The 288,358-nt window shown below is 42.1% G+C and overlaps 3 protein-coding genes and 1 non-coding gene across 12 annotated transcripts; 2 read left to right on the top strand and 2 right to left on the bottom strand.

The window, feature by feature from the left end:
* The first annotated feature begins 77,491 nt into the window (after nucleotides 1–77,491).
* CUNH2orf50 (chromosome unknown C2orf50 homolog) lies at nucleotides 77,492–87,068 on the top strand. The gene is made up of 4 exons (XM_045883936.2): nucleotides 77,492–77,539; nucleotides 80,548–80,966; nucleotides 84,935–84,974; nucleotides 86,874–87,068. The coding sequence occupies exons 1-4, from the start codon at nucleotides 77,492–77,494 to the stop codon at nucleotides 87,063–87,065; spliced, it is 699 nt and encodes a 232-aa protein (XP_045739892.2). The 3' UTR covers nucleotides 87,066–87,068.
* A 10,680-nt stretch (nucleotides 87,069–97,748) lies between these two features.
* Nucleotides 97,749–123,288, top strand: SLC66A3 (solute carrier family 66 member 3). Of its 9 annotated transcripts, XR_010405389.1 has the most exons (8): nucleotides 97,750–98,023; nucleotides 102,533–102,615; nucleotides 102,698–102,832; nucleotides 104,746–104,813; nucleotides 106,022–106,142; nucleotides 108,011–108,052; nucleotides 111,351–111,501; nucleotides 121,787–123,288. XR_010405389.1 is itself a non-coding variant. In XM_064571811.1 (7 exons), the coding sequence occupies exons 1-7, from the start codon at nucleotides 97,881–97,883 to the stop codon at nucleotides 121,873–121,875; spliced, it is 681 nt and encodes a 226-aa protein (XP_064427881.1). In that variant the 5' UTR covers nucleotides 97,749–97,880; the 3' UTR covers nucleotides 121,876–123,288. The 9 variants fall into 9 exon arrangements, 8 of the variants coding, with proteins under 8 accessions (XP_064427881.1, XP_064427878.1, XP_064427877.1 ...); XM_064571811.1 differs by lacking the exon at nucleotides 111,351–111,501 and having other exon boundaries at nucleotides 97,749–98,023; XM_064571808.1 differs by lacking the exons at nucleotides 111,351–111,501; nucleotides 121,787–123,288 and adding an exon at nucleotides 119,222–121,780 and having other exon boundaries at nucleotides 97,749–98,023; nucleotides 102,698–102,823.
* On the bottom strand, nucleotides 112,847–256,041 carry ROCK2 (Rho associated coiled-coil containing protein kinase 2). Its single transcript, XM_045884098.3, has 34 exons — nucleotides 255,418–256,041; nucleotides 194,680–194,761; nucleotides 193,566–193,666; nucleotides 177,359–177,496; nucleotides 166,882–167,142; nucleotides 158,569–158,713; nucleotides 156,065–156,203; nucleotides 153,840–153,931; nucleotides 152,881–153,040; nucleotides 151,286–151,346; nucleotides 150,676–150,687; nucleotides 149,301–149,380; nucleotides 149,092–149,140; nucleotides 148,358–148,493; nucleotides 148,164–148,255; nucleotides 147,662–147,908; nucleotides 147,166–147,272; nucleotides 144,476–144,635; nucleotides 141,591–141,751; nucleotides 141,017–141,201; nucleotides 134,637–134,706; nucleotides 133,584–133,687; nucleotides 133,236–133,422; nucleotides 130,119–130,212; nucleotides 129,926–130,020; nucleotides 128,962–129,141; nucleotides 128,617–128,785; nucleotides 126,396–126,466; nucleotides 125,334–125,422; nucleotides 124,817–124,895; nucleotides 123,352–123,613; nucleotides 123,053–123,266; nucleotides 116,488–116,588; nucleotides 112,847–115,243 (listed from the first exon to the last, which is right to left on the bottom strand). The coding sequence occupies exons 1-33, from the start codon at nucleotides 255,556–255,558 to the stop codon at nucleotides 116,501–116,503; spliced, it is 4,251 nt and encodes a 1,416-aa protein (XP_045740054.1). The 5' UTR covers nucleotides 255,559–256,041; the 3' UTR covers nucleotides 112,847–115,243; nucleotides 116,488–116,500.
* Nucleotides 229,579–229,686, bottom strand: LOC123852154 (U6 spliceosomal RNA). Its single transcript, XR_006792777.1, has one exon. It is a non-coding gene; the product is annotated as a U6 spliceosomal RNA (small nuclear RNA).
* Nucleotides 256,042–288,358: the final 32,317 nt, after the last annotated feature.

Genomic DNA, 288,358 nt, shown 5'->3' with positions numbered 1-288,358 from the left:
CAACCACAAGGATCTCCCTTCTCTTGCGTGCATTCTGTGGTGTGCCACACTTCTCTTTATATTAATCCTGGACTTCTCTATTTCATTTTTAGTGAGGGGGTCATTGCTTTTCCTATGGAGAAAGGAAGAGGAAGGGGAGATCTATGAAGGACATATAATATCTCAGAGAGGCACCAAAATCCTGGGGTCCTCAGAACCTAAAAGATTCCAGCGATCTCGACTTTCAGGAATACCATCACAAAGCCAAAAATAAGCAAAGAAGGTGTTGGAGTACTAGAATATCATAATGCCCAGAGGAGAGACCCTCACAATTAATCCTTACTTTCTATATCATTCCAACAAGCTCAGTTTCATGGTTCCCACATTCACAGCAGATTAACAGCTTCCCCTTGCGTTCTTCCTTGCACTAAGTACCTATCCCTCTGGACTCCCATCCCACTGACATTCTGCATTTGCAATAATGAAGTACCAACTCTCTTTTCCTAAACTACTCAGTACAATTTCTTATGTATTATTCATGTCTTTCCAAATAGTCTATAAACAAAGTAATAAGAGTGCTGTTCCCCCTCTTTGTAATTTTCCTATTTCCTTTGATCTTGTTGATATTTCTTATTCTTTCCTTTGTAGTTTTATTTAAAAGTGACACAAAAATTAACATTGCAAATGTCTCTTTTCATTTCATCAGGAAGAGTTGCGGCAGGCAATTCAAAGGCTTGAAGCCAAAAGAAAGAAGCTGAATCTATAATTTATTTTTGGAATAATCAGTTCCTAGCTAATTTGCTCATTGATTTCATGACTACATGTGAGTGGGGAGCACCAGAACCAGACTTGTCAGACCTGGAGCATCCCCATCCTTAGCATCATCCCTCCCCTACTGAGCTCATCCAAAAGCAAGCGCAGGGCCCTAAACTAGAGCCGATGCACATGGTAGGTTGGAGAAGAGAGGGGAGACCCGCACTGGGAGCAGAGTCAGGGAGGGGGCGAGGGATGAGGCAGGATGGAGAGGAAGGAAGGGCCTAGAATTCACAGGACTGAAGAAGGGACTGACACGGTCTGATGATCATGTGAAAATCACTTCCTGATCTTTGTGGAGAACAGATCAAGAAGACTAGTGAAGAGGGTCTTGCAGGGACCTGGGGAGAGATTAGGTAGTCCTTAATGAATTAGCTACCTTAATTAAGGTGGCCCTTAATTAATTACGGGTAACTCATGGTAATAGAGATGGAAAAAGTCATCTTTTAGAGGTTGAACTGCCTCTCGACAGGGCTTGCTAATGGACTGGTTAGACGAGGAAAGGGAAAGAGAAATGAAGAATTTGACGTTGATGTTTGCCTTGAGCTCTGGGTGGATATTGATATCACAAAGGCAGGAAAGAGACGGACATGGGAGCTGGCGGAGAATCTGAGCAGAGATGTCGGGGGGCTGTTGCGAATATGATACCTGAATCTTACAGGACGGGCAATTATGCCCCCATTCTATCAATGCAGAAAGGAAGCCCAGGGAGGTTTAAGGTTAAGTTGTTTGCCACGCACACTCCAACATACTACACGGCGGAGCCTGTGTTTGAACCCAGGTCTACCTCTTTTTTTTTTTTTTTTTTTCCTTAGAGAGAGAGAGAGCATGGAAGGGGGAGAGTGGCAAAGGGAGAGAGAGAATCTTAAGCAGACTCCATGCTCAGCATGGAGCCAGACGGGGGTCTCCATCTCACAACCCTGAGATCATGATCTGAGCAGAAATCAAGAGTCGGATGCTTAACCAACTGAGTCGGCCAGGCACCCTGAACCGGGTTCTACCTCTAAGCAACAGAGAAAATGAGCTATTTTGCATAATTAAGCTTTTCAAGATCCTAGTTTATCCTTTCAGAAAGTGAAACATTTGACTTTAAGATGTTGATGGGAATTTGCACAGACCAAATCAGAGGTCTATACCGTGTCCTGGTGCCCGCCCCCCCCCCCCCCCCCCCCGCTCCCCACCCAGCACCTGGTAATGAATGCAGCAGAGCCATAGACAGAGCGAGGGCGCCTCCTGGGGTTCTCTAGCAGGCGGGCTGCACCCTGTGCTCAGTGGCCCAGATTGCCTTGCTTTTCCTGGGCCACTTAGAAAGATAACTTCAAGCACATGCTCATCATTTTTATTCCTCGCTGCCGTCTACAAGAAACAACAGGCTGTTCTTGCTGTTGCCAATTATCACTAATGTCTGGGATTTGTTGGCTGCCCATGTAGGTTGCAACAACAGAAATCAAGAAACCAAGCCTGTTGAAAAAAATATGAAAAATAAGGTAATCTTAGGGCGCCTGAGTGACTCAGTTGGTTGGGTGGCTGACTTGATTTTGGCTCAGGTCATGATCTCAGGTGCCTGGGATCCAGCCCCGTGTTGGGTTCTGCCCTCAGCAAGGCGACTGCTTGAGCTTCCCTCTCTCCCTTTCCCTCTGCCCCTCCCCCTGCTCTCTGTCTCTCCAAATAAATGAATACATCTTAAAAAAAAAAAAAAAAAAGTAAAAAAAAGAAGGTAGTCTTGGAGGCAGGGCCAGAGAGGGTCTCTTACCGAATGAATGGTGTACCTGGGCATTGAGCTTTTGGCTGTGCAGAGATCCTCTAGGTTCACATCCAGAATCAGAAGTTGCAGAGAACCGGAGAAATCTGATTTCTGGATAAACAGGAGGTTGCAGGACTGAGCTCTCAGCTCCCCCGGGGGAGGCTGTAGCTTCTGCTTAGACCACTGTGGCAGACGCTGCAAGTTACTGGCTGGAAACACATTCCCCTCATCTTACTTACTAGGAATCCCAGCTGGGAAGAGATGGCAGTGTGTTTAGCTACAGAGTTGATTTCCAGGCTCCCTTGCTGCTTGGGGTGGCACCGTGACATTGCACTTGTTGGGGCTTTAATCATCCCCCCAAAACATATGTTGAAGTCCTAACCCCAGGTACCTGTGAACATGACCTTATTTGGAAATAATATCTTTGCAACTGTATTTAGTTAAGATGAGGTCATTCCAGAGTTGGGTGGCCTAATCCAATATGACTGTGGTCCTCATAAGAAGAAAAGAGACAAGGAGATCAAAACACACAGGGAGAAGCTCATGTGACAACAGAGGCAGAGATTGGAGGATGCATCCAGAAGCCAAGGACTGCCGACAACATCAGAAGCCGGAAGAGGCCAGGAAGCATCCCCGACTAGAGCCTGCAGAGGGAGCATGGCCCTGTGGACAGCTCAGATTTCAAACTTCCGGCCTCTAGAACTGTGAGAGAAGAGATTTCTGCTATTTTAAGCCGCTCGGATTGTGGTATTCTGTTGTGGCAGCCCTAAGCAACTAACGCAGAGCTGAACAATGTGAGCGAACATCCCTAACTGTGTCACCTTTGCCACCTTCTAATCTGGTGCCGGGGCCTCCCGTTGGCCACCTCTAGTTGGACCCCGGCTCGCAAGGGAGACTGGGACATGTAGTTCACTGGCCCCAGCAGTGTGCAGCAGGCAGAATGACGTCCCCCAGAGATCCCCAGGACCTGCCAATCTGCTGGGTTCCATGGCTAAGGGCGAACGAGGTGGCAGAGGGAACGAAGGTTTATAATCAACTGACTTTAAAATAGGGAGCTTATAGATCCAGGTGAGTCCAATGTCCTTAAAAATGGAAGCGGGAATCAGAAGAGAGACCAGAGAGAGGACATATGATGACCCGTCCAGCATTGTTGGCTCTGAAGATGGAGGAAGGGGGGCAGTGGGCCAAGCAGGCAGCCTCTGGAAGTGCAAGGGGCAGGGAATCCGCTTCCCCCCCAGGGCCTCCGGGAGGGGAATATGCTTTCATCTGAGCCCCGTGAGACCTATGTGGGACGACCTACTCTACGGAAGTCTAAATAGTAAGTTTGTGTAGCTTTAAGCCACTAAGTTTGTGGCGATTTGTCACAGCAGCTGTTGAAAGCAGATGTGCTCTCCCATCTCAAAGGAATATTCTGAGTCACCAAAAGGGTTATTGCTTGAAATGAAAAAGCAATAGGCCCAAGACTCTTGAGTTAGCAGGGCCAAACCTTCCTGTTCTAGAGACCTGGAGCATCCAAGAAAGGTGCTATTATTAGCTCTACATTCTAAATCAAGAAAATGAGGCACAGAGAGGTTAAGCAACCTACCTAAAGTCACACAGCTATTTCTTGACCGTTCTGGGATTCAAGCCCCGGCAGTCTGACTGCTGGCTGTATTCTCATCCGCTACCTAATACCACCTTCTGCAAGATTAGCTGGTCATCATGTAATTTTTAGTTGCAAAATACTGGAAAAACCGCCTTGTCTAATAACGGGATTAAATCCATTGTTCCAATGCCTCAACTCGATGGGATTTATGGAGGTTTTCAAAATGACAAGTATGAGCAACATGGGGAAATATTTACAACGTGTAATGAAAACAACAGAGAGCAGAATTATACTTACCCCTGATCACAATACGCTAAAGCCTTGACAGGAGGGAGCCGAAATGGAAAATTGACCTGGGTGCCAGGAATGGGGACCCACCGTGGCCTTTTGCGTCTCCGGAACAGAAAAGTGGTGCTGGAGATCATAGCGCGGGGATGCTGAGAAAAACTGGAATCTGTGGTCAGACAGATGGACTGGGGCCACCAGATACCACTCAGGCTCTGTGACTTCTGTAAAACGGGAAGGACGCCCCCACTGGGTTCACGGGCTGCTCTTATGGTCCCATCAGACCATGTCCGCCAAACTGTGGTTGCTGTTCGGGAATGTCAGCCCCCACCCTCTCCCTGACCTTGACTTTCATGTATGTTTTTAACAGTATAATGTTTTTAAGACCCTAGAACTCTTGAGGCTTATTTTGGGGTCATGAGATGTTCCAAGATCCCTTATGGTGGGGTAGGAGCGAACAGGCCTGGTGACGGGCAGGGCTGTCTTCAACCCCAGGAGGGGTCATTGGTGGCCCAGAAGCTGCGTGTGTTCCCGGCGCACACCCTGATATGTCAGGCATGTGCCTGGGCTCCCAGGACCATCACCATTAGGGTGACCAGCATCCATGACCCAGGAGTCTTCTGGCCCCACTGTCCTTCCTCCTGCCTTCTCCCCATGCCCCAGGTGACCACCGGTCTGCTCTCTATCAAAAGGGTGGTTTTTAACCAGCAATTCCAATTTGCTGTCAGTGAGGGTTGCAGTCAGCATCTAGCCTCTTCTTGTGTCATGAAATGGAAATGAAATTATGTCATTAAGCTCTGATGGGCCAATGCAATGGCAGCCACCATTTGATTGCATCTTTATGGCTGAGCCCTAATTCAATGACTGTCAGGAGAACAACTCCTTTTCAAATCTCTCTTTGGGTGTGACGTGTCCTCAAGTCATCAGCAGACAGGTGAGCAGGTCGGAATGTCCCAACCGTCCCTTGGCAGATATTAGACATCCCGCTGGAGCCCGTTTGGGTTTGTGCAATGTCACCAACCCTGGCTTAGATAACTCACGTCCCCGCTGGCTGGGGCGGGAGCCCTGGTTTCTGATTTCTTCCTGTCTCCTTCCTCCTACCCTCCCGCCACGCACGACTCCCCAGCAATGGAAGCTCTGCTCCTTCCTTTCCCACACCTCTTCCCCTACGTTATGTGCTGGGTGGTTCTCTCTTGTGCCTGTTCTGTGAGTTGCAGCCTCCTAGGGTCACAGCCCCATTCTGATTTGGGCATGTGCAAGGCTGAAATGACTCACAGAGAGGCCGTTTTAGTTCTCTCCCTGGTTTGCCTGAGGCCAGGTGGGGTGGGAGGTCGGGGTCTAGAGCAGGTGGAAACAGACAGGAGATATCAGACTAGGATTTCAGATGCATAATTGTGCCTTAAATTATAAGGCAATTTCACTCCTTTAAAATGAATGGAGAAAAATATCAGATATAATCACAGGCCTTGGCCTTGGCCTTGGCTGATCCTACTGACAAGTTATAAACTAATCATAGCCTGTGGGTGGGAACCAATAGGATCTGAAGCAGTAACAGACACCAGAGAATGGTTAGTGGGTAGAAAGCACATGGTCTGGAGGTTTGGCCCCCTGCTCTGTGACTTGCAGTGTTGCCTGGAAAGGTTATGGAAGCCTTTAGTCTTGGTTTCCTCACAGGATGACCCAGCTACTTCTGTGGATCCCAGGGAGAGCATTAACTACTGTCAGTAAAGCATCTCAGCATCCAGGACCAAACCAATGCATGCTCAGTAAATGCTCCCTCCTCTCCTTAAATAGCACTGACGATTCTATTTACTCTTCAAAATGGGAGACTTTTTAAAAAATTCATGACATTCGTTATTTAAAAATTCACAATAGAGGGGCGCCTGGGTGGCTGAGTTGGTTAAGCGACTGCCTTCGGCTCAGGTCATGATCCTGGAGTCCCGGGATCGAGTCCCACATCGGGCTCCCTGCTCGGCAGGGAGTCTGCTTCTCCCTCTGACCCTCCCTCCTCTCATGTGCTCTCTCTCTCTCATTCTCTCTCTCAAATAAATAAATAAATAAAATCTTAAAAAAAAAATTCACAATAGAGGAACTCTAGACTAATTCTCAAATGGTAGACGCCTCCCAGATATGAGTGAAAGTTACCAACTGTGAAGATGATGGCTGATAGCCTGGGCCTGGCCCATTCCACACTTGGAAAGTCATGACAACCTGACCTTGACTGTGGTTCTGAGGCACTAGGCGCCTATCCAGAAGGAGGCCTCCAGGCCAGGAGCGGAAGCATGCGGTACAGTACAACATGGGGTGTGTGCATGAACCATTTACTAGTGCCAGGACTGAAAAATAAGAGAGAATTTGCCGAGTCTGATTTGTTTCCCCAGACCTCCTAATAAACTAATCTCCACGGAACAAACATCTCATAAATTAATCGCTTATAATTCTACTCCTCTGCAGTTCAGAGACTTAGTGAATGTCTTATTAGCTAAGATGCCCAAAATAATTTCTAAGATAATCAAATAGAAGTCTAAATTATTGTTTTAGATTATTTTTACAAGTGTTGGGGAATACCAGATGGCTTGCAGGAACAACTGATTCCGTAACTATCCTTTTATTCTTGTGAAAAAGTGAATTACGAGTATCCATGGATATTCTGGCTCAGAACCTTAAGCTTTCCAACAGCAATTAAAACATGTGACACTGCCATGGGGATAGAAAAATCCATGGAACAAAATAGTGAATACAGAAACAGACCTATATATTCTCTACTGAGTGTGTGATCAAGGTGATATTTCAAATTGGTGGGAAAACGACAGACTAATCAGCATATGGTCTTGTTACAGTGGGCTATCCATTTAGGAAAAAAATTAAGATTGTGCCCTAACTCACATCTCATGCATAAATTCTGGGTGCATTAAATATCTAAACATATGTCTTCAAATCTGGAAGGAAATTTAATGACCTTTGAAGGCGGGGGAAGCCAAAGCACCCAGTAAGGGTTTAATATGAGGGTTCTCCAATTTCAAAGCCCCCATCTCCCCGACACCATGAAAGAGGACTTTCTCCCACAGCCCTCCCCATTTGCCGGGGACAGGTTACATCGTTTCGGTTCTTACACTCATGCCCTTCCTACTACCAGCACCCACTCTAAGCCAAATGCCAACATGGGAGAGAGGACATGGAAATTACTAAGGCCTTTGGCAAGAAAGCAACCTCCAGCCCACCTTCTCCTTTGCAGTCAATTTCAGTTCCTTCTTTGGAACATTTCAATATATTCTGGATGAAAGGAAGTAGGAGGGAGAAAAACATGGTTGTACGAAAATGAGAAAACATCTCGGATGTGCCTGTTAGACTGAGGCTAATGATAAATGCTGGTTACAGAGCAATAATGGAAGCCCTGTAAATTCCAACGGCTTCTAGGAGGGGTCACTATTGCTCAGGAAGCCGAGTGAGAAATAAATCAACAAGAGCACAGATGAAAAGGAAATTAACACAAAGGTAGAGGGGTTTCTTTCCATCTGAGAGATAGACAAAAAATAATCAGCACCCAAAACATACCCGACAGATAACAAAGACTCAGAATAGAACAAGGAAGATAACCTTCAGAAGAAAATTCAAAGGAAATCAGTCTGTATGAATGAACAAGCGGTAAATGGGCTCCAGGTGCCTCAGATGTGCTGACTGAGTCTTTGCCCCTCACCACCACCCTGCAAAGTCATCCTTACTCTCTCCAGAGGGAGAGGGCAAGCCTCCAAAAAGTTAGTTGACTTGCCCAAGGCCGCATAGTCAGTGAATGTTGAGCTGGAACACAGACCCAGGCCTTCTGACTTTGTCTATGGGACAATTCTATTGCTTCCTAGAGGCTTTGTTCAAAATTAAAGGCAGGGGAAAGGTGAAGTCAGGAATCAAAGGGCAGAGCCTCAGAGGTCCCAGAAGGACTCCAAGAATCTCCAGACCTCCAACCAGAGCACAACCGAAGACTAATTCTGGGAATTGGGTGCTTTAAAGCCCATGTTATATATTTGCTGGCATGCTTCCTAACTTTAAAAGCAAAATGTTACGCAGGAAGGCTTGGAATTAAAGCCCATACGAGCTGTGTCCAGGCCTGCACTCCACCCCGTCAGGGAAAGCGGCCCACTCCCCAGCCCCGGAAGGGGCAGTGGCTCCACGCCCCACAGCAACGGGACTGAATTTCAATAAAGGGCACTTACAAAAGCAAAGAGCCTCAGCATTTATTTTTAACAGACTTTAAAATGGCATCCTCGGGACTGAATGTTTCTTCTTTGTAGCCATGCTGCCCCCAATCCATCTTCAGAAGGCAGACAGGAAGGCCCTGCAGAAACAGCTCTCTCCAGGGCACGGGGGTGGGGCGGGGAGGGGCAGGGGTGGTCTGAATGGGCCAGCTTCTTTGTCTACTCTCTAGGCCCCCTGTGGTTTCAGACCAAAGAGCAAGGGCTCCAGTTGAGAGCGATTTCCAAAAGCAGAGAAGAGCTGTCGGAGGACCGCGGGTTAGCTGAGCCCAAAGGTCAAAGAAATCACGGTCTGTCAGGATTCGGCCAGATGGCCAAGCTGGGCGCTGCTAAGGAATCTCGCAGGACTCTGGATGGAGCAACTGGAGAGTCTGCGGAGAAAACTGGATTGGTTGTTAGACTACGTCCAGGCTCAAAATTGCCAGCACTGTGCTCTGGAGGTGATTATCTACCTAAGACTTGGTGTCTTTCCTGGTCAAATAATGCAATAATTTTGGCCTCCCAGTCAGAAGAGAGAGAACCCAGGAAAAGCCAAGGGCGCATAAAAGATGCTCAGTCAGCATCAATCCTTGTGCAGTGGGCTTTGGAGTCGGACAGCTCTGCATTTAATTCTCCACCGGCTCCTGGTCTGCTGTGCAGCTCTGGCCAAGGTTCTGACCTCTCTGGACCTCAGTCCTCCCTGCTGTAAGAATAGGGCCACTAATTTCCGGGTCAGGGGGCTGCTGGGAGGTCAGAGCATGAGTGAGCACCTGCCGTGGGGGGTTCGCCTCTGTATTCTAATGAGTAGCTTATAAAGAAAGGAATCAACAGGGAATGGTTTTGCCTTTCTCCATAATTTCCCACAAACTCTGTCGGGTCACATCATCCTTTTCTCACTAGGCAGCACCTTCCAAATGACCAGATCTCCTGACCTTTCAGCCCCTCCAGTGATGAGAAAAGTCCACTGAAAGGGCTGGACCCTGCCCGTTTTAAACTCGTTCTCTGGTCTGCTGCTCAGCCCACCCCACTGTGGCCTCGGGGCTCTGGCAGACAGCAGAGGCGGGGGTAGGTCCCACAGGCTTCTTCCACCACGACCCCCAGTAGGGATCGATGGATTTCCCTATGTGAGGACTCTGGCTTCCCCAGGTTTCTCTGACCCACCTCAAACAATCCTCTCTGTTCCCCTAATGTCCAAATGGAAACAAGACTAGTTAAGAGGCTGTTCAACAGGCTGAATGAAAAGAGGTAATGGCGTGGAATTCCAATTGTCCAAAGACAATTTGGGATGAGACAAATGCAGGAGCAGCTGGTTGGCCCCCAGCCCCCAAACACCTTGAGGGTGAGTGACGGCAATAAACCAAGGACCGCCTAGTGAGAGCACAGGGAGTTTTTTGCCAAGCCATAGGTCATCCAGTCCCCAGGGTGATGTGGTCAGGTGGATGAGCAGGTGTGAATGTCCCCAGTGAACAGAGAATGGGATGCGAGTCAGCAGCGGTAGAAGCGGGGCGGGAGCCTTGGCTCCCTGATTCTGTGTCCGGTGCTCTTTTCACGGCCACCCCATCCCTGCCCCGAGCCATTCTCTGCTAGAGAGTGCTAGAAGGTGGGTGTGACATGCACCCCCGCAGGGGACGGGAGGTCTCAGAGAATCAATGAAGACATCTCTTCCCTCATGGAAATGGTATCCATACATTTAAATTGGTATCTTTATAATCAGCTTAAGGGCTTTTGATTTTAATATAGCAGCTGAGAGGCAAAATCAGGTCCCACTTCAAGTGCTACTAAAATCTGCTGTGTGGGTAGCTCTCCGATGTGGAAATGAGGCACCCTTCACAGCCACCCACACAACAGCCTAATTTTCACTCAAGAGTCACTATTGAAAAAAAAGAAGAAAAGGTGACTCAAAACCACTAGCAACTTTGAATTTAACTTCGGAAAATCTCCAGTTGTTGGAGCAGGGAACTCATCCAGGCAGTTGGAGTGAAGACCCTGGGGGGAGGGGGCTGGACTCCAGCTTCAGGCCTGGTCAAGGGCTCCTACCCAGCGCGTCCTGTGGTGCACCCTACCCCTGGGTCACCGTTCTCGGGGACGATGGCTGTGCATGGCCAGACTCGGCTCCACGTTTATACCTGACCCCAGAACCACAGCTGTAAAAGGCCTCATTCTCAAAGCAGTCAGGGTGGTTGGGGAGGGGGAGAAGTTGACTCTCACAGATCCAAGGACACATTGATTCCTTCTGGGCCCCCCAAAGCTCTCGGTCAGCCAGCCTCATCATCTCCCACAGTTCGCAGGTCTCAAGTCATGGGGACGGCTGGTAAGCTGGTCTTCCTACCTCCGGTTGGTCCTGCCAGTCTCCGTTCCTCTGGGATGCTGTGGTCTCTCTCAAGTCCCTGCAAGGACATCCCAGGCTCCCCGGAGGTGGTCCTTCCTTTCCCCGGCATCCCCCAACCACCTTGGCCTCACACCCACCCTCCTAGGGACCCCTCGGGGCCACCTGGTAGAGAGCTAGAAACGCACTTTGTAAGTACCACGGGCTGTGCAAATGTGGTCTGCTATGAAAAGGAGCAATGCAAACAACCAGGATGGACCAGAGAGAGCCTTTCCCCAAAGTCTTGCTAACAGACAATTGATGGTTCTCTACCAACCCTGACCACAGAGCTGGCCTCAGAGAAGAAGGTTCCAGTGCAGACTCTAAGGAGAGAAGCTGGCTCACACCCAGATGAGCCCCTCAGATGGGGTAAGACATGCACACAGCACAGCAGAAATGGGAAATATTCCTGGCCCAGGGTTTCTAACAGTTATCAGTAGGAGACATCCTGACACCTGCTTGGGGACCACACCCCCCTAAAGGGTCTTGTTCCTTGTCGCCTGGTGTGTTCCTGCATTCTGCTGCTGAAGCTCCACTCACACACCTGCACATATCAAGAAGCCAGGTTTTGAAAGAAAACAACAGCTTCCTGTTTGTGTGAACATCCACAAAGTGTTTGCATGAGAGAAGGAGAAAGGGACAGAGAGGCAGGGGAGTGGGGGGTGTGGAATATGTATTCATGCTTGGTTAAAACAAGTAATCAAGAGTGATAAAAAGTGTTATGTCCCCCATCTCTCCCTATCCCCTATCCTCGGTCCCCCAACACTACATGAATACCCCCCACCCCACAGGTGAAGCATTCTGCTCCCACGGTCTCCCACTTCGCTTCCTTTCGGAATGTTCTGTTGTGCCATTTTTAGCCCTTAACCAGCAATAGAAAAAAGTTGTTCCCCATCTTCGCTAACAGTTTGTCTTATCAGACTTTAATTTGTTGTCAGTCTGGGGGAAGGGGCTATTAAGTGATACCCTACAATGGTTGGAATGTACATTCCTTCATTTACTAATAAAGTTAGTTTCTGGTTAAGCTTCTTTTCATTCTTTTTTAAAAAAAAAAAACATTTTACTTATTTATTTGAGAGAGAGTGAGCACACGAGTAGGAGCGGGGGGAGGGGCAGAGGGAGAGGGAGAAGCAGGGAGTCCAACGTGGGGCTCAGTCCCAAGACCCTGAGATCATGACCTGAGCTGAAGGCTTAATGGACTGAGCCACCCAGGCACCCCAAATTCTTTTCTTTCTTAATTAGCTATTTGTGTTTCCTCCTCTGGGAAATACGTTTCTATTTTTTTGGTATTGGATAGTTGTGTCTTATTAGAAATATTTATATGTTGTAGATCTTTCACCAGTTATGTGTTGAAAATACATTCTGCTAGTTCGTGGCTTATCTTTTTAATTTCTTTATAGCATTTGGAAGAACCATATTCCTTTAATCCCACCAAATGTATCGATCCTCTCCTTTAGGATTTGTTTAAGCCATCCCTCCATGGCCTGAGACTATAAAGATATTCTTCTGTATCTTCTCCAAGTTTTGACTTTAATGCTTAAGTCTTTAATCCACTCAAGAGTGATTTTTGTATAAGGGTTGAAGTCAATGTCTGATGACCAACTACCCCAACTCCACTCATCAGATAGTCCATCCTTCCTCCATCTGAACTTCAGGACCAGCTCTGACAACATCACATTCTCTTGGGAGCCTCTCCATTCTATCGTCCATGCTCTGCTTGTCCATCTCTGAGTCAACACAAAACTGCCCTAGTTACCATTGCTGTGGGACATACTCGGAGACCCAGGGGGCAAACCCCTCCCGCCCCACCGCCCCACTCCTGTCTGGCTTTCCTTCAAAGAGTTCTTGACTGTCCTCAGTCTATTATTCTTCCTTATAAATTTTAGGATAGTCTTGTTGAGTTTAAGGAAAAATCCTATTGGGGTTTTAAAATTAGAATTACATTAAATCTATGGATCAGTTTTGAAAGAATTTACAACTTTATGATAGGGAGTTTTTCTGTCCAGAAACATGACATAGCTGTATGTTTTCCTTAATGTCACTCAGTAAATTTTACCATTTTCTCCACAAAAATTATGCATATCTTTGTTAGATTTATTTTTAGGTAGCCGAATTTATTTTTGTTCGTTTGTTTTGTTTTGCAGTGATTATAAATGGTAATTTATTTTAAATGACTTTTTATAACTGATGTGTGGCGTATGGAAATCCAATTTTTAATTTAAAAACTAATGTGGTATCTTGCTGAACTCTCATTAATTCTAATTGTCTAATCTCTTGGGTTTTCCACATAATAGTCATATCATCTGCAAAAAAAAAAAAAAAAATGGAAGTCTGGTTTCTTCTTTTCCAATCTTTAAAACTTGTATTTCCTGTTCTTACTCCTCTGGCTGGAACTTCTTGTACCACATAAAATTATGTTGTGGGGGTGGGTATCGCTGGCTTTTTTCTCTGGGTTTTACCAGGAATTACATTAATGCTTCACCATTAAGTAGGATGGTGTCTGTAGGGTTTTATTTAGATATCCTTTATTGGGTTAAAGATGCTTTCTTCTGAACCTTATGTGCTCAGCTTTCTTTCCTTTTAAAAAAGGTCATAAGTGGATGTTAAATTTTGTCAAATGCTCTTAATGCATCTGTCAAAATCACCACATTCTTTTACTCTGTAAATGTGCTAAATTGCATTAACAGAATTTCTTTGGGGGACAAGAGAAATTAAGGTTTTTAAGAAACTTTTACTTAAACCTCAGCCTTCGTTGGCTGATTGGATTGCATTTCAGCTGGAAAGACACATATACCAAAGTGTGACTGTCACAGGATATGGACAAAAACTGCAAGAAGCTGATAGCATTACTTCCCTGATGAAGAAATAAAGGCTGTTGCTCAAAATGGGCAAGCCTGAGAGGGAATTCAGATGTCCCAGTGCCCTGTCCAATGTTGTTGGGAGGAAGATATCGCAGGCTCTTAAGTTTTTGTCAGATTAATTCATTATTTAAATAATAAACATTGATTTGCTTGTTCTCTCGAATCACTAACAATGAATACTTCGACCCCTTGGCCACGGGGCCTGTGGTGGTCCAGGACCTGAGATCTCAGAGGACTTGAGCTCTGAGGGCAGGAACAGCTGCTCTTCCATGGTGGCCCCTCTTGGGCCCATTCCCACAGCGACCCTCATTCCACTCCACCACCTGTGTCCTCCCGTCTGTTCCCCATTTCCTTGAGACACATGAAGCTATCTGGCCTTCTGATAGCCATCCCTCACCCTGCTCCCCTTTTCATGATTAATTTTATCCCTCTTTGATATCATTTCAGTGGCTGGTTTGGAGGCAGGAGAGGTAAATATGTATGCTCCATCCGCCATTTTGTTTTAAAGATTTTATTTATTTATTTGAGAGAGAGTGAGAGAGCACGAGCAGGGGGAGTGGTAGGCAGAGGGAAAAGCAGACTCCAGACTGAGCAGGGAGCCCCATGCGAGGCTCGATCCCAGGACCCTGAGATCATGACCTGAACCAAAGGCAGACGCTTAACTGACTGAGCCACCCAGGAGCCCCCTCAGTTCGCCATTTTGAATCATCACCCAATCATCCCATTAATGTCCGGTAAGTCAGCCAAGGGGCTCAGAGATAGAATTATGGGTCACCCCCTTTCCCCTTCTCTCTGTCTTCAGACCTCCTTTCACCTTTACCCCCTGGGGTCATCAGCCTATGAAGGCAGGAGCCAACCGAGTTCCTTCTCCAGCACCAAGCAGCCACTATGCAGAACATAGGCATGTCTTTCTGAAGATAAATATTTGTTGAATGACCTACCGAACGAATGAATACTAACAGTACAGTCAGACTTTAACAACATATCTGTAAATATATTGGACAAAAGACTTCCTTTTTCTTCTGCATTTGAAAAACCAACTAGGGAAGATTTTAAATTATGAAAAATTCATTGTTTTCTTATCTCAGTTCCACAGTGCAGTCTACACAAGCTCCAGTCAATCTTGCTGAGAAATAATTCACAGACCCTTCCAGAAGTTATGCCATATCCCAAGCATGAATCGGAAGCTGTTTCTCAGGCCCAGGAAAAGTTCTTCAGTATCAAAGTTGCTAGCAGATTTGTGAAAACAAAAGCAAACGATTCAAGGGAGCTTGGCTATAATGAGAAACTTCAAAAATTGCACTAGACAATTTCTAGGGCATAAGCCAACCAAATTTATGCATAATGAACCTCTACACAGTTCTCATTGTTGTGCAGATTAAATATATAGCAAACCAAATTTATGCTACCCAAACTCACCAAGTCCTGTAACAGAACCTACGTCCTTTGCCGTTGACATGTGTGGGCACCTCTGTAAGTTTTATACTGTGATGCACAGGACATAGTGTAGGTTCCAGATTCTCTCGTCAAAGAAGAGGCAGCTTCTCAGAGAGGAAACTGGGGCCACCCTGGAGATCTGGCACCTCAGCTTCCTCAGGGCTCTGCCCATGGGCTGGGCTCCACCATCTCCCGTGGCACGGCCTGCCTCAGCCCACACCCGGCAGAAAACACAGAGGAGACAGACAGCACACGGGCTCCATCCCAGGCACTGCTGAGCACTGGTTCTTCTCTGGCACTCTGGCCTCCAGCACCAGCCTGGATAGCCTGGATCTTCGGAGATGATCCCAGTTCCCAGTTCTCTGGCCCATTGTCCTACAGGGACATTTATTGAAGGCTCATTGTGTGGAATGTGAGTTTGGCCATCTCTCCTTCCAGCCTGTCTACCTTTCTGGACTCAATCCTGTACTCCACCCTGCCCGGGAATACCAGCCATCCTGGCTCCAAACCCGATGTGTTCCAGAAAGTTCAACCTACCCGCTGCCCACATCTCAGATTGGTGTAACTGTAGGCATGCTCACACCCTACCTGGATGTGCTGAAATAACTCAGCTTAACTCTTTACAACATGGACTCTAGCACCTCTGCCCTCATCCTGTGCCCTGCCCCACAATGGGCAGCTTTGAGACGTGGGACTTTGAGGTTTCTAGCCCCCCAAATGAGACAAGTCTTGCACCGACCACCTATTGTTTTAGATAATAATGGTTTGGGTTGCTGCTCATCATCGCTGATGTCTATGTGCCAGGACCACAGGCTGTGTCTGCTGGTGATGAGAGGGTCAATAAATGGCAACTTACCCTCCTTCAAAAATCAGGCATCTCGTACCCAGAGCCAAGAGCCCATTTTCTAAATAGGATTCTCCAATGAAAGGAACCAAGGCTCCCAGGAAAAAATGCCTGATTCTAGGGATGGAGCAGGGAAAATCCAAAAGAAACCTGAAGTATTCTGTAGTTATCAGAAGGTAAAGCAGTGCTCAGAAGACAAGAGGATGGGGCACGTTGAAGGAACACAGGAGGCCACTTGAAAGAGCCAAAAGCTGGAACAATTTGAGCAACAAAATAAATATTGTAGCACTGGACTACAACTCAAAGTATAAAATAAAGAGTCACGGGTCCATACTGATATAAACAACACCTGAATATGTACAGAAATGGGAAAAGAGACAAGTCTTTCGTACAGAAGAATTCCAAGAATATGTGTACATACTACCCATCCAGGAGGTACAGCTTACCCTTCTCCTCTGAAGGTAGCTAGACTTAGTGACTCACTTCCAAAGAACAGACTAGGGGAAGTGGAGAGAGGGCTGGCAGGCATCATCTTACCCCTCGAGGAAGGTTAATATCACCAGCAATGTCAGGTGGAGCTCACGTGCCCTCAGACGTGATATGGTGAGAACGGCCTTTCCCCTCTGCCATATTCTTTCCAAGAACACAAAACACAGTTTAAGCATGACAAAAATATCAGAAAGAACCAGACTGGGGATGTTCCACAGAATACCTCGCCAGTTCCTCATGATGATCAAGATCATGGAAAAGAAAAGTGTGGAAAACAATATGGCGGCTCCTCAAAAGTTAGACATAGAGTTAACACGTGATCCAGCAATTCTACTCCCAGGGACCTGCACTAAAGAACTGAAAGCAAGCACTCAGACACTTGTACACCAATGTCTATATCGGCATTATTCACAACCACCCGAAGGTGGAAATAATCTAGGTGCTCATCAACAGAAGAGTGGATAGAAAAAATGTGGTATGTACATACAAAAGAATATTCAGCTGTAAGGACGAGGGAAGTTCTAGTACATACTACAGAATAGACAAACCTTGAGAACATTATGCCAAGTAAGCTAGATACAAAAAGAGAACTCTTGTCTCATTCTACGATAGAGATCCTGGAGTAGTCAGAGTCCTAGAGATGGAAAATAGAACAGAGGTTTCCAGGAGCTGGACGGAGGGAAAAGAAGAGTTATTATTTAATTGGTGCAGAGTTTCTATTCAGGATGATGAGAAAGTTCTGGAAATAGATGATGGTGAGAGATGCACAACACTATAAACGGACTTAATCCTACTGAATCGTATACTTACACATAGTTAAAATGATACATGTTTGCTATACATATTTTACCAAAATAAAAAAAAAGAGAGAGAAGCAGGGGAGGGGGAATTGGGGTAAAGGAAAGACTGAGAAATTGTCACAGAGCAGAGACTGGGAAGATATGACAACTGACTGCAATGTGATGTCCTGGATTGTGTCCTGGAACAGAGGATAGAACAGAAAGAGGACATTAATAGAAAAACTGGTGCAATCCACATAAAGGTTGGGCTTTAGTTAACAGTAAGGCACTGATATTGATTTCTTAGCTTTTTTTTAAGGTTTATTTATTTATTTGAGAGAGAGAGAGAGAACGACTGGAGGAGGTGAGGGAGAAGCAGACTCCCTGCTGAGTAGGGAGTCTGATGCGGGGCTCAATCCCAGGACCCTGGGATCACAACCTAAGCCAAAGGCAGATCCTTAACCAACTAAGCCACCCAGGCAGCCCTCAATTTCTTAGTTTTGGCAAACGGATCACAGTAATGTAAGATATTCATGCGGGAAATTGGGAGAAACTATCTGTACTATATCTTGGTAACTTTTCTATGAATCTCCAAATTATTCCAAAATAAATTTATTTAAAAAAATGTAAAAACAGGTGTCTCTAAATCCTCAGCCCTGCACAAATGAACACACCCCTCCAGGGAAAGTCTCCAAGAAGGAAAACCCAGTATTGTTTCTGCTTCCAATGACAAAGGAACCAGAAAACCCTGCATTCTTTCTTGGCCTCTATTAACAGCATCTGAGCTGGGCGAGCAGCAGGCCAGGCCCGGTTGTCTGAGTCTTGTCTGCTCAACTAGGAAATGCAGGGTGACCCAGAAGCTGTGAAATGAGGTGTGACATGAACAGCAGCTCTGAGGGGCACCAGCCTTCATTCCATCCCTCTTTCAATGGATCAACTCCAGTGCTTACCAGAATGTTTGCACACGATATATACACGGTGAGGGTGCAGTAGGTCAGGGGACAATGGTGTTAGCTCTTTGCTCACCGAAGCCTAAAATGAAAGTCCTGCAGGAAATAGGCATTCTCGGGGAGCCTGCCGGGAGGTGCCAAACGCAAAACACGGCCACCCAAGCAGGCAGATCTGCTTTCCCTCAGGGCAGCTCCAGATGGTCAACAAAGCCGCAGCTCAAGGATGGTTCCCAAACACATGGGAGAGTGGTAACCTAGCAGTTACCTAGTCCAGAGTACTCACCTAGCCTGACCCCCAACCCTGGGAGGTGGGGTTATCATCCTCCTTCTAAAGAGCAAACCCAGCGTGTCCGGGCAGGCGCAATGTGCAGCCAGCTGTCTGGGTCGTGGCGGAGCTGGGCCATGCAAGAAGGCCTGCTGGGCCCTCGAGCTTATATTCCTAATCAAGCTGCTAAATTGTGGGGCACCTGGGTGGCTCAGCCGGTAAGCATCTGCCTTCGGCTCAGGTCATGATCCCAGGGTCCTGGGATCGAGCCCCTCATCGGGCTCCCTGCTCCACGGGAAGCCTGCTTCTCCCTCTCCCACTCCCCCTGCTTGTGTTCCCTCTCTCGCTGTGTCTCTCTCTCTCTGTCAATAAATAAATAAAATCTTTAAAAAAAAAAAAAAGATGCTAAATTGTGAGAACCACCGCCCCCCCACCCCCGACCTTGACGTCCACCTGCGGGGAAGAGGGTGGGGAAGGACAGGGCTGGGTCCAGCTGTCTGGAAGGAGAAGGGGCTTTATTGCCTGCAGCTAGCGGGAGGAATTCCTGCCTGAGACGGGAGGAGGCACCCGGGCCGGAAGGCTGAGCCGCCCCAGAGGCCGCCCCAGAGAGGCTGGCAGGGGCTGAGGTCGGGTGGTGAAAGCAAACGTTTGCTGCTGGGCCCCCAGCACGGCTGCGTACCCTCGGGAGTTAACCCCCGAAGCAGAGAGGACTGGAGGGCAATTGCTGTAGAGGGGTGTCCCTCCAAACTCAGAGGTTGACCCCAGCGTGACTGTGTGTGGAGACAGGGCTTTAGAAGGTCATTAAGGCTAAAGGGTAATCAGGTCAGAAGGGCGGGGTCCTGATCCAGTGAATTGGTGGCTTTAGAAGAACGCGAATGCACCAAAGAGAGGCCGTGTGGAGACACAGGGAGACGGTGACCATCTGCCAGCCGGGTAGAGAGTGCTCATCAGAAACGGAACCCACCAGCGCTTTGATTCTGGACTTGGGGCCTCCAGAACTATCTGTGGTGTTTTGTGAGGGCAGCCCAAGCCAACCAAGACAGCGGTGCAAACGGGGGGTGCAGCGCAGAGCCACTCACACAAGACTCCCCCCCCGCTGCTTGCTGGGCAACCAGAGAAAGCTTCCTGGGGGAGGAGGGCCCTGGCTGAGAAGTGCAGGTGGAGGAAGGACAGGGGGGAGCTCCCCAGGAAAATGCTGATTGAAGAGGCAAAGCCACCTTCTCAAAATATGTTCTGGGAAGATGCTGTGCTCTTTTCTGTGGTTAAAATTCCACGTTGTGTCAAGAAGATTTATATTTCCATCTTAAAAAAAGAATCATCCCAGGCATTTTAAAAACCTCTTAAAAATAGCAAATGAGGAGAAACGAGTGGTTGGAGAAGGAAAAATGTGAAGCTGGTGTGTTTACTGCTGTAGCCCAGAGGGAGAGTTGCGGGAAGTTCTTGGGTCTCCCCTTCTTCCCGCCCCGAACCCACTCACCAGACAGATACGGTGCACGCACCTACTCCAGAGAAGGCCCACCTGGAGCACGATGAGTAGGCAGCCAGCCCAATTTCTCATGTTGGGAACGTACTTATTGCTGGGGGGACCAGTTGCGAAAAGAAGGGAGTCTGAAGACAATGCCTTGTTTCCTACATTTTGCCCCGAAGTGATTGTCAAGGCTGGCCTTACAGAGAGGTGCAGGGTCTGGTTCTGTTTCAAGTTAGGAGACGTCTGGAGTTGCAACCAAGTACAAACAAAGAGGCCAGGGGCTAAGCCAAACCCCAGAGAGATGTGTGTGGGACCCCCGTGCAAAGGAGGCCAGAGGCAGGAGGACCCAAAGAGGGGCGGCTAGCCCTGCAGGCAAGGCTGACATGGTCACAGATGGCCCCAAAGGGTGGCATGTCCCTGCAGGGTGGGAGGATCCAGGGCCCTCCCACGTGGTAGGGCAGACGCAGCAGCCGATGATGGAGCGGTGGTGAGGGGCCAGTGGGCCAACGGACAGAGAGCGGCATCCATACGGACCCAGGTGCCGAGTACTCAGCACCCCGACCTGACCTAAGTCCCCTGTACCCAGACGCTACCCAGGGAGGAGGAGGAGACCCCAGATTGACCAAAAGTAATTTCCTGCGGCCTCTCGCGAATGGCAACTCTAAACACAAATGATGAATAACAGAACAAAAAGGAAGCTTTTATTTCTTGCATGCTGTCATCCGCTACACCTCACTTCATGCAACAAAATTTTATTCTCTGTTCCTATTGTGAGAAGAAGCACATTTGGAAAGAAGAAAGATACCCGGATCTCTTTCCTGTCCCGGAATTGAGTGTTGAGACAAATGAGAGGATTTGTTTCCGGAAAAAGAGTGACAGAAGGTGAGGGCAGAAAATGTGCACAACCACAGCTTCCGGACTGCCTCGTCGCTGCCATCCGAGTGCCCAGGGCGCCACGAGAAGTCGGGACCTCAACCTCACCGGCCGGGAAGTGCCACCATGTCGCACCCCTACCTCCACTACCCATAGACCTTTGGGGGTGGAGGCCATCAAAGTCAGACCTCATTCAATGAGAGTTGACCGCGTTTGGGGAAAGGGAAGGAATGTAACCAAACAGCAGAAAACAGCATCACAACTGCTTACAAGGAGAAAGAAAAACGAAGCCCGTGTCTCTTGAATACCACGTGCCGCAAGTTCGCCACCATGGGTATTTAAATATATTCGTTCTTCACATACACCAGCACCCTAAGGTGGATACATCGATGGCACTTTGCAGATGAGGAAACACACCCCAGGGAGGTGAAGTGGTTTTCCCAAAGTCACTCAGCTAGTAAATGGCAGAGAAATTATTTGAACCCAAATATGTCTTACTCTAAAACCTATGCTCTCCCCACTATATTGGCTGCCAGGGACAGCTGTAAAGGCATGTGTGTGGGGCGAAGGATCATCTCCTCTTCAAAAGTCACCCCATTTTACAGGCTTTGCTCCTGAAATGTGTACCTACTGAGCATCTTGCTTGGGTGAGGGGCTGCGGGGGGATGCAGCCCTGCCCTCTGCTGCCTGTCTGCGGCGCCCCGGAGAGGGGGGCGGGCCGTGGGAGCAGCCCCCTGACTCAATCACAAGTCACAGAGTTTCACATGAAAACTGTCAAGTAGGATCCAGTTCCATTAGTAGAAAAGCGAATTAGCAATTACCAAGCTGTCAAGTCACAGCAGAGGCTCAGGAATTTCAACAACTATCAAGACATCATTTAAAAATATTTAATTCCACTTACATCATTCCAGCTGGGGGATCAGATTGCTTCTGCTTGGTTAGAGGTGTTCTTTGGGGAAAAGCATTAAAAGTGCCAAAAGATTCCACCCCCCCCACACACACACATAATGAGCAAACACGCAGAGAGCTGTGAGGACGTGGGAGAGCTTATCTTTGTGCAAATGGATTTTGTAATATTTGCTTAGTTAACTGGAGAAGTAATATTGGTTTGCAACCGGTGAGTTGGAAGTTTTACTGTACACGTTAGGGATTGAGATGGAATAACAAAGCATTTTTACCTAGCTATCCAAAGACAATATAAACTTCAGCTAAGATTAAAAACCCATCATACCTACATTTCTCAGATAATTACTAACATTTGCTGTCTGTAGCATCTAATGCAGTAACATCTCGGGATCTTCCCTTTTCACACTGAAACTTCTGAATCAGGCCCCCATGGACAGGTAGTAACAGGTCCTGGTTCTCTAGGGGGAGCAGCTCTCTCTCTGAGGGTGTTCCCAGCATCCCTCTCTCTGGGGGTGTGTTCCCAGCATCCCACACTCAAAAGGCATGTTCCCAGCATCCCTCTCTCTGGGGGTGTGTTCCCAGCATCCCACACTCAAAAGGCATGTTCCCAGCATCCCTCTCTCTGGGGGTGTGTTCCCAGCATCCCACACTCAAAAGGCATGTTCCCAGCATCCCTCTCTCTAAAGGCATGTTCCCAGCATCCCTTACTCTAAAGGCATGTTCCCAGCATCCCTCTCTCTGGGGGTGTGTTCCCAGCATCTCTCTCTCTGGGGGTGTGTTCCCAGCATCTCTCTCTCTGGGGGTGTGTTCCCAGCATCTCTCTCTGGGGGTGTGTTCCCAGCATCTCTCTCTCTGGGGGTGTGTTCCCAGCATCTCTCTCTCTGGGGGTGTGTTCCCAGCATTCTCACTCTAAAGGCATGTTCCCAGCATCCCTCTCTCTCTGAGGATGTTCCCAGCATCCCTCTCTCTGGGGGTGTGTTCCCAGCATCCCACACTCAAAAGGCATGTTCCCAGCATCCCTCTCTCTAAAGGCATGTTCCCAGCATCCCTCACTCTAAAGGCATGTTCCCAGCATCCCTCTCTCTGGGGGTGTGTTCCCAGCATCTCTCTCTCTGGGGGTGTGTTCCCAGCATTCTCATTCTAAAGGCATGTTCCCAGCATCCCTCTCTCTGGGGGTGTGTTCCCAGCATCCCTCTCTCTGGGGGTGTGTTCCCAGCATCCCTCACTCTAAAGGCATGTTCCCAGCATCCCTCACTCTAAAGGCACGTTCCCAGCATCCCTCTCGCTGAGGGTGAGTTCCCAGCATCCCTCTTTCTGATGCCATTTTCCCAGCATCACTCTCTCTGAAAAGTGTTCCCAGGATCTCTCTTCCGATAGCATATTCCCAGGTTCCTAGCGTGACAAGGCCAGCCCCATACAGGCACCATCTTCTTCTAGTGCCTTCCTCTAAATGGCAATCGACTTCTCAGTTCAAAGGGTCCCTTCCAGTCCAACGCAGCCTCTGGCAACCCCAAAAAAGACTATGAAGACAGCAATGGCCAGGGACTTCAGCTGTAGCTGAAGGCTGCAAGGGGCTCACCACCCAATGTGACAAATGAGTCAAGTGAAAATGCAGATGGCAGAACCATCTTGCCTCATGACAGATGATACTCCAAGCTGCAGACAACAACCTTATGAGGCAGACGTTATTATCGCCCATTTTACAGGTGAGGAAACGGAGGCATGGGATGTTTAAGGAGCTTGACCAAGTGGTAGAAACAGTATCCACACAGAATGACTGCAGATCTAGAAAGTGCTCAGATGAAAAAGCCAATCTCAAAAGATTATATACCATAAGGGTCCATTCTATAACATTTTTGAAATGACAAAATTATGGAATGAAAAACAGATCAGTTGTTGCCAGGGGCCGGGGTGGGGATGCAGGGAGGTGGGGCAGGAGGGAGGTGGGTATCATCGTAGAACAGCAATAGGAGGGACCGGCGTAGTGTTGGAACTGTACTGTATCTTAACGGTGGTGTTGGAGATGGGAGCCTTCCCATGTGATAAGGTTGCGCAGAACTAAACAGACATACACACAAATGAGTACAAGTATCTGAATCAGCTGCATAGATGTATGTCGGGATCCTGGTTGGGCCACTGGACCGTAGTTCTGCGAGATGTGACCATTGGAGGAAAAGGGGCAAAGGGAACACAGGATCTCTCTGTGTTGTTTCTTAGAATAACTTATAAATGTATGATCATCTCAAAATAAAAACTTCAATTTTAAAAAATAGTAAGCCTATCAAATTTAGTATTTCTCTAAGAGGCTGTGATGTCATGTGCGGAATTTGTGGTTGTTTCACTCTACCTAACAACTTTCACAAATTCTCTTTTAAGGTTTTACACCTACTGTGAACTTTAACTAAAAAGTAAAAAAAATAATAATAAAAGTAAATGCGTTTTAACTTCCAAAAAAACGTGCTCGGAAATTTAGAGGGACAATTCCCTTCTTGCTGAAGGAATGATGAGGATGTTTGAGTTCGGTCTTGAAGGATAAGGTGTGTCTTGACAGATGAGGTGAAACAGAAGAGTGTCCCATGTCGGAAGGACCAAAGCAGAGCTCAGACAATACAGGACAAATACAGTTTGCTGTGTCTTTGAGAACTGTTCCGGTCCCGTTCAGACAGGAAGTACCATCCTGATCCACACTTAATCTTCAACTAGGTTGCTTTTTAAAATTTTTTTTTATTTTTGGGGTAAAGCTGCATTCAGATTTTGTTTTCTCTCTCTCTCTCTCTCTCTTTCTTTCTTTTTTTTAAGGTTTTCTTTATTTGAGAGAGAGAGAGTGAGAGAGAGCATGAGAGGGGGTAGGGTCAGAGGGAAAGCAGACTCCCCGCTGAGCAGGGAGTCCGAGGCAGGACTCCATCCCGGGACTCCGGGATCATGACCTGAGCTGAAGTCAGTTGCTTAACCAACTGAGCCACCCAGGCACCCCAGTTTTGTTTTCTTTCTTAAAGTCTTTTTCTATTTACTTAAAAATTGTGTGTGTGTATCCCCATGTCCTTGTCCTCTCAATGTCCTGCTCTCGGCTAGGTGTCCAGGACACTCTGCTTATAGTGATGGGAAAACCATGGGCTTGACAACTCAAAGACTGGAGTTCAAATCACCATTCCATCACTCACTTGCTAGATATCATCGAACAACTATCTGGACTTCAATCTCCTCTTTTGCAAATTGAAGATTATATTACCTACTTGGTAGGGCTGTTACGAGCACCAAGCAGCATAGTATATATCAAAGTGCTTTGCAAATGGCAAAGTGCTAAAGAGATGTGAATTGCTTATATTGATGAACTCAGGCACACGAAGGCATACATTACTGAGAATGGCTTCCTATCCTGCTCTTTGAGGACAATTGCTGTGGGAGACAGTGCAGTAGTTAAGAGCAGAGGTTTGGAGAAAGGCAGACCTGATCCAGGTTTTTCGTCTGCCACTACGGGAAGAGAACCTTATCATCGTGTGCAAACCATTTCACCCTTTCAAATGTCAGTTTCCTGATTTGTGAATGGGAATAAGAGAACCTCACAGGGGGGTTGTAAGAATGTAACGAAGTGAGCCAATTGCGCAAAATACATTCAATTTAATAAGATAATTTCTATAAAGTTCATACAATATATGTCATCCACTATTATTAATATTTAAAAGGAGTCTGTAGATGAAAAGCTGCCTTTTCCGGGCTGGAATGGGTAGAGGAGGCTCTGGGGAGAAGGAGTCAGGTAGCGCTTCGCCAAGTGGGATAGAGGCATCCCCTTTATCAAACCACCTGGGATGCCCGTTGAGATTGCAATCCTCAGGTACATCCGGGGGGAGGCAACGGAGGACCACGGTCAGCGGCAGAGGCCAGGGCAGCCTCACTGCTCCCAGCTGTCCCTCCCCTACTCTCCCCAACTCCATGGTTCCTCTGTGACTCCCAGACTCCTTCCGCGCTAAGGTGAGAGCATGGAGCTTCTTTTCAAGGGGGAGGAAGGTAATCCCTGGGCTTGGCTTAGATGCACTCCACTTCCAGAGTCACACTCTTCCCGCCTCGTCCCCACCTCGGTTCAGCCACAGAGCTTCGTCTGCATGTCCTAAAATCTCACCTAGGTCATTTGGTGGACGTTTTCTCAGTCGTCTCTTGTTTAATGAAGCTCATTCTCTAGTGGATTCTGCCCCAAGGGCTGATGCAGCGTTCCCTAAGTCCTTGTATGTTGAAAACTGTTTTGCTTGTAGCTTTGATGTTGAAGAACAGTATGACTACAAAGAAAACCCTTAGTTTACTTTTTTCTTTCATTTTTAAAAATGCTGCTTCACCACTGGCACGTTATTCTTGAAAGGTCTAATCCCAGTCTAATCTGTTTGCCTTTGTGTTTTCGCCTGCAGGCCTTGATATATTTTGCTTATCTTTGAATCTAATAGTTTCACTACATATGTCTTGGCGTTGATTGGTCCGGGTTAATTTTTTCAGGTCCACAGTGAACCCTTTCTATTTGCCCATAGAAACAGAATGGGGGTTTTTATAGAAAATTTTGTAGAAATAGTGCAGGTTTTTGTAGAAAATTTTCTTGGATTCTAATTTTAAATATTAGCTCTGTGTTGTTTTACTTCTTTCCTCAGGGACTCCAGTAACACAGATGTAATTCTCTCTTTGTCCTTCCCAGGACTTACTCTCTGATCCTATTTGCTTCCGTTTTATCTCATTGTCTTTCCTTTGGTGTTTTTCTGCCTTTCTTCCATGCCTCTTAATAAACTTTCTTTGAGGATATTCTCCCTTGAGACTCTTATAACTTTTTCAGCATTTCTGAAATTTTTTTTTTTTCTCCTATTCTTTTTTTCCTGAACTCAATCACCTCTTTCTTGATTTCTTCCTGGGTTTTGTTTTGTTTTGTTTTTATCTCTCTTAGTTTTTGAACTTCTGATTCAAAGTGGTTTTATCCTTAAATGCATATTTGAGTTTATTTAATTCTGTTTGAACTGTCATTTTACAATTTTTCTGAGCAAAACTTTTCTCAGCGGCTGCGTATTAAGAATTATCTCCAGTCTGGGGCATTGCTAACTCTGCATGGACCTTTGATCTTTTTCGTAGCTGTGGTTGTGGTATTGGTGTTTTACTGGATTCCTAGCTAAATGGCACTGTGTTCTGTCAGGACAGGAAAGTCCAGATACTTGAGTGGATCTTTTTGTTTGTTTAGTTTGGCAGTGAGGGGAGTGTTTGCATGTCCTTCCATGTTTGGTTCTCTTTTGTCTTGCAGGATCCTAAATTTTCTCCTTTGGTTTCTTCCCCCCTCCATCACTCAGTTTTTTAAAAATGCCTTCTTTCCTCCCTCCCTCCCCCTTCCCTATCATCCTCCCTCCTTCTCTGCCTCCCTTCCTCCTTCTCTCCTTCCCTTCCTTCCATCCTTCCTTCCTTCCTTCCTTCCTTCCTTCCTTCCTTCCTTCCTTCCTTCCTTCCTTCCTTTCTATTTGCCTTTCTACACCCAGAAGCTGGCATTCTAAGACAGCTCCTTCAAACTAGACATCATTTTAAGTCCCTTCCTATAGTTCGTTTTCTAATCTACCCAAATACACTCTTTGTGTTTTCATATTGAGGATGCATTTTGTCTTTCTGATGGTGGCTGTAGACCAGCCTCAGGGCCCCTCACCAGCACCCCTCTTCTCTCTTGCTTCAGTTTTTCTTGGTTTGATTTCACTTGCTGTAAGGCCTGAGGTCGGGTAAAGATAGGGCAGGAATGTGAGAAATTGTGTTGTTGGATTTGGTGGGTTTTTCCTCCCTTAAAGTTATTTTGAAGACTGGGCATTCTCTGCCTTCAAATTTTTCTGAGAATGAGCATATATACGGATCTTTTTCTCAGAGCATCAGAAATGAGGAAAAACTTCCTAATTCCTTTTATGAAGCAAGTATAACATTGATACTGCGCCTGTTAAGAACAGGAGGAATATAAGAAAGCCACAAACCAGTATCACTCATGAGTATTGACACAAACATGCTAAATAAAATATTAGCCAGCAGAATCCAATACCGCATTAAGAAAACACTTAAAAAATGAACAAGCCGACTTCATTCCAACAATGCAATATTTACAACATGTGGGTCTACACACATTAACTACAGGGCTCAGTCGTATAAGTTTTGCCAAGCCATCATGAACATATAGAGAATCAGCTTGCCAAATGAATGGAGGAATATGAATTATACATGCAAAAACCTACCCAGACAGGATGCAAAGCTTTTAGGAGATGACATTTGTTAAAATTGAATTAGTGGAAACATAAAAGCACATTTACGACAGGGTTTTGACTCTTGCTGGATGAGTTTCAAACACCTTCATGTCCATATTAACTCTGCCTCCTTCTCTGAGCTGTGTTCAGATGTAGATGTTGTCCTTTTCCCCCAAGGGCAGGGTCCAACTGTCCTAAGGTGCCCCACCCCCCCGCCCCAGCAGCTGCTCTCCACAGGCCCTGGTCTCCTGTGGTCTGTACCAAGCCCCATGACTGCAGACTGAGCGACCCTGCTGGCGTTGGTCCATCCCTCGTCCCTCCTACTGTCCTGTCTCCTTGAGCTCACCCTGGTTTCAGATGAAAATGGCACTCCCAGGCAGTAGAAAGAGGCTCGTCTTCGATTCTAGGTCCTCCTGTACTTCATAGATGTGACATTTTAAACCAATCACATAATGTCCTTTTACCTCTGTCTCCTCATCTGTAGAATAGGTCTTCATCCTTCATGGGGCTGTCATAAGGATGGAATGATCTCATCCTTTGAAAGGAAGAAAGACCACGTGAAGGAATGTGCAGCCTTAATGAGCAAGGAAAGATGGGATGGCTATCAGTGTAAGATTTTGGCCAGGAAGTCTGTCAATTATTACAATTTAATCAAGAATACATCCTAATTCTTCCCCCCAAATCTAAATTTACAGGAAATTCTAGCTGCTTTCATTCAATTGAATAAAATGAATGTCTCATTTCACTCATCCTTTCCAAACAGAGGAGATTCCTATGAACAATTATAGAAAGAAACCACGTGACAGAGAGTTCTCCTGTGACTAATCTTGTGGGATACCTGTCTCCTCCTCAGGTTCCAGAACAATCTCCTCACTGAGAACAAAGCCAACTGACATGCTCCTCCCCACACAGAGAATACACAAGCTCGTTCCCAAGGCTCGAACACCCACCATCTCTCCAACAAACAAAAGCCTGACATTTGTGCAGGCACTTTTTTTTGTTAAGGTCAAAATACGGAGTAAAGATTGAAGACATCTGAATTTGAAATATATAAATCCTTGATATTTTAGATCAGGATCTCTGCCTAGAACCACAAAAGAACATTCAGGTCTTCAGACATACAACTGCAGCATGGGGTGGGCTCCCTTTACCCTCAAAATCCCTGTCAAAAGAGGGATAATACAAGCCCACTCGCGTCCTGCTGGTTGACTAGATGACAGTCTCTTCAACAGCTTCTTCATTCATTAAAAAAAGAAAGTTTATTGAGTTCCCATTATGTGGCAGGCACTGAGCTGTGTGTCAGCAGCCCAGCACAGAACCCTGGATGGTTCTGTAGGACCCCCCAAATTGCTGCCTGACAGACTTAGCCATTAATCCAATAACCGCATAAGCATGCTATTGCTCTATCCTGAGGTGAGGGTGTCCAGGAAGGCTTCAGGGTCCAGCCCTGGGCCTTGCACATAGTACGTGCTCAATGCAATGGACTGTTTATGTCCCCTCAAAATTCATATGTTGAAATCCTAACCCCCAGTGTGATGGTATTAAGAAGTAGGGAGGGCCCACCCTCATGAATGGGATTAGTCTTCTGTTTTGTTTTTTAAACATTCTACTTATTTATGAGAGAGAGAGAATGGGAGGGGGGAGGAGTAGAGGGAGAGGGACAAACAGACTCTACACTGAGCATGGAGCCTGATGTGGAGCTTGATCTCAGGTCCCTGAGATCATGACCTGAGCCAAAACCAAGAGTCAGATGTTTAACCAACTGAGCCACCCAGACACCCTGGGATTAGTGTTTTGATAAAAGGGACCCCAGAGAGCTTCCTCACCCTCCTTTTCCACCATATGAGGACACAGTAAGAATATTGCCATTTGTGAACCAAGAAGCAGGTTCTAACTCGACACCAAATATGACCCCTTGATCTGAAACTTCTCAGCCTCCAGAACTGTATGAAGCAAGTGTTTGTTGTTTAAGTCACCCTGTCTACAGTACATTGTTGTAGCAGCCCAAACTGACCAAGATAATAAATATTGAATGGATGGACGTCCAGCCTAAGCCCTGAAAGATGAGTAGAATTAACCAGGCTGGGGCAGGGAGAAGAGTGGTCCAGGAAGAAGCAAAGTCTTGTGCAAATGTCCTAAGGCAGGAGGGAGAATGATCATTTGGCTCTAAGGAAAAAAGCTTGGCATGGCTGGCAGGCAGAGAGCAGGGAGGACAATGGGGGGAGCTGAGGGGAGAAGTCATCAGGGGCCACCAAACTCCTTTCTCATTCCCAGAACCATGAACTGATTGTGAACCCTGTCAATTCCCCTCATTTTGATCAGTCTCACTAACATATTTAATTCTTGTTACTGGTATTAGGTACTAACAGAGATTAATGAGACTCAGGCCTGCCCTCGAGAGTTCTGCTGCCTTCTGAAACACAGCTTTCTTCAAAATACACAGCAAGTAGAAAATTGCTGTGCAAAGGTACCAAGCATAATATTTGTGCAGATAAACAACACCTGTAGGAATAATGCTTTGTGCACCATTCTATACACACCTGCCATTATTTATGTGCTAACATTTTTTTTTTTGAGAGAGAGAGAGAGAATATGCGTGCATGTGCATGAGTGGGGAGGGAAGGGCAGAGGGAGAAAGAATCTCAAGCAGCCCCCACCCCAGCATGGAGCCCGATGCGGGCTTGAACTCACAACCCTGAGGTCATGACCTGAACCGAAATCAAGAGTCAGACACCCAACCGACTGAGCTACCCAGGCACCCCTGTGTGCTAACATTCTTGACAAAACAACACAGTCCTAGAATAGTTCTCAGCCTTGCTGAGTTTCTCAGGTGAGCATTACCCCAGGTCCCCAAAAAGACACAGATTTAAATTCCGAGGGAAAAATCTCATTAGGACTTAATCTAGGTCCATCTATTCTATGCCACATACCTCCATTAGCACAGAAATACAAGGAGGAGAAAGATCTTCTCCCATGCTGGAGAGAGGAGCAAGGCAATGCTGTCACACTCAACACAAGTGGAGTAAAGGGTTCTAGAATCACCAACTGTGAGAGATGGGAGGGACCCCAAAGTAGTGTTATTCACACTTTTCTTTCTATAAACAAAAAGAGTGAGATCGGGAGAAGGAAAATGCCCTTCATAAGCACACTCATAGAGGTAATGGAAAGCAGACTCTAGAACTCAGTCTTTGGACTCACAGTCCAGTGCTCCTTCTATACCACCACACTAACTCCTGGTATGACTCTAGACCATACTGGTTAGAGAATAAGATATCCAAGCTGTGTTGTCATTAATGATGGATTTCCCTTCATCCCTTCTAAGTCAAGATCTCCAACAGTCTCCAGAAGACCCCACCCGCACTTTCAAGTTCACCTACACACATAAAGTTCCAGGAAGAAGAAGGATGTGGAGGGATTAGAAAAAGTTTACTTCCTTCTCTACTGGTGAGGATGCTGTCAGAAGCAGGAAGAAAAATGTTTTATCTTACCTAATAAAACTTTCCAAGTTAAGATGGATCCATAGTTGGTTAACTCAGTGATTCCATAACATCTTCAAAGACCCCAGTTCTTTCCACCTGCCTCCTTTGACACACTCTGCAGGTTGACCTGTTTTTAGGCTAACTCTCCTCATGGTTGCAAGATGGTTGCAGCTTTAGTCTAGGCATCACACCCAAATCTCGCAAGGGCTAGAAGAGGTTCTTATCAGCCAGAGTTGTTTCTCATTCCTGCATTGAAACCAATCACAGAAAAGGAGAATGAGACCTCAGTGACTGGACTGACCTTCCTCTAATCCCATGGTAGATGAGTGGACATCTAGACAAAATCAGCCAAGGTGAGGGAGAGATGGACTTTGAATGCCGAGCCAGCTGCCCACTTTCCCTACTGGGTTCCAAGCACCTTTTTTCCCCCGTGTACCATTTCATTTTTAGTCACTCTAAGCAAGGACTTTAATGCCAATAGCACAATCGTGACAAAGGAGTTTTGCTGCACGAAGACAATAGGCATGCCCCGCGGAGCTTATTACAATGGATTTAAATTCCATTTCATCTTGTTTAGTAGAAAAGTCATATTCAAAACTCACATTTTCCTCCCCTCTGGGGGCCTCCACTGTTCAGATTCATACCACCAATAAGAGTCCTAAAAGCCCGTCGGATAATATAAATGAAAATGAGAACAAGAAAGATTTTGGTGCTATTTGTCCTCAATATCCTAGGGCAAGGCTTGGATTTGTCTATTTGGAATATTATTGCAGCTTGTCAAGCCTATGAAAACTCTCCGTGCTATAAAAACATCTAATAAGTGTACCTCTTAAAAACAAAATGCTTACAGGAACTGAGTTTGTTATTCTGCAGCTTTAAAAAAAGCTAACAAAGTTAATGTGGTCTCTCTAAAGCATCAGATGGTTTTAGTATCCATGCCACAGCGTAAGATGCTGTTTCTCAGAATATGCAAATACAGTGACTACTGTCCATTTTCCCAGAGCGCTTTCTGTGTGTGAAAACACATCCCCAAGGATGCTCTCACACCTCCTCCTATTTATAAAGCATTGACTTTAATTCCTGAAAAACACCCTTCACTGTGATGAGGCATCAAGGGGGCGTTGCTCCTGCCCTCCCCTAAGTCCCCCGCACCCATCCACACATTTGTCCACACGCTCGTCCACAAGACTCACATGTCACTTCTCTGGACTTTGTCTCTTTTCTCCTACCTCTGCTCCTTGGCATAAGATTTCCCCTCTGTCTAAAGTACCCTCCCCATCACCGCTCCCCTCCTGGCTTGGCTAATTCAACTCATCCTGCCTCTCAGCCTCCAGGAACACACCCTGAATGCCCACCCCAACGGCCATCAGCTGTGTACTGGGACACTTGGTGACTCCTCTTTGCCCTGGATGACCTCTCATTGTACCGACTACTCTGCTAAGGTCAGCTTTGCCATGAACGCTGCCCTGGGCCCCGCACTTTCTGGGTGCTCTTCCACCTGTACCTCCTCCCGGCTCAGCGAGCAGTAGGGGCAGGTATGGGGATGGTCCCCTCAAGTGATGTTTGGTATGATTGGCTCCTGGGAGTGTTGCTAGTGCAGGTGGCCCCCCAGACTGCGGGGGATTGGCTGAGGTGAGCTTTACCTCGTGGAGCAGCCAGGGAGCCTTCCCCAGGGGACGCCAACCCCCATTCCCCCAGAGACTTTCCTGGAGAACTTCTTACAGTGTTGGCCAAGTATTTAATATAAATCGTTTCTGTTTGAAATTTACCTCCTGGTAATACTTATACTTCAGTTTTGGGGATTATGTTTCATTTTGAGGAAAGTTATTCTGCCATGAGAAATTCCAAGGAAGATTTCCTACAGGGCTATGGCGGCGTAACAGAATCCGCTGTCTCCTGAATATGGGCATCCTGGGCCATACACGCTTAGAGACGGGTCTGGTGGCCACATATTTGTAACTTCATATACTCCGGACCAGGGGCTCCCAAATGCTGAGGCACAGAGAACACAGAACCACAAAACTCTGTCTGGGGCAGGCACGAGGATCTGCGTTGGTCAGGATTTTGTGAGTTTGGGTTTTGTTGTGTTTTATTTTAGCTTTGCAGATGATTCCAAGGGACTTTGTATGGCGGCCATTGCCTCAAACTGGAAATGGGCACAGGTTTCAACTCAGCAGACCCTCATGACATGCCAGGCACTGCACCATGTGATCGCATATGTGAGGGGTTTTTCATCTTCCCTGCAACGCTGTGAGATAGGAAGACTTATTCTCCTTCTCCAACAAGATGAGAAAACTGAGGTATGAGAAGCTGGGGTGATTGTCGAGATCGCAAAGCAAGTTAATGGTGAATCTAGGGCTTAATTAAAGACTTCTGGCTCTAAGCCCGGCAGCCTTCCACGGGAGCCCCAGCAAATGGCAGGCTTGAGGAATTGCTAGGCCCTCACAGTGTTAGCAGAAAGGCTTACAGTTTAGCTCTCTCTTCAGAGACATCAGTTTGTCAGGATAATTCCAAGCGGCTGTACATTCTCTGCATTTAAGAAAAAGCCTAGCAATAGCACTTAGAAATTCAGGTAGCTCCATCAATCAGGGCCGGCAAAGGGAAACCGTGGCCTGTCTAAAGCTGTCGGTTTCTGAAGCAATAATAGACCATTATTGAAGGAAAAGCTCTCATTCCATTAACAACACTGTTTAATGCAAGAACGTGAAAAAGCTTTAAAAGCTTTAAGAGCAAACACATGAATTTTTCCTTTTCTAAAAGAAGTTCCCCAACAAAAGCTCTGCCCTTAGAATGGTCCCCAAAGGATATTTCTTGCCATTAATTTTGCAGTCATAACTTCGTCTGCTTGATTTCCACAGTTACTTCCGAAAAACTGATGTACGCACACGGTTTGTTCAAAGATAACTTGAGAAATGAAATCTGCTTTTAGGGATTGCTGTCGTCCATCTCTGAAATGGCTTCTTCTCTCCAGCAGAAGGAACTTGATACTCGCCCATCTTCCTTCTTGTCTCCTTATCACCTTCTCTTGTTGAGAAGCCCAGTCTTCCCTCCTTCCCCAAAAGGCCCATGGTTCTGCATTCCAAGCACATGGCACCCCTCTTTCCATTCTTCTTTCATGTGAATGTTTTCTTGGACCTCTTTTCTTCCTAGATACACTGGTTTCCCGGCCACTCTGATACTTCTGTGGAGCGAAGGAAGGGCCACCGTCCTAAATTTTAGCGCTAAGCCTAAAGATGACTTTTGGTCTCGCACTTCTGTCCAGGGGTACCCCTTCTTGGCTGTTCCTCCAGAGACAATCTTTGCATGGATAAGCAAGCATCTCTGGGTAGATATGCGGTTTTATACACAAATGTTTACAGACTGTATAACTAGTCCTGCACTATGCTTCTAAGTATATATATATATATATACAATTATATACCATATATATTATTATATCATGTTATGTGCATAATTAATATAGAATATAATATTTAATATACAATATATGCCTATATTTGAAAGGTATTGATTTGCATATACTTTTTTAATACAACCACATTTCTCAATTATCTAATATTTATATAAATTTTTTTGTTGGTTCTTTTGGATTTTTCAGCTAAGCAATGATAACACATGACAATAACGATTCTTATTTTCCTTTCTACTTTGTTTGCCTCATCTCTCCTTCTCATCTAATTGGCATCAGCTATTTAACAATATTAACTGACAGTGTGATACATAGAACGTTCATAAAAGTTAACTGTAGGCCACAAAGAAAATCTTAGTAAATTTTGAAGAATGGAAATTTTACAACCAACACCCCCTGATCATAATACAACAAGAGTAGTGATGGTAATAATAAAATAAAAAAATCTCTTCTCTCTGAAATTAAGATATATACTATTAAACAATTCTTAGGGCAAACAGAAACTACAAAATGAATTTACACAACTTCTTGAAAATGAAATGGTCTAAAAACATATCAGAATTGACAGGATCTGCAAAAGCCAATTATCAGAGGAAAATATATCATATTAATGTCATAGATTAGTACAACGTTACTCTGGATAACAGAGTAAGCTAAAAGAAAACAGAAGAAAAAAATAAAGATAAAACAATTTAAAGAGTTAGGAAAAAAGAAAAACAGTAGAAGTAAAAATAACAGGTTCAGTAGGTGAAAACCCTCAACAGAAAAAAACAAATCATCAGCTAGCCTAATTGGGAAAGAAAACACAAATACACAAAGTTAGAAATGACAAGTGGGAAATGACCATCAAAACAGACAATTCCAAAAAAAATTGTGAGACTACTACACAGAATTCTATGCAAATAAATTTGAAAACCTGGATAAAATGGAGAATACTCTATAAAAGTGACAGTTTATCAAATTGGCACCAATGGAGATGATTCACACCACCACCACCATGCCCCAGGCCCACGTGGTTTCATGGGCTTTCACAGTCTCACATATTGATGAGTATACTCCCAAAGAAAGGCAGAGACCCATCTCACTTATGAACATTAATGCAAAAACCTTAACTAGAAAATTAGCAGACAGAATCCAACATTTAATAAATCCAACACTTATTTTAAATATGATACACCATGATCAAGTACAGTTCATCCCTGAAATACAAAGTTGATTCAGTATTAGGAAATTCATTAATATAATCCATAATATTAATAGTGCTAAGAAGCTAATCATAGATGAGGCATTTGACAAAATCCAAAACTCATTCATGTCAAATACTCAGTAAAATAGGAATTAAAAGATATCTTCTTAATATATACGTATTATATATAGTGTATATAATACGTATATATTTATAATCCAGAATTGAATTAAATGGAAAACACTTCAAGATTTTCACTAAAGTCGGGAACAAGGACGCCTTTTATTATCATTACTGTTTAACACTGTATTGGAGTATTAGCCAATGCAATTAGGCAAGAGAAAACAAGAGGCATAAGAATTAGAAAGGAAGAGGCAAAAGTTTCCCTATCTACAAATGATGTGATTTTATCTGTGGAAAACCCTGAGACACCAATGGAAAAACCGCTACAAACAATATAATTCAGTGAAGTAGCAAGTTACAAAATGAACATAGAAAAATCAATAGCTTTCATATGTAAAAACAGAAACCACTTTAAAGCATACTCCATTCATGTAGCAAAAAAGGAAAGAAACTATGAATACTTAAGTGTAAAGTTGACAGTAAATGTCTGTCACAGTTTGTGTTCTCTGTGAAGCGGATGCCAAGATGGAGTTGGGAGTGCAGAAAGTGGAACGCGGAGGAGGCTGGGTGGGAAAGGAGGAGCCCTCAGACCCCTCCTGTGTGACAGTCCCTGCCAGCCCAGCGGCAGATCTGGAGTTAGAGTTGTCCTGTGTTGGACTCAAGTGTCCAGGCTCTTAGGGTGGCCTTGCTCAGTCAATGCCAAGGCTCCCCTGAGAATAGCATAACCTGCACAAAAGCTGAGGTGGACTCTGAGGTATTTTGTGATTTATAGTAAGAACTATATATTTGGTCTCCTTCCCGTTTCTGGCAGAGCTTCTGAAACCCTTGGAATTTCCTAAGTGACGAGAGCAATAAAGTGTCTTTTGTAATGTTAATGAGGTGACTTTGGCCACACTGAAGGACAGGGCTGGTTGCCAGGCTGGTTCCATTCCGTGTGAATGGAAGGTTGGAGGTTTCAGGCCCACTGCCTGACCTCCTGGGAGGGGAGGGGGATATTGCAAATGTAACCAACCATCAGAGGAATTGATGGCCAGTGATTTAACCAATCACGACTATGAAAATGAAACCTCTATGAAAACCCAAAAGGATGGGGTTCAAAGAGCTTTCAGGTTGGGGAACATATGGAGATTTGAGGTGAGTGGCACCCTAGAGAAGGTGTGGAACCTCTGCACCCTTTACCCATACCCTGGCCCTATGCATCTCTTCCATCTGTCTGTTCCTGAGTTATATCCTTTTATTTCTTTTTTTTTTGTAAAGATTTATTTATTTATTAGAGAGAGAGTGTATGGGGTGGGGGGAGTGGGAGAGAGAGAATCTTAAGCAGACCCCATTCTGAGTGCAGAGCCTGACGTGGGGCTCAATCTCACGACCCTGAGATCACAACCTGAGCCAAAACCAAGAGTTGGACACTCAACCAACTGCACCACCCAGGTGCACCTATATCCTTTTATAATAAACCAGGATTCCAATAAGTAAAATGTTTCTCTGAGTTCTGTTAATTAATCTAGCAAATTAATCTAACCCAAGAGAAGATCATGGGAACCTCCCACCTACAGCAGGTTGGTCAGAAGCCCAGATGACAACCTGGACTTGCTACCAGTGTCTGAAGGGGGTGGGGGGGCACAGTCTGGTGGGACTGAGCCCTTAACCTGTGGGGGCTGCCACTATTTCTGGGTAGGGAGTATTAGAATTGAATGGATTGCAGGACACTCAGCCGGTGAGTGAGAATTGGTGGTAGGGGGAAACCCACACACGTGTTGGAATTGGGTGCAGAATCTAATCCTGACAAAAGCACCTGCTGGAGGCTGTCAGCTGACCGCCTGCTCCAACTGAAGAGACATCTGAGCAGCATGTTTCTATGTCTTCCAGAACATCCAAACCTACATGAGAAAAAAACTAGAAAACCCTCTTGAGACAACAAAAGAATGTGAATAGAAAGACATCCTATGTTCTTTGATATGGAAACTCAACATCATAGAGATGTTATGTTATAGATGGAAATGCAATCCAATAAAATTAAGTTATAGATGGGGAAATGCAATCCAATAAAAATATCATCAGAGGTTTTGTTTGTTTGCTGGAGCTGAACAAGTTGATGATGAAGTTCATTTGGGAGAACAAACAAGCAAGCAAAAAACAAGCAATTTTTAACATTTTAAAATTTGTTATCTATAGGAGGAGAGAAGGAATAGGATAGAGAGAGCAGGTTTAGAGGTCAGTCTTCCTTTAATTTACCTGTTTTATAGATTTGATGTAAATATTTTATGTATCTTAAAACAACATTAAACTTTAAAAAGCAATCCCTTAAAATAAGAGCAAAATGAAACAGAGGACTCTCACTCTGTCTCTGGGGTGTGACCTATCCCCATAGAGAGCATTATTCCAAGTGACTTTAAAGCATCGCATCTTGATTTTACCTACCGAGTGGGATATAGCCCCTGAACAAAAGAAACACCCCCCCCACAAGAAAGAGTTAAACTGATTTTTGCTATTCGTATTGTTGGTCATAGTTTTTGTAGCATTATTCTGGAACTACTGTGTATTTGTGGGATAAAAAAAATAAGCAATTACGTTCTAGTCAGTGAAACTGGGATTTTTGGAGTGGGAGAAGCATAGTATAAAATCAACATGCTTAACAAAAACTGTGTAGGTCTGTAATTTTGCTAGTGCTGGCCACTGAACAAACCTGGAAACAATGACTAATCCAGAAATAAGATGCGCCCCCAGCTTCCAGTCATGGTCAATACTATTTTTCACTAAAAGGAAGCCAGACATCCTTGGAGAAATAACTGACCCCAGGTCTGGGGTGGGCAATGTGAAGGTGAGTCTGGAACATCTGTCACACCAGAAGGCAAGGAAGTTATCAAAAATTACTAAGAGTCTTGGTGAACGAATTTAGGAGCAAAGAGAATCTCACATCCCAAAATTGGATAATTTGAGCATCAATAAGATTAATCATTTCAAAAGATCAAAACACATCAAATATGTCTGAAATAGTAAGCTCATAATGATAGGAAAAACAAAACATAAAATTCCTCATTGGTCACCTTTTGGGAATACTAGGAAAACCAACTCTGTTTGGAAAACTGGCAAATTAAGAGAAAGAATGAAGCATTTATCCTACCATTCCCATATGAACTGTACCTTGGGATAGCCAAATAGTTGATGAGGGGAATTTTCTTTCTATTGAAGGATGCCAGCTTAAGAAGAAATGGTAGAATTAGAATATTACCATTTAGCAACCTCCAAGGAATTAATAGACCATGGCAATAACCATTGAAGGCTGCTAACATCACAAAAACAAACAACTAGATACCATGTGCCTCCTGATGGAAATACATAGCTCCCCTATGAAACAGGTTCCCCCCTCCCAAAATTAAATCTAAGTCGGATTAAATCTTTAAATCTAACTACCAATTTACGAGAAAAAGAGTGGATAGGAGAACATGTCGAATGACACCATGGAGATGTAAGCAAAATCCATACCATGGGATATGGGACTGGACCAAAAACTGGGTTTCTTCACAATAACAAAGAGTAGGGGTGCGGTGGGAGCAGGGTACAACCCTAGATGACAAGAGTCCTAAGATTCTTGATGGAGAACCTTGTCAGCCATTCTCCATGTAAAGTTTTATTTTCTTATACGTTGGAGCAGTCTAAGCAGTATTTGGATTTTCTGTTCTTTAATTTTTTCCAACATTTGTCCTGTGAAGCTATCTGGACCTTGTATGATTTGTTTTGGAGGGGTAGCTCTTTGACAGTTTTTTTCATTTCATCCCACGTTAATTGATCTATTTTAGATTTTCTAGCTCCTCTGGGGTCATTCTCTGTCGTTTGTATTATCATGCTCACCTGTATTTGCAGAGAGTTGAACAAATAGTAAGTAGGTTGAACCATGAGTTGCCATCAATAATTTCATACAGCTCCATCCAATAATATTTTTTGAAAGAGAGAGAGAAGGGGGAAGGGAGAGACAGGGGGAGGCAGAGAGAGAATCTCCAGCAGACTCCACACCCAGTACAAGCCCAGGGCAGGGCTCGATCTATGCACGACCCTGAGATCATGACCTGAGCCAAAATCAAGAGTTGGATGCTTAACTGACTGAGCTACCCAGGTGCCCCTCCATCCAATAATTTTAAGCAGAATTATTTTGTTTTATTTGACTGTTGCGTTATCATATCTTATTTTGTATATTTGTGCTTTCCTTGTTTTTAGAGATTAGATTAGCTAATGGTTTATCCTTTTTATTTCATTCTTCAACCCAAAAAATCAGTTTTTGGATTTAACTACCATTGTTATATGTTTTCTGGTTCATTTTATTTCTGCTTTTATTTTTATTAACTCCTTTCTTCTGTTTTCTTTAGGATTATTTTGTTTTTATTTTGGTACTCATTTGGGTTGGAAGTTTAATTTTTGATTTGTTCACTCCTGTTTATTAATATAATGTATTAAAGTTTTGAACTGCTTTAGCTCATACATCTGATACAAGTGTTTTCATTATCAGTATCTTTTATTCCAGAGAGTCTGCAAGTTCAGTTTTTTTCTCTCTGATCCAAAGAGATTTTTAAGAGGTGGAAAATTTGCAGGTGCCTGGGTGGCTCAGTCAATTAAGTGTCCACCTCTTGATTTTGGCTCAGGCTGTGATCTCAGGGTCATGGAGCCTGCTTAAGATTCTATCTCTCTCTTTCCCTCTGCCTCTCCCCCGCTAAAAAAAGAAAAAAGAAAAGAAAAAGGTAGAAAATTCGGAGAACCAGCTATGTTAACTATATCTATTTTTATTGCATTGTGATCAAGAATGCTGCTTGTACTCTTTTTCCTTTTAAATTTTTTTTTTTTAAGATTTTATTTATTTGACAGAGAGAGACACAGCAAGAGAGGGAACACAAGCAGGGGGAGTGAGAGAGGGAGAAGCAGGCTTCCTGCGGAGCAGGGAGCCTGATGCGGGGCTCGATCCCAGCACCCTGGGATCATGACCTGAGCCGAAGGCAGATGCTTAACAACTGAGACACCGAGGTGCCCCTCCTTTTTAAATTTTAATAAAGCATTCTTTTTATTCTAAAATCTTTTTTATAAATGTTCATCGTGCACTTGTAAATGTGAATTTTCTCTTTTTTAGGTATAAAATCATTTATGTATGTGTCATGTATTCTTTCACATTTAAAATTTTATTTTTAATTTAAATGCTGCAAAATTCACATTTTTAGTGTAGTAGATAGTTGTGTGAGTTTTGTTTGTTTGCTTTAATAGTTGTATGGGTTTTGAAAGCACAAAGTCATTTAACTACGACCACAACCCACATAGAGAACAAACAGTTCCATTACCCGGAAGAACGCCCTCAGCTACTCCTTTGTGGTCAAGCACTCCGCCATCCCCAACCCCTCACAACGACTATCTGATATCCCCCTCATGGTTTTGCCTTTTCCAGAATGTCATATAAACGGCATCATGCAGCATGCCCCCTTTGAAGACTGGCTTCTTTCACTTGGCGTCACGCATTTGAGGTTCTTCCGTAGTTGGTGCACATCTGGAGCTCAGGTGCTGAGAAACGTGGATAAATGATATGACGTCACGTCTTCTCTCTGAAGCCCCAGCCCCTGAGGCGACACTCCCCTGGGGAGGCTGCGATCACCAAGACCCCAAGAGGGGCGGACATGTCCTCTGAGAGTGCTGAAAAGGTCCTGCTGGGGAGGGACGGGCTTTTCAGAAAGCTTTCCGAGGACTCCAGCCCCACCACCTCATAGGGACGGAAGCAGGACAAGGCCCATCCGCACTGCCTGTGTCAGAAGACAGAAGGACGCGCATTAACCAGGGGGCTGGCCAGGAGGCTCCAGCTTGCATCAGCTGTGACATTAACAGAAGGAAGAGCAAATTCTGGCTGCAGGCATGGGACTGGAATGGAGAGAGAAAGCAGGGTCAAAATTGTTCTGGTTCTAGCAAGACGGGGCTACAAGGAAGCTCAGGCGGTGTGTAAGCAGACTCTAGAAGTCAATGTTAGCGTGGCTGCCATGAGAATGCACCCTTCAGATCCGTCTGCAGGGAGCACAGCTGACCCCCAGCACTTGCGCAGATGCACTCTCAAATCATGAATGAGCATGGTAGGGACACTGAGGCCAGCCCGTTCCTGGGAGATGGGTCTCCTCTGACAGGTGACATGGCTCAAGGACTCCCTGATGGCCACGTCACCACCCCCGCCTCGAACTTCCCTCAAGGTCAGGCCTGCACTGGGTCACACAGCTGGCTGGGCCGCTCATGCTCCGCCCCATGTTCCCCCACGGGCTCTCCCTTGATAAACAAGCTCCTTCGGTCTTTAATCTTGTGCTGGTGTCTGCTTCCCGGTGTTCCCAAACTAACACAAGTGGTACGAAGGCTGGTCCAGGAGAACAGATAGATGAGAACTGGGGACTGGCTCGCCGCTGCTGGGAGGATGAAGAGGACGCCATCCTGGCTGAAGGTGGGACACCAACAGTTTCACGGGTGGTGACCTGGGGAAATGACCCAGCGAGGGAGCTGATGTGAGAGCCCTAGGGCCTCCCCAGGAGCTCACGCATATCAGGGTGGGGGTCAGGGCAGGCTGAACAGGGACATCTGGGTGGTCAGCCAAGCTGGTCCTGTTACACAAAGGTTGGACCTTAGGTTGGAGATTCTGGAACCCTAAAACAAGGCTGGCTCCCCTCTGGATGCCTCTGCAGCACCCCGATGGGTCCCGGGGCTTGCAGAGGTGCCCCCACTCTTCCCTGATGAGAGCTCACATGTCTGCTGTACTAGCAGATGCTTCAGGAAAGGCCCCCCGCCTCTCCCGGCCGCTGGTGGATAGTTAGCGTTAAATCCTCGCATACGTTGTCCTGCTTTGTCCTGGGCCTGGTAAGGGAGGAGATTACACACTTCAAGGTAGCACGAATGAACCGACATTGCCAACAGGAGCCCGTGAGAGGTGGGGGAGAGTCACTCCTTGGGTTGGATTCGAAGGGCAGGATGTGAAGACTGGTAAGCAAGAATTCATTGACTGGGACCCTGTCTTGAAATGGGGGATTTAACACCCTAGCCAGGACCCCCGGGCATGGGGCAAGGTCACTGTGGGGAGGGGGGTGGCTCAGAGAAGCCAGGAAGAGATGAAGGCCGGCTCTCAGTGAGTGGACATGCAGGGGCTTCCCTGGGAGATGCGGGGAAGGCTGAGGGAGGAGGCCTTCTGGAATGGGTATCCTATGTCAGGCCCGAAGATGATGTTCCATGAGCAGGACCAGGGCACACACCTCACCACGACGATCCAGAATGTGCGGTCAGGAGGGGCACCCACATCCTCAGTCGTTTCTTGATGACTCTCCTTGGAGAGGCAGCACAGAGCTGACCCCTTCATATCCACGGGGATGAGGGGACCCAGAGTCATGGGGCCAAGTGGTGGCGCTTGACCACCAGAAGCCAGGAGGCCACAATTCCCATAACCAGCAAGGCCTGAAGGACAGGCCACCACCCACCTTGTTTCCTTCTCTGTAGGAGAGAAATGGGACAACAGTTTGCCTTTACCTCAGAGGGCATATCCAGGCCTACCCTTGACCAACAAGCCCCTACACCTTCCCTGAAGCTTCCAGGTCCTGAACTGCCTGGGTCTGGGGGTCCCAGCCTGGGGTCATGGGGTTGGTTCACAGAGCTTGGTGCCCCAGGGGCAAGATCGACAGGCAGCCAACAGGGCACTGCTGAACCTTTATATCGAGGAAAATACAAGAACGAGGGAGCCAGGGGCTGAGGGCGGCCACCCCAATTTTAAAAATCATGATCTTTTGCTCTGTTCCCAGACCTGAACCCATTTTCAGGTCCAAAACCTACTAAGTAAGTGGCCAGTCCCCTACGGGAAGGACCCCATGACGTCATGACAAGTATGTACTGTGACGGTCCTCTGAGTCCTTCCCCAGAGGGATCTGAGGCCATTCACTCAGGTGACCATACACTGGGAAGAGAGAGTAGCCAGACATTTTGAGGGCAACTGGATATGGGGCCTGAGTTGACACCAATCCCAAACGACCCAGCACGACCCCCTGTTAGAGTGGAGGCCTGTGAGAGCCTAGTAACAAACGGGGTTCTGACGCAAGTCCAGTTCACAGAGCCCCCCCCACCCCGGGGTCCACATGTCCTCCCTGCAGTCGTGCCCACAGGCCGCGGTGTATCCTTGGAACTGATGCACTTGGCAACTGGAGCAGGTCTCCCCCAGAATTCCCCTCAGGTGCCCCAACTGACCATGACCCAAACTCACCATCTGTCCTCAACACCTGCTTCTCCTGGATTCCTATCCGAGGAGACCACCATCCAGCTGGTCACCCAAGCCATCATGCGATGGCACCTGGACATCCAGGTCTGTCCTTAAACCCCAAGAGGGACACTGAGCCAATTATAGCCAACACATCCTGCAGAATCTTTCCCAAACCAGGGATGGCCCTCAGGGTCAGGCCTACTTTGCTTCCCGTTGATAAGCAAGGCAGAGACAAGTGAAAGCTTGAGTCAACATACACCTAGTCAATCCTCTTTGAGACTCTCTGCACAGCTGTTCATCTCAGAGAGCAGAGACTTTGCCAGTGGCTGTTTCTCGACCCAAGGTGACACCGAACGATATTCGGACAGTATCCATGTGGCTTTGAACCCCTGCACTGGGATGACTTTTCCTTTTCAAATGTCCGGCCTATTCAGGAGTCACCTTCCTAGGGCAGACCAGGTGGGCAGTTTGCCCACAGAGACTGTCCCAGAACACTTTCTGGATGCAGCTTCCTAAGCAGAACGTCCTCATTTGAAGCAAGTACCATGGGTCACTCTCTCTCTATTCTTTAATAAGAACATTGAAAAACACTCAGACACATTCTGGGCAGAGTGATTTCTCAGAGGGATTTTGTAAGTAGTACATGTTCTAGCTCTGAAAATGTATAATTTATCTTCTAGAAAGGGGCACACAAATCTTAATGTCACTTGATGACAGCAGAAAGCACTCCATTTTGCTTCCCAGATGGAGAAAGAAAGTCATGAATGGAGTGTCACGTGTGGGGTTACCCTGCTCCTACAAAGGGGGTCCCCACCCCAACCCACCCAGGACAGGCCTTCCAACATTCTAGACAATCAGCCTTTCTGGAAGCCCGAGCATGAGGGCAATTGCAAAAGAAATCTTCTCCTGTTTTATCTTCTAATGGTTTCTGTTGGTTTATAAGAAAGCTAGGGATATGCGTGGTTTTTCTTTATATGGACATCCTAACGAATTCCTTTACGAGTACAATAGATTTTTTTTTTTTTTAGCTGATTCTCTTGAGGATTTTGTGTGGCTCCATCCATCAGTAAATAATGATAGTGTTGTCTCCCCTTGGTTAGTGGCTATTTGTCTTCATTCGGTTTTCTGCCTTTCAACAACATCTACCGTGTAGATTCCTTGAGTTATTTGGAATGATGAAAACAGTGCTGAGCAGCTACAGGTGGATGGGTTTGGCAACACCAGGAACTATGGCAGGAGTCATCATAGATTTTTGGATGGATAGGATGCTAGCCTGGGATAGGACGGAAGTAGGAAATAGCTGAGAACGCTTTAGGTAAAGAAGGACCTACAGCTCCTGTTCTTCTCCGCTCCCCTTCCTGAACACCTCAATCCAAAGCTCACGGCGGGGGCGCTGCAAGGCAGGTGTCCCTCCAGGGGCCAGAAGGAGCTGCTGGCCAGCGTAAGATGTCAGAGTCAAATCACAGAGAAAAGGGGGGTGTTTGAAGCTTGGAGGGAGCAGACTGCATGGATGTCAGAGCCCAAGAGGGTAAAGAAGGCATTCAGGCAAGCAGGTGGCCCGATACAGAGCAGAATAAGGGGATGCCCACATAATGGGGGTGGCATGAGGAATCAGAACCCAAATGAGGGCAGGAGGCATCCACATGGAGGGAGGAGAAGGAGGCAGCCCAGCTCAGTGGGATGGAACCCAAGCAAGGGGAGGACATCCATGTGGGGGACAGCCTAGGCAGGGTGTCCAGCAGGGTGAGAAGATCTGCCAGGTGAGGACACCTGGCCCAGCATGGGGTCAGAGAGAGGAGCATCTGCTTAGGGGAGGATGCAGTGCCAGTGAGGAGAGATTCCTTACATATAGGAACATTGATCTACTAAGTAAACATATAAGGATAATGGGAGGCAAGTTTCTCACTGTCACAGAAGAATGGGTTTACAAATTTGGAAAGAGAGAAAAACCTAGAGCAAGCCCTAAAGAGTTGAATTGAATTAGAAAGTATCTGTGTGAACTTGGGGTTTGGAGATAGATGATAGATAGCTAGATGATAGATAGATAGAATAGATAATAGATGATAGATAGATAGATAGACTGATGTACATTCCCTAGTTCTGCCCCCTGAATGAGTCTGGGATCAGCGACACCCTCAAAGCAATGAGCACACCCAGCACTTGGATTTGGCTTTTACATTTCATTCTCTGTGGAAAGAAACCCAAATTCCTTGGAGAGACAATTGACTCTGGGGTTGGGACAGAGAACATACAAAAATAGCCAGCAGCCCCCACTCTGAAGGGATTCATGGTTCACTGTGATTGATCAGCTGAAGATCCTGCTGACCACTGACATTGCAGCATTACCAGGACCCTTGCCCTTGAAGTTTTAAAGCAACCCATTTAATGGTATTTCATTACTGTAACATACTAAATAACATAGAGAGAATAAGGAATAAGGTCTCCCTAACTCCCCATTGGCAGCGCTACCCCCGGGCCCTGCCGATGGCACGAAGGTATGGTTAGACTCTGCTTCTGCTCTGCATCCGGACTAGCTCAGGCACATCGGTAGGTTCTGAGTCTGCACGTTGTTTCTTTTAAAAACTGGGTAATACCAAGTAATCTTGTTTACAACCAACTTTTCCCACTTCAGAAAATCTTGGAGGCCGACCATCCAGGTCAACAGAAACCCTTCTCAACTCTTCCCATGACAGGTGCAGCATCTCCTAGCCCATGTGCAACACCATTCGTTCAAACACCCCACACTGAAGGGTTCTCGGGGAGTTCTAGTTTCTCACTACAAACAAAATCAACGTCATTTACTTGGGAAAAAAAAAGAGAGAGGGAGAGTTAAGGAGACCCAAAAGAACTCTGGTCGGAAGATGGGCCCTGTGAGGAAGTATTTTCTATCCTTAAGGAAGAACCACTTGAGGGTCTGAAACCCCTGACCGTTTCTGCGTCAGCAATTAGCTGTGCCTGGAGCCCGAAGGAAAAACTCGGGCCAAAGCTCCTGCTATTTTCAGCTGCAGAGTACAAGCCCCCAGCTGGACTTGCGAATCAGCCCTGGTGAGGGAATATTGGCATTCAGCTGGGCTCGGCCCCCCGCACCAGCACCCCTTCTCGGCAGGGACAAATGCAGAAGAAACCCGGGCCACGCGCAGCTCGGATGCACACAGGTGTAATTACGGCCCCCGCTGTGCACCCGCAGCTTGTTTTATTCAAAGGAGCCTCTCTCTGCCATTGTCTGGGGCTGGCAGCTCTCTTCGAACAAAGAGCCCAGCTGTTTCCCTTCCCATTTGTCTCACTCTGACCTAGTGTCGAATTGCAGATGGCACGGCTAATGGGCGATCGCGCCCCTGGAAGGGCAGTTTTGAAGGGGGCAACAGAGAGCAGTGGAAAGATCTCTGGACGTCACATCTAGGAGGAGAGGGATGGTGGCCCTGCTCTGCCTGGAGCTGGCCCCACCGGGCCCTGTCAGGTCACTCTCCCCCTCGGGGCCTCGGACTTCTCACCTGATCCGACCTGGAGTGCCTGGCAGCGTTGCTCAGAGGGTGACTCAGGATCACGTCCTTGTGGGGCTCCATCTCCCTTCTCCACAGTCCTGAGCCTGAGGGAGCAGGACGGGGTGACATCGCCAGAAGGGGTGAGGACCTGAGGGTTGGTGAGAGATGGCATCCGAGGAGGCCAGTGAGGAGCTCCAGGGGAACAGAATGGGGCGGGCAAGTCTTGGGCCAAAATGGAAGACAGAGAAAGGGAGCAGGATTGCAGGGAAAGCTGGAACAGGTAGGCCCATGAAGAGCAAGAGGGAAACCAACACTGTGGGCTGGTGTACCCAGAGCCGGCTACGTGGGTCAACTGGCCAAAGGCAAAAACCAAGGCCAGAGGGCCACCCCTTGCTAGCCCCCCTTCACTGGGCCAGCTTACCACACCCCACAGCCTGAGCGAGGCTGCTCTGGGGCACAGTCCTGGCATAAACAGACTTGCCCTTGGCCTGTGGGAGTCACCTTGCCCAGAAATGCCTATGAGCTTCCCCTCCCTCTCCTCCCCTCCCCAGACACCCCTTCACCAATGACTGACCTATATGGGGGCACAAAGACCAGAGTGCTTCCTCAACAGTTGAGAGAGCCCTTCTTCCTCTCTTTCTCCTTTCTGCTGCTTTGACTGTGCACGTAATGGCTGAGCTCCAGCAGCTATTTTAGACTATGAGGTTGCCTTGAGATTGGGGGTGATGCACAGCGAAACAGAAGACAGAAGGAACCAAGTCCTTAAAGACATCATGGAGTCACCACACCAGCTCTGGGTCACCTAATGTCATAGCCTGTTTGAGCTGCTATAACAGACTGCCATAGACAAAGAGACTTACAGACAACAGAAATTTCTCTCTCCCAGTTCTGAAGGCTGGGAAGTTCCGGGATCATGGTGCCCACAGATTTGGTGTCTGATGAGAGCCTGCTCTCTGGCTCATAGATGGCTGCTTTCCCTATGTCCTCACAGGGCGAAGGGGTGAGGGAGCTCTCTGGGTCTCTTTTATAAGCACTGATTCCATCCATTCATGAGCGATCCATCCTCATGACCTCAGCACCTTGCAAAGGCCCCACCTCCTCATACTGTCACATTGGAGATTCAGTTTCAACATATGAATTTTCGGGGGACACAAACATTCAGTCTATAGCAGCTACTTCTGAACTGCTGTGTGAACTAATAAACCTTTGTGTGGCTAAGCCTCCGTGATTGGGCTGATTCATTCTCAGTGAACCTCATCCTAACTGATACAGTCCTGGCCATTCCCTGACTGTTCTGCTCATAAGAAGAATCCATTTGTACTCTTTTGTTCTGTGTTCTCATGTTTAATGTGACTTCCTCAGCATCTAGTATTGAGTTACACAATGTTTTATCGGACTTGGTTATTTTTCTTCTTTAGAAGCGATAAAACATGAGGGATTCTTTAAGAACGTATCAACCAACACCATCTTCAGAAAGTTAAATATTTCAGGAGTAAAAAGAGTCTTTCTGACCCAAATAGTGACGATGCTAAGTGTTAAGTGGAACTGAGCACCAGTCTGGTCGCATCTGGGACTGACTGTCCCCCTGCCGCCGACGGCATGGCCTCCCCCAGACCCACTGCCCACTTGTCAATTTGGAAGTTACACCTGCCGTCCCATGGGGAGGGGACACTGGAGGAGTCAGGGGAACCACAGCTGAGGGGTCTTGGCACCTCCCATTGCTCCCCGGGGCCTCAGTTTCCTCGCCTGTAGAGAGAGGGAGCCTTGGCCCGTCCTGAGATGAATGCTCAGGGACTTCATGATCATATAATAGCCACACGGGGGCCAGGACACAGATCACGTTTTCATGCTAGGTAAGGCTCCCCGGGCATTCTGAGGGGAGAGACGTGCGCAGAGCAAGGGGATGCCCTGTGGAGCGACCCTACATCTCACTAACTAACCCAGCACCAACTAACCAGCGAAACCAACAGTTCTCGGCTCCACAGGCCCTGAAATGCACTGTCACCTTTCCACAGTCCCCATGGCAACAGACACAGAGGGTGGTTCTGCAGGACTGGTGTCTAAAAGCAAACAGATTTTCTGCTCAGTGTTTGTTAGCATGTTAGCATTTCACAAAATCCAAGAAATAACTCGCTCTTGGCTCCTTGCATATTTTCCCCTCAACCCCCTCAGCGCACCCGGGGCTCAGGAACCCAGAGTCAAAGAGGAGGGATGGAGGAGGAGTCTACCGCATCCTTGGCATGAAGGCGGCAGAGGGGCCTGGCCTCACGACCCACAGTGATGGCCGCACCCGGGGCCGGGCAGGGCCCAGGTCTGGGAGGGACCCAGGCAGCTGAGCAGGGCTGCTTGGACCCTTCCCCAAACCCGCCTGGTGGCAGACACAGAACACGGTGGGATACCATACAGCTGTCAAAGGGAGTGGAATCTTGACAGATGCTACAATGTGGATGGACCTTGGAGATGTGGGAAGTGAAATCAGCCAGACACAGGAAGACAAATACTGTGGGTACTTAGAGGAGGCAAAGTACCGAAGTACTTAGAGGAGGCAAATTCATAGACACAGAAGATAGGGTAGAGGTTGCCAAGGGGCTGGGGGCGGAGGAAGGGAGAGCTGTTGTTTGGTGGGGACGGAGTTTGAGACGATAAGAAAGTTTGGGGTATAGAGGATGATGATCACACAGTAACAGGAATGTTTGGAATGCCAGAATGTAACCACTTATGAATGGTTCAATTGATAAATATCATGTTATGTATATTTTACCACAAATGAAAACAAAACAAAAAACCTCGTGAGCTGGGAATGGACCCTGGGTCTCAGCATCAGGAATGGGGAGAGGGGTAGCTGGGGAGAGCGGGGTGCCGGGCTCGGGGTGCCAGTGTGGGAAGGCCAAGTCTGGGCTCACCACACAGGAGGGCACAGAAATGTGGCGGAGCTGGGGTTTTGGGGGGACCTAGAGAAGCTGTACCTGGGGGCTTTGCCGTTTACCAAACTTGGCCTCTGGGTGCCCCCAGCACCGCTCAGGAACTTACCGCTCACCCCGGCAGAGTCATCCTCAGCAGATTAGGCAAATGAGCAGCCCCAGCTTGTTCCTCTGCCACCAGCGGGTGATAAATGATCACTATCAAGGAGGAAAGCATGATCCATTTGTCATTTTTGACATGAGACGTCCAGAAGGGCTCATCGACCACGGAGTTCCCTTCCTACAGGAAGTAACAGGCCATTTAGCAAGACTGCCCTGGGATCTTTCGTAGCCATTCAACTTACACAAAGCAAGCACAGCTTGGGGACTGAAGCAATATAATTTTAACACTTAATTACTTTGCTTCCTCATTGACAAGACAGCTGCATCCGATGCAATTTGTCATTTCATTAGGCAATAAATATTGAAAATAGCAAATTAACCACTGGGTGCAAGCATAGCCCAGCGGCCGGTGAGCTGATGCAGAGCGAATGGTGGCATCAGGCCCCCCTCACCCCCCGCCCTTCTTCCTTCAAATCAGATGAAAGCATACATTCGGGTCATATCAGCTACCACCATCCTCTCCAACCATGGGCACATGCTTTGGGGCAGTTTTGACACCAAATTGCCAGTCCTCTATTATAAAGACAGGAAGCCACCTTTCTTGGGTCCCTGGCAGACAGCCCCTTGAGAAAGCAGCATTGTTTCCCTGCCTAGCCCAGTGCAAGACACCCGTATGTTATCCCGTTGCTCTCCGAGACAGCCACGTGAAGTAGGCGCCTGTACCTCCAGAGAGGTTAAGTCCCCTGCCTAAGGTGACACAGCCAGTAAGTGACACAGTTGGGACTTGAACCCAGATCTGTATTTTTTTTCCTTAGCAGAAGCAGCACAGCCAGTGGAACTTCTCAGTAACTTCTCTACTTAATCCTTCAACCCGGAGTGATAGACTCGGTGCTCCCTCCACTCCTCTACCCAAGGTCAGGTCACAGATCTAGTGGTAGTCATTTACACTTTAGTGTGAATTTAACTACCTGTGCTACTTGTCCCAGAAGTAATTTGCATGTTGCAGCTCCACTGTAATGGGATTTGTCTTAGTCAGCTTGGTCTCCTGGAACAAAATACCATAGACTGGGTGGCATAAACCACAAACACGTGTTTATCAGTTATGGAGGTGAGAAGTCCAAGATCAGGAGGCCAGTATGGTCAGGCTCTGGTGAGATCTCTTCCTGGCTTGTAGATGACTGCCTTCTTGCTAAATCCTCACATGACTGAGAAGGAGGGCACTTCTGTCGCTTCTTCTTCTTGTGAAGGCACGCATCCCATCGTGAGGCCTCCCCTTCGTGATCTCACCTCCAAATACCATCACTTTGGGGGTCAGGTCTTCAACACGTGAACAGGAGGGGGCACGAACACTCAGTCCATCATAGGAATGGAGTTTGTGAAAGAAAGCCAGGCATGAGTGAGCAGATACAGGAAGACGATCATAGCACCCTTGAACTCCTCCTATCAGAGAATCCGATACTCATCCTATACATCCAGTCAGCCGTTTCCAGTCTTCAGCAGACCACCGTCCATTTGTCCAAGCAACTCCATCAATTAACTTCGAGATAAGATGAATGATCCCAACATCCTTTTAAACCTATTTTTCTTTTTTTTAACTTTCTCCTTTATATATACACATGTAATTTTAACAAAAATGCTTTAGTAGGAACATGTCAGTCATACCAACCAATCATACTGTTTTATTGGTGTTCTTTCTTTCTTTCTCTTCTCCTCTTTCTCTCTTTCTTGCTTTCTTCCTTCCTTTTCTTTCATTTTTGGCTTGCCCTCCCACCCCCTCAGCTGTATCTGTCAGTTTTGTTGCTCTGGAAAACTCAGCCTAGGACAGACTTGAGAACCCACATTAATATACCCGCAAATCCAAGTTGAGCATATAGCATATATCCATCCATAGTTTCCTCCACACCCATACAATCCTTCCCAGAAAAACACACAGGATAGCCAGCATGTTTGCTGAAGGTAAATTATGGAATTTCTTAGAAAAAGGCTATACAGATCCTATCAGTTCTACTTCCTCTCTACCTCCCTCCTTCCATCCTGTCCACTCCCACTGTGTCCCCCAGGCAAAGCCCTGTCCTCACCCCATCTGCAGCCTCTCTGATCTGTCTTTTTGGAATTGCCTGCCTAGCCTCTTTCCCATCCCCACAGCTCCCACCAAGCCCTCAGCACACCGTCTCTGTGTTCCAAAGGAAACTTCTGTCTCTTCTTCAAACACCAAGTCATCCTGAGGTATAACTTCTTGTGTAATGTTTTTTTTTTATAACAAATGGAAGTTTCAAGAGAGCAGGAACGATGTTCCCCTGGGTCACCACCTAGATAAACACCTGGCACCTGGCCTGACACAAGGCAGGCGCTCCCTGATCTTTGTGGAACTGAAACTCTCAGGGAAGAATATCGGTTTATCTGAAAAGTGGAGGGGAAAAAACAGGAGGGTCTGGATAATGGAGTCAGAGGCTGCGAGGACGATTTTGATCCCGGAGCTCTGGCCAGATTATTTGGTCCTCACCTGCTGCCGATCCCTGCCCTTCGGGGGCTGTGTGAAGGGGCCTCTAATCACCACGAGGGAGGTCTGGCAAGAAGCGAGGTCTGAATTTAAGCCACTTACAAGATATATGTGACTCATAACTCGTATTAGCTGCTGTGTGGACATAAGGTTGGAAGTTCTTGCAAAACTAAATCTATGATTCAGAATCATAGCAAGCAAGAATTTGGAAATCGCTGGCCTGAGTAATTACTTGAAAATGCTCGAAATTGAAATGATTGATCTGTTACCAAAAAAAGCACCCGAGAGAGAACACGAAGCCAAGCAGAAATCCATCTTTAATTCAAAAACGTCTTCCCCCTCGAGGAGCAAGGAAGAACTGTCCCTCGCAAATGATTTACAGCCCCTGCTCAGAAGATGCACACACTGAGTTCAAAAGAGGAATCGACAGCAGACCTTTCCTTGGAAGCTGGGAGCTGAGAGCTACGGAAAGATAAGACACAAATCACCCTGGGAAGTGACCAAAATCATCCTGGCTCTCAGGCTAAGAGAAAGATTGGAGTCCATCTTCTAGATTTGACAGATAGGATTCTTATGTGAAAACCTTTGAAACAGACCAAAGTGATGGCGAGGTGTCTTGGAGGGAAAACTAGACATTGTCCAAGCCCGGATTTTCTCATTCTGTGGGGTTTGCGGTTTTCACTGTATTTAAGCTATTCTACAATTCCCTAGATTTTAACTTGGATTTGCTTTCTATGTTTGCCTTGAGTTTCTTCTACCTGGGGTTGGCCCTTTTGAACTGATCCTCTTAGCCATTTGGGCTGTCATCAAATACTATAGCCTAGGTGGCTTAGAAAGAAGAGAAATCTATTTCTCACAGTTATGGATGTGGAAAGTCCAAGATCAAGGCCCGTTTCCTGATTCGTAGACAATCTTTTCCACCTGTGAGGAGCATGGTAGAAGGAGGAAGGGAGCTCTCTGGGCCTCTGTTGTAAGGGCATTAATCCTATTAATAAAGTCTCTCCCAACCCCACAACCCCCCCCCCCCCCCCCGCCATGACCTAATCACCTCCCAAAGACCCCACCTTCTGATACCACCACACTGGGCTTAGGATTTCAACATAAGAATTCAGGGGTGGGAGGCGATGCAAACATTCAGTCTATAGCACTGATTCATGCCCCTGGGCTTTTGGATCATTTTTGCTAAGTGATTAATTCTAATGGGATCTTCTCTTAATCCCTAAAAAGTTCCCCAAGGTATCAGAGATCTGTCCTGACATGCCTAGACAGAGAGCATTGTCTAAATTTACCCCCTGCAGCTTCATTTCCACCAGACCCTTTTCAAAACTTAAAACTAATGAAATTGCAAAAATGTTAACATCAATTTCAGTTAGCCTGCTTAAAATCCAGAACTTTGTGCAAGAAGCAGTGCTCCATGTTTACAAAAAGGGTACAAATATCAAACTGGATTATCTTTATCTGTGCAACTCTTCGAAATGTACAATAAATGGAAAGGCATTTTGCTGTTGACAAACCCCAAAGTCTCCTCTCTGGTTTTTTTCTTTTCCGTTGCTCTATAAAAATTTGTGGATTCTACAATCTTAAAAATATATCTTAGTACACAATGGAGCCCCCAAATGGAGCAAATGTTCACTATTAGACGGATGGTTCCACCATATTCATTTTACTTCTGCTTTGTCCCCTTCTCCCACTCATGTCTGCGTCATTATAATTTACCTTAGTAAGTGCATCTGACATATCTCTCACCATTACCCTAGCAGTATTTTTTAAAATTGTCCCGACATGGAAGAACCTCTCAGATGGGTAATTAAGGAAATTACAAGCTTGTGTTTTTTCAGTAACGGTTTTTCAGATCTGTCGAAGGGTAAGGCAGCCAGTAATGAATTCAACATTCCCAGGCATCGCTTCAACAATTACCAAAGAAATGAATCCAATTTACCACTGCATTCTTTCAAACTGGATACATAGGAAAGAGACAGCTGCTGTATTTCACCGGGCCCAGAATCCCTGGTAAAAAGCACTGGGCAATGCAAAACCAATAGAATGCTGGCTTTGAGAGGGGCGCAAGATAGAATTTCAAAAGCTTAATAATAATGAATTTTAAAGCACGTTTTCCCCCATGTAACTATGGTGTGAACCTCTCCCTTAGGAAAAGATTGCAAAATTGTGCTTGTAACTGATAAGCTCTACAGACACATTTTTATTTTCAGAACAGGAATTACCCAGAAAACAAGATTTTGCCATGCTTCCCCATCCACCTCCCCTGAAACATCCATTGTCTGTAATTTGGCCAAAATAACACAAAATAAGTAATACTGCAAATTCCAGCAAGTTCAATATTATCATGCCTTTTCCCTGCTTGACTGATGGAAACTCTGCCAACTTCCCCTCAACTTAGGTCTTAAGGAAATTTTTTTTTTTTTTTTAAGATTTTATTTATTCATTTGACAGAGAGAGACACAGCGAGAGAGGGAACACAAGCAGGGGGAGTGGGAGAGGGAGAAGCAGGCTCCCTGCCGAGCAAAGACCCCCCTCCCCCGATGCGGGGCTCGATCCCAGGACCCCGGGATCATGACCTGAGCCGAAGGCAGACGCTTAACGACTGAGCCACCCAGGCGCCCCAAGAAAATTTTTTTATTGTGGTAAAATACACATAACATAAAATTTACCGTCTTCACCATTTTGAATGTACAGTTCGATGGTATTAAATATATTCATAATGTGCAACCATCATCATCCATCTCTGGTCTCTTCTTGTCTCGTAAAACTGAAACTCTGTCCCCATTAAACAAGCCCCCTCTCCCTACGCAGCCGCTGAAATCCATCATTCCACGTTCTGTCCACGATTCTGACAATTCTAAGTACCTCCGTTAAGTGGAATCACCCAGTATCTGTCTTTTTGTGACTGGCTTATTTCAGCCCTTCGCACAATATCCTCAAGATTCATCCACATTGCGGTAGATGGCAGAATTTCCTTCCTCTGCAAGGCTGAGTAACATCCCGTTATAGGTATAGACCACATTTTGTGCATCCATTCCTCTGTCATTGGACGCATGGATTGTTTCCGTGTCATAGCTATGGTGACGAACGGTGCTGTGAACATGGGTGTATATCCACATGACGGGAAATATTCACCCACAAAAAGGAATGAAGTACCGAGCCATGCTGCCACATGGATGAATCTCGAGAACGTTCTCAGAGAAAGAAGGCAGAAACAAAAAGCCACATAGTGTTATGCTCCCACTTACATGAAATGTTCACACTAGACAAATGCACAGAGACAGGAATATTAGTGATTGCTGGAGATTTGGGGGGTGGGGGGGTGTGGAGAATGAGGGCTCATAGGTCCAGGGTGAAAAAAGTGTTTTTGAAATTCAGTGGTGGGCATGGTTGCCCAGCTTGGTGAACATACTCAAAACCACTGACTTGGCCACTTGAAACGGGCGAGCCTTACGGCATGTAGATTCCAGCTCAGTTGGAAAAGGGAGTCACTGCCCTTTCAACCTGCACCTGCTGGGAAGAGCCCTCCTGAGGTGAGCGGAGCCCAGGGAGAGGAGGATAGGGAATGTGACGGGCGTCATCTGCAGGCAGACAAACACATCTGAGTCTCTGGGAGAAAGGATCAAGACATGGGAGGGGCCCAAGCAGACGAGGGCACCGGAGGCAGACCAGGCAGTGAGGGAGAACGTGCAAGCAGAACCTGGGGCGGGGGGGCGGTGGAACAAGGTGCCCCACATGGCACCAGCCCCAACACCAGCACAGCTGCCCAAGGCCACACCTGGAGGACACCTGGAGCCCGTCCCGAGCCCATGGAGGTGCACACAGGGCAGGAAGTGGATTTCTACAATCTGAAAAATCAATTAAATCCTGTTTGGAATGTGTTCAGAAAGCAGAGTACTTAAAGGGAATCCTATAGTGGAGCAGAGGTATTGGAAGTCAGAGTCACCCAATAATCTTTCTGTTGGATAAATCCAAATTTTTATTATAGGGTTCTGGTATACCTGCTCCTCCTGCTTTAGTCCTTTGAAGCAATGAACAGTCGTTAGTTGCATACTGAGTGCCAGACACCGGGCCTGGTCATTCACTCACTCAATACCCATCACCCTAGTGGCACACACTCTTCAGACAGGCCCAGCCCTTCCAGAGCTCACCCCTGTACCTGAATAACCACCACGTAGTAATGGCGTGCTCCAGTCATGCTCCAGCTATGCGGGTAGCCGGCCATCTCCCCATCTCCAAGTATCGTCCCAGACCCGAACATCGGCATCACGGGGAGTCCTGTTAGAAGTGCAAGATCTCAAGCCCCACCGGAGATCTTCTGAGTCAGAATCTGCTCTTTAACAAGATCCCCCAGGTGATTCCTGTAGACGTGAGCACTCGAGAAGCATTGGCCTAAGCTGTTAGCTTCCTAGGGTTAAAAAAAGAAAAAAAAGGGGGGTTTCATTTCCCATTTATTCTAACACACAGTGTGGTATCACCAGAAGTGATGCTTCTGAGTAAAAGACACACGCGCATGCCCATCACACAGATGAACACCATAGGCTTTGGCCACTACGGAGAAAAGAAGTTCAGATGAACGATTTGTGAAGATCTAACACTTATTAGGGCGCCTGGGTGGCTCAGTCGTTAAGCGTCTGCCTTTGGCTCAGGTCATGAGCCCAGGGTCCTGGGATCGAGCCTCACATTGGGCTCCCTGCTCGGCGGGGAGTCTGCTTCTCCCTCTGACCCTCCTCCGTCTCGTGCTATCTCTCATTCTCTCTCTCGCAAAAAAAAAAAAAAAAAGATCTAACACTTATTGAATACCTATTAAGTGTCAGGTTCGGGGGCTAGGAGCTTTCACACACATGATCTTCCTTAATCCCATATAAGCGCTCCAAGCAGACCCCTATTACGCCAGATTTCCAGGTGATTGCAAGTCTGTGAACAAACAAGTAGCACTTACTGGGTCTAAAGGTGCCCTTATCAACGGAGGGGCTGGGAGAAAAGAAAATTCAGTTAAACGCACAGATGATTATCCTTCTCAATTGAACTATCCCTTTTAAAACTCACCTAATTGGAATTTGTCAATTGCATATTGCAGTTGGACACATTGACCGCACTTTTCTTCCAGAACATAATTAGGATACGCGTGTCTGCTTTCTCCAATGAGACCAAGAAAGTGAGTTTTCCTCACTGTCTTTGTGAATAAACCTCAGCCTCATTTTTTGACCCACTAAGTTAACATTTACAAGGGTAACTCTTTCCGGTCCCCACACAGTGCCTCCTCAGTCCAAGAGCTGGGCAGAGCTGCTCAGAATAATCCAGAAACAGAAACCTATTCCCTGCAGCCATGTTGTAGATTGCAAACCTTGGTTACTGAGTTAGAGAGATCATCATCACTGAATGAGGAGAACCCACACAGAGGCACGAGATCCAAATCCCGGAGCCAAGGGGGAAGGTGTGCACTCCCTTCCCATCCCCATCATGAACCCCACACAGGGAGAGAGGGGAATGATCACGGGCAACTGGATGAGGGCACGTTGGACATCTCCAAGCATTCTAGCACCTAAGCCCCTCAGAGTCATCTGGGAGAAGACACTGCACCTGGTGTGCGCCCTCAGCCTAGTCACTCCATCCAGTGGCTCTGAAGTCCCCCGGCAAGAGCCAGTGCTCAGTGATCATAGTGACAGCTACCAAGGGCCGGCCCCTTGCCAAGCATTGTACTAAGCTTGTAAGCCTCCAGAACCCCCATGAGGACCCTCCGTGTTCTTAGCGAGTCCATCAGAATCCCCTGGAGGACCTCTCATAACACAGGGTCCCGCCCTGACATGGCTGCCAGACTAGCAAATGAAAATACAGGATACCCAGTTACATGTGAATTACAGATAAGCAGCAAACATTTTTCAATGTACTTATGCCCCAAATATCGGATGGGTAGTATTCATCGTCTGTCTGAAATGCGAATTTCCCTGGACGCCTTGTCATTTATCTGGCAACCTCACCCCCAGGGTTTCTGGATCCGAGGGTCAGGGTGGGGCTTGAGAACTTGCATCTTCAAGAAGTTCTCAGGTGACCCTGATATCGCTGACCTAAGGGCAGCACTTGGAGAAACGCCGAGGAAGTTAAGGTGATTATCCCCATTGTACAGGTGAGTAGAATGAGGCACAAAGAGGTTCAGCAACTTTTCCAGGACCATGCAACCGCAACCGTGACTGGGACCCGGCAGCCTGGCCCCAGGCCTGCTCCTGAGCCAGCCTGCTAGGCCACCCCAGTGAGAGCCCCTTACTGGAAGAGGGACAGTGACCACCCCTGGTGGGCTGCTTCCTTACACGCTCGCTCGCTTAAATCTGTTCTGCACACAAAGCCAGAATCATTCTTTTATTTTTTTAATTTTATTTTTTGTAAAGATTTATTTATTTATTTATTTGAGAGAGCGAGAGTGAGCAAACATGAGCGGGAGGGGCAGAGGGAGAGGGAGAGAGAATCTCAAGCAGACTCCATGCTGAGCATGGAGCCCAGCGCAGCCTCCATCCTACGACCCTGAGATCGTGACCTGAACTGAAACCAAGAGTCGGATGCTTAACCCACTGCGCCACCCAGGCACCCCCAGAATAATTCTTTTAAAACTGAAGTTGAATCACATCACTTCTCCACTCAAAACCCTGCAATGGCTCCCATCTTCCTCAGAGTAATATCCGCGTCCTTACTGTGGCCCTCAACACTATCCGATGTGGCCCTGGCTTCCTCTCTGATCTTATTTCCTTACACTTGGCCTTCTTGCCGATCACTGGACACTTCAGGCAGACTCTTGCCTCGGGGCCTGTGCACTTCTTGTTTCCTCTGGATGCTTTTTCTCAACACGTGCCCATCAGGTCTGTGCCTCGATGTCCTTCATCAGAATCGTCCCCAGGGACCCCACCTAAGACAGCAGCCTCCTTCATTCTCTGTCCCTTCGTCCTGACATATTTCTTTACAGCACTTATCGCCACCTGACATTTTCTGTGTACTGGGTTCTTAGCTATATAACCATTTATTAGTCTCTGTTTATCTTCATTCACTAAGAAATAAGCTTCATGAAAGCAAGCCATCCGTGTCATTCACTGTCTCAAACAGTGCCCGGCATAGGTTGGGTACTCGAGAAAAAATATTAAATGTGTGAAGAGATTGTATGTATGTCCATCCCATCATCACCTGACCCATTATTGCCAAGAAATGATGCCAACTTATTACACAAATCAAGTTAGACATTTTATGCAAAATGATCATTCAAAGTAGCGTCAGAAATGTCTGAAAAATACTAATCGTCTTTGGCTTTGGGGAATACAGACAGAATGGAAATATCAAGTGGCATGCAGAGTACATTCCAGCCCCGCTTACAAAAAAACCTGTCTTCTTATCGGCGACCGCTTGCTCAGAACTTAATGTGTTAATGCACATGGATTGTTCCCTAGCAGCAACTCAACATGCAAGCAGAGGCCTGGAATTAAAACGTCTCTACTTTTCTTGCAGCCAATGGTAGTTCTAATTATAGCATTCAGACTGGCATGCATATTTATTTACTCATCTCTAGTCCTGGCTTATAATTAAGAGTTAGCGCATTCTACCTCGGAAGATGGATGACACATTGTTACATTGCGTTCTGGGGCTGTATGTGATTAGAGCAGGGTGGATGGGGAAGCTTGGGGTGTTATCTATTCCTATAATTATGCCGTCACATGACATCTAATGTGCGTGGCCAGGACCATGCACACACACAGGGAGAGAACCCGAGAGTCTTTCTCCCATGGGAAGGGCATGCAGGTTCTTCTGTGGGAGCCGGGTGCCCCCGGTTCTGGTCCTCCCCCTGCCCAAACTGCCTGGGGGTGTCAGAGAAGCCTCGGAGGGGCTCCCTTCTCTCGCCTGCCAGGATAGCCCACAGCAGGTGCTCACTAAATATTTGTAAAACGAAGGAAAGGTGTGGATACATGAAATAATTCATGAAAAGCACTCAGCCCCACTTTGGAAGTTCATTTCTGACAGCATGTCTCTTCTGACATCGTGAGAGATTTCCTGCCACAGGGGCACGAGATTCAAAGCCGGCTGCCTTCAGGGTCAGCTGCACGATCCCAGGCAAATCACGGAGTCTCTCGGAGCTTCCGTTGGCCGACCTGCCACGTGGGATATAACAGTTACCTCGCACGGCTGTTGGGAAGATGAAGTGAGGTGATGTACGTAAGCCATATGGTGTCATTAGATGCTCGACAGACGGTGGTTCTCCCGCTCTATCTGGTGCCCTCCCCAGTCGAGCTTTGCAGTCGGCTGTAGAGTCCACGCAAAGCCACCAGAGGGCAACAATGAGCCTGGCCGGGTGGACTCAGCTCCGGTCACACCGCGGGCCTGATGTTCTAGTCGTACAACTGTCCTGTTTCTTCCTTACAGATGTCCCTGATCTCCTAGCCAGGGCTCAGCCAGGAACAGTGGCTCTCACTGGCCCCGGGCCCCACGGTGGCAGCCTTGTATCTTGTCCCCCACATCCGTTCCCCGCCCTGCTCCGTGGCAACCTGCTCTCCGCAGCAGGGTTTCGAGTAAGAATCCAGAAAGCTCTCACGTGAGGCTCGGGAGACACTCTCCGGGCTCCAGGAAGGCCCCGCTCTGCTCAAAATCATGGGCTTCCTGCAGCATCACTCACAGTAGCCAAGACACGGGAACAACCCAAGGGCCCACGGAAGGAGGACCGGGTAAGACGCAGTATATACGTACATCCAACGGAGTATTCTACGCCGGGGAGAAAGAAGGAAATCCTGCCACTTGCTACAACACGGACGGCCCTTGAGGGCATCGTGCTCAGGGAAATAAGCCAGGGAAAGACAAACAGAAAACGGCCTAATACACAGACACAGAGTAGAATGGTGGTTGCCGGGGACGAGGGGAAAGGGGGGCTGTTGGTCCAAGGGTAACACTTTCCGTTTTAAGACGACTAAAATCTGGGGACCGAAAGTCCATCATGGTGACTACAGGTGGCGATGCTGGCCGTAGACTTGCTCGGAGAGGAGTTTTCATGTGCTCAGCACGGCGACAACGTGGCAGTTCCATCAGGTGGAAGATGTGCTAACTGCCCTTACCGGGGTAAACACTTAGAATACAGGGGCGTAGCAAATCATCACGCTGCGCACCTCCGACTTACGCTACGTTGTGGGTCAACTATTTTTCAGTAAGGCTGAGGGAAAATCAGGCACTTCTCCCTTCCGAGGGATACGACGTCACACCTGCGGGTCTTCAGGAGGACTTCCTTCTGCTAGAGAATGTTCATGGTGCCCTGTTTTTAGGGTTTGATGTTGCCCTATAAGGAGAGCGCCGTTGGTCAGCATTCCCTGGGCCACCGCACTGAGGGAGAGAGCTCCCTTGTGGCCGTGGGGCTGACTGCCCTGCCACACTGTTCTAGAAACACAGGTGGGCGCGAGGACGAGCCTAGATCAGCCATCCACCCTCACACCTCTTCTTTTCCACATTAACTCCAGACACGCACGGGATTCTCCCAAAGACGGCCTTGTATTGGCCCTGAACTCCAACATGCTACGAGGAAAACACCACTTCCTGTTCATAAAGAGCATTTCTGGATTGAGTCCCAAATTTGATCTCCATTCGAGCATGCCAAGTTTTACAAGCCAGTCATCTGGTGTATTACTATAATTCAAATAACAGCGTTGTGTGAAATTAATGCCGTTTGGGGCTTCACAGGAAAGTATAGAACAGTGTTTCTCAAACAGTGTTTCTCCTCCCGGCTCCCATGGGGTCCGGAGATACCTTACTGGGGTAGCTGGACTTCCCTAGGGGCGTGTTTCAGTTGTGTTTTCATCTGAGGCTGATCGGAAAACATCGGGGTGTGGAAACTCTGGGTCACCCAGCTAAGCCCTCACACCCGAGGACGGCTGCTAGTTTACACACACCTTCCGACTTCTCACTGCACACTGCGCACAGACCGGACCCTGATGTTGGGAGCGCAGGGACAAGGGGAGCTTCCAGGCTAGGGGTGTGGGCTCGGTACTCGGGCGGGGTAAGGGAAAGTGTTCTCATTTCTTTCTCTCCTTGGATCTTGTTCTCGAGCGACCATCTCGGCCTGGGCCAGGGAATTCCCACTTCAGGGAAGAGAAAGATGTGGGATAGAGAAAACCTCAGCTTCTGGTATGAATGTTCCAGCAAGGTGGATGTAAGAAGAGGGGACGGAGGTGGGTGTGTGGGCAGGGGCCCTCAGTGTCCCGTTCCCTCCCAAGGCCAAGGTCTCCCAGCCAGGTGGCTCACTGGAGCTGCCTGGGGGAAAGTCAGAAGCAGAGGCAGGGTCCTCTCGCTCTGATTCCTAGCTGCGATTCTCAGAGAAGACCGCCTGTCCTGGCCCCCACCCCCACCTGGGCCACAGGGGCCTGGTAAATGCAGATGTGCCGGGATGCCTCCCCAGCAGGAGCTGACTCCGCGCCCCCCAGGCCATGCTCAGCTCCCATGCACGGGACAGCGGAGCTTCCCAGACCACAGATGACAACAGCCACCAATTCTGCCACAAACGCACTGGGCCGCCCAGAGGCAGAACCAGACCTGCCTCCTCAGCCTTTACCCACTCAAGGGCAGACCAGGGGTTCCCTCACCCCCACCCTCCTCCACTGTCTACACTCAGGATGGGGGAAGAGAAGGTGTGCGGGCTGACCAGGTACCCATCAAGAGACCGTATCCCCCAGAAGAGCCTATTCAAACCAGGAGACACGGGAGATGGGGTTCTATTCCTAGCTGGGTGTTCTGTGTAAGTCCATAACCTCACTATGAGTAGAAGCCCAGCTGGGATTCAGGACTGATGTAATTAGCGCCATTGGCTCATTACACCACCCCTCGAGTTATCTTGAGTCTCTGAGCCCCGGCAGGAGAGTTTACAAAAGGAAGAAAGGAAGGCCAGAGAACCTTCTCCCTAAGGCCCTTTGCAGGGAGGGAATCTTAGAGGCACGGGTCACAGTGAGTCATAGGGCCACCCAGTCCTGCTCCCAAGGCCAGGCACCCAGAGAGGGGAACGGGGCAGAGCGCTTCCGTCCTCCTCCCAGGCACAGAGCCAGTGTGGAGGGGAATGGCGGGCCACTCCCCCTGCTCTCTGTGAGCGGGCTACTTCCCCCAGCTTGTGCGAGGACACCTCTGCCCGCAGGACCGGGGCGGGAATGCACCCTTAGGCAGAGACCGGTGTGCAGGTCGGTGACCGGGAATGCCCGGCAGATCAGCTCCTGCCAGGGGCAAGGACAGCAGGACTCGGCAGATGGGGTGGAACTGCCCGGGAAGGCCTCAGCCAGAATCAGAGGGAGGCGGGGGTGGCCTGCACGTCGTCCTCAGCGGAGGCAGGTGGCCAGACCGCTAGGTAATGGCCACAGCCATCCGTGAAGCAGGTGGCCCCCAGGAGGGCACAAGTCTGGGCCAGGCAGCTCTGTCCTATGGTTCCCTAGTGGCCAGGCACCAACAGGCAACTTTCCTGACAAGGTGGGGCGGGGGGACACACAGCACCACTCCCTGAGGGGGAGGGGTCAGTGACGAGGGGAGGCCAGGCCTTTGGCAGAGGAGCGGTGAGCCCAGGGGCCGAGGGGAGGCGCTCAGCCCGCTCCCGGCACAGCCAGCTAGTTACGATCAGCCGCGCCTTGACCCACAGGCACTGGTGTCCCCCACACTGTCCTCGCGTGGTCCACTCTCCAGTTAGTGAGCACCTGCTCCCGATGTCCCTTCCGGCATCAACAATCTCTGCGGCCCTGGTTTAATCTCTAGTGCTTAAAAGAACTTCGAAGAGTGTGGACGTGCTCTCCTGGGTTTGAATGGAGTATTTGTGCGCAGACAAGAAACGGTGGTGTGACCCCACGATCTGTCCTTCCAAATCAACAGGAAGGCCACTGCTCCTGAAAGGAATGGCCGCTCTGCAGAGATGAGATCGAAATGCTATTTTTTGCCACAGATTCCTTCCTATTCACATGTGTTAAGACTTCAACGTATCTTTTTGGAGGGACACAAATGAACCCATAACATGACCCCTCCTTGGGGACAGCCTGCCTCCTGTGACAGTCAACACAGGGGTGTAAAGACCTGGCCCCTTGCTCTGACTTGGGATGACCCTGAAGGGCTGTTCTGGGTGCAGAGCTCCCCTGGGATGAGCTGAGCCCACTGGTCCAGCATCGCTCCCCTCCTCCGCCTATCCAGCCGGACTACCTTCTCTCCTCCCACAGACGCTGGCCTGCACTGCTCCCACTAAATGTCCCAAACTCTATTCTCTGCCTTGGGGTGAGCTTCCTGGGGGACCCACCCTGTGTGGGGAGATGGGCCCCCAACACAACACGCACGGCAGCCAAAGGAGGGTCTCTCCTCACAGATGCATAATAAAAGGACAGGCTTGTCCTGACGATGATGCCCTTGCCCAGAATATTCCAGAAACTGCCCCTGGGGTAGCCACCTCCAGATTCCATTTATGAGCAGACGTGGGAACTCTTCCTGCTGACGTAGCCCTTCCTGGTTGGGTGATCTTCCGGTGTATAAGCCTCAGCCTGGGTGACTTCTAGCTACGTTCAGTTACTTACTCATGTCTTCACCCTAGAGACATGTGTGGGGCCTCTGCTATACGCCAGGCTCCTGCCAAGGGACCAGGACACGCAGGAACCCTGGATCCCAGCTCCCTGCCCTCAAGCAGCCCCAACTCAGGAGGGGAGAGAGACGAGCAAATGCCTATTTAATACAGAGTGACAATGTGACAGAGGAATTCTCAGGCTGCAGTGGTGGGGGTCCAGAGAGGAGGGGACCAGCCCCAGACGGGGTGGGGGGACCAAGGACTCCTCGGTGACAGGGACAGGATGCGTCCTGGAGGATAGTGCTCGTTCTGGGGAGACAACTCTGCAGGCCCAGCTGACCCGTCCTGGGAGTTTCGAGGGGTTTCGCGTGGCTGCAGCAAAGTAGGGCAGGTGCCAAGCGATGAAGGGTTGCGAGGTGCAAGGCAGGGAGCAGGCGGCCAGCACACGGGGCCAGCGCCACTGCTCAGGTCGGCATCAGGAAGGTTCGCTGGGTCCAGTGTGCAGGGTGGGCAAATGCTACAGACCGCGGTGAAGATACAGGGCAGAAGTCGCGCGCTCAGACCTGGCCCAGGCCCTGAAGGTGGTCCCAAGAAGCAGCCCTGGGTGTCCCTCCTGGGGAAGGCGCCGTCAGAGGCGGCCGGGGAGGTGAGCTCCTAGGAGGACCACACTGTTTATGGGCACCTTCGGCCCCACGACACTGTGTCCATCACCACCACGCACCCTGAGCCAAAGCAACTGTCCTCTGCGAACCACATGGGGATACTCCACGTCAAAACTGTGCCACAGACTGTCGGGCGCTCCGCCTTCTTTTTGGAATTCAGCATCAGAGCCTCTGACGGCGGTCTGCGTTCCCCGCTAAAATCCTCAAAGAAATATTTTTGTGTGACAGAATGGCTTGTTGTTGTGCATTGCCACCATTTTCTGGGCTCCCTGGAAAGGGAGGGACAACGCCCAGAAGGAGAGCCTAGGAAGGGACCGGACCAGCATCACCAACTTGCACGCCCAACATGCTGTGCTTTGAATTTGCGGCTGCTTCTTGTCCTCACACCTCTGTCCTTGTCAAATCGCTTTTCTGGTTGAAAAGAAAAAGTGCACGTGAGCTCAACACTGAGCTAACGGCACCTGCCGGCCTCCACCAAGAACCCTGACGCGAGGACAGGAGTCAGACCTCTCGCCAGCCGGGCCCCCTTCTGTCTGGTTCTAGTCTGCCACATGGCTACCACGGGACGTGTGACTCGGGGTTACCACGGAGTTCAGCCCTTCACCTGGTTAACAGATGAGAAAACTCAACCAAAAGGGGCAGGGACTTTGTATACAGCAAGCTATAAAAGGAAAATAAAATATTTCTAAAAGATTGATGAGTGCATTGATGAATGTCAGTTGAATAAATAATTCAGTCCCACAGCTTGTAAAGCCAGCTGGAGGCAGCTCTCCCAGGCCTGCTCAGGCCACGCCACGGCGACCGATGCTTCCGGTGGCTGTGGGATTGGGTAAGGTGTCTGGCATGTGGCCTGGGGAAAGGAAAGAGTTAAGTCACTATGGGTCCCCTGCCCTTCCCTTTCCCGGTCTGGAGGTCTCCCCTGAATCCTATGCATTCTGCAGGGGGGGGTTATTTTTTAAATTAACTCCATCCTTCAGCTTCGCCAAATGCTCTGACCAATCTACTGATACAACTTCAACTCTGATCCCCACATCCTATTACCAGCCTTCTCACAGCACAGGACGCACAATTTCCAGACAAGAGAGAGGGTAAAAAGGTTTCTGGTCGTGTTAACTAATTTCACGTTTTTGGCACTAGGCAGCTGGTGGCCCAGGGAAGTGAGAACCTGTAAGACCTCACCCCAGGTCAAATGCAAGTGCACGCAAGAAACCGGGAGAGGAAGAAAGAGGCCAATAGGCTGAAGGAACAAGAAAGTGCCATCCAGTTTTCAAGAATGGGGAAAAGGTGAGTTCTAGAAAGAGAGTGGCAAGACTGACCCCTTTTGAGCAAAATTCCAGTTTGCAGGAATGTTTAAATAACCAGCAAGAAGAAAACAGCTCATCACTGGGAACAGGTGGACAGTCACCGGGACTGGTCTCATTACACTTTGATAAGATCCAAAAAGCAGCCCTGGGATAGGCATGAGGACAAATCATCTTTATTTTAGCAAGAAAACTGTCTACATCTTTCCACAATTCTTTGTAAAAAAAAAGAAGCAGCAGGGTCTCAAGCTGAAGGATGACAGACAGGAAGTAGTGTCTCAGACTGACCATAAGGGAGGCAGAGCGAGGGACAATACGAAAGAAAAGTCGAGACAAAAAGAATAAGATGAAAAGGGCCTATATCCATACATCTGATTGGTTCTGGAAGAGAAAACCCAGAGGAAATGAAGGAGAGCCAATAGGCAAAGGGATAATGAAAGGATCCAGCAGGATCTCACATCTGGACAACATGACAAAAGATCAAGGACAAAGAGAAGATCTGGAAAGCAACGAGAAGGAAGGGGCAGATCCCTTCAGGGCACTGGATGTTCGTGGACAGTGTTCGCGGACAGCCAGCAGAAACCAGAATACAATGGGAGGTTATTCTCAAAGTGCTAGGAAGACATTTCACAGTCAAAATAGGACTGTATACCTAGTGAAACTATCATTTAAGAATGATGAAAAGAATTCAGATGTTTACAAATAGAAACTAACGAATTTACCAATAGATCTTCAGTAAAGGAAACACCAAAGGGAACTATTTCAAAAAGAAGAAAATCGAACCCAGAAGAAGGATGGAAATGAGCAAAGAAGGTAATAAATATGCCAGAAAAGCAAAACCAGTACTGACTAAATAAAACAGTTATAATTAATTTGAGGGGTAATAAAAACAAGGTGGAACTCAAGTATCACACAGAAATAACATATAAAATTTGGTAAGTGATTATAGCGAAAACATTCTAAAATTTGTGTATTTTATACCAAATGTTTGGGTGGAGGATAGAAAAATGGCAGACGTTTATAAACAGAGTTAAATACATATGTTAAGGACAACCACTAAAAAAAATAGGCAATTTTCAAAGAGCTAAAGAAGAGTAGAGTTTATTTCAAAATAAGAGAAGTAACAGAACTTTTAAAAAGCTGGGTAAACAGAAAGTAGGAATTAAGATTGTAGAAAAAAATCAAAATATCAATAATTGCAATAAAAATGAACTAAACTTGGTTGTTAAAAGGCAGAATCTGTCAGACTGAATTTTTTTCTTTAGGACAGCCTTATGCTGTTTATAGGACACACCTAAAACATAAGTACTCACATTTAAAATAAACGGATGGAGAAAGAAATTGCAGGCAAATATTTATCAAAAGAAAATGAGTACAGTTATATTAACAGGAGGGGAAAAAAGACCATGTGCTTCCTAAGACAACAAACTTACCATCTAATGATGAAAAGCACACCAGAAAGGTCTAACAGTCTTGAGCTTGACACATCTAACAACACAGCCTCAAAATAGATAAAAGCCTACCCTTTGGGGGCCCTCTTTCCTCACTCACAGAAATAGAACCAGACACGCTGGAGAAACAGTGTTGTGAGGACTCCGGGAACTAGCAAAAGGGAGTCATTCGAACGAAAGTGCTGCCTAGAATGGGTGGCCATTATCAAGGGGAAACACACCCACTGTGCACTATAGAGAGACAGGGTAGATACAGCAGGGCTTCTGGAAGCTTCTGGACCACTCTGAGGTCGAGGGTTCTTTGAGAAGCTGATGAAACCTACAGATCCCCCTCCGTACCCCAAAACTGCTCACCTGCAGAAAACATCACACTTAATACCAGGGGTACTGAAGGACACTCCTGAAATTTTTCAGGTCTTTGATATAAAAAGAGAAAATTGGGGCACCTAGAAACCATGTCGTGGAAGGAATGTCCAGAGACTGGGGGCTCATCTTAGAGAAGAGGTCTGAGAGCCCTCCTCCATTACTCAGAGGACCATGGTGAGTCTTGCTCTCAGTAGTTCTAGGGGCAGAACTGGGACCTGTGAGTGAAGCTCAGTCCCTCTTTAAGAAAGGCATTTCTGAGGAATGCCCAGGGTATGTCATACGCTATGGAGCTCTCTGTAATGGAAATCCAACAGAGGCAAGGTGATGATGTCGCAGAAGGAGCCGCTGCCTCCAGAGGGATGCTGGACCCCATGACCTCAAGCTCCCTTCCAACCCCTTCGAATCCTATGGACCAAACTGGCAAGGATCATTGTGGGATACTCCTGCCTCCTGGCTTCCTTCCACAACTGTTTACTGAGCACCTAGTACACGCCAGGTGCCATTGTAGCTGGAGATGCGTCCATGGTGTCCTGCCTCTAGCGAGGGAAACAACAACGAACAAAACAACTTGAGAGTGATAAATGAAAGACGACAGAGTGGACACAGAGACTGCCAGAGAGCTGGGCGGGAGCTCGTTATGAGGAGGTCATGAAAGGGATGATTTTTGAGCTGAGACTGAATGACAGGAGTGAGCCACGCACAGAGGAGTGTGTTCCTGGGCAGAGTGGCATGCAGACATCAGATGGGGCTGGCTTGGTGGCACAAGCATGCAGGTGGGACACAGGTGCCGTCACGCGGCGGTGGGAAAGTCTTGTTTTGGTGTCAACTTGGGAAGAGCGACAACGCGTTGGCTTAAATGAAACCCAAGTCTTTGATAGCCGAGATCCGCATAATCTACTGAGCAAGTGAAAATTAGCCCTGCTGGCAGGCAATCAGAGATAAACAAGTTTTCCAACGGGACACAGATGAACCCACCAGAACAAAGGAAACAAAGAAAGCCAGGCAAGGCCACGCTGCAGCTGCAAAAATGACTAACACTCTTCCTAGAATCGCCGGGCACAGGCTCCTTTCCAAGATGGCCTTGAGTTCCTGGGGAGGGGGGTGGAATACGCCCTTGCTGCTGTAAGCCACATGAACTCAGCACCGCACTACAGGAATGTTCCTGGTGGGTAGCTCTCTCTGGTGGGCTGCAACACGATCATAACCATACTGGCCAGCATTATTCTTTCCAGCCCCCAGCAGTTGGCTAAGAATTTACTCAGAGTTTGTGACATTTCGTGTTGCCATAACCCTCTGGGGTGACTGCTATTTTTACCACCTCCTTCCCAGGGAGTGGGATGAGGTTTAGCAAGGAAACTATAAAGCAGCCAAAAAGGGGATTTAGACCCAGCCCACCCCACAAAGGAGTTGTATTCTCACAGCTACACATAAACAAAGCTACTCTCAGCATTTGAGTGCTGGTGAGGGCAAGAGCTAGTACTCCGATCCAGGTCTGACCCCTAAGTGCTTGCTCTTAACCACCATATTTTGCCACCTTTCTGCATAGACATTCAGTAAGTGAATCTCAGCCCTAATGCAAAATGTAAGCGGCATCCCGGTCTAGTGCACTTGAGCTCAGGAAATTTACAAGATGCAAATGCAAATACATTCTCGTTCCCAGGAGGCACTAAGCCCTCTAACAGAGAGGGCCCATAATTCAAACTTGCCACTATAGTGTTGGGAACCCAGAGCAAACATCTTTTTTCCACTGCAAAACTGTGACACTTTAAGGGGCATCCCCAGGTCCCTGCTGAGTTTGTGGTCTCCCGAGGACCCCTCCTGACTTACAGATTCCGCACCAGTTTGTAGAACCAATGTGTCCGAGACAGCTGTTGGCCTTTACAGGGATCAAAACAAGGCTAATCTTGGCAAAATAATAAGCAGGAAATTGTGAAAGTTCCATCCATAGATAAAATATTCTTCTGCCCACTTTGGTTTTGCAGCTCTAAAGCTAACTCTTGCATCCCCCCCCCACCAAATATTATTTCCTCTCCAAATCCACTGTCCAATATTCTCCTTCAACTAGGCTTCCCTGCCTCCCTTGTTTAGAAAGAACAGAAGATTTCCCTTGGACAGGGAGTAAAGAGTGGCAGGAAGAACTCGGGCCCTAGGAGGATTTGATGTCGGATTTGTTCCGAGCTGCTCAACCTTCCAGTTTTGAGATAGTAGGCAAGCCCTCTGAGCCTCCGCCTCCTCATCCACAATGTGGGGTGAACACATTTGAGACAAGAGCATGAAATCACCCAGCTCAGAGTTAACACCAAGGTCCAGAAGGGCCATGTCCCTTCCCCTGTCAAGCAGGCTGCATCTGTCCCAGTCCCCTCACCCCCACTGGACCTGAGATACAGACATCTGTGCTCCTATCTATTTCCCTTCTGCTTTGAAAATGCAGAATGGGGATGTCTGTGGGTCCTGTCCTCTTCCCCAGCCCCCAGCCCCCAGCCCTAGTCCTGGGGGGTGACAGCTCACTGTGGTCCTCGGGCATCTGCTCCTCATGCTTCCAAGTCGTAAGCATTTCACTGGGAGGCCACAGAGGCAGACCCAGAACCTGGCCAACTGCCAGAGCACAGTGGCCAACACGTAGGTATACAGCTGAGTCGAAACAGAGTCCATTCATCCGATGTGCAGCAAGCCCACAAAACCTGAGCTTTTGCAGTGAGGAATGATGGGCTACGTATCGGTATGGCCCCACCCAGGAGAATGGGAGCTAATGCTCTAAAGTCCTGAACTCCTGGATGGCTTGCAAGTGAGGGTTTTTAAGGGCAAAATTTCGGGCAGGGGTTTCCTGAGAAAGTGGGTGCTGTTGACTGCAGACCCATGAGGTCATGTTAGAAAAACTTCTGTTGCTGCTTCACCTGGGTCCCCAGTGGTGATTCCATCTCAAGAGGCTTGCAATGTGAAAAATGTCTTTATTCTTTTTTTTAATTCTTTATTTTAATTCAATTTTAGTTAACATATACTGTATTATTAGTTTCGGGGGTAGAATTTAGTGATTCTTCAGTTGTTATACAACACCCAGTGCTCATTCCATCACATGTCCTCCTTCATGCCCATCATCCAGTGACCCCATCCCCCCACCCACCTCCCCTCCAGCAATGCTCAGTTTGTTTCCTATGATTCAGAGTCTCTTATGGTTTGCCTCCCTCTTTGTTTTCATCTTATTTCATTTTCCCTTTCCTTCCCCTATGTGCATCTGCTTTGTTTCTTAAATTCCACATATGAGTGAGATCATATGGTATTTGTCTTTCTCAGATTGACTTATTTCACTTAGCATAATACCCTCTAGTCCCATCCACATCACTGTAAATAACAAGATTTCATTCCTTTTGATGGCTGAGTAATATTCCATTGTGTGTGTGTATCACATTTTCCTTATCCATTCATCTGTCGATGGACATCTGGGCTCTTTCCATAGTTTGACTATTGTAGACATTGTTGCTATAAACATTGGGGTGCATGTCTTTATTCTTTATGTTCGGGATTTCATTAGGTACATCTGGTGACTATATCTTTAGGGTAGTGTTGATTAACTATTTGCCCTATGGGTTCCTGTGAAGAAGAAGCAGGCATCCCTACCTCCTGAGCCTCGGCCTGTGTGTTCCCTGCTGGTCCAGGTGTGCCCAGGGATGATATGACCTGACAAGATGGGTGCTGGCTTCAGACGGTCCAATCTGTGTTCATCTGACCCTGAGTTCCCACCTCCCATCTAAACTCTCTGGACTTAATTTCCTCATCTGTAAAATAGACAAAATAAGACCCATCTGTATTACTGAGGTTCTCTAAAAAAGAAGAATGTACAGACATAGAGATGCAGAGTTGGATAGGTGGGTAGATGGACAGACAGAGATCGCTCTGTTAGAAAGGGTTGGCCCCCAGGATCACAGAGGCTGACAAGTCCCTGGAAGTCCAGTAGGCAAGCTGGAGGCCCACGAGAGCCGATGGTGTAAGTTCGAGTCCGGCAGGCTCAGACCCAAGAAGAGCTGATTTCCCAGCTTAAGACCAAAGACAAGAACAGACCAATCCACCAGCGGGGCAGTCAGGCCGGAAGAATTCTTCTTGCTCAGACTTCTTGTTCTACACAGGTCTTCCAGTAACTGGATGAGGCACACGGGGAGGGCGATCCGCTTTACCCAGTCTACAGATTCCAGTGAACTCGCTCTTGGGAGACAAGCTGCTGGGAGTCACTGTACTTTGCTGGACTTTAATCCTTGGGCACTCCCACATTCTAGACCTGATTCTCCCTGGAAGAACCTAACTGAGCGCGAACACGCTCAGCATGGACGTGCACTACACTCCTGAGTTGGAGGGCCGCTCACATCCACCTTCCCAGCCTGTTCTCAGCCGCAGGGCCGGGTCAGGGTGGAAGACAGGTGAAGTGGCTCCCCAGGGTCACCCAGGGGGCGGGGCTGGAGCTGGGACGGAGGTCTGCCCGACACAAATCCCACGCTCTGTACCCGGCAGTGCTCTCCTCCACACCCCCCGCCCGCCCAGCTGCCCCCAGCTCCAGCCCGGCCCCCAGCCTCTCACCTGGGAGACCACCACTACACCGAGCAGCTGGAGGAGCTCAGGGGAGCCTCTAGGAGTGAGGTCTGCCAGACCAGGCTTCCGGGGCAGAGACCTGCATGGGTCAGCAGGGGTGGGCAAATGATGGGGGCTCAGAAAGCCAAGGGCAAGGCGGCCCGATCTGCTGTAAGAGTACTATACCCCCTTGGTTTGCGAAAAGCTCATGTTTTCATAATTACCCCCCCCCATGATCCATTGAATCCACAGCGCTTGGGCTGCAGGGATCTTGACGCCACTGCTTCAGGCCCCCCCAGACCGCATCCGGGTTAATAATCAGCCTGTAAGCACTGGTTCAGTTTTCCAATACCGAGATCCCTTCATACCACCTGGTAAACAGCTGCCCCGAATCCCCCCCTCACTCCCCACTTCCCACCTCTCACTCCTGCACTCTTGTGTGGCGGCAGGTGGCCTCCAGTGCCCCCCTGGCTGGCTGGTGCCTGGGCCCTACCTGTTGCTAACCATTTGGGGTATCACCCCTGCCCAGAGCCACTGCTAACTGAGGACTCTTTGTCAAGCCCCGGTTCCCCCCAGGCCCACTGCTGAATTCCTTCATGGACACCTCTGGACATGACACTCATTTCCAGAGTGCCTCAAACCTTCAGGACGCCTGGCTTCTCTCAGCGCCCTGGGATGACAGAACGAGAGGGAATCACAGAGTTTAGAGCTGGTGGAGGATGCACAGCTACAGGCTGCCCCCTGCTGCCCCACATGTGCATTGCAACCATCCCCAATTCAACTACTTTCTCCTAAATAGCATTCAGCGGCCCATTAGTGGGAAGTTCCAGAATAAAGAAAATAAAGATGATGACCCCAGAATATTTTTTCCAGTGCTGAAAATGCCCCCAATTCCCAGGGACCCAGGGTCTTCAGAATATAAGCCACTGAGTTTATATTTTGGAGAGCCAAGGTCAAACTGTTTATGTGGGAAGCTTTTCCTCTGCAAATAATAATTTAGGCAGAGACCAGAAATGGCGGTCAGCAGGGGTTCTGGTCCTGGCACCCTATTTCCTGCCCATGGAACCAGTGAGCACCCAGGCTCTGCACCAAATCCAGATAGCATCAACCATCCCTCACGAGGCTGTCATACTTCAGTGAGAAAGGCAAGCACACTCTCAAACTTGAAAGTGCTATACAATTATTATTTTTAATGCAATTATCTATCAGGGAATATTTAAATGATCTCCCACAGATCTCCCAGAGCCTAGATTGGTATCGAAAATGTGGAGTGCCTAATTGCTGAAAATTATCAAGGATACTCGTGGGGAAAATGGGGACTAGTTAAGTGTTAGTGAGCGCAATAACACAAGTGAAAAATAGTTAATAGAGCATGCCTGAGACCACTATCCTCAGCGAGGCCTGCTTGTAAGACTGGCCCTTCACCGGGCTCTGGGAACCTAGATTTCCAGAGGGTTCTCTCCATTACCTGATAAAAATGGCTCCCTATGCATAAACTGTGCTACAATATGGTTCATGCTGAGCATGGGCTTTCCTTCTGGGACTCCGGGACTTGGGGACGTGCTACACAGAGGTAGCAACATGACTTGCCCCCCATGAAAGCCCTCGGCACTGAGTCTCTAAAGAGCCTACCCGGTCGGGCACCTGGGTGGCTCAGTCGGTTAAGCGACTGCCTTCGGCTCAGGTCGTGATCCTGGAGTCCCGGGATCGAGTCCCGCATCGGGCTCCCTGCTCAGCAGGGAGTCTGCTTCTCCCTCTGACCCTCCCCCCTCTCGTGTGCTCTCTCTCTCTCTCTCACTCTCTCAAATAAATGAATAAATAAAATCTTTAAAAAAAAAAAAGAGCCTACCCGGTCAGGGCACCTGGGTGGCTCAGCTGGTTGAGCATCTGACTCCTGGTTTCAGCTCAGGTCATGATCTGGAGTCATGAGATCGAGCCCTGCATAGGACTCCGCACTCAGCTGGGAGTCTGCTTGAGATTCTCTCTCTCTCCCCCTCTGTCCCTCCCCCTGCTCGAGTGCTTGCTCTCGGTCTCTGTCTCTCAAATAAATGAATAAATCTTAAAAAAATAAAACCAAGAGCCTACCTGGTCGACAACCTTTCACACGTGTTGTCACAACTCACTGCTGGGGAGCCAGCGTGTCCTATGTGACTCCTCTGCGGACGGTTTAGAAGCTTGTGCCTGGTTTCTCTGGGCTTTGTCTCAGACGCCTTTTTTCTTTCCTGATTTTGGTTCATTTCCTTTGGCCAAAATAAATCAGGGCCCTGAGCATTACCGTCGGCTGAGTCCTGGGAGTCCTCCTAGCAAATCGTCTGCCTTGGGGGTGGTCTCAGAGACCCTGACACACAGCTTCCCGGTGTGGTGGGGACCAGCACAGCCGACACACTCGTGCCTGGCTGGAGAGGCGTGCTCTGTATGCTGCTGTCATGAAACTGTCCGTGTCCTTTGACTCGGTCATCCCATCCTGGGAACATGTCCTGTTGAAACAAGGCAACAGAAAGAGGCACAAAGACATCCATCAGAGCTAATGCTAAATCCAGAAATAAAGTAAATGTCTAAGAACAGGGAAAGTGGCTAAGTATATTACGACACACGGATTCTAAGAAACTGATCAAAGTGAGAAGTATAAAGATTATGAAGAACGACATGAAAAGATGTTTCTGGTGTTAAATTTTTTAAAGCTGAGTACAAAGTGGTGGGCAAACTGACAGCAAAGAACTAACAAACAGTAGGATCAAAAGTGACTGTTAAAGTGAAAATGGCTGGGATGACAAGGGGGTGTGGATTTCTCCACACATAAATTACCTTGAATGATACTGTTTTCATCTCAGAACTTTCTGGGGACTCGGTAGGAGCAGCTGAAAAAGTGTGAACGATGGGGGCGCCTGGGTGGCTCAATTGGTTAAGCGACTGCCTTCGGCTCAAGTCATGATCCTGGAGTCCCGGGATCGAGTCCCGCATCGGGCTCCCTGCTCGGCGGGGGGTCTGCTTCTCCCTCTGACCCTCTTCCCTCTCGTGCTCTCTGTCATTCTCTCTCAAATAAATAAATAAAATCTTTAAAAAAAAAAAAGTGTGAACGATGGCCCTGAATCCTTCGGCTTTCACCACCTTTTATAAGGCCTTTAGGGTGTGTGCATGGGGGCAACGGAGGTTGGTGTTAAGCCAAATTTTTCATCTGGGAAGGGGAGATCTAGGGGACAGGAGGGAAGCCTGAACTAGACAGGCACATACTTGCCCCACCGCAGCCCCCGCCTTCCCGGAGCCCCGCCTCTCCCTGCACCCCATTCCTGCCTCTCATCTGCTGACCCCCATTTCTGCTTGCTCCCAACTCTGCCCGGCAACGTCACACCTGCTGGACCCGCTCCCTGCGGCTCCTCGGCCCCGCCCTGCAGCGGGAGCTCCAGCGAGGGACCCGCCCTCCGCCGGCCAACTCGGAAAGGGGCGGGGTCTGCAGGCGGCTGGCGGGGCTCCTCGAACAAACCCCACCCACACCTGCCCCGCGGGGCGGAGCCTCACTCAGCCTGGCGAATTCTCCCAAGTTGCTGCCACCTGGCCCACGGGGGCCCCGCGAGTCGCTGCACACCAGAGCCCAGGATGTAAGGTTCTACCAGAACCTACGTTAAAGTCCTTCTTGGGGTTGGGAGCAATCCATTAAAATACAGCTCCAGCAACCCCCAAATCCAGGGATTTTTGTCCTGTCCTGGAAGGTTGTATATAGAGTTACATCTCAAGGTGTGAGGTGTGGAAGAGGCAATGACTTGCTCAAGGACACCCAGCAAGTCACTGGCAGAGCTGGGACTGGAACCCAGTGTCCTGATTCCCTTTGTGGGGGGGGGTCCCCCAGGCTGGACTTAGGGAGACCCACCCAGAGTGGATCTGGACACTTTTCCGGCTCAGTGACTGAGGAAACAGAATGTGTTCAAGCTGGCCTGGCAGGTGAAGTCTTTCTCCCCACAACATTTTATTTTGAAAAATTTCAAACATACAGAAACGGTGAAAAAAGGGTTCAGTGAACACCCATATACCCATGACCTAGACTCTACAATTAACATTTTGTTGTATTTGCTTTGTCACATTTCTATCTATCCCTCTACCATCTGCCAGTCTGAAATGGCTTCTAAATTAAAGACCAACCCCCACAGAAGTCTTCAGCCTCACATACATCAGGCACTTGGTCATCCTGGATGCCCTAGCTGGCCTTTTTGGTCTTCTTCCTTGTCTCCGGACCATGTGGCCAGGGGACCTGGGCCAAGGTATCTGGGCAAACGCCATGGCTGTTCCAGGCTGTTCCAAGCCTCAGCCTGCAGTTGACCTTAAAAGAGGTGTCCCATGCAGCAGTCAGTGCCCTCTGCACACACACTCATGGGACCTCTTCTAGATGTTCGAGGAGGCCAGAGCTGCCACCCCTCGGCAAGGTAGAGACCTGTCCTGGCTGTGCTGGGGGCACAGCCACCGAAGAGAGAACCACCACCGGGGCAGCCTGCTTCTGGGCTCTGGGCGTTCACCCAGCCCGTCTTTACCGGGAAAACGTCAAGGTCATGGAATGCCAGCCCACCTGGCCCAGCTCTGGAGGAAGAACCCAGGAGAGAGGAAAGACGGCCCCCACCGGCCCCACCACCTCTGCTTTTGGACTGATGTCCCAGAAGGTCACATCACTCGGCCTCCTCCTCAGGCAAGTGCTGGTGGCCGTCACCCCATCTCCACTCCAGGCTTCCCCACCGCTCACCTGGGCCATAGCAATGGTACTCCCCTGCCTCTTGCTCTTTCCTGCGGCTTCTCGTTCTTTCCCTTGCGCACTAACTGCAGGCACAGATCGGGCCAGCCCTGTGCCCGGGGCCCTGTTGGCCAGTCTCAGACCTCGCCTCTCCCCCGACAGCCCCCCAATACCAGTGCTCCCTCCTGCATCCACGCTTTTCCTACTCGCCCCAATTTTTCCACCTGGCAAATCCTCTTCCCCTCTTCACTCCTTGGGGCACCTCTTGCTTGAAAGCAGAATCTCCAGTGCGAGCTCGGGTCATTGGCTGAACTCGTCCCCACACCCCAGGGGCGCCGGGCAAACCTCCAGGGAGTATGGCTTTGTCAGCGCTGTGTTGTCCGGGGGTCTGTTTCCCAGCTGCGCAGAGAAGGGAGCACCACGCCCAGCGGATGGGTCCACAGGAAGTTTCAAGGAAAGAGCCGTGCATCTGCCCACACATACAGGGGGCATTCAGAAGCCGGGAGGGCTGGAAGTGCCCGGTGCTGGGGGCAGAAGCCATGAGGGAGGGGGGCCTGGAGCCACAGAGCGACGTGGGCCGCACTGGGTCAGAGCAGAATCGCGGCCGAAGGCTCAGAACACGACTCCACCTCCCCACCGGGTTCTCCTTGTTTCCTTCAGAGGATCTAAAGACAAGGCCAAGCCTCAGCGAGTAACCGGGGGACCTTGGACACTCACTTAATCCCGCTGGTGAGGACCTCAGTTCCCTCCGAGGTAGAATGGGGCTGGAAATGCCTGTCTTGGAGGACCCGGGTTCAGCGAGATGAAGGATGGTGGTTTGTAAGCCCTCTAGGCTGATGCGGGTAGAACGGGTAGTAACTGCACAGTGTCACTGATTTTCCCTTGCCGGCCACTGCTCAGAACCCCTCTGGCAGCCGAGCATCGGCGGGTATCCACTCTGGAGCTCACAAAGCACCTCCATCCGCCTTCTCGCGGGAGCCCTGCATCTGCGCCTCCGCGGGGGAGCTGGAAGGATGACTATTGTCAGTTCACAGGCCCCAGGAGGGACAGGGACTGCTCAAGGTCATGTGGTAATTGGAGGATGGGCCCCAACGCCCAACCCCCCCCCACCCCCCCCACCCGCATCCTGTCTTTTCTTACTGCCCCAGAAATCCGGGCTTTGGTCGCTCCCCCATCCTCCATGCTGTTTTGAGGTCTCCAGCCAGGGGGCCAGGGGTCAGAGCTGAGGGGCAGCTGAGCTGGGCCTGGCACCGACGCAGAAACTCTCTCCAACCCCCCCCTCGGGGTTCAGATGTCACACACACACGTGGGAGCTGCCTTGTCCCCCGGGCAACAGTCAACACAGGCAGAAGCTCGAAACACAGCTAGGCTCAAGTGCTCTCTCCCCAGCCCGCATCAGCCACTCTGAGCTTGGGGTCTAGAGGGCCAGTGAGGGGGACCCCTGTTCAGGCTTTCCTGGAGTTAGGAGTGGAGGGGGTCCCAGGAGAGGTCCGAGCTCAGACAGGAGCCTCTCTCTCTCTCTCCGTCTCTCTCAATTTCTCTATTTCTCTGTCTCTCTGCCACACACACACACACACACACACACACACACGGGGATCCACCCCACCCCTGGGTTCCGGAGAAGCACATCAGCTGGGTGCCAGCGGCCCTCAACCAGGCTGTCAGCCTTAGACTCCTCCACGGCCCGGGCTGGCCCTGTGGTGGGCAGGGGTCTCGCCGGCAATCGCCAAACCCCCCAGGCCCCAGAAGCAGAGCACTTGGCCCTGGGAACGAATGGTGTGCAGCAGGACCAGCTGTGGAGGGAGCTCTTGGAGGCCGAGAGGAGGGGCCAACAGCGCTGGTGAGTGCCCTGCCTGAGCCCCAGCTAATTCAGGGTCTAGGAAGCTTCTGGAAGCAGAGAGACCCATGAGAAGGAGTAAGCCAGGCAAATGGTGTTGATGGAAAAGTGCTCTGGGCCAGACCGGAAACTAGAGGGTGGGAGGGAGAGGTGGGCAGGGGCCAGGTGACCCCCCTCCTTCACTCTGGGGTCCCATCTGCCTTTGGAATAATCTCTCCAGCTGGAGCTCCTGGGATAGCGCTGCGGGCTGGCCAGGAAGTCATGACAGCATTGGGGGTTTGGGACGCCCTGGCCCTCTGACCCAGGAGAGAGACATCCCTTCATGCATTCATTCAATCCAGACATTCCTAGGAGAGCCGCGCCGTCAGGCTGTAATGAGGGACAAGACAGCCCTAAACCCGGCTCCAGGGCAGCCAAAAAGCAAGCAGAGAGACAAGTACAGTGTGATGAGTGTCAGGGAGTGAGGGGAGGGTGGGCGCCTTCTTTTTACAGAGGCCTCTCCGAGGAGGGAGGCGGAGCCCTGAAATCTGAGAAGGGGCCAAGAAGAGTTTGGTGTATTCCAAAACAAAACAAAACAAAACAAAGACTGTCCGTGGCCCACCCGTCAGTGAGGGGACGGGAGCCTCAAGATAAGCAGTAGGAGGAACATCTCATATACTGTAAAAGATCACATTTTTAAATGTAATGAGACACCATCAAGGGTTTTAAGGAAGAGCATGATGTGATCTAGCCAAAGATCTGGGAAAAATTCAAGGAATGTTTTTATGGCAGAATTCCAACAATTGTTGATGGATTGGAGTGAGAATGTGTGTGGTGTGTGGGGTGTGGGTCTGGGGGGTATATATGTGCGGTGTGTGGGGTGTGTGCAGTGTTGGTGTAGAGAGTGGGGCTGTGGGGGGGTGTGCATGTGTGCTGGGTGTGGGTTATGAGTAGGGTGCGCGCAGTGGGCGGTGTATACGTGGGGTGTACGTGGGGCGCGTGGGGGGACGTTCACGAGGACAGGGCTCTCTGGTGCGGGGTGATCTGCGCAGGAGGACCCGGGAGCTGAGCGGATGTGGGCGCGGGGAGGAGGTGTCAGGGGGCCGGACCTCCAGCCTGGATCGTTAGTGGGATGATCCAGGGGTTCATCCTTGGGTGAACTGCAGCTCCAGGGTGAAGATGCGAGAGCTGGTGGGGTGTTCGAGGCCGGACATAGCCGGGTGGCCGCCCAGGAGGCCGCGGAGTGGCAGGAATCAGGAGCTGGACACTGGCCCCACAGGGATGAAAAGCAGAGAGGCGGCCAGGCGTGGAGGGGAGAACGGACGTGACCGCTGAGGGACAGGGCGTTTCTCCTGGGGGTGACAAAAAGAGCGGTGATGGTGCAGGACTCTGAATATACTGGAAACCACTGGACCAGACCCTCTGCAAGGGTGAACTTTATGACACGTGGATCTGCTCACGAGCGAGAAAGAACCCACGCTCCCCGGGAAGGGCTCCCAGAGATGAGGGGGGAGCACACAGCCAGCAACAGTCACCGGACGGCAAGTAGCCAGGAGACCGAGAGAAGCTGCCAGAGAAGAAAGGGGTCCCAGACCCCAAGAGGAAGAGTTTAGGGAAATCCAGAGCCGCGCTCCCCACAGAAATACAGTATGAGCCACATCTGAAATCTTCCATATTCTAGAAGCAGCCTTAAAATATATATATATATAAATGGGGCGCCTGGGTGGCTCAGTTGGTTAAGCGACTGCCTTCGGCTCAGGTCATGATCCTGGAGTCCCGGGATCGAGTCCCGCATCGGGCTCCCTGCTCGGCGGGGAGTCTGCTTCTCCCTCTGACCCTCCCCCCCTCATGCTCTCTGTCTCTCATTCTCTCTCGCAAATAAATAAAATCTTAAAAAAAAAATTAAAAAAAAATATATATATAATGGGAAACTAGTGAAATCCATTTTAATGGTGTATCTTATCCAAAATATTATCTTTGGGGCATGTAGTCAATATTTTTAAAAGTATTGAGATAATTTGACATTCTTCTTTGTACCAAGTCTTTGAAATCAGGTCTTACAGCACCTGAGATGTGCTCCGTAAACCCCTCTCCTGAGGTTTTTCTGGATAGAGAAACTGAGGGCCCAAGAACACAGTGACCTCGTTCAGGGCCACAGAGCCCGCAAAGCAGGCAGCAAGCAGAGCGAGGACAGGGACCAGGTGTTCCCACCTCCTACCTCGCTGGCTCTCCCTAAGTCTTAGTGTGGCTCTGAGGTCAAGGCCCCTGCCTTCTGTCAATTCAAAACCGAAGCTATTGAAACATGGCTCCCACATGACAGAAGAGGGGGTGACGGTGGGTGGGAGGGTCAGGACACTTGGGGAGGATGGGAGGAGATGCATGGGCCGGGGGGGACGCGAGGGTCAACTGCAGAGGGGAAGCAGATGAGGGAACAGGGCCCCAGGAAGGGTCAGGTGGGGAGGTTCCCAACGTCTCAGGAGGGTAGGCTAAAGACAGAGAGCTCCGCTCAAAGTCTGAGCACGGAACAATGAGGCAACTTGGAAAAGAACCAAAAACAACCTCTAGAAAAAAAAATCTGTAACGCTGAAATACAAAACACAACTGAAGTGCGCATTCATAAACTCAGATTCATCACAATTACTCGGAAAGACAAGGAGGGGGAACACATAGAAGAAGAATTAGAACCCTAGAGAACAGAGCAAGAAGATCCAACATACCTATCAACAGAGCTCCCCAAGGGGAGGCTGGGAGAGATGAAATTTTGGAGGAGGAAAGTGCTCGAGAATTTTCTAGAACCGAAGAAATGCACGCATGCACAGACTCTGGAGGATGTGCTCCACAACAGGAGAGTACACAAGAAAGGAAGGCCCGGGACCCCGAAAGAGGAGACCCCTAAGGGGAGGTCAGGATGGCAGGAGCGGGTCCTGGGCAGCAACCCTCGTGGGAGCAGGGCAACCCAGTCTCCCAGACAGTGGCCTCTAGAGAACAAATGTGAATGAGCCGGTGGATTACCTGTTGCATTTGACTGTGTGGAAGATCACACAGGGAGGCTTTACAATTTTGTTGGAGAGTTTGGAATCAGTGATCTGTACACAGAAAGCTAAGAAAACCAGGGGGATTATAAACCCTAGAAAAAAATTCCAAGTTGTCCAAGGAAGGGAAGGGGATCCCATGATCCTAGATAGTTGCTCAGTGAACAGTATTTACAGAATCCTAAAGATATAAACAATACATATCAGTTCAGCCCAAATCCATAATACAATAATTTTGGAAGAAATGAGGAAAGGGAAAAGGGGCAAGAAAGCTAACTCATAATCTCCCATAATAGAAAGTCTACAGATATGTTTAGTTTCAAAAACCCAAGAAATGGCAACCTGGATTTACCATTCCATGATGGGCCCAAAGAAACAGCAAAAGAGCTGGAAACGTGACCAGACGCTGTAAGGTTCGGGGGCTATGAGGATTGGGGCAGAGAAGCCTGTTTTTATTTTAAGTCTCACAGAATTGTTCAACTTCTTAAAAACAGAATAAAATGAGAATTAAATTAGCAGCACAGGTAAAATGCCCTTCTCGTTGTCACTGTCCCGGTCTCCTGCCCTGTCCCCACTGTCCTCTGCTGTGCACACTGAGAGGCTACAAAAAAAAGTGAGGTTTTTCTTCACGAAACACTTGAGGGCTCCCACGTGGCTCCGAAAATGCAGACGCACACAGTGGGCTCGCAGCTCTGCGTTCCCCATCACGGGCCACCTCCTCTGGTACCACACATCCCACTCCGGGAAACGTCACTAATCCTTGAGATATTTGCTCGGTGTGGAGGCCACACTATAAATACTTGGTTGGTTTGGGGTGTTTGTTTCACTGGATTACTTTAGTTCCCCTGTGACGTAATAAATGCATCGGTGGCATTGACTCGTTCACCTGACATAGTGAAAGCCATTTGTTAAAAAATGTCATGGGATGATATGTCACTGCCCACGTGTTTTCCTTTTCAGGGCTCAGCACTGGAGTTTCCTGAAAGACTATGACCCCCTGGTAAGGCCAACGACGTTCCTGACATGCACACTTGCACTGGGCATGTGTGCTCATTCATCTAACGTTTATGGAGGACCTACTGGGTGCTGGATGCTGGAATGGACAGAGACAAAAAAATATACACTGTCTTGTGTCAAGAAACTCAGGGTCTGGGGGAAAAAAATGCTCAGAGCATTTAGATATTAGTTTTCCCCAATGTTTCTAGATTTTATTAAGATGAACCAACTGGAAATGATAGGTGTCTGCTTCTGGTAATGTTTTCCCCCATATGAGGATGTCAGCCATGTGTCCAGAGTGATGTGGGGGGTGGTGCCCCATGTGGAGATGAGCTTGGCGGAACATACGTTGGAAACGAATTCCCTGCTTCTAATATCACCACCTCCAATCCGACTCCACATTGCTACCAGGACAACTTTCCTAAACCACAAAACTGACCATATCTCTCCCCTGCTTAAAATCCTTCAATACACCTGCACTTTTCAGGGTGGCTCACAACGCTTCCCATGATCTAAGCTTGCCTGCCTCCCCACGCTGACCTACATGCTATTTTAGCCACACCTTCGAGCATGCTCTCCCCCTGCCTGAAATGCCCTCCCCACCTTGTCAGTCTGGTGGACTCTTATTCATCACTCAAGTGCGTCCTTCCAGAAATCTCTCCTTCCTGAGCAGGCTCGGTCAGATCCCTCTCTTCTTTACTCGCCAGCATATCCAACCGACTCCTTTGATATAGCCTGTTGTGTTCCAGTGATCCATTTCAGCAGGCTGTGGGCTCCCTAAGAGAAAGGACAAAACCAGCTTCACCGCTGTACCCCACTCACCAGCCGTGCCCTACCCCCCAGCACCTAGCAAATATTTAGCACTCAGTTGATGTTGGATAAACGACCGGATGTTGGATGAATCTGGCTGTAAGAACTGTCAAAGAACCAACCTGGAAAATGAGCAGCGTGCCAAGTCATCCCAGGCAGTGGCCACGCCTTGCCAGCTTTAGGGGAAGGTTTAACGTCTGCCTTCCCAGCCCGTGGGCTTGCTGCCTGCCCTGGGATAGAAGATGTCGTTCATGAGACCTGAAATCCTACACTGAGCTCCCGGCCTGGGCTTCCAGCCTACAGAGTCCCCCTGCCAAGGGCTAGGGATTAGCAACCTGACCACGACACCTGCATCACGCCCAAAGGTGTGGGGCCCCCTCGGCCTGGAATTTCCCAGGGGAAAGCGCAGATCCTGTTCCTTCTGTTCCTTCGCTGGTCCTGTAGCCCCTATTTGCCCCAGGGTAGCCCCGAGTGCACCTGACGCGAGGGCTCATCAGATTGTTCTCAGCTCATGCAGTAACTCACTCATTCACCTTCCAGCCATGTGCGCGAATGTTCGGACCCCCAGGCCGGGAACAGACCCAAATGCCATCCGTGGCGGGGTGGGTACGTAACGTGGAATGTTCGCACAAGCGACACGAGGGCGCGTAACGTGTGGCAAGGACAACGAAGGAGTTGTAGCCACACGCAAAAACGTGCACGAACCTCGAAAACACGTCCTGGAGAGAAAGGAGCCACGGTCTTACTAAGATAAAGTTCAAAACCAGGAGTTAGAGAGGGAGCCCGGGCTGCCTCGGGGGTCGGGACAGTGACTGAGGGGTCTGAGCAGCTGGGTCCGGGGCGTGTGGCATTTCCCTACGCGGGGGGGCAGGGGGGGTTGCGCAGACTTGCCCACGGCGTGGAGGCTCGTGGAGCCCGACGGTTACGATGTGGGAACGTTTCTGGGGCGGACCTGGGGTGGAGGCAGCTGGGGGCTGGTGCCTGCAGAGGCCACCTGCCCCCTTCCCCTCCCGTCCCTGCTGAGGGCCTGGCCGCGTGCACGCCTCTCCCCTGTTCCGGGCAGCTTGTGACACCACCTGTCCCCTCTCTTCAGGGCAACAAGAAGGAGCCTGTGCAGCTGCTGGAGAATGTGCCTCTCTTCTCCGACACGGTCCCCAACTCCACGAACCAGGTGGTGGGCAGCAGGGTGGACACGCCCCTGGGGCAAACCCTCATCGGCATGGACTTCTTCTTTGTGGACGGAGTCCGGAAGAAGAAGCTGGAAGCCGAGCTGCAGCCCGTGTAGGAGGCGGAGGTGGGTGTGGGGGCGGCGCGGGGAGGCTGAGGGGGGCTGAGCCGGGCCCTCGGCCCCAGTCAACGGCCCACACGCGTCCGCCGGGCTTGCCTTCTCTCCGGGCCCCCGCACAGCCTTGCCGAGGGCTCCACTGGCCCGTTTTCACTCATGAGATTAGAAGGACTCCAGGAAGTCCCGGGATCGAGTCCCGCATCGGGCTCCCTGCTCAGCGGGGAGCCTGCTTCTCCCTCTGACCCTCCCCCCTCTCATGCTCTCTCTCTCTCTCTCTCTCTCATTCTGTCTCAAATAAATAAATAAAATCTTTAAAAAAAAAAAAAAAAGAAGGACTCCAGGAGCTTGCCCCTGGTCTTGGACCCGGCAGGGCTGGGGACTCCCTCTCGGGACCCGTGAGAGGCAGCCCTGCGTCTGTGGTCACGAGCAGACGGCCTGGGTTCAAATCGTGCTCCTGACTCTGAGCGGCTGTGTGACGCTGGGCAGGTTGTTCGAGCCCTCTGTGCCGCCATCCCCCCGCCCCAGACATGGTGTACTGGTTTCCTATTGCCACCATCACAGTGGCCACTCACCAAGGGGCTGCAAAGAGCACGTATGTCCTATCTTACAGCGCTGGAGGTCAGAAATCCAAAGTGGGTCCCCCCGGACTGAAATCAAGGTGCGCGAGGGCTGCGTTTCTTTCTGGAGGCGAAAGGCATCAGACTCCTCGCCTTTTCCAGCTTCTCGAGAGAGGTTGCCCACATTCCTTGGACTGTGGCTGCCTCATCTCTGAAAGCAGAATGGTAGCATCTCCAATCTCCAAACCTCTCTCTCTCTCTCTGCCTCCTTCCCTCCATCTTTTAAGACATCCAGGATAATCTCTCCATCTCACAGTTCTCAATTTAACCAGGATGCAAAACCCCTTTTGCGTGTAAGGTAACATATTCCCAAGCCCCGAGGATTAGGACAGGGGCGTCTTTGGTGGATTATTTTTCTGCCTACCACGTACAGAAATAATAAAAGTACTGATTCTAGAAGGTTGTCGTGGAGATGACATGGGCTACCATGTGTAACCGTTCAGAGCAGCGCCTGGACCATGGTATGAGGGTGTGTTTGCCGGGGACACCCTTCTCTTGGGAGGGAGAGTAGCATCCCGGTGAACGATGCAGGGAAGATGTGGGTCCTCACACAGGGGCTGCTGGGAGGTCAGCCCTCGGGTCAGTCTCTCCATCTCCTTCGTTACTGTGTGATGTTCTGGGTGGTCACAGTGAGGCCGGAGCCAAGCCGGGAGGAGCCCACCGAGCTGAGGTCCTGCCGGCCGCCCCTGGGGACCTGTGACCCAGACCCACTCCACGCTTCTGTGCTCTGGGGAGGCCATGGGGGGGCTGCGCCTGGGCTCAGCCACAGCAAGAAAGGGGAGCAGGGTGCCTGGGATCCAGATGGGGTCTTATTTCCATTTGAGAGAGAGGGTGGAAGCAAGAGATATTCTGGGAACTCCCAGGAGGTAGGAAAAGTTGAGGTTAAATGCAGATGCTGGTGGCGGAGCCCATGCAGACCAGAGGGAATCATCCAGAACTTCTCTGCCTGTGTCTGGAGGGAGGGTAGGAAGCCCAGGGACAGGTGTGGGTTCTGCCACTCCCCGGGAGCAGAGCCACCTACAGACAATGCGACTATTGAGCACAGACTCTGTACTTGGCACATTACCTGAATGGTCTCTTGTAAGGGTTATTGTCACCATTTGAGAGATTTGGAAACTAAGCTGAAGCCCTCATTCAATCTGGCCAGGGTCCCACAGCTAGTGAAGAGCCAGACTCAACGCCTGACTCACCATACCGAATTCTTCTCTCCGGGCCTCAGTCTTCACGGCTGTAAAATGGGGGCAGAGAGACTGATTCCCAGGATGTCACCAGCTCAGCGCTCTATCTGTGGGCGTGCAAGCATGCAGTGAGTACTGAACCAGGCCGGTTTACAGAGTGCATTCGCGGGCTGTTGTCATGCTGTGTGACACACCACTCCATTTCTTGCTCACGGGTCTGCATGGACTTGGCCCCAAGCTTCAGGCTGAGTCCAAGTCTGTCCATATGTCTCTCATTACCCTGGACCAACAGCTTCCCGGGGCACGTTCTCGTGGCACATCAGCAGAGCCCAAGAGCCAAACCAAACCATGCAAAGCTTCTGCAAGGGCACATCCGCCAGCCTTTTATTGGCCGAACAAGTCACATGGCCAACCCCAGCCTCACCAGGGCAAGAAAGCATACCTTGCCCACGGCAGGAGGGTCAGAAGGCAAATGTTGGCTGAGTAATAATCCCAACTATGATGCAGAGGACCTGACTAATGGCATGAGTAGCTTTGGGCAATAGTTTTCTGCACACGGCTTAAAATAACACCTGGCATAGAGCTCTGGGTCTCCAGCTGCATGCGGATCAAGTCCTTGACTTCACGGGTCCCGGACTGGTCCTACCCAGACGTGGACGAGCTCCTTGGACAAGTTCCTGCTCCAGCTTGTGCCTGACCCCACCGTGGGGCTGCGGATCAGGAGCTCTCAGCCTGAGAGACAGAAGGCTCGTCTGTGGGAGTTGAGAGGGCAGATCCCCCAGCTAGGGGGCTCAGGGAGGAAGTCCTCCTGCAGAAGGAGCCACCGAGCTGGTCCTTGAGGAAAAGCTAGGGAGGTGGGGAGGGGAGGGGCTTTCTGCTCGATGGGACAGACACTGCCAGGAAGGGCTCCAAGGCCGGAGAGCAGCCAGGGGACCAGCCCTGAGCAGAGAGCCCTTGAGAATAGCCTCCGTCTGCCCTCTGCAGCCCACCTGCGCGTGGCATCATCCCGGGAGAGCCCTCCTCACCACCAGCCGGCCACACCTTCCCTTCCCGGCCACACCTGCTGGGAGCCAAGGACATCGGGGCTGAGGGGTGTCTGCCTCCTGTCTCGCTGGGACCAGAGCAGAGGAGGCTGGCTGGGCCAGGAGAAGGGGCCCCAAGCCTGCATGTCGGCACCAGCGAAGGCAAGAGGGGCATTAGAAACAAGCAGACGAGGCATCTCACCGCCCGAGGCCGGGAAGGGCTGGGATTAGGGGCTAACAAGTCAGGGTAAGGCTGAGGGATTCTTTCTTTGCCTTTTATAACTGCTTCTCTGAGTTCCTCTGCCTCATTCTCCTCTCTGTGGCAGAACCAGCATCTCTGCTTTCATGCAGAACAAAACAAAACAAAAAAATAAGACCACTGTCCAGGGAACATACGACGTGAGCCCAGAGTTTCTTCCTATGCCAGTAAGTAAGGAAGTGTTCAAAATCGGATGGGGAGCCTCAAAGGGATGGATGTCAGAACCAGCCTGAAGGGGCTCCCAGGGGCCAAATTTGGGACAAGATGAGCAGCAAAATGATGTCCATAGTCAGATCCCCTGACCTCACCTGTGGCCACCCACCCCTTACAGCTTCCAAGCAAAACCAGTGCCCATAAATCCCATCAAAGTGTAACAACAACAACAACAACAACAACAACAACAACAATAAAGCCATGAGTTCGTATCAATAAGTTCAAAATTTTTTAAGTACAGGAAGAAAAGTTCTTCTCTACTAAAGAATGTAGAATAAATGATAAAAACAGAAAATCACCATTTTATCACTGATTTAGGTAAGAATCAGTAAAAGATACTAAAAGCACCATGGGAAAGATTCTTAGGGAGTGATAAATGGTGAAGTCTGGGAGACTCCCCTTAACAACACATTATTAAACTTAACCTCGCCAACCAGAGGACAGCGGACAGCAGGTGCCTCCTGATGGGACCCACTGGGGAGGAGCGCCCACCCCGGGAGCACTCCCGCCTGCCCCACATGACCTGAGCCACATCATGAAGAGACTCCGGACACGCCCCAACGGAGGAGCACTCTGCCAAACAGCTGGCCTTGACTCTTCAAAAGTCAATATCATAAGAGACACGGGACGGCTGAGGATCTGATCCACGTTAAAGGCAGTCCAGAAAATATTCAGGACCAGCTCCCACGACAAAGCAAAAGCAGCTCTAAAGGACACTTTGCAGACTAAGCATCAGATGATAAGCACTAAATCGTAGACAATAGCATTGTACCAATGTTAAGTTTGCACAGCATGATCGTTCTAGCAAGGTGATGTCGGAGAATGCCCCTGTTCTTAAGAGATGTATGTGCAGTGGTTGGGGTAGAGTGTCATCATGTCTAAGACTCACTTGCACTGCAGGGCCCCCCTCCTGGCAACTCCCCACCCTCCTGAGGATACAGAGGAGCCCCAAAGCTCAGCCACCCAGTCAGATGGGCCAACATGCTATGGGATGTCCCAGCTGGGACATGGGGGCTGGGATTCCCCATCTTCCTGCGGGGCCCATACCTGACTCCCCCTAGGGTAACCCACTCCCCACAGCTTCAGAAGCAAAGCCAGTACCCACAAATCCCAAAAACACTCCACTAGTTTGCACTCAGTAAGGAACTACCATATGTTATACGCCTACTGTGTACCTCTCAGAACGTTTATGAGGTGGGTAAGATTATCCCTATTTTAAAATGAAGAAATTGAGGCCTAGGGAAGTTAAGAGCTTGCCCATCCCACGCAGCCTGTAAGGGCCACACTGGGAAGACAGCAGAGGCTGGCAAGACACCTGGGTCCCACGCCCACATCAGCCACATCCGGGGCATCGTGCAAAGCAGCCAGTTCAGGGAGAGGCTTACAGCCAGGTAGAAATCCTCTTCCTACAACCCCGCCTCAGCCGGCTGACCCCCAGAGTGGGCAGCTTCTGTCTTTGGCCTGGTGGTTTTGTTTGTCCCACACCGGAGAAGGACAGCTCTGTCTCACACAGGTCCCACAGGCAGGGAGCACTCCCAGAAGAGTAGGGACAGGCTGGGCCCCGGGCTGGAGCCTCTCCCTCCTGTCACTGCTCCTGTGGGCCCAGGATGAAGAGAGGGAGAGCAGCTGGGGGGGGGAGCGGAGGGGACCACAGCCACTTGGCAGGGCCAGGAACTTCCAACATGGAACCACCACAAAATGGAAAAAGGCTTCTTGCTTCAGCAGGTAAGTGGAACGCCATAATGAAAGCGAAACACCGGGCACGCGGCAGGTGCTCCACTTCTAGATGCTTCTACAGTTGTCACTGCCGCTGTTGATAAGTCTTTGATGTTTGTAAGAAAGCTCTTTACTTCCCTATTTTACTTCCTGCGAGCAGTAACTGTCCGCTGCTGAGCAATCTAACCAGGGCTGAGGACCGCGGGATTCTGCCCGCACGTGTAGAAGCAGGACCCCCAAATCATGTCATCTGACCATTAGCAGAGTTTACCGAAACCATGGGGCATACTTAGTCCACTGCGTAGATCCCCTCTGCACATAACACCTGAAATGATGCCTCGACATACCTGAGACCTGATCCCAAATCCAGGGAGAGCAGAAGTGCTCCCCCTTAGTGCTCCCGAGGGCCGCCTCCCCCTCTTCCAGGGGTGTCCTGCTCCCTGCCTGATGCCCCGCACACTCGTGCCCTCTTCCCTCGCCATCCTCGGCCGCTCACAGGACAGAACCCAGAACTCACAACCGCAGTCCACGGCCACGGCCAGTGGCGTCCTTGTTGTATTCAGAGCAGCAGAGGGTTTTGGAAGAGTCGGGGAGACAGGACACGGAGGCCGGGCAGTGCTCTTTGCTCTGAGACGTCCCAGACACAGGCGTGGCCATGGCCCGCTGCTTCTTGGCAGTCTCTGCCAGACTTCCTGCAGCCTTGGTCCTCGGAGCCAGCCCTTGGCCCTGCAACTCAGATACTCTCTTTTCCCCATGCCCGGTGTCCGGGCCCTCTCCAGCTCCCCCTGTCTCCTCCCCCGACCCCTGCCCCGAGCACTGGGAGCCCTGCAATCTGTCTGAGTGACAGAGCCCTCACAGCGCTGAGGGTCGTGAGATGGGAAACCAGGGCTGAGCCACGCAGACTTCGGACAGAAAGCTCCCCACTGCCCCTGCGGGGGCCTCAGCCCTCCACCTCCAGCTTCCACACCCGAACATATCAGAGTGCCAACAGCTTAGATGAGATTTGCCCTGCAGAATTCCCACCATCCAGTAAGGCATAATAAACAGAAATCGTGTCTTCTGTCCAAAGCACCCCAGATCCTGGGAGCATCCTCATAGTGCCACATGCAGAGGGCATGGTCATGTGAAGTCACTGGCGGTGACAGCCCAACGATGAAGCTGGGGGTAGCAGATGCCCCGGCAGTCCACCTTCTCACGGGACTGATTCCTGCCAAGCAGGAGCACGCCCAGGAGGCTCAGAAGGCAGAAAGCACCACCCCAGGACCCTTCCAGAAGTACAGAGACATAGGAATGCGGGTCCTTCTGGGACAGCTGGGCCTTGATGCCTTGCAGCAGGCCCCAGCTTCAGGAGCACCGGGCAGCCGCGGGGGCAGCTTCCTGTGGTGGTGGACATGCCCCCTCCCAGGACAGTTCTTCAGGGAGCCTTCTGTTCCTTACAGACTCTTCCTCGTATCTGCTTCCTCATCCTTACACTGCTCAACACTGGGTGATCATAACTAAGCTAAGCACAGAGGACGATTGAGTGGTCTGTCACTGGACCTTCACTGACACATTCTTCTTGGCAGAGGACTTCCAGACCCCTCAAAGTTCCAGAACATTCTGTCGTCTCGTGGGACCCTGTCCTGGAGGCTCGCCCGGACTCACTTCGATTTTACCATAGCAAGCAACCTCACAAGCATTCAAATCTGTGACACAAAGGAAAGCTATGTTGACCTTTTTGTTCCCGAAGGCTGGGGTGGTAGTGAGGGTGGCCTGCTATCGAGGCCACTCGATTTATGTAAGACGATGCAACAGGATCTTCAGTGCGGCTAACAGTAAAGAAGACACTCCTGCAGTTGCCACTTCAAAGATTAGCTGCCTTTTTTTTTTCTTTTTAAGAAAAAGTCCCAAAATCAATACAGCTTTTATTGCATCTTTAAAATACCACAAATAAGTCTGAAAAATCATCCAGCATCTTGCTGTTTCTATAGCTGGACAACTAAGATCTTATGCATCAGCCTGCTGAACTGCTCCTTTTTCAGAAACATAGATACCACCTCGCCCCAAATTTTCCGATATCCTTGTTTTTAACAGTTGTGGCTTGCTGAATCAAAGCAGCTGAGTTTGATGCAAGTTCGATATCATTTCTTTCAAGAATTAACTCATCGTTCTGGGCTTGAGATACAGAACAAGCAACACCTGGCCTCACCCAAACCCTGCCGATGTATTTTTCACCAAGAAATTTCAGATTTCGACAAGAGAACCATTCTCCTGGGTAACAATGTTGATGGGGAAGGGAGCACACACAGACCTCATCTTGTAACGGAAGCCCCGTGTTAACGCCCTTGACCGTGTTCTGTGCACGACTACAAATAGTGCGGCCAATAGCCATTCTTTTCTAGTTCCCACCATTTGTCAACTCGGAGTCTCTTCCTTTCCTTTCCAAGGAGACTTGAGTTCTACATTGATGTGGTTGAAGTCCCTCCAGAGGGTTCCTCCGGGGGCCCTTCATGCTCGCAGTGCGTCCCTTCAGAGCGATGTCGACATTTTCTGGAATGTCGACAGTCTGATTGCTGAGAATGGTCTTCATTCTCGCAGTAGATGTGGCAAAGAGCCGATTAGCTGCATTTTAAATCTATGTCAGGGAATGGCATTTTAACCTCGCTGCGGTCCATTATGCACGTAGCAAACGTTTGGCCAAGAGAATCAATATTTATAAAGGTGTCCCACAGGGAGTGCAGTTATCCTCCTTAGGTCCTGCAGCCCGTGCTTCTCAAGCTTAGTGTACCTTCAACCCGGGGGATCTTGTTAAAAGGAAGATTCTGGGTCAGCATGTGTATGTGTGATATATATATGTTATATATATATAATGTATTTGGATATATACAAAGAATTATGATTATATATATATATATTATGGACTAAATTATGTCCTCGGATCCCAAATTCACATGCAGAAGCACCAAACCCAGTGTGACTATATTTGGAGGCAGGACCTTTAAAGAGGTAATTGAGGTCATAAGGGTGGAGCCCTCGTCCAATGGGACTGGTGTCCTTATAAGAAGAGAGAGACAGCAGGGGTGTGTACACCCAGAGAAAGGGCCGCGTGAGGACATAGGGAGAACACAGCGGGGGAGAAGTTCTCACCAGGGACCAACCTTGCCAGCACCTTCCATTTCCAGCCTCCAGAACTATGGGAAAATAAATTTCTGTTGTTTATGCCACCCAGACTGTGGTATTTTGTTAAAGCAGCCCAAGCCGATTAACACAACACACACGCACACGCCCTAGCTCGGGCTCCTAAGAGGGCAGATGCAACTGACACCTCAAAAGTACTAAGCACATCTCATCCCGGGTCTTTGTTTCTAAACACCATGCTCTATTAAAAGGATGTCAGGCTCCTTTCCTGGGAAACGGCTGATTCCCAGGGAAGCCCAGGAGCCCTAGGTAACGGGGCAGGGCTCAGTCAGAGAACTGCAACAACACAGGGCTGGTGGTGCCGATCCCATGAGAGCCAACGTTCCGATGAGCACTGGGAAGCTTTTGCTGTACCCATCCTGCAGAGGAGAAAACTGAAGCACCAGGAGGTTGGATGAATGACCTATAGTGAGGCAGCTCGTTAAGTGTCAGAGCTGCAGCCACCAAGCCATCCCAGCGCCGCTGCTTCCCCCAGACTCCAGGGGAGTGTGCCTGCACCAAGTAGAAAGGGCACTGCGCCCCGGGGGGGACAGAGACGGACTCCAGCTGGGCTGGCTGTGGGACAGGAGGCAAGCTGCCTCACCTTCCTGGAGCACAGATTCTTCCCCTTAAAATGAGGGTAACAAGCACTTCGTGCCTATCTTCTCTCTAGTTTTTAAACTTTTATTATAGAACGGTATCCCCCTTATACCCATAACCAACGCCAAGAATGATCAACCCACAGCTAATCTTGTTTCTTCTACATCCCCACCCTTCCCCACCAAGCACCCAATATTTTGAAGCAAATTCCAGACATATTTCATCTGTATTTCAGGATCTCTAGAAGATAAGGATTAAACACGCACACTCTATTTTCCTCTTAAAACTTTCCTTCTGAATATCCTGTTCCCCCTTAGCTTGGGAAGGAGGACCCAATACTTCTGGTTTTTTCCAGAGGAAGGGTTTTGATTGCCCGGGGTGGGGGCGGAGGGGGGGGGGCTGGAGGCGCGGGGAGGAGCGTGGGGCAGACAGGAGGAAAGCCTGGAAGCCCAGCTGAGGTTCACAGTACAAAACCAGCCACCGGGGATTCTAGCATTGCATTTGTGTGATTTATTTTCTGCTTCAGAACCTGGACTACCCCTCCTGCGATTCTGAGAGTTTGGAGAACACCCTCCACCCCTTCATTTTGTGCCGCGACTACCTAACCTTCCTTTATCATAAAATCTATTTTACCTCCTTAAGAAGAACGTTCCCGGGCGCCTGGGTGGCTCAGTTGGTTAAACGACTGCCTTCGGCTCAGGTCATGATCGTGGAGTCCCGGGATCGAGTCCCGCATCGGGCTCCCTGCTCGGCGGGGGGTCTGCTTCTCCCTCTGACCCTCCCCCCTCTCATGCTCTCTATCTCATTCTCTCTCTCAAATAAATAAATAAAATCTTTATAATAAATAAATAAATAAATAAATAAAGTTTCATTGGGTGCCTGGGTGGCTCAGTCGGTTAAGCGACTGCCTTCAGCTCAGGTCACGATCCTGGAGTCCCGGGATCGAGTCCCGCATCGGGCTCCCTGCTCCGCGGGGAGTCTGCTTCTCCCCCTGACCCTCCCCACTCTCATGCTCTATCTCATTCTCTCTCTCAAATAAATAAGTAAAATCTTAAAAAAAAAAAAAAAAAGAAGGACGTTCCCTCTGAAGTGGCGAGGTGCCCGACTTCTAGGGGATGGGGAGGAGCGCCCCCACACTCAGCGGCAGGAAAGGGCAGGAAATGAGACCACCGCCGGAGGTTCTGGCCCCTCACTGATGGGCAAAGCCTGTGTCCCCAAGTAAAACGAGGAGGACGCACGTATGCGAAGTTGGATCCTTAACGTCGTTACAAGTTTTCATCTCTGAAATGCTTAACGAGAAAAACAAAGAAAGAAAAGCACTTGGGGGGTGAAAAATCCCGACAAAACGGTCCATCGGCCCGCGAGGGGGTGCCCGTTTGCCCGCCCGGGATTCAGCCTGTACCCACCCAACCCATGGGAAAGCGGAACTGTCTGGGGTCCCCCGGCAGCTCGGCACCGCGCGAGCCCAACAAGAAAAAGGAATCACCAGCGGGCACCGCCCGGGTTCGGCGCGGCTGAGCCGCCGCCCCGGGACAGGACGCACCGGGGCGGGGCCGGGGGCGGAGGGGGCGGAGGGGGCGGAGCGCACCGGACGGGGCGGACCGGCGCGGGGATGCGGGGAGGGGTCTGGGCGAGCCCGGCACAAGGTGGCAGGCGGGGTGGCGGGGGTGGTGGGGAACGGCCCGGGGCGGGGCGGGGCGGGGAGCGGAGAAGTGGGCGGAGGAGCGGGCCCGGGACTGGGCGGCCCCGGGGCGGCCCTGGGGAAGGGGCGGGCAAGGCGCGGGGCGGGGCGGACGGGCGCGGGGAGGGGTGAGGACCGGACCCGGGCGGGGCGGGGCGGGGCGGGGCGGGGCGCGGAGGTCGGGCGGAGGCGCGGTGCCCAAGTGGGCGGCCCCCGGCGGGGCGGCCCCCGGGCGTGGGCGGGGCGGCCGGGCAAAGGCGGAAGGACTCGGCGCGCCGGGCGGCCCAGCGCAGAGCTGTTTCCTTCCCTCACGCAGCGGCGCCCCCGCCGAGCCCCCAGGTCCCGAGCCGGAGCCCCCAGCCCCGCGGGCGCCATGCGGGAGCAGCTGCTGTTGTTCTGCAACTGGAGCACGCTGGGCGTGTGCGCCGCGCTCAAGCTGCCGCAGATCTTCGCGGTGCTGGCGGCGCGCAGCGCGCGGGGCATCAGCCTCCCGAGTTTACTTCTGGAGCTGGCGGGGTAAGGCCGGGGCGGCTGCCCTCTCCCCACCGTCTCTGCGGCCTGGAGGGGCCGGGAGCCCTGGAGCGCCGCGGCTCTAACTGAGTAGACCCGGAGAGCGGAGCCGAAAGCACCCCGCCTCTGGGGAGGCACTTCCCGTGGCCGCTCACCTCCCCTGATTAGTTGCGGCTCACCGCGCGGACGGCGCACGCCCATTTTACAGATGCGGAAACCGACACCCGGCGAAACCATCACCCCGCCGGCAGCCACAGCCCGACTGAGCGGCTTTGAGCGAGCCATTTGCACCTGGAGGCTCTGTCATACAGATCCTCCCCCCTCCATCACCCCTTTTCTCGGGTCTCGGTTTCCTCGCGTGTAAAATGAGGGGTTGAACTATAAATTCTAAGGATCCTCTGGCTTTTAAGAGTTACACGTGGGGGGAGGGGGATTCAGAGAACGGGGAGCTCTTTGGAGGGAGAAAAGGAGGACTTGAATCCGGCCACAGCCGGCCAGAGAGGAGCCAGGGCCGCCCCGAGAGCTCTCATCCGTCAGAAATCCGGAGTGGATGCCCTGACTCCATATTTAAGGATATAAACGCGAAAAGCAGAGTTGTAAAACTCCGTTGGGAAGATTCGAATTGGTGGGAAAGTAGGCACATGAAACCCGGCAGTCTAGCGGCGCGCCCGTGGCAAGGCCGGGGCCTCCCCACCTCGCTCCTCGCCGGTCCGCGGCCCCGCATTATCACCCCGCGACGGTGCGGGCCGGTCCTCGGGGGAAGCACGCCCTGGACTGGCAGCCGGCTGGTTGACCCCGGGGGTCCGGTGTTGGAAAAAAGCCAGGGGCCAGGGAGGGAGAAAGAGACCTCGGGGGGTGGGAGAGATGGGGGTCCTGCCCCGGGTGCGCCCATTGGGAAGAGGCTTCGTCCAGAAAGAATCGGCCACTGGCGGGTGGGTGAACGACCCCACAGCGCTGGGGCCCCCCGGCTGGCTAGCGTCGGTTTCTCGTAGGTCCCTGCGCCGGGGAAGGTGAGCCGAAGACGGCCCGATGCCTCTCGAAGTGGGGTCGGGAGCCTGCCCACACCCTGCAACGTCGGCAGGCGCTGCCCGCAGCGGCGGGCTATCGCTTTGTCTAACCGCGCCCGTCGGCAAAACCGGCCCCCGGGCGGGGCGGGGCGGCTCACGTGGGCGGGAGAGCTGGAGGCGGCGTGGGAGGAGGCGGGTGTGCGGGGCCTGCGGGGACCGCGGCGCAGGTCGAGGCGCGGGTGGCGGGCTTCGTGGACGGCCGGGCCCGGCGCCCGGACGCTGTAAATGGCCGTGGCTGTGTCCAGGCCCAGCCGGCTGCTACCCTCTCCTTCAAGCCCAGCGGGAGGTGATCGGCGGCCCCCTCCGCTGGATTCCTCGGTTTCATCTCCACCTCAGGCCACGCTTCATCTTAGTGGTACCATTTCCAGAGCCGGGTCTGTGTGCTGAGTGTGCTTTAAAGGCATTATCGTAGCCAGTCCCCAGGACGCCCGAGGGAGTAAGCACTGTTTTAATCCCTAGACAGTAGGAACCTGAGGCCGAGAAGGTGAGGCACCATGCCCAAGTTCACGGGCAGCAGCAGGGTCCAAGGGTTCACCCGTCCTGGCTCTCTCCATTCTGATGCCGACCCTCCCCGCTCGCCACACTCACTGGGTTTTGCTGCTTTCTAGACTCATTCGCCATATTGTGGGTGGAGGAGTTGGCAGCACCCTGCCCTCTTCTTCCTTTCCTTCCGCAGCCTTCGCTGGTGGGGGCCAGCTAGGACTGGGCCCTGGGGGCAGTGCCTGCCTGCCGGCCTGCTGGCGGGAAACATAGCCGCCGGATTTCCAGCAGAAAGAACCCCCCCCTAGGCATCACCATCATAGGGACCCTTTAGCTCCTGGGAAGTAGAAGCCTAACAGCCTCTTGGAGGACGTGTGCCCTCCTTGGATCCTGATCTTAGCAAATTAATTCTAAAAACCCATTTTTGAAAAAATTGGGCCAACGGGGACATAAGCCATATCTTAATGATACCAGAAAATGACTTGTGATGTGGGTTGGTGTGAAGTGGCAAGAAAACGCCTGCATTTTAGAAATGCCTCCTGAAGCCTGCAGGGGGGAAATCACACGCGCACTTCAGCAAAGAAAAAGAGGGTGGGATGTAGGTGAACATAGCAAAGTATTATTTGTTGAAGATGGTGCTTAGGGACTGCTGTTACCCGCGTTTCACAGGTGCAGAAGCCAGGGCGGGAGAGGTTAGGAACCTGATGCTGGGGATTGGGAGCCCAGCAGCCTCGCTCCAGAGTCTCAGTTCTTAACCCGCACTGGACGGGAGGGCTCTGCCTTTAGCAAGGGGCCCGACTGCGGGGCAGAAGCAGGGGTGACCCTGCTTCCTCTCCCCAGGCCCAGCAGGCTGACTTCTAGGCTATTGGATGCACTGGCCTCTGGGTAAGATTGCTCTGGAAAAGTCTGCAGTCCAAATATGGTTCCGCTCCTGACTCCTGAGTTCCTGCCTCTGTGGGTACATGTGTAGTTTTTGTTCAAACCTCTAGCTTATTCGTTGAGGAAGGAAACTCAAGTCACTCCATGGAACAGACCAGGAATTTCAACAGATTTGTGGGGCTGGGGGCAGACACCATTTGGTTTGATTTTGTCATGAGCATTCTAAAGTATTACTTTTTAATTAAAAATAGGGGCGCTTGGGTGGCTCAGTCGTTAAGCGTCTGCCTTCAGCTCGGGTCATGATCCCAGAGTCCTGGGATCGAGCCCCACATCAAGCCCCGCTTCGGGCTCCCTGCTCAGCGGGAAGCCTGCTGCTCCCTCTCCCACTCCCCCTGCTTGTGTTCCCTCTTGCTGTGTCTCTCTCTGTTAATTAAATAAATAAAATCTTAAAAAAATATATTAAAAATAAAGGAAGGACCCTGACTGCCCCCAGGCCACAGGAGTGACAGGTGGTTGACCTTGAATGCTTGGGTCGCGCAGAGCGAGAGCGTTGCAGCCTGGCAGCGGGGCCTCCCTGGGAGCGCCACAGCCTGGGTGGGGGTGGTGGGAAGCACCCCATCGGTGTCGGGAAATTCAGGCTCTGGTCTTTGTCTTTTCCCTGAGTTGTCATAGGACCTTGGCTTCTTGGGCCTTAGTTTCGCCAGGTGGTCTGTAAAATGTGGAGGGCAGTGTGGATGACCCCAGACAGCGACCTCAGCTGTGACACCCAGGGGTCTCCCACCTGCCCTGAAGGCCACTGTGCGTATGGGAGGTACGCCCTGCATGAAGTGGGTGCCGCCCATGACCCTACAGATCATCCGTTCAGTGGGGTCCGCTCCAAGCTTGCCGTGCCCGGGCCTGGCTGGCTGCAGAGCTGCTCTGCAGAGGTGGTGGGGTGCAGCTGCACCCCGAGGTCCCCCTCAGAATGGTGCTGCTCTAGAGGCCTGTTCGACAGGAGGGGAAGCCACGCAGCATGGCAGAGGCCCGGAAGAGCACCTGCTTTTCCCCTGAAGTGCGGACGGGACCACCTGCAAAGCCAGCCTGACCCCTGGGAAGGGCTGCTGGCCTTCGTGAAGGGGACAACTAGGGAGCCCCAGGCCTGGGGAGACCACAAGCTCACGGTGATGCTGGCCGCCCACCCCCCATCCTGTGCCCCTGTCCCCTTACCCCCAGCTCAGCCAAGAACTGTTCGCTAGGTTGGAAGCAGGATTGGGGGGGGGGGGGACACACGCCAGCCCCCTTCCTAGCTGAGGAAATGAGAGGGGTCACATCGGGATGAGGGAGGGAGGTCTGGTTCACCTGAGGAGACAGCCTGGGTGATGGGGCAGGAGAGTCTGAGGGGACAGCTGGGGGCATTGAGGTTCTTAGGGAACTCACTGGCTGGGGTGTGCGCCAGAAGGACAGGAAGCCCAGGCCTTTTCTCCTGAGAAGGGTCGGGTCTTGGGGTCTTTACCTCCCCTCCCTACATCCTCAGCCTCTCAGAGCTAGAATTTTCTTAAGGAACCGATGGCTGTTCTTCATGCCTCTCCCCCACTGCTCCTCCTTGGCTGGGCGGCACTCTGGAAGGCCACAAGGATCATCTGGGTAGTTGGTTCTCTTCAAAGGTCCTCTCTCCGCTCAGGGCTGCGTCCAAACCGGCCCAGCCCCTCACGAGCTCTGCCTGCCACCGCCTGGGCTGTCTGTCTTGGCCTGTGTGGCCTTCTGAGGGGGCTGCCCGGTGCCAGGCAGCTGCCAGGCCAACCCGGGGGCCAGGAGCCCCGTCTCTGCTAATCCTGGTGCACAGCTTGCCCCCTGTGAAAGGGACTTGACAGACCGTGCACATCATGCCCGGTGCCCCGTCAGCCCTGGGCACAGGCCCTGAGCAAAGCTGTGGCCATTCTTACATCACCAGTCCATCCTTTGTGTTCAAAATCTCCCCCCTTGACACTCGTAGGCTCCAACCTCCAGTTCCAGGGTTTTGCGAGCAAACCTGGGCTCCTGGGGGGCTGGCTGGGTCTCCCTGCCGGGCGCTGGGTCGGTCTGAGCTCAGGCGCACCCTCTCTGTCCCCAGTTTCCTCGTGTTTCTCCAGTACCAGTGTTACTATGAGTACCCGCTGCTCACCTACCTGGAGTACCCCATTCTCATCGCACAAGGTAAGGGACCCCTCGACCCCTCCGTCCCCCCACCCTCCGCCCTCGGACCGCTCCTGCCTCACTCCGGGCCTTTGTCTTTCAGATGCCCTCCTCCTGCTGTGTGTCTTCCATTTCAATGGGAACGTGAAAGGGGCAGCACCCTACCTCGCTGTGTATCCTTCCGTCTGCATCCAGGAATCAATGGGACGAGGTGTTACCTGCTCGCAGTGTGTGTTAAGTAGAGTCCTTTACCAGACATATGTTCTTTTTGGTTAAAAAAGATCCCAAATGCAAGACTCCATGTGAGTGAATATACCTCCCCAACCCAGAGAGATTCCAGTGCAGTCCTGCCCCGGGACCTCCTTTCCGAGGCCAGGGTGCCCACGGCGCGCCCGCGAGCCCAGTGGCTCGTGGACTCAGTCCCTCCCTGGTGGCGTGCCGTGTGATGGAAGCACCCTGCTCAGAGCCCCCTCATCCACGTTTATTCTTCAGGGGAAGGGAGATGTTCCTTCTTCCCTGAAAACATCCCCAAAGTATTTGAAATGATAATAACGGGAATGTCTAACGCACCTGGTCAGCGGGCTGGCTACTGTCTGCCAGCCTGTGAGCGAGGGGTTCTTGAACGTTTGTTCGAAGTGAAAATGATGCCCAAGACGTGAGAAGGGTTATGGTGGGGATCCGGTCATGATGCAGACATGGGCTCACTCACGCAGCATCTTCTGTGAACCAGGGCCCGGCTTTCATTTCAACTCTCTGTAAAAACCCAGTTCCTCCCTTGCTGAGAATAACTAAGCTGCTGTGTGTCCCGACTGGGAGACTCACAGGAGGAGGGGCACAGGACAAGTTCCTGTTTATAACCTCCTCCTGTCAGTCGTGATGGACAGTAGGTCGGGTTGCCATATGAACAGGGACCTTTTTCCTAGCAAAAGTGCATCCCAAATATTGCACGGGACATACTCGTACTCAAAGACTATTTTTGTTGATCTGAAATTCAGGTTTAACTGGGTGCGCTGTATGTTTACTTGCGAAATCAGGCAACCCAACAAAAAGGTCATCTTGAACTCAGGAGTTGCTGCTCCTGGTTTGGAATGAAGAGCATAAAAATGGGTAAAATTCGTGTAAGAAACTGAATTAGAGTGTGTTTTAAAAACAAGATTTCATCTGCCTATATTCCCGCCACCCCTTCTGGTGTTGACCAGGTTGCCCAGAATTAGTTCTCCAGACTTTTCAGCCAGGGCACTGTCGATCCTTTCATTTAAATAATGTTATTAATTGGGGCGCCTGGGTGGCTCAGTCGTTAAGCATCTGCCTTCGGCTCAGGTCATGGTCCCAGGGTCCTGGGATCAAGCCCTGCATCGGGCTCCCTGCTCTGCGGGGAGCCTGCTTCTCCCTCTCCCATTGCCCCCGCTTTGTTCCCTCTCTCACTGTCTCTCTCTCTGTCAAATAAGTAAAATAAATAAATAAATAAATAAATAAATAAATAAATAAATAAATAAAGTAAATAAATAAATAAATAAAGTTATTAATTATAATCATAGCAACCTGGTTGGGTCCCTATGACGTGCCACCAGGCATTGAGGAGGTAGATAGGACAAGGAGTGTTAAGTCCATTTTGCAGATAAGCAAACTGAGGTCAAAAGAAAGAATGGGACTTGTCCAAGGTCACAGCTGAGGCTCCCGGCCATTATCTCACGTGTTTGCTTCAGCTTGTCTAGCTGGGCTTTCTGTGCCTGCAGCCTCCCTGAGCTTGGCGGAAATCCGCTGTCATTTCTCCTGTCTGTCAGCGTTGCTGACGCCAACTGGATTGACACCAGAGTTGGCCGGGAAGGGGGAAGTCAGTGAAGAGCATTTCACGTGACACCTGCAGAACGCGGCCACCCCATAATGTCGAGCTGCTGGTTCAAGTGCTTAACGTTTGACATGGCGTTGCACGTGTCTGCGCGTTCAGGGCTTAAGTGGGCGCTTAGAATCACTTGGACCCCCAGCAACAGTCCACAGACGCAGGGCGCTGCTGGCAGTTCTCTGCCACAGTCCGCTTCTGCCGTTCCCAGGTCGGCTTAGGTGCGGAGACTCCACGGCCTTGGCGTGAAGGCCCGGGCCCGGGGTGGGGGGCGGCGGGGCCGTCAGTCAAGCTACTGCTGTCTCCCTTAGCGCTGGGTAGATTCGTGGCCTCGTGGTTCGTCCTTCCCCTGCAGAAGTGGATCATAGATCTGGCCATGGTAAGTGGATCGCGCCTTGAGGACGGAGCGTGTGAGGTAGTCTGTCCCTCCAGGCCGCCCGTTCCGCAGCGGACTGCGTAGGTCGAATGTTTAGCCTGCAAATTTGTCAGCTGTACCAAAGGAACGAAAGCACAGTCTTGTCCAAATGTTAGAAGACCTTATTCTCCCTGAGATGTTTGGCAACATTTGTTACTTCCTTTTGGGGCTGGGGGTGCATAGAGAACCGGGCTGGGGAGGTACTTTTAACAGTAGTAGATGAAGAACTGGATGTAAGTTAAACAGCTTCTGATCAGCTTGATGATTGCATATTGGCCACAAACTCATTATTTTTCTAAACTTGTCCCCCCACCCCCCCACCCCCGGCAACATTTTCGTCCTCCTTGGAAAAGGGTTAGTTCTGTCCTTTTTTCCTTCCTTGGTGAAGGGCCAAAAATTCCCATCGTGTGAGAATAGGATTCTGAGGGTGGGTCAGGAACCATTTGGCCCCAGATCTTCTCTCCGAAGTCCCACCCAACGGGAGAAGGAGAAGAATTGGTGGTCACCAGTCAGTCAGTGCCTGCCATACCCAGATTAATGAATTGCACCCCCTTCGCCCGCATCTTGTCTGTGATCCTTGCTTGGAAAGCGCACTTGACTCCATGTTACATTTCAACCTTGTGACACCTGGAGAGCAATTAGATAGGGTTGCCATATTGACGACGAAGAATTTTTTAGTATAAGTATGTCCCGAATATTGCACAGGACATAGTCATGCTAAAAATTATTTGTTGTTGATTTGAAATTCAAATTTACCTGGGTGTCCTGGAGTTTTATTTGCTAAATCTGTCCGGGCCTTGGTGATGCTCCCCAAGAGAACTACTTCATGATTCTAGAGATGGCGTTTTCTCCTGGAAGACGGATGGTGGAGTATCCAGCAGACGCTGTTAGAATATCTGTGACATGAGTGACTGGGGCCCTACCTCAGTTCCCACCACCTGGCCCTTGGCGCTCTGTCCTGACCCGACCCCCCCCGCCCCCACCCTCCGGCCCGCGTGGCCCTGTGCCCTGGCCAGCTCTCTGGTGCAGTCTTCCCACCGGGGGTCAGTCCTCGCAGACGTCTGCGCCCAGGGTGACCGCTCTCCCTGCTCCTTCCAGCCATTTCTGCCTGTTCCTCCCTGGCTTTTTTAACCGAGGGACTCCTGATTTGCTCATGTTTTCCCTGCGAACAGAATCTAAGTACTTTCATCAGCACGGCCAGCAAGTTTGCTCAGCTCCAGTACCTGTGGAAGACCCGGGACTCGGGAGCCGTGAGCGCCCTGAGCTGGAGCCTCGCTTCGTACACCTGTGCGAGTAAGAGCAAGATGCCAGGGGAGGGGCGGATTTGGGGGCATCGCGGGCGGCTACCCAGAAGAGTTTATCACCTTGGTGCCCACCTGTCACAGGCCCACAAGCTTTAATCCTTTGCACGTAGCTATTCACGTAGAACCTCCATAGTTACGACTCTGATATCACGCAGACTACTTTCCATTCTCTGCAAGATCCATATTCCAGTTGCTAAAGAAAAAAAAATGTAAAAGCACACCTTTCTCCAAAAATCTGGCCTAATGGGCGCCTGGGTGGCTCAGTCGTTAAGCGTCTGCCTTCGGCTCAGGTCAGGATCCCGGGGTCCTGGGATCGAGTCCCACGTCGGGCTCCCTGCTCGGCAGGAAGCCTGCTTCTCCCTCTCCCACTCCCCCTGCTTGTGTTCCTGCTCTTGCTGTCTCTCTGTCAAATAAATAAATAAAATCTTAAAAAAAAAAAAATCTGGCCTAATATCAGCCGTCCTCTCTTCTTTGGAAAGCATCAAGAGGTTGATTATGTGGAATTCACTAACTTGTTTTAAATATATGAATCTTTATGATGTAACAGATTACAGAGATGAAAGTCATGCACTGACTTTTGAGAATGAATATAATTTGCCCCCGTGGAGTTTTTCTGGAGCCTTATTGCTTGGTCTCAAGTTCAGAATTTCCACCGTTCATGTGGATTCTTGCAGGAACTACCTAAAATACATATAAGCTGTTTTAGGTAGAAAAGTTTTTTAAATTCAGAGCTCTCACATTAATTAGGTTTACTACTTTTAGATATTTGAATTCTACTTCATATTTCTTCTGTGTCCTAAAGGACCGATTTCTCCATTAAGGGTTGATGGAAAGGGGTCTTTGTGTCCCAAGTTATTTAAAATTAAGGCTTCTTGGGTTTTATTTTCAGCTTTAAAATGTTGAAGGGTTATGAAATGTTGAAGTATATGTATGGTTTCTGGAATTGCTAATTAGGTATATTACTTATTAGCACCCTAATTTTACCTTCAGGAATTATCTTGAAATGCTGCTTATTCGATCTTCTTGTAGGAAATCTTCAAAGACCATGTAGTACATTTCCATCTGTTTTGCATGGCAGTCTGTGCTTAATAAGTACTTAAATGCACATTGAATAAATGACATATAACCTGGGGATTATAACTTTATGGGAAGAAACAAACTGGTTTTAAACCTAATTTGTGTGACATGTGAGGGGGAGGGAGAGCTTTGTGCGGGTTGGTTCGGGTTAGGAAAAGCAGGTAGAGTTCTCCAGCTCCCAGCTCACGTCTCCCGTGTGCGTCCACTCACACCCATACTCCAGTTTCCTGTGTTCACGAAGTCAAGTGCTGAACTGGAAAAATGAATTGAACTGAACTGTTCTAGTTAGACCCTGAGGAAAATCATGCCCTTTGCTGGGCCTGTTTCCTTTACTTAGAACATTATCTAGAAAAGAAGGGTGTAGAGTTCAGTCATTTAAAAACATTTTCACTAGTGGGAGCCTTTCTTTAAATGAAATCTTACCAGAAGCCCCCTGTGTAAATGAGATTTTCAAAACTTGCTCTTTGGGGAGGGCGAGCTGTGGGTTGGCACACACGATGGGCTCAGCTTCTCCCTGCCTTCCTTGGGCAGCACTGAATTACCTTCTAGACACCGTGTCTGCTCTTAGGAGCAGCTTCAAAACCACTGGCCTAGGACACATGGCGGGATTTGAGCGGTTTTATAAAATATAGTACTGATTTAGTATTCTGCACTACCAAAATCTTTTTTAACCAAGATCCCAGTAAGCATATATCCTGTATTCAAAAATGGAAAGACGTTAGCTAAATATCAAAATGCCTTGAGAAGCAAGTTGATATTGCTGAATGTTTTCTTTTACAGCAAGAATAATAACAACTTTAATGACCACCAGTGACTTTACAAGTAAGTACCCCCTTTTTTGAATTGTGTGCCCTTTGTGCCTCCTTCATTTGTAAATTGTCTTATGGTTTCACGGATCAGCTTGCTCCACTGTCCAGTGAGAGGCCAGCAAGTTTATTCCTGGACATCAGCCCCACTTACGGGACTAAGCATCTGCATCTTGTAGTTTCTGGGATAGAACATGCAGCACAAAGTAGGAGAGTCCTATCTTTGTGGAGCCTCCGATCTTGCAGTGGATGGAGATGGACAGTGGGATGGAGATGGACAGTGGGATGGAGATGGACATCACGCAACTAACTACTAAAGAATGCTGGGAAGTGTGTTTTGGAAGAGTAGGACAGGATCTAAAGGGGGAATCTGACCAGTTGGAGGGGCCCAGGGCGGTGAATTTGAAGGGTGAGATGGGGAGAAAGGGAAGAGACGGTGATAGGGAGCAGCCCGCGTGCAGGTCACGAGCAGGGGACACATGGCTTAGCCACAGACAGCGAATGGGAGCTGAGTGAGTGTGAGTGTGAGGACGGGGTCTACTGAGCTGACAATCATTTGACCCCCACATCCTTGTTTTTTTTAAAGGGGGAAAAATACTTGGATTGACGTAAAAAGAATTTAGTTAATTCCTTAGGCTGTTTTCCACTCCCAAGTTGAGCATATATATTTTCGGGGAAAATGATCAAAACAAATCATGTCACCTATTCTGTGAAGACTAGGAACATGTCCCTGGCACATAGACCCTTTAAGTAAGCGAACTGTTATTTGAGAAATATTGCTACAGAGCAGTGGGTACATATGCTGGTCCCTTTGCAGAGGCTTATCTTAGGGTCAAACACCTCCCAGGGCTCTGAGAGCAGCATTAAAACTATTCTGGTCAAAGCCTGAACTTGGGTCAGGTGGGGAAAGGGAAAGACGGGTCTCAGTCTTCTCCACAGGATCTGAAGGACTCTCTGTATGGGGAGAAGAGTCAAACTGTAATTAACCAACAAAACAAACCCACATATTTAAAAGTTTGAAAGATTGAGAATGTTCTAGTTGTAATTTGCTTTGTATTTAAAGTGACACTTGTTCTGAAAGTGATCAGTGTATCTGGGAATCCTCTTTTAAAGACAGTTCAGCTGATATCTTATGTGTTTTACAACCACAGAGATACATTAAATCTGATAAATCTTATTTATCAGAAGAGTGTTCATCAGGTCACTTAGGGTAAAGTTTTCCCCCCCAGAAATATTTAGAACCAAAGTTGTTCAAAACCTCTCGTGATGCGGAGTTCCGGGTTTCGTTGGCAGGCTGAGGGGCAGCTAAGTAGGTTTCTGCTTAGAGCAGGAGGGGATTTTGTTTTAGGACGGGAGAACAGTACTTGTTAATACATACTTCTTCTTTCTGATTAATTTCAGTTCTTGTGCGATTTGTGATCATGCTTGCTTTGAACCTGTGGGTAACAGCCACAGTATGTCACTACAGGACGACAGTTGTAAAGGCTGAATGATGGATGCGTTGCTCCAACACACAAAGTGGTTTCCTAATCACCAAAGGGGGAAATAAGCTCACTGCTAAATCAAGGTCTTCTATAAATTTAGTCAACTGTTTCAGAAACTTTGAAGCTGGAGGTATTTTAGACATGAGCCACTTAGACACTTGTTTAGAAACGTTGATTCCCTCCCTCTCCTCGGCCTCAGGAGGTGGGGGCAGGGCTCAGACACCTGCAGGTTGAGCATCATGATGAAGTTCTCTCCAAAGAGCTAACTACATCTGGTTCTCAGCTTTCAGAATCTTGTAAGAAATAAATCCTCTCCATGGCACATTATGAATGGAGTGGGATTTTTCCCAAAGTCAGAAGTGGAACTGCGGTAAATTACTAGGGTTCACTTTCTGGGACTTTAATTTTAACACAGATTTAACAGGCTGGCCTTACTGTATCATAATACAATATAGTACCTCCTTATGCTATAAGGACATCGAGGCAAGCAAAAATTGGCTTGAGTTCATATACCAAAGTTAGTCCTTTAACCTCATATAGTGCCTTTAAGTAATTCCTAAGGAAAGGTACTATTAGCTGCAATCTCTACTTAGGATGAGGCAGTCCCGATGAACTTTCTGATTCAAGCATAATGCTGCCGTTTTTAAAAGGGTCACACCTTTAAAAAAAAACCACAAACACATCTTGTCCATTAATACATACAGTAGAGGGTATTGCTGGGTTCTGCCCAGTTCTTACGGATTTCATTCTCATTGTATCATATTCTAAACATAAGATTATTGGATAGTGCATTTTACTATAAAAGTTTATAAACCTAAAATTTAAAAACTCTTTACCTTTATAATTGAATGGCATTATTCTGTTATATGTAATAAGTCAATAGTGTTTGTTAGAAAATGTTTTAGTTTCCTATGTCAAATAAAACTTTCATATTCTGAACTCTGCCGAGTCTTAAAACTGTCAGCTGCTTTAAGTGATTAGTTTTAAGTTATATAAAATGCTGTTTTAAAAATATAAACTGTGGTTAATGTTTTAGAACTATCGCTTGGAACCAGCAGGAGGAGAAACATCTTTTTGGTATATAAAGATAAAAAATCATTCATTCTGTAGCTTTTAATCATAGTTGTCATTTTTAAAAATTTTTATTATTATTATTTTTTAAAGATTTATTTATTTGAGAGAGAGAGAATGAGAGAGCACGAGAGGGGGGAGGGTCAGAGGGAGAAGCAGACTCCCTGCCGAGCAGGGAGCCTGATGCGGGACTCGATCCAGGGACTCCAGGATCATGACCTGAGCCGAAGGCAGTCACTTAACCAACTGAGCCACCTAGGCACCCTTTTTTTTTTAAAGATTTATTTGAGAGAGAGCGCGCGCAAGCCGGTGGAGGGGTTAGAGGGAGAGAAATCTCCAGCAGATTCTCAGCTGAGCACGGAGTCTGACTCAGGGCTTGACCTCACGACCCTGAGATCATGACGTGAGCCAAAATCAAGTCGGAGGCTCAATCCACTGAGCCACCAGATAACCCTATTTCAAGGTAAGCTGTATGCCCAACATGGGGCTCAAACTCATGATCCCAAGATCGAGTCACATGCTCTACTAACTGAGCCAGCCAGGCCCCCTCATAGTTGTCATTTTCAAAAAAATCCAAGTGATTTTTTTTCATATGCAATTATAATCTAACCATTGGTATAAATACAAATTATGTGATTTTTGAGTCCAACAAATATTTAATTTAAATACACTTTTTAATTAGAACTTTATCATTGCTTAAAGCTTCTCTCTTAAGAACATACCATCTTAGGTGAGGAGTTCCCCATTTTTCCTTTTCAGGAGAAAAGGGAATACTTGAACTATTCCAGATATCCTACACACATTACCATATTTAATCCTACAACAATCCTGTAACAAAACAGTCTCAACTCTACAAAAGATGAGAACACTGAAGCTCAGATGGAATAACCTGTCCCACATCTGACAGCCAGTAAGTATCCTAAATAAGAACCCACGGATTACCAAAGAAATGCCTTCTCGAAAACCATCTCTCAGCACACTGTTCCTGACAAAACAGGTACCCTGCGTCCTTTCCTTATCCTGGACACTCAAATGAGATTGTTAGATTTGCATGTCCCTTAAAATACCTAAATCAAATCAGCGACAGACTCCTTGCTGAAATTCTTTTTTGTATTTCTCTATGGACTAAATGACAGGGTGGAGCATTCACAAGTCTGTAACCTTGCTTATGATCGTTTTGCTATACCCATCATACAAGGAAGGCAAAATTTGGGGGGATAAATTTTAGATGGTTGCAGCATTCCAGGACTATTCACAGGAAGAGTATGAAAATGCTTATGTCTTAATTTCTTTTATTTAATTTTTAATATAAAAAGCAGGCATAAAATACAATTACATTACTACAAAGATGCAACAAAAATTTTTAAAAAATCAGGGGATATGATTTCTGTTCAAAGGGGAGAGCTGATCAAATATTTATGATTATCTAAACCATGCAGTTCATAACTTATTACAATTCCAAACAGAACTCATTATTATGGGGAAGGGAATCGAGGACAGTCCCCCAAGCATAATACCCAGCACTGTCATACAGTGCCTCTTTTCAAAGTGCTTTATGAGTCAACTATGCTTATCTTCACGCCAGACGGAAACTGCAGCCTTCTTCCAGGGGAGGAGACGTGAGTCAGTAGCAGACCGAGAAACTCAGAAGTGACTTGCTCTCATAGAATATTAAACATGTTATTTAAAGCATGTTTCAGGAAGGTAATATAGTGTCTAAGCTTCTCTATTTTACCACGAGAATCCTGTAAGAATAGATTAACAACAGCAGCAAAACTTCTTAAACTGTGGTTTGGCAACCCATAGTACTTCTTTTTGAGGATCTACAGATAAACTGATACAAAAGACATCCTTCAGAGCCAGATTTGTGACTCTAGCCTACGTTAGTTTTAAAAACACTAACCTTATTTTAGATTTCTTGGTATCCTTTAGTTAGCTAAAGGCATTTAAAAATTTCAGATTTTTTTTTTAAATCTTGCTTCTAGATAGCATATTTTAATACTTTTCAAAAATTCACTACACATTAATTTTTAACAGTAATACCGGCACTAGTTCTCCTTCTACTTCTGTCTCGCTATCCCCACTAAACAAAAGTAAAAAATCCAACTAAGAAAATCCCAGTATTCACTACTTCTTAGTTCTTAATAGGAGGTATTTATGGCTCTAGGAGAAATCAGGTGTGAAGAAATAAGCAACTTTTGGTCTTTTATCTGGGAACCTTTGGAACCTCAAGAAAAAGAGAAGCTGGCACAAGATCAGGTTGTTAAACCAAGTCAATATTATATTTAATGAGTGTTGGGAAGAGAACATTTTGGATGGGTGTATGTATTCATGTATGCACATGAACCCAGCAACAGGGTAAAAAGCAAATTCTTACCCAAGGTCAGAATTTTTATTAAGCGCATTTCCATTAGCTGGAGAAACCACCTTATAAACCCTTACGTTAAACCATATAATGTGAAGAATCTCCATGGGAGAGATTTTGTTCACCCCCTAGAATACCTTTTTTTCCCCCAAAAAACCTCACATTAATTTTCCTTGTAGAGTTGCATCACACCATGATTCTCCGTATTCTCTAATATATACAGCATTCAAAATTTAACTTTTGCCATTTTTACTCAAATATTTCAATTACTCATGTGTAAACTTCAAATTATTTCACCTTAATAAAGTTTATTAAAAATATATATATATATACTCTCCAATTCAGAATAATATGATAGAACCTCCCATAGTGTAACAAAATCTTCATATAAAATATTAATTCAGTCTCCTTTTAACAAGTCTAATGAATGGAAATATTTATTCTATATAAATTTTATATATCTTTCATTTTAAAATCTTACTTAAAAAAAAAAAAAAAAAAGGCTGTGCCCTCAAACCAGAACTGCAGAATATCCCTGTGAGGGAAATGGCATGCATCTCTGGTCTTAGCACAGATAGCATGGAAGAGTGCAGGCGGGATAATGAAAGAACAACAAGATTCAGTTTTAGTACATCAGTAGGCCAAAGGCCACTCTTCAGTTTCCACAACAGTATCTGTATTTTGGGGGTCTAAGTCTTTAAACATTTCTACACTGACCCCAGAGGGAATCAATGAAAAATGTTACTTCCTTCATCAAAATATTAGATGATGTATTTCAATATCACACCAAACCCTGTGTATGTGTATGTATATAAAGAGACTGATAAAAGACTGTATAATTTTTTTAAACTTGATGCTTATCATTAATGCATACTGTAGCAGTATAAAACACATTTTTCTGGGATAATGAGAAAACTAGCAGAAATGGTCCTGCATAACCTGTAACTTTAACATAATTTTAAAAATAAAAATCAGGAGCCTCTGAGGCTACTTCTTCCCAGTTACCAGTTTTCTTAGCCCAATCCTGAAATATTGCCATATACAGTTATGTGTTTGAGGGATCACATTTAAATATTTAAAATATATCTACAGTATGTCTTAGTTTTCTTTATATTTGAGATAATCTTAGAATCTTGAGTGTGAAAATGTAAAAATAGTCACAAATGTCTCTACCAGAAATAAAAACACATCTAGGGTAGCCAGCAAATTCAAAGCAAAGCAAACATTTCATAGTCACACGCCAATACTGAGGTCTGTAAGAAGAGTGGGATGAATAATAGATCTACATAAAAGATATATTAGTTCCAATAGTATCCATTGTTTCTATCACCAATACTTAAAAAAAAAATTCTGTTATACAATCAAAATAGGCTGACATTGGTAAGTATTACATGTAAAAATAGTGCACTATTTTTCTTTTGCAAAGCGAATTTGCATCCTAAGAGCTGGTAAACACTTTTTTCAAAATACAGAAAAGGATGAGACTTTAAAAAAAATTAAATTAAGGCATTCACATGGGAAAAGTTGCCTATCATGAAGCATTAGGAAATTGATATAATTAACGTCAAACTTCCTGTTACAGTAACCGCTTAAACATGAACATGCAGCTTCCATGGGGTATACACAAATGAGTGATATAAACTCCAACATTATGGCTTTATACAAGTGCATAGTTGCAAATGCAGTAAGTTATGATATCTGATTAATGTGTATAAAAAAATAAAATGGGGCATCTGAAGAACCCTCTTGCAGTATTACAGTACTATATATATATAGTGTGTGTGTGTGCATATAGAGAGAGAGAGACACACACACATACATATGCACACACACAGTCTCATGGTCACTTCTTAAAGATGCAGCCTCTATCACTGTAGTGGAATCCATTCCCAGGCTCTTCTGGTAAATGTGCTGGTGAAATCTCTCTGTTGATGCTGAAAGATGACTTCTTTAACTCTTGTCAGTCCTTTTGTGCAATGTAGTGTGAGTGACTGCCAAGAGAGCTTTATGGAGCACGCTTCGAAGAGCTGCAGATGCTGTTCTTACTCTATCGACCAACGTTGTTGGTTCAACTGGCTGCTCCAAAGGAGCCCAGAAAATCTCCAAGATTTATGATTTATATTGCAGGAATAAAGGGAAATATGTATATGTATGCGTGTGTTTGAGTATCAGTCTCTCAGGAAAATACAGCTTTTTAAGAAATTTTGGGCCATCATATTTCAGTCTTGTTTTAACTGGAAGAATATGATCACCTTGAATAATGACTGCATTCATAGAAGGCAGCTAGCTGGGAAAAAAGGGAAAACAAAGTTAGTTGATACAGTAAAATAATTTAAAAGATTGTTAAATTCTTTGAAAAAGCATTCCATTTATATAATTAAACTTGTAGTCTTCCAACTCCTACACTTTTAACACCTAAATCATGCATAAAACGTATTTATTACTACATTACTGTTCTTATTTTTAGGTACATGCAATTACATTCTTACATATTTCTGTATTTTCTACAGACATGACACACAAGTTTTAATACGGTTAACTGGCTATTAGAGTTAGATAATACATCACTGAGTGACTCAAGTGAATGTAAGTCTGACTTGGAGATTAACCGCTAGCTGCCTCATGTAGCTGAAAAGAACAGAAGGCTTATGGACCAGGTTCTACTTGACTGTTTGACTCTTAGTCACATTTTTTAAATCTATAAAATGGGAACAAACACGTTGTAGTAGTAAATATATGTAAAAAGTACTCTGTATATCTTGGTTATAAATACCTCCCAATAATATATGATTTAAGTCTATTTTTGCAATATGCTTACTTAGGTTAAGACACACATTACTTCTTTTAAATCCATTCTGTATAAAAGGTTTGACCATGAGGTTCAATTTTCACTCAAATTTCCTTGAGCCACGGTTAACCAAACTATGTGTTCTACAAGCACAAGAACTTTCACAGCACATCAATAAGCATTCTTCAGCAAGAGGAACATTAACTTTTCACAGGAAGCAAACATCTCACAGCATGACAAAGAAAAGCGAAATCAGAAACAGTATTTCACAGCACTTACTAGACTTACGAACTATTTACGGCTTCCATTCTTGCACGTTAGAAAGAAGGAAGGAGAGGGGGATGGAGGGAGGAAGGAATCCCATGCTATGTTCACAAACTAATACAGTTGTAGGAACGTGAAAACATTGTAAATTTTACTTCTCTGAATATGGCTTCTTTGGAATGAACAAAAAGTACCAGAATTAGCTTCTTTTGTTATTTGTACATGTTTCATTCCTAAGATAAAAAATTGTAATTCCAACTGTATTGAAAATATATAGCCAATAAAGATTCTGAACATAGCATTTCACTTTTATAACTTGACATGGAAATTTCAGTTAAAACTTTTCTGAAAACTACTTTTCAAATACATACTGTTAAAACTTAATAAACTTTCAAAACTAGTCAAAAACAATGAAAACCCAAGTGCAAATCACATGCGCTACTTGGAAATACTAACTCATTTTTCATTTTTTGATTTACCCCATTTATTTCTTCAGAAATCAAAAACATCGTCATCATCATCACCACCATCAACATCATCAAATGACCAATCCCAGTCTTTAAATGCCAAATCAAGCAATCTGCAATAGGAGGTTTGCAAATTCACATTCTAGCACTCTTTAGAAATGGCAACTTAATATGATAATAATCTAGAAATCACACTTTGTGCTGTGAAGATTTTAACTCTCCCTTCATCAATAACAACACAGTCAAAATTAAGATGGTAGCACACAGGGAGATCTTCTTTCTCTTTATATGTAAGTGCATATAACATTAGCCCGGTCTGATTTCTAGAATACCAGAGACCTGAAGACAGGTAATACACTTAGGGATAAGATTCGAGCTTTTCCCCACTGGGCTCAAATGAAGATGTAACCATCTTGATGCCCAGTTTGATTTGTATGAAAGCTCAACATTTGTCAACACTCCCTTCAAAAAAGGACCCAGATTGTCAGCTCACATTTTTCTAGAACAGTACCACAAGTCCCAGTTTAAAGAGACAGTAATACTAAGAATGCAGCTTTCTCAATTCTATCTGGACACAATATGCTCAATGGGTCACCAACAGTAATGCTCTCTATGAAAAGCCATGATTAAGAGAAAAACCACAGGTATATAAGCAACTTATCTTGGCTGAATAAACTGGACTTAGAACAGGGTTATATGTGGTCTTTTCTTTCCAATCCAATCCAATCATCTAATATTGCTATCATCTTTATTTTTAAAAATAGGTGTAACTTTCATTGTTTTAACTGTGAGGTTCATGAATCAACTTATGCCAAGAACTCATTTAGTCCCCCAAATCTCATTTGTGACCTCAACTTTAAAGTTGGTTCTTGGGGCACCTGGGTGGCTCAGTCGGTTAAGCGTCTGCCTTCGGCTCAGTGCATGACCCTGGAGTTCTGGGAGTGAGCTCTGCGTCGGGCTCCCTCGTCATCGGGAGTCTGCTTCTCCCTCTCTCTCTGCCCCTCCCCCTGCTCCTTCTCTCCCTCTCTCTCAAATAAATCTTTAAAAAAATAAAGCTACTTTTTAAACTTGAATTTATATGGTTACTCAATGCTATTTATAATGCATATTTGCAGGTGTTATACCAAGAGATACTGATATAACTGGACTGAAGGGGGAGTGGGGTGCAAGTATCTGCATTTTTTAAAAAAGATTTTTATTTATTTGAGAGAGAGAGCACAGGCAGGGGGAGAGGCAGAGGGAGAGGGAGAAGCAGGCTCCCTGCATCAGTAGCCCGATGCAGAGCTTGATCCCAGGACCCTGGGATCATGACCTGAGCCGAAGGCAGACACTTAACTGACTGAGCCACCCTGGTGCCCTGAGTATCTGCATTTTTAAATAAAAAATCTGAAGTGAATTCTAATGCATCTGGTTGACTTTGGTAATCACTGACAGAGTATGTTGATAGATGGTTACCTTAATTGAAAGGAAATAAACCAACTCAAATTACTCTATTTCAAAATGTGCTAAATGTAGAATATATCACATTTTTCTAGGCTTACACAGACAGTAACTTATAGCTAAGGTACTGCTTGGGAGATGGAGATCAGTGGGCTGTCCTGGGTGTTCAAGCCCCAATTTTGAAAAATCTGCATTTCATACCCTCCAAAACCTTTGAAGTGTGTGTGAAGTGCACACCCGTGTCACAGTTTTCAAATTTTTAAAAGTTTGGTCACTAGGCTGTTAGCACAATGCCTGGCGAGACTTCCCTTAAAGCCCCCTCAGCCCCTGCCAGTCAGCCATCTAATTCTTGACATTTCAACATGAGAAACTTTCTCTAATTTGGTTTCTTCCCTCCATTTTCACTGTCAGTACCCTAGTGAAGGAGCTCATTAAGTCAACACACACCAGTCTCTTGCTGAAAGACTTCTATCTGAAGAACAAAATAAAAACTCCCACAGCATAGTGCACTGGGTCCTTTTCAATCTGGTTCAACGTTTTCTCTCCAGTGACATCTTCTGCCACTCCCTGTCATTACCGTCTCCCCACTCTAACCCAATACAATGTTACAAACATATAACACGGAAGTAATTTTGACAACTTGGTACCTCTGCACATAACATTTTGCCTACCATTGTCTTTTCCCTTATTTCTTTGTCTGGAAAATTACTGAACCTCCCTTTTTGAAGATCTTTCTTAAGAGATGCCCTCAGGCAGAATTCTCCATGCTTTCCTTTGTTCCCCTGTAACACTCACTCACGCCTCTATTATAAATAACATTTAAAAAAGTACCGTAACTATCTGCTTTTCTAGCTCCTCCATTTAATTGATCAGTGGGTACACACTGCAGGCCTGTGAAACTTACTGCCAAAGACTGCTTTGGAAAGGAGCATTAGAACTTTGAGTTCTGCTAGAAGTACGCTACACTGCCTGTTTCTTCACATGCTGCCAATAGCATGTTTCTTAATCCTTACCAGTTTGGCAGGTTTTACATTTTACTTTTAACTTAATTTTAACTTCTTTGCTTAATAATCAAGTTGATCACTTTTTCATATTTATAGTAATGCCTGTGTGTTCCTCACTGACTTTTATATTGGGAAGAGGCAATCTTCTTTTTCTTAATGACTTATATAAGAACTCTGTATAGAGAGATATAATCCATCTTTCTCATTCACATTGCAAATATATATATGGTGTTTTTAAAATTACAAGGCTTTAATTTTTGGTTACTCAATCATTAACTTTCTTTCTTTGCTTTTACTCTTAGGAAGTTCTTCAATCCAAGATCAGATACATATTCACCTATTTTCTTCTGTGTCATTTAATGGATTTATATTTGACATTTCAAGTTGTACACAGCTTTTTCATTTTTATCCAAATAATCAGTCTGTTAACTTTCTAATATTTATAAATGGAAAAGATTAAAACTAAAATAATGGTAACATGGGGCACCTGGGTGGCTCAGTTGGTTGAGCATCCAACTCTTGATTTCAGCTCAGGTCATGATCTCAGGGTCATGAGATGGAGCCCTGTGTCGGGCTCCGCACTGGGCATGAGGCCTGCTTAAGAGTCTCTCCCTCTGCCCCTCCCCCCCAATAAATAAATAAAATAATGATAACATAAGAGCTCTCCCTCACCCTTAAGTTGTAACTGTGTTGGCAATGCTTTATTTCTTAAAACTGGGTAAATGAGCATTTGTTGCATTTTTGCTTTATACTTTTCTGTGTGGCTTAAATATTGCATTTTAAAGAAGACCTTTAAAAGAAAAATAATTAAAGAGAAATGCCCTCAGCAAAGACCAGCATTCTGTGTCCTACTTTGGAACAAAATAAGGATCGCTCCAAACCATCTTTATCACAAATGAACATTATATTCACAAATTTTCTACTTTTCCAGCATTATTTTTTTTTTAATTCAAAGTTACCAAGAAAACATTCCTCTGGAATAGCATTTCTACACATTATGTTTTATAAGCTGTCAATTAATTCATTTCTACTCGTATCACTGTGAGGCAGTGCAGTATTACAGCTGAGAATGTAGGATCTGGAACTAGACTACCCGGATCTGAACTCATGGCTTTGTTGCTTATTTGGTGTGTGATCTCAGATACACAGAGCTTCTGTGCCTTAGCCTCCATGTCTGTTAAATGGAGACATTAAGAGCTAAATCACAGGGTGGTTATGAGGATAAATAATTCAGTACACTTAAAACTCACAGAAGAGTGCCTGGCATATAATATGCCCTGAAAAATGTTGTCTTCTACAATAGTAACTAACACTTGTTTAACTATCACTTCCCTACAGAAAAAGGGAAGTGCTGCAAAGAGTTAAAAGGAGAATCAGAACCAGGAATGTCACGAAAGCCAAAGGGAAAAAAAATGTAATGGTGTGGTCGTTAACAAACACCGAGGAAAAGTAAAAAAAAAAAAAATCAGATGATTATTTATAGGTATTATGTTTTAATGCATAATATATATAAATACATTTGATGATTTTGATAAATGTCTAACAAAGCCAAACATTTGTCTTAAGAAAGACACCATGTGAGTTAGTTCAACTAAAGCTAGACTATACAAAGAGCTAGATATTAAATTACTGCTGATATCGACCAGAAATGCTGTTCCTTGGTGGTCCTGGACGATCCTTTCACAGCTCTACTAATTTGTCTACTGGAATGTTATAAATTAGTGGAATGTTAAAGGCCATCAAGTCCAATGCTTGACTCCCCTTCTAGAGCCATGCTGTTCTGTCAGACTATATACACATGATAAATTGAGGAGGGTGCTCTTTCCCAGTGTCACCAAGCAGTCACCTGAATCAGGTACTAACACTGTTGGTGACAGGGCATGCACTATTCTAGAGCAAGCAAAGTCTTCCAATTTTGGAAATCTCTGACTGCCTGATACTTTTCCCTTGCTGAGTTACAAATGTGCCTCTCTGCACTCATCTACAGAGAAGTCCTCTAAATCTTTACTGCTGTTTACCATCTCCCATCCTTCCAAATAATTTCTTCAGAAGGCTAAATATCCTTAGTTCCTTCACTTGCTGCACATGTAACACTTTTAAATGATCCATTACTCCCTCTGTTATTCTATTCTGTATATCCTCCAATTTGTGTATACTACTCTTAAAATGTGACACCCAAAATGAAATGCAAACTTTAGGGTGATTCATGTGAGACAGACACAGATCCAATTTTATGAATTAATGAAGCAATGGAGTCACAGATGTTAAAGACAATGGAAATAATGCTGCAGATACATAATAAAATACAAAACTGCATCTTAAATGTGCCCATCTTTATGCTTAAAATTTCAGAGTATATTAGACAAAAAGTGTTCACAAAAATACCCTATACATCTTAGAGTCAGTTTTGATATTAGTTTTATGTACATGCATAGTTGTGAGAGAAAGAAATCCCTATTACTTACTGTTGCTATGTAAAATGTATTAAAAAATCAATGAAGAATGATTCGAAGGGCAGGGCCAGAACTAAAACAAAACAAAAAGCAACAAAAATAAAAAGTAAATGTGCCTCCAAAAAACCAAAATGCTAAAGTGGGGAAGAAGGGGATGACAAAGTATTTATAAGTTAGTGAACATGAAAATTGTTATGTAACTGAAACCATGCCTCACTTAGTCTGAAATCCGCTTCCATAAACGAATTCTATGTGTTATCACAAGTAGTGAAATCATTAATTTATCAAATAGTACCAGAGAGTAAAATGTATTAAAGGAGTGGAGTTCTTACAGTCCTGAATCTGAAATTATTTGCCCTTCTAAAGTCTCAATCAAAAAGAAAGATAATAATACCTCTCTATTCTACTCCACAGGAATATTCTCAAGATCAAATGATAGAATATGCAGAAAGCTGAATGAGAGAACATATTATGGAAGCACTTTGGAAGCTGTGAAGCACTAGAGAGTGTAAGCTATTACAATAGCATAGCATCTATGCACTAATAGTTCTACAATACTAATAACAGAAATTTAATTTTTAGATGTTTTGCATATGGCACATGGAAAAACCTTCAGTGTCTTTGAACTCTTTGAATTTCTTCAGCTTAATTACTATCATATAATCACTAATTTTATAGTATTTAGTTTTCTCATACCTCACAGAAAAATTCAACATTTTCACTGCTGAAACACCAATTCTACCTTTGTCATTCTAAATTATTTCCTTGAGATAATAGTTTCAAGAAAAGTTTCATATAAGATGTTTGTGGTTTAGAATGAAAAGATTTCTGATAATACAACCAATGCACATCATTATTCATATACTGAAGGTCCTGTGTTAGGGCACAAAAAGGATACCTGAAATTAGATACCTGATCTTATATATTTTATCCTTTAGCTAACTAACCAAATCTTCATGGTCATTTCAATGAATAGCAATATTTACAAATGCCATAGCTAGTAAGCCAAGAAATGGTTATTCTGAACCAAGAATGAAATGATTATTGTAGCCATATGAAAATAGTTCCATCAAAATGTTTTGTGCATTCATCATTATCTGGGAATTTATTCCCTAGTCCCAACTCCGCCTCAAATACAAGGAATGCTCACTTTACCCATTAGTTAATATTTGCATTTTTAAGATTGATCTATTGCTCTTTAAATCAGAAACAAGTCATTATTCTAAACTTATAGATGTGAATTAAGAAGATTTCGGTCCTGCTTCCCAAAAGTCATCTAACATAAAAGAGGCTTAAGATGTTTGAAATACTAAACATAATGTGTGCACCTGACACAGGTCTGTGTGTACATTGTCTACTAAATCATATTTTAAATTAGTCAGTGTGCTTATAAAATCTTAAAATACTATGATTATATACATAAACATGACAAAAATGAGCCCTTTATATATTTTTGGTTGAATTTAATATATGTGTGTGATCTAGTAAACAAATTTGCACTACATTCAACTAAATCAATGAGTGAGCCATATACACTAAAACAATTTCAAACATTTGGTATTCCATGGTTCACTGACATACCGAGCAAAGGAACACTACAATTAGGAAAGTTTGTAGCCAAACATAAATAGCAAAATATTTTAAAAGATACAAACTTTTAATCACATTTTGATTTACTACCTTGGTTTGTTTGGGGCAAGCTGTCGACTTGGCCGTCTAATAGACTGGTTTTGTTGTATCTTCATCGAGGTTCTAGGAGATGACCGTGCAAAAGGGTCTGGAGCTGGAGGCTTTTTAGGGATCTTTTTCACCAACCGACTAACCCACTTCTGCTGTTCTTCTGTAGAATTTGCTAACAACAAAAGATTCTTTGCCGTCGAAATATCATAGTAAACTATAAAGAAATATTTGAAAAAGATTAATGTCTAAATTCATCTGAACATAAATAATATTGATGAAGCAAGTAATTCACTATTTACCTTTGCAAGGTGCTATAATCTCCTCCTTTTTGTCCATGTGATCTTTATGACATTTAATATGGCAGCGCCGGCACTCTAAAGCAGGAGGAGGTTTAAACATATGCCACAGTGGCTTCATACAAGCCTCACAGTTGGTTGGGAAATGATAGAGGGTAGGAATAAATTCGTGTCCCTTATGGCAAATATAATTTGATTTTTCTCCCACTGGCTCCACTGGAAATTCTTGTTCCTTCTTACTTTCTCCTTCATTGGCATACAGAATCTATAAGCAGCAAAAAGAATAATGAGTGACTTTCAAAAGAAATTAGTTTTTATGTAGTAACAATTCCTACAGTGTAAATAAAATAATATTAGCCTAAATCATTCAATGAGAAGAAAATGCATTTGATGTTCAAACATTAGTAGGTTCTGTCTAATCAAGAGCTTCTACGAGAAAAGTCACTGGGGACAGTGACTTGGCTCACATTTCAGAAAAAACCTATCTTGTTCAAACATGCCTACTTATTTTCTCCACGACATCTTACTGTGTTTTAGCAATTTAATCTGCATAGGCCAAAAGGTAAATTTTCACTTGATGGGTGTTAAAACGTTTTCCTGGGAGGGAGTATTCAAAAGAATCCCCCGAAGAGATGTGGTAATAATACAGATTGATACTCTACGATTCTCAAAAACAGACAGGCGCGTGATAACTGCAAACACAGCTTTAACGGAAAGATTTGTATTTGGAGAGCTGAGGAAGAAAAGAGGACAGGATGTATAATACACTCCAAATAAACATCATAAGCATACAGAAAATAAGTGGCCAACTCTCCCACAGTACACCAAGCACAACGGCTTTTATATAGAAGGAACTCAATAACTAATTTTTGGTTTGACTAATTTTAAAATGGAAGTAGAGAGGGAAGAATTTGGCTTCACTTTAAATTGGAAGCAAAACGGTTACTGGGTGCAGAATTTAACTTCATAAGCAACTTTTTAAATTTTCTAGACAGCTAAGCATAAAACCAGAAACAGAAGAGAAAAAAACATCCTAACAGGGGTGCCTGGCTGGCTCAGTCAGTAAAGTGGGTAACTCTTGATCTTGGGGTTGTGAGTTCGAGCTCCACGTTGGGTGTACAGATTACTTAAAAATAAAAAAACTTAAAAAAAAAAGCAAATAAAATAAAATAAAAATGTCATAACGCACCTTGAAAACAAGGACAGCAAAGGCCAGAAACATGATATAAACACACTAAACTTTAACAAGTGCAATGGAGAGAGGAATGAAAATGTATCCAAACAGAATAAGCATGAAAGACACAGAAAAAACAAATCACCTTTAAATGGGACTAAAATTGAAAGGTAATCTAAAGAAGGCCCAAGAATAAAGAAATTTGCTATGTCTTGTCATACTAAGAATCTTAGTCTAAAGGTGAAAAAAAACAAAATAAATTCAACCAACCAAAAACAAAATAAAGCTATTTACCTGAAATATCCTTGGAATTTCTTTAGCATCTGCTCTGTATACATCTGTCTGTGTAACTGGTCGGACATGAAATAATTTGCTATAAAAGATTTTTAATAAAGTAATAAAATATTACCAAAGGATCAAATTACATTAGTTATCTATATTTATGTCAGAAGTTAAAACTGACTTTCAACCCATGTTAGAAGGTCAGAGGATACCTTCTTGGTTCTATTAATTCAATCACTCCTTGAGATTTTGAGTATTTCCAGGAACTCAGAAATTTTCTAATTACTTTCAGAGAACAACATATTAAAGACCCATGAAATAAAGATGTTTCAGCTAACTCTATATCCCAGACTTTCATCTCTATGAAGCAAATACAAGAAAATGTAACAACAGTATAGTATGAGCTATACTATATGAGCGTATCTATTTACAGACTATATGAGTAATAAATAGCACTAATTTGACAAAAAAGGTCACATTAGTCTCCTTAAAAGAGAAAGTTTATATATATTCTAATAAAAACACTTACTCTATATCTAAAACCATGTAAGGATTAGATTGTTCTTTATCTTGTTCACTGTCATAGAAAAGAATCTTCTTACTGCTTACAATCACATACTGTTAAAGAGAGGGAGGGAAGGAATTAATGACTAAAGTTAATATATATCTTATTTATTTTCTTTGAAAATAAATTCTACAGCAATAAAAATCTTATAAAATACTTAAGTTAAATAACTAAGAAGTTCTCAATATATCCTTAGAAAAGTCTTCCTTAAAATAACAATAAATTTAGTTTGCATACATTTTAAATAAGCAAATTGGAGAGGAAATAAATACAAATATTTTTTGGATTGACTTAGCTTCAAAATCCAGTAACACAGGTAACCTTATTGCTATGGTTTGAATGTCTGTGTTCTGCCCAAATTTTTATGTAAAACCCTAACACCTAATGAGATGGTGTTAGCGGGAGGGGCCTTTGGAGGTGAATGAATAGGCCATGAGAGGAGAGACCTCCTTAATGGGATTTGTGCCCTTATAAAAGGGGCTCCAGAGATCCCTAGCCCCTTCCCCCATGTGAGGACACAGCAAGAAGTCTGCAAACTGAAAGAGGGCCTTCACCAGAACCCAACCATTTGGCATCCTGATCTTAACTTCCAGGCCCCAGAACTGTGAGAAATAAATTTCTATTGTTCATACACTACCCAGTCTGTTTCGTTACAGCAGCCTGAATACACTAAGACATTTACCAAAAATGAACATCATAATATCAATAAATCATAGTAACAGAGGAAAAGAAATTAATAGGTCTTTCTATCATACCCAGAGTTGTTTTCCCACTGAAACAGCAAAACACCAAGGCCAACAGACTTATGTTTTCCTAACACAAAAACCTGTTTTATTAATTATGATGATGAAAGGTTTTTCTTTCCCTTCACAAAGATACATTTTATCACATCATTCTAAGGCAGGACGTGCAAAGTTTTATGTGTCTAAAAGTTCTAGTTATATGTATCTTACAATTACAAATGTAAAACGGCTAGAGCTAAACCAAAAGCAAAATAAAAGAACCATATTCAAAAGTATCAATTACCTTTTTAACCCATCCAAACTTCTTAGTGTTGTTTCGTACAGGCAATGAAAGCCATCCTTCTAGTCTTGATTCTATAAATAAGCAGAAGATATGAGGATAAATTTACCAATTCTCCTAAGAAAATGAGGAATTCAGTAAAATTTTAATATAAAAACCACAGAACAAATCAAATATGCCCTTCAGAATTTATCATTACACATTATCTAGGCTATAACAATTAAGCAGGATCAGTATAAGCAAGTTATGGAATGCCAAACAAAATCCAGGTTACAGTACATTGAAAATACATATTCTATAGCTTATAAAGTCAAATGCCCCCTGCTGATTAAATTCATGCATCTGCAAAATTCAGCAGAAAAGTACAAGAAAGAGAAGCAGTTCTCTATTCTCACTAGTGCACCTGCATTAGAATTCTTTATTTTTCCTTTGGAGGCCTATTTATTGATACAGTGCATATGTATCTTCTTCAAAGAGAACACATTTTAAGTGAGTAATTACATGTTCAGAGAAAATGGATTTTTTAAATGGCTAAAATAAAATGAAATAAAATTGTGTATATTACAGATCAAATTTGGTTAATGAATAGCAATATAACTAAAATATTTCTAAATTCCAAAATAGCAAAATCAATAAAATTCTAGTTCAACAAAAGAAACTGCCTGAATCCTCAGAATTTGTTCCAATGTCATCTGATCAGTACCATTTAATGAAATAGTTAGGTGCAACAAGTATTTCTGGAGGTTATTCTTAATAGTCACTTATTGAGCTGTGCTAGATGCTTAACATCAATTTTCTTTAATCCTTACAACCCCACGGAAAGGCCACACAGAGATGCACCTCTGACTCCAGAACCCATACCCTCGCATATCAACAACCTTCTAGACTCTATGAACAGAAATGCTGTCATTAAAAACAGCCTATATAACATAACTGTGTCAACATGGCCCTATACTAAATCAGATGATCTCTAACAACAAGTACGCTGAATTTTATTGCTAAAATCTAAAACTTCAATACAATCGCTTGTGACTTATGTTATATATGGTTATATAGCTGGGCAATGTGACAACAATGTAAATAACTATAGCTATTTCACTTTGCATTCAATTAGGTAAGAGACTAAATTTTACCTTATGTTCAACTGCTTATACACTAATTTCCTGTGGCATTTACATTAAACATGGTTTGTACTTACACGAACTTTGTGTTAAACAGAGATTTTACATGTTTACCATCTAGTTTCTTCATTTAAACTCTTAAGTCCTTTCAGGGCAAAGACTGGGCCAAATTGTCTTAAACTCTCTTTTACGGCCTAACACAACACTGACTAGCTAAACACTCAATGAAAACCTACCTACATCTTCCCAAACAGTCTAGGTGGGTTTTTTTGTACTGTCACTCTTAATATGAAACTTCAGAAAGAATTTCTCATTGGCTGAAAATGGATGACACAGGCAGTAAAACCATATGCTCTTAAATGATATAAAGTTGACAAAATAAGTCTTCAAATGTAATAGCCACGCCATATGACAATACCTTTAAAAATACTTGGTTCATGCAGCATTTTCTTTTTAACGGAGACCAGCACAATTTCTTAGAGTTAGTGAATATTAGTTAATGTTATAAAAATTTTGTAAAAGGACTGAAACTAAGGGTAGTGGGGAAAACCCCAAAAGTGAAAGATTTTCAGGATATCACCTGTACCATTAGGTTCCGATGAAATAGGTAAGTAAGGCAAAGATTCTTCTTCTGAGTCAGAATCAGAGTCAAGAAGCATATGAGAACTGGAAGGCTTAGTGGCAATATTGAGAGAAGTAGAGGAACGTTGGTAGGTGAATGACATGGATTCCATAGTGCGTGACTGAGTGATATGAACTAAACACCCAACATAAAAGGAAGTAAGAATGCAGAAAGAAGTTAAGAGAAAATAAAACGAAAATTTGAAAAAAGAGCTACCTATAATATATAAAGAGCTAATTTAAGGAACTAAATATGTGGAATTTTCTTTTGCATTTTTTTCACAAGAATTTTTGTCAAAAATCAATAAATAAAGTTTAAACAGTTGTTTGAATCCCCACTCCAAGGAATATGTTTTTTCTTAAAGAAATGACAAACATTTTTCTCAGGAGCAGTCAATCTCAGGGCTTAACACAATCAACTGCTTTATATTTAAGACAATATTTCAATAAAAATAACATAAAAGCTGAAAATAAATCTGTACCGGGAAATCCATCATCTGCCTCAGCATCCCCTGGTCCACTGCCTATACTGGAACTATCCAGACCGATATGCAACGCCTGGAGCTGTGACCGCAGCTGCTCAATGTCACTATCTTTACTGTCCAGTGTCATCTGCAGTTCAATTCGAATCTGGCTCTCTTCGGCTATTTGCTACAAGAGATTACATTAAATTAATTGGATGCCATATACCTCATAATTTTGCTTAATTCAGTAACAATTATGAAGTAATAGAAATGTTCTATAACCAATAAAATATATATAGACATAAAAATACTTCTACTTCTTAAAAAGAAGTTTTCAATTTAGAGTTCAAAAAGTATTCTTACAGCCTGCATTTCATTCAGTTCTTTCTGATACTTGATCATCTGCTGGGTCAATTTTTCACGTTCAGATTTAAGCTCCATATGTAGCTTTCTATTCTCTTTCTCTTTTCTCCGCACATCAGTGTCACTACCACGCTTGACAGGTTCTTTTCGATTCATTATCTCAGCCAACTTATTCACAGCCTTAAAAACATAAAAATATAAAGTATGTAATCAAATAAAATAAATCATATTGATGGTTCCTGATATTTCACCAATAGCAAGTTATATGACCACTAATAATCTCCTTCCCTATACACACAGGGTAACAGAGAAACACGGTCTATGTTAAATAATGCACTCCTTCATTATTCATTATCCTTCTCCAACCTAGATTAGTTTTTCACTCTCATGTTTTCTGAGAAATGTAATTTAAAATGTTTATAGGGTTGGATCTGATGTCACTTTCTACCACTCTGAGTTTTTAGTTTCAAGAGAGACTTTTACTGGGCAGATCCACTTTTATCCTGGAGGAAGAAAATTTTGCATTGGCGGCATCACATTAGTAAAATACAGTATGTCCAACCAGAGAACTGAGCATCTGGGACCCACAAAGATTCATGCTGTAAATACACAACCATAGAGTTGGCAGAAAGATGGTTCAAGAGCCAAAGGTGCCTTTTCAGACTAACCCTTTCTCAGGCTGTCAGCAAATGTTCACTCTCTATAATTTCTTAAAAGCAAAAAAATTTACCAGATGACAATAAAAATTTAGGAGGGAATGTGATTTCAATATGGAAAAATTAAAGAAACTTAAAGTAAACACTGAACTGGACAATGTTAGCCAAATCTAGCGGCTTGCAACTGGGCAAAAACCAGGGAATTGTGATGGTTCACAAACACCAATATACTCAATGACCGCTACAGTCAATCTGCAGAGGGAGACTAAAAAATTTTCAAAATCCTCTTTATAGTTTATCACACTCACTTGAGTTTTAAGTGTTCTCTCTGTGAGCAGCTGCTTCTCAAACTGTGCTTTAATAGCGGCTGCGCTGATCTCCTCATCTTTCAGCCGTGACAGCTCTGAAACACAGGGAAATGTCAAGATTATATTAATAACTACAGCAGTGACAAAACATTAGCCATATTTAAAATAAACTTTATTCTTTGTTAATACATACGTTCTTGGGCATCTTTCAATTTGTTATTTAATTCTTCTTTCTCATTTGCAAGATTGGCAACATCACTAGTTAGTGTCCTATTCGTTTCTTCAAGCTAAAATATGAAGTGGAAAAAAAAATCATATCCCAATTTACAAAATCTAAGTTATAAAGCAATTATTCAAAATAAAAATAGACTAGAATGCCACTAAACTCTTATTTTTCTAAGTACATCTATCTCTACACTTTGTGGCTCTGTGGAACCTTATGGAACTTCACCCTTGATGAAAATTGCGCTAACCATCACAGACTTCGTGTGCACCCCAGGAAGCCAAAACCTGCCCCTTCTCTCAAAAATCCTTAGCAGCATTTTTAATGAGAAAAACATTTAAAAAACTAAAAACAAACACTGTAACAAAGCTCTGCATTTCATCATGTAGAATAAACAAATTTTAAAATGGTAGTATTTCTTTCAGAACATTTTAAAACAAAATTTTACTAAAGAAGCTGACATCCTTGTTTATTATTCTCTCCAAATCCTACTCCTACTCTTCCTTCCCATCCAAAAAAAATTGTATTGTGAATTACGTGTTCATCCTCCCCACCCATGACTATATACTTTTGTTACAAACACATAAAACAGTAAATAGTGTGGTTTTATGTGATTTTAAATTGTCCATAAACAGCATCACACTGTATCTTTCTGTAATTGCTTTCACTGGACATTACATTAAGAATTAAACTGTTGGCATATAAAGATCTTTTTTTTTTTTTAAAGATTTTATTTATTGGACAGAGAGACACAGCGAGAGAGGGAACACAAACAGGGGGAGGGACAGAGGAAGAAGCAGGCTTCCCGTGGGGCAGGGAGCCCGATGCGAGGCTTGATCCCAGGACCCTCGGATCATGACCTGAGCTGAAGGCAGACGCTTAACGACTGAGCCACCCAGGCGCCCCTTGGCATATAAAGATCTTAATTAATTTATTTTAACTGACACAGTAGTTCCATCTTCTACCTCATTTCATTTATCCATTCATTCGTCTATTGATAAGACATCTGAATTTTGGGGGTGTCTGGATGGCGCAGTCAGTTAAGAGTCTGCCTTCAGCTTAGGTCATGATCTTGGGGTCCTGGGATCAAGCCCCACGTCAGGCCCCCTGCTCAGCCAGGAGTCTGCTTCTCCCTCTCCCTCTGCCCCTCCCCCTCCTTGGGCTCTCTCACTCTCTCCTTCTCTCACATAAATAAATAAAATCTTTAAAAAAAAAAAATAATAAACTTCCACATATTTTAGGACCTTCTCAGGTCCCCTCCCTCTTTGGGAGCTTTGTTTTTTTGGGGAGCTTTGTTTGTTTTTTTTTAACTTTAAACAAGTAAAGCGAGAGAGGGAACACAAGCAGGGGGAGTGGGAGAGGAAGAAGCAGGCTTCCCACGGAGCAGGGAGCCTGAGTGGGACTCGATCCCAGGACCCTGAGATCATGACCTGAGCCAAAGGCAAATGCTTAATGATTGAGCCACCCAGGCGCCCTCTTTGGAAGCTTTGTATTATCACTTTACTATCGTTCAATAAACTTTGCTTTGGGGCATCTGGGTGGCTCAGACTGTTTAAGTGTGTGCCTTTGGCTCAGGTCATGATCCCAGGGTCCTGGAATCAAGCCCCGCACTGGGCTCCCTGCTCAGTGGGAAGCCTGCTTCTCCCTCTCCCTCTGCCGCTCCCCCTGATTGCGCTCTCTCTCTCTATTTCAATTTATTTAATTCTTCTTTCTCATTTCTTCAACCTAAATAAATAAATAAAATCTATTAAAAAAAAGACATTTGCATTTTTGCTATTACAAATATTTATGCTGCTATGAAATAAATAATAAAATAAAATAAAATCTATTAAAAAAATTTGAATTTTTGCTATTACAAATATTTATGCTGCTATGAAAACTGTGCCTAAATTTCTTCAGCGTATTTATCTTAATATAGACTTTCTCTGGATTATGTGAATATTTAAACTTTCACATTTTGAATATTTAAAATACTTAAAATAATAAATATTTAAAATTGCCATACCACTTACTATACTATGCCATCTACATTTACACTCTCCATAGTTGTAAACGAGAATGTCATTTCCCACATGTCTTTCAAACACCTGAAATTAGTCAGATACTGAATTATGCCACTGTAGTGAGTATGAAATGGTATTTCAAAGTTATTTTATCTAGCCTTTCCTGAAAAGTAGTATGTTAAGCATCTGCTTATGTATTTAGGGTTTTCTCTTTTGGCCTATTTTTCTTCTGGATTGTTTAACTTTTTCTTAGTGAGTTCGAAGGAGTACCACATGTGTTCCTGATACTGGTCCCTTGATTAACGAATACATTCCAATATCTTCTCCCTCTAATTTGTTTGTTCTCTTCTGCTACAGTAAGTTTTGGATTTCGTTCTAATTGTTTAAAATTTTTCTTTTTCACATTTAGGTCTTTAAGATAGCTAGAATTTATTTTTGTTATGTTGTAAAAGGTAAGGATCTAACTTTATTCCTTTCCCTATAAAAATAGAGTCATCCCAAACCATTTATTACATCTGAATCCTTTTCCACCGATGTGTCTATTACCACTACAACCATATACCACATTCCTATATGTGCATGAATCTGGTTCTGGCCTCCCTACTCATTTCCACTGAACAGGATTAAATATCCTTGTTCCAATACCACACTCTCTAACCACTGTAGCAATTTAATGACAAATTCAACTACTTGATATTTTACTTCTCTTTGAAATTTTCATGACAATTTTTTTCAACCTGCCATAGGAGTACCTTCATGGTAGTTTCAAGATTCTTTTCAACTAAACTTTGTTTGACAAGGAAAAAAAAAAAAAAGCTTATACTGTTTCTGCGTCTGGTATTTCCCTTTCACTTTAGTTCTTTCACTCTGAATTTACCAAAAGGTAGCGCGCCATTGGAAGTAGTTCTTTTTTGAGCCTCTGTCTGCCAAACACTGAGAAGCTAATGTTCACTGGATCCAAAATCCTATAGCCAGCATATAAGATTTTTCATTTCCAACTGCAGTACTTCCCTAGTGCTTTTAAGGAAGAGTGATGATACAGGAATTTAATTAAAATCAAAAAAGAACTGAACATTTTACTTACAGATGCAATTGTAGCATCTTTTTCAGTGAGCTCCTGTTTGTGTCTAGCCATCATCTCTTTGATCTCAAGCTCCTTCATGATTTTCTCTTTTTCCAAATCAGAATATTGCTCTTCAGCAATTGAACGAGCCAGCTGCTCTGAATCTGCTTTGGTCAAGGTGATCTCCAGTTGAGCAGCCAAGGAGTCCCTACATTTTAATGACACATTATTTTAATGTCCAATTTTCACTAGGAAGTCCAAGTTTTTGTGTAATGCACTTCATCAACAAATTCTTACTTGGAGTATAGTAGGCACCGTTCTAGAAGAGTACATGACTATGAACAAAAGAGACAAGGATCTTATTTTTACCTTTCTTCCTGTAAGTCCTGTTTCTTCTGTTGTAACTCTTTACAAAGTTTGGTCTTTTCTTCACATTCTTCTTTAAGTTCCCTCACCTGTGTTTTATAGAGGGTCTAAATAGCAAAACAGAACAGAAACATGTCATTGCCACCACCACCGTCACCACCATCATCGTCGATTTTATTTCTACAAAGTCTATCCAGACAAAAAGTCAAGTTGGACACATACAAGTATGTTCCTGAACACTGAGTAATACTGGGATCCTTGGGCAAATTAACAGTGAATGAGCTTTTCTGGTAAATCAACCAATTAACTAATAAAAGTTCCACTCGTAATTTAGAAGCTAGATTTTCAACTGGAGATCAGACAAAGTTTCTCATTAAACGACACAGACTGGCAGAATAAATAAAGAGGCAAAGAAAAATATTACTAATTTGTTTATTTTTTTAAAGTTTTTAAAAATTTATTTATTTGACAGAGAGATAGCAAGAGCAGGAACACAATTAGGGAGAGTGGGAGAGGGAGAAGCAGGCTTCCTGCCAAGCAGGGAGCCTGATGCGGGGCTCAATCCCAGGACCCTGGGATCATGACCTGAGCCGGAAGCAGACACTTAACGACTGAGCCACCCAGGTGCCCCAAAATATTACTAATTTAGACAAGAAAATTTTGTTGGCTTAAATGAAACACAGGTGACATTACTATGTCATATTTTAAAACTGATCTAAAAAAGTACAAACATTAAAATGACAATTTTATTTCTTTCACTATGAAAATTCTACCTCAAAAAGCCATCCTTTTTTTAATCAACTTCATAGGGTATTGTGCTTAGAACTATCATTCTAGCAATGATAATAGATCTCTGTTAAGCTATCAACAGTCATTTGCCCAGCTGTTCTTTTTATATGGGTTGTGTGGTACAAAACATCCTATCCAAATCCCTGTCTGGTATTCACTATAAGAATCTATTCTAAAGACAAGAATCATTCTCCTAGTTCTGCAGCAAAAAAAATTTTTAAATTTTACAAATACGGTAATTTTCAAATTAATGTATCTGGAACTTACTGAGAAATACTGCTCCGCTTCAAGCTGATCCTGAAGTTCTTTCATTTGCCCATCTGCATCTTGACGTTCTCTGTGCGGACATTAAAGCAAAGGTTCAAATAAGCTACACATATAATAAACTAGCAACTCTTGAAATGTGGCCTAGGGAACCACTGGGCATCCCCCGACCCTTAAAAAAACCCAAGAGGTCAAATTATTTTCCTAATACGAATCATCACTGCATTGTTTTAATTCTCATCCTCTCACGAGTGCATATGGACTTTTCTTGAAGTTATACAACATAATGATTCATCATTTCAACAGCTAATGAATGTGTGTTTGTATGCTCTGGTGTTTTAAAATTTTCCGTTTTAATTTCTAACACAAAAAATATCATTAGACATAACTCACATAAATAAAAAATTTTTAAGATAATTTTTAAGAGTATAAAGGGGTCCTGAAATCAAGTAGTGATTAAAGCAGTAATACTAAATTACATATTCTCAAACATTCACTGTGATCAGCCATTTCTGCCAACCAAGTAGGAGAATTAAAAGAGCATCTGAAAATTGGTTATCTTAGGATGACTAAAAAAATGACAGGGAGGGGAGGAAAGGAGTGCTCATTTTTATGTTTAAATGTGGATGTTAAATGTGCATGGATCTGCACATATTAAAAAAATTCACTGAGTGCTACATATTTGTGTATTTTTTTCTGTATGTATATTAATCTTCAATAAAGAAATATAGGTAAATAAAAAATAAGTAAAAAAAAAAAAAAGCAAGCCTAACAACCCATTTAAGAGGTTGGGTTGAAATAAGTTAAACTTTTGGGTTATTAAAAAAAAAACAACATAAAAATTACAATTATTCCAACTCAAAGCTAAGGGGGAAAAATCATGTTGGAGAACAACACAACATATATGATACAATTAAAAAACAAAAAAACCCCCAAAATCTACAAAAAACTCAACCCTATATACACTTATACAGATGTATATAGGAGAGACAAAGAAGAAGATATGGAAGGATAACTAACAAACTGCTACTGTTCTCTCTGGAAAGATGAACTATGTCTGCATTCATAAAGGGGAAATGGGGGCACCTAGGTGGCTCAGTCGGTTAGGCATCCAACTCTTGATTTCTGCTGAGGTCATGATCTCAGGGTTGTGGGACTGAGCCCAGTGTCAGGCTCCATGCTCAGCGGGGAGATTCTTGAGATTCTATCTCTCCCTCTCCCTCCCCACCCCAACACGTGATCTCTTTCTCTCTAAAATAAATAAATAAGGGGTGCCTGGGTAGCTCAGTCGGGTTAAGCATCTGCCTTTGGTTCAGGTCATGATCTCAGGGACCTGGGCTAGAGCCCTGGGTCGGGCTCCCTGTCAGCGGGGAGCCTGCTTCCCTCTCTTTCTGCCACTGCCCTGCTTGTGTTCTCTCACCCTCTTTCTCTCAAATAAATAAGATCTTTAAATAAATAAATAAACAAATAAATCTTTAAAAAAATAAAAATAAAAAATAAAGAGAAGCATACACTTTTTCTTTTTAATTATAGTTCTGAGAATTTTATAGGGAGAAAACATTTGAATGCCACTTGGATATTTAAAAATACATACAGGAAGAAAGACTCAGATCAAATGATTTAATCATACTATTTTCAATCTGTGTATTGCTTAAGGCTTTTATTCTTATTCTTATTTAATAAAATTTGGTCACTTTGTTTACTTATTGGTTCTTAAAACCTCGATATAAAGGAAGTTATCATTCAATATCACTTGTCTGTGCTGTATCTGTATTTTATTATTAAGGTATGTACTATTAAAAATGATGATTCTTATTTTTCTGAATCAAAAATGTGGAAGATGCTAATAATAATATATAAAAGGTCAATTTTTAAGATGATCTCGTCATTACCAGCTAAGCCCACTTGCAGCAAACCTCAGTATACTTTTAATACTGTGATCTTGACAAGCTGCTATCATTCGTTTATATGTAACTTTAAAAACCCAATATTTATCAGGTATTTAAGAAAAGTATTTTTCAAAAAAAAAAACAAAAACCCACATAATATGCACATGGTTGCAATTAAATACTACAGAATGCCACAGAAAAAAATTACAAAGAAAAGTAGCAGTCTCCTTATCCACACCCTAGACACCCTAATCCTACTCCCCTAGAGGAATTTACTTGTTTCACTTCTGTGTTCTGTTCTTTTGACAATTACCTCCACATCTCAGCTTATTTAAATCTGGACACAAATTGAAAATACTATTTACCAATCCTCCACTGCCAAAATAGGAAGTGAGCTCTTACCATCCCTAACCTCTCCCCAACCCCTATAATACAGTTGTATCACTGGCCTCAGCCACATAACCACGCCTCACTTCCTACTGCATCAACCACAAACCACAACCCCCCACCCCAGTTTGTGATGAGAACTGCAACACTCCCAACTTTTATCTTGTTTTTGAAATTTCATGAGAACATGTCTAAATGTGGGTCTCTTCTCATTTATTTCCTTCTGAGTCCTTTCAATATAAAGACTTCTCTTTCAGCTAAAGGAAACTTTTTTTTTAAGATTGTATTTATTTGAGAGAGAAAGAGTGCAAGAGAGAGAGCGAGAACATAAGCAGGGGGAGGTCAAAGGGAGGAGAAGCAGACCCCCCAATGAGCAGGAAGCCTGACCTGGGGCTCAATCCCAGGACCCCAAGATCATGACCGAGCTGAAGGCAGACACTTAACCGACTGAGCCACCCAGATGCCCCTATTATTTAATAACTTCCTCCACTTAGTTTCTCTAGACTTTTTTGGTGCTGCAACTCCTGGGACAGTCTCTGTGTCTTATCTGTTCCTCTCATATCTTCCATGTCATTCCCTCTTGTTCTATGTCTGACGAAATTTCTTTGAATTTTTCTTTGAACCATCCTAATAAATGTATATGAGTCATTTTTAACCTTTGACAGCTCTTCCTATTCTGGCTGCCCTTTTTGCATTATGCCAGGTTCTTGTTTAATGGAAGCAGTATCTCCTACAAGTTTTTGATCAATTTTAATTATTACCAACAGGCTTTTTTTTTGGTTTGTGCTTCTCTTTGTTAATTTCTCTTCTTTCCTTGATATATTTTTCATCTGGGGATATGTTCCCTTTTTCTTTATCATAGTCTTTCTCTTTCACACTGCACACTATCCTCAAATGCATAGTGATACTTGGTTATTCACTTACAAAGGAGATGATAGAAATTTTAATCTCTATGCATGTGGAAGAGGTTTTCTACCTAGCAAACTTCAGTTTAAGATGAGAGGTTTAAAAAGCCACATAAGCAGGGGGACCCCTAAAAGGCAAAATGAGAACTCACTCCATACTAGCAGCTCTAATTATCTGCAAAGGGTATGCCCAATTTCTTTCCTTCTTTCTTTCCTTTCTTTCTTTCTTTTTTAAGATTTTATTTATTTATTTGAGAGAGAGAGACAGCGAGAGAAGGAACACAAGCAGGGGAGTGGGAGAGGGAGAAGCAGGCTTCCTGCGGAGCAGGGAGCCTGATGCAGGGCTCGATCCCAGGACCCCAGGATCAGGACCTGAGCCGAAGGCAGACGCTTAACGACTGAGCCCCCCAGGCGCCCCTGAAACATTTTCTTCTTCACTAATACTTCACTTCATACATACTCCTGGCTGCTGCTTCCTCTGCCCTGTACATCATTAGTGAGGTTTCCACTTGCACTACCTCATTTACTAAGGAAACTTCTTGTCTTCCAATCCCTCGTTATTCTTGATATGGATTTATGCATTTAAAAAATTCCTTTACTAAAGTTTTATTGGAATCTTGGAAGGAAGACAAGATATGTATGTTGACCATTTTCAAATGCAAGCCTACATATAGCACTTCATATGTAAATTCCCATTGCACATATGTATCATTTTATCCTGGTATTCCAATTACTTACATACCCATCTTACCTCTCCCTAAGGAGTAACTTCTGATAAAATGCTACTAAGATTCTTAAAGGTACGAAATGTACCTGATTCATCTTTGAATCTCCCACAGTGACTATGAGTGCCTTACACATTACAGGTAAGCATTCATTCATGCAACATTTGAGAATGTACTAAGTGCAAGACATTAATTAGCGGTTGGAGAGAACAAAACAGAAAAAGAGATGGTTGCCATTCAGTGAACTTATAATGTACTAGGTGGTTAAGACAACAAATGTGAGTTCTTTGGGGGAAAGGGGATTGGGAACTGAAGGATTAAGAAACAACAGATCCATGTGTACTTACAAAGAAAACGAGGGGCATATATAGTAAGTACTATAAATTTGATATAAGCAAAATGTAATTAGATCAAGAGAGGAAACACAATCTAGATGTTTAATCAGCTCTTACATTCATATAACCACTAACCACTATGGTTAGAACAGATACTATGGAGAATATCTATTTAGTCAAGTTGTTTTAAGAGTCCACAGCTTGCACTCTTGACCAAAACTGGGCCAATGAATTCCATCCCAGAACTTAGGGTACTTTCTGAAAGTGGGGTCCAGAAAAGTCAAATCAGAGTCTCTCCAAATAAATGAAGCTATAAGATATATCTCTAGAGCTTGTCCTTCTTTAAAGACCAAGTTTTCTGTTAAATGGAAAAAAATAGGTCTAAAATGAGAGAGAAGAATAAAGCTAATATATAGGGAAAAAAAAAACAAAGATGAAGATACCTAAATATTGTTCAAGTTTCTAGTTCTAATTTTCAAAAGTTGAAATCTCATCAAGTTTAAGAGTCTAGGTTTACCCAGGCAACAGATCAGCAAAAAGAACAAAATCTTTTAAATCATCCTTTCCTAGATAGTGTCAATATAAGAATGCTTGCTCATCCTTTCCTAAATAGTGTCAATCTTATTGACCTGTCACAGGTCTGTAAAAAGCAAGCAATTAACAATGATGATAAGAAGAGAGGAATAGTCGCAGTAGTATAGTAGTTTTGGGGTTGTTTTTTCTTTTTAGATTTTATTTGTCAGAATGAGAAAGAGAGAGAGAGAGTGTGCATAAGCAGGGGGTGTGGCAGGCAGAGGGAGAAGATGTGGAACTTGATCCTAGGACCTGGGATCATGACCTGAGCTGAAGGTAGATGCTTAACTGAGTCACTGAGGCATCCCTGCAGTATAGTAGTATTAACAGTAATAGCTGTACTAGTAAAGGCCCCTACCGTTTATTGTGTGCTAGATGCTATAAATATATCATTGTTATCCTTACAGAATGCCTAACAAGGAAGCTCTTACTGCCTCTTTTTGTAGGTTTTATGATAAAAGGCTCAAAAAGGGGGCACCTGGATGGCTCAGTCAGTTAAGTGTCCTACTCTTGATTTCAGTTCAGGTTATGAACTCAGGGTCCTGGGACTGAGCCCCACATTGGGCTCTGCGCTTAGTGGGGAGTCTGCTTGAGGATTCTCTGCCCCCACCCTGCTCGTGCTCTCTCACTCTCTCTCTAAAATAAATAAAGAAATCTTAAAAAAAAAAAAAAGGCTCAGAGAGGTTAAATATTTTGCCTGATGTTGGTCAGCTAGTAAGTAACGGGACTGGAATTCATACCTCAATCTGTATCCAAAACCTATGTTCTTTCCAAATAACTGGGATCCAATATGACCTTTGATCATGATTCAGAAGTATTTATACTATTAATGACTGAATGGGACAAACTTTAATGGTATATTTACTGTACACCTTAAAGGATTTTAACACTATGTTTTCTATTTTCTAAGCAAATTAAATAGAATACTAAAGTGTATCATAAAAAATGATTTAAAAATTTATATGATATTTGCTTAATAATCAAACATGTTCAAGTCCCAGAAGCTGAAGGAACAAACAAAAAGCACATGGACAGGGCGCCTGGGTGGCTCAGTTGGTTAAGCAACTGCCTTCGGCTCAGGTCATGATCCCGGAGTCCCTGGATCGAGTCCCGCATCGGGCTCCCTGCTTGGCGGGGAGTCTGCTTCTCCCTCTGACCCTCCCCCCTCTCATGTGCTCTCTCTCATTCTCTCTCTCACAAATAAATAAATAAAATCTTAAAAAAAAAAAAAAAGCACATGGACAGTAAGCTTGAAGAACAGTGCTGAGAAGGAATCTTAAGAGCATGAAGTGAAAATCCCAGACAGTTTCTTCTAGTCCAACAGCAACATTCTATCATTTTATCATAATAAGGTAGAAGTAGTAAGCAATCACTGGAGAAGCAAATATAATCTTCTTGAAGGACAACAGTGGCACTCAACACATTACTTATACAGAAAAAAAGGGCAAATGTGGTCAAGACTATGATGACATGATCAAAAGAAAATCCCCAGGTAAATCAAAATTAAGATAATTTACATGTGGATAGTTTTACATATTAATAAAACTTTGTCTCAAACAATTTACTTACTTTCGAAGTTCAGCATTCTGCTTTTCCAAGCTCATTTTCATTTCCATGAGATGATTATTCTCTTGTTTTAACTGCTTTTCTGACATTTTTAGTGTGTTAACTTGCTGTGTTTGCATCTTCAAGTCATTTTGTGTAAGGCAGCGCTTCTGAGTTTCCTGCTCTATTTTTAATGTCAAATTTCTAACCTAAAAAATAAATTGTCTACTTGGTAAAATGTAAGTAATGATTTGATCTTTCTTATCAATGAAGCTTGCAGCAAATATGATCATGCAAAACAGACTTTGCCCTTAGGCAGTTAATTCATTTCATGAGAAAATATTTTTATGTATTTCTGATGTCCTATTTTTTAAATAAAATATGGGTCTTTACAGTAAAAATAACTTAAAAATTTTTAAATTATGTGTCATTATTTAGCATATCAGCCAAATTCAGTAAAATTAAAGGCTGCAGAATATTATTTTATAAGAAAAAAATTTAAATTATGAAACTATCATTACACATTACAGATAAACCTAAGTTGATTATGAATTTATTACACAGTTTATTATTACTTATTAGTAAACTTCATACTCACATCCTCATTTAGCACATCTTTCTGTTTAAGGAGTTCATTGATTCTCTGCTGTGACTGTTTGAGGTCACAGTCAAATATAGAGCATCTCTTCTCAGCTTCCAGCAATAGGTTCTCCACTTTCTGCTTTAACGTCCTTTCCTCTGAGAGCTTTTTCTCCATTTCTATTGCCACAAAAATGGACACAATCATGTTCACAAACAAAATATGCATATCAAAAATGCATGACACAGTGCTATAAAAATTATAGTAAATGATGATAGCTTAAAAACATTTTTTAAATTTCCAATTTAATATTTTCATCACCCTTCTTAATGAGTTTGAAATGTCAACAGTTTCATGCTTGGAATTCAGGCATTTATTTCATTTGCAGTGTGGAAAAACCTACCACACTGCAATATTACATCTATTCCAATGGAAGTAAAATAATTCTGCATTCACTGGTTGCAGTGATGGTTCTAAAAGAGTCTTAATCTTTTTAATAAATATTTATTTTATTTTCCTGCTACTCTGTGCCTCTCAGTGTTCCTCTTCTTACCCTAAACATTCCAGGTAGATTTTTTATGTCTATGGCTCTTTCCATATTAGCATATTACTAGGCAGAGGATGACAATTATATTTTCGGGAAATGATAAAGGACAAGACTCTGGGACCAAACTTCCTGAGGTTAAACCCTAACTCTAACATGTCCTAAGTATTTGCCTGGGCAAGTTAATTAACCTCTCTGAGGTTCAATTTCCTCATCTCTAGAATGGTGATTAACAGTACCTATCCTCCCTCACAGGGATGTTATGAAAAGATTCTGAGTTAATATTTGTGTGGCACTTAAATGCTGCCTGGCATATGACAAGCATTTGATAAGTGCTCACTATTCAAGGAGAATGTTTAATGACCTGATGAGAATGTTCACAGTATTATTTTAAAAGAAAAAATGCAAAACAGTATATAAAATATTTCAGAAAAAATACAAAATATCCTCCTGATTAGTAAGACTGTGATTAATCTTTATTTCTTTATACTTTCCTGTATTTTCTAAATGATTTGTAGTAAACTTTTAATTTGTTTTATTAATCAGAAAAGGCTTTTAAAAGCTTTTTAATTTTTTTTTAAGATTTTATTTATTTATTTGAGAGAGAGTGAGAACATGAGCAGGGGGAGGGGCAGAGGAAGAAGTAGACTCCCTGCTAAGCAGGGAGCCGGACACAGGGCTTGATCCCACGACCCCAGGATCATGAGCGGGGCTGAAGGCAGACACAACCGACTGAGCCACCCAGGTGCCCCTTAAAAGCCTTTTTAAATCTTAAAGTGAAGAGCAGGCAAAGTCTATCTCTAAGCAAGTGATTTCATATTAAATGCCAGTTATTACCATTAAAGAATTACCTTTTGATGTATTAGAAAATCTGTTCAAATTCAATTGGGCTCCTCTGCTCTTTTGTACCTAATGCTTGATATCTGATTATCATTTATTATAGTTACATAAACCTATGAATTTTCAATTTTTAATGAACTGTCTTCAAAAGTGTGAAAAAAATGAAACTATTCTTCACATTCTACTAGTAACAGCTAATATTTCTAAGTACTTTCCCCCATCGTTGCACTTGGTTTTCACAACAACCTAACACTCTAATTGTCTCTTTAGAGGAAACAATGAACGAAAGGGAAAAAAAAGGGTAACTATGGACAAGGTCACATAACTAGTAATTCATTAGTAAGCCATATTCTTAATCAAAGGAAGCCATGACATGCAGTAGAAAGAATAAAGGCTTTTAGACCCGGACATGGACAGAGGTACTCATTTTAAAAAAATCACCCTAATGTGGGCACAGAGAATAGAAAGGGGTACAAGTGAACTTACTGAGGTGACGAAAACACAGATTCCACAACTTGTTTTGAATGGTGGTTACATGTGTGTATTACAATGCGAAAAGTGCCTGCATTTTATTGCACCTAAATTATACCTCAAAAGAAGTTCAACTCTATCTTCTAAGTCACTGACAGGGAAACACGACCCAATAACTTCCTCTCTTGTAATTAGATTTTTCTAACTAAAGCACTCATTTAATCTCTTAACATCCTTAATTAGTGCCTTAAACTAAACTGATTTTAACCAAAAAATCTCCAATTTTAATTACATTCAATAATTGAAAAGCTATTTTTTTGCTAAGTTATTCATAAATGTTATGCTTCAGTATGAAATAAAAGTTCTGCTTAAGAGTTCTATGAATTTTTCACAAGAGTATTTTATTAATTTCCTTTGGAACTTCAAATCCATCATAATTATAAGCAGTCAGTTAGGAAAACAAGAAATTATCCTAAGACAATTCCAAGATACATGCTGGTTTGTGGAAAAGTTAACTCTGTTATCTTACCCTATACTCCTTAGTAGTGGATGACTTTGACCAAATCTAGCTAGGATCTTCATCATGCCAGAGTTCAAAATATTCAATGAGCTTATATTCTAGTTAGGTCAGCCACTATTTTTAAAACATTTATCTTACATAAACTGGCAACAATTTTATTATACAAACTGACTGGTGAAATGTCAAACCAAATATTACAAAAAGAGGAAATCCCTCCAAATCTGAATATATCTAGAACTTCATGCTCTGTATGCCTGTTACTATTGATACCACTGAAATATTAATTTCTCTCTGATCCTTAAATTTGGTTGAGTAATTTTGTGTTTGGGCCTTACTATCTTAGAAATGATTGTTGCCATAAAGGAAAAAAGTGATATGTATATAAAGCTTCCCTAATGTTTTTTTCTCTCCAGTTCCCAATATTTGACAATAAAATGTAAAAAATTATTTTTCAAAATCAAAGAGTTGACTACAGAATCAATCCTTAGTATAAGGCTGTGGGAAAACTCTCTTAGAAAAAAAGCATACCTTTCATGGCTTCTGATTTTGCTTCTTCAATGGATTCATAAATCTTATTTTTATCTGCCAGCCGTGCTTTTGTAGCCTTATGCTCAGCTTCTTCTTGTTCTAAGCTCTGCTGTATAACTTTTAGTTGGTATGTCATATCTATTTCCATGTTGTTCTTTTCCTATTAAGGATTTAAAATAGGAACTATCAACAAAAAAGACTGGCTCACAATTTCAAAAACTTATGAAGTTGTTTTTTACAGGATTAAGAATGTTCAGTACCTTTCCTCCTCTCTTCACTCGAACTTCTTATAAAAGTGATCCATGGAATCCACCTCCCATGGCACCCATATCCCATCCCTCCACTCTACTGTTTGGAGATCTGTACTGAGGGCCTTTGATCTCAATAGAGTAACCAATGATATTCTCAACATCAGATTCAACAAACAATTTTCAGTCTTTATCTCATTTAGATTCACTGTTGCCCTTGAAACTATTTCCTTGACATACCTGACACCGAACTCACTTAGCTCCCCGCTTTCTGTTCTCATCTTTTCTGTCACTTATGAAGTTTTCCCCCAGCTGTTCCTTGAATGTTGGTGTTCTCTGGAGGTAGTGTTCTTCAGCCACAAAGCTTCTCCCCATTCCTGTATCATTATTTCTCACTTTTAAAACATATCTATTATTTCCCTTTGCTGTATCTAAAGATAAATTTTCAGGATCCTCTACCATCTACCCTCTCATATTCCACATTGGGGACTTGTTTTAAGTTGGGAATCTAACAATAGATGTCAATTCCCTATATATTCTCAAAAAGATTTTCTAATTTTTTGTTCTCTATAGTTTGTACCATAAATGTAGATATTTCTTTTGTTTTTCAAATAAATCTTTAATATTGAAAATGATTTTTTCAATCCACCAACAGAGTAATCTACTCTGCCCTGAAAAACCACTGTTCTAAACAATCTCTTCCCAAATAGGTTTTTTCATTCATAGGGCTTCAGCTACTTCTGTACCAATGACTCTCAAATATTTCTAGCTTCAACGAACACAGTTTACTGCTTTGTAAACATCCTAATTTGGCTGACTCACAGGCACCTCAAACTTAGGACTAAAATGGATTTGTCATTGTCTCTTCTAAAAGAGCTGTTTTCCTTTTTTCTTTTTTATTTAGCGGTACCATTATATATCTTGTCACAAAGTAGGAACCTAGAACTCATCCTTAATTAAGTACCACACACATGCCTCATCTAATTAATCGCTAAGTGCTGCCAAATATTCTTCCTCCAAATATTTCTGATTCATCCTTATTTTCCATCCTTTTAACCACTGTACTAGTTAATTCTCCATTATCTGAATTACTGAAAAAGCCTCTGAGTAGTCTCCCTACCTCTTATCTTGTCCCAGTCAAATTTATTCTCTTCATGGTACACAATGATCTATCTTAAATGTACCTCTAGTAAGAGCATCCACTTTAAAGTCCTTCAGTGGCTAGTTCATTACCTAAAGAAACTAAGTTTAAGAGAGTATTCAAAATCTTACATGATCTAGCTCATGCCTAGCTCTGTAGCCTCATTCTGGTCACTGAGTTCCTCACACTTAACACTAGGACCATACCGCTGTCTTCAGGCCAATTTTGGTCTGATGTCTATTTCTGTAAAATTTCACTGGAATATAGCCACACCCATTCCTTTATGTACTGCAGCAGACCTGAGATGCAAAGGAGACCTTATGGCCTTCAAAGCCTGAAATATTTATCATCTCTCCCTTAAAAGATTAAACTTTGTTGACCCCTGCTCTGTACTCCAGGAATACTGAACAATTTGCATTAAATAAACCAACTATCCCTTTTCTATTTTCCATCCTCTGTATCTTTGCTCATGCTGTCTTCCCCAACTCAGAATGTGCCTTTACCCTGCCAACCAATCCTGCCCTGTCAGACTGGGGCTTTATTCTGTGCATCCAATATACCCTATTCATTCTTCTAGCATTCTATTTACCACGCTGCATTAGAATTATCTGTGTACCTTATTATTACTTTAGAAGCTACTCATTAGACTGTGAGACTTATTTTAATCAATTTTTTTTTAAGTAGGTCCCACAACCAACATGGGACTTGAACTCATGATGTTGAGATCAAGAGTCACATGCTCTACCATTTGAGCCAGCCAGGCACCCAACTGTGAGACTGTTAAAGGCAAGCAAGGACTGCATCCTGATATTTCTACCACAGATGACATATTTAAATACTTAAACGAATGAATAAATAAGTGAACAAAAATACCACATTAACTGCACAGTCTAGAAATTATCCCTGGCTTATAGTATTTTTAAAGAAAAACTTCTAAATGCCAAAGCCATGATAACTTTCTATCATTTTTAAGACATGTTATAAGTCAAAATTTGAGTTTTCCTTGGATCCCTAGGGAGAAACATCCACTGAAAGCATAGTGATTTCTCTTATTTTATTTTTTTTTTTAAGATTTTATTTGAGAGAGAGCAAACGAGCAGAGGGAGAGGGAGAGGGAAAAGCAGACTCCCCCAATGTGGGGCTCGACCCCAGGACCCTTGAGATCATGACCTGAGCCAAAGGCAGCCACTTAACCAACTGAGCTACCCAGCTGCCCCTGATTTCCCTATTTTAAAGTAAGTTTTCCAATCTGAAATTCTATAGTCATTTTCTTAAAAAATATAAAGCCGAACATGTTTTACCTTTTCCAAATCAGTAAGTCTCTCCTGTAGTTGTCTCTTCTCCATCTCTGCTTTTGCTAATAAGATTTTGCCATTCTTTAAATCTTCTTCTAGGCCAGATATTCTACCTAAAATTGCAAAATTTTAAAAACAATAAGCCCACAAAGTATATACATATTAAATTAAGAGTAAAAAATTTTAGAAGTCACCTCATAATTTGGAGCTATTATTTATGAGCAGTTTTATAAGTGTTGGTAGAGTGCCTTATAGTGAAGTCAACTGGAACCCAAACCACCACCTTGAGAGGTGGTTTGACAACCTAAAATATTTCACACTATTTTAAAGTAAACCTTCTATTCATAAAAGTTTGTATCAATGCATTTCCAACACCCTAACTTCACATAACAGAGTAGTATATTCAGATATGTGCTACTCCAACACAGTATCCATCATCTAAAGTTATTTCCAAAATACAAATCACCAAGATGAATTCAAGTGTAATCGCTACTTTTAATACCTTGTAAGTCATTAATTATCTCGGATCCATGAGTTCGGTCCCTCCTTTCAGATTCTAGAACTGACTGAAGATTGATAAATTCCTTTTCAAGTTTTAACTTAGCAGTCTCCAGCAGGCAATTTTTATCTTGAAGATCTCTATTGTTAGATTCCAGCTGCTGAATCTGTTTTGAACTTTCTGCCTGGGTTTTTCTTAACCGGGCCGCAGTATCAGATTCTGTTCTCAGCAAAGCATTGGTTTCATCTAGCTGTTATTCCATTCAAAATCAAACAACAACAAACACAGGCATATATAATGAAAATACTTCCATTTAGGACCCCCATTACAAACTATTTAAAATAAGAAAAAAACTAAGAATATTTTCCTAATGATTTCCCTTTAAAATCTCCCTTTAAAATCAGAGGCAAAGAAGGCCTTTTTGTAACATTGCCAACTAAAAGTAGTATTATTAAGTTATCATTAAGAAAATTCAATATCCTTACTACAACTGAGATCAACCTACTTGTCTCTGGAGCTGATTCACTTTCTCAGTGGATATTTGAGAGTTCTGATTTCTTTTTTTCAAATCTTCAAGTTGATCCTTTAAACTGTTAACTATGATAAAAAGCATTTCAGTGGCAAGCTTCAACACAACACATACATACATACACACTTAATTTTTTTCTTGGTAAGTATTTAATATTCTACACCACAAACCATCATTTTCCAAATTTCGCTTCTTGTCTGCTTCGTGATCAGCTTTCCGCTGATATTCTGCATTTTTGTGTTGAAGAAGTGCCTTCTCTCTTTCTAATTGTCTTAATGCTGATTCCACATTTTTCCTTAAAGTAATCTGAAATAATGCTTAAAGTTATTACCAAAGGAAAGTATGCATAAAAATCAAAGAAAAGAATATTTCAGTATTTCAAGCAGATAAAAGACACCTTTAAAAACAAGCTATAACTGCTGTTTTGTTAAAACTCACAATAATATTTTCCATCATTTTCAAAATAGCACACCTCTCTTAAATTATCAAGACCACAGTGTTCATTATTCACTACTGAAAGTCAAACTTTCTGAAACATTCCATTACCACTGAACCATCTTCACTTGATATAAACTATGGATCTAAAATGTTATGAACAGAAATTTAAAGTAAGAAACAATGGTTACTTTCTGTTGTTAAGCCAAGTAATTAATACAAAAGCAAATTTTTTTTACTTGCAATATCTACACATACTAAATAAGTCAAATTTGCAAAAACATAACAAAATGAAGTCTATCATCATGGTTTTCCTGTACTTTTAGTTTTGTTCACCAATGCTAGAAGGTAGGTCTGACTATAAATCAAGATATGTATTAATACGGTTCTAAGAGAAATCTGCAGGTAAGTCAGGCATCAAAACTTTTAGTGGACAAAAATGTAAATTAAAAGCATGGAGCAACTTTACCTCTTCTTCTAGTTCCTTTGCTACTTTCTCAAGGCGAGTATTAACAGATCTAAAGAATTTCAAAAGAAACAGTAAGTAAAATCTCTAATTCATAATAAAAATAAATAAATTTAAAAATAATCAAATAATTACTTTGTAACTCTTCATTTTTAATAACATGTTTAAACTTAAATTTTAAAATACAACATTTAACTATCCACAAAACATACTTGCACTTTTGCTCTAGTTCCTCTTTGGCTTGTATTTCAGTGCTAAGGTGTTCTTCTAATGTGTATAATTTTTTCTGAATCTGTCAGGAAACAAGAAACTATAATTATAAAGTTTGGTCACACTTAAAATATAAAAGGCTTAAAGAAAACAATGACAAGCTGTTTTCTGAGCTGAATATAACCTCATCTATAATGGTACATAAAGTTTCTGTACTTTCTTAATGTGACTTTTACTGACAGGAAAAAAATTCTCCAACTCTTGCTCTCTGTCACACTACACATGTATGCAAACATGTACATGTCCACACCACGTAAACATACGAGTGAGAAGCTCTAAACGTGGCAGAATTCTTCTATGACACCAAGTCTCTCGGTCACTATGAATAAAGGATATCCTCTGATATCCTCCACTGTTCTTCCACAGATTATTTATACAAAGATACTGTCACAATGTGTACTTATAAGATGAAAAGGTCTATATCTGAAACAAATACTTGGAATATTTGAACTTGCTCAAAAATGTATTACTGCTCTAAAAAATAAGAATTTAAGCTCTTCTTTATATCTTCCTACACCGTGCCAGGAACAGTACTATAAAGAGTTATAATCAATAACTCTCCAATGAATGATAGCTAATTGATTATAAGTCATTTCCTTGCCATTCTTTACATCTTATTCTAGGCCAGATATGTTGGTCTTTAAAGAAACTAAAATCACAGAAAGTATTAAATAATCCATTTTTGGAGCATTACCTTCTTCATAAAGGATTTAACTTTTTGAGTTCCTTTTGTGCCTTAAGTACAGCGGCAGGCACTTGACAAATGTTGTCTCATTAACCCTAACAACCCTAAGAATACAGTAGTGTTGTATCTACTCAATAAAGAAGGTGAACAACTGGGCCAAGATGGCTTAGCTAATAAGTGGCTGTGCCAAAAATCAATCCAAATCTATTAGATTCCAAGGCCAATGTTCTTTCCGTTATTCCTTCTAGTGATTAGGTTCCCCATGGTTTCTTAAATGTAAATCTTAAGCAAAACTATTATTTTTCCCTAATAAGAATATACAGGCCAATGAACGAGTCAAGTTTAGCTGCTTTCGGCTGCTATTGCATTAGTATAATTTGATCACACTAGTTTTCACATGTTAATCAGCTTTATATTCTTGATAAATAAAACTAAGAAAATTACATTAATACATATTTAAACAATAGATCCATTAAGGGTAATAAGGAAAGAAATACTTGGTAAAAAAAGGTTGGGAACGTCTCTCTCAGGCAGATGTACTACTCCAAATGCTAGGTGGAAAATGGCTCTATCAAAACACTGCTAGAGTGATGCACTTTTTCAGTTTTTCAACATATGTGACATCAACATACCTCTTGGCTTTCCTATTTAAAACAAAACAGAAAACACAGAAATTTACAATGCTTGTAGGCTTTATAAAATTCCTAAGATAAATCATACCAGAATTATCTAACCAACTTTTTTACTTTCTGTAAATTTTAAGGAGAAAAATGTTTAGCATCCTCATTAATGTGTATGTGTGTATATGATTTACTTTTGTACACAGAAATTAGAGGCCACAAATTATAAGTTTGATAAAATCACCCTTTATCCGAATCATTCCTAAACACTCAAAATATTACTTCCTCCACTATTTCTGTACCCTTATACCTTATTATCTATACTCTTTTATAGTACTATTATAAAATTTTCTGATATTATAGTTGCTTATAAACCTATTCTATCACTTTTGCTACTAAAACTAAGCCTAAAGCCATGTATAATTCATCTTTTTACTAGCCACTGTATCTTACACAATACCTGTCAAATAAATGAATCATTTCAATGTTCTTTCAACCGTATTACAACAGAGAATGCCATCTAATGATTCAAAAAGGAGCATCATATGAACTTTTTAAACACATGGATATTACTAAATTAGGTGAACATGTGACTAAAATAGAGTTAAAAATCTATACATACTTCATTTTTCCTTGATTGTAATGAATCATTTTCTCTACAAGATGAAGAGTCACTTAATAACCTAGAAGGAAAGGCAGGAAATAAATCCTTTGCAAGTCATATTAATCCAGTTTCTAATACCCCCAAATTATTATCAGAATTAAATTCCAGCCACGAAAATTTCTCTTTCTGATCACTTCAACATATTTTAAATGAAGCAACATTTTCCCATCTAGATATTTATCATTCTCAATAATTTAAAATGCTGCACTTTTTTTTTGTCCCCCTCCCCATTATTGGATGTTCCAGTCTTTAATGTTGTTGAGACTGGAGTCACTACATGTGCTACATGTACATTTGCCCCTCTTCATCTCATTTTGAGTTCCTGTAACTATTTTATCTAGAAATCTTCTAGAAAGAGACATCTCTCCTCCTTCTCAAAGATTACATCTCTTGATTCCCAGGTCTTAATACATAAATCATCACTTCTACTTAACTGTCAATTTCTCTGTTTAACTGGGTCCTCTCCCACTGCCTATAAATATGCTTGGGTTTATCCAGGCACTCATATCCTCATTTTAGTGAGCATTACAATAGTTTTTAGAATACTATCGTTAGCAGGGTGGTCAACTCATCCTAGTTTGCTGGGGATTTTCTTAGTTTCAGCATTGAAGTTCCTTGCCATATCCTAGGAAGCCCCTCAGTCCTGAGCAAACCAAAATGTTTGGTCACCCCTACCATTACATATATGGAAGTACCAAAAGTTTCTCAAACATATGTTTCTCAAATGTCTACAATGCCTCACTCCTCACTGCCTGTCAAAGTCAAAAGTCCCTCAGTATAGCACACAACAATCATCTGCTGCTTTATTCTTCCTCTGAACTTCAACTCCAACATAATTTTTAATCTTTATACCCAATATTCACTGCAGTCAACCAGTATTTATTGGCCTTGTGCCAGACTCTATGCTACATGGAGGGATCACAGGCAAGAAACTCAAAGTCTCATTAGGTCCTCCAAATGAATATAATACAGTAATATGCACCTTGTGTTTGAGCCCTACTGGACCACACTACTCTCTGCTCCCAATGTGTACTAACATGCCACACTTTTGCTTTCATTGTTCATCTCCCCACAACTCTCACTAACCTCCCTACATCTTGGCCACTCAAAACCTTTTCTTAGCTTCACAAATGCTTTCCCTCCCTGAGGTCTTACCTGACTTCTTACCTCACCCCCAGAGATGTGACTTTTATTTTTCTCCTGAACCATCTCAGATATTTTGGTACCTTTCTTAAGGCAAATATCACATCTATCCTTTACTATGACTATATTATTCTCTTATATCCCTTATTAGTTGATAAGCTCCTTCAAACGTAGTCTTACTCTCTATCCCCCAAAGAATATAGAACAGTACCTTGCATACATCTGTACCTGAATAACATTCAGAAATAATGGAACTTAATGAAAAATAACTTTCAATAGTCCTTTTTAAAAAACTCAAAAGTTTCAAACAAATTAACACTTTATCTTCTGTAATCCAGACTCTCATAATAAGATAACTCTTTACAGCTAAATCCTGAAAGCAATAAAAATCTAACAAACAAATCACATACAAATTTTCTCTATAGTAGGTAAATCCTATAAAAGGTAGCTGATTTCCCACAAAAGCTTTAGGAATCGGGAAGGTTTCTACATCTCCTTTATCATCTTCGATGTCATCAAAATTGCTGCTGTCGATGTCACTGCTGAGCTCAGGTACTACAGGAGCCGCCGCTGTTAAAAGGAAAGAAATAGATTATTTTCTTCATAATCAAAATATATATTAACCACCCAGATTTTGTTTTATATCAATTACATATTAGTAATATATATTAATGCCAATACATTATACATTAATAATATATATTCAGTAACATTATGATTTACTATAGAAAATTTTGGTAACATGTTTTACATTCTATCATTTCAAAAATTAAAATTCTACTAAGTATTTTATTACTACATTAGAGCAGGTTTAAGTACAGATAAATCAATTAAACAAGGAAAGCAATATGATATTATTCTAGGTATTAAAATTGCAAGCGGCAGCAACTTGCACACACATTCTTTAGTCTGTGGCTTTTTACATTCTTTAAGTAAAACATTTCTTACTCTTAAAATGGATTGTCAAATACACATAAAGTTAAAATGAATTACTATGCTTATTCTAGTATTCACCAAAGTACAGTCTATATAAATAATTAATTACTGATTTATTAATTCAAACACATTCAAATTAAGGGCTATTTCCCCCATTCTGAAAATTTCTGAGATCCATAAAGAAACTTGACAAAATAAGAAATCTGTTTATTATAAAAGTATTAAGAAATATTTTTAATGAATACAAATTAGTTTAAGGTGTTGAGGAACATTTAGTTATAGATATTGCCACAGAACAAATTTGAAATGAAACCTCTCAATTTAAAATTAGTTAGCATTAAGTGTATCAAACATGATTACTAATTCAAAAGAGGAATCAATTTCTGAGATTTAAAATACGATGGAATGGAAATATTTAAATTTACTGACTTACTCTCTCTTATGTTATCCCAATTCCATTGATCATTCTTAAAGAAAGGATGCTGTTTGATTTCTTCTACCCCATTTCTCCCAAGTCGTACCTCCCTAAACAATGCAGTTAAAGATTGTATTATAAAAAGATTACAAAAAAAATAAATTAATTCTTATCTTGCCTAGGATCAAAATAAGGATCACAAATGACTTTGAGGTATCTTTATTAAAAGTTTCGGCTTAAATGTTTTTCAAAAACAAGCAATGCCAATTTTACAATATATGATCTCTCTAGATTAAAAGGACTATAAAGTATAGTAAATGCCATGGAAAGGGAAATGTATTTCCATCTGTAGTTTGTATCAAACAAAAGTACACATGAGACTTTCAAATAAAAATATTCATCTGTGTGTGCCAAAACTGCATGACCAACTCCAGGATGTAAAATGGACAGGTTTAACTTCAGACACAGAAGAGTTATTCGAAGCCTCTCTAATAAAAATGTAGCAGAGTCTGCTTGAGATTCTCTCCTTCTTCTTCTGCCTCAGTCCTTCCCCCTTCCCGCTCATGTGTTCTAATAAATTTTTAAAAATCTTTAAAAAAATCAAAATTAAATCAAAATTTAAAAAAAAATCTCTTCTTAAAAAGAACTCACATATTGTTAGAAACTATCAATCTTTAGTCTCATAAATTATATCTCTACATTTATATTAAAATAATCATTCTGAATACAAGAAAAACAATATTAACAATTCCATTCTTTGACCCTTTGAGTTTTCAATGAAGATTTTATGGAAATAAAAAACATCTTTTTTTTTATATGCCCCTGGAGCCATGTTTAATATAAACAGAAAAACCTGTAAACTTTATAGGGAAGTACTGCTAGCCACAATGATGGCATTAAATTCTTTTCCAAATCTCTTTCTCTACCTGCAATCATTCCTTAGACTACACCACCTCCCCCCACCCCAATAAATTGCTAAGGCAAATCTTTCATTAACATGTGCTATGTCCTATTTTATATTTTATCTTTCAGCACAAATTATGGTCATCCTCATCAACCCATCTAGTCCCAAATCAAACATACAGGATTTGTTCTAAGTTTATCAGCATGGATTGTCTGTTAATCAGATAATTAACAAATCTTATAATTGATAAACATATTAAAATGATTAACCTCTCTAATGAGAAAAAATAGCAGTAACTTTTCTTGCTTCAGATGGAAAAAATTCATGATATTCGGTTTGATGAGAATGAGGAAAGTATCATCAATGGAAATATACCCTGCTGTGACTATTCTGGGGGTCAATTTTGTAACACCAAATCCATTTTAAAGTGTGTATCCTAAAATTCCACCTTTAAAATTTTATCCTACAGAATGTATGCAAGATAAAAATGTATGAGGACTGTCACTGTAGTATTGCTTGTAACAGCAAATGGTTAACAAACAATATGGTTTGCTGAGAAAGCATAGCACTTTCGAGCTAGAAATGCCCTCAGTTATCAATCTGATCTGATCCCACTGTTTATGGATAAGTAAAATTTCCCCAAAAAGTAAAGTTATTTCCCTAAGATCATAATGCTGGTGAGTAAAGTTTGGACTATGGTGCATGCATTCCCCTATAAAGGTTGGTCCTTTGACAGGCTGACTCTTATCACAAATCCAAAAGAACTGAATAGAAAGGCCAAGGAAGAAACTCCAAAGAGTTTTCTATCTTCCCTTTTTGAGATAGGTTTCACAGCATTGTTCACCTACTTTGTTTTAAGAAACACAGAATTTCTAGGGCAGACTTACTCTTTTCAAACGCAAATAAAAAAGGGCTGGGAAGGAGGCCCTCCCAAGTCAAATACAAATAGTTTTTGAGATTATAACCTGTCAAGTATGTATCTGCACAAAACACTCTTCTCTCAAAAGTTGTACAAGAAGAGTCAGATGGCTTAATCACTTCAAAGGATAAAATGTGAATAATACAAGTTTTATTTCTCTCAAATGCATCATCTTACCAAGTTCTATTTTTTCTTTTTAGACATGAAGGTAAGGTTAGAGTTAGATTACAATGGGGTTGCACACACATAATGACGAGAGTAACCCAACACCAGGCCTAACGGTAGGAAAAGGCTAACCCAGAATTAAAAGCAATTTGGATAAAGAGAATGAGAGATTTCATATGTAAATAAAAGCTATGCTTTCATTTCTACAAACTTAAAAGTTAAGGGCTCTCTACAAAGAAATTCAACGTATATTACCTATCTGTTAAGAAGGCACAAATGAGATTCTTCGCATGTTTAGAAATTTCTGCATCTTCAGGGAAACAGAGTGAGTTTTTATGATCCATAATTTTGCTATATGTTCCTACAAGTGAATCTGCATAAAATGGAGTATCCCCTAAAATTCCAAGAAAGAAGACACTGAGTGTAACAGAGAATACAAATCAAACACTTTTCATCTATTACTTAAATATGTTAAGTTTAAATTCGTCACATGCACGGAAGAATAACTGATCTATGTGTCTCAGTCGAAACACACCAGCACATACCAAGGACATATTTAAATTTGAACCACACCAATGTACCATCAACTCTTAAAAGCAAAATAAAATCAACGCTGACTCTAGAATTTGATATTGTTTTTACAATGGGGAAGATTACTAAGTAGGGTCAGATCGATCAGAGTCCTCCAATGCTTGAGCTGGATCAGTCTTTTTTGAGATTACTCTCTAGGGCTGTGTTATACAATACCGTAGCCACTAGCCACATTTAAGTTCAATTAAAATTTAAAGTTTAATTAAATTTAAATCTAAATTAATTACAATTAAATAAAATAAAAATTTCAGTTCCCTAGTCACACTAGCCACATTTCAAGAGCTCAATGTGGCCAGTGCTCACCATACTGGACTGTGCAGACATAAACCATTTTCATCATGATAAACTGGACAGTGCAGCTCTAAGAGTTAGACCAGCCCTATTATTTCACATGCAAAGATTTGCTTAAGATGACACATAGCTAGAATTGAAAATGGCAGAAATGGTCTCCCAGTGCACTGTTCTTGCAGACTAACGGTTATGCTAAAGAGGCACTGGAGTGTAAAGACAGAAAAAGTTGAAGGCACCATTTTGGCCAGTACTCATCTAAAGCCACAAGAACTAAAGGCCCTGCCAGTATGACTCAACTATAAGTCACCTTAGTACAAACCAGACTTTCCCAAATCAGACAATCCAAAATTTCAAAAGGAGGTATTCAGGTAGTTTTTGTTTTCAAAGAGGAGGGGTGCTTTGAACTCAAGATTTTTCTAGTGCCATTTTTAATTACAGTAGAGTCCTTTAAAAGTCCAGTGCTAACCAACCTAGGCGAGCACCTGAGTAAGCTCAGAATACTGTAAATCGGTGTCATTCAAAGTCATTAAATTCAACTCATGGGTTGAAAACAGTAGCAGGTATTTAAATGGTCCCTTCACAGGAGCTATGTGACTTTCTCCAAACTGTTATTTTCTAAATCCCTAGGAGAGTCTAGGCAAATGATAGAATAATTCCACTTTAAAAAGAATACAAGATGCACCTAATGTATCATCAGATTGGGCCAGAGGTGGGGAGAATGGACAGCTATCTGGGAACGTACCCTGCATGTAAAGAGATGCACTACATAAACAAAGGCCCTAAACAACTTAGGTCATACTATGACATGAGTTTAAAGCATAGCAAGATCAATACTACATACACAAAATGGTCATCAAGAGAAGGCAATTTATGCCACAAAAACATTCCATGACTATTATTTAAATTTGAGATTTGCCAAAATGTTCTGATTTTTTTTAAGCAATAATCATAATAATCATACAGATTTTACAGATTTTCCACCACTAATTTTTTTTAGGGTCATCCTCTAGAAAATAAATTCTCCAATTTCTAAAAATATATTTTCAACTTTAAAGTTGTTTCATATAATGTTATTAGCCTTATCACACTTGCCTCACAAAATAGATTTAGCTGTATCTGCCCTCATCCCCAAGCCAGATGATTCAGTCATTGGCTTCCTTAGCCAGAAAATATTTTTGTGACCCCAGTACTTAGGAATGGGAAATCTTAAGAATGAAATCTATGATGTAAAGAAAAGTTTTGAAACACCGGAGCCTTTCAAATTTTGACTTGGTCAAAGTGAAAGAAATTATTAGATTTGCCTCTGAGTTTTCTGAGAATGAAATATTATAAAATATTTTTATTGATAATCAAATGGTCAATAACTATGATTTACTTTACTAGAATTAAAACCATATGTAAATATAAGTAATAAACAGAAGAAACATAGTCGACAAAAATCAATTACGTATTTATGTAAACAAACTAAAGAATACTTTAGTTCTCTATTATTGGGACAAATATTAACAGCCTTATACTTAAAATATTCACAACAAATACTACTGATCAAGAAAATCTTAGACTAGAGGCCCATGGCAGCTGTAAACTTGTTTCTTGTTCTAACATTTTCTTCACACAAAAAGGCCCACTGAAGGATTATTTCCTAGAAATATACTTTCGATTCCTTTTATATTCCACTAAATCACTGTGCCAGTACAATTTGGTTTTAATTTTCCAATTAATAATCTGTCATATCTGATACAACTGATTTAAAGTTTTTAAAAATCCCACTTCTTCCACAGGACATAATTAATTTCCTTAGATTTTCAAATTCTTGACTTAAAACTAGTGTTATGAGATTGGTTTTGAAAAAAAGACAAGTTAAAATATTTACTTACCCACCAGCATCTCAAAAAGGAAAACACCCACAGACCACCAATCACATTCTCGCCCATAGTAACCATCACCCCCTTGTGATTTGAGAACCTCAGGTGAAATATAATCAGGTGTTCCAACTGCCGTATCACAATGCACCATGCCTGTCTGGTAAAGAGCAGAGATAAAGAAAAACAGTTGCATGTAAAAACATACACACATAAATGCAACTAATTCATTTATTACTACATATATATATATAGTGGCTACAAATTGCTACCCAACAGAACTTCATTGCTGATACAGCTTTGGGAGGACAGGAGATAAAAGTATTATGAAATGCCTACAAGTGTCCAGATTACAGGAAATCAAGGATAACTTTTCAACTCTAAAATAAATACAGGAGGCTCCATCAATGCAAGAAGGAAAAAGTGGTAAACTCCATGGGAATCCCAAGCAAATCAACATCTTTTGTTTCTCTTTCTTACACTACTAAGTAGTTACAAGGGAAGTACAAAATGTGATCTTAAGGCAGTGACCTGGGGAAAAGAATGAGAGAGAAAGGAAACTTTGGTGTTTTCAAAAGAAACTGCAATAATTAAGATTACAAAGAGCCTAGTTTGGAGGCTGGATAAAGAAACAGTTCTTAATGTATTAAGAAAAAATGGAGGAAATCAAATGTTTAAATTAAAAGATCTTAACAACTTGAAAGCTACACCACCAAGCTGCGTATTTAGAAATATGGAGCTGTGGCATCAAGATATGTGGCAAAATGATAAAAAACACCTTTATCTGTCTTTAGTTTCGGTGGGTAATAAGACAATCTCTATCTGATGTCTTTCTGACAAGGACAAGAACCATTGTAAATATATGTATGCATGTGTGTTTTGTACCATGTATGTGTGTGTGTGCTGTAAAATTAAATCACCATAACAGTATAATGCTAAATAATATTCGTTCACCTCCAGCTCTATGCAAACTTGCAAAGTCTATAGATTAATTTAAATGCCCTCCATTTCCTTTACCTGCCAGGTAAAGAGTATGTCATCCACATTCCTCATAAGGAAGCTAATATAAATTCCCAAAATACTAAGTATTATGAACACCTTGGAAAAAGGAAGTTCCATGTATTTTGTAAATATGATTTATGTAAACGTATTTAAGTGCAATAAAATATATGTTAATCATGGGAAATTAATTTTGAAAACAATCTTTTCATTCTTCAAATTAGCAACAATAACTCAATGATTTTACTTCCCCAAGTTTATAGCAAATAGAGAATAGAAGTCATTTTAGTTTGAATATAAATTAATAAAAGTTCTGAATATAATTGAGCAAATTACGAGGGCAATAATTTGTATGGATTAGTACTTAGGATAAAAGATGAAAAACAACAGTGCCTAACTTTAAAAGGCAGGGTATATTTTTATCATGGACTCTCTATACTGCTGTTAGAGGAAACATTAAGAGACTTGTTAGAGTAAACAAAACTCATTTCACATGTATCCACAGAAATTAGACTTTAAAAAAATGAATCCTGTGAGACTCAACAGCTAAAACCTAACTGGACACACACACCAAAAAAATGCCATTAGAAGAAAAATTATTTAGCATTCAAAGGTTTAGGGGGAGAGGAAAGGATAAGATAAAAAAATAACTGGCATAAAGTTAGGCTGTAAAGGATGGGACAAGTTAGGCTTTAAGAGGGAGAAAGAGGTATGACAATTTAGAAAGAAAAAAAAAGCAAAAATAAAGGAACAAGAATGACTTTATATAAAGCATATTCAGGAAATGTAGTGAAGGGGCGCCTGGGTGGCTCAGTCAGTTAAGCCTCTTACTCTTGATTTTGGCTCAGGTCATGGTCTCGGGTTCCTGAGATTGAGCCCTGTGTGGGTTCCACACTCAGCACAGAGTCTGCCTGGGATTCTCTCTCTCTCTCTGCCCCTCCCCCTGCTCATGCTCTCTCTCTAAATAAATAAATAAAATCAAGAAAGAAAGAAAAAGAAAGAAAAGAAAAGAAAAGAAAGAAAGAAAGAAAGAAAGAAAGAAAGAAAGAAAGAAAGAAAGAAAGAAAGAAAAGAAAGAAAGAAAGAAAAGAAAGGCAGTAAAGTCCAAATCAGCTAAAAGTAAAGTTTCACAATGATGAAGGTGGGAAAGGTAAGATGGAGATCAATTTGAATAACCACTTGCAGAATAAATACTTTGGCAGGACTAAAGAATTTTTAGCAGGTAAACTATGTGAACAACACTCTGCTTTTGGGAGAATAAATATTTCAACCACAATTTTTGACTAGCATAGTGGAGGTTAAAAATTTTTTAAATAAACATTTGGAAAAGACATTTTAAAACTGTCTCATGGAGAAGTTCTCAAATTACATGAATACATAATCTACATTTATGACAAGTCTCTTCTCCTATTCTAAAGAAATACAGAAAGAATAAACCAGAAACTAAAAAGACCTGGTTTACCCATGGCGGGTGTGGGTGGGAAAAGGGTGGAAAGAAGGGAGTATGGGAATGGGGTAGCAGGAGTAGGGAGGACAGGATCCTTCTCTGAGCATACAATTTGTACAGTTTTAACTCTTAAAGCCAGAGGAATGCTTCACACATCATAAAGACTGTAAATAAGCAATTAAAATCAACCAGGATGTGGCGGGGGGAGGGGGGATACTCCAAATGGAATACAAACAGTAAGAAATGAACCTGTTTTATAAATTAGTAACATAAGCACACCAAATGGGGTAGGGATGAAAAAAACTAACCTAAATAACTTTGGAAAACAGTATCTATAACAGATAATATAAGGCTAACCTCAAAAGGAACTGCACAAAAATAATACATTCTAATTAGTAAATCTGTTTGTCACAGAGGTAGGAATTAGTAATTCTGAAATAATTTTATGTGTCTCCTAGAGCTGAACAAGTAAATATACTGTAGATAATGAGAGCCAGGTTTCTTTCTTTTTTTTTCCTAAGATTTTATTTATTTACTGGAGTGAGAGCAAAAGCAGGAGCAGTGGCAGGGGGAGAGGGAGAAACAGGCTCCCCGCTGAGCAGGGAGCCCTACGCAGGGCTAGATCCTGAGCCGAAGGGGATCATGACCTGAGCCGAAGGCAGATCCTTAACTGACTGAGCCACCCACGCGCCCCAAAAGAGCCAGATTTCTCAGTGACCAAAGTAGAAATTATAAAAAAGAAAGGAAGAAGACTACAATGAGCCCTGTAGTGTAGGAAAAGATTCAGAAGTATCAGTATGAACTCATGATTTTTAGTAGCCTAGATATACGGATAGATAAGTACAGAATTAAATATGAACATGTGTGTGCATATGGATTAGCACATATAGTATATTCAGTCTACATGTCTCTGCTGACAAGGCCTGGAAATAATGGCACTTGAGGAGGAATAAACGTATCTAGTGCCCAAATACTGATTTCTAAATACCATTCTTAAATAAAAGAAATCTGAGCTTTCTGGAAAAGTGGCTGATTCCAGAGCTGGGACAGAGAAAATACAAGTCTTTCTTGTATTATATAGTGCCAAAAAATAAGAAAATGCTCCAAAAGGGGGGCATGGCTAAGACATAGGAGTCAACCTAAGGAACCAAATAAGCAAATTTTGAACTGAGTTTCAAGGTATGAGTAGGAATCTGCCAAGTAAGCTGTATGCAACATCATATATGAAGGCCAGGAATCATTAAATCATTGATTTCATGGCATGAAAACAATGATATGTAATTTAAGACCAGTACACTATAAGGCACAAAAAGTCAAATGATAGAGAATGAGGGTGAAATGTGGAAGGGATATCATAAGAAGCTTCATATAGCTAAGGAGTTTGAACTTTACTCAGTAGATGACAGGAATCTACAGAATGGTTTTAAGCAGGAGAGCAACATAAACAGGTATGCATTTTCAAAAGCTTCCTCATGAGTACTTTAAATGGGTAAGATTACATGTTTATTTGCTAAAATATAGCTGGTGTTTTATAATGGATAAAATATCATAATTGGAGAGGTTCACTGAAAACACAAAACTGGTCAGTCATAAATCCTGAGGTTGGCCAAAGAAATTATTCTAAAGGCTTCCTGTGAAAAGTGGAAAAAAATTGTAAATGGAATTCTTAATTATCAGAAAAGCATTAAGAGCCTCAGTTTGACTGCTACACAGGCAGGAGCCTACTTGGTCCATTTTAATGATTAAAAATGAGTACTTGCAGGGGCGCCTGGGTGGCTCAGTCGGTTAGGCGACTGCCTTCGGCTCAGGTCATGATCCCAGGGTCCTGGGATCGAGTCCCACATCGGGCTCCCTGCTCAGTGGGGAGCCTGCTTCTCCCTCTCCCACTCCCTCTGCTTGTGTTCCCTCTCTCACTGTGTCTCTCTCTGTCAAATAAATAAATAAAATCTTTAAAAAAAAAAAAATGAGTACTTGCAGCAGGGATATGCCTTTCTCAAACAGGCATATCCCTCACCTTATAAAATTCTCGGCTAGTGCAAAGTCCTGCTTCTTCTTTGTTCTATCTAAAAAACAGCCCAAGTGGTTTAGAAGCCCATGTCCATTTGCACTGTGCAGTGCCCAAGGCACAAAAGGCTGCCTGTTATTCTAGTTATCTCCTGGGGGTACCAATTATTAACTTTTATTAGGACTCTGGTTACAAAGTTGCATAGCTTTTGAATGGTCTGTCCCTACTACTCCCATAAACCTATTCACTTCTATGTATAATTTTACAGAAAATAGGGTTTTTTCAGAAACACAAATAGAAATACCTCCATTTTAAAAACTGATGTCATTTGTAGAAGGGTTAAGAACATTAACAATTTACTGATTAGCTTTTAAAGAAGTATAGCCTCATTTAATCAAATAGTACACACTAGAATATTAAGGGATATAATTTTATATTATTTTCAGGTAACCTAAAACACTAACATAAAATATGCCATAAAGGTGGTAAAGGTGGCTATGAAATGCATAATGACAAGCAAAGAGGGAACTCCATTCACCTAACTAAAGAAGCAATTTTAAATAGCAGTACTTCTTGGCTATCAACCGAGACACATCTAGACGTAAATATACTACACTGCGACATTCACTCACATCTACATATTTTTTTCGGAGAGAAAAAAGAGTAACAGTATCCAGGAAACTGTGTAAACCACGATTTATTAATCAGAGAACTTACTGACATATGCCAATACTCTTAATTGCAATACTAACCAATTATTTTAGTCTTTGTAGGTTATAATATTTACTTGTATTTTATTTTTGCATTTATCCATGGCCAGAGGAGCTAAAAAATAATTTGCGAATCTCTGTCTATATTGTAGATAAAGGGTTGGCAAAGTTTTCTGTAAAAGGCCAGTAAATATTTTAGGATTTGTGGGCACACAGGATCTCTACCTCATATCTTCTTTTGTTTTTTAACCATCTTTTAAAAACAGACAAACCATTTTTAGTAAAGGAGCTGTACAAAACCAAGCCACAGGCCAGATCTGGCCTTGTACTCCAGTTTGCCAATCCCTTCTATAGACGTGCAGATGAATGAGAATGAAACTAGGAACATTTCTAACGGCTTTGAGACCATAATGATAATCAAACAGAGGCCAATAATGAACCTGAAACTTGCAATAACATTTATTCATATTAACAGCTAACATAACAAAATTATAAATTCTATGTACGATAGCTTTTAATAAAAAACTCCTTTATTCTTCAACATATATAGTTGTTCTCATCATTAGTATTACTTGAGGAATGGAGTTCTGGGGTACAACAAACAACATTTTTAAACTTCAGTATTTAAAAATATATATTTCACTACATCAAAATTAAGAATTCCTGTTCAAACAGACACAAATGTGTAGCTGACTGGAAGATGAAATGAGCAATATCTGTGGAATCACTACTGAGATTATATAAGGAATTCCTGAACATCAACAAGAAGTTGATTTTAAAAAGGTTCAAAGATAACACAAGTAATTCATGAGATAAATGACTGACAATTATACGAAGAAAAGTTTGACATCATTAGTTATAAAATAAATACAATTTTTAAAACTTACTACCTTACACCAATGGAATTGGTAAGATTTAGAGAGTGAGTAATAGGAAGAGTGAGTAAGAATACAGAGAGACATGATCTCTAATGCACCACTAGCAAGAGGTTATAACATTTACAGCCATTCTGGAGGTCAGGTAATACTTTATTTACGTATCCTCTGAGTCAGGAGTCCCACTTCTTCTAAGTGTATATATAGAGGAAAACCTTGTCAGAATACACATGGGACATGTCTGAAGATGTCCAACATCAATGCTTAGGTTCAACATAGTCCTGTTAGTAGGAGGGAGCTGATGTGGCCTAGGAATCCAACACAAGTGGGAATAAGTAAAATTAATAGACAGATACTATGGAACACTAAGAAGGAATGAGCTAATTTACATATATCAGAATAGATATAAAACAAGATTGAGTGAAAAAAAGTAAAAAAAAAAATGACACTTATACACATGTACACTGTATTAATAGTCTGCAAGAGCTTATAGTAAACACATGACAGTGGCTATTTGTTAGGGACAGAGAGAATAAGACTGAAATGGAAAGGGGGAACACATCATAAAACAAAAACCAGATGAAGCCTTTCTGTTGACTCCTAATGACAGTAACCGATGAACCAAAGAGTATAATTAGCTCAGCTATATGTACCTGAATTAAAAAATAGTAAATAAAATGATATAAGTCACATTTTATTTTGCCTTTTAAAGAGACAATGTAAGAGATTTAAACTGCTAAATTTAGTATTTACTTACATGCTCATATTCTATAAAAACCATATTCTGTCCTGTTCCCCACACTCTATACCCTTTTTACCTAAACCATCATTTCCTACCTTAAAAATATGTGGTGTGACTTATATCTCTATACCCTCCCAAAAGTTTTGGTTTAATTAAAATCAGAATACACCCATGGAAGCACAGCACATAAACATCACTCATTATGTAGAACAGACATAAAAAAGTTTAGCATTCCATTAGAAAATTATCTTATACTTTATTTTCATTAAAGATAATTTTTACTATTAACCATTTCACACTGTATTATGATAAACACCACAAGAGGGAGCTTTGGGGACAAATGTTCCATCTACTAAACACTGATGTATGCAAAAGATGGACACAGTGATATACATAATCTATGAAGAAGACCAAAGAAGAAAGGAATGTTAAGTTTTAGTTGAGTAGACAGGGCATAAAAACCTAGATACATGAAAATGGCCTATGAAATACAGCACAAATTTTAAATAAATCAGAACATTAGAAGACTGATCAGTCAGATTAGGATTATCAGGAAGAACTTTGTAAATGAGGTAAAATCTGAGCTGAGCCTGGAAGAATACAGAATGCTGATGAAGGTAGTATGATCTATAAAAGTGAATGTCACATAGGTGGCATGAATAAGAGGTAAACAGAAAAGAAAATCAGCTTAATTAAAAATAAACATCTTGATAAGATATTTTTGTTAAGAAATACGATTAGCTATATAAGCATACTGGAAGGTTATAAAAACCATACAAAAGATAGTATCTAGTTTGTTGTCAACACACACTAACATTAAAGAGTCTGATACATATAAATCACCCCTAGATCCAACAGAGAAATACAAGCAAACAAAAAAAACAAACAACAACAACAACAAAAAACCCATGATTCCTCCCCATTAGGAACTACTGCCAGGAATTATATACATACTTGAAAGAGGAAAAGAGAAGAGATATAAATTTTACAACAAAAATAAATCAACATCATAATTAGCTATGAGGTTAAAACTACTGAATCTATTAATTATAATGTGAATTGTTCAACAGGTAAAGTACACAATAGATGATGTTCCTAAATTTATTCGATATGATTGATGCAGACAGGGTTGGTAGGAGACAGTAACATAAACTTCTTACCTTAGCTTTTTCCTTTTTAAAGGAAAAATACAGAAATAATAATGGTGATGGAAATAATACCCATGTACCTTAATGTATATTTTGTGTCCTATTCTTCACCTGGATCATTTTGCACATGAACTAGTTTTAATTGCTTGTCACCATTCTATGGGGAGATACCTAAGTTATCTGTATTTTTATTTCTCTTGTATTTACCAAATCTAGTACTATATAGGAAATAAAGCACTCTGTAGCTAGATGAATGATCAGTAAAAAAAAAAAAAGTTTTATTTTAAGTCACTACACAGCAAAACTAAATTTATCTTTGTTTAAAACTATAAAGTCAAGATTTGAAGCTTCCTTCATTTTTGTTTTTAAAAAACTAGTTTTTTTTACTTGCTTATTACTTACTTCATCCATCTTCATACATGTGCCAAAATCTGCCAACTTTAGATGTCCATGTTTATCCAAGAGCATGTTGTCAGGTTTTACATCTCTGTGAATTAAGCCCATGGAGTGTATGGCATCCAGAGCAAGAACAACTTCAGCAGTATAAAATTTGGCCCATTTTTCAGGTACATCATAGTTACTCATAAGGTTTACAAGATCTCCACCAGGCATGTACTCCATTACCATGTACAGATACTTATCATCTTGAAAAGCACAAAAGAGCTGTAAAACAAAACGAGAAAGGAAAAAAAAAATTTAAGGAAAAAAAAAAAAACTCAAAGCTTAAATGGAACAAAACCCAAAACAATTATTACTACTGAAAAAGACAAATTATTTTACAACCAAAAGAGTTGAATTTTATGAAACCTTTGATTTTAGATTTGGACATCCCTAATGGAAAACAGGTATCAGACAAAGCTTTTTATATAGTTAACTTCTTCATGCTGAAAAATATACATAAATGAATCATTTTCCCTCTTAGAGAATATAAGAATCTATTTAAATAGAGATATTTTAAAAGAGAAACAGAAGGAGGGACATAAAAGGTGAAAGAATGACAGAAGAATTCATAATTTTAAAAAACAGCTTTCTGAAAACAAAACAAGCTACTGCACCTAACTCACAAAAAAGAAAGCTGAGGGGGTAGGAGCAGTTGAGAAAAACCTAAAAGATACCATATTCAATAGATATGAGAAGAGGGAGTAAGCACCACACCAGTGGAAAAGAGTGAGTTGCGGGCAGCCACACTTAGAATAGGGCCTTCTCCTCTCTCCTATCCCCCATCATCTTGCTCATAAGCAGCTAGTGGCGCGCAGACTAGAGCAGCGGCATTGGGACCGGAGAAATCACACCAAGCGAGGTTGCTACTGACTCCCCAGAGGCATGGGAACCACAAATTCAGAAGAAAAGTTATTTGTACAGTCTACCCAACATGTCCCAACCCACCCCCCAGAAGCAAGCAATGCAAACAGAAAAGGTTTCCACAAACAAACAGGGAAAACATAGAACAAAACCAAGAACTCATACTCAGAATAAATAAAAAGAATTCCTACAAATCAATTCTTTTAAATCAACAGACGACCTAATAGGAAAATGAAGAAGAATTAAGCAGGCATTTCACAAAGGAAGATATTCAAAGATGAAAAGGTATGAAATCTCATTAGAGAAAGATGAATTTAAACCTCTGTGAGACACCACTTTGCATGCACAAAAATGACCAAAAATGACCAAAAATTTTAAAACTGATAATACCAAGTGCTGGCAGGGACAAAGGAAACTTACAAACTAAACTTCTATAACCACATTGAAAAACAAGCTGTCACCACCTACTGAGATTGATTATAAGTACCCCAAAATGCTACTCCTAAGAGTAAACCCAACAGAATAAAAAACATTTACACTACTTGTAACAAATAAAAATTTTGAAATATACCAACAAATTGTGGTATATACATGCAATGGAATAAAACACAGCAATGAAACTAATAAGCTGTAGCAATGTAAGTAACTCATGCCAACATAATGTTGAACAAAAAAGCTAGAGACAAAAGAAGAGATATTGAATCAGTGATATCACTTATATAAAATTCAATAAACAGGAAAGCTATAGTTCCTGAATGCTTGGTTAGGTGGTACACTAGAAAGAAAAGCAAGAAAATGATTACTAATAAAGTCAGAGGAGTGGTTAATTTGGGAGGAACACATGGACGCAGTGATTGGCAAAGAGCACAAGAGAACTTCTGGAGTCTGACAATGTTTATTTTTTGACCTGGGAAGTAAATACATGGGTGTTTGCTTTGTAATAAATCTTTCTGCTGCTTGTTTTATGTATTTCTCTGTGTATGTCACAAATAAAATCATTTTTTTAAAAAAATGTATGATAAAATTTTAAAAAAGCATGATAAAATTAAAGCTGAACTCAACAGGAAATTTATAACTTCAAATGCATTTGTAGGTATCTCTCCTTAACCTTTCACTACCCAATATTCAAACAGATATCTGCACTGGAAAAAAAATGACTGACAGTAAAAATTAGGCAGATAAAGAAACTAGAAAAGAAAAATATAAACCCAAAGAAAACAGGAGATAGGGAATTTTTTTAAAAGGAGAAAATAATTAAAAAGAAAAGCAAAAGAAAAGGTATTATTTTTTAAATAAAACAACAAAAAAATGTTAACTAAAAAATTTACATATACTCCATTCAATAGAAAAGTCAAAGAGAAGACAGATACGGTTGCAGAAAATAGAAACTGACTCAAGAGAGAAAAACCTGAATTAGTAAAAAATCACGTGAGAAAATAAGAGGTTGACAGAAGATTTAATTGGGAAGGAGGAATGGAGGGACTGAGTACAGAAAAAACATATACGAGTTTTAGGACAGCAGCTATCTCTCAGAAGGAAAAAAGGGAGAAAAGACTGGGTAGGAGAACAAAAAGTATTTCAAGAATTCTTGCAATGTTTTCAAAATTAAAAGCTTAAAATTAGCGATGGAAAAATGTTAAAATTTGCTAAATGTATGTAAGACTGAAACCAAAGAACGTTTCCAGATGGCTTATTTATTAGGCAACCAAGAAAAGCCATTCACCAATGGTGAATTAATTAAGTTGTGTTTGATTGCATCAGCTGAAGAAATGCGTCTAGAGAAAATCAACGCAAGACTCTCAGTCTTTCAACGACAGCTGCTCAAAGAGTTGAGGACACTGGTGGCAATATCAGTAGTCAATTTAAAAACAAAGCAAATGATTTCGAGTGGTTTTCCTCGGCTCTTAATGAGTCAACAGATGTTACTGGTATTATGCAGTCATTACTGGTTTCTGGAGGAGTAAGTGCCAAGTTTGATGTGAGTAAAAAATAAGCCTCTATAAAACAGTCTGCACAGATGAACTACAGGCAAAAATATTTTCAAAGAAGTTGAGAAAACACTAATTCAGTACAACCTGAAGTAGAATCTGGTAAGGTGTTTTAACAAAAGATGGGGGTAAAAATACATGTGGAACAGAAGAAGGCTTCATTGGACAAATTTAAAAAGCTTGTGAAAATGTGTGATATTTAAAATCTATAGTTATTCTCTGTAATACTAATCAATAAGTACTCAGTGGAAAATATATTTGAATCCCTTGTATAATAAATAAATGAGTAGTATTAATGGTTGTTATTTGCTCTTGTGGACTTAACCATCATCATCTGTTCTGTGAATTTTTGTCAGAAATAGATGCTGAATATCCTCACACTACCATACAGCAGTTCAGTGGCTTAGCACTGGTAAAGTTTTATTGCAATTATTTGAGCTTAGAGCTGAGACCGAAATTTGTCTGATCAAGACCACCCTCAACTACTATTATGGAACACTGAATAGCTTTCTAAATTAGCTTTAGCTGCAGACTTGATAACGTTTCTTAATTAATACAACCTAAAATAGCGCTTTTTAAAAAGATTTTATTTATTTATTTTAGAGAGTGCACACAAGAGAGAGCATGCACAGGGGAAGCGGGAGAGGGAGAGAGAAGCCCAAGTAGACTCCCTGCTGAGCTTGGAGCCAGAGGCGGGGCTCGATCGCACCATCCTGAGATCATGACCCCAGCCAAAATCTAGAGTCAGATGCTTAACCAACTGAGCCACCAAGGTGCCCCACAAAACTTAAGCTTTTAATAACAACTAACATCAAGCTACTTTTTATGCTTCCCATGCTATTAAAATCAAAACAAGAAGTGAGATCTCCACTCCTACACAAATTGGCAATGGATGTATTTTCTGAGCTCAAATGACAGTCCCACAGTTCCAACAGCATTTTTTTGACCTGAATATAAGTGCAAAGCAAATATCCATGTTTCAAAATCCATTTAAACTCTGCAACTGAGGGGCACCTGGGTGGCTCAGTCGGTTAAGTGTCTGCCTTTGACTCAGGTCATGATCCCAGGGTCCTGGGATCGAGCCCCACATCAGGCTCCCTGCTCAGCAGAGAATCTGCTTCTCTTCCTCCCTCCGCTGCTACCCTTGCTTGTGCTCTCTCTCTCAAATAAAATCATTTAAATAAATAAACAAACTCTGCAATTGAGAAGCTTCTGCCTAACCTTCAGTTGGAAGTGACCAACCTGCAATGTAATGACTTTTCTAAAAGGTAAATATCAAGACAAGAATTTAACAGAATTCTATATATGTCTTCCAAGTGATAAATATGCTTAATCAGAATCATATGCTCAAGGTCAACATCAACAGTTATAGATAAAGTACTGGTTTATACCCTGGATACATGATGAAAATGGCATTTTCCCCCTATAGTCTTTCTCTAAAAACTCATAACCCTAGTTTAAATAATGAGAAAAACATCAGACAAATTCTAATAGAAGACTCTACACATCCTAAATATAACTGACAAGTAATCCTTAAAGCTGTAAAGGTCATTAAAAACAAGAAAAAGTCTGAGAAATTGCCATAGCCAAGAAGAGCCTAAGAAGATAGGATAACTAAATGTAACTATACTATCCTGGATGGGATCCTAGACCAGAAAAAAGAGCATTAGGTAAAAACCAAGAAAATCTGAATAAATTATAGACTTCAGTTAATATAATGTATCAATATTGGTTCATTCATTATAACAAATGTACCTTACTAAAGTAAGATGTTAATAGAGGAAGACTGTCCGGGGTTGGGGCTCTCTAATTATCTGCTCAATTTTTCTATAAATGTAAAACTGTTTATTTTTTCTTAAAGATTTTATTTATTTATTTGACAGAGAGAGACACAGCAAGAGAGGGAACACAAGTAGGGGGAGTGGGAGAAGCAGGCTTCCCGCGGAGCAGGGAGCCTGATGTGGGGCTCAATCCCAGGACCCTGGGATCATGACCTGAGCCAAAGGCAGACACTTAACGACTGAGCCACCCAGGCACCCCAAATGTAAAACTGTTTAAAAAATAGTCTATTAATAAAAGATAAATCAGATGCCGGTGGATAATAGTATTTGGCAGTACCTAACCTATGTGAAAAGATTATTCTCTAATAAGATCAATACGTAAAAAAATCATATTACACATTAACATTAACAGAACATCTACAATTTTGACAGGAAACACTAATTGTTAACAAAATGTTATTGCCCCAGAAAATAAGTTAATTATTCTTCTTAACAGACTTGTATTTTTAAAAATTATACTTATCACATTTTGAATTTCATCAATAAAAAATTTATAGAAATTTGTTTTCTTGCTATATAAGTTATCAACATTCTATCTCTTGGGCCAAAAAACCTAAAGTAGGTACTATCTGCCCCTTTACAAAAACGTCTGCCAATTTCTGGTGTGACTGAAATAAGACTGGCCATGGTTGGTAATTATTGAAGCTGACTGAACAGTACATGGGGATTCAATATACCTTCCTTCTACTTTGGGATGTTTAGAATTTATCATAATAAATATTCGTGGTAAAAAACTTATCATCAAATATATTGAAAAATTTTTCTTGAAAGATATGCAAGTAAGTTCAATCCAGCCTCATAGAATGAATAGTTTCTATTTTATATAAACTGTACCAAAGCTCAGAAAAAAGTGGTGAGCTTCCCAACTATGTTTATTAGGGTAGTCTCACCAGAATATGAAAACCAACCAAAAAAGCCCATGTTAAAAAAAACAATTAAATCAAAGGTCAAATGTCACTTATGCAAACAGATGGACAATTACCTAAAATATTAGTAAATCAAATTCAGTACTCTATGGAGAATATAAATTTATAGCAAATAGCATTTACCTTTTATCTTATACTACCTTGAAATTTATTTTTTTTAGTGTACCACACTAACAGATTAAACAAGAAAACCATCTTAAAAGCAGCTGAAGAACACACTTCAAATACTTCAGCATTATTCCTGATTAAAAAATACTTGGTAAGCTAAACACAGATGGACAGGCCTCTCTGCCTTAATCAGAAAGCTTCAGCAAACATCAGGTTTAATCGTTAAATACTAGAGGACTACCCAATGAAGTTTAAAATAAAAAAGATAAGGATAAAAAACTTCTACTAACTCAACACTGTACTGAAAGACTGAACCAATGCTGTTTTTTTGCATCTTGTAATATCTATAGATTTAAAAACTAGTTTTCTTATGCATAAATTTCTTCTGAAGATATTTGATGGGAAAAAGTAACATGGCTTTACTGAAAATCAAGTTCTATACAGAGAGATATACTATATTGTTATGGGAGGACTTAATATTTCAAAATAATCAAAACAACCCCAAAAATCTACCAATTAAAGCAATGCAAGAGAAAATTTTAACTGTATTTTTTAACAGAACGAAAGGCTAATTCTAACTTCACAGAAAAAAATGTTAAGAATTGCCACAAAAATATTATAAACGGAGAACAATGAGAAGACTTGCCCTACCAAATACATGAAAATCTACAGAATTAAAACAACGGGGGTGATTTTAGTGCAGGAGAAATAACAAATCAAAGTAATAGAACAGAGTCAAAAGAAATTCACGTGTATATGGTAATTCAGTCTATGATATAAAGGACATTTCATTTACTTCATGGGAAAAAGACAGGCTTTTCTACAAACGGCACTGGGAAAAGTGGCTGCCCATTTGGGATAAACAAATCTGACGTCATATAAAAAAATAAATTCCTGATGACTCAGAAATAGACTCCTGCCCCTCCCAAAATTAAAATATAAAAAAGTTAAAGTATAAGAGAATATTTTCATAGTATTGGGCTGGGGAATGTATTCCCCAGCAAGAATCAAAATATAGAATACATAGATTTGACTACATCTACTTTTATTTTATTATTATTTTTTTAATATTTTATTTATTTATTCATGAGAGTCAGAGAGAGAGAGAGACACAGAGGCAGAGGGAGAAGCAGGCTCCCCGCCTAGCAGGGAGCCCGATGCGGGACTCGATCCCAGGACCCTGGGATCATGACCTGAGCCGAAGGTAGACGCTTAACCATCTGAGCCACCCAGGTGCCCTACATCTACTTTTAAAAATTCAATAAGCAACAGACAAGTAACAGTCCAAGAGAATATATTTCCAACATATGTAACACAGAATATATTTCCAACATATATATATTAATATACAGGGTCTATCAGCATGCTAATAAATCAATTTTAAAAAAGTAAAATGACATACAGAAAAATGGGATAAGCAATAAAGGAATACAAATTACTAATAAACATATGAAATATCCTGAACCTCATAATTAACCAAGGAAATGCACCTTAGCACAATAACATCTTTTTTAATTGAGGATGCAACTAATAAAAATTTAAATAACTACAATATCCAGTATTGGCTAAAATGTAGTAAAATAAAAATATTAAATAGAGTAATATAAACTTGTAAAAACCTTTTTTTACAAAGCAATTTGGCACTATCAAAATGTCAAATGTGCACACCATACGACCTAGCAAACCCAATGCTAGGAATCTATTCTAAGGAAATATTCACATGTGTACAAAAGATGGACCTATAAGCACAGTTAATTCTATGTCAAGGACAGAAAATGTACAAGATTGGTCTGGAACATCCCATTATATCAGATAGCAAGCTATCAAAGACTGCTACAGCTATGTCCAAAAGACTCAGGAATCAACCTGAACAGGATGTCACTTGCCAAAGGTGTCACAATTTGAGCATCAATAACATACTCAAAGGACTAAAACACATCAAATAGGTTTTAAGTCCATGAGTTCAAACTGGTAACTCCCCCAAAATTGTTCACCTTTAGAGGATAAAAGGAAACTAATCCCTTACTTTGAAAACTGGTAAATATAAGGAAAGAATAAAGTATTTATCCTGTCCTTCCTCTGTGAATTATACTACTGGGTAACCAAATAGTAAATGGGGGAATATTTTCTTTATAGAACTATTCCAGTCACTATAATAAAAAAAGGAATGACTGGGGAGTGGGTGGGGGGAGGAATTACTGAATTGGAATATCACCATTTTGAAATCCTTAATAAATTAATAGACCTAGGCATTAAGCACAAATAGCTGGTAAAACAACAGAGAAATAACCAGACATTAGCCTCCTAACAGAACAAAACACTATCCTTGAAGTTGTTCTGCCACTCTCCCAAAAAACACACCTGACTCTGATCTACTATATCCAATTAGCAACTCAAAAAATACAAACGAGAGAGGAACATGTTAAACTACACAAGGATGAAATCAACAAAAGTCCCATTTCTTCAACAAATAAACTGATGAGACAAAAGAAAAAGAAAAAGAGGAATGAAAATAGATTGAGAGACTTAAAAGGGATACCTAAACTTAAATTTTAAAAAAAGCCAAAGTAAACTGAAGTATTAAAGGGTGTACACCTACTTGGGTATATGAAACTATACAGAAAAGTAAGGAAGTGTTCACCATAAAAGTATGGACATTAGAAAAACAGGCAAAGAACACAGCAATAGATGTGGCTTATAATAGATGGCTTTTTAAAAAAAGTCTCCTCTATCAGCAAAGGAATAAGTTCTTAAATGTGCCAATATTCATCTATCGAATTCAAATCACACTAAGAATATTATCTCTATGAAATACGGAGAGGTCACAGATTTATGTTGTATCAGAATTTATATAAGAAAAATAAAAAGAGCCATCTCCAGCAAGAGTACAGTAACAAAGTATGGGGGCCTTCATACAATTAAATATTCAACAATCGTGAAAAAAATAAGCACTGAGATTTGGCAAACTGTTAGAAATAATCTATTGAAATTGATTACAGGCATTACCTTATGACCCATTAATTTCACTCCAAGGTAGATCCCTAACAGAAACGTGTAAATGTATGTACCAAAATCCATATGAAAGAAGTCACAGCAGCATCATTCACATTAGCCAAAAGACAGAAACAACCTATGTGTCCATTAATTAATGAACAAAGAAAATGTGGGCTATCCATACAACAGACGATTATTCAGCCATAAAAAGAAATGAAGGGCTGATACATGCTATACCACGAATGAACAGTGAAAACATTATGCTAAATGGAAGAAGATATCACAAAAGACCATATATTTTACGATCCCTTTTACATGAAATATCCAGAATAGGCAAATCCACAGACAAAGAAAGCAGACCAGTGATTGCCAGGAGTTGGGAGTCAGGGAGGATTGGAGAATAACTGCCAATTGGTTCAGGGTTTCTTTTTTGAGGCACAAAAATGTTCTATAAATATACTGAAACTCTATAAATATACTAATATGTAGTGAAACTCTATAAATATATTGAAAATCAATGAATTAAATCAATAAATAGAATTAAGTCAGGCATTTTGACAGGTTTCCCCACAAAGTTATACATTTCAAACATATAAATATAATGGTACATGGAATGTACTTGCATAAGATAAACAAACAAAAGCCAGAATTATAATGTTACTTTTTCAATTTACAATGTTTCACTGTTGACTGGTTTCCACAGATCCATTAACTCTTTATCTCAATGAACACTTTAAAAAGGTCCATTAAGCAGAATTAAAGATCAAAGACACCAGTGTATGAACTGATAAACTAGAAATGGCAATGATTCTGTTGCTATGAAAGCAATTTAAAGCCAGAAGTGGAATAATTTATTACCATCATTCCTTAATTATCATAATATATAATTTGCTACAAAAATTTTAGTTTTAGCTACACATATCAGAATTTCTATTCAGTAGCTACAATAAAAAATTAAGTAGAGAGAAAGAGCATTGGGGCTCAACATCATTAACAAAGCAATAATAATGAGCTTTTAAATTACATAGTCATCCATGTGGCAAATTTTTTACCCGCAAATTGCCTTCCACAAGCAAGGTATCAAACACCCAAATAATTTAAGTAAGCATTCTGAACATGCATTGGTACATACCTAATCTTACTCATGATACTTGTTCAAAAATGTTTGCAGAATTAGATATTAGTATAAAAACATCTTTAGAGAAACAAAGTTAATGAGGGATATAATTGAAAAGGAGGCAAAATACAACCATAAATTCCTTACTTTACACTCAAGTAAGAGGCTCAATTAGGAGGCACAATACTGTCTTATATCATAGGTAATATATAAAGGACTACAGGAGAATTTTCAAAATTTTTATTGTAGGAAGTTTTGGGTTTTTTTGAGACAGGCTGATTATTGTTCCTACTATGTAAATCACGAGAGTGTAGGCAGGGAATAGTGGCATTCTGGTAACCAATCTAATTGTTCATAAAGGAATTTTTTAAAAGTTGCAAATAATACTTGCTTTCATACACCAATTCAAGTATTACATGTCATGTCTATATGACATACTATTTAGGAACATTAAACAAGCATACTGAATCCGACCTTATTAAAAATGACTGCACTGTTACTATGTGAGTGAGATATAGGATTTTTAGCATATAAAATCATATCTTATGAATAATAAGCACTTACAAAAAAGGGAAATAAACTTATAAAAGTCTGTATGCTTACCTGAACCACCCAGGGACTGTTGGCAAAGGCCATAATATCTCTCTCTTCCCAGAAAAAAGCAGAATCAGATCTTTTTATCATTTCAAACTTACTAAGAAGCTTCATAGCATAAACCTTCTGTGATGCCTTATGACGAACCTGTAGATTTATTAAAACACAAAAATAATTTTGTGAGAGAAAGGTGAACAACATATCATACTATAATTCTATTATTAAAGACTTCAGTTATAAAACAAAATGACCTTTAGCTAACTAATAAAAAGTAAAAGCATAACATCTTTAATGGAAAAAAAGAAGAGAAAATTCCCAACAGCCTAAATATTTCATGAAATACACAATACCTTTAAATGCTAGGTTCCATAAATTCATAAAGCTTCATTCCTCCATGTTAATTAAGCTAACCAATTTTAAGAACAAGGTATTGTTAAATGAGAAATTCTCAAGGTATGTACATGTATCGCTATCTGAACAGAACCTAATAAATTTAGATATCAAGGGATATTTGTGATTTTAAGTCATCTCTATTTCTTTCAAAGCATCCTACTTAAAAGGTTTTTTTATGTTAAGAAAAAAAACTACCACCAACATGATTATTTGAGCAATTCCTTTTTTTTTTTTTTAAAGATTTTATTTATTTATTTGTCAGAGAGAGACAGAGCGCCCGTACATGCAGTAGGAGTGGCAGGCTGAGGGAGAAGCAGGCTCCCCGCTGAGCAAGGAGCCCAACGCAGGACTCAATCCCAGGACCCTAGGATCATGACCTCAGCCAAAGGCAGATGCTTAACCAACTGAGCCACCCAAGCATCCCTACTTGATCAATTCTTATCTTCCTTATTAGATTATAACTTCCACAAGGGCAAAAACAGTATCTTTTTTTGACCATCATTTTAATCCTAAATATACCACAGCAAACTCTACCACAGAGCCAATAAATACCTAACAATTATAATTGTTAACATTTACTGAATAATTAATAATAAATACTGACTGCTAGCATTTATACTTGGGTATCTAATAGGATGTCCAAAACTGAACTCCAAATCATCACCCCTGAATTTATTCCTCCTACAGTCTTCCCCATTTTAGTAAATGGCATCTTCATCCTTCCAGTTAGTTGCTCTGGCTAAAAATCTTTGGCTCCTCTTTTTCTCTCACACAGCTCATCAAACTCACCAGCAAATCATGTCATTCCTACCTTCAAATAGTTTCAGAATCCAGTCATCTCTAACTACCTCCACTGATAACAACACCCTGATCTAAATCTTTTATGTCCATTACCTACAATAACCTAAACTGGTTTCCCCGCTGTCACTCCCACCCACCCACAGTCTGGTGATCCTTCAAAAACATAAACCATTTCCTGTCACTCCTGTTTTAAAACCCCAATAGTTTCTCATTTCATCTCCGCATGTGTTATTCTCTCTGCCTGGAATCAGCCCTTAAAGCAGGACCCAATCCCTCACTTCCTTCAGATCCCTGCTCAGATGTTACCTTCTAAGTGAGGCCTACTCTGATCAAGCTACTTCAGTTTTTCAATTTACAGCCACCCTCAGCTACCCACATATTCCCTATTCCATTCCTTCTTCCTTACTTTTGCTCCATTGCACTTATTACCATCTTATATCTTATTTTTTACTTTTATTTTATTATGTCTTGCACTAGAAATTAAGCCCAATGAAGGCAAGGATTTTTGTGTTTTGTTCACTGCTTAATACACGGTGCCTAGTAAAATGCCTGGCACATAATAACCTCTGAATAAATATTTGCTAAAAGAATGAATTTACTGAGTAGGTGCTTACTACAAAGTAGGCACAGTGTGTTTTCATAAATGTATTATTTAATCTTTGTAACAACCTTAATGAGGTTATTACTTCCCCATGTTACAAATGAGAAATTTGAGGCACAGAGAAATTAACTTGCTGAGGGTTATACAATGAGTAGAAATCAAGATTAAAAGATACAGTAGTCTGGGGCACCTGGGTGGTCAGTTGGTTGTGTCAGACTCTTGGTTTCAGCTCAGGTCATGACTTCTGGGTCGTGAGATAGAGCCCTGTGTCAAGCTCTGTGCTCAGCATAGAGTCTGCTTGAGATTCTCTCTCCTTCTCCCTCCCCCACCCCGTCCCTTCCTGTGCACTTGCTCGCTCTCTCTGATAAATAAAACCATTTTTAAAAAAATGAAGGTACAGTAGGCTGCATCCAGAATCCATGCTAGTAACCACTTATCTATGCCATTTCTACATATGTACAGCCACTATTAGGATGATTTCCCCAGAACAGGGCCAGATTACATTGGTCAGCACAGTCTTCCATTCAGTTACTGCTCTTTTTCACTCAGAAGTATGCCATTATTTGTACAACAAATTATATGGTCATCCTACTGAGGGTTGGATGAAAGAAGAGGCAACTGAGTTCCTGACAAAAATCTACAGAGATCTAAATGATCTAGCCTATAACCACCTTCCCAATTTAAATCTCGTCATTTTCTTTCCCTTGTTCATATTTCAACCATACTTACCACCTTCTTTCAGTTCCTCTAATATACCTTTCCTCAAGATCGTTACAGGTACTGGGAAGGTAACAGAAAATCCATCACAGTCCCTGACTTCACCTCTTCCCCAGAGACTAGCTCCTTCATTCAGCTGAAATATAAACTTCTCAAAGGAGTGATCACTCTATCCAAAGTAGGAACTCATTGTTCTCTACCTCAGAACTCCATTTGTTTTCCTAGCAGATACCATAACTTGTGATTTTTTTTATGTTGTTTCCTTGTATTTGTCTATCTCCCACATTAGAATATAAGTTCAACAAAGTTAGGGGTTACCCATGCCCATTTTATTCTCTATTATATCCTCAGTGTCAAATACAATGCCAGCACTGGCAATTAAAACAGATACTAAATATTTGATGAATGAATTAATGTCTGTGAAAAAAAATTTTTTTTCTATTAATTTGCTATTAATTTGCAGTTTTATGAAAAATCCAACAGGTAATATTTCTAGTTATCTCTCATCAAGTACTGTGCACGTTTAGAATCAGTACTTATATTGATGAAAATAAGGTAAACCAAAGGAATGCTCATGTCCTCCCCAGAGAAGATATGTAAGAACCATCATACTTTACAGATCAGATACTGTATAAAATGAAACAAAATTTTAGAAAAATCATACAATGCTGTACCTTTTTAATAGAGAGATTTTTCCTCCTAACAAACCCCAGTAAGAATAGTATTTGTTGTATGGACTTGAGCAAATCACTCACAGAAAAGACAGAAAAAGGTCTTAGCTTTAAACAATAAAGATATATACTCCAAATCATGCATCTTTGGCTATGATACAGAAACTGATACGAACTAGCCCTCACACTGTAAGCAACAATCAAAAGGGCAAAATATATGAAGCAACAGTTTTCAGGCCTGGTAAATTAGGCAGCACAAGACTATAATCCCTGAGAGGAGAAAAACTCACCAAGTCAACCCCCATAACTGCCCAGACACTCTGCTTGAAGGCAATATCCCAACAAGCATACAAGTGATCATCTAAGCTAAGTACAGTGGTCCTGCTGAATTGAGAAGGCAGAGATCAGAGTTCAAGAAAAATGAGGTAGCTGGATTATGCTGGGCAGAAAACAGGACCTTAAAGAGCTATGCAAAAGGTCTCTAGAAGTACCATATGAGTCCTTTGCCAAGGGCTGGAGTATCCAAAGACAAAGTACCCAGTTTACCAGGAATCAACTGCTCTGGGCTTGATAACAAAACAGAGACACTGGAGGTTAAATAACATTAGAACAACAATCAACTTCCAGCCAAACAAGAATGGAGAAACCTTGCTATTTCCTGAGCATTCAGGTAAGACAGCTTAGGACAAAGAACCATGCGCTAAAGCAAAGGTTCTAGTACTATCTAACAAAGCCTAGTAATGCCAATCCCTAAAAGATCAAAAGGGGAGCAGAGTTTGAGGTTCAGTCCTACCATTTAAAAGGACTGGGAAACAACTTGGTCTTTTTGCACAAAGTATAAAATTCAGTGTGCACAAGTTAAGCGTGATCATCAGGCAATTGGACAGATTATTAGAATGAAAATCAACACATCAAGGAAAAGTAACTAACAAAAAATCTCTATCATATATCTGTAAGGATCAGTATATATTTTAAAAATTACTTATTGGGGCACTTGGGTGGCTCAGTCGGTTAAGTGTCTGCCTTCGGCTCGGGTCATGATCCCAGGGTCCTGGGATGGAGTCCCGCACTGGGCTCCCTGCTCAGCGAGGAGCCTGCTTCTCCCTCTCCCCCTGCCACTGCCCCTGTTTGTGCTCTCTCTCTGTGTCAAATAACTAAATAAATGCTTAAAAAAATAATCTAGGCATTTAAAAAATAAATAAGTAAATAAAAAGTACTTATTAGGCACAAAAGTGTGACTCATCATCAAGAAAAAAAGCAGTCAATAGAAAACAATCCCCAAAACACTGACCTTAGCTAACAAACACTTTAAATATCTCTTACAAATATGTTGGAATAACTAAAGGAAAGTATGTTAAAGAAAAAAAGGAAAAAGTAGTCACAATGAGTGAATAGAGGAAAATATCAACAGAGAAATACAAACTGTAAAAAAGAAACTAGAATTTCTTTAACTGAAAAATAACAAAAATGAAAAATTCATTAGAAGGGCTTAATAAAGAATGGAGACAGAAGAGAAGTCTGTGAACCTGAAGACAAATCAATCTGGAGAATAAGGAGAAAAACAAATAAATGAAAATGAAACAATGACTCCAGGGCCTGAAAAGCAATTAAACAGTATAAAATATGGGTATATATAAATAGACTAAACACTCCAATTCATAAACAGAAATTATCAAAATTGATTAAAAAGGCAAAACCTAATCTCATATATTTTAAATATTAAGACCAAATAGATTGAAAATAAAAGGACTTTTAGAAAAAGATGTACCACACAAACAGCAAAGATAAGAAAACTGACAGAGCAATATTAGTAACAAATAAAGTAGACTTCAAAGCAAAGAAAAAAGGGGGGTAAATGCAGATAAAAGGAGTAAAATTCACCAGTAAGGCCTAAAAGTTCTAAATATGTATGCATCTAATAAATGAGCTTTAAAATTCATGAAACAAAAAATGACAGAACTAAAGACAGAAACAGACAAATCCATAGTTTTAGTTGGAAATTTTAACATTCCCCTCTCAGTATTTGATATAATAAGTAAACCAAATATCACTATGGATATAAAGAAAATACAGCCCAGAAGAAAAACTGCCTGATCAAGTAACAATTACAAAAGTTAATATATCAATAAGTTATATAACTTCTCATTTTAAAATATTTTAAATTTAAAATTTGAAGTGTTTTGATATGCTTTAATTTTACATAAAAAGAATTCTATATGCAAAGGGTCAAAGTTATGATAAGGGTCACAGATTATATCTATCTTTTATATTAAATTATGAAACTAGAATAACAATTCCTTTTATTTGTAGACATTTATAGAACGCTGAAAATAAACACATGTGAAAGCAATATGAAAACATGGGTGGTGGGCACAGAATTAGGAGATAAAGGATCCTCATCTGAAAACCAGAAATCCCTTCCACAACAGATAGACCAGATTTTTAACTGATTTGTATCGAACTAGCAAGTTGGCTCAAAGCAAATGCTCATTCCAGCAATGCTGTTAAATGTTATAAAAAAAATGATTAAAACATTATTAGAAAGAGGTTGCTAAGGTACTACTTCTTCCATATTTTTGCCACTCTTCAAATCTACATTTATTCTAAGAACAAATCAGACTTTGAATGTTTCCTTATTTCATTACAAAAGCAATCCATAAAACATTAAGGGTCAGTCAATTACTTTATACTGTAATATTATTTACCCTTGACTCATGTCATGACAACAGTTTTAAAAATTCTGTAAAGCACAGCTATGAACAAAAACTAAAAGATGTTTGCCAGCTGACAGAAAACAGTTAAATATTTATTTATTTTTAATTATTTTTTTTTTGAGAGAGAGAGAGAGCGCAAGTGCAAGTGGGGGGTGAGCGGGGTAAGAGGGAGAGAGAGAGAGAATCTTAAGCAGGCTCCACACCTAGCACGGAGCCTGACATGGGGCTCAATCTCACGGCCCTGAGATCATGACCTGAGCCGAAATCAAGAGTTGGATGCTTAACCGAGTTACCCAGGCGCCTCTATTTTTAATCTTTTATATCTGAATTAACTAAACAAAAACAAACCTACAACAAAAAGACCATTCAAATACACAAAAAAGTCCAGTATAAGTATATTTCTCTGAACATGAGAAACATGCTTAATCACTTTACTTTGACTGATTCTTTATGCAACATTACTTCTCTCTCTGCACTTCCACAGCACTTACAACAATCTAATATTATAATTAGTTGTATACATGTCTGCTTCATAAGCTCCTTTAGGCAGAGTATAAATTTTCATTTTTGGGGATGCCCTGTGGTTGGCAAAATGCTGAATATCCAATTCAACAAAATTATGACTATGTCTATATGAGAGCTATAAAATTTTTAATAAATAAAGACTATTTTGCCTAAATGCTCTATGTAATGAGGCCTGAATTTCATTTAAACTATTGGGATAGGACACTTAACTGGCTCATAACACAAAAGTCAGGAACTACCAGCTTATAGTCTTTGACTTGATCTACAGAACAAACATTAAGAGGCAATAGTTGTATTCATGCCAAACATCTACCTCATACTTTTAAAATTCATTAGCACTATACAAAGTACTACAATAAAGCACTTACTTTAGAAAAGCTGGTTTCCATTGATCTTCCTTCTGAGGATGTATCTTTCTGAATGATTCTATTATAATCTCCCTCAGCATCTCTGTACACTCCCCTTTGTTCCTCCTCTATTCAATATGGATGGATAAACAGTCAGATATAGGAGCTATTCATTACCATACTGTACAGAGTACTGCTTAAAAGCATGGATTTAGATGTCAATAAACCTTTGCAAAAATCTTAGCCGTTCATGAACTATGGGGCCAACTTACTTAACCCTTCTAAGTTTCAGGACGTCATCTATGTAAGAATCTCACAGAACTGTTGCAAAGATAAAATGAGACTATGACTATAAATACTCGCACACAGAATATACTCGATGAAAATGTTAGCTAACACCACCATGGACAAATAGAACTTAGTTCATTCTATCATGAACCTTTACGTGTGTTTCCCTTATGTCACTACACTGAGTATGTGACAGACAAAAAAGCTGCTCCTATTCTCTAAATGATATTCTACCCCCAGCATATATATATAACACACAAAAAGGGTCTAAGGGTTAACAGTGGCTTTATCTGAAATGACAGAATTCTGGGTGATTTCTATGTTCTTATATTTGCTTAATTTTATTTTCTATAGCAAATATGTACTTCTTAAAAAAATTTTTTAAGCAGATGAAACTTCCCTAAGTGTAGCTAGAGAAAAGACATGCTTGGAAAATCCTAAAATGGACCTAGATCTCATAGAACATTTATGGACAAAAAATTTTCAAAAATTATTCTAACCAAAATGCCCCATTTGAGATTTTCAAATTTGTCTTTTAGTATCAAAAATTACAATAGATTATTTTTATAAGATCCAGTTTGACAGACTGAAGCAATTAATGTGTGCTGCTAAGGTTTTCACTAAAAATGTCTGGTTGTGGCAGCCAAGACTGGATGAGGAAATACAGGAATTACAAAAGCATGGAGGGAAGGAGATAATTCTTGCAACTCAGAAATAACTCTGTAACCAGTGAAGAGCCTGTTTTACTCCAAAAAAGGAATTAAAAATTTGAGTTGACATGACAAGTGTTAGAAAATCATTTCCCCTATACTCTTTCCTTCTGGTTGATTCTACTTTAAAAGCTTAGTTTAAACCAATTAAATTAAAAGCAAGCCAGTGGGAAAGGAAAAAAAGAACAAGATCCTCATTTCATATCTGACTTGAGTCTGTCACAGAGCCTGTATCTTTTTTGCACATTCGATCCCAGGAAACATCTGAGCCCAGGGATTACGAGGAATCACAATCAATTCACTTCAATAAAAACTTTCTATGTTTCAGGTTCTGTGTTGTACAGGATATAAAAAGACAAGAAAAATCCAATCACAGATATGATCTGGCTGCACACACACATCACTTACCAATGTCTACAGTTGGCACTGACAAATCCCTACATAGTGAGGGCTCTCCCTTTCTCCTTGCAGCTCTACAGATATTCCTCCTAAACTGTGTACTTAACTAAAGATAATCTCCCCAGATTGGCAAACTATTTTCAGATAAGCAGCTATGACCCCTGATGGGAATGCCAAAAGTATTCTAAAGAAAGACATGGTTCCTACTCTCAAAAAATTTACAATATAAAAGGATTCAAAGAAATATACACATAAACTACAGTATAAGAAATAATATGGTAAGTTACATAAATGTATTAAATTAAAACATGCAGTGGAAAGATCACTCTCAGATAAAGGGTAGAAAGGAGAATAATAAGAAAAAGTTTTCCTTTAAAATGAACACAGAGAGAAAGTGAAACATGATTGAAGAAACAGTCAAGAAAACAAAGAGCATTCTCAGAATGAGTAGCCTGCCCAGAATGAATAGTATAAACGAAAATAAGGGTTAAAAGATAAAATTGGTGACATCTTTTAAAAAGGGCCTAGAAGGCCAGGATGAAGACTTTGTGCTTCATTTAGTAGTTAAGGGAGCCATGAATTGCAAATGAGAGATACAATGAATATATTTTAAAAAGTTCAAATTGGCAGCAGTTTATATTAGGCAGATAGATCTGTATTTCCCATCCTTTATATATTGAGATATAGACAGATGGGGAAATAAGGAAAACAGAAAACATGTTAGAAAAGTCCCTAACTGATTCTATTATATACCCACACCCAAAATGGGACAGGATTGATACATGAAAATACAAGAATATGAAGTATGGGGAAAACAGTCAGTGAAACAGTAATGTGGGTCCACCTGAGCCTGGATAGCATAAATTACAGATTTAATAAGCATAGTCCTGATAATTTCTCCATCAGCACCTGCCAAACCAAAATCAACAGTCCAATGGTGAAACATTGTTAGCAGAAGTGGAAAGCAAAGTAAAATATAAAGGAGATGCTCAATACCTGACCGGGAACAAAAGGTATCTTGGATGACAGTGGTAACAGTGAACAACAACAACAAAAAGACTAGAGAACTGTTATGAGCAGGACTTATTGAAAAATTAAATTTAAGAAATGAACAAAAGAGAAATCAACAATGATTTCTAATTTTTTGGCTTGAGCAACAAGGTTGATAGTGGAGCCATTTATTAAGATGTGTTACACATTTGTGGATAAGTTAGAGAGGGAATCAAGCATTCTAATTTCACATGTTTTAGATGTGACACATCTTAATGGAGATGTCAAATAAGCCATCATGGATATGAGTTTAGAGAGCAAACTAGAAAATTTTGAGCAGCAGCTATGAATCTGAGCCTTGACATCATATAGATTATATTTAAAGTCACAGGAATAGTAGAGTGCACCTTAGGAGAGAATGCAGATCAAAGAGCTGAGCCTTTGGAACTATGATATTTAGTAGAAGTCAGGTGGAGAATGAACCACTAAGGAAACGAAGAAAGAAGAGCCAGTAAATAGGAAAGAGTGATATTTCAAGAAAGGAGAACAACTGAATACTAGTAAGAGGAGAGTGAAACCCCATGAAGCCAATAATGTAACTTATAAAGTCTGTATTTATTGGCACAGAAAAATGATTATGACCATACAACAAAGAAAATCGACTATGGAGTCCTCTACCTACTTCAAGTCTCCGTTCAACTACTTGGTAGTTATGTGAACTTTGGCAGGTTGTTCATCCTATCTATCTGAACTTCCCCATCTGTCAAATGGGCATGATAGTAATAACATCTAAAGGAGTGCTATGAAGACTAGTTACTATATAGAAGTTGCTTAAAAGCCTGCCTGTAATGTTGTAACTGCTATAAAAGTGTGTGTTATTATTTAATGTTACATAAAAAAACCATAAATTACAAAACCACATATATATAATATGATCCCTTAATACAAAGAAGACAACCCATACGTTATGCATATCTTTAGAAGAAATGGAAGTCAGAAAGCTATACATCAAAGTAATAAAAGTAGTGGGACAATCAGGGATTTTAAAAAGTATAATGATGGCTTACTTTCTTATTCTACTATGAATCTACCTGTTGTATAAATAAAAGAATTTTTGTTTTTAAGGGAGAATAACTGGCATTGATGCAATTTTTATAACTCGAGAAAGATTTTAACTTTCCTAAAAAGAAAATAATTACAATAAAATATAAATATCCACTGAAAATAATTTGGCCTTAGTTTTGTTAACAGTTCCCAAATGTTTCCAATTATCAAATCACTAAAAGGATATCAAAAGGCTAGTAACCTTTATGTTTGAAAATGAAATAAAGAGAAGACATGATAAAAGGAGATTTTCACATTTTATTCTACCCAATTCTAAGCAACTTAGACCTTTGAGATTGAGAATGCATTCACATATTAATTTGTGTAGTTTTACATAAAACAACCACCAGGAAAAATGTAATGAGCACTTTTCTTTGTTTTTTTTTTTTTCTTTAAGTAGGCTCCAAGCCCAGCATGAAACTCAGTGCAGGGCTTGAACTCCTGACCCTGACATCAAGACCTGAGCTGAGATTAAGAGTAGGACAACTAACTGACTGAGCCACCGAGGTGCCCCTAATGAACGCTCTTCTTAAGAAAAATGAGTAGGCAACATCACGAAACCAACGAAAGATAATGTCCCCAAACTCTAAAATAAGAAGATAAAACTTCAAAAACAAAAATGCTAAAAATATTTCCACTATTAACCATGAAGTCTTGTTTTTATACATCTCCCCCAAATAAAGAATCATAATTAGGTAATTTTTAACAAATATGCACTACGATTAAGAAAGTTAACTTAGAACTCTATTTTTAGAACCTAGACCACAATTTCTTTTTGAAACCTAAATAGCAGCTAGCTCAAAATAAAACCTCCATGAATGCAGGTACCTTGTCTGAGTAGTTTACCTATACAATGTATTGTCAATGCTTATCATGGTACCAGACATTACATAAACATTTGCTAATCAATTAACCAAAGGAATATTGAAGAACAATGTATAATTCTATTAATAGAGATTAAGACTAAATACCTATCTTAAGAACACATTTGCAAGGCTAGAATTTGTAAGTTTCTTTTTCAAAGAAAAGATTATGTGCAAGGTAAGTGAATAACCATAAACAAAGTAAGCATGCATATCTGTTCAAAAAAGTAATCTCACTGAAAAGTTCATCCCAACATACATACACACTCTAACAGGATGAACCGTGTGCTATGTGCCGCCCCCACCCCTGTTATATTTTAAAATCCTGACCTCCAGTACCTTAGAATGTGACTGTATTTGGAGACAGGGACATCAAAGAGGTGATTAAGTTAACATGAGGCTATTAAGTGACTGGTGTCCTTCTAAGAACAGGCAATTAGGACATACAGAGTGACACATCAGGCATATGCAAGCAGAGAGGAAAGACCATGTCAGGACACAACAGAAGGTGGCCATCCACAAGCCAAGGAGAGAGGCCTCAGGAGAAACCAAACCTGCCAACACCTTGATTTTGAACTTGTAGCCTCCAGAACTATGAGAAAATAAATTTCTGCTGGTTAAGCCACAATTAGTGGTATTTTGTTATGGTGGCTCTAGCGAACCAACACATATAAATACATATAAAAGTTAGAGCAACGGGGCGCCTGGGTGGCTCAGTTGGTTAAGCGACTGCCTTCGGCTCAGGTCATGATCCTGGAGTCCCTGGATCGAGTCCCGCATCGGGCTCCCTGCTCTGCAGGGAGTCTGCTCCTCCCTCTGACCCTCCCCCGTCTCATGTGCTCTCTCTCTCATTCTCTCTGTCTCAAATAAATAAATAAAATCTTTAAAAAAAAAAAAGTTAGAGCAAGACTTCTGATTATTTATTTAAAATTAAAACATTTAAATTCATAAATGCATAGGAACTGACAAAAGTGACAACAGATAATATTTACTTAATACCTACAATGTGCCAGATCCCGGTAAGTACCACACATGCACAGCCTAATTTAATCCTCACAAAAAATCTTGTTACGTTCTATTATTAGTGCTACTCCAAGATAAGGAAATTAAAGCTTTGATGACAGGAAATCTATATACTGTAGAATGGAAACAAAAGTAGTTGACTTTGACTATTCTTCCAAAGTACTGATCTTAATCAATATACTATACTGAATAATATTATTGTCCATAAAAATGAGATGTGAAAAACAATCCAAAAACAATAGTGATAGCAGATAAAATCATCCATGTCCCAGACTTTTCATGATATAAAAACATAAAATGTACATCACCTCTATAGATAGGAAAAAAAAGACAATAAACTAATTTTGCCCTCCTCGAATTATAAAACTTTTCAATCTATCAGAAAATGCCTTTTTCAGGTGAGGAAATCTATGCCCAAATAAACTAAATGACTTGGCACTTTCCTGACTCTTGACATTTTCACATGCTATTCCCTCTGTTTTTTGACTCCCGCCCCACTCCCTCTTTTTCATGTGACTACCTCCTTTACATCGTATCTCCATTGTCATTTTCTCATAGTGAGGCCTTTCCTAACACCCACACCTGAATTAAGCACAACCCTCCATTTTTCTCTCATAACATCCAGATCTTTTCCTTCAAGTATTTATCATAATTTGAAAATACTTTACTTGTTTAAAGTAAAATTCTTTTCTCCTCCACAAAACTACCACTTCCAGAAAGATTGAAGCTATGCTATTGTATCTTTAAGAGGCTAGCACAGGGCTCCTGGGTGGCTCAGTTGGTTGAGCGACTGCCTTCGGCTCAGGTCATGATCCTGGAGTCCCTGGATCGAGTCCCGCATCGGGCTCCCTGCTCGGCAGGGAGTCTGCTTCTCCCTCTGACCCTCCCCCGTCTCATGTGCTCTCTCTCATTCTCTCTCTCTCAAATAAATAAATAAAATCTTAAAAAAAAAAAAAAAAAAGCGGCTAGCACAGCTCCTGAAATGTAACAGATCCTGATTATTCATTGATGGATGGATAAATGAACCATTTTCTGTGTGACAATGAACTGCTAACATTTACTAAGCACTTACTATATTCCAAGAACTGTTCCAAATTTAATTACATTTAACTGTCCCAGTAACCCTATGGGGTAAAAGTGTCACTGTTATCTTCATTTAACAGATAAGAAACTGAGGCACAGAGTGATTAAGTAACTTGTCTGCACTGACAGCTAGTCAGAGTTAGAATTCAACCATAAGTAGTCTGATTCTAGCTCTTAAGTACTTTGGTATAGCTGCTGTGACACACCAAAGTTACTTTTACAACAAGAATTTTCTTTTAGAAACTGACTGGTGGGCCCTTTGTGGTATTTTTAACTTGGCTAAAAAGTATTTCACAAGGAAAGACAAATTTGCACCTACTATTGTAAAACTTTCTTCAGATGACTAGAAAAACATAATCATAAAGATGTGCCAAATGTGGAACACTGCCTACAGATCTGTCAAACCAATTTATCTACAACATACAAAGCAACTTTAAAAGACTATGAAAGAAGCACTTGGACTTTTCCTTTTCAATCTCATCCTTCTTTTAAAAAGTCCATGCCAAAGGTAACAGAACCAAGAGCTAAAGCCAAAACAAACATGCTCCAACTTCTTGGGTCAGGTCATCAGATTAATGGAATGTTAAAATATTTTTCATTTTTAAAAACATGTGACTTTGTTTCTGCATGTTTTGTGGACAAAATAAAATTTGGAATGGAAGATTAACAACAAAAATAAAAGCCTTTTCTTTTCCTTTCTTGAATGTACTGAAATTGAATGATCAAATTCACCTAATGCAGAACAATGACTACATTGCCATAAAAACATGACAAGTCAGGATCTGTCATATTTCCTTCAAAAAACAGAACTCCAAATTCTAGTCTCTCCTCTTTATCTACACTAAATCCTGAGTATGAAGAAACAATGTATTTATTTTATATACTTGTAGTATGAATCTATGTATCAAATAGGCAATAGTAACAGTGGCTAACACTTAAGGAACACTATAACTAGGCTTATTTATTTTTAATTCACTTAATCCCCTACAAGAACCCCATTACATAGGTATTATCATCTGTATTCTATAGTTTGGAACTCAGGGAGATTGAGAAACTTGTCTATACTCACCATTATCTTTGAGTTAGACCATGGCAGAAGTAGGATTCAACTACTTTATATTTTCCCTATCTTACAGGACCTTCCATAACTCAACTGTCACAAAATCTAATCTCTGACCCTCGTCCCATGGGCATTCTACTAGCCAAGGCTTCACCACTTTCAATGACTCAAAAACAAAGCAAAAATAGCATTACTTTCAAAGGCAGCCCACTCCTCAAATCTACTCCATGTTAACTTCTCAATTCCTTCCACCACACCTCAGAGGGCATTGTTTCAAGTCCCTGAGCATTTCATCCCTCGAGTACTCTCTATTAATGTGCCCTTTAAAACAGGGCAAGAGAGCATCTAGAATGAATAAATGATGCAGTATGGCCCAATCATCTCAAAATAGAGAAAGTCTGTATCAAAGCAATCCAAACTTTCTTTACTATTTTGGGCAGCCACATCACCAATGACTCTTGCGTGGTTTACATTCAAGGAAATTTGTTCTTTAATTCATAATTACTGTTAAGGAATCTATCTCTTGAGTTCTTCACCTCTAACTATAGGTTTTTCCTCTGGTTAAATTCCACTTCTTCTATCTGGCCAATGACCTTCCCAACTGATTATTTCTGGATTTTGGCTTATCATTTGAAAACATCCTCATACTTCAGTTTTAACTCATTTGTAAGATTACTTAACATGTCACCATTGCCTCCATACAATAAATGCCTCATTAATAAAACCATGAATAGGAGAACAAACCTGTCCCTGGGGATCTCTGTCCAAGGTACCACTTATGCCTTCATCAGCCTCCTTAGAATACATCTATTAGTTAGAATTAGCAATAATCATGCCTCGGATAAACCTCACTGGCTACGCAAAGCTGCCGACTGATATCCTTATTCACTGACATTTTTCCATATCCTCTTCAAGTATATCAGACTTTCTGAAATATCTAATAGATGTATATCACACCTATTACACCACCCTGATCTACAAGTTCAATAGACCTATCAAAGAAGAAATTAAAGAGATGACAAAGACAAAAGTTAGTCTGTCATGACTTGTTCCCAAAGAAGCTATGCTGATACACAGTGAGCAGTGCTTTTCTCAAGCTCCATCAAAAAAAGTGTAACAGTGTTGAGTGAAAAACACTGTTGAGTGACCCCATAATTTGAACAAAGACAATAATCTGTAAGCACAAAACAGCAGAGTTTCATACTCAAGTGATGAAAACAGGAATATTATTACAGTTCCTAATTAATATATAAATGAAATATTTATTACAAACATTTATAATATTTCCAGTTGGTACCACTTTTGTCTGCAAAGATAAATTTCATATTAAATGTCTTTGTTGGGTTACTAATATATCTAAATAAATCTCAGTTAAACAAAAATGTTATTAATCTTAACACATTAAATAAAAACACAATAGTTCTTGGAATATTAGCTGCTACATAGGTCATGTGTGAAATCAAGTTGGCCTAATATATCCTAAATCTCAGTGTTTCAGCACTGGAAGAGACCTGGTGTTTATCGTTTACAAGTACCTCCTTTTATAGATGAAGACACTCAGGTTCTCTGAGATGGAATGACTTGACCAAGCTCACAAAACTAACTCTGGCATGGCTGGGCATAAAAATAAGATCTACTCAGGGGCGCCTGGGTGGCTCAGTTGGTTAAGCGACTGCCTTCGGCTCAGGTCATGATCCTGGAGTCCCGGGATCGAGTCCCGCATCGGGCTCCCTGCTCGGCGGGGAGTCCGCTTCTCCCTCTGACTCTCCTCCCTCTCATGCTCTCTCTCTCTCATTCTCTCTGTCTCAAATAAATAAATAAAATCTTTAAAAAAAAAAAAAAATAAGATCTACTCAGAAGCTACTGATAATATTTCACAAAACCCTGTCTTCAAAAATAAAATAACAATAAAACAAAACTTTCTTACCAGCTGCACTTCACCAAAAGCACCTCTTCCAATAACTTTAACAACATCATAGTCTTCTGCCTTCATCTGTAGACCTCTGATTTTTTTCACAATTTTCTCATCTGCAATAGAAAGATCATATTTATAAGCAATACTTTTAATAATCACTATATTTGATGGTGATTAACTAACAATAAAAAATTTTTTAAAAATCACTATATTTGTAAACAGATTTTTATTTCAAGAAACTGGATTTAGTTTTTAGCTAAATCTGTCAGTTTTCAAAGGTTACTATTTAAAAATCCAAGACACATACTAACTTTACATCAAAGAACCAAAACTCTATGGTTTCTTAACACATAAAACAAACAATACTGACTACAAAAAAGCAGCAGTTAAGCTATTCCATTTCTGACTCTGTTGCTTGACAAGATGACAGCTAAAACAGTGATGACCCACGCAGTCCTAGAGTGCATTCTGAATCATGACAGAGAGCTGCTATGACATTACTTGCAAGGCTAATCTTAGGAATAAATTTTAGTAGCCTACTTCTTTGAAAAGTAGTAATCACATATTATAGGTATGGTAACTATAGACAAGATTGTTTAATTATGAAAATAGCCCAGTCTCTGACAATTCCAACTTAAAAAGCTTACTGTGTTGATATAAACTATATATTGAATTATTTTGAGAATTTATCCTTAGAATTCAACCTCATTTACACCTTCACTGCAACATCAATACTGGCAAATATTAAGTCACTGCATATATGACAATAATTGTTATCACATTATCTTTCATTAGCTAGATTGAAATGTCTACATTTATATAAACATAAAGCTCATTAAGTCTCCTGGGTAATGTAAACCTAAGTCTTAATATTGTTAATATTAATTTAAAAGTTCTCTTTGAGCTGCCATAAATAACCTATCCTGAAATCATCGGTCTTAATAATTTATACAAAATCTTGAACTCTACCTACTTTACAAACTGCAACTAGTTCTGAGGTTTTGCTTTGAAAATATGCTAGTATTCAAATAGCAAGCTAAAAAATACTTAAGGTTAATAATGTATAGACTGTAATATAAATCTCATCAAAAGTATAGTGATAGGATCAAATATAAAGTTTACTCACATCTATTTAAAAAATTATCTATATTCTTGTTTTTTCTCAAAGCAGGAAAATCCAAATCAAGGACCAAGGAATTTAAGCCATCCTGTTTAACACAAAATAAAAAAGGAAGAAGAAAGTTGTTACAATTTCCAAGTATTCAAAAAGTCTTTAAATTTTATTATATGTTGGTCTTGCTAAATATCAATCCACTTTGATATGAAATTGCCCAGTGGCTCCATATCTAACAGCCCTAACTTGTTTGCTAACTTCTGCCAGAAAATATGAATGATCCTATCATGTTTTCCTTTGTTATTTTAGCCAATAGAAAAATGTCATTTATGTATGTAGGTCTTTATTTATTTATTTGGAGAGGTGGGGAGGGGCAGAGGAAGAGGGACAGAGAATCTTAAGCAGGCTTCACACCCAGCGCAGAGCCCAAGGACGGGCTCAAGCTCACAACCTGAGATCATGACCTGAGCCAAAATCAAGAGTTAAATGCTTAACCAACTGAGCCACTGATGTGCCCCTAGAAAAATGTCATTTTAAAATATGCATCCCCTGGGGTGCCTGGCTGGCTCAGCCGATAGAATATGCGACTCAATCTCAGGATTATGGCTTTGAGCCCCCACACTGGGTGTAGAAATTACTTAAAAATAAAATCTTAAAAAGAAAATATGCATCCACTATTATTTTTGCTAGTCAAATGTCTTCCATTCTCTCTTCAAATGTCCAATAAAATTTCACCAAGCTTTTAACTTTAACAAATACAGACTATAAAGAAATTAAGAAAATAATCCCATTTACAATTGCGTCAAAAAGAATGAAATACCTAGGAATAAATTTAACCAAGGTGAAAGACCTGCACACTGGAAACTGTAAGACACTCATGAAAGAAACTGAAGAAGAAACAAATAAATGGAAAGATATTCTCTACTTATGGATTAGAAGAGTTAATATTAAAATGTCCATACCACCCAAGCAATCTGCAGATTCAAAGCAATACCCATCAAAATTCCAATGGCATACTTCATAGAACTGTAACAAATAATTGTAAAATTTGTACAGAACCACAAAAGTTACCAAAGAGCCGAAGCAATCTTGAGAAAGAAGAACAAAGCTGGGGATATCATGCTCCCAGATTTCAAACTATACTACAAAGCTACAGTAATCAAAACAGTATGGTATTGCTAAAAAAACAGACACACAGAGCAAGAGAACAGATTGAAAGCCCAGAAATAAACTAATACATATATGGACAATTAATCTCTGACAAAGGAGGAAGAACATATAATGGAGAAAGGACAGTCTTCAATAAGTGGTGTCGGGAAAACTAGGTAGCTACATGCAAAGAAATGAAACTAGACCACTATCTTACACCATACACAAAAATTACCTCAAAATAGATTAAAGACTTGAATGTAAGACCTGAAACCATAAAATTCCTAGAAGAAAACACAGGTGGTAAGCTTCTTAACATAGGTCTTAGTGACATCTTTGTGTATCTGACTCCAAAGGCAAGGAATGAAAAATAAAAATAAACAAATGGGACTATATCAAACCAAAAAGCTTCCACACAGCAAAGAAAACCTACTGAATGGGAGATCAGCAAACCACATATCTAATAAGGGGTTATTATCCAAAATATATAAAGAAATCATACATCTCAACAACAAAAAAACCAAAAACTTGATTTAAAAAATGGGCAGAGGATCTGAAGAAACATTTCTCCAAAGAAGACATCCACATGGCCAACAGGTACAATGAAAAGATGCTGAACATCACTAATAACTAGGGAAATGCAAATCAAAACCATAATGAGACATCACCTAATACTTATTAGAATAGCTATTATCAAAGACAAGAAATAACATGTCAGAGAGGATGTGGAGAAAAAGGAACCCTCTCACACACTACTGATGGGATTGTAAATTGGTGCAGCCACAATAGAAAACAATATGGAGATTCCTCAAAAAATTAAGAATAGAAGTACAATGTGAGACAGATATTCCACTTCTGGGTATTGATCTGAAGAATATGAAAACACCTACTTGAAAAGATATATGCACCCCTAAGCTAACTGCACCATTATTTGCAACAGCCAAGATATGGAAACAACCTAAGTGTCCATCAGTAGATGCATGGATAAAAAAGATAGTGTATATACAATAGAATACTACTCAGCCATAAAAATGAATGAAATTTTGCCATCTGCAATGACATGGATGGACTTTGAGGATATTATGGTAAGTGAAATAAGTCAAAGACAAATAACCTATGATTCCACTTATATATGGAATCTAAAAATAAATAAATAAACAAAACAGAACAAAAACAAACTCACAGATACAGAGAGCAGACTAGTGGTTACCAGAAGGGAAGGGGTTTGGGAGGTGGGCAAAATTGGTAAAGGGGGCCAACTCTATGGTGATGGATGGTAACTAGACTTGTGGTGGTAATCACTTTGGAGTGTATACAGATGTCAAATTATAAAGATGTACATCTAAAATTTACATCATTAAAAAAAAAAAAAAAGAAATACACCCAGACTAAGAAAGTTCCCATTCACTCAACAAGCATTATTTTTTTTTGCCTAATGCATACAAAGAACAGAAAAATCCAACAATAAATATGACACTAACTATCCTTCCCCAAAGGCAACTCAGCTTCAAAACTAAATTTCCCCTAAAAACATAAAAATAAGATGATGCATTGTTCAGATTTCTATTTTTTTACGTTTTCTATGTTTTTCATACTTTCTACAACAAGCATACATTAAATTTATAATCAAATAAGAAAAAGTACCTACACATAACTTGTTGGGGGTGAAAAAAAATAGTAAGAAACGAAGTCTTTACTCAATGGATATGCTTGTGAAGGTAACAGTATTTCTAAAAGACTACTGCATATACGGTTTCATCTCCAAGTAACTCTGAAGAGGGCATGAAAAAATATTCTTCATTTTAAAAATAAACTAAGGCTTAGAGAGATTAAGTGACTTTGACTTGTCCAAGGTCAGGCTACTAGGAAATGACATAGCAAATGCTACCTAAAACTTAAAGGTCCAATATACTTAACTCACCACCCTAGTCTCAACGACCAGACTAACACCGACCAGAGCCTGGAAGAGTAAATAAGGAGCTGAAAGAGCTGAAGGATTGCAAAATATAAAACAGCAATAAAGAGGCCTTTTAGGGATCTGAGTAAGGGGAAAATCAAAGAAATTTGAGCTTTTTAATTTACAAATTACAGAGGAATTATACATACTATGTTTACCATTCAGTTATACTTCATATTTTTATTTTTCATTCTTTAAAAAATTTGTAATTTTATGAAAATATTCTTTATTCATAGAAAGGGCAGGTGCGCCTGGGTGGCTCATTGGTTAAGCATCTGCCTTCGGTTTGGGTCATGATCACAGGGTCCTGGGATGGAGCCGCGCATGGAGTTCTCTGCTCCGCGGGGAACCTGCTTCTCCCTCTTCCTCTGCTGCTCCCCCTGCTTGTGCTCTCTCTCTCGTTCTCTCATTCAAATAAAATCTTTTAAAAAAACCAGAAAGGGCAGAGGTATTAAGAGTAAACTACATGTATTTTTTATCACAATTAAAATTCTTTATAGCCCACTATATATAAAACAGACATATAAAGCAGTCTTTTTTTTTTTTTTTTAAGGATTTTATTTATTTGACAGAGAGAGACACAGCAAGAGAGGGAACACAAGCAGGGGAGTGGGAGAGGGAGAAGAGGGCTTCCTACCGAGCAGAGAGCCCGATGTGGGGTCGATCCCAGGACCATGGAACCATGACCTGAGCCAAAGGCAGACACTTAATGACTGAGGTACCCAGGCGGTCCCCATATAAAACAATCTTGATTCTCTCAAACTGAAAGAAAAAAAAAACAACACTAAAAGAATAATAAATATCTAACTTCCAGTGAAGTTGAGATTGTTAAATTCACACTTTGAGATCCCACACATACCCACAAGCCCCCTCTCCAGGACAGCTGAACTGCTTTTTAAGGATTCCAGCATTTTAGCATAGTAGGCTATTTTTAAGTACCAAATTATTGCTATATCTTTTTGGTATAATTTTGCTATTTGGTAAGTTTAAAATGTAAAATCTGAATCACTTATATTTTTAGATATATCCATAATCACTGACTTTAAATCAAAGAAATTATTTAGAAAGTCTTCTTCTGTACCTCCATTAACCTCCACAAGAAGAAAAAATTTTAATTGACAAGGCAAAAGCTTCTATTACAAGAATAAATATCTTCCTCTAGTTCAGGGACTTTTCAAAAAATGGCATATGAACACTTCATACAGATGTGATAAAAAGTAATTACATTAAAATCTCCATCTACATATTATGAAGAAAAAATCCTTTGGAAAAAAAGAACTACAGCTTCACATTAGTAAAATGACTGAATCCTTGCTTACCCCGCATCCTCCCCACAAGTTATCACAACAAGACAGGATTATGTAAAGATTATTCAAGAAGAAAATCTCGAAATAGTTTATAAATTTTTCCTATAATATCCCCCAACCAGTGTAGAGTCAGAGAGCTTTTTCAGCAGTTCTAACACTAGAGCAAATATTCAACTCATCAATAATACCATTTTGTTTTTTTAAGCCATTTTTTTAAAGATCAAATACTACCTCATTTGTGCATTTAGTTTTATTTTTATACAGTATTTTTTAATACTTTGATCTGCTAATAATTTTTATTTGAAGAAAATGTAGGGGGTAATATATACTTATAAATTTACATATATATGTGAGGTTTTATATTTATAAATTTTCACATTTGAAATGTATTCTATTTAGCATCACTTATTAAGAAACAAATTATGAATTTCTTTAAGATACCAGTATTTTCAGTACATGAAATTAATACTGAGATCCAGTGGCTGGGCTAGCTCAGGACTTAACTGAAAGCCTATGCCTATGACCTTCTTTGTTATGTCGTTTTATATAAACCTTAGGTAGTGCAACTTTTTTTTTCAGTGTCTGTGATTTCAACTCTGATTCTCTTCTTAGAAAGTGATACTAAACTACAAAAACTTTAAAGCAATGAAGAAAATTAACACTATTTGTCCCTTTCATCATCTCCAAATGCATAGAAATGATAGGATAACATTTAAAAGTTTTGCTTTGGTTTGGTTTTTTGAGGGGGGGGGGCAAGAGCTGGGAGGAGGGACAGAAGGCGAGGGAGAGAGAGGATCCTAAGCAGGTCCATGCCCAGCATGGAGCCCAACACAGGGCTCAATCTCACAACAGTAAAACAGTAAAACCAATGACTGAGGATTTCAAAGGGCCTAAATGTGGTAAAGGGCCAAAACCAGACTGATTACTGGGAGAACAGTAGCTTGAATGAAAATCCCAGCCCCTAAAAGAGACACTGAAAAAGTCTTACTGCCCAAGTTTTATACAAAACTGCATAACTACGTAGGTCAGATATAGCTTTCAATCAAGTCTTAAGCTAAGCTCCCAGAGCTTGCCCAGTTACTAAATCAGCCACATTGCTAATATTACTGGCTGAGAAATGTGACTCAGCTCCAATATTGGACTGTGGTTGTCTATATGTGAAAAGTTAGCATCAGAGGAAGGCAAACAGTGCATTATAGTACTGTCTTCCGGAATAAAGAGGTCCAAGCCAACACCCAACTTCTCCCATTATAATTATCATGGTGGAAAATACATAGTAATTTCCTATTTTCCAAACTTTTCCTGAATGAAGAGGCTTTTAAATTTTAATTGTCAAGAAAGAATGAAGTACCAGACTTGTTTTCACTTTCACTATAAACGGCTTCTAAATATCTGTTTTTAAAATATCCAAATAAAATGCATTCCTCGGAGCACCTGGGTGGCTCAGTTGGTTAAGCGACTGCCTTCAGCTCAGGTCATGATCCCAGGGTCCTGGGACTGGGCCCCACGTAGGGCTCTCTGCTCGGTGGGAAGCCTGCTTCTCCCTCTCCCACTCCCCCTGCTTGTCTTACCTCTCTCTGTGTCTCTCTCTCTGTCAATTAAATAAGTAAATAAACTCTTTAAAAAAAAAATGCATTCCTCTCCTTCACCTCCCAAAAAAGGAAAAAGTTTGGAAAGACTTCACCAACCTGGAATGTCTGAAGTGATAAGCAAAATGATGGAGACACTATTCTAGGAATTTCAATTGTTAAATGCAGCACAAGATACCCCATAGCTGAAAATTGTATAAAATTAATGAGTTGTCAGCAAATGGGTAGTACTTGAAGCTATAAAACTGGGTAAAATTACTAAAGGAGTATAGACAAGTAAAAAAGGACCAAGGGACTGAGTCCTGGGATATACCAATATTAAGAGATTGAGAATAAGAGGGGACTAAGAAGGAAATCAGTAAAGAAAGAAGAAAATCAAGACTTGTGTTATCCTGGAAGCCAGGCAGAGTGTAGCAAGAGCGAGAGAGTGATCCATAGTCAATGTGACTGGTAAGTATAGTTATTCAAGGCTGAGAATTTAGCAATGTGGAGGTCATCAGTGACTTTCATCAGAGCTACTTAAATTATAAATTTTTTATTTTACATCTTCTTAGAACTTCTGTTTTGCTAAATTGCTGTACTTACTTGTATTTAAAAAACAAAACAAAAACCTTCTTTTTTTTGTTTTTGTTTTTTTAAAGATTTTATTTATTTATTTGACAGAGAGCGAGATAGCGAGAGTAGGAACACAAGCAGGGGGAGTGGGAGAGCGAGAAGCAGGCTTCCTACCGAGCAGGGAGCCCGACGTGGGACTCGATCCCAGGACCCTGGGATCATGACCTGAGCCGAAGGCAGACGCTTAACGACTGAGCCACCCAGGCACCCCGAAAACAAAAACCTTCTTAAAGATGTTATTTTGGGTTCACACTCACAGACCTTAAATAATACCTAGCATTCAACTTGGCCATAAATTATGTAATAGGTCAATACAGTATTTGTTGTTAATAACAAGAACTTTTCTTGGCTTCTTTGTGCCATCTACTGTGCAAAACATTTTACATGCAGTCAACACTTTAATCCTCACAACAATATATAAACTAGGTACGATAGTTATACTCACACCAGTAGGCATAGAAACAGTACTTATAAGGTAGGTTACAAAACTTGCCCAAACCAACAGTTTATAAGTGACAGGATTACAATTTTATGATACATTTATACTTTAAACGTTACTGAACTTAATAAAGTTATTCCTCTAACAGAACACAACATCCAGGTTTTAAAGTTAAGACTACAAAAGAATAGGAAACATTTCTGTGTATCTGCCATATAGATAAGTAACCAGGAAATGTTATTTAAATGAATTTTTAACACATTTCCTCCTTGTGTTACCACAACTCCAAATACAAATACAAAACTAAAAATAGTGGGACCAGGGGCACCTGGGTGGCTCAGTCGGTTAGGTGTCCGACTGGACTCAGCTCACTTCTCAGTCTCAAGATCATGAGTCTCGGGCCCACATTGGGCTCCACACTGCGTGTGGAGCCTACTTAAATTAAAAAAAAAAAAAGTGGGACCAAACAAATCCAACTTAGCAAATAAAATATAAATTTTTAAGCCACTCTATATGCACAGAGAAACTTCTGAATCTTAAACATACCCCATATTATTTTTATAGACTGTCAATTTCACCTAGAACAATCTAAGTCATATTAACTGATCTATCATTTGTTAATATCAGATGACTAAAATCCTTAATGCTTATTTTACAATATAGCTACCAAAGTACATCAGTCTAAGATCTATAGGCCAAATTAAACAACAAACTAAATGTATCCTGTCACCTAACAAAAAATATTTTTTATTTGAAGAAAAAAAAGTTACTGAGGAAAATAAGAAATAAAAGAGTATTGGGTGGGTTGCCTGGGTGGCTCAGTTGTTAAGCATCTGCCTTCGGCTCAGGTCATGGTCCCAGGGTCCTTGGGATCGAGTCCCACATCGGGCTCCCTGCTCAGCGGGAAGCCTACTTCTCCCTCTCCCACTCCCCCTGCTTGCGCTCCCGCTCTTGCTCTCTCTGTCAAATAAATAAATAAAATCTTAAAAAAAAAAAAAAGTATTGGGTGAAAGTGTCTCACACATATTTTACATCATATAAATCAACTTCACTATATAAACTTGAGTAGCTAACTTACTGAAGCATAAGAGCAGTTTTCCTGTTTGCTTATATAAATCTTCAGCTACCTATAGTTACAGTAAAATGAATTCTTAAAGCTCCCTACTGCCTTAAAACAATACAGATAGTACATTAATGAAGTAATATGTTTCTAACAGAGTACCATTCATATTTCGAATACTTAAAACAGGTTAATTATATCAAAAACTTGCTTAGAACCTGACTTCTGAATTGTAGGGGAAGGAGAACCTCCTTGAACAAAGAATACATTTTCCACTGACCTTAAGCCTTTCTAAAGTGTCTGTATTTGAAGAGGATCCTGGTTTCTAGCGCCCTTTTTGCTTTACACACCAATGTGGCTTAGCACAGCATTCTCCCAGTTCTTGCCTTTAATGTTTTGATTTTTATATTTTGTTCATCATGGTTTTTTGCATTTTACTAAGTATTATGATAAAATATTATTTATCTTGATTATGGTGGGCTTTGGCACCCCCCTAAATTTTGTGCCCATGATAAGTGCCTCATAGGCCTTAGACTGGCCCCAGTCCCAGTGCTAAAAGACTGAAATCTCTATGAGACACTCATGAACTACGGCGTATTTTAATTTTAAAAGAATGTGCAAAGAATCACAAAATTGATTTAAGTTTTAAAAAAAGAATTAGTCAAAAAATTAAGTGTAGAGTTAATAATAGTACCAACGGTGAGAGTGCCCATATGCTGATAATAAAGCAGCTGCTGTACAGACAGCGTGCACAACAGACGCTGTGTCAAACACTTTCTGTAATATCACCTCATGTAATTCACTGAATTTTCCAAGTTGACTGTAGAAGTAGGTGTATTAACATCATTTTTTTAACTGAAGAAATTGAGCTTGGAGAACTTAATTTCTCACAATTACAGTTAGAAAATAGCAGGATTGGGATTGGGTTTAATGCAGCTTCAAGTAATTACTAGTATTTTTAATATTTTACCTAGGTTCTCAATTTTTTCATCTAAAAATATTAAGTCAATGGGAAGATATGAATCAAAGTACTATTCATAATGTAGTACACTGTTCAGAAACACATGAATAAAATTAACATCAAATTGTACTTGTATAACTATACTTTGGTTTATAAATCAACAATTTTGTCTTTTCTTCTAAAAACCAGGTTCTCCTCCTCAAGGCATATACAATATTTTACTGCTCCCTGTAGAATAAAACAGAAAATCAGTAACTTACCTCCCCAACATAAAATTATCAGAATAGTTAATATGTCATCTGGCTGAATCCTATTCCTAACTTAACACTGTGATATTCAGTTGAAAAACTACTAGCAGATAAAATCAGAGTTGCTAGCAGCAATGTCCACAATAGCCAAACTATGGAAAGAGCCAAGATGTCCATCAACAGATGAATGGACAAAGAAGATAAGAAGATGTGGGATATATATATATATATAATGGAATATTATGCAGCCATCAAAAAAAAAAAAAACCACACCGAAATCTTGCCATTTGCAATGGACGTGGATGGAACTAGAGGGTATTATGATAAGCGAAATAAGTCAATCAGAGAAAGACATGTATCATATGAGGAATTCCTAATCTCAGGAAACAAACTGAGTGTTGCTGGAGTGGTGGGGGTGGGAGGGATGGGGCAGCTGGGTGATAGACATTGGGGAGGGTATGTGCTATGGTGAGCGCTGTGAATTGTGCAAGACTGTTGAAGCCCAGACCCATACCTCTGAAACAAATAATACCTTATATGTTTAAAAAAAAAAAAAAGAAGAAGATAGTAGGAAGGGAAAAATGAAGACGGGGGAATTGGAGCGGGAAACGAACCATGAGAGACGATGGACTCTGAGAAACAAACTGAGGGTTCTAGAGGGGAGGGGGGTGGGGGGATGGGTTAGTCTGGTGATGGATATTAAAAAGGGCACGTATTGAATGGAGCACGGGGTGTTATACGCAAACAATGAATCATGGGATACTATATCAAAAACTAATGATGTAATGTATGGTGATTAACATAATAAAATAAAATTTTTAAAAAGGCAGAGTTGCTATTCTAATACTGACTGTAAACAAATCAGACTTAAAAAATATTTTGCATATCTGTAACTCACAAAATTAAGTATCATATATAGACTTTGGGACTCTCCCCCCCCCCCTAAAAAACCCCTGTTCATTCAGGGTAACAATTATACAAAGAAAATACTGACATTACTACCAATAGTAATAATAATAATAACAGTAAATAGGGATGTTGGATATGATAGTGGCCAACACCACAAAGCAACATTTATTATATCTGTGGATTTATGTCGAGAGAGAGAGACAAGTCACTCTAACAATAGAGCTATTCCAGCATTTTTCAAATTTTGAAGGTAAAATATAAAGTTTCGTTAACTAGTACTTTACTAGAAGGTAAAACAACTTGGTCACATTTCACTCAGAGACAAAGAACGGTCCTCCAAACCTCTGTTTCCAGTCAATTGTTTAGTTAATTAAACCAACAGAACCATCTCTTTCATTTTATAACTAGAAGTTTGCCCATTTGATTTCCACCCACCAAGAATCTAAATATAGAAGATCATTCCCACAAGTTTCGAAGTTAAAACTTCATCTCCGAACAGACCCTATCCATAAGATGGAGCAATGTCTCAATGAATGTTAGTTATTATTATTTCCATCCTTTTCAATACCACATAAATACATACTTTGCATTTAGGGATTACATAATTCAAAAGATGTAGACTTAAAAGTGTTTTGTATTTGACTTTAACGTCTAAACCTATCAACACATCTTTGATTCCAACAGAACCAAAAACAGTTCCATTACTAATTTAATGCGTAACTCTTTTACTTCTTTAAATTTCATTTTCAACATCTGTATAATACAGTATCTAAAACACAGGGCTAGTCTGACAACTAACCAAGTATAGTTTATGAAGCCAAATGAAACAAAGGTTAAGTCTGAAAAGTACTAGTCACTATACCTATTTTTGTCATGAATGCACTTATATGGTAATCGATTTAACAAACTCTTTTTATCCCCAAGTAGTTTTCAATCTTATTTCAACTTTACACAGCTTGAAATTTTATTTCAGCCAATTAAAATCTGGGAAAGATTACCTACAACACATAAGTGTTAGGAGCAACATTATTTATAATAGCGAGAAATTCAAAGCAACCTAAAAATCTGGAAAAGAAAAACTAAGATTTTACTAAGGCTTGTTACAGCTATATTAAGCAATCATTAAAAATGATGGTTATAAAGACTACATAGAAAGTAATACAAAATATTAATGTTAAGGGCGCCTGGGTGGTTCAGCTGGTTAAGTGTCTGCCTTTGGCTCAGGTCATGATCCCAGGTGCTGGGATCGAGTCCCATACTGGGCTCCTTGCTCAGCAGGGAGTCTGCTTCTCCCTCTGCCTGCCGCTCCCGCTGCTTGCGCTCTCTCTCTCTCTCTGACGAATGAATAAGATCTTTAAAAACATATATTAATGTTAAAAGAAAAGCACAAAATAGAAAACTGAATTATGATAATTCTACTTACGGGACTATGCATATCAAAAATTTTGAATGGAAATCAAACAAAGTGAATATAGAAAATGTGATATCATGATGGAGTTATGGGTTTTATTTTTTTCTTCCCCTAAATTCTAACACTTTCTGTAGTACATTTTGTAACTCATAATAAAACATAGTAAAATCTAAATGTTCACTAAATGTTCAAGATACAAGGTACTACAGAACACACTTTAATAAATTCAGACTTCAAAAAAATATTATCTATAGCTCTCCATATCTCTACTGAAAACACATCCTATTTTAAATTCCAAAACTTTTTACTGTTCTCTGCCTCCTACAAATCATATGGTCTTTTTCTCCCTGAAAGCTCTCTGGAATTTAAATAAATGTTGCTTCTGCCCAAAACTTGAGTTGGGATTTTTTATAGGGATAAACAGATTAATTTGGGAAGAACTGACTTCCCATCCAGAAAGCGAGGTAGGTCTCTCCATCAACTTAAATTCTCTATTTCCTCCAGTAAAGTATTATTTGTATATATTCTATTTCTATTTCTTGCTAAATCTACTGCTAAGTATTTTACATTTTTGTGGCTATTACCACCTTTAACTAGGTTGGCCATGTGAAGGACACTGAGCTCTTTTGAGAACAAAACTGTAATTAAAATTCCCAACAGAAACATATTTGATATATCCCATTTCTTACTAATTAATGATGTTCAAATATAAATTAGGTAATTAAAAAGCAAATGTGATTTCCTTAAAACTCTGTTTAAAATTTTATACAGAAAAGTAGTAGAAACATCATGAAAAACATGAATGAGGGGTGCGGGGCTGATGAACTTTACCCTCTACTCCAGAACCCCCCTCCATCCTGACTCAGGTGCTGATCACATCATTAGATAAAAATGAGTAAGAGACTCCTCCTCAAGTTTGCAAAATTTCAATCAAGGCTTTCTATTATAGAGACTTATCCTCCACTTTTAAATCCGTATTTGTGTCTGAAGTGCTGGGACAGGAGGGCTAACATGGAGTCATAAAATGTTATATTCTATATCACATCTTCCAGGTGAAAAAAATTGTTTCTTATAACTCTTAAAACCACCTCAGCAATTATAGATAAGAAGTAGACAACTGAACTGCCAAGTGAATGAGATGGAATTTAAATAAAACACAAAACTATCCTTGCCTCTTATTAGATTTTGATATGTTACTATAGTTCTTTTAGTATTTTTTAAAACTATAGACATTTAAATCTTTCTTTTTATATCCCACAAAAAAGCAATCGCTGGAAATATTCCAGTATCACATTTATACTGAGACATAATATCCTCAGTTTTCTAGTCAATTATTAATCAAATTTAAACAATGAACTTCTGAAGACACAACCAAATACCAAGCTCTCCTGAAAATCAGAGGGCAAAAATATATACCCATAAATCACATTAGGAAACCAACATATACTGAGCACCTAATTTGTGCCAAGGAAAGTCACTTTCTCATTTAATTCTCATAAAAATCAAACTGAAAAAGGAATGTAGATAACGGAAAAATGTTTTTGGACGGAGCCATTTAGGTAACATAAGAGACACAGATGTCCTAACCAGAAGCAGCTATTGCTGCTACCCATGCAACTACTACTAGAAAACAGTGAAAGAAAGCTTCAGCAAAAAAAGTTGGTGGTTGGTTGTTTTTAAGGGACATGCTCTTTTTCCCTTCTAACTATATCTGTAACTTTGCAGACTCAGTGCCCACCTACTTTTACTGAAAAACTAAAATATTCTTCTCAATAGAAACTACAGAAGAAAGGTATATTTCATCCTCACCCAGGAAGCAATGTTTCTTCTACACATCTGAGGGGATTTTTTAGTAACTAGAAAAAAATTTTAATAATTGGAAATTTAATATTAGAAAAAATGTTTAAACTTTTAATATTAAGTATCTGTCCCATAACTCTTTTGTCCATTGTATCTACACCTCCCTATAAATAAAAGAAGATGAGCAAGTCTTCATAAGAAAATCTAATACACTATTTTTTAGTCTGTTTTACCTTTTGGTAGTCCATATATTATTACTTGGCAGAGAGCCGGTCTCATTGCTAAAACGAAGTGAAAACAACATAGGCAAATCTAGAGTTTCTAAAGGCTCATTATCAATTATCATTTCATATATCACTCCTCTACATAATGCTCAATTTCTGGCAATAACAGCACCTCAGGTAGGAGTAAGAATTTCTTGTCATTCAATTTAGATACACATTAATAACTCTGGTTTAAAAAAAAAATTACCTGAAACACTGAACCTAAATCATCCTTAAGTATAACTCACAAATCACCATAATTTCTCCTATACTCAAAGGGAAAAGGTAATGAAACACACACATATCTGAACTTTATTTTGAGAATCAACTTCTACGGTTGATAATACTATCTACTTCTACACTGGGACCCAGTACCATATTTCCGAGTACCCACCAGATACCTAACAGACCTCAGAAATCTCCCAAGTTGGGTCTATGTTCTCAATGGGAATATATAAGATGATCCACTAAGGTGCAGGAAGAAAGTATTACAATTTTGCTCATTTAACCTTAAAAATTTTTAAGTTTAATATAGGAGTTTTCAGTAACATCCCACTCTTGTTAGCTTTCACTGACGTGTGACATACTACAGTTTGCATGTACCTTACCTTATCATGAGTAGATATTACCTACTAAATTTTTTAAAAAATTCTCTAGTAGAAAGATTACCAAGGAGATTTGAGACATTCCATTTTGGGATGCAGACATATGTCAGTTTACCAAACTGTAATATTTTAATTTGTACAATTTATTATTTATTATTCCTCAATAAAGCTATCTGAAAAATGAATGTAATATATATATTCACATATTTAAGATAATACTAAAATGCAAATAGTACAAACAAAAAGAAAATGGCAGTGTTAACTCTTCACCTACTCCTTATATAAGCTCTTATGGACCAAATTATTAAAGGCTAAAAACAATGGCTAACCATATCACCCTCCCTTAAATTAAAAATTACATGAAGGGCGCCTGGGTGGCTCAGTTGGTTAAGCGACTGCCTTCGGCTCAGGTTATGATCCTGGAGTCCCAGGATCGAGTCCTGCATCGGGCTCCCTGCTCGGCAGGGAGTCTGCTTCTCCCTCTGACCCTCCCCCTCTCATGTGCTCTCTGTCTCTCTCATTCTCTCTCTCAAATAAATAAATAAAATCTTAAAAAAAAAAATTACATGAAGCCCATTATGAATTTAATAATGTACAAATTTCTGCTATAATCTTAATTTCTATAATAATTATCTCATATGCAACTGGGATAGAAGGGAATGATTAGAATATTAATTGAAATACATTATTTTTTCTAGCTTGTTAATATTTTTTTAAAGATTTATTTTTTAGAGAGCTAGAGAGAGCACAAGCGAGCGGGGTGACCGGCAGTGGGAGAGAAAGAATCCTGAAGCAGACTCCTCTCTGAGTGTGGAGCCTGACCCAGGGCTGGATCGCAGGACCCTGAGATCATTAACTGAGCTGAAATCAAGAGCAGGCTGCTTGGGCGCCTGGGTGGCTCAGTCGGTTAAGCGACTGCCTTCGGCTCAGGTCATGATCCCAGGGTCATGGGATCGAGTCCCACATCGGGCTCCCCCGCTCTGCGGGGAGCCTGCTTCTCAACCTCTCCCACTCCCCCCTGCTTGTGTTCCCTCTCTCGCTGTCTCTCTCTCTGTCAAATAAATAAATAAAATCTTAAAAAAAAAAAAAAAAAAAAAAAAAGAGCAGGCTGCTTAACCCACTGAGCCACCCATGAGCCCCCCGACTTGTTAATATTTTTAAATGATGGGCAAGCTTTTTCAAATTAAAAAGAAAGCCTTCGAAATATAAGACAACATTAAGGCAAAAGCCAAAAATCATGCCAAAATGCCTTCCTACAATATGAATAGTAGCTTCAAAGATCCCTACACTGTTTATGACATTAAGCATCTACAAGTGCAGATGAAAAAGCCAAGAAGACATTTTCCTTTGTTTAAAAAAAAAAAAAAAAAAAAACTGATAAAGGCGGCTGTGGAAGTAAAGGCCTTCGTGGGCCTATAAATCTCAAAGAAAACAGCACAAGCCTCAAGATTTAAAGCTGCAGAAATTCAAATGTCTGCGATGCTGAGTACAAATGCCAAGATTTAACTGTGTTGATATTTTTATTAGAGCTGTTACTGCTTTTGTTAGTGTTCTGGCTGCAAGCTGTGTAGGTTCTGCACAGTCTGATCCTACCCGATTTTTTCTCCTAAGCCTTGTTAGTTATGGTACATGATTTTTCCAGAACACAAAGCTTTTCAGGAATTCGTATTTCATGTCTGTGACTGAACAAAGCCAAGGCCACCACAATTAGAAAGATATTTAAAACCTAAACAACAGGAATATGAAAACAAGTTTCTGTAATTCTTTGCATAATGTTTCAAGCCTGAGTTCTACCCAGCATTTTACGAATTTTCATTAAACTTAAAGATAAATTTTTGGAAGCCTCTTTTGTGCTTCAGTTTGTTTTGTTAACAGTTCTTTAATATAAAAAAAGAGATATATGTATATTTTTAAACATTCAGAGGCCACTGGAAAAAACACTGGTTCTTCTTACTAAGGTTTTTTTAAATGGCTAAAATATATGAAAACAATATGGCAAAAAACTAAAGCGTCTTAATGGCCGCTATCTTCAGAAGACACACAGAAAAAAATAATTGAAAAGCTGAAGAAATGAATAACAAATTATACAGTAAGAGAGGGTTTACTACAGAGTTGGAAGAAAGTACATACTTTTTCTAATCTGATCAGTTTAAAAATGGTTGGATACTATTACAATGAAGAAATAACTGAAGAAGGGGCACCTGGGTGGCTCAGTTGTTAAGCATCTGCCTTCAGCTCAGGTCATGATCCCAGGGTCCTGGGATCAAGCCCCGCATTGGGCTCCCTGCACAGCAGGGAGCCTGCTTCTCCCTCTCCCACTCCCCCTGCTTGTGTTCCCTCTCTCACTGTGTCTCTCTCTGTCAAATAAATAAAATCTTTAAAAAAAAAAAAACAAAAGAACTGAAGAAAATAAAATATATTCTCAACAGTAAATTACTTCTTTAATGAAAACAATATTTAAAAAAAAAACCTTGGTAATAGTAACCACTTTAACTGAAATATAAAACTGCCCCTGGAACTACAAGTGTCATACTACAAATGAAACTCATTCACTGCATCATTCACAGAACAAGTTTTTACAACTAAGAAATTAAATCCTCATGAGGGCAAAGTAGTACAACGTGTCATTAACCCTGTAAAATTTATAGAAGTAAGACTGTTAAAGTATAATAGAATTTTTTCAATTCTTTGTAGTGACATGAAGAACGACCATACAAAATTTCATAAAAAGTTTCAAACAAAAGTTTTCTGGCTATCCTGTCAAAATGAACTTTTCTTTTTTCTTTTTTTAGATTTTATTTATTTGACTTCCACAGAACTGGAAAATAAGTATTATAATTTAGTAACTGCAGCCACTGATATGTCCACTTGTATCCATACATCTTTGTGAAATAAAAAAAAACAAAACAAACAAAACCCCCAAAATTATGAAAGTCCTTAAAACCCAGTAGCAAGATAAACTGAACGTCCAACCTCATCTTTAAATCACTGTAACGCAATGTTAAGCCAAAACTTTAAAAAGCAATTAAGCATTTTTGTGTAAGTTCTACCACTATAAAATGAATACCTCAAGAAATACTATTTGTAGACTTTTATGTGTATTTTATAATGTATGTTACATTTTAATATAATGATACACATGTACAAATTATAAAGATACATCTATTTGAGAATATATCTTTTATGGGATGGGATACAAAATTAAGTTTGGAGATCACAAACTCCTTAACTGTAAGAATTTCTTATTACCTTCCTTAAGGGTAAAAATTTTTGTTTTTTACATTCCAAGCACAGAATATATTCTCCCAAAACTGTTGTGTAAATAAATATTTAGCTAGCATCTTAGTATCAACATGTCCAAAACTTAGTCATTTTCTCATTCATATCTTACCTACTGGTATCTGGTATCTGCTAAGCAGCGCTATCCTAGGAAGTCAGGTTCAGAAATCCTTTCCTTGTCCCTTACACAATGTCGCTCCATCTGTACTGCAACTATTCTTGTCTCACAGTTGTTCCTTCACTCCTTTCCCTATGTTTGCTCAGATTCTCATTTCTTACCTACTAACTAGCTTCCCTGCCTTTAATCACCCTCTACTCTACTCTATCTCCATTCTACTCCTGAGTGGTCAATCTTCTCGTAATTTAAATCTGTATGTCTCATTCCCTCATTATCTGCTCCAGCCACACTGCCCTTCTTAAGGTTTTAAAATCACAACAGAGGCCCTATACAAGAAGTGGGGATGGGATAGGAAGGTAGCTCTGGAGCAGCCAGGGCCTTCACGAGAAGGAACATCTGAGCAGTAACAAAGTCTTCTGGGATGGGGAGCTGGCAACACATGGAGGAACTGAGCAAATTATGAACTATATGATAACAGGAATCAGCTTTTGCTACTGGGAGAAGAGGTACAAATATGAGAAAAAAAGAAAACTAGAATGAACACATGGTGTTGGGATGGAATTGGAGCTATCAAGGTAAATACATAGTTTTCAATAAAGATAAAGAAATACAGATGTAGATGTAAGTGTACACACACATACCTATGCTTCCTTCATATGTCCACTGAAAGAGTCTGAGTACAGAGATACTCCAACAGCAATGAGAACATGGTTTTGAAATACTACTCTCCTCTAAAAGGAATTAAGGCTCCTTAGAGAAATGGCTGATTCCAGAACTACAGCAGGAAAATTTTATAACATGAGCCTGTAACATCTTGTGGCAAAAGTAGGGAGATGTACAGGTGATAAAATGACATAAAATTATACATATGCATCATATCAATGCCAGTAACCTAAGTTTGATAATGTACTGTAGTTATGTAAGATATAAACATTGGGGGAAATTGGGTAAAGGGTACAAAGGACCATTCTGTGTTATTTTTGTAACTTCCTGTGAATTTATAATTATTTCAAGATAAAAGTCTTAAAAATGTAAAGAAGTACACAAAGATTGATGAGAACACATCAAAAGGACATAACAAGCCTCTGAAAGGGCTCCCAGCGGTAAATGCAGAACAATGAGTATTAAAATAAATGATAGTAATGGCGTATAACCTATTAAATAAAAAAGAATTCCTGATATAAATAAATTTATATGAAGTAATTCTCCTTCTTCTCTTAAAATGCCAACTAAAAAATGTAGAAGAAATATTAAATCAGAAAATCACTATTTGGCAATCTTCACAGTAAAAATTAATTTAGGTGAAAAACATCAATGGATTCTAAAACTAATGGGTGAAAGTAGGAACAGAAAGATAATTTTCACAGTCCTGGAGTATCTCCCCACAACTACTTACTAATTACAAAGGAAGGGGGAAGTAACTAGAAACTTGGTAGACATCATCTTTACTCAAGTAATCTAACACTACCTAATAGGATAAACTGTATGCCACAAAATAGGATTCATTAGGAACACAACATCACTTCTCTGAAATTGCAGCCAAAAATACATATCTTGGGTCTAATCATCAGAAAACATTAGACACCCAAACTGAGGGATATTCTACAAAATGAGTGGCTTATAACCTTCAAAACTGTAAACAGCATGAAAATCAAGAAAGACTGAGAAAGTGTTCCAAACTGATGATTAAAGAAACATGAGAGCTGGATGCAATGCATGATCCCGGATTAGACCCTTTTGGTCTAAAGAACATTATTTGGGCAATTAACAAAACTTGAATGAGGGCTCTCAGCAAAATATATACAGAAGTTTCGAAAACGTTTCTTAAGTTGGAAATTGTTTCCAAATAATGAGTTTTTTTAAAAAGTCACACCAAGCCATGTTCCTGATCCAAGGCCTTTGGATTTGCTATTTCTGTCTAAAACGAACACATCCATGTATCTGCATGGCTAACTCTCCTACTTCCACCAGGTCTTAAGTTTTCAAAGAAACTTCAGTATCTAAACTATCAACACCCTATATATTCATACCTTCCTCCTTGTTTTACTTTTTTTCTCCTTGCGATAAATCACTATCTTATATACAATTAATTATCATCTGGCTCCCCATTAAAATGTAAACTGATAGCAGAGAATTTTTGTTTTGTTCACTGCAACATTCCCAGGGCCTAATCCAGGACATGGCACATGGTAGTTGTTAAATATATATTTATTAGACTGAACATACACAAAGTCCTTGGAACACAAAGAACTTAAAACACAATTACAAAATAAATTCACTTTCTCAATCACAGCAAGGGAATACGGAAGCAGGTAAAAGGACCTCTAGTGTTAATCTGATAGCTCTGGGGTATCATTTCAACAAATATGTCTGCAGCATAAATGAATGAGCTAATGTCCCTGCTCTACTCAGTGAGCAAACCTATTTCCATCAGAAAGCAAAGTTATACTACTGCAGCCAGCTAAGACAACGTATTTACCAACTGCGTGTGGAAAATACAGTATAAACACTCCAAATACTGACAGACAAGAATTAACTGTATCAAACTTGACTGAAACTATAGATAAATACACAGAGAAAGCAAGTTTTCCCCAGGGGGCAGGGGGAAGACAGTAAACTCATATTCAAATAAAATCAGTGATGCAAACCAAGGGACATAATATACCTGAGGTCTCTGATTTTATTACCACATTTCCTTGAAAAACTACCAAGACTATAATTAAACCAACCACAATGATCTCAATTAGTTTACAGTATTATGAAACGTACCAAATGGTTTGTATTTAGGAAAAAAAAGTATAATCCAAAAATCTGCAAAATGATCTTTTTTTTTTTACACCTGAAGTGGTCAAATCACTAATATCTCATTTTATAAATGTTTTCTCCTATGCCACCAAGTAATACAGATGACCTTCCTTTCTTGCATACCAATCACCAAAGACAGCCATTATCTTAACGAAACCCCTAAATAACAAACATATCTGAATTTAACCCAATACTCCGAAAAATGAAACACAAAAAAACTATGTATGTGCATCTGTGTATACACACATATACATGTATCATAAGGCATGGTTTGATAATCATTAATTGAATTACACACATGACCCCCATCTATCTCATAACCAAACTGATTCTTTGATGGTCAATGAAATCCAAATTTATAAAACAAATTCTAATTTCCAACAGAAATAGTATTATAAATTAGAGTTCTAGATCTGGAAACCTATTTTGGTTATCTGCCCTGCAACCCACCAAAAACTAAAATCGCAAAAATAAAAGAATATAAAACACAAAAATGTAGTTTAACATTCTAAATATAAAACCAATCATTTAATAGAAAAGCTATGTCAAAACTTTTTCTTTGAGATATTTTATGAATGGGCTGAACTAATTCAAAATAAGTCAGACTAAGATGACCTATACTTTCTTTTCCTGGCAAATCTCCCTGTAACAAGTATTGGTATCTTTTATTTCTCCTTCTTACTTAGTCCATGTTACAGTAATCTGATCCCAAAATTTGGTGAATTTGTTTTTTCAAGGGAAGGAAGTAGCTTGACTATACTAGTGTTATTAGTGTTACTGCAACCCTCAGGAAATCCTACATATGAGTTTAGCTGTTACTATAAAGTTTTAACTTACCAATTTTTTCAAAAAGGTTAAAAGTGGGAGTTGGGGATTAAAAGTCAAGCAGTTGTGAGAGATTCCTGTGCTTATTGTGCTTGCTTAGTCATATGGTTCAGACTTCATAAAAGATACTGCCAACATCATTGTGGTATATGCAATACTAAGAGAATTCTGAGGGCAACAAGTCACTGACTCAGAAAAATTCCAAATTTAAAAGACAGCCAGATCATATAAAGGTCATCATATTGAAAGTATGATCACCACAAAATACTCTACTTTATAATTATTCTTGAGACTACAAAACAATATTTTCTATCCTGGCATGCACAACAACTTAACTATAAATCCATGCTCTAAAGCCGTAATTTATAAAAATATAAGATCTATTGAAGGAAGAATCATAGGTTGTATATAACAGACACTTAGTGATCACAACTCCTACTTACAATTATTTTAAGTTACACTAATTTTCTAGAATCTTGATCCCTACAAATTATAAACTAATTCTCATCTACTCTCATTCTTTTGATAAACACAGCAAGGAAGACTCCACCTCTGTGAGAGAGACCTATCTGTTGGAAGAGTCCAAATCTATTCAGGACAATGAGCCCATTCTGTCCCATATCTCAGCCTGTATCCTAGATTTTATCAATAATACATAAGACATTCAGATCTCTATCTAACGTATTCCTCCAATTTTCAACTGGGTCTGAATTCAGAATGACAGTAATTGTTATATATCAGACCCCTCCCATCTTTAAAAAGAAACAAGTAAAGTGTGGACAACATAACAGGGAGATTTCTACCTCCACCAATGATAAGACTAATTTGTTACAAGCCAATCCTACCACTGAGATCAAAAGGGGATGGGGAGTGGGGTCAAGGATGTGAATCTAAAGTAGACTACAATGCTGCAGCTCAGAAGTTGAGAAACTGAAGAAAGCTTCCAGAACTCTCATGAAATTGGGAAGGCAGAAGTTAGAGTTTTGGACTCACAAAGAAAAAGTCCAGGCTTTTAACTAAGTGCACTAAAGTGCTACACCCCAGGAATAAAAAAACAAAAACAAAAACCAGGCAGAAATAGACCAACCCTCAAAAGATTGAAAATCTGCCTCAAATCTCTTCAATCTGATTAAATAGATTAAGGTGGTCTGTCTCAACCCTATCTAACAGAAAACATAAATCCTCTCTGAAGATAACATTACCTAATTATCTAAGCATTTTTTCATATACAATGTCCACCAGTCAATCAAACATTAGCAGTCATATGAGAAGATAAAACTAAAATACCATAAAACCAAGAGATATTTTTTTTAAAGATTTTACTTGAGAGAGAGAGTGCAAGCAGGGAGAGGAGCAGAGGGAAAGGGACAAGCAGACTCTATGCTCAATATGGAGCCCGTCTCAGGGCTCAATCCCACGACCCTGAGATCATGACCTGAGTTGAAATCAAGAGTCAGAAGCTTAACCCACTGAGCCACCAATGTGCCCACCAGAAATTTTTTATTAAAAATCAGACCCACAGGAAATTCAGAAATTTAACGCAAACCTCAAGATCACTGCTATTAATATGTTCAAGATAAGAGGGGAGAATTTCAGCAGAGAACCTGAAATTTTATCAAATAATCAAATGAAAATTCTAAAACTTAAAAAAACAAAATGAGTAAAAATTAAGAATTCAACAGAAAGGGGTGAAGGGGAGTGGGAAGTGTACACTTCCAGTTATGGAATAAGTAATTCACATGAATGAAAGGTACAGCATGAGGAATATAGCTAATGGTACCGTAAGAGCCTTGTATGATCACAGATGGTAGCTACACTTATGGTGAGCATAGTATACCGTGTAAATTTGTCAAATCACTATGCTGTACCCCTGAAACTAATGTAGTACTACATGTCAACTACAACTTAAAAAAAATTCAATAGACAGATTAGATACAACCATGCCCTTTAGTAAACTAAATCCTTTAAAACATTTTTCTATTGATATTTAAGGTTGTATGGTCAATTTATGTAAGCTCTTTAATTAAGAATATTAGTGCACCTTCTACCTTTTTGGGCATTTGGTTTTTCTCAGTTTTCTTTTAACTTTCTCTTAGTTTTATTCACTTATAGCAAATAAAAACTATGATTTTTTTCTTTATGGATGCTTTTGTATCGATTATGTTTAGTTCAAATGGGCATGTGTGCAGCTTCATTTTGTTTATGTTTTTTTTAAGATAACAACTCTTATTAATTTTTATTATTCGTAAAGTAAGCTTTACACCCAACATGGGGTTTGAGTGACCCTGAGATGAGGAGTTGCATATGCTACTGACTGAACCAGCAAAGCGCCCCATTGTCCTTGGTTTTTCATTTTGCCTTTGTCCCCTTTGACTATTTGGAGTTTATTTTAGTGCATGAGAAAATAACCTCACATTTTTCCCCAAGTAGTTAACCAACTCTTTAAAGTAAGTTTTTCATTATAATCATAAATTTGTATTTTGTTTATTGTAAATATATGTAACGTTAATTGAAATGGAGGAAATAACAAACATAAATTTTAACTTTGTCCTACTACCTGCAAAAATATATAAATATGTATTTGTATGAATATCCTTTGATACCTAGATGTAAGTAATTAAAATGACTCAAAAACCCTTGACTACAGGTACTGGATAATTTAAAATACATCCAATGGAATACTGTAGAGCTATTAAGAAGAATGAAGTAGAATGTATTAATATAGAAATATGAAAAGGGTATACTGTTGAAAGACTAAAACAAATTATGACATTAATAATGGACTGGAAAAACTATTTAGTCAATAATTTGCACTTCAGAATAAATATGATGCTCTCCTCATAGTCCAGTGTAGCAATTAAAACATTACGACAAATGCCTTTGGATTTGCTGCTTTCTTTATACCAATTTTGACTATGTGTTCTGGCTACATGTTCTATAAAGGAACTGATTCAGACTTTGCATATACTGGCTTTTTAGTTACTATTATTCACTGAAACACAGTACTGTTAAGCATATTTAAAATATCATATGAATGGTTAAGGACTACATTTGCTGGCACCAAAATAATGTTCAACATATACCATGCTATATTTCATGCATAAAATAGGTCTCATATCTTTGACATTTTATATGTCATCAAATCCAGTAAGTTCAGATAACAAAATAGTAACTATTCATATCATTAGTTTCACTTTTCATGGTTCCTTTTATCATAAGATCGTTGAAATCAACTTATAAAAGTTAGGAAGCTATATCATAATTAAATTTGGCCAGTAACCCAGCACCCATGACTCACTGTTTAGTGTTTGCCACAAAGATGTTCTTCAAATAGCTAAACCATATTGTGGCCTGTGATAAAGCCAGGCAAATATGCTTAAATATGAATTCCTTGAAAAATTATTCAATCTCCTTAAATGGCATAGCCAAAAACTTTCTTCCAAGAAAGGAGCTGCAGAAAAAGGCGGAAAAAATGTAATTACAAATGAGACTATTGTCCCTAACAGCAAGGAATGTGTCCAAAAAATTGAATTATTCTTTTATTAAAATTTCATGCATATTCTCATCTACAGGAAAATCTATGAAAAGGGACAAGCCACTTATCTAAATTCAACTTGTCAGGGGGACCTGGCTGGCTCAATCAGAAGACCATGTGACTCTTCATCTTGGGGTCAGGAGTTCAAGCCCCACACTGGGTGTAGAGATTACTTAAATAAACAAATATTTTTTAAAATAGTAATAAATAAATTCAATTTGTTAAACATAAATGAGTATATGCCAAGCACAGTGCTATAAATTGGAAATATAAATATAACTAAAATAACCTTATTTATATCCTGTTTCATTGCAAAAAAATCTAAGGTAATCAAGGCATGATCCTTAAACTCAAGTGGCTTATACTCTAGAAGACATAAACTTAAATACATACTATAAAGGATAAAAAAAAAATTTTTAAGAATTATATTCAAGTTACAGAAGTTACACAATATACCCTTCAATCAGTGCTACAAAACAGAGACCACTATTACACAGAACACAATGTCCAACAACAGGCACATGGTTAAGCAAATTATGATGGAGATCACTTAATTCAGTATTGTGGTACATTTGTTTAAAAGTTTAAGAAAAAAGTTAGTATCATAAGAAAATCCTTACGCTATTATGTTAAAGACAAAACTGAATATGAGGTACACTACCAATGATTTGAAAAATTAAAATTAAATTAGCAAAATTACAAAAATAGGGAAAAAAAAGTAGGAGTAATTATCTTTGGGTGGTTATAAGTTTTTCTTTTTTACTCTTTATATTTTCCAATTTTCTATAGTAACCATATATTATTCCTATAATCAGGAATGTAATAAACATCTACAAAGATATCCATAATATTTTCTGGCAAGCCATTTAAACAAGAAGCAAATCCTATTATCTATTAACTGAACAACACAGTATAATGACCTCTGAAAATATAGCAAAAAAAGTTTCATCAAAATGCAGACTGATGGGGCATCTGGGTGGCTCAGTTGGTTAAGCGTCTGCCTTCGGCTTAGGTCATGATCCCAGGGTCCTGGGATCGAGCCCCACATCCGGCTCCCTGATCAGCAGGGAGTCTGCTTCTCCCTCTCCCTCTTGTCCCTCCCCCTGTTCCTTCTCTTTCTCTCTCTCTCTCTCTCTCAAATAAGAAAATCTTGTTTAAAAATGTAGACTGGTAAGAAAAGATTGAGAGAAATGAAAGACGTCACTTTTCTAAACAACCTCTGCTAGAAATTAAGACCAATAATTACATTATTAAATGACATAACTGGTGCACATGGGTGATTGACTCTTGGTTTCAGCTCAGGTCATGATCTCATGGGTTGTTAGATTGAGCTTGCATCAGGCTCAGCGGGGAGTCTGCTTGAAGATTCCTCATGCCCCTCCCTCCACTAACTCTCTCTTGCTCTCTCTAAAATAAATAAATCTTTAAAAATTTTTTTAAAGTTAAATGACATAACTAAAGTAATAAAAATCACACTGGGTACTTTCTTCAGGTCACAATCTGATTAGCTGCATTTTATATACTCAACAGATGTTCTCTATCTGTGCTATCCCATATGGTAGCCCCTAGCCACATGTGACTACCCAACACTTGAAACAAGGCTAGGGCAACTGAGGAACTGAACTTATTTTAATTAGTTTGATTAATTTAGCCACATGTAGATAATGGCTACCACACTGGCCAGAGGTGTTTTTAGATACATTCTAAGCTCTCTTAAAAGGGATTAAGAGGTACAAACTTCATTATAAAATAAATGTCACAGGAATAAAAAGTATAGCATAGGAAAAATATAGTCAGTAATACTGTAATAACTATGGTGACAGATAGTAACTATACTCATCATGGTAAGCACTGCATAAATATGGAATGGATTGCTGAATCACTATGTTATACACCCAAAACTAGTATAACATCATAGGTCAACTATACTTTAACAACAAAAGAACTACTCAATAAAACTACCCTCGACTGGTAGCACTAAAACTTGAGGAATTGGAAAAGTAGGTAAGAACTATGAAAGGAAAAGAAGAAAAAAAAAATTCCAACATGTATCCAATTAACAGAGGTTAATGGAAGGGGACAAAATGGGTAGTAGATCTTACAGCTGAAGAAAATTCAGAATTTATACATTTGTACATACAGTATTAGTAGTTTTAATTATTTTCTTTGTTAAATTTAAATCTACACTTTGTCAATTACTAAAGAGAAAAATCATGCTGGATTTACAAAATAATAAATGTAGCACTAAGAAATTCTACAGCGGAGTGCCTGTGTGGCTCAGTTAAGTGTCCAACTCTTGGTTTTGGCCCAGGTCATTATCTCAGCATTCTGAGATCGAGCCCCACATGGGGCTCAGCAAGGAGTTTGCTTGAAATTCTCTCTCTCCTCTCCCTCTGCCCCTCACACACACTTCTCTTTCTCTCTCTCTCAAAAAGTAAATAAATCTTTAAAAAAGAAAGAAAAATTCTATAGCACAGTGAACATGTGACCAGCTGGGAATGGCAAATTTTTCCATAGCATTTTATTTCCTGTACTCAAAAAAGGAAAGACTCAACAAACTAAAAGGTTACACAAACAAGGACTTATTCTCAATAGTTCTGGCATCTGTCTCTTCCACCAGTGAATTTCTTCTTCAGGTATGCAGTCAGTCTTGGTCTCACTTAAAAGGTAACAGGTTAAACAGGTTCTGGAACACCAGGCTTTAAAAATATTTTGCCATAACAGAGTACAAAAATTAAATTTCTTTAAGAAGTAAATGTTTATATGATCATAAATTTCAAGTAGTTCTTGGCACTCTTATGCTCCTAGGGTGTGATGTGTTTGTCCTGTGAATGCTATTATGTCATTACAGACCAAGAAGAGTAGGCTAAAACAAAATGACGAGAATGAAAACCAAAAATGCATCAAGATTTCTCAATGGATTAAGAAACTTAGAATAGACTACAAGATTCAAGCTGTTTTCCTTAGATGGCAAGTACAGTAATTTAAAGCTAACCATACCTAAAACTAAACCTTTAACTGATGGACACTAGCATAGTTCAAAGACTTAAACAAAGGCTAGGTTGAATGAAGCCTTCAGAATAACTATCATCTACAATTATAAACCTTAAGATTGAATTACTACTAGTCTAGGGTATATGGTGGTTTTCAACTTTACAGATTCAGAAAAGTTTATTTTAACTTCTCATTCTTCACTAATAAGCAAAAAAAATAAGTTACCTGAAACAATTAATTTAGTCACTGGTACAGGGTACCTCCTAGGAGATTAATTTACCAACCAGAACTGTCTCAGAAATAAAATATAAAAGCCCTTAGAAAAGGCATAACTTAGTGAAAAAAGTGCGTGATTTGGAGTCAGATAGACTTGAAATAGAATATGAATTCCATCACTACTACCAAGTTATATAACTTCCTTCTCTAAACCTAATTCACATCAATCAAGACAATAACACAACATTGCAGAAATGTTGTAAAAATACATGAAGAAAATAAAATGTCTATAAAACATAGTACATACATAAAAGGAATTCTAATGAAGGATAACTATTAATTTGTTGTTGTTGTTCGGTTTTGTTTTTTTTGTTTTTTTAAAGATTTTATTTATTTATTTGAGAGAGAGAGAATGAGAGACAGAGAGCATGAGAAGGAGGAGGGTTAGAGGGAGCAGCAGACTCCCTGCCGAGCAGGAAGCCCAATGCGGGACTCGATCCCGGGACTCCAGGATCATGACCTGAGCCGAAGGCAGTCGCTTAACCAACTGAGCCACCCAGGCGCCCCAGATAACTATTAATTTTTAAAATCTATTAAAAAAACAAGTTGCCCTCTGCTACACGTTTCTAAAAACCATATTTCTGGGGCACCTGGGTGGCTCAGTCAGTTAAGCATCTGCCTTTGGCTCAGGTCATGATCTCAGGGTCCTGGGATCAAGCCCTGCATTGGGCTCCCTGCTCAGCGGGGAGCCTGCTTCTCCCTCTCCCTCTGCAGCCCCCCCTGCTTGTGCTTTCTCTCTCACACACTCCCTTTTCTCTCTCAAATAAAATAAAAATAAATAAAAACCATATTTCTTTGACAATATTAAAGAAGTGATGGTAATTTTTAAGTATCAACTTGACTTGGGTTCAGCTGCAAGTGACAGAAAATGCCCCTTAGTGCCTTTATGTCTGCCTTAAAACAGTTAAGGATCCTTTTAAAGGACAGTGATATAATCTGTTGCTGTCCCAGGAGCTGGAGCTGTCATATCCCCTCCTCTCTTACACTTCCCATTCAAACAATAAAGGCCATTTGTACCATTAAAAAAAAAAAAAAAAACAAAAGTTAAGTGTGGATACAACAGCTCCCTCAATCATCAGAGATCCAGGCTCCTCAGCTTTGTTGCCATTAACCCGAATACACTGCTCCCACTTCATGATGTGGGACAGCAAGCACCAACACCAGTTATTAAAAAGAAATGGCAAAAAAAAAAGGATACATAAGCTCCCCATAAGGACTCTTCCTCAATGCTACTCATAAACCCCTTTTGTTCACATTCCAAAAGCCAAAACTACTCATGTGGTCAATCACATACAGCGACAAAAACTGCAACAAAGAATAGATTGTGGTGATGGTTATACAATACTGTGAATGTACTCAGTGTCACTGAAGTGGTTAGAATGGTAAACTTCAGGTTATATATATTTACCACGATAAATAAGAGATTTAGAAAACACTGAAAATGCTAAGTAGAGATGTGATACATAAAAAAAGGACACAAACCAAAAATCTAGAGATAAAAAAATATCATGTGTGAGATGAAAAATACATTGTATGGGACCAACAGGAGACTAGAAATTGCAAAAGAAGAGACAACAGAACTTGAAGACATAGCAACAGAAATTATCCATAATGGAACACAGAGAGGAAAAGAAAAGCAAAAAAAGTAGATAGACTCACAGTAAGTTGTGGGCCCACATGATGGAAACTAATGTATATAATTAGAAGTCACCAGAGAAGGAAAAAGAAAATAAAAGAAAAAAAACATGTAAAGAAATAAGGGCTAGAAATTCTCTACACCTGATAAAAACTAAAACTATACAGATCAAGAGGCTCAACCAAAGCTAAAAACAAGAAGCATGAAGAAAACAACAGGCATATCAAACTGATTAAAGCCAGTCAGAGAAAGAAATTCAAGAAAAAAAATAAACAAACACACTATGAACAGAGGAATAATGCAAGTCAGAAGATAGTGAAGCAACATATGTAAAGTATCAAAAGTGAAACAAAAACTATCAATCTAGAATACTACATACAGCAAAAATACCTTTCAAAAATTAAGGTGTCACTAAATAAAAATGAAATTACAACTTACCAAATTTGTGGGTGGCAGCAAAAGCAGTAAAGAGAAATTTGTAACAAAAAATGCAAACTTAGGGGAAAAAAATCTAAATTCAATAATTTAAGCTTCCTGAGGAAAAACCTGAGAAAGAATAACAATTTAAGCCTATAAGCAGAAGAAAAATAAAAATGAGAAGAACCTCATACTTATTATGATGGCCACTATGAAAAAAAAAACACCTTAAAATAACAAGTATTGGCAAGGATGCGGAGAGACTGAAATCCTTGTGCACTGCTGATGGGAATGTAAAATGGTGCAGCCACTATGGATAACAGTCTGGTAGTTCCTCAAAATATTAAAAATAGAATTATCATATGATCCAGCAATTCTACTTCTGGATATACACTGAAAAGAAGTGAAAGCAGGGTCTACAATATTTGTACACTTGTGTTCATAGCAGCATCATTCATGACTGCCAAAAGGTGGAAGCAACCCGTGTCCATCTACAAATAAATGGATAAACAAAATTTCATATATAAACACAATGGAACATTTCCCAGCCTTGAAAAAGAAGGAAATTCTAACATATGCTGCAATATGGATGGATGAACCTTGAGGGAATTATGCTAAGTGAAATAAGCCTTTTGACAAATAAGACAAATACTATACAATTCTACATATATAAGGTACCTAGAGTAGTCAAATTCATAGAGACAGAAAGTAGAAGGGTGGTTGCCAGGGGCTGGGGGAAGAGGAAATGAAGAGTTGTTCTTTAATGGGTATGGAGTTTTATTTTATTTTTGTTTTTATTTTTTTGAGATTTTAAATAATCTCTATGCCCAATGTGGGGCTCGAACTCACAACCCTGAGATCAAGAGTCCCATATTCCACCGACTGAGCCAGCCAGGTGCCCCATAATGGGTATGGAGTTTAGAGTTTCACAAGACGAAAAGAGTTCTGGATCTTCGTTGTAAAACAATGTAATGTGCTTAACACTACTAAACTGTACACTCAGAAATGGTTAAGATGGTAAATCATATGTTATGCATTTTTTTACCACAATAATAAACAAACCTGGCATTTGTTGAAGGCTCACAACATGTCTGTCACTATGTGCTTTAGATTATGTCATTTAAACTTAACAACTTTATAAAGGAAGTATTATTATTATCCTCCATTTTACTGATAGGTTCAAATGTTAAGCAACTCATAAGATGACACAGTTAAAGACAAGAAAATAAACCCAAATATGACTCCAGAGCCTGAGTCCTTAAACAACTTGTTATATTGTCTCTATACTGTCTTTGTTAAATGGTTATTACTTTTATGAAGAAATGTTATCAAAAGAAATATTCATAGGGATGCCTGGGTGGCTCAGCTGGTTAGGTGTCTGCCTTCAGCTCCAGTCATGATCCCAGGGTCCTGGGATGGAGTCCTGCAATGGGCTCCTTGCCCAGCAGGGAGCCTGCTTCTCCCTCTGCCTGCTGCTCTCCCTGCTTGTGTTCACTCTCTATTTCTCTCTCTCGCTGACAAAATCTTTTTTCCCCCCCCCCAAAAAAAAAAAGTTCATAATACATATGGGGGAGGAGTTTCCCAGCTAAAGCAGTTGATGTTTTGACGAAAGAGCATGGTACTTTTCAAGATTCCATATATAATGAAACAATTCCATGTTTATATTCCAAACAATTTTAAGTATTTCATTAGATGCTGATTATTCTGCAACAATACCTCCATTAACACATACCATCAATACTTTACAATCATCTATTTAGAGTATTTTTTTTTTGGTGGTCCTATAAAATATACAAGGTTGTTTTAACCCAATGTCCCTGTTTTTAACAATTTTCAACAACCCCTTCTTTAAATTTTCCATTTAATTTTCTAAATAATTACACTAGGTACCAAAAATTGTTAAATGCAAAATAGTCAGTTATACATTCTTCTCATTAGACAGTTTTACTCAAATGTCCTAAAACAATATGAAAATGACACAGGTTAAAAAAAAAAATTCTACTCAAAAAGGTTAAAACAGGTGTTCTCTTTTTTATTAAAAAAAATCTATTATGTGGGTATAAGAGCTTATTTTTCATTCAGAGATATAATGAAATAGGCCATTCTAAAGGCCTACACAAATTCCACAGTACCAATTAAGGCAAAAGAAGACTATCCTCCCTATTTGTCACCATCTATTAACAACCCTACTGTATGAGATGCAGTGTAGCCTACCCAAAGAATGTGGAGACATAAGGCAGAATCCCAGTTTCCTCATCACTAAGATAAAAAATAACAGTAGCTATTTCAAAGGGCTTTAGGGAGAAGCAGAGGGATTAATATATATACAACCACCAGAGACAACAGGTATGTTTGCTGCTATCCTTATTGTCATCTTTGTTGTCATCATTACCATCTTCCAACATGCAAATCAAGTACCTGGTCCTTCATAATGCTTTTCTACTATTTCCAAAGTCCTGTGACTTCTACCTTTTCTTAATTCATGGTATTCACAAACTACTGCTCTAAAAATAGCAAGTAAGGCACTCTTTTATATTACTGTATTTATTGCTCTTCAATTCATCATTTAACTTTCCACTTGACAGTAAACTTTATCTTCCCAAATAAACTATGACTTCTTACAAGTACCTGGACTATCTTTCAAACGTTATCTTACACATGGTAGAAAGTTAAAAAAAAAAAAAAATGATAGTTTTTTCATTATGGGATACCAACAACTGTGGAGTTCTTTTCCCCTTTCCTGGGTTATACATTCCATTTCCTCCCTAGCTTAGTCCAGCAAACAATATCTACAACTAACACTAATGGTCTTTAAAGATATTGTACTTTTGGGGTACTCAGGTGGCTCAGATGGCTAAGCATCTGCCTTCAGCTCAGGTCATGCTCTCAGGGTCCTGGGATCGAACCCCACATTGGGCTCCCTGCTCAACAGACTGTCTGATTCTCCCTCTCCCTCTGCACCAACCCCCCCCCCCCCCCCGCCCAGCTCGTACTCTCTCTTGCTCTCATAAATAAATAAAATCTAAAAAAAAAAAGATACTATCTTTTCTTGGGGTGCCTGCGTGTCCAACTCTTGATTTTGGCTCAGGTCATGATCTCAGGATGGTGAGATAGAGCCCCATGCTGGGCTCTAAGCTCTGTGAGGAGTCTGCTTGAGGATTCTCTCTCTCCCTAGGCGCCTCCCCACTGTGCACACCCACGTACACGCTCTTTCTTTCTTCAATATCTTTTTTAGAATTTTTTAAAAAATAAAGATACTGTAGGGACACCTGGGTGGCTCAGTTAAGTGTCTGCCCTTGGCTCAGGTCATGATCCCAGGGTGCTGGGATCGAGGCCCGCATCAGGCTCCCTGCTCAATGGGGAGCCTGCTTCTCCCTCTGACCCTCCCCCTGCTTGTGCTCTCTCTCTCTCTGACAAATAAATAAAATCTTTAAAAAATATTTACAAATAAAGATACTGTAATTTAATCATCACCAACCTCACCCTAATTCTGCTATCCAAATGTAAATAAAAGATAGAAGCCTCCATCATCTCCTTTACTTTAAAAGACATAATTACTAATTTCCTTTGTATCCACCCAGACATATGAGAGAAGAACTGAAGATATCACAATTTATTTTTTTAAGATTTTATTTATTTATTTTATTTATTTATCTAAGGGTAGATGATATAGTTAATTATTCTCTCCACTTGCGGACATTTAAAAAATTAATTAAGAAAGATTAAAACCCCACAACTCACTTTTGGAGAAGCTCAACCTGAACTTAAGAATATTTTGGGGAGAATAAGTTGAAAAATCAGATTTAAAAGATATTCTAAAATCTGAAATCCTTTTAAATGTTTAGAACATTTTATATTAATTACTTTTCTAAATTATCTATTCAGCTTGTCCAAAAATAATGGTTACCAATTTCTTATACAGAGCTTCCAGTTTTTGCTTTAGGAAATAAGCATAATAATGAGAAAAGTGAGCACCTGGATGGCTCAGTTGGTCAAGCATCTGACTCTTGACCCAGCTCAGGTCTTGATCTCAAGGTTTTGAGTTCAAGCCCACATTGAGCTCCATGCTGGGTGTGGAGCATACTTAAAAAAAAAAAAAAAATGAGAAAAGAACACTACCTTAGGACTCTAAAGGTATAGATCCTTTTAGAGTTCTGCCATTTATTGGCTGCATTTCTTTGAGCAAATTATTTAACCTTTCCAAACCTCAGTGTCTTCATTCAGGAAACTAAGAAGAAGAATATCTGCCCCATATATTTTACAGATCACTCTATCATATGAGAAAACACGCAAAAATGCTAAGATACTAAATCTTTTCACTACAGAATAAATAAAACCTTTACTGAAAGAATTTGTTAGATTTTACTGATAGATACAGGCTTCTCAGACTTTTTTTCTTTAATATGACTTTAACACAGACAGGTAACATTTTTCATTATGTATGCAAAAAAGGGGCAACTAACTCTGTTCTACTTAGAAGGGGTCATAATATTTTTTAAATGTTTGAAACTAAGCATTTCTAAAGAGAATATTTTTAAAGAACATGTCATTTTGATGTGACTAGAAAATGAAACAGAAATCTAACAAATTAATAAAGCACTTCAAAACAGTGCCTGGCACACAGTAAGAACTACTACATGTCCTTTTTTTTTTTTAATTCCAGTACAGTTAACATACAGTGTTACATCAGTTTCAGGTGTACAATATAGTGATAAAAATACGGAGTGCTTCACAAATTTGCATGTCATCCCTGAGCAGGGGCCATGCTAAATCATCTCTATATTGTTCCAATTTTAGTACATGTGCTGCCGGAGCGAGCACAAGAACTATGTCTTACTAACAATATTACTATTATTGCTATTGACAATTAACTTTAATGATATATCATAAAAAAAACACTGTATTCAATATGCTAAGTTTCAAGTACTTATCATTAAGAATTTAAAAGAATTTAAAATATCAGGCACCTGGGTGGCTCAGTCGTTAATAGTCTGCCTTTGGCTCAGGTCATGATCCCAGGGTCCTGGGATCCAGCCCCGCATCGGGCTCCCTGCCCAGCGGGAAGCCTACTTCTCCCCCTCCCACTCCCCCTGCTTGTGTTCCCTCTCTCGCTGTGTCTCTGTCAAATAAATAAATAAAATCTACAAAAAATATATATATATTCTACAGTTTAAAGGAAGTTTTACATATAGCATTTATATCACCATTTTCCATTAATCATATTTTATACACACTTCTCACAACAGAAATCTCACAGGAAGCATGAGTTCACAGTGGCAACCCCTCCTTAGAACACTCCTCTAAGGAAATTCTCTTTTGAGTTCTATAAACCATCCGTCCATAATTAAATACATAACCAGGTCAGTTTCTAAAAAATATCATTGTAAATACATATTTGTGTTCTCCAACCAGAATCTGAGTTCAAACCAAACTAAGTACAATGAGGCAAAAGTATTTCCATATACTGCATATTAGTAATATTTGGGGAGTTAGCATTTTCATTCCAAGCAGAGAAACATACAAGTAAAAAAAAAAAAAGCCTGGAAATGGGAAGAAATGGGTAGAATTTGGGAGGAAGAAGAGAAGTTACAAGAGATAGGGCTGGAAAAGTCAGAAGTCAGATCATTAACAATCTTGTAAGAAATTATCATTTTGAAATTTTCCCTGAGTAAATGGGAAATCAGTCATTTAAGTACTTTAAGTTTGGGAATAATAGGATTAGATCTGCATCTTGGTTTGGTTGGAGAGTAGAAAATGGATAGGAGGCTAGGAAAGAACAATGGGGAAGAGAATACTGCAAGAACCTAAGAAAAATGTGATGATCACTTGAAGTGGGAAAGTAGCAGTCAGATGAGAGAGAAATTAATCATATGATGGAGGTAACACTGACAGAATCTAGTGATACTGAATGCGAAGTCAAAGATGACAGAAACCCAAATAGCCAGATTTCTGGCTCGATCCAAGCCAGATGGATAGTGGAATCACTAATCATAGGAAATGAAGAAGATCTGAAAGCAAAGGGGGAAAAAATAATGTTGTTGTAAATATGCTGATCTTGAAGTATCTGTGGTATATCTGAGTGGAGATGCTTAGTAGTTAGCTAGCTGATGTATGAGCCTAAGGCTCAGAGGCAAGCTTTCAGGTGGAAAAATGGAAATCATCAACATACAGATGATAAAGAAAATCCTAGAAATAGACACAAGCTTAAGAAGAAGGCAAAGAGGGCACCTGGGTGGCTCAGTTGGTTAAGCGACTGCCTTCGGCTCAGGTCATGATCCCGGAGTCCTGGGATGGAGTCCCGTATCGGGCTCCCGGCTCGGCAGGGAGCCTGCTTCTCCCTCTGACCCTATCCCCTCTCATGCTGTCTCTCTCTCTCTCTCTCAAATAAATAAATAAATAAAATCTTAAAAAAAAAAAAAGAAGAAGGCAAAGAATGAATAAAAATAATAAGAATCCCATTTAGCAGAGAAAGAGAAAACAAAGGAGCCTGAGAGAAACAGCTAGAGATGCTCGGAGTACTGTCATAGAAGCCAAGAGAGCAATTTGAGAAGTGTCAAGTATTTCTGAACATTCGATAAGATGATAGTTTTAGCAGCAAGGAAATAAGCATGATTTTGAAGTAAGCATGTTAGTGATGGGACAGGATGGGAGGGAGATTATAGTGTACTGAGGAGTGAACAGAAAATGAGACAGCAGAGTTTGTTTTGCTGGTGAGGGGAGGGGCAAAAGGTAGAAAGAATTGAGATTTCTTTCTAGGGGTCATTTGGTTATTTGTTTTAGGTGATACATTTGAACAAGTTTAGCCAAATGAGAAAGAATCCAAATTAAGAAAAAGATGAAAGACAAACAGAATTAATCAACAGAAGGAGAAAATGAGATCCAAAGCACAGTTGGAGAATTAACCTGAAACAGAATGATGGACACCTCATCCACTGAAACAGAAGGAAAAGTAAGAACAAATGGTACAGAAGAGATAAACTAGTGAGTCAAGTAACAGGAAATTTAAGGGATCTCCTTTTGATGGCTTCTATTTTCTCATGAAGTAAGAAGACCATCTGTGGAGCATACTTTGCTCAAAGAAAGAAAAGAATGTTTAAAACAGACCCTATGGAAAATGACAGATTTGCTCTGCCACCCTGAAAGCTCTTACAAGAAACAGACCAGGAATTCACAGTACCACTAATCTGGGTAGTAATTTTTTTCTCCATCAGTGCTCAATGAAGACCTTTTGTATAGGCCAGACAAACTGATCCAAAATTTAGGTGCAAATGCATAGGATAGATATTCAATAGGGCAAGGAAACAGAATTCTGGCAAGAAGTCTGAATGGACAATGGATTCTTGCCTGCTTATACAGGAAGCATTTGGTGAAGAGAGGTGTCAAGGAACTGCAGATCTCAAAAGCATCAACGAATAGGTTTAATAAAAGGATAAGAGCTCAGGAACAAGATGTTTGAATAAACGATCTCAAAGGTAAAGCTGATTTCAGGTAATGGTAAGGTCCAAAGTAGTTTCATGGGAGTAAGTAATTGAGTTAAGTGAAGATCTCCACTAGAGATGAGGAAACTGTGAAGCCAGGGTCCTGGGTACTCTGTTCATATAAACACTGAATTCACCTAGAACTATGGCACAACCTTGCATGGAAAGGAAGTCTATGAGTCAGAAGTCTATGTCTTCAATGAGCAAGCAGAGATGTATATCCCAACTACGTGAGACTCAGCAACGGGAATTTTAACAGGAAAGTTTTATAGGCACTGTAGTGCAAAGTAAGAAGGAAACCACTTCCTATATTTTCCTACAACTGGGATCTGTAGAGAATAAAGGAAGGTACAAGCTCCACTAGAGAAGGCTTTCCCTTAGGAGGAAGACAGGTGGTGTTACTTAAAGATAAAAGCAACATTCAGTAAAGAATTTGAAGATGCAAGTGATTATGTTTAACCTTAGAACAAGGGTAAAAAATGTCTGAAAAGGAGGGGAAGAATAGGTGAGGGAACAAGAATGAAAAGAGATGTGTATAATGACTTGCATCTTGAGCAGGAAAAGGCAATAATGTGATTAGATCTGGTGGGATCACTTCATGGGAAGATGGTTAAGAGGACAGGTTTCAAGAGTTCTCTAAAAGAAAAGACACCGCATCTCTCGGGAGTTAGCCGGTGCCTGCAACTGGAAAAGTCTATGTCTAATGTGTCATAAGAGTCATAACTCTTTGGAAGGAGCCAAATGAAGTTTGGATAATTTATATTGGTTTAAGGCTACATGCTAAAACTATTAGGCAAAAGCCCCATTAGTTAGGCTTGGTCTGTAAGAACTGAGAAAAGCTCGCCATCTATCTTAGATAGTAGAAATCAATATTCATCCTTGACCATAAATAACTGTTTGGAGCTGCGCTGTTTCACAATACCTAGTAGGGTATGATAAAGAATAAAAATATCTCATTAGCCAAATAAGACATTCCTCCTTTAGACTTAATTCTTCATTTGTAAAATAAAGGGGTCTACTAGAACCATTACCATTAAGAGCCAACCCTCCCCCTCCTCCAAAAAAGAAGGCAGCAAACCTTACACAGGCTCCCAGTTGGGAATCAGACTAACCATTTAATAAAACTTCCTAAACAAACACTAAATGCAATAGGCTCTGTGCTAGTCACTGGGCAGAGACATAAAAATGAATACTACGTAACTATATGAGGTGATGAATGTTAACTAAACTTATTGCGGTAATTATTTTGCAATATACTTAAGTCCAGCCATTATGTTGTATACCTTAAACTTATACAGTGCTGTACATCAATTATATCTCAAACTAAAAGGAAAAAAAAGAAAATACCTTTAAAGCATGTATGCCCTGTTACCCTAAAAAGTAGGTTTTAGTTCCCAAATTTCCAATAAACCATGATATAAGTTAGAAAAATAATGACTACTACATGGTCACAACCATAGGGGAGCTCCTGGTCTGGTATATAATAAGTAAATAATCATAACACATAATGATTCTAATCACTTACAACAGAGAGTACTATGAAAACAGAGAAAAGAGTCATTGCCTGGAGTTAGGGAATAGGATAAGTAGGAATTATAGAAGACCTCACAGAGAAAATAAATTTGAGGTGGATCTTTAAAAAGAATTAAAACTATGACTAACAACAAGTGCTCAAGCTCATTAGTAATCAAATACTGAAATGCATATAAAAAATAAAAGGAGGGGCGCCTGAGTGGCTCAGTCGGTTAAGCGACTGCCTTCGGCTCAGGTCATGATCCTGGAGTCCCGGGATCGAGTCCTGCATCAGGCTCCCTGCTCGGTGGGGAGTCTGCTTCTCCCTCTAACCCTACCCCCTCTTGCGCTCTCTCTCTCACTCTCTCTCTCTCTCAAAGAAATAAATAAAATCTTAAAAAAATAATAAATAAATAAAAAAATAAATAAAAGGAGATACTGGCTTTTTTTCATCTATGAGATTGGCAAATAACGTAAAAGGCTGATGATATTTACCTAGCAAAGATAGGGGAATATGTGTATTCTCATCACTATTGGGATTATTTTGGAATTTTAAATGTGCACATGCTTTAACAATCCCATTTCTAGAAATCTACAAAAATATTCACACATATGCACAAAATTAGTAATGTTCACTGCAGCAATGTTTGTAACAGAAGAAAACAACCTAAATGTCTATCAATACTGAAATAATAAAATAATTATGGTCAATCCAGATAATGGAATACTCCCTAAAAGAACCAAGTGAATTATAAATTGTGACTGGATGGCCTCCAAATAAAAAAAAAGCAAATACAAAACAACAGATATGATATAGATGCATTCTGGTTATCAAAAAAACCCCTGTAAATATTCGTGCTTTGTGCAAGGAAAAAAGGAAAATGATACACCATTGTTGTATGTATACACTATTAACGCACACAAGGAAAGTGATACACTGACATGTTGTAAAGTGGTTGTTTCATAAGACTGAGATCAAGTAGAAAGGGTTAAGAGAGAACTTATATTTTATATTCGCTTCTGTAATTTTTAATTTTTTAAATAGGCATGTATTACTTTTGTAATTTTCAAAATGAAGTTTGTTTTTTTAAGTTGACAAAGCAGAGAATAAGAGGGAGTATTCCCATTAGAGACAGAGACAGAGAGTATAAATAAAAGAATATGGTATATTTATTCAGTTATTGGTGAAAGGATGATTGCCTCTATCCCTGGTCCTGCTCACTCTCTTCCTGTTCACATCTCTGAAGATAAGTCTACTTCCCTAAAGCCCATCATCTGTGAGTCATATATACCATCAAGACTTTTTCCTGCTAGTGGTCCTGGCTAGTGAAGCATGTGACTCTTGATCTCAGGGTTGTGAGATAGAGCCCCACGCTGGGTATAGAGATTACTTAAAAAAAATTAAAAGAAGACTTTTCCCTGCTATTGTCCCCTGATCACAGGGCCCTTCAAAAACCCCTTCCCTTTACTTCCTTTTTTTTTTTTTTTTTTTTGAGAGAGGGATAGGCACCTGAGCACAAGAGACCAACCACAGGATAGAAAACAGTCTATGCTGAAGTCTCTCTATCCTAAGAAAAACCACTGAGATATTAAAAAAAAAGTAGATAAAATTCATTTCCTAATTCATAAATGCCACAACAGGGAAAATATAATGTATCACCATAACAGTGGCTATTCCCATACAAACTTCTCCCCATATTCATTTTAATTATGCCTGAATACTAATTCAGTTTTTCCTGGTCTACAGAAATACACATTCTTATTCCATGAGGTTGTTAAAGAGTTGACAACAGATTTACACTAGCCTACTCTGTTAGCCAGATCCTAAACCCCTAAATCAGGAAATTTGGAAATTACATGATCCAAGGAAATTAAATAGTTACTGATTACAGTAGTCATCAATATAGAATGATCACAACATATACTATTACTTTCAAATATTCTTCTCCATGATTAAATTCTAATTACCCTGGTATGCCTAAAGACCAGAGGTCACAGAGCATAATACCTGCAGTTTACATTTCCCAAACCATTCTTTGAAGTTGTTCCTCAGTTCACTTTTTTTTTTTTAAAGACATAACAATTCTTTATTTTATTTTATTTATTTATTTGAGAGAGAGAATGAGAGACAGAGAGCATGAGAGGGAGGAGGGTCAGAGGGAGAAGCAGACTCCCTGCCGAGCAGGGAGCCCGATGCGGGACTCGATCCCGGGACTCCAGGATCATGACCTGAGCCGAAGGCAGTCGCTTAACCAACTGAGCCACCCAGGCGCCCCCTCAGTTCACTTTTGTTACAAGTAGGCCAAAAGTTGCTAAATTGAAGCCACAGATAAAAACTGCTGGTAAAACCCAAATGCTCTTTTAAACTTCATATAAAGCATGATTAACATTTTTGCAAGTGAATAACACAAAGGCTTAAAAATTTTGTCATGACTTTTCCTAGTATTTATATATCAGGATTTCTGAAATTTAACATCACATAAGAACATCAGACTCTGTTTTCATATTCAGTATCATACCAACTCTAAAAGAATATACCTTAAAAAAAAAAAATAATATACCTTAGCTGGGAAAAATTGACACCTGGAATATAGTAAGCCCAAAAAATGAATAAAAACAAATATTCACAGAATGAAGCTAATTATCCTCAGTGAATTAAAAAATAAATATGCCAACTAATTTTTTATTCAGTGATTTAGTAATTTAGAGAACCTAATATGTGCCAAATAATGTGCTACCATTTTTGGGAAAAACAGGCTAACACCAGGAGACTGATTCTGTATGCACGTACCTTTTTGAAGACACTTACAGACATATATAACTTAGGATATTTTACAGATAGTTCTTCAACCGTCTGTAAACAAGTTTAAGTTCTGTACAGTTTACAGAACACTAATACATAGGGTTAGCTTCCCATTGGATTTAATCTTCACATCTCCTTGAGGTAGACAAGATAGTCTTACAAATCATAGTCAAGAAGATGATTAATAAAACATCTAACTAATTAATACCAGTCATAGCTCTTCTGACTCCAAATCCAGTGTTCTTGCCATTATACTACTCTGCTTCTCTTTTAAAGATACACTTGAAAATTATCAAGTCATGGGATGCCTGGTGGCTCAGTTGATTAAGCATGCAATTCTTGGTTTCAGCTCAGGTCGTGATCTCCATCCAGGTCGTGAGAGTGATCTCCAGCTTATGAGACTGAGCCCCATGGTATGGCTCTGCACTCACCAGGGAGCCTGGGAATCTCTCTCCTTCCGCCCCTCCCCAACTCAAGTGTGTGAGTGTGTGTGTGTGTGTGTGTGCACGCGCTCTCTCTCTCTCAAATAAATGGATAAATCTTCAAAAAAAAAAATCAAGTCATTTCCCCTCATTTTTTTCCACCTTTACTACCTTAAACAAAACCCAAAAAATTCTTATGGAAATTCATTTGTTTTTTCACATATTAATAGAGATTAAACAGGATCCATTTTATGAACTTATTTTAATAGAATTTTACTTACAGAAAATGATTTGAAATAAGTATGCTATTTTCCAGATTCTTACACTTCCATTTCACAGAGTTGTTGTAACTTGAACTAAACTGAACAATTCTGTTCACAAGAGGATAAAAAGCAGCACAATAAAATATTATGCCAGAGACTTACATTCTCCATATTATCTTAAAAGGTGAACTTCCCTATGCTAAAACTTATAAAAATCCCCTATTACCAACTCTCCCCCCAAAACTGAGTAATTAACTTCTTAAAAATGTATTCAGTGTTTTACTTTATGACTTCCCTCTGAAGGAAATGTCATAAGCCAATTTTTACTAGAGTTTCCTTTTATTAGTTCTAAATTTAGTTTTATTTGTATCATCCGTTATTTTCCTATTCTGGGAATGTCTTAAATATGGAAAACAAATCTGTCTTCTGTAATGCCTCCAAAATTTTAATTTTATAGCTTCCCCCTTTTTACAAAAATATACGCTTTTGGGCGCCTGGGTGGCTCAGTCGTTAAGCGTCTGCCTTCGGCTCAGGTCATGATCCCAGGGTCCTGGGATCGAGTCCCACATCAGGCTCCCTGCTCAGCAGGAAGCCTGCTTCTCCCTCTCCCACTCCCCCTGCTTGTGTTCCTGCTCTCGCTCTCTCTCTCTGCCAAATAAATAAAATAAAAATCTTTAAAAAAAAAATATACGCTTTTACAGTTTTGATTTGTGTTTTTTGTTTTTGTTTTTTTTTAGAAAATTGTCTCTTGGAACTACCAGCAAAATCCTTTAGGTGAGCTTTTGCATTCTCTTACACTGTAACATCTTGCTTTTATGACTAAATTCTTCTTTAGCCAGAATATAACAACATTAACAAAACATATTCATACTCTAATTTTAAATGTTGCAATCATGAATTATATATTCCAAAGCTACAGTCAGAAATAATGCCTCAGAGCTGCTTTAGCATGGACATACAAATCATGAAGTCTCATTTTGTTACATATTTAGAAATGTTGACACATTCTGTGCAATGCTGAGGTATTATGGAATAGGGATCCTAATAACCAGATTGTAAAATGTTTCTAACCTGAAAAACACTTCCAGTGAAATGTTAATACATCAGATGTAACAAATTTCTAAAGATAACTGCAGAAGTATAGCAGCCAGTGAAAGAAGCACCACCCAGTTTTGGATTTGTTTCACATTTTAGTTCTCTATTTTCAGCAATAACTTGGGAAGAATGGATACATTTTAAATGATAAACTGTGACAAATCTTTAGGGTTTTAAAGATACTATGTGTCACTCTATAGTCTCACAAATATTCATTAATATTGCCTTGGCTTGGGGCGCCTGGGTGGCTCAGTCATTAAGCGTCTGCCTTCGGCTCAGGTCATGATCCCAGGGTGCTGGGACAGAGCCCTGTATCAGGCTCCCTGCCAGGCGGGAAACCTGCTTCTTCCTCTGCAGCTCCCCCTGCTTGTGTTCCCTCTCTTGCTGTGTCTCTGTCAAATAAATAAATAAAATCTTTAAAATATATATATATATATTGCCTTGGCTACAAGTGTGTCCAATTTTATTAACCACAGACAAGATCTACAAAAAGTGAGTTGCTAAAGATTTCAAATACTAAAAAAAAACCAAAAAAGATAAAACTCACAACTGCTATTCCTCTAATAGCTATAACTATATCACAAGAATCAATAAATGAAAACTTTCCCAAATTTCTAAAATACCTACATACCCCTTAACCACCAAAATTAAAATGGCCACACAAGAGTAAGTCTAATATAAAAATACTTGAGAAAATGAAAAATAAAGACAACTTATCCACTGTCTGGTTTTCTCTAATTTCCAGTGATGTAAAGAGACATAACTGCAAAGAATGTGCATTTAAAAAAAATCTGAACAGTAACATATTAATAAGATGACTGTTAATATAACCAGTAACTTGAAGGCTGCTCTGAAAATAAAATTTCAAAATACTTTAATATAAAGATTTTGAATGTTTTACATTTTATTTTTTTGCTTGCTTTTAAAGAGACCACAAAATAATTTTTGAGTGATTTTATTATTTTTTAAACATAGGCACTTTCACAGATATACATACACTGGGCTGTTTTAGCTGGTATGCTCTGAAGGACCACACATTTCTAGCGAAATTTTTCTTTCTGAATTAAATTAACTGTCAGCGATTAAACAGGCTGTCACTATTTCCCTGTCGCCACTTATTAAATGTGAAACATCAAAATTATGTATGTTCCAGGCCAGTAAGTGTCTGTAGACTATATTTCTTACGAAAGGGTAAGATGTAATAACATTTCTATATCGTAATTTTATACTGTGTATATTTTATCACAATAAAAATTGTTTTTCACTTCAGAAATTTGGTCTATCTTGTCTGATTCTTCCTTCAGAAAAGCTCAGCAAAGCAAATTAAATTTCCTTCTAAAATAAGAAAAAGAAAAACCTTGGTCTAATTCCTATGGAGCTCTAAAAAAAGAAAATGTGATGACCCTTGATATTTCAGAAAATCTGGCGCTTCTCCATTTGCCAGCCTTTTCCACATATACAATTTTGTGTGCCAAGGAGATCTCGACTATTTGGTTTGTTTTGTCAGTCAGTACAAGAAGCAACACCTACAAATTTCTCAAACTTTGATCTGCACATAAACTTGCATCGGAATCACCTGAGATGCTTGATTAAATGCAAATTACTGCCCCCACTACAGACATCTAAATCAGAGGATCTGACATCATTTCTACCAAGTACCCTGGGTACGATTCTGGCTTCCAACAGATAATTCTGACTTTCTGGCTTCATCCAAGCCTTGGTGAGCCACAAAAAATAAAGAAAGAAAAAAATAAGTATTCTCCTTTCCTCAGATACATTTTCGACCCAATGACCTCTCTGCCAATCTTTAAATTACAATATTGCACCTCTCAACTCAGTGGTTCCCACACTTTCCTGCGCTTGAGAACCACCTGTGGAACTTTTAAAACTCCTGATCTCCAGGCCACATCACATACCTATTACATTAGAATGTCTGGGGGAAGGAAGCCAGGCATCAATATTTCTAAAGACCTCTAAGATTTTTAAACCATTGTCTTAGCTATTGGATTTAGCAGATACAGATTAGAAAATCTGTACTCAAAATGACCTATAAGGGGAGCCTGGGTAGCTCAGTCAGTTAAGCCTTGAATCTTTTTTTTTTTTTTAAGATTTCATTTATTTATTTGAGAGAGAGAGAGACAGCAAGAGAGGGAACACAAGCAGGGACAGTGGGAGAGGGAGAAGCAGGCTTCCCTGCGGGGCTCGATCCCAGGACCCTGGGATCATGACCTGAGCCGAAGGCAGATGCTTAACGACTGAGCCACCCCGGCGCCCCAAGCCTCGAATCTTGATTTCAGCTCAGGTCATGATCTCAGAGTGGTGGGATCAAGCCCAGAGTCAGGATCCCTGATCAGCATAGAATCTGCCTGTGTTTCTCTCCCTCTGCCCCAATACATCCCTGCTCCCGCTGACTCGCTCTCACTCTCTCTTTATTTCTTTGAAATAAAATAAATAGATAGATGATAGATGATAGATAGATATATAGATAGATAGATAGATAGATAGATAGATAGATAGATAGATAGATAGACAGACCTCTAAGGACCAGGACATAAACTATATCGGTATTGTTTTCAAATTTCCAGATACATCTTTCTCTATACATTTACTTTTTATTTTAATCCAGTAGGAAAATTTTTGTCAATTCATTTATTAAAGCTTCCTTAAGATGGCCTTTTTTGAAAGAATATAAGACAAAAACTGCTTCACGTTGAACACAACTAAGATCATGCCTTGCATCTAAAGTTCAAAGAAAAGGTCATCATTTCATTTGCACATTAATTTCAGTGATTAAATTTTGAGAAATATAATCATTGAGAAGCCAATACAAAAATTCAAAGTTCATGTTTTAGACATTTTTTAAAAGCAAATCCAAATATTCTGTTAATTCCAGAGAAATTTTGCTGAATTTAGAATAGCTACAATCTGGTTAAATTTTACAGTATGGTTTAAATTTTGCATTAACTCTCCAATTCTGACTTGATATCTAACTTCTCTGAAAGAAAACATTAACTTTGATATATTTTCCTCTAATCTTTACTAATTACAAAAGATGCTGATTATACGACCTGTTAGTGGGCCTTGGAGAAATCTAGTGATTCATACAGGAAAAAAAATGTTTAATTTTGATTCTTTCAACACAGGCACACTGGTCAAACACAAAACATCATTTTTAACCATTCAACTTCAACTTGAACTTTATTCACTATGTAATACAATAAAATATGGCCATATGTATTTAAATATATAAAAGTCCCAAGTACCACAAACTACAACTCTGTAAGTTAACTCAAAAGGGTGAAACATTTTTCAAAATCATACCAATGTTTACACATTTAATACTTGAAATATTTTTGCAAGGGTTTCAATATACAAAACCTCATTTCACTAGATCTTGCAGGACTCAAACTTCATGGCAGTTGAGCTACTGCACTTTCCTTTAATTTTTTTGTTTTAGAGGAGGAGGGGGGAAAGGGAGAGAGAGAATCTTAAGCAGGCTCCACACCCAGCATGGAACCCCACACAGAGCTCAATCTCACAACCCTGAGATCATGACCTGAGCCAAAATCAAGAGTCGGATGCTTAACCAACTGAGCCACCCAGGCACCCCTAGTGCACTTTCCTTTTAGAAGAATAAATATCACTACAACCAAAATTTTTTAAATTCATCCTTAATAAATTAAAGCATCTGAAGTACTGAAAGAATTATTTCCTAAATGTTCCTTTCTGTTCAAAAAAGTCCCATTTGTGGTTATCTTTAATAAAAGCTCAAAAAATACAATATAAACTAAAGCTAAACAGAAAACTTCAATTTCAACAAGCATATTTTTTAGTATGACTTCTAAAGGAATCATAATGAAACACAAGGTCAAACAATAGGGTAATATCCTGATACAGAATGGACAAGTTGGGCAGCTACTTTTGTATCTGAAAAGAACATGGTCTTGGTTAAGTTCCAAAACTCTGCTCATAATTTAATCCCACAAATCAATATCCATGCCACCTATGAACAAGAAGTAACATCTGTATCTGTACGTTAAATTCAGATGAGTACTCGAAGTATAAGCCAAAAGCCAAGTGTAGCACACTTTTAAAACACCAATAGTTACCCACTCACGGGAACCAAGTTACAATATTTAAATAGTAAGAATTGTTTTTTAAATTTTTATGTAGAACAGAAAAGTTTTATAAAGATAAATGTTTGGTCAAGATGAGAGAAATCAGTTTATAAGTTTACTCAAGATGTTCAAAATAATAATAATAATAATAAAGATCAGCACAAAACAGAATGGAGAAACAATCAAAGACCATAATTTAAATCGGAAGTACTTCAACTTGATCTGTAGCTTAGAAGTAACTCAACCAGTAGAGACTTCACTGCCATTATTAGGGCCTACACAGCTCAGCAAGGCGCATTCATTACTTGGAAGCAAAAGTACCACAACAAGGTTTAAAAAAATAATAATGCTTAGTATGAATTAGGCCTTTCAGGTGGAGACACTAGTCAGTAGGATAGTTTCACCTATAAAGGGCTCTGATCTATATGTATCTGAATTCTATTTTTAAACATTAGAATTGGCTTGTAGTATACAAAATGAAAGTCCTTTTACTAGACCATACTCATGGTACCTTAGTAAAAATTTAAAAAACAAAATTAATAAGCACATGAAGCAGTGCTCAGCATCATTTATCATTAGTAGAAGGTACTATCATGGTTATCATCACAAACACATACAATGTCAAGTGTTCTTTGAACACGGAAAAACTGGAACCCTCATACATTGCTGGTGGGAATGTAAAATGATACAGACATTTTGGAAAACAGTTTCTTAAAAGTTAAGCATAAAAGGAAAAAAAAAAAAGTTAAGCAGAAGCATACCATATGACCCAGCAATCCACCTCCTTAAAATCTAGCTAAAAGAAATAAAAACACATGTCCATACACATGGTGAATTCACAAACGTAATATATCTGTACAAGGGAGTATTAGTCAGCAATAAAAAAGAACAAAATACTGATATATGCTACAACACAGGTAAACCTCAAAAAATTATGGTAAGTGGAAGAAGGCAGAACAAATAACTGAATACTGTATGATTCCACATGTATGAAATTTCCAAAGAAGAAAAACTTACAGACACAGAAAACATTATCAGTGGTTGGCTTCCCTGGGAGTAAGGACTGACTGCAAACATGCTCAAGGAAATTTTGGGGAGTTAATGAAAATGGATTGTGATAATGTTGGTTGTACAACTCTGTAAATTTACTGAAAATCAGTACATTGTATACTTACAAATGGGTGAATCCTATGGTATGGAAATTATAGAGTAAAATAAAAAGAATAAAGAGAACTAATAAACCTAGTAAACAATGATACCTATGTTCAACACCTGCTGACCACTCTCAACTGCCAGACTTTTATTTCGGAGCTTATTCTAAAAGCAAATAAGAGACTGTAACACTGTCTTCTCAACTGCACTACATCTGCAGCCTATATTTATCATTCAACCAACAATTAGCAAGGACTTACTACAAGCAAGATACTGTGTATTGCTCTCCTTTGCTAACTGACAGCCACCATTACATATAGAAGAAAAACCATACTCTAAATTCTCTTCTTTCTATAGCTGTTTTAAATAAAATGCAAAGGGAACAAGAAAAATCAAGTATTTGGGTTTATTAGAGAAAGAACAGAGTATTACAAACAATAAACATTTTTTTAAAAGATTTATTTATTTATTTATTTGAGAGAGAGAGAATGAGAGAAAGCAAGCACATGAGAGGGGGGAGGGTCAGAGGGAGAAGCAGACTCCCTGCCGAGCAGGGAGCCCGATGGGGGACTCGATCCAGGGACTCCAGGATCATGACCTGAGCCGAAGGCAGTCGCTCAACCAACTGAGCCACCCAGGCGCCCCAAACAATAAACATTTTAAAGCTAAATGAAAATGCTCGTAATCAGAATGCTTGGTAATATCTGAAAATTTTTCAAAAACAGTCATTCATAGTGATTTATAATAACATTTTGATCCCTGATCAAAATTTCTCATGCCCTTTGGCTTTCTTTTAATTTTGTTAAGCCATACTGCCTTACTATTAGTAACAGCCAATATACCGTTTTAAAGAATTTCACCCTGTGAACAGACCCACCAGCATTTCATCTGCCCTTATTCATGAAGCACTATTTCAACGCAGGCATCACCTAGGTATATAAGAAGGAAATGGATATATTTAACCAGAAGAATAACCAGAGGGTAAGGGGAACAGATGAAACTCAATAAATGATAAAGGCTGTGCAGCCCACACAGTGTCTTTATTTCACCTGAAACACTGAATAAAATAAGCTTAAATCCTTTCCAAAACAAATGGTTTCACCACAATCCAGAAAATGTCCAAATCATTATTCACTTTTCCTACTTGACCTCCAATTAATTCTATCACTCAAACCTATCCTCTTTGCATATACAGAGGTTTACTTATCTTCCTTCCTATAAATAGATAAGAAATAAGTGACAGGAACATACACCAAAATGTTTATTTGGGGACTACTTTAATATCTCTTTAAGCAGGGATATATTTCTACAGATTACTCCTGTTACTTAAAAAAGAATTACTTGTTAGTTCATTCAACAAATATTTACAGGACACAACAACAGAAGACAAAAAAAGACACATGTCCTAAAAGAGCTTATATTCTATTCATTAAATAAACTCAAAAACCAAGAAGTACATAAAAAGACAACATTTAGTGTATTAAGCATTCCTCATCATAATCATACAGGTAATTAAGATAATGCCAAGCCTGTTCTGCTCTGTTTCCATCTAAAGTATTACTGGAGGAGGTTCTGATATTCATTTCCATGGCATATAAAACCCTAATAAAAAAGTGTTAGAAATTAGTTCCAAGTCCATAATCTCTTGAAAATAAAGAAAAGTTTGGGGCACCTGGGTGTTTTAGCCGGTGGAGCGCCCAACTCTTCATTTCAGCTCAGGTCATGATCTAAGGGTCGTGAGATCGAGCCCCACTTTGGGCTCTGTGCTTAGCAGAGTCTGCTTCTCTCCCTCTCCTTCTGCCCCTCCCCACATGCTGTCTCCGGCTCTCTCTCTCTCTCTCTCTCTCTCCAATAAGTAAATAAATAAATAAACCTTTAAAAAAAGAAAAAAAGAAAGAAAATTTCTATCAGTTGCTTTATAGCTAAAAAGTCTAAACTCTTGGAGAATAAGGGAAATCAGATATTGAATAATAAGTAATCAATTAACTATAACAAAAGAAATTTATAAAGCATTTTACATAGCTCAACAAACAATTCATACCTTACCAAAATGAAGCATCAAACCATAAGATCATTCTTGGAATTATATAAACACTCCCCCAAAGTATTATCAAAGATGAACCAAAAATGAATCTCAAAATTTCCTTTTTGTCATACTCACAGACACACACAGAGAAGGAGAGAGAGGGAAGGAGGGAGGGAGGGAGGGGGAGAGTGAGAGAGAAAATGAAAGAGGGAGAGAATAAGAAAGAGAATGAAAGAAACAGAGCAAGGGTGCAAGAGAGCAAGCGAGAAATGCTAACTATTGTGATCCAAATGCTTTCTAAAAAGATGAGTGAGGGTCATCTGGGACTGCCAGTTGCAGAATTTACAAGTATATCTCCATAATTCAATCATACTTTAAAGAAAAAAAAAGTACAGATGAGAGTAAATAATAACTACAATCAAGGATAAAGAAGAGACAGCTTTAGTAGAGACCCCAATACCACCATGATTTCACATTAATTTAAATATTAAGTTCTATATAATAGACTAACCTGCCAATGGAAAATATTACTTTTTTTTTTTTCTCAAAAGCCATAAGTTGCCCTGAGTCACCAACATTCTCTTCACCAGTAACCCTGATCACTAACAGCTTTTATATATATGTATGTATATGTGTGTGTGTGTGTATATTTGAATGTTAGCACAGAACAGGATTTTATTTTTAAGTAGGCTACACACCCAGTGTGGACCCAACATAGGGCTCGAACTCATGACCCTGATGAGCTGAGATCAAGAATCAGACACTTAACTGATTGAGCGACCCTCAGAAGGGCTGTATAGTTGTAGAATAGTATTTCCATAAAAAAACTCAAAACGCCCAAATGAAGATCAAATCTATAATCATTACCCTCTTTCCTCCCACAAGTACCACTCTCCAAATACGAAGTTGTAAGACAAGAATACAGAGATATAAACAAAGGCTTCCAATTATTATTTTGGGTACTCTAATATTTATGACAAACTTCCTGATAAAATCTTCGTACCTCTACTTCATAGTTTCCATCAGAATTCCAAATGGAATAAAAGTAACATTAAAGATAACATTAAAAATAAAATCATTAGAGTACTAAAACAAAATTCAGGTATATGATATCATAATTTTGGTAATGGACAATGTCCTAAGCATGACGTCTAAGCCAGAAATCACTCTACAGTAAGAAGGCTGATAAATCTAACTATACAAAAGCTTCTATTATTCATTAGGTGTAAAAGAAAATGACAAAGCACATGTACAATGTAGTTCTACTTTTTTCTATTTTAATTTTTCAGACAGATATTTATACCAAAATGTTAATTTAATTCTATGTGGGGAGACTATGTATGTCACTTGCATTTATACCTTTATTTCCTAAGTTTTCTACAATAAGAACATATTATTTTTATAATTACAAAAATGTACAGCTTTCTTCCCTTCAAAAACGAAATCTAGGTTTTTCAACCACAGTTGCCTGCCATTTCCTTCAGGTGAAAAGATAAAAGTATAAAATAAATCAATAAATTTTGAATAGAACATGGTTAAACAACAGAACCATAACTATCAATTAAATGTAGTTACTAGGTGGTAGATAGACAAATAAAAAATCCACCTATCAGAAAATTCATTTTTAACAAAGGCACCAAAGCAATCCAATGAGAAAAGAAAAATATTTTTAAAAAATTGGTGCTGGGCGCCTGGGTGGCTCAGTCGTTGAGCGTCTGCCTTCGGCTCAGGTCATGATCCCAGGGTCCTGGGATCGAGCTCCGTGTCGGGCTCCCTGCTCCGCGGGAGGCCTGCTTCTCCCTCTCCCACTCCCCCTGCTTGTGTTCCCTCTCTCGCTGTGTCTCTCTCTGTCAAACAAATAAAATCTTTAAAAAAAAAAATTGATGCTGGTGACTATAGTTAACAATACTGTATTGTATATTTGAAAGTTGCTAAAAGAGTAAATCTTCACACTAAGTACAATAGCAACAAACCACACGGTAATTATGTGAAGTGAAGGATGTGTTAACTAATGGTTACTGTGGTAAGCAACTGGCAATATATACATGTATCATCTGTATACCTTAAACTTATATAATGTTATGTGTCAGTTATGTGTAAAGCTGGAAGAAAATGGTGGATAGTCTGGATAACTGGGTATGGGAAATATGAGGGGGGATATGAATCTTGACCCCAACTCACACCACACACTAAAACTGGCTTCACATCTATCCTAGACCTAAACATAAAAGTTAAACCATAAAATTTCTAGAAAAAAGCAAAAGAGAATTATCTTTGTAACATGGGGAAAGGCAAGTCTCTTAGGCAGAAAAAGCAATAACCATAAAAAAATTTTTGATTAAAAAAAAAACATGCCACAGACTGGAAGACATTTGTAAAACATATACTTGACAAAGAAATGTATATAGGATAAAGAACTTGTGTAAGTTAATAATAAAAATAAAGGAAAAAAAGACCCAAATTTTTTTAAATGAACAAATGTGAACATTTGTGAACAAATGTTTCACAAAGGAAGATACACAAATGGCCAGTAAGTGCCTGAAAAAGTTATTATCATTAGTTATCAAAAAATGCAAATTAAATTCACAATGAGATACCACTACCACTCACAGAATGGCTAAAATTTAAAAGACTCAGCGTTGGGGAGGAACTGGAACTCTCATTCACCGCTGTGGGAGTGTAAAATTATATCACCACTTTGGAAAAAGATCTGGTAGCCTCTCTCTCTCTCTCTTAAGATTTTATTTTTAAGTAATCTCTACACCCAACATAGGGCCTGAACTCACAACCCCAAGATCAAGAGTCACATGCTCCACTGAGAGTCAGCCAGGTGCCCCAATCTGGCAGTTTCTTAAAAATTAAACATACTTCTATCTTATGACCTAGCAATTCCACTACTAGGTATTTACGCCCAAAAGAAATTAAAACATGTCCTCACAAAGACTTAATACAAGATTGTTCTTAGCAAGCTTTATTAAAAGCCGAAGTATGTAATATATAATAGCCAAAAACTCAAAACAGACCAGGTATCCATTAACAGGAGATGGCTAAGACTATGGTTTCACATATATCAGAATACTGCTCAGTCATAAGAAAGGAACAAGCTGCTGATATACACAAAAACATGGATGAATCTCAAAAACTATGCTGAGCTTTAAATAAGCCAGATTTTCTATATAGGATTCCATTTATATGACGTTCTAGAAGAAGCTAAAGTAATCTTTAGTACAAAAAAAAAAAATCAGAAGAGTGATAGAATCTAAGGGAATGGGGTGTGGAATTAGCTGAAAAGACATATAAGGAAGATTTCTGGGTTGGTAATAATGTTCTGTATCTTGATAAGGATTTGCATTACACAGGTGTGTGCATTTGTCAAAACTCATCAATAGTACACTTAAGATTTGTGCATTTCATTGTATGTAAACTTAATCTTTAAAAAGCCTAAATAAAAAAATAAAATAAAATAAAAAGCCTAAACAAATACTGAACTCTACTTAATGAAATGCATGCTGAAGTGTTTAAAGGCAAAGCATACCAATAGCTACAACTTACTTTAAATGAATCAAAAACAAAAAGATGTAGTGATAGATAAAGGGAGGGATAGATGTAATAAAGCAAATACAGCAAACTATTAATTAGATGGTGAGTATACAGATGTTCAGCACCAATTCTTTCAACTTTACCGTACTTTGAAATTTTCCATAATAAAATGTTGGGGAAGGGCACCTGGGTGGCTCAGCGGGTTAAGCGTCCAATTCTTGGTTTCAGCTGAGGGTCCTGTGCTCAGCAGGGAATCTGCTTGAGATTCTTTCTCCCTCTCCCTCTGCCCCTCCCCCCTGCACTTGCTCACTCGATCGCTTGCTCTCACGCTCTCTCAAATAAATAAATCTTAAAAAAAATGTTGGGGGAAAACTTAAACTCTACCCATTACCTTGCTAAGTTGAACACAGCTATCTTAAAACCCAACAATTCCACTCCTAAATATATACCCTAGCCTACAGATACTTCACATGGGCTCCAGTAATGTTCACAGCAATTCTATCCATAATAGCAGAAAAGAAAAACAATCTAAAAATCCATTAAATAGATTGGAGCAATATACTACGGTTTATAGTAGCAATGAAAACGAAACCACAATGTAGGTGCATCTTAGAAATTTAACTTTGACTGAAAAAAGCAAGTCATAAAAGAATATAGTATACAGTACAAATTTTAACCTTTTTAAAGTTAAAAAAGTAAGTAAAACTAAACAGTACTGTTTAGGGATACAAATGTGATAATCTATAAAATAAAGCAAGGGAATAATAAAAAAAAATATTTCAGGGCGTGCACCAGGGTGGCTCAGGCAGTTGAGTGTCCGAATCTTGATTTCAGCTTGGATCATGATCTCAGGGTCATGAGATCAAGGCCCACATTGGGCTCTGTGCTCACCAGGGAGTCTGCTTGAGACTCTCTCTCCCTCTCCCTCTGCCCTTCCCCCTGCTCATGCATGCTCAATCTCTCTCAAATAAGTAAATTAATCTTTAAAAAAAATTTCAGGGTAACAGGAGAAAACGCATGAAGACTGATCAAGCAGCAACAACACATGGTAACTTCAACAGGCTAGTGTTCTGTTCATTAAACTGGGCGGTGATTTCATGAATTTTTTTATGCTTCATAATTCATATTTGCATGTTATATTCTCTTAATGTTTAGAATATTTCAGAATTCAAAATGAGAAAAGAAGACTACTGGATCAGGACTCAACCAAAACAACAACTTAGGTTTCAAGATAATTATTCACAGACGAACCATGAGAGACTATGGACTCTGAGAAACAAACTGAGGGTTCTAGAGAGGGCGGGGGTGGGGGGATGGGTTAGCCTGGTGATGGGTATTAAAGAGGGCACGTACTGAATGGAGCACTGGCTGTTATATGCAAACAATGAATCATGGAACACTACATCAAAAACTAATGATGTAATGTATGGTGATTAACATAATAAAATAAAATTTTTAAAAAAGAAAAAAAAGATAATTATTCACTATTTCTTTATAACTACAGCATTTGAGATGTATGTAAGTCTACACTGGCCTTACGTTAGGACAAGATGTTTCCGAATTCAGAATCTTCTGGATTTTAGAATGGTAATAAAGTACATATAACATATACAGTACATTCCTGAAAACCCTCTTACAAGTCCCCTGTAGCACCCTGAAATCAAACACATTAATATTTCTCCAAGGAAAGCTATTCCAATTATACCAGGAGGGACAAATTGATTATAAATATTTTAACATCAAATCAGGTCAGATGTTATGATCAAGTAAGTTTTACCAAAAATTTGGTTTTCTGAGTTCTTTACGTAGCAAAATTGTGGGTTAGGGGCTGTGGATCTGTACTTTGAAGAGGTTCAACTTCACCTAAACTGTAAATTCCATACATTACACTTTTTTAAACCTCTCTAGCTAATTCATTGTCTTTAATGATCATCAAAATGCAAGTTTTAAAGAAAAGTAATCCCAGGCGCCTGGGTGGCTCAGTTGGTTAAGCGACTGCCTTCGGCTCAGGTCATGATCTCAGGGTCCTGGGACTGGGCCCCACGTAGGGCTCTCTGCTCGGTGGGAAGCCTGCTTCTCCCTCTTCCACTCCCCCTGCTTGTGTTCCCTCTCTCGCTGTGTCTCTCTCTGTCAAATAAATAAATAAAATCTTTTAAAAAATAAAAAATAAAAAAAATAAAGTAATCCCACTTACACTATAAATGCCCAACTTTTATTTCACAAAAAAAAATGTATAAAACAATTTTTCCATTTTTATTCTATTTCACTTTTATATCTTTATAATATTCATGCTTATTATACAGTGGGAAAAAAATACACATAAAAGTTTACTTTAATTAGGCAGATAACCAGTACCAAACTGAAATCTAAGTGAGAAGAAATATGTGATAAGAAATATTTTCATACAGTTTACTGGTATAATGAAATCAATCAAATAAAGCATTTTGTATTCTAAGTCACTGAAATTCATAAATAAAATTTTAATCACCTTTCCCCATCAACACCAGTCTTAAGTAACAGTTTACCTAAGCCTGAATCCCAAGTTACTATAACCATTTACTCTTTTAGTAAAACATATCAAAACCCAAAAGCACACATCTTTAGAAAGATATTTAGAAAGGTCTTCGGGGCACCTGGCTGATTCAGTCAGTAAAGCATGCAACTCTTGATCCCGAGATTGTGGGTTCAAACCCCATGTTGGGTGTAGATATTACTTAAAAAGTAAAATCTTAAAAAAAAAAAAAAGAAAGAAAAAGAAAGAAAGAAAAAGACATCTCTCCAGCACAATTCTTTTTACCATATTATTTGGGAAAGCAGTATGAGAAGCGGAGTCTTGACAACAAAACATGGGTGTTTACCAAAAAGTTTCAAGCACTGCAAAAGCATACTATCGAAGTCCCTGCCCTCCAAAAAAAGTATTACAGAAACAAACCTCCCTCAAAACTCTATTTTTGGGGAGCCTGGGTAGCACAGTCGATTAAGCGTCCCACTCTTGGTTTTGGCTCAAGTTGTGATCTAAGGGTCTCGAGATCGAGCCCCAGTCAGGCTCTGTGCTCCATGGAGAGTCTGCTTCGGATTCTCTCTCCTCTCCCTCTGTCCCTCTCCTGCCACCCTGCTCCCCCACTCCAACCATATGCTCTCTCTCTCTCTCTAATAAATAAATCTTTAAAAAAAAAAAACAAAACCTCTTTTTTTTTTTTTAAAGATTTTATTTATTTGAGAGAGAGAGAATGAGTGAGAGAGAGTGCACATGAGAGAGGGGAGGGTCAGAGGGAGAAGCAGACTCCCTGCCGAGCAGGGAGCCCGATGCAGGACTCGATCCCGGGACTCCAGGATCATGACCTGAGCCGAAGGCAGTCGCTTAACCAACTGAGCCACCCAGGCGTCCGCAAACCCCTCTATTTTTAAATAATACCAAGCAGCCCACAATCTGTAACCACAAAAGGGATACACTCTCTCCAGATTAATTTAAGGACCTACGTAAAGCAAGGAGCATCTGCACAGAAAAAAAGATAATTTAGTGTTTTAACACTAACACAGTCTTAGAATCCAGCTTTACCTATGCTTGATGACCGCTAGCATTTTTATGATGGCAAATTCAAATTATAATGTTACATATTCAAAATTATATAGCAAGAAATGGTTGCTAATAAAACCATTTTCCTTTTCAAAGGAAACTTAAAGCAATTAACTATGCTAACTGTACACAGAAGTGAGCTAAATGTAATGAGCCCTACTATGTACCAAGCACTGAGCTAAGCACTTTGCAGGTAATCTCACCTAACGTTTTTTCCTACAAAGAGAGTTTTATCTTCTAATAATAATTATACAGTAACTTCTGGTATATTTCATCTTCATACTTTTGTCATTTTAGTATACAATTTTAAATGGGACTTTCTGAGCTCCTAAGTGAAGTAACTAAGACTCATGGCTGTGTTTTTATTTGACTATATTAAGTTTTCTCTGTTAAGGAAAAAATATTATTTTCTATAGTAAAACCAAAAGAAATGCCATATGCAGTAAAACAATAATTAACTGTGATGTGCAGGCTAAATCGTAAGGAATCAAATCTTTAAGACGATACCAGCCATTATTTCATTAGTTATTTCAGTAAATGTTTTTATAATATTCTTGTAAAGATTAATTCATGGAGTTTCTGCTTGGAAAGATAAAAAAATTTCTGGAAATGGATAGTGGTGATGGTTACACAACAGCGTGAATGTAATTAATGCCACTGAACTGTACATTTAAAAAATGGTTAAAATGGTAAACTTTACATAAATGTTACCACAAAAAAGACTCATTCTACTATTTTGTACAATACACATAATTTAAAACTAACTTACTGTAACAGTTCTAAAAATGTTTTCAGCTTCTCAATTTGCAATAGAAGCACGGCAACCTTGCTGAAAAGAAAAGAGTAAGGGACAATTTTGGCCTGGTAAGATTTACTTCAACTCAGAATCATAATATTTAATCAACTAAAAACAGCAATAGCAAAATCTGTCCAATCAGCAGCATCTAATGTCAACTCTCATACCAACAATACATCACCTTAACAAAAGCATAAAGTGTCTTGGCTGCATTGAGCACTCAGTAAATGAATGGACCAAACTGTTTACTAAAACATGTAATGTTTCACTGTTAAAAACAGCCTTCATTTTAAAAATTTAGAAAATAACAAAACAGAATGTATGAACACATTACAGGTATAATTAGCTTAGGATATTCCGATATCCTGAATAAAATAACCGGAATTGTAATTAACATCAGTAAAGACCCAAGAGATGAAAGTGCAGTAGAAAAGTGCAGTAAAAAATTTCTATCTGGGATTGAATATGAACCTGATGAATACTTGCGGTACTATTTTTAAATGAACTTTCTGGCCTTGGGTCAAAGTTTTGCTAGCAAAATACCAAAGTGAAAATGTTGGGAGTGAAGCCCAGAGTCTCTGCTTTGGCCTAGGAAAAGTTATGCCCTTCATGCAACCAGTCCCACACCCAACTGAAGACTGCTAAAGAGGGACCAGGTGTCACGATGCCATCAAAACACATAAACAACACACTAATGCGAAAATCAGTGAAAGACAACGTCAAAGACATCTGACAGAGCACAGTGCATCACTACATTCTGCTCATTGTACAGAAGACACACTCTTCGGTCAGTTCCTGCACTTTGGCCAAACAGCACTGAGTCACTCTGCAAATGATTCCAGAAACCTCAAAGGATAACCAATGACTTCTGAAGAAAAGTCAGTTAATCACTGGAAAGGGAAGAGACGCAGCTTTTCTCAGCATACAGTCACTAGGTTTCTCCCAGCAGGGAGTAGAACTGAACAGGAGTTCTGGTATCCAAAGGGGCCAAGGATCACCCACACAAATTCTCGTCCTCCCGAGTTAATTTAGTATCCAGAGCATCTTTTTCACTTTCTTCTTCTCCCGGGGGAAAAATCTGCACCCCCTTTTCCCATAAATCCATCTCTACTATACACTAATCAAACTGTGAAATACAATCGCCTATCCTAAGAAAAATAAGAAATAAGCAAGCATTCTACGGGGCATTTCTAATTTGTAAAACATATTCATTTCTTAATCAAGAGCCAACGTGGTTATTAATTTGTATTTCAGACTGCCTTAAGAAAGAGGTACACTGAAAAAGAGAGATTTATTCTCTCGACAATTCAGACTGGTTCTCTGGCCCCGGCTCTTTGTCATCCACCCCAAGTGGGTACTCCCAACAGGGAGAGCATCAGGTTTCCCTGCTTCGACCCACGTCCCCACGCAGCATGCCTCTCTTTCACACTGCCTAGCCTGATGAATGTAAGACAGCAAATCCTGCTCCCTAGCTCCCCGAAGCGAGGGGAGAAGCGGGAAGGAGAGGAGGGGTGTTTCCTCCCAGGGCTCCCAGAAAGAGGCAGCCGGGGATGACACCGGCTCCAGGGGGCAGAAGGGGAAGAAGAATCAAACGTGGGTCTCTCCTGCTGGAACTTGGTCGCAGAAGCCTCTGGCCTCCGACCCGGGCCCGGCTGCCGGAAGCGGGGCGGGGTGGGGCGAGACCTCCCTCCCACGGATGGGTGGGCACAGAGGGGGCTCTGAGGAAGGCGCTACTAGAGCGGGGAGGGCGCCCGGGCCCCGGCCACCTACCAACAAGCTCTCCACGTTGATGGGTGAGCGAGGGTCTCGGATCAGCGCCTCCAGCTTCCTCTGGCGGCTCGCGCCCGCCCCGTCCCCCGGCACGGCCTCGGGGGCGCCGGGCATTTTCCCCGTCGCCGGGGGCCGGCTCATGCCGCCGCCGCCCGGCCCCGCACTCCCGCTCCCCGCGCTCTGGCCCGGGCGCCTCAGGGCCTAGCACCGCCCCCGAACCGCCGGCTCCGGGCGGGGCTCCGCCAGGGCCCACCGCCCGCCTCTGGCGCCGGCTTCGGCTCTCAGCGCCGGTCCGGGGCCTCGGGTTGTCCAGCGGGCCGCCCGGCCCGGCCGGGAGCGGCGAAAAGCCGACGGCGTCCCCGCCCCTCAGTCAGATTCGCGCCGCCCGGTCCGCTCGTCCGCCGCGAGCTCCCTCAGGACTCCGAGGGCGGGAGCGGGGAAGCGGCGCGGCCACCGCCGGGCTGGACCGCCCCGCCCTCTGGCGCTCGGGAAAGCTGAAGCCCGGGCTCAGACAACTACGGCCGCCGCCAGCCCGCCCCCATGCTCGCCGGGGCAGCCTCGGTCCCACAAGCCCGCTCCCCTCACACACTCCCGCGCGGATCCCGTCTCCGGCCGCGCGCAGCCGCTACCCACAAGCCCCTCGGGCCGCGGCCGCCGGCGCGCGCCCCCGCTTGCCCCGCCCCCCCCGCGCGCCCCCGCGCGCCCCGCCCCCCCCGCGCGCCCCCGCCCCCGCCCGCCGGCCTCCGCCTCCTGTCGCCCCTTCGCCTCCATTTTTTCGTTTCTTCCTGTCGGTCCCGCTTCGTGTTTCTCCTTTTGGGTCCTCCTTCCTTCCCCGCTTCCTCCTCCCCCTCTTCGAGTTCTCCGAGGGTAAATGGCCGGGCGCGCGGTGACCGCCTCGCTTGACCCGCCGAGCTCCCGCTGGGGGAGGGGAGAGCGCGCCCGGGGCTGGGGTCTTTCCGCGGCCCCGCTCCCGCCTGACCCTGCCCCGGAGGGCGCCCCCGCGGATTCAGAGGCCGGCCGCCCACCCCCGCCGCCCGGTCCCGCCGCCGCCGGGCCCGGGGGGGGGGGGGGGCTCGGGAAGGTTGTGGGGGGGGATGGCTCGGCCCGCCCCCACTGACTCAGCGCGCAGCTATGCGGGCCTTGCATCACCCGCGCCAAAATAATAACGACCGCCAGTCGCTGCCCTCGCCTGCAGGGCTCTGCGCTGGCAAGAGGCCTGCCTGGGCCAGGAAGATTTTAGTGGAAAGGCTGGGGGAGTGTGCAATGGGAGTCGGAAACTGGACTCCTAGTCCGGGTATGGAGGGCCTGGAAGAGTTGCTTCAGCCCCCAGGGCAGAAGTCCTGGAATCCGAAAACCTTTGTGCGGGTCCCCAGCGGTCTTCTCCCAGCCTGGGCTTCAACACTAATCAGGAAGAGGATAAGAGGGCGATAGAAAAAGGCTTCCATCCGCAGGCCTTCTCCAGGTCCTTGCCTTTTGGGGGACGGAAGAAGGGTGGTTATAGGGGCCGCTCCTCTGCATTCCTGCCCTCTCGCGGCCCGTGCCCTTGGTCAGATCCACCCAGGGCGCAATCTGGAAAATATGTGCCAGGAGCTATAAAACTGTTCATTGAGTCCCTTTAACCCAGTAAACCCATTTAAGGAAGTCCTTGTCTAAGGAAATCATCCAAGAGGTGGGGGACTTGCATAAAGATGTTTATAGCAAGGCTCTTCAGAATGTTCATAATGACCAAAACCTGGGAAGGGGCCCAGTTGTCCCAACAGTTGGAGAATAATCCAAGCAAGCTCTGTCACATTAACAGAATCCTGGCAGGTATGTTGGATTTATGTCAGAAGCATGAAACTTTGGCAAGTACAGGAAAAGATGTATTGGAAATAAAGTTAAATGAACAACAGATACAAAATAGTTTGTATACACTACTTACAACTATGTAAAATGAGCAGCTGCAAGAACAAGAGAATATGGTTGTTTTTAAGTGAATGAGAATTTTTTTTTCTGTAAAGATGCTTAAGAGAACATTAAAATTTCAAAAATAGAAAAATTGTACTTAGCTGAACCACTCCAAAAAAAGCTATAACCTACTCTCCATTAAGTAATAAGAATCTTAACATTTCTCACTGGCATGTCAGAGATAAGCTCACAAAGATCTGCAGCTGAGTTCTAAAGCTGTAACCTTGTAAAAGTAGCAATTTAATCAGTAAATGTTCCAGCAGCGTCATCTTTTGCTTTGTGTTAAAGCCACCCTCACTTGGACTTAGGCAGGAAGAGGCCCTACAATCCAATATAGCCTTTTCCTCTCAGATAATAACGCTGACTTCTGGTCAAAAGGTAAGTCCTTTAAATCTGTATGTTGAGTGACTCATTCATACCTCTACAATCACACCAGGAAAACAAAATGAGCCGGAGACTTGTGCTTACGCACTGGAGCAAAATAAGATATAATCCATGATCATGGATCCTTTTCCCTGAAGCCAACAAAATAACGCAGAGCAAAAGGAGCGCCATGTGGTTCTCAGGTTCCAAATTAATTTTTCAATAACTGGCTATATGTTTTTATGGAGCTTGGTGGGCTAACAGGAAGTCATGGTCCCAAATAACTGGACATGAAAACCTTATTTGAAAAGAATAGGTAGTGATCAGCAAGATATAGATAATGGGCACCTTCTACATACGCTAGAAAAAGCCATACCATAGAAGATTGTTAACCAAGACCTGCACCATTGTCTACATGGAAAAAAAGAAGACTGATCTCTTGATATGAGTTAAACCGTTTTATTTTTGTTGTTGTTTTTTATGTTTTTTGGTCAACAGAACAATTATTTTTTTACCAAAGTAATGCACAAATGCATTCATGTAAAAGTTAAACCAGACATGTGTAAAACATGCCTCAAAAATTACTCTCCCAAATCTCCCTACACACCACACATTTCTCTTGTCAGTGAAGGCCTTTACCTTATTCTCATACATACTATTTGTATATATACACAAATGTATCTTTTTCCCACATGTCTGGCCTTACGGTCTTTTGCAACTTGATTTTTTTCCCCCTTAGTTAATAATATGTCTTGGATCTCCATGTCTGTAAACAGAGATCTACCTCATTCTTTTGAACTGCTGTACTGTATTCCATGGTATGGATGTACCAGACTTTTATTTTCTCTCTCTTAGCATCATACCAGACTCTGGAGACAAATTGGGCTAAAATCCTGCTGTTTCCGCACCCTAGCTGTGGGCATCTCAGTTTCCTTATATCGTCTGTTACAAAGTGCTTAGAAGAGTGCTGGCCCTCATAAATGTTAGATGTTAGTAGTACTTTCTCAGTGTCTGAAACATTGTTGTGGTTGACATCCTTGTATTTTTGCCCTCATGTGGACTTAAATAGCATGGGTTCCTAGACATGAAATTGTTGTATGAATAGGTAGGCATACCATAAGTACTTATAGATACTGTCAAACTGTCCTTTAAAAAGGCTACACAGTTTACATTCTCACAATCAGAAGAAACTCCCAATATCCCTTTATATTTGCCAGTATTCACTATTCTAAGACTTTTTGATTTTTGCCAATCTCATGGGCAAACAAAATGGCAGCTTGTTTTCATTTGTAGTATGATCATTACTCCTGAAGATGAGCATTTCGTGCTTCTATTTCTTCTGAAATTACCTGTTTATATCTTTTGTCCACTAGATTTGTCTTCCTTACTGATTTAGAGGAGCTCCTTATGCGTTATGGATATTCCTTCTTATTGTAATATAATGTTAAAATATGTGTTGCAGTTCACAAATACTTTCTTCCAGTCTGTTGCTTATCATTCAGTTTTGGTTTTGGTGGTTTTTGTCACACGAAGTTTTTACACCTTTTACGAAACCAATCTATCAACATTTTCCTTAACAGCTTCTGGATTTTGTGTCTGGATTGGGAAAGATTTTAAACCCAGTGTTTAGGGCACACAGAGGACTGAAACTGCAAGCGGCTCTATGAAATGAGAGTTTCCTAATAATATCAAACTCATCTCATCCCTAGTGAGCCATAGAAAGAGGGTATCCCTGTGTTTGCACTTCTTGGAGGGATTCCTGCTGCTCTGTGGCTCCATCCAAGGTTGGCTCTTCCTTTTTAACACTGTCTCTGATGTATCCTGAGTGCTGATGGGACAGGTGGGAACTTGGACAAAAATTGTGTTCAATATGAAGGAAGAGTAACAGGGAAGTAAATATAGGGAATTTAAACAGGCTGGCCTATTGGTGTATAAGGCTTTGATTCTACCATAACTAGATAGATGTGTAGGACTTAGAAGCTCCACCCCATTTCATCTGAAGTTTGTCTGTGTTTCTTTTCTCTGTCTCTTCATCTCCAGCCCATTCCTAACTGGTTCGTGTCAATTTAATATCCACTACCCAGCAATACCTTCCTAGCTCTCCTGATACTTAGTCCAAACTCGGAGAACCCCTCTCTGGTCTACCTGAGGCCCATCTGCTCTGTACCAGTTTTTAATTTGAGGGATCTGCCTCTTCCCCAGGAATTAATCCACCCTTCAGAAGCAACCTTGCCCTCTCCATCCATAAATAGGGCTATAAAATAACCATTTTTTTTTTGTCTTCCCATGTGGCACTTGGAATTGCTTGTTTAATGAAAATAATTATTATGAATAAGGGCTTACTATGTGCTAGACAATGTGCATTATAGAAATTACCTTCTCAAAACAGCCTTTTGCTAATGGTAATATTACTCTGCCCATTTTCCAGATGATGTAATAGGGACTCAGATATATGATAATGGAATGAATAAATTAATAAATGGAGGGATGGATGAAAACAATAAGCTCTGAATGGTCTGGGCATCACCAAAACACACAACTTTTCCCATCTTGCTTTGCAGTGCAGGACAACTCAAACTGGCATTGTAGTGGGATGCTTCTGCCCCACATAAGCCAAGATTTAATCACAGAATAAAGGAATGAACTCTCAACACAAAGGTGTCATTATTATAGTAAACTCCACTCCTATAAAGGATACAGGGTTTAATGGTTTATGAAATAGGGTTTCATCCTAAGTTTCATTCATGGTTCTGGTAATAACTCACAGCATGAATGAGAAAATTGCTGGACCCTCTGTGAGTCAGTTTCCTCATACACAAAACAGAAATAATGAAGCTTGGTTGTCATTAAGTCTCCTTAAGATCTCCAGATGAAAGATACTGGATGCGTCCAAGACAAATTATTCACCAGTATACTATGGAAGATAGTCAGAGGAGAATAGAGCTGGTCACGGCTCAAAAGCATACTTGGAGGTAAATGGTAAGTCACTCCAAAATATCTACATATATATGTTTGAGAAGAGTCCGTCCCAAGAAATGGAAAGCTCATCTGCTCCCTGGAAAGCTCAGCTTCAATCCTGGTCCTGCCAGTTTGGCAAGAGACCTTGATGTCGTATGTGGCAATCTTCTTTTCCCCATGAGTGAGCTAGAAATGGCCTCAGGTATGCTTTATGTGATTTCCTTGCTCAAAAATCTCACTGGATTTTCTGTGATTATGCATGGAATCCTCAGCCTGGAATCTGGGGCTTTCTACAAGGTGTCCACGACCTCCATTTCCAGGCTTTCCTTCCACTGCTTCTCCTTACTTTTTCTCAAACTGAGCATACTTGGCTCTTCTCTTCTTCCCTCTTTGGTTAAGCAGATTTCCATCCATGTGGAATGCCATCCCTTCTTCCCTTCTCCACCCACCAAGCTTCTAACCATCCTCCTTCTGTTCTTGAATGAAGGGCTTGACTCTTCCTGAGCTCTGGATCCCTTGTAGCTTTTAACAAAATATTTAGCAAGGTGCTTGCCTCACCTACATGAAGAAAACAATATCTTTATTTTTCTCTCGGTGTTCTTAACATCCCCCCAAATGGGTCTGTTGTGTGTCTAGAGTAAATTAGTGACTTCCCATCATTTACCATCCACCATGTGAAGTGTCCTTTCCTACCATTCCATTCTTCAAAACACTTTGGTCCAGCAAACTCGAATCCATATAGGATACACTGTTCCCAGAAAAAACCATGCCATCCCCACCTCTGAGTTTTGCTGGTGCCATCCCACCTCCCTGTCCTTTCCCTCCCAGTCCGCCCAGCACCAACCACCTCGGAAGTCACACTTCTTCCAATACAGTTCCCTATGTCCTGCTTTCCTTCTAAATTCAGCTTGAGCATTGTGCTGGTTCTTCAGCAGATACAGAAAGGAACTGTGTATGGATTCTTCCTACATAGAGTTTGCAATGAAGAAATGGTAATTGAGGGGCGCCTGGGTGGCTCAGTTGGTTAAGTGACTGCCTTCGGCTCAGGTCGTGATCCTGGAGTCCCGGGATCGAGTCCCGCATCGGGCTCCCTGCTCGGCGGGGAGTCTGCTTCTCCCTCTGACCCTCCCCCCTTTCATGTGCTCTCTCTCTCCTCTCATCCTCTCTCTCAAATAAATAAATAAAATCTTTAAAAAAAAAAAAAGAAATGGTAATTGAATAGGTACTCAGTGTTTGTTTAATGACCAAATCGTTGAATCAATGTATACACCAAAAAAACCCACAAATAAGTGCCTGAAGGTAAGTGCCTGAAGAAACTCGCAAATAATATGCTAAGAGAACTCAGAGGATCCTGGAGCAAGCAATAGCTTCTAGCAAGGGGATCAGGAAAAAGAGGGGGAATGTGACCTGGGGCCTTAGGATTCAACAGGGTTTGGAAACGGAGAGAGAGAGCAGGCTTCCAAGCAAAACAAGGACAGGTGTGGGAAACTATGAAGTAACTAAAAGGAAAAATAAGTAATGACGAGAGTAGGCACATGCGTGGTGAGAAGGACAGCAGAGGAGGTAAGTTGACACCAGGACAGGGAAGGCCTAGAGTCTGTACTAACATGCTGGGTGATATCACTAAGCCAGTGCTGTCCTCTGGGACTCACTGTAATTGAAGATACTGGCAGAGGCCACCGTCCTCCGATTCTGTCACCCCCTGTAGTGGGCACTGGGTAACTCCTCAGCAATTATGGGCACGACAGGGGTGGATGAAGCAAAGTGGAAGGAGGCCAGTTTGGGAGACATTTTTGCAATCCACAGGCCACTGTTTGTAATTAGGTGGTTTATGATCATGAGTAATTAAAAACTTACAAAGCATACAAAGAAGAAGACTGTAAAGTGGTTGGTTGTTAGAATACAGGGATAACACTTAGTTTCCACAAAAGCCGGGCTTATTGTGAAATGAGAAACCACTTTTCACTTCCTGGCCTTTAGAGTGGCCCTTTGATTGCTAAGGCTGCTCTTGTAATATTCCAGTTGCTGCTTGGGCCCCTAAATGAAGTCGGGCCTTCGTCTAGTGAAGGCAGAGGAGGTGGGCCGCTGGGAGTCAGAGCTGTGGGGTCACAGTGCAGGCTGGTCCACATCTTTGGACAGGCAGTGAGGCTGAGGGGAGCGTGCTTGCAATCAAGTCGCAGAAAACCCCATTCCATCCAGCTCCGTCCTTTCCTAGCTGTGTGCAGATCAGGTCCCCTCTCTGAGCTTCAGTTCCTCTCTTAGGGTTTTCATGAGAACAAGTTAAGAGAAGGCTCATACAGCATCCGACCTGTTGAAGAAGTGGTCCGTAGAAGCTGGTTCCTTTTCACCCATCAGAAGCGGACAGGATCCCAAGTATCGTTTCTTTCATTTATTCATTTATTCATTCAACATCTTTTTTGGAGGGTCAACAAAGATACTTATGTACTGGTCACGCAGCAGTAAACAGCAGAGAAACAATCTCCGTGGACCCTTTTTAGGCTTCGGAGATGATGGAGGAGGACGACTATGACATAAATAATCATACAAATACATAAGTCATTAGTGATGTGATAAGAGCTACAAAGGAAAGCTATAAGATGCGAAGAGAATTAAAACAGGGGGCCTCGTCCAGATGGGGATCAGGGAAAGTTCATGAGAAAGTAATAATCCCGAGGAGGTCTAAAAGGATGCATAAAACCTGGGAAAACCTGGGGGCCGGGGAGAAGCAGGCGGGCCTGGCTGAGATCACTTTTTAAAAAAAAAAATAAATCAGGGCATTTCATAACAGACAGACTCATAGGCCACTTGCGTATGTGGTTTGCTAAGAGTGACACCGTACCACAGAAACGACAGGACCATGACTAGTAGAGAGAAAACACTTGTTCTTCCAAAGCACCGCAGTTCAGCCTGGTCAGGTTTTAGCCCACCTGTCCCCAACCCCTCGTATGTGCGGGAGTCTTTGTGGCCATTTCTCGAAGTACTTTCTGTAGTCATGCTTGGAAGCAGGGGTCTCTGGAAGCACTCTGTCAGGCAGATCCTTGTTCTGATCACCGCTGGAGAGAGGGCCCATTTTTCTCCTTTATCTGAAGTAGCAAAACCCAGTGGGGGAAACAGAAGTTGGACACATGAGACGGGGGCTTCAGCGCCACCACTTATGGGCTGTGTGACCTCAGGGGAGTCACTTAACCTAGCTGAACTCCACTACTCCATCTGTGAAATCTCTGCGGAATTGATTTCAGTGTTAAAACAAGGACACGTATGTGAGGGGGCTACACAAATAGGACTCCTGGGGCACACTCAGAGTCCTTTCTCTTAAATCCTGCTGTAGTCCCCAGCTCGCATCCTGGGTCTTGAAGAGGACAGAAGGGAGATGTCAAGCATGACCTCCAGGTTCACTAGGACTATCAGTGAAGTAACAAAGATCAACTATTGCATCTAAATGCTGTAAGTTTATTTTAACATAGATTAAAAAATGAGTTAAAAAAAAAAAAAGAAAAACAGAAACAAGTGATAGGATAGTCCTTTGTGATTCTTTTGCAATTTTCCGGGTTGGGGCCTCCTTGCATTTTAAAATCTGTTTGTTCCAAGGAAAGGGGGGGGTTGGGCAGAAGAAAGAAAAATAAAGAAATATACTGTGGCAACCACCAGAGGCTGAATGCCAATGAGCACAGTCCTCAAATCTTTCCATTTCTTGTTGACATTCTCACTGATAGCGTTTGAACAGGGCCGGGTGGTTGACACGCAATCATTGTTTGCTGCCGCCCAGCAGAACCTGTAGGATAAAGCCGTCCAAACCTTGACATATATCACTCCATCCCCACGACGCAGGGAGGGTGGGCGCCCCCAGTCTCAGAAGTGGTCTGAGACTCTGCAGCCAGAGCGGAGAGCATCAGGAAGAGCGCAGCGGAGCAGAGATGTTCTGGAAGCGAGACACCGGCAGCCCTGCTCTGTTGTTGGAAGTGGTGCGAATTCCCAGAGCCTCTGAGGCCCCAGCACCCAAATATAATGCACACTCTGCTTCCCAGACAAGACAAAGGTGACTGAGGCACCAACAGTCCTCCCCGCCGTGCCTTGTGCATCGAAGGGTGGGAGCGGGCTCTCGGGGCTTGCTCTCGAGGCTTCCTCCAGCGAAGCTCCTGGTGTTCCTTGTGAGCTCTTTATCACCACAACGGCTGGAATGCCACCAGGCACCAAGGACTGGGACCGAGGAACTCAGAGATAAGTGAGACAAGGTCACGGACCTCATTACCTGGGGAGGGAAAGGAGACATAGACACAGGCCGTGGCAAGGAGTAAGTGCTCAGTTTATTGCTTGAACGAGGAGTTGACTGACTGAATGAACGTAAGGCCATAAATGCAAGCGAGCCCTGCGTCAGAAGAAAGCACAGGATTTGGAGTCTGGGGCATCCCAGGTCCCCCAGTCTCCATCGGGGCATTAGGCTGGGTACTTCTGCTTGTTCCAAATTCATTGTCTACCCTGCTCGGTGCTCCAAGGGCTGACCTCTGTGAACCACCTCCCCTGGGCTCCCTTGCCATATGTTTTCTGGCTGGGCTCAGACAAAGGGGGCCCCTGGAAAGAGACTGGGGGTGGGGACAGGGTGTCCTCCCCTCCACCTTGGCCCATCCTCTAATAGCAGCTCAGTATCCAACACCTACAGCCCCCCACTCGCTGCATCCCGTTCTCATTGGGCTCCGGGAATACTGGGTCCTCCCCTCACCCTTGTGGCCCTAGCTTCTCACTACTACTGATGTCTGGGGCTTCAGTATACCTTGTCTTCCTTCAATCCTGTCTACACCTCCAGAAAGAGCTCCTTCGTGGAAACCACATGAATCAATTCTGCTTCCTATTGAGACCCAATTTATTCAGTAAATTAGAGCAAGTCATGGAACTTCTCAGAGTGTCAAGTTTTTCCACTATGAAATGGAAATAATAATACTTAGTATCTAGCACCATGCTTGAACATGGGCCCTCAATAAACACTGGTTGGTTGAATAAATGAATGGATGGATGGATGGGTGGATGGATGGATGGAAGAATACTTATAAGATTAGTGACAAGATGTTAATGCATTAGGTATGAAAATACTGGTTATTATAGTTCTTATTAAGTGGTAAGTGAATGTAATAGCATAAACTATCTTGATATCAAAAAATGGGCATTGGTCAAGAATCAGGAAAACAAATTTCCATTTGTTGATTGTGTGATCTCAGGCAAATTATTTTCTCATTCTGTGCCTCTATTTCCACTCCTCTAGAACAAAAAAAATTAGAGTTATAACCCCAAAGGAGCCATCTAGCTTGGACAGCCTATCAAGTGCTAAGCATTCCAGAGAAACAGCTTGAATTGGAAAAGTGGGGGACACACTCAGGCAGAGACAGGGACTTCACTGAAGCGCATAGTAAGGACCAAAACAGCGGACACTCCGATGAGCAGAGACTTGAGGGGATTAAGCGGGGAAAGGTTGGTCAACGGGGATGACCAAGAATAAACATCTGGCCAGCACAGAAGTTGCCCGTGGGAACTCAAGGGGCCTTGAGCAACAGGCTGAGGGACCAACACTGCAAAAAGGAAGTGATCGGACTTCTGCAAGGTGCCGGAAGCCAACGGAGAACTCGGATTCGAGATACCTCTGCTCAGCTCTCTCAAATGCCACCAGGGTCCCCGTCTTCCTCTCCTGATGGCAGCTGCCTTCTCTCTTCTGTGAGTCCTTTCTCTGAAGGTCACTTGTCAAATTAAAGATGAGGGAAAATTTACTGGGTGAGGGAACCATTTGATAAGGGATCTTTTTGGCACTGTTCAAACCTTGGCAAGGGACCCGTTCCTGTCACGAGCCTCCTTGCATTTTAAAATCTGTTTGTTCCAAGGAAAGTCAAAGGCAAGATAATCAAAAGAAAGTGATTTTTAGGGGCGCCTGGGTGGCTCAGTCGGTAAGCGTCTATCTTCAGCTCAGGTCATGATCCCAGGGTCCTGGGATCGAGCCCCGCATCGGGCTCCCTGCTCAGTGGGAAGCCTGCTTCTCCCTCTCCCACTCCCCCTGCTTGTGTTCCCTCTCTCGCTGTGTCTCTCTCTGTCAAATAAATAAATAAATCTTTAAAAAAAAAAGTGATTTTTAAAAACTGTTGCGAAATATAAATTCAAAAAAAAATTTTTTAATGGGGCTTGAACAAGAATATCACCCTGAAGAATCCTGGACATAAAGTCATAACACTTGAAAAAATGATAAAAATGAACATGAAGAATAATAATGCATAACTGTTTTGGAGTTAATAACTCCATAGTGTGATTTGATAACGTGGCTAGCTGTGTGAGTTAGGCACGTCCCTTCATCTCTGGCCTCAGTTTCCCCATATGTTATATAGAGGGCGCAGACTCAACGGTGGGCTCTACAAGTCTCTCCTGTCCGGCTAGGGCCTACAGCTCCCATGCCACTGCTCTCTCTTTCAACTCTGGTGAAAACAGCATTGCTCGGAGGGCACGAGACAACTTACCCTACTTTGGTTTCAGCTTGCCTGACCTCTGCCCAGGGCGTGGCCTTTCCAAGCACAGGAGCCAGAGACCTGAGGCAGCAGCTCAGCTCTGGCATACTGTGTGGCTTTGGCGAGTCATGAAAAGGAGTGTCAGCACCAGCCTGCAGTCAAGCTGGGCCTCTGAGAGGTGGTCATCTAGACATGAGCCAGCCTCACTGTCCTGCCAGGGGCAAAGCTCCTTGCCTCTAGTGGATGCTCCCCGGGGTGACCCCCTGACCACTTGTCCACACCCCACAGGGCTCATACAGTGGTCATTCCAAAATCTCCTGTGCTATTGGTGTTCTTCTCCAGCTCAAAAATGTGCACGACACCTTGTTGAGCTATGGGAACGTGTCCCCAAGCAGCTCCCATCCTGTGAGATGCAGAAACCCAGGCTGTGTCACTTGAGTTTGGAGAATGCTTTGCTCCCCACCCCCCTTGCGGAGTCCCAGTGCCCTAAGATTCCAGAGAAAAGAGACCTGTGCAGGCTCATTGAGCCCAGCGTATTTCTAAAATATATTTGACCAAAGAACTTTTCTTTAGTAACTCCAAGCAGTGGCCCTCAGATCTGCAACTGCAAACAGTCTGCTTTGGGAAACACTGCCCTGTGGGTGAAAATCGAAACTTTCTGGTGTTTGGATAAGGCTCACTTCTGTCTGGCCCCTGCTAACTTACAGCCCCTCTCCCCCCTTCTCCTCTGTACACCCGCAAGGCCAAGACCATGGAATTATTAGTTGACAGTTGATGATTTTTGTGCGTGCCAATGTTGCAAAAATATAAACTTGGAGAAAGAAAAGAAAAAAAAGCAGAGTCCTGGGCAAGAATATTACCCGAAGGGTCCTAGGTTTCAGGTCAAAGCTGCTAGAAAAGTTAAGTTCTACTACTTATTCTCTCACTTTTTTGTCAATAAACTATGCATTTCACAACCCCCCCAGGCCTTTGTTCAGATTGTTCCCTGCTTCTGCAAAAGCTTCCCCTTTATTTACCTATGAAGAGCCTATTCATCTCGCAAAGCTTTACTCAAACACCATCTCTTCTGCGGACCTTCCTCAACTTTCTAAGACTTTATTATTTATTAATGTGTTCCCCAGAACTTTTCATGAACTTCTGTTAAAGATCTTTCCATGCTGGGGTCCCTGGGGGCTCAATCGGCTGAACGTCTGACTCTTGATTTCAACTCAGGTCATGATCTCAGGGTCCTGGGATGGAGCCCTGTGACAGGCTCTGTACTCAGCGGGAAGTCTGCTTGAGATTCTCTGCTTCTCCCTTTGCCCCCTCCCCTCCCCCACATGCTCTCTCTCTCAAATAAATAAATCTTTAAAAAGAAAGGAAGTACTTTTCATCTACTCCCCCTGACAGTTACATATGAGAGCTATCATAGTGCTCCTTGCCAGTACTGGGTTGTATGCAAGAGGTGTACTGCTTAGAAAAATAAAGGCAGTCCCTGTCCTCTGTTCCTGGGGGTCCCCCCCCTCCTCATCTTGGAGCTCTTGGATCACATGCTGGAAATCTCCCCATACACTGCTCCATCGGAGTCTGTCTCGGCCACCGTGGTGGGACTTAGGCATTAACTTGCCTCTATTGAGAAGATCTGTTGAAATCAGAAAGAGAATGGGTCTGAGCCCTGAAAGGAAAAAAAAATGAGGCATTCATTCGCAGTATTTCCCAAATTCAGAGGTTCAGTTATTTGGCATTCAGCCAGTCAGAAAGGAGAGCAATCACCAGTCTTCTCTGAGCAAAAGTTCAGGCTTTTGCTCGGCTTGTTTTCTCCTGGACCCAATCCTCCCAAACCCAGGACACGTTAGACACAGCAGATGAGAAGTGCCGGATGGCGATACACAGACGCTGCCTGAGTCAGCAGCCTGCAGTAGCTGACTGCGTGGCAGATTCAACACGAAAGAAAGACAGATCTGGGGCCATGGTCGGGGGAGGGCAAATAGCCCCGTGAACTTCCGCCGTCTCAGCCTCTGCGCACATTGCTACGCTATAGGCGGTAGAGCGCCAGTCATAGAGATGCCCAGGTGTCCAAGAAACCAGCGCAGCACCTGCCGCACCCTCCCTCAGCAGGCAACAAAGCATATTTAAGCTACTGGGGAAAAGTTTATTTTTATTTTTATTTTTTGGGGGGAGGGATGAATTTATTTCTTAAATTATGAATATTCATTCCAGAGGTGAAGATTTCTCCCAAGATAGCATCACAGTTCATGCTTCTCACTCTCGGGGGCTTGTGCAAACGTCACCTTCCTGAACACCTTGATTTTAACGGCAGCCCCACTCACCCCTGGCATCCCTTTGCTCCTTTTCTTACCGTATTTTTCTTCATGCCAGTTATCATCTATATACTATATAACTTATCCTTCTTAGATAAGGATAACTTAAGTTATCCTTCTTTCCTATCCCAACTCCACGAGGTCAGGGGTTTGTCTGTCTATTTTGTTCACTGCTGTATCGCGGGGGAACTATGCATCTGGCACCATAGGCATTCATTCTTTATTGAATGAAAGATTGATTCTTTCATTCAATCTACAGAAGGACTGGCTAGATCCAGAAAGCGTATATGAGAACTTTTTAAACATAAGGCACATTAATTCACTGGTAAGTATGCATAAAGGTCATACTCTGTGCAGACACTATGCATTGGGGGTTTGCTTATTTTGTTCACACGCACACTTTTGAGTGTCCTAAAGCACCAGGTATTCCACAGTCATTGACATGTCACACACACACACACACACACACACACACACACTCTTACTTCTGGTTCTTCCTGCCATTTACCTTAGATCTTATCAGCTAAGGTTTGACAAGTCTAGTTTATGTCTCCTTCAGAAAATTCTTAGAGGTAAGAAATGATGATATCAATTAGAAATGCCAGCGATTCCCATGAGGGAGCTTAGAATCAATCTTTAGCCACCATTTATTGTGATGTTGGAGGCAGATACTGTATCCTGGAAAGTGCACCGGCTGTAGAAAACTTGAGTGCCTGCCCTGGGTCCATCGTTTAAGAGCTGAATGATCTTGGCAAGTTACTTAACCACAAATACTCAGTTCAGAAGTTTGCTGTTGTTGTTGTTGTTTTGTGCAGGACTTTGTAAACAATGACGTACTCTACAATTATCAGGAATCATTATTATCTAGTTAAGAAATGAAAAGTGCATTACATGTCACCTGAAACAGAGATGACATCAGATCCTGATGACTCATGGTCCTTGCATCGCATGGGTATCAATCTTGATATCTTGACCAATTTCATTATTATGTAATTTGCTGTGTAACCTTCCCATTTAGGCCGTCAATTCCATCGGCTACAAAGAAGGATTCTACCTCGTTCCGGCATGCTGGGATGATTTCTCTGATTCTGATCGCAACTGACAGGGTCTGGAGGTCTGCAGCAGTAAATTGGGATGGTTTCCAATCGATTTTACAGCCTTCCAGGTAGTTCTCTACAAGCAGAACCGTAAACTTCCTTCCTTCATTTATTTACTCATGCATCTATTCCCTCATTCCTTCCTTCAACAAATACGTGCTGAACAACAATTTTGTGGCAGAGGCTGTGCTAGATGCTGGAGACAAGAAATGGAAGAAAGTACAGTGCCAGTACCCTCAATGACCCAAACTGAGTCAGAGAGCCGGCTTTGCAAACACATCATAGTTGTACACAGTAGGAGCCATGAGGAGACAGGAGCAAGGTGCGGGGGACCTCAGCAGAGAAGCCGACTTACTCTGCCTGGGGGAGATGGAGACCACTTCGTAAAGAGATAGTGTAAGCGGGACCTTAGAGGGTTGGTGGGAGTTAGCCAGGCAGGGGTGGAAGAAAGGCATGCCATCAAGCAGGGAAAGAAGACCTTGGGGCATTTCGCTTGGGCAGTTTAATAAGCGCTTCTGGTACACCTGCTGTGAGGTCGGCACCATCAGTGCAAAGGAAAGCATCATCACGGGATAGAGAGCAGATAGGATAGAGCTGATGAGGGTTAGACCGTGAGGTGCTTAAATGTCATGCGCAATGCTCACAGCATTATTGAATGCAAATAAGAGTATAGACATGATCCCTTTGTGTAAATTATGTATCTTCACCATCTAGACATTCAATACGTATCAATGTGCTAACTGCATACAAAACACTGGGATGGAGTAACAACTTTCTCAGAATCCTTGCCTGAGAAGAGCACATCCCTAAAGGGCACGAACAGTGGGATTGCCCAAGCCCTGGGCAAGAGGGCTTCATCTAATCTAGGAGAATGGATGGGCAAAGGAAGACTTCCCAGGGGAGGTGACATTTCAAGCTGAATCCTGAAGGGTGAACAAGAATTTTCTAGAAGACTGGAACAGGAAGTGTTCCAAACAGAAGCAGAAGCAAGTGCCAAGGCCTGGAGACCCGAAAATGTCAGCACAGCTGCGGTTGGGTCCCCAGGAGGGATGTGGCTGAGCACTCTAGATCCACCGGGGTCTATGTAAAGCGTTTGGGCTTCACCCCAAAGGAAGCATTGGTGGATTTTAAGCAGGGGAGTGACATGATAAGATTTGTAGTTTGAACGTGTGCATCGCTCTCCATGTAATTGACATTTCCCACTTCACCAGCTTGGTATACAAAATAAAGTCACCCTTCCTTAAGGGTCAAATCTTAATGCCAGGAGCCCCTACCCACCCAGATTAGAAGAAAGTCTATCTCTGAAATTCTCTTCCCCAAATATTTCTGAAAACCTGCCTGTCAATCTGTCCTCACAGGCATATCCTTGCTGCCACCTCCCAGAGAGTGTGAACTTGGCTGTGTCCTCTGAGGCTGTCCCCATCTGTGGATGACCAGCTTCTGCCAGCATCCCCCAGGGTAGCCTCACTGCAGTTACTAAAGCAGGGGCTCCGCGTCTTCCTTGAATGGTGACCACCCGGACAGCCAGAAGAAGTACCGGGGTCCCTTCTGTGGCCACGGGAGCCTCTTTAAGACCCTACTCACTGCCTGTGTGGTGGCCCATGCTGGCCCGCTGCTTCACCTCAGTGGAAAGAAAGGACCCGCCAGGGGCGCCTGGGTGGCTCAGTCGTTAAGCATCTGCCTTGGGCTCAGATCATGATCCCAGGGTCCTGGGATCGAGTCCCACATTGGGCTCCCCACTCTGCGGGAAGCCTGCTTCTCCCTCTCCTGCTCACGCTATTTGTGCTCTCTCTCTCTGTCAAATGAATTTTTAAAAATCCTTTAATTAAAAAATAATAATAAAGATTCATCCTGTCTTGGCATGGGTTGAGCATTTGTTCTTAAAAAAAAAGGACCCGCCAGCCCATGTTACTTTCAGAAGAGGTTTCCCATAGCAACTATGCCACAATTGTGCCAGCCCTTGTGGACAGCCCCTTCCTTTTTTTTTTTTTAAAGATTTTATTTATTTATCTCTGAGAGAGGGAGAGAGAGCACAAGCAGGGGGAGCATCAGGCAGAGGGAGAGGGAGAAGCAAGCTCCCCCGCAGAGCAGGGAGCCCCAGGTAGGACTTGATCCCAGGACCCGGGATCATGACCTGAGCCAAAGGCAGATGCTTAACCGACTGAGCCACCCAGGCGCCCTGGACCAGCCCCTTCTAGGCACATAAGCAGATGGCCACTAATCAAAAGACATGGTGGGGCTGTGTCAGGAGCAGCTCTGAGGTTAACTGCATGCTCTGCCCAGACAGCCGCCTTGTCTGACCTCAGGGTGGGGACAGAGTCCTCCTCCTGTCCCAGGGCCATTCCTAATGTCTTTCACTGCTGTCCAGGGGGAAGAGATCTTTGGGAGGATAGAGGTCACTGTAAACACCGCTCACTCACCACCTACTTCTGGTGGGCTGGCTGCCGGCAGGTAGTCCGGGCCACTTGATCCTCCTGCAGGAGCCACTCAGAGGCCTCCAAGGCAGGTCCTGGCCCTGTGCCCTCCCCTCTTAGTCCTAAGACCGGCCTCTTCTCCTGCCAGGATTACCCGCTTTTCAGAATGAGTTTCCTTCAGGGACTCCGCATAACCTCCACAGGGACTGACGTCTGTGCGTTTGTCAGGATATGCTGAGTAGGTGTGTGTGCACAGAGACGTCTGCAGGGCTGTTTTCCCACATCATAGTAGCAGTGTCTCTGGGTGATTTTTACAATCTTTACTATACTTTAGCATTTGAATTTTTTTTCACAATCACAATGCATCACTGTTTCGGGAACTGAATTTAGGAATGCAATCAGTTGCCCTTTGGAAGATCAGATCACTTGTTTCCTCTCTAAAATGGGAAAAATAACTTTTCATAAGGTTGAGAAAAATTCAATGCTATTTTTATTTTTTCTAATATTTTTATTACTTTTAACTGGCAATCGATTTTACATAAATACATAAACACGATTATATGATATATCCTGGTGGATTTCCTCAAGGTGAAATCCTTTTTTCCCCTTTCCTTGGTTTGACTCCTCCTTTCCCCTCCAGACTGCTCTCTTCATATCACAGCTTCTTGCCAATTCCGGGCCAACTGCCCTATCCCACACAGCCCCGGGGCCCCCTAGAACCTACCATTGGTATTTTCCTCCATGATACTACAGCACCCAAAGCCTATCGATATACACACTTCATTGAATATATGTAATCATTCTTTGTGAAGAAGAGATCTTATTACACACAATTTTATGCATTTTACTTTCCTTACTCAACAACATACTCTGGAAATCCATTCTGGTCATTCGGGAAATCTCTGACCTTAATGGTGGCATCATATTTCATGATTTGGATATAACACTCTTTATTCACCTGTTCCCCTATTTATCGATATTCACCCTGTATCTGGTTTCGCGACAATGAACAATGCTGCAACACACACACACACACACACACACACACACCTTTGCTGCACAGATGTTTTTATTTCTTTGCAATAGATTTTCGGGAATGGAATTTCTGGGTGAAGTGGCTATAGCCAGTCAACAGTATTTCTAATGTATGCTAATTGTTTAGAAAGTGCCCAATACACGGTCTTGCTCAATAAAATGGTATGGTATCTGCCCCTGTTATTATTAGCTGAGGACTTAATTTTGGAAAAGCTTAGTCATTTATTAGATCTCCATTTAGGTCAACTACATTTTACTTTAAAGACATGGGTTATCTGAAATAACCAAACCAACAACTGTCCTTTCTTTGTTTATAGAAAATCCAAAGGAAATAAGACCTCACTGGAAATCTAAAATAGACATGACCTCTTCATTTCCTCCTTGCATTTCAGTCCACTTCCTCAGTGAGCCAGGAACTCTGAAGCTCAAGGCTATGCTCCCATAATGAGTGAGTCCTGCTTTATATATTTTTTAAAATTGTGGTCAGCTTGTCTATCTCATTTGAAAAAAAAAAGAAGGCTCATTAAGCGGTTTTCCCTGTTGCTAATAAAGAACCAACTTGTAGCCTTTGACTGAGGTAAATGAATAAGTTTCAGCGTCTGCAGCCTCACCCTGCCCTCTCCAGGCAGAAGATCTCCTGGAGAACTCAGGCAATTTCTGGCTTGGAGATTCTTCATGAAAACAGAGGCTGCACCTTGTGAAGTGAGGCGGGGGGGAGGCGGGGGAGGGGAGGGACGGAGGGCAGTTGCACAAAATGCAGGCTTGGTGGTTCGGGACAGCGGCGCTCCGAAGCCATCGGGCCAAAATGTCAATGCATGGCAGATTTCAACCTCCAAACTGAAATGGAATCTTGCAAGCTGGCCAAGGGCCAGGGGCTGGGCCCTGGACACAGCCTGAGCCCAGAATGTGACAGGGATTCTGGGAGTGAAAAGGCACTCACACGGTTTTAATGAAACGGGAAACAGGAACCTCTGTTCATCCACTGCTTTGTTCCCTTTTTGTCTGGATACCAGTGAGCCAAGGGAAGCCAGTGAGGCTGTGTGGGTGTCCTCAGATCCTGAGCCGTCCACCCGGGCTGAGCCCCAAGCCCCAGGGCCCGACCAGGAATGAGGTGCTGGAGGCTCACTGGTCTCCCCAGCCACTGTCTCTGCTCCTGCTGGCCTCTCCTGGTCTGTCCGGTCTACACCTCAGTGAGTGCCTGACTTCTGGCTTTCTGGCTTGGACATGTGTTTTGACTCCAAATTAGACGGAATTGTGCTCCCCTGGTGGGATCCTCATCACCTTCTCATTCAGCTTTTGTCTGCTTGCTATGGATTTTCCCACTGCAGTCCAAGTCCAGTGCTAACTTTCTATGCATCCTGCCAGGAACAGGCTGCCCCTTGGAAGGAGGAATGGGCATTAGAGTGACAGGGTCACAGAACCCAATTCAGAACCAGAAGAAGGAAGAGCTGATTCACACTTAATGCCAATTTGCTTTCCTAGCCTGTTTTACATCCGTTATGCCTTGGTCTTCAAAGGCTCTGAGGCCTGGTCCTTATTCATGGAGCATCCACTGTGTACAAGGCCAGGCCTGAAATCAGTGCTGTTGGGGGACAAGAACGGAGAGACTATGATGTGTTAGGCTGAATCCCTGTCTTCAAGGAGCTCACAGACTAGCTTTGGAGACCAACTGGCTCAGAGGAGAAATATCCCAGTTCCAAACTGGCAGAGTCACTGGCCAGTTGCTGGGGGAAGGAATAAGTGGTGTGGGATTCAGAGGAGGGGATGTACCTGGGGGCTGGGGTGGAGAGGATGGGGGCCAAGGAAGGGAGGTAGTAATTATGAAGCACCTACTATGTGCCCACAATCGTGTAAGAGCTTTGGCTGGTTACCTCTGGTAACTCCCAGGACTGGGGTGGGAGGAGAGGAGAGGGAGGAAGGCGTTTCCAGCAGGGAAATGGTACAATTATCACTAACGCACATTAATGATGTTAATGACAGCATGCTCCGCGCTCTGGCTGACCCTGTTCCCGTTGGATGTTTGTGTAGACCAGACAGGCTTCTCTGGAGGGCAGGGACAGCCACCATCTGCACGTGTTACGCGGGTAAGAAGCAAGCTTAGCCGGCTTACTCCGCCGCCAGGACCAGTTCTTGGAGCACCTGCAAGGCCTTGGGGACGGTGTAATTTATGTGATGGGGACAAATGACTGCGGATCCTGGGATTTGCTGAGGCCTCTGCCTCGCTTCGCAGCCAGGTGCTTGGTGGTTTCGAGATGGGATCGAGGGCGCCTGGGTGGCTCAGTCGGCTAAGCGTCTGCCTTCCGCTCAGGACCTGCATCCGGCTCCCTGTTTGGCGGGGAGTCTGCTACTCCCTCTGACCCTCTACCCTGCTTGTGCTTGCTCTCTCTCCCCCTCCCAAAAATAAATAAATAAAAAATAAAATCTTATGAAAAGAGAGATGGGAACAATTATGTGAACTTTGGGGTCATACGGAAAATTCCCATCCACAACGTCATTTCTCGTGTCATATCTAGAATGGAGAGAGGTGACAATGACCCAGACGAAAGTAAGGCACTCAGACAGTGTGTGTTTAAGTTCCTAATCCCTGTATTTACTCCCACACTGTGTTCAAAGTGTTTTCTTGAATGCCCCTGACACACGGGCAAGATGGTGGCGACAAGACAGACCAGGTCCCTGTGCTTACAGTCTAGCGGGGGTGGTGGACATTAGAAAAGGCAACACGAAGAAGTCTGCAATCGCCAATCATGCTGTGTGGGAGAAGGACATGGAAGGCCTCCCTGAGGAGGTGACATTTCAATGACACCTCAGCAGTGGGAGGTTCTGAGTGGACAGAGTGAGGTTCAAGCCATGGGCCCTGGGGTAGGCGATGTGGCCCATCTGACCTTGCAGCATGGGGACAATGCCGATGTCTCAGCCCCGCTTGTCATGCAGCTTGTTTAACGCACAGAAGGCAGCTCCCCGGTGCCTGGTGCGTCCTGGAGGCACGAAACAAAGGTTTGCTGAATCTGGTGCAAAGTACCCCCCAGCCTGCACTCCAGGGCTCTGAGTTTCTCTCTGACTTTGACCCCAGGGAGCCCCACCCTTGCTGCCGAAGCCTGCTATGGCCTCTTTGGCTACCTGCACAAGCAGAGAAGAGCCAGAGCCAGGAGCCGGGAGCTTCCTGGCTCCCCGACCGTGACTTCCTTGTGATGATGCTTGTTGGGCTCGCTGGGCTCACTGGGCTCGCTGGGCTCCGGACTCGGTGCCCCCGCCCCCCCCCCACCCCGGGTCAGCAGAGAGGGCACGCTCTGCTTCTCCCTGAGAAGAAAACTGTCAGCTCTGTCCACTCGGCCATGCTAAGTGGCAGTAACTGTCATATTGAACTAGAGACAGATATTTGGAAATCATCTCTTTACTGTGGTCAGCCACAAAGTACATACACATCCGTCATTGCTCCACTGACCACCGTGTGTAAGTCTGTGAGCCAGCCAGGCAGATCCCTAACCATGCTACTCACGGACGAAAACGACTCGGGGCCGGGGGGGGGCAATGACGTGCCCAGGGTCACACAGAGGAGCAGTGGCCCAGGCCTGGGTCTCCCGCCACCGCTCCAGCTGTCCTTCCACCATGGCATGCTGCGCTGCTGGCCAGGAGTGGGCCCTGGGGAGAGGACATGGGTGGAGGGGTGTGTGCTTGGACTCTGTTCCTCGTTCATGTTCAAGTGCAAACGCCTACTGCAGTGTTGTCTTTGGTCTGGCACTGAGCTTGGCCGTGGAGGCATCAGCCTCTTCGATGGCCATGTTTTAAGGCCTAGAAGGCAGAAAGCTGTCACAGCAATGAGGGTGATTCCAGCCACTGCTGGAGACTGACTCTGGATCTGAGTGTCCTCTGATCTGAACGCAGGGCCAGCCCTGTCCTAACGCAGTTAACCTTTGGAGTGTCATCTGATCTGCCGCTGTCTGGGGTGTCTTTGTCCAGGTCTACCAAGGGGACAGCCAATGAAAAGGCTCAACTTCCTCCTTCATTAGCCCAAAGTACCAGAACAAGAGGAGAAATCCAGCTGTCACCAAACCTGTCATGGGTGAAGCTGTGTCCCAGTCCTGGCTGGCGGCTGAGTGTCTGTAACCCCCAGGAAGGATGCTCCCAGGAGACTCCCTCCAGGTACCCACTGCTGGATCCGGCAGGTCAGCCCCAACACTGGTCCCTGGAACCACAGGCTTCTGTAAGCAGCCACTCCCACCTGCAAGCTCAGGATCTCAGGGTTTTTTGAGTGCTGTTCTCTGTGTTGGGAATGTCCTTCCTCCTCTGGCCAGTCGTATTCCAGAGAACCTTCTGATCCCTGCAGGGGTTATTCCTTCCCCAGCACACTTCCCTACCTCCTGTGCACTCGGAGTATTCCACACTGACTCCTAGTGCCCCAGAGACTTTAGTCATTAGCTCTCCTTTCTCTACCTCCTCATTGGACCATGTCTCGTTCTGATGGCACCCTGCAGTGCCTAGCCCACATAGTAGGTCCTCACAGCTCTGAATGAATGAGAGTGATCTTACCTCCCGCACCCTCAGCCACATTGCACCCAGAAATCCACAGCCCCCGCTGACCTAGCACCAGGGTCTGCCCCCATCAGAATCAGAGCTTCCATAGGCTCACCTTTGACCCCTCCCTGGGAATCCTACTGCCCCCAGGGCTGTCCTCTTCATTGATGCCTTTGTCACAAACAGAAATATGCTGCGCTTTCCTCACATTCCACCTCTTGCTTCCTGTCTGTCTCTCACTCTGCTGGTCAATATCAGGATGTGTGAAGGAGCGTTTGGAAGTGTAGTCCATAGGCGTGCATGCCAAGATAGGGTTAGGGAGGCAGAGGGAGTCCCAGCCACTGGTGGGTGAATCCACGAGGATTTGCTGATGGCCAACTATACACCTTCCTGTCCTTTGGGGGATTTCAAAGATGAATAAATCAGGCCTTGTCCTCCAAGAGCTTAGCCTGAGGGCCTGGGGGTGGAGGATAGAATGAACACAAAGGAAAATTCAAGAATGAACACCAGGACCAGTACGTTCCATTTGCTAAGCACCTACTGTGGGGGGATATTGCCCCCGGCAAATAACAGGCACCACCTTTCATTTGTAATGACCTTGCAATTTGTGACTTAGGACCATTTGACAGGCTATGAAGTTGAGATAAGTCAGCTGCCCTATATGCCAGAGAGTAAAAGCTTTTGGGAGTAAGATTTGAAACCAGACCTTGCCAAGGAATGACCATAACTTAGTCCTTACCAGGATGCCACTTCAGGCGTCTAGTCTCAGGAGCGCCTGTGGGCTTCTTCTCCCAGTCCTGACTGTCTTGAGTTCTCCTCTCTTGGGCCCTCAAACAGGAGAGCCGGTAGGATGGGCCTTCAGCAACACCGCTCAGCTGTCTGGGCTGCTGAGGACACCCGGGTCTAATTCAGGTCGTGACTCAGAAGTCCCAGTCCGGAAATAGGCGACACCGGGCCACACGAGCTGTGGTCCCCTTCTTTGACCGCATCACAGTAACCCCAAACTTCCGACCCTGCTTTCTGTGATTGAAAAGAAGCAAAGCAGTGGCCCTGGGAACAGCTGTGCCCAGCCTAAACCCCGTACCCAAATTACGTCAACAGGTGCAAATCCACATGCCCACTCAGTGAGAAACAAGCTGGAAAAGTACAACTCATCAAGACTTAGTAAGTGGCAGGACTGTGTAGTGTGTGTGTGTGTGTGTGTGTGTGTGTGTGTGTGTGTGTTTCATTTGTCCATATCGGGGAAAAAATTCTCTGCAGAAGCTTCATGTTTACTTTCTCAAACCAGAAGAGATGACACGGAGATGCCAGTCACTTGGGAGGACCTGACAGCCACCCACTCGAGGGTGAGACCCCCTCGAGGGTGGGAGGAGGGACTCCTCTTTTCTCTATTACAACTCGGTGTCCCTAGAGCACACCTCCGCGGCTGGAGGACTGAAAAAGTGCTATGTTTTCCATAAAGTAAGTAAGTGTACAGTTAGAAGCAGAACTTTATTCTTACTATAACCAAATAGCCACTCTCTTTGTTTGAGAATAGTTCTGGGTAAAATGCATACGGGCCACCCCTCCCCCCAGGATCTCGGGGCCATCAGATATCTTGGGAGTCCTCTTTGAGTGACACGTGATGGCCAAGTTCCTCAACCTTCGGTGAGACAGAACCTGACACAGGGGGCAGCAAGCCGGCCTGGGATGGGTCTGCGGCCCCCTGCCCTTGCTCCCGGGGCTCTCCACGAGCTGGGGGGTGGGTGGGCGGGGGGATCACTGTGGTCCTCGAGGCTGGCCCGGGAGCCCACGGGCACTTCCTGTGGCTCCTTTCTCATGAAGTGCTTCCTTTCGCAGACACAGCGCAGTGTTCTTTTGAGGTCTCTCTGTGGCATTTCTGGAATGTCCTTCTTCCCCAGTTCTGCTGTTCTTTCTCCTTAGCGTGAAGGAAGAGAAATAAAGAGGCCTATTTATACTGGTCTGGGCTTCTGCAGAGCACATCTCATTGCTGAGTATTTGAGACAGTTAGTGTTTCAGAGACAACCTGTGAATTGCCTGGCGCCTCTCGAAGGGAGTGGGTATGGAGTTGGCAGCACCTTGAACTTGACTCCTCCAGCCAGGGGCGCCTCCCTCTGCTACAGAGCCCCCTCCTTCTCTTCCCCTCAACTTAGGGCACTAGGAGCCCACAGTCCACTTTGCAGGGTCAGCAGCAGGCTGGCGAGGGCACTTTCCCTAGTGAGAATGGTCACCAGCTTCCGGACAGCCGCTTAGAGTTGACACGGTGCTTGTTCATGCAACTCAGAGAGGTACGTGTTACCACCCATATTTTAAAACAGAGCACCAGCTCTGGCACATCCGTTTTGTAGATGCTTTCAGACTGTTCTAGATAAGCCTCGGGGTGCCTGCCTCCCATCAAACTCCCTGTAATTTAAGAAAGGACCCTGCCCACCACCATGCTCAAGCAGTGTGACCTTGTGTCACGCCAACTTTAGTTAATTCCACTAGAGATGGGCAAATGTCCCAAGCAAGGCCAGTCGGGTATTCCAGATTAAATGCTTCTCGGCCCCCGTTAGGCCCCTGAATGGGAAGGGCCAGTACTGCCGGGCTCGGGGTGGCCACGCATGCCGTGTGCAAACGGGAGCCGTGGGAGCTCGGCCGCAGAGCGGACGATGAGACTGTCCCACAGTGACCCCGGGACCCCGCAAGACGGTTCTGACAGCTTCCCTGTGTGTAGTTCCAGTCACTCTCGAGGCCCTTTGGTTTTCTGAAATATCCCTCTATCTTTTTGTAACAGAATGTTCTATCAGGGCTTAGACTTATGTAACACGATGATCTATTAGAATTTAAAAAAAGAAAAAAATTTTTTTTTTAATGGAAAAATCTACCAGCTGCTATCTGGAGAGACAAAAACAGAAGGTCACTACGGGGCAGGTCCTGAGTAACCTCACTTCTGCAGGCGAGCTCCGAGGTGGCCAGGCCAGCCCCACAAGGTCGGCAGAGCTCCGGGAAGGGCGGGATCGGGTTGTAGGGTGACCTGGGAAATTTCGGCAAAGGGGAAGCTCCTTCTTCCTGATATTTGGAGATAGGGGCCCTCTGAGGTGATCGGAGATGTCCCAGGGAAAGCGAGTGTCAGAGAAGGCCAGCGAGGCTGGGCCGGAGCAGACTGGGCTGCTTCCCTCCTGACTGCTAAGAGCATCCGGTGCCTCTGGGTAACCAGCTTCTCCGTCTGGGTTAAGGTCATGAGCCTGGGCTCTGCTGTCCCTCCGGCCTTCCTCTTGCATGCTGCTGGCATACAGGGTCATCTGGACATAGAAGAGGAACCCGCTGGCTTCATCCAGTCAGCATGGCTGTCTGAGAACTGGCTTCCAACTCTGAAGTAGACCCCTGTTACGCTTCCCATCATGTCACCTTTCTTGCTTAAACTAGCTTGGGTGGCACTTTGTCCTTGTGATCAAAAGAACCTTGCGCAAGTCACAACCAATGGGGGTGGGGGTACCGGACCTATGTCCAGGTCTGACGGACTCAGATTCAAGGACTTCCCCTGCACCCCCCTCCTCTCTGGTGGCCTTCCACAGAAAGCCCGTCAGCGTTGCTCAGTGGTTCGGGCCCCCCATTCTCAAAGGGAGCACAGTAAACGTATCTGCTGGGAGCTTGGTAGAAATGGAGAATCGCCCCTTGCCCCAGACCTACAGAATCAGAGTCTCATTTCAGCTGGTTCCCTAATTCCTTCAGGAAGCTCCGCTCGGGATCCCCGCCCTCCCATCCCTGCAGTGCTGGCCCATCTGTCACTAGCTTCTCAAAGGACCCTGGCCAAGTGCTTGTCCCCTTAGGGCTCTGTACATCTTTATAAAACAGAGGGCGCTGCTGACTCTGACCTGTGGAAGAATCAGCTGTTTCCTTCCTTCGACAAGATGGTCCAGGGCACGGGCGATGAGCAGTGACTAACAGACATGGCATCTCTTGCTGGGGTCGCAGAAGTACTCTGGGATTTGTCGGTGGTGGCGGCTTCGCGAGTCTGACTAAAGACTGCTAAGTCATACAATTTAAAAGGGTACAGTGTGGAGCGCCTGGGTGGCTCAGTCGGTTAAGCGACTGCCTTCGGCTCAGGTCATGATCCCGGAGTCCCGGGATCGAGTCCCGCATCGGGCTCCCTGCTCAGCGGAGAGTCTGCTTCTCCCTCTGACCCTCCCCCCTCTCATGCTCTCTCTCTCTGTCTCATTCTCTCTCTCAAATAAATAAATAAAATCTTAAAAAAAAAAAAGGGTACAGTGTATGGTATGTGAATTATACCCCAATGAAATTATTATTTTTTTAACGGTGCAGAAGTTGAGAAAGAGAGACAATAAACCTCAATCAAATTAGGTCCCATTTTCTCCCAAGACCGGTGACATCTGTGCATAAGGCCTTCATCCCGGTCGGGTGTCTCATGGTTTCTCTTCAGAGCGGCTACGAAGCTCAGACGGTGCGGGGCTGGGAAGTGACTTGCAAAGGAACAAGTGAGAGCCTAAAGCAGGGGATGCTAGGGGACAGCGACTCTCACAGCTGCCGTCAGAAATGCCTCCCTGCCTCTCGGACTCCCCCACCCCCAGCCCTGCATCTTGCCTCTAATCTCCACACAACTCCCTTTAGGCAACCAGGTCATTTGGGGAGAAATACATAAATCTTGCTTTTCTTTGCAATGCCAGGGACAGCTAGCTAAATGTTGCAGAATATTTGCTTTAAACAATATTAAAAAAAACAACAACCCTTTAGAAAAATGAAGGTCTAGTCACTGAGACCCTAGACACCAAGGGCTGGCGTGCATCTTGGGGAATTCCTGGCCTTCGGATCGCAGTTCAGGCGTCACCTCGTCCAGAGGCCTCCTCTGACCACCCCCCTCCCCTCCTGCCAGGTTGACTCCTGTCCCCGGACTCCCCTGGCAGAAGCTCAGTCATATTTATTAAATGCATGACTGTTGCCCAAGTTTAGTGTTGTTAGAGAAAGAACATTCAAGAAAATGAGAACATTTGGGAAGGCATGAAACCTTGGTCTATTGAAAGCCAAGCTCACATCCTGATTGGGGGGGAGGTTGGCCGCCAACTTCCCCAGAGGACAGTATGTTCCCCTCCTTTGCTGCTGGGTTCCAAATGCTGATGACCCACTTAACCGTGCTCGGCGTTCAAAGCCACCCAGAGAGGGCTGCTGCAGGCGTGGGCACCATCTCAGGGCCGATTCTGATGCGTCATGTGTTGAAATGCTCCCCGCCCCCCTCGTTTTTATTATTAGTTTGCCTATTAAGCAGACAGAATCCATCAAAGATTAGCACTCTGCCGGAGTTTCTGGGTCAAGTGATAAAGCACAAATATTTCCCCTTCTGAACTCGCCATATCTCTATTGCCTTCGCTGTCTTATTCACAAAAATAAATACAGGCTAAACTAAGCCTCGCTTCCTCCCTTGGCTTTTGCAAGCCTTGTGGCATCAGAAATAACTGTTGTAGCAGCACATGGTGACATTGTGAGCTGTGATGAAGGGTCCCTTCCCTCGAATGATCACCACACCTTTGATGCAGGGAACTTGGCTCTCGGAGATGCTCTGACAATGGAGAGTCTGGGGTGGGCCTGTGGGCCCTGGGCCTGGGTAGCACGGCGTGTTCCTTCTCCTTAAAAGTGGAATGGGAACAGGATTTAGAGTCACACTGAGCCCTGTGACTTAGTTCATCGGAGCTGCTATAAACAAAATACCATAGCCTGAGGGGCTTCCACGACAAACACTCGTTTCTCACACTTCTGGAGGCAGGGAAGCCCGAGATCAAGGTGCCGGCATGTTCGGGGCCTGGAGAGAACTCCCTTGCTGGTTCATAGACGGCCATGCTCTCTCACTGTCTTCCATGGTGGAAGGGGTGAGGGGGCTCGCTGGCGTCTCTTTTATTAGGACATTATGATCCCATTCGTGAGGGGTCCACCCTTATGACCTCAGCACCTCGTAAAGGCCCCACCTCCCAATACCATCACACTGGGAACTAGATTTTCAATATATGAATGGGGGGGGGGGCGCAGATATTCAGTCTACAGCACCTGTAAAGCTTATTAACCATAAAACCCTGGGCAAGTCGTTTCACCTCTCTGAGCCCCCAGTTTCTAACTTTATTTGGTTGAGGTGAGGAACAAATGAGATAATATATACAAGGTGCTTGGCTCTGATCAGAACTTTCACCTGTGATAATCATTACTGGCCTCCTTGCCCAGGCAGGGAAAGATGTGGCTCTGGGCCGTTCTCACAGCCTGTCCCCTGTCACCCACAAGGGCCGCCTTCCACTGCTCTCAGGGCTGAGCGTGGGGCAGAAGTTTCAGGGAGGTAGGCCACTGGTCCCACGTACTGCCCTGTGCCTACTTCCGGAGCTGGGCCACTGAGTCGCTCACTCATTCCTCACTCACTCCTTTGTTCCATAACCATGAAATGGGTATAGACTGTGAGGCCCCAGGGAATATCAACACCAGTCAGACATGGTTCCTGCCCTCAAGCACACAGATCTTTAAAGACACATGTGACCCTACCACATTTGTGTACAATGTGAATACAAGATGCCATGGGCTGGAGGAAGAGAGTATCCATCAGAAGCTTCTGGAAAGGCTTCATGTGAGGAAAACCTAGAGGTTAAGCTCCCCAGAAGAGGTGGGGTTCCCCGTACACGAGTTTGCAAACATTTTTAGCTCATTTCATCTTGCCAAGTGGGCAAGCTGGGCCTCAGAGACAGAAGGAAGAATGAGATTGTGGGCAGGAAGAACCCCGTCTCAAAGGCATGGAGGGTCCCAAAGCTGTAAGTGTTTGAGGAATGGCCAGCAATCCCACGTAGCAAGATTTCTATGGGGTGTTTAGTGGGGAGAGTGTGAGGTAAAGTGGGGAGAAGAGCCATACGCGAAGGGCCTTGGGGCCACGCTCCAGACGTGGCTCACTTGCTGCTTCAGATACAAGGACCTCCGGGGTCACCTGGCTTCCCTCTCTGGGCACATGTTGGCCGTGGAAATGGTCAGGGGCCAGGAGAACATGGACACACAGGCTTGTGGGGTTTTTGTTGTTGTTGTTTTAGAGAGAGAGTGAGAGCTAGAGTGGGGCAGAGGGAGAGGGTGAGAGAGAATCTTAAGCAGGCTCCACGCCCAGTGCAGAGACTGACGTGGGGCTCGATCTCATGACCCTGAGATCACGACCTGAGCTAAAATCAAGAGCCGGACCGAGCCACCCAGGCGCCCCACTTGTGGGTTTCACACATCCCCAAAAATAATTTTTAAAAAAGAAATTGGAGGGTCTGACATGAGGTTGACGTTTGTTTTGCCCTGAAAGAGCAATAAAACAATTTTCAGCACCATCATTTCAGAAAATAAAGGGTAGAGTCGGACTAGATAATGGCTTACAAGCTTCAGGGTTGACACAAAATGAAAGCCCTAGCAACTAAACTTGTTGAAATATACCTTATTTCTCTGTCAAACCATCTCCCTGAGCTAAACCAGGTCCTTGATTCAAAGGATCAGGAGGCAAGGCCAGATCCTCCCCTCTGACACCCAAGTCCTTCCCTAAATCAGGGCTCATCTCTCTAAATGTGTCCAATATGCCCCCTGGACTCTATCTCCTTAGTTAGTGGAAGTTACCTTAGTTCCCTTCCTGCCAAGGCTCAGCTACTCCCTGGGGTTCTGGGAGACCTCCTCTGTGCTCCTGCTTTATTGAGCTCTGACCTGTGTTAATCCTATACTTTTCAGCTGGATATGAAGATGCTTTCCAATATTAATGATGCAAAAGGACACACTTAGGAATAAGCTATATCAACAAAGCAGGGTGATTGGTCACATGAGAGAAGCCTAGGACAGACTAGAGGCCTCAGTTTCTCCATGTGTGTGCATGAGACCACGTGTTCTTTGGGGTCTTCTGGTTCTGACATTTTGGAGTCCAGCAATCCTAAAACCTTATTACTCTGAAGGGGTCCTGAGTTTGGGTCTAAATCTCTTGGCAGCCAAAATGAAGGGAGGAACATACTGGGTTACACAGTTTAGTTTTTCTGCCAAAAGAATGCATACAAATTGATTTGCAAGAGCCCGACATTTTCCTGGAATACAGCTCTTGCCAAAACTTCTTCTGAGTGTCCCTGTAAAGAGACCCTGGGTTACGGCTTCCACCACAGTATTACACAAGACCCACAGACGTTGTTCAAACAGATGATGCTTGGGGCGCCTGGCTGGCTCAGTCAGTGGAGCGTGCGACTCTTGATCTCAGGGTTATGAGTTTGGGCCCCACATTGGGTGCAGAGATAACCTAAAAGGAAATAAAATCTTCAAAATAATTAAAAAATGAAAAATAAACAGATGATGCTTCTAGGGCATTTTCATAAAAGCAGAGGTCACAGGGAGCATCGTCACTCAAGGAAGGCATGTCTGCCTTTGATGTTCCTACACTCGAAGGACAAGGACAGGAAGAACCTAATGACATTACTTCACCTTCACCTTAGAAGCCCTCAGCATGGCTTTCTTGCAAGGACCTGGTGTCTCCATTTCAGGCCCGTGGATGGCTGACGTTTTATTTTAAGGAAACAAACTGTAAAAGACATGAATGCATGCACTTATACATGTATATTTTTTTATGATTATAAAAATAGTGCTAGTGTTCATTGTAGACAAATTTAAAATGTAGGAAAGCATGAGACAGAGAAAATGCCAATAACAGCAATTCAGAAAGAGATGTGTGTGACCCGAGCGTCATTCTCTGCGTCTTGTTTTCCTCTCTCAAGACTTTTTATTTAAGGGGTGCCTGGGTGGCTCAGATGGTTAAGCGTCTGCCTTCGGCTCAGGTCATGATCCCGGGGTCCTGGGATCGAGTCCCGCATCGGACTCCCTGCTAGGCGGGGAGCCTCCTTCTCTCCCTCTGCCTCTGCCTCTCTCTCTCTCTGACTTTCATGAATAAATAAATAAAAAAATTTAAAAAAAAAAGACTTTTTATTTAACAATATTTTTGTTAAGCACATTATGTACAATAGTAGTTTTTGCAGGATTGTAGTAAGTACCCCATGAAGAGAGAGAATTATAGTCCAATCTGGGAAATGTTGGGCTAAACCGTTATTTTTTTCTTCTTCTAGGGCTTGTTGGAGCCTTTAATGTTTTAATATTATCATACATTTCCAAAGCAAGGGTATGGGTGCGATATTTAACTCTGGAACATTTTTCCTGCAGACATTATATAGAACTACTATTCTACATACTTAGGTAAATGGCACCTAATGTATGTTATATCTTGTAATAAGTGTTAGCCATTAAATATCTTTCAAGTGTATGATTTTTAATGACTGCATACTTTACCAATGTGTGGCTATTCTAATGTCCTAGAAGTGGAATCAGGGGGTTAAAAGGAATAAACCTTTTTAAGATCTTTAATACATATTGACAAATTGCCCTGCAAGGAGATTGTATTAATTTACTAAAGAGTAGTGAAAGAGCCCAACAATTCATAGTTTTCACCAGCAGTGGGTCCCACCACTATTTTTTTAAAAATCTCAACTTGAAAGGTGAAAAATGACATCTTGATTTTTTTAAATCTTATTGTTTGCTTTGTTTACCAGATGTGGTAGACAGACTAATGACCCCCAAAGATGCTGCTCTGGAGAACAGTTTGGCTTCACCAACCAAAATTGAAGACAGGCATTCCCAACATCCTACAATTTTACCCTTAAGCATCTGTCCACCAGAAATGTGTACTCACCAAGAGACATATACAGAATAGTCATGGCAGCATTATTCATAAGTACTCCCAAACTGGAAGCAACTGCAAATTCTAACAGCCATAGAACGGGTAGAAAGAGCAATGGGATGCCCATCAGTGAAATACTATGCAGCTAGGA

The sequence above is a fragment of the Mirounga angustirostris genome, unplaced genomic scaffold, assembly GCF_029215605.1.
Source record: "Mirounga angustirostris isolate CCGP_5_RB_7025 unplaced genomic scaffold, mMirAng1.0.hap1 SCAF_10, whole genome shotgun sequence".
In the NCBI taxonomy this organism is placed as follows: Eukaryota; Metazoa; Chordata; class Mammalia; order Carnivora; family Phocidae; genus Mirounga; species Mirounga angustirostris.
Note: the sequence above shows the minus strand (reverse complement) of the source record. Positions and strands in the feature narration are given on the sequence as shown.

Coding starts and splice junctions, on each gene's coding strand:
- SLC66A3 (XM_064571807.1), top strand. CDS start 97,881: ATGCGGGAGCAGCTGCTGTTGTTCTGCAACTGGAGCACGCTGGGCGTG. Junction 102,616..102,697: donor CCCCATTCTCATCGCACAAG/GTAAGGGACCCC, acceptor TTTGTCTTTCAG/ATGCCCTCCTCCTGCTGTGT. Junction 102,833..104,745: donor CTGCTCGCAGTGTGTGTTAA/GTAGAGTCCTTT, acceptor TGTCTCCCTTAG/CGCTGGGTAGATTCGTGGCC.
- ROCK2 (XM_045884098.3), bottom strand. CDS start 255,558: ATGAGCCGGCCCCCGGCGACGGGGAAAATGCCCGGCGCCCCCGAGGCC. Junction 177,497..193,565: donor CTTTTGGTGAAGTGCAGCTG/GTAAGAAAGTTT, acceptor ATAAATCTACAG/GTTCGTCATAAGGCATCACA. Junction 148,494..149,091: donor CAAAGGAACTAGAAGAAGAG/GTAAAGTTGCTC, acceptor GCATTATTTCAG/ATTACTTTAAGGAAAAATGT.
- CUNH2orf50 (XM_045883936.2), top strand. CDS start 77,492: ATGGCCCTGAATCCTTCGGCTTTCACCACCTTTTATAAGGCCTTTAGG. Junction 77,540..80,547: donor CCTTTTATAAGGCCTTTAGG/GTGTGTGCATGG, acceptor CTTGGGGTCTAG/AGGGCCAGTGAGGGGGACCC. Junction 84,975..86,873: donor TGAAAGACTATGACCCCCTG/GTAAGGCCAACG, acceptor CCCTCTCTTCAG/GGCAACAAGAAGGAGCCTGT.